This window comes from Hetaerina americana, unplaced genomic scaffold (assembly GCF_022747635.1).
Source record: "Hetaerina americana unplaced genomic scaffold, ioHetAmer1.1.p SCAF_3, whole genome shotgun sequence".
Taxonomy (NCBI): domain Eukaryota; kingdom Metazoa; phylum Arthropoda; class Insecta; order Odonata; family Calopterygidae; genus Hetaerina; species Hetaerina americana.
In genome coordinates this window covers 88,752,633-89,040,990 of record NW_027286874.1, presented here as the reverse complement: position 1 = coordinate 89,040,990, position 288,358 = coordinate 88,752,633, and the positions used below count along the sequence as shown (strand labels likewise).

Below are 288,358 nucleotides of genomic sequence, written 5' to 3'. Positions count from 1 at the left end.
GCTTTGCTGGCAGGAGTAATAATAATTGCTCCTCGTACGGTCACCCATGCCAGATAGGTCAAAGGTAGGGAGGGAGCCAGATGAATGGTAGTCCACGCATCCTCCACTCCTCAGTGAGCGGGCTGCAAAGGAATCTGATCCAAGTGGGGCAGCCATTGAGTGATGGTGTCACATTAAAAACAGTATTGAGGAAGGTAATAGGGAGCTTACTCAATTATTCATCCCATGATTTATATGATGCACAGTAAATGATTCCTGGCAACTACGGGACTTGGCCCAGTTGGCCATGTGCCATGCTTGGTCGCAGGAGAGGCAAGGGGGATCGAGATGGTGCGGGGGCTAACGTACTGGCTTCCCACCCTGAGGGCGCGGGTTCAAATCCCGGCGGTGTTGAATATTTTTCATAGGTATCTCGATCACTACTTGAGGTGCTTTGTGGAGAGCACTTTGAGTGAGTACGCCGTCCGTCGGATGGGACGTTAAACTGCGGACCCCTTGGCGCCTTTAGTAAAGAGTAGGCTAATGCGGACGCCGGGTTTCTCTCCACCCTTCATCCTTTCCTGTCCATCCCCTATGGTGCAAATGATCTTAGCTGTCAATCGCCTCCCCTAAAAACTACTACTACTAGGAGAGGCAAGGCTTCCATGGTCTTAATCTCATGAAACCCATGAAAAGCAAAACCTACAGCAGCAGCACAGAGGAGGACCAAATCAGTTGCCATAGGAACTTGGAATGTTAGGACAATGTTGAGGACAGGAAATGTTGAGAATATAAAGCAAGAGATGGAAAAAGGAAATATAGATATTTCAGGTCTATGCAAGGTGAGATGGAAGGATATCAGGGATTATTGGAGTGATAGAGAGTAATACAATACTTGTACGCAGCTGAGGGGATGAGAGCCAGCAAGGGGTTGCCATAATATTGAATAATAAGGTAGGAAGAAGTTTAGTCAGCATAGAGCAAGCAACGGATAGAATATTACTAGTAGAAGTAAAAGCAGAACCAACAAACTTGGTTTAAGTAAATATGTCACCAAGCAATCATAATGGGGAAGAAGTTCATGGGGTATATGATCAGTTAGAGGACATTAAAAAGAAACAGTAGGTGGAGAAAGAGATGGTGATGAGATGCAGGATTATGGTTTAAGTATGAGGAATGACCGCGGGGAGAAAGCAATTGAGTTCTGTAGGAGACACGGGCTAATCATCACCAACACTTGGTTTAGGCACCACAAAAGACACAGGTATACATGGAAAATGTCAGGTGACTCACAATAGCTGAAGCAGAAAATATCCAAAAGAGATGGAAGGAATATATAGAAAAACTCTATGGTAAAGAACTTAGGCAGCAAGGTTAGACATGCAAAGATAATATGATGTAGATGACGATAGCCATAGGTCCAGCCATACTCGATGATGAGATAAAAAGGGAAATTAAAGCAAATAAGGCTGTGGGGGTAGACAACATTCCAGCGGAACTACTGAAATGTTTAGGAAAATGCAGGAGGACTATATGGACTGATTTGTAGTATCTATGAGGAAGGAATCTGGCCAGAGGACTTTGTGATATCAGTGTTAGTTCCAATTCCAAAAAAGTTAAAGGCTACATCATATGAGGAAAACAGAACAATAAATTTCATATCCCACATGGCTAAAGTTGTTCTCAGGATCATCAACAAAAGGATAAAGAGTATGGTATATGATTACTTAGGGGATGATCAGTTTGGGTTTAGGAAGGGGAGAGGTACGGGTGATGCCATTGCATTAATGAGATCACTAATTGAGAGGAATATAGCATAAAATCAGAATGTATTTGCCTGTTTCATAGATTTTTGAAAAGGCGTTTTGATAGAGCAAGGCAGGAGCAGAAATAGGATAGGGATGTTGGATGGAATGAAGGGAGGGGGGAAGTATGCGGAGATGATGAGGGGCTTGTTGTAGAGTAGGATGTTTGGTTGCGTTTAGTTAGGAGAGACCAGATAATTATTTGGTAGTTGTGTCCATCCAAAAACCTAGCATAACTGGAAGATTACCTTGAAATAAACCATATACCAAGCCAGAATTGTTCACATTTGGAAGGTCAAATGAGTCTTGCAATCTATGACCCCTTTATATCATAATAGGTGGTTCAATATTAAATTCATATTGGTGAAGTGGATGGCAGATTTTCATGAAAGTCAAGAGCTGTTTGAGAATTTTCAAAAGTTTATTTCAAGGAAATTCATTAAGATTGAGAGAAAGAGACAATTGAAATCCTGTGAGAAGATCACATTAGAAGAATTAAAATGAAATCCTTGGGTTTTCATTAATTAGCTTGCATCTCAGAAACATCACCTTCCACTTTACATGACACTGAAGACATTTGCACACACCCAAGCCCCAGTGGGAGGAAAAACCACCAAGACAGGTATTGAACCCGCAACCTCTAGGTTGGCAGGCAAGGACATTAACCTGCTGCCACCAGGGTAGGCAGACATAAGGAAAAGAATTGCATTAGGCAAGAAAGCTTTCACAAGGCAGAGGGAAATGTGTCTGGAGCCTTGAATAAAGAGGTTAAGAAATGACTGTCAAAACATTAATATGGAGCATGTCTTTTTATGGCACAGAAACATGGTCAATGAAGTATGAAGAAAGGCATACATAGAAGGGTTCTGAATTGTTGGTGTGGAAAAGCATGGAAAAGGTGAAATAGACTGAAAAGAAAAAAATGAGGAAGTGCTAGTCATGATGTAAGGGGAGGAGAGAGGATTGTGAAGAGAGACCCAAAAGAGGCAGAAAAGATGGATTTAGAATGGGATTTTGAAGGCTGTAATGGAAGGTAGAACATTGAGAAAGCAGAAAGAATAGGATAGGCATGTTGGAAAGAACGAAGAGAGGAAGAAGTATGTGGAATGAAGAGGGACTTACTGTAGTATCCAATTTCAGGACTATCTCTCCGGAGTATTTTCTTTAGTTTATATATTAATATATATATATATTAATATATATATATATATATATATATATATATATATATATATATATATATATATATATATATATATATATATATATATATATATATATATATATATATATATATATATATATATATATATATATATATATATATATATATATATATATATTAATATATATATATATATATATATATATATATATATATATATATATTTAAAGTTAACATGCCTTTTTCAGTCCATTATGAAGTTTTGTATCAATAAAATGCACTTTGAATAGTGTGCATACATATCTACTCGTATTAAGTGAATCAGCCTAGTTTTCATTTAAATACAACAATAGCATTTAAGCAACTGAGTACCTGGTAAATTTCATTACAGAGGAGCTTATATTCCTGATACAGTTGAAAGGAACTTATCTCCATCTTGGAAGCAAAGTTTACAGTGAAATATTTAAACAAAGTAGATAGATTTATGAATTCACCAGAGGAGGTAGACTCATTGTAAGAATATATGGTCTTATTATTTAAAAAAATGTTATTACAGGACTATGTGTCAGTCCAACTAAATTATTTTTTCTCATTCCAAACAACTAATCTCAAAATATGGAAATTTACCATTCAATGCTGTTTACAGCATTCCCATGATGAACCAGGATTAATCAAAATACTCCTGGTTATAAAACATATTATATTCATTTTTGGTTAATAGAACAAAATATTTGATTCTTTTTATATTCAAAACAATCCAGAAAGCTGTCAACAAAATTGCAGCAAAAGATTCGCCAATTTGGAGGTATCAATTTAGTAAAAATAATTGAGAACACTAAAAGTAGCATCAAGAGCAGAGTTAAGATGGTATTAGGGATGGCAGGATACTTTAGAATGAAGACAGAACTTAGAAAAGGAGCAGTCTTATCAGCACTTCTTTTCTTCATGTTAATAAATGAAATTCAACTAAAGACTACTGTGTGACAGAAGACTATAACAGTAAGATTATGCTATTTGCAAATGGCATCTCTGCACAGGATAACAATCAGTATGAGGAGAAGACTAACACTTGGGCAAATGTGGCAAAAGATTATGGTCATACATGCTGACAAGAAGTGGGTGGGTGAAGTAATATAGTAATGGAAATGGTTGGTGAATAAAAAGGTCTAATTGAGATGGAAGGCAAACAAATAACTGAAGAACACAGAGGAGTTCAGGTATCTGAGAAGATTGATTTCAAAGACATGCCTAGAATAAAATGCTGACATAAGCGATTATATTCAGGAAGGAGTCAATTTCTAAAAGCAATGAGAGATTGATTTCCTCTAGAACGGCAGAGTACAAATCAAGAGTCAGAAAGTGATTTGCTCTATTTACTTCAATCTGGCACAAACCTGGAAGTAAATCTTGGACGATGAGGGAGAAAGGTGCAAGTAATCCAAGTGGTAAAGTTGATATTTGCCTGTTGCATTGCAGGGAAAAGATGAAGTCAGATAGAGAAAAATGAAAAAAAGGAATATGGCACATGTTTGAATGCTACAAAAAAGAATAGAAACATTTAGGCAGAAAATCTAGCCTTTATACTGAACTCATCAGAAAATCAAATGTTTGTACACAAAATGTTAAGCTAGCATGTATGCATGTGTTTTACGGCTATTAAAGGACCAATTTTCTAGGGTATCTTCAATATTTAATACCATCTGAAAGCACCCGTAGCATCCCACATAATCTGGGCACCCACCGGTGTTTTAAGCCATTGGCACCACTCCGTGAACCTTGGTAGTCCACTAACACCTACTTTCCTTCCTCATCACCTTTCCTCTGATCCGCTCTTGTTTGCTGCCCTCTCCCTTGCATACGAGTATACCCTAAAATCTGAGAGTTAATTATCATATCATAAAGCTACCCTAAAGCTATTGCAAACATGTGTCAGTATTTTGAATCATTTAACTGGTTCACTATAATTTTTGCTGCAAGTAAATAGACAATATAACAGAATAATTGTATGGGTGTTTCCATTATCGACATTAGTTCTGAAAATGCTCCAGAATGAAGAAGGATGAGGCCTATAAAAAAAGAGATTATTTATTATGAGTGACTTATAATAGTTAACCAGTTAGGTTATTGGTATCTCGGAAATATGTAGATTGGTCATTAGATTTTCAAAGTTTGAAGCATAAAAAGTCTGCAGTGGAGATCATAAATTGTGTTATTCTTGTGCAAAATTTGTTGATGATTAACAGTATCATTCTTAATAAAGATGTAAAATTCCAAGATATTAGAGATAAAGGATTTGTTATGATGGTCCCAATAATCTTACATATCCTGAATCATTTTAGAACAAGAGTTGGCAGACTCACTTACATACAAGAGGTGAAATTGACCATGAGGATGCCCAGGGCCAGGTTGGAGTTACGGAATTTTGAATTCTTCACTCCTCCAAGGGGTCATTGTTATGGACACCTTAGAGAATATTACTCTTCATAACTTCTATTGAGGACTGCAAGCTTGTAATAGATGGATACCTATTTTAAACAAAAACAGAATTGAAAAACCGTGAATAATTGGAGTGAAGAGACATTCTCATTTCAGATCACTAAGAAATCCCCAAAAGAACTTCAAGAAATTTTGAACAATCTAAAATTCTTATTGAAAGAAGTGCAAGTGTAGTCATTCAAGATGATATTGTATCCACTCCAAAATTCACTGCCATTGCGAATGCAAAGGACAAATGTGGACCATTAATGAATTAACACAGGGTGAAATGTCCATGTCAAGCATAAAATGTAGATTTCTCGCAATGCAGGTGAAAGTTGAGGGTGGTATAGTGGTCTAGTGAGCAGAGTATCGGGTAGGCCAACAAGTTGTAGGTTCAAATCATGGATGATGTTTTTAAACTAAATCCATTCGCAATCAAATGCTGTGGCTTTCTGGGAGCAAGCACTTAGTAAGAAACCAAATGGTTGTACAAAGAATATAACTACCCTCTCACCATTAATTCTTAACTATCACACATCATGATTTATTTCACAGAGGGATCTACCCTACTCACCAAAAACAACCTTTTAGTTGATTACAATAATGCTGATGAATCCATGAACATAATCCTAGATAATTTTTTTACCAGATAAAGGTTTACCCATAAGATAAAGAGAGAATTACATTATTAAATGAAGAATACAATGTATCTTTCCATTGTCTTTTATTCACGTACAACCAGTTTCAACGCTCAAGCGTCATCATCACGTACCTACAGGTAGAGAATTACATTTGATGCAGGGAATATTATGTACTTTTGTAATTCAATATGGTAAGTACTCTATGGTTTATGAAATACTCAAGTCATATTTTATAGAGGCTTAAGAAAATTGTGGTGTTTAGTTACAAAAAGAGTTGAAGTATATCACGATATAACTACTTTCTTTGAAACAACCTTTCATACCTAGATTCAAGCAAGATAAGTGGAAATTTGACAAGCACCTGACCACAAGAAAATGCACTTAAAAAAAATGCCCCTTGAATATGTAAATGGTTTCTCACAATGAAGATTCCTTCACGATTTTTCCTAAAGCACAATAATCTAATCCTACTTGTGGCATGTCCAGTCTGATGTAGAGGGACATATATAATTTAAGATTGGATGGTTTTCACATCTTGTAAACTTTATAGGAATGTTTTAAAAATCAATTCTTCTCCTAGGCAATGTTTTTTAATCATATACCTTCCATTTTCCCTGTATTTAACAAATATTTTAGGACTATGACTACCTCAACTCTGAGGATAGCTGATTGGAATAGGTCAGAATAATTATGCAAATTATCAATCTCCACAATAAAAACTAATAGAACATGGAAAAACTGAACTTCTTTTTCATTCCAAAGGGGCAAAGATATAGTTAACAGTAGTAATGTAGGGTTCATGATTATCGAGGAGGAACTTCTAAAATACTACATTATGGGTACAAAGAAGCTTTAGGTATAGGCTTATTTGGTTGGATATTTGTTCCATCATGCCAATCTTATAAAACTTTCACCCACAGACAAAACCCAACAATACCAAGGGAAGATATACATAATATATATTTTAATTAGAAACCGAATTCAAATAAAGGACAATTAACTACAAAACTTGGAATTTTTAGAAAGCATAGGTCAAAATCATCAGCAATAAAGAAGCGTACCTTTTTTTCGAAAATTGTAGAAACTTCGATCGCCGAGTAATTATAATCATTAAAATTCAAAAATCCTTCCATTGGCGTGATACAGGTTTTTGTTGCCTGCTTCCTTTCAACCGATCTTGGCAATATATGATTACTACGCATAATACTCGCCATTTCGACAGATGATGACAGAGAATGTCTCGAGGAAAAAGGCATTTTGAATTAAGCTAAAATTTCCAGGAAACTTTTCTGTGTTAGTCATCCCACATTGTCAGTAAAAGAAAATCTTCCATTATTTATCACGAAAATTATTTCTCTTCCCATTCTTCTCTAAGTCCGTAACATTTGGAATAAGTCGACTACCACTCAATTTAATAATGTAATTACGTTGAGAATGCAAAAAGTTTATGCGTAATTACCCGTAAAACTTCATCTTCCACCACGAATAACATGCTAACGCAATTAGTTAAAAACTCTAATTTGACCTAACGGCAAAATGAGATAGATACCAATGGAAACTTTGAAATTTGGCGCCAGCATATGGCGGAAACCAATACCACAATTGAATCAAGTAAAACATCTGTATACCTTTATTTTGATGTTGTCTCAGAATTTAAATTTTTAATGGCCTTATCTCATTTCGTGTGAAGGTAAATTCATAACGATAATCACGACAGCATGTAAGTGGAAAAATATTGGGGGAGCACAAAACCACAAAGCGCATGTTTCGGCGGCCACAGTCATGGCGTAGGTTATTGTTTGTGTATATACGATATTGCGTATGTTGTACTAATTATTAGGAACTACATTTACCTGTGATTATCTTTTTTGTAATTTATTCAATTTGTAATTGGAAAAAGTAGGCACCGGCATTTTTGCTATTTTAAGATCTTTAAACCTCGGCTTTGCATGCGAGATGTTAAACAGTGAAGGAAGACCAACGTTTACGTTTTTCATGTGAAAATGAGTTTAAAGCGTAATAAGGAAACCATTTCAAGTGAAAATGATGTTAAAATTAAAAGAGTGGCCCCTGAAGTTTCACTCAGAAGTCAACTTAGCGATGAAAACTTGAAATCAAAGCTTTTCGAGAGTTGGACAAGTGGTAAAGATTTGATATTAGGTAAGTGGCTAGATGATTTGGTTGTCATTATTCGCTCTTTTTGTGTAAGCACGAGTCAAATACTATTGTTGTTTATCAATAAGAATTGCGTGTAATCCGCTGAAAGAATTTAACGTACTTCAGTTTAATTAAATATGTCGGTTGTTATTTTCTCGTACTGTAATTGGCTGCCGTTAGGCGTCAATGTTATTTGAGTTTGGCTGTCTATTTTGGTTTTCTAATCATTTATGGGATTATTTTTTTAGCACCTGACATTGAGTTCAGAAGTGAGCCATTTAGGCATTGTGTCATCCGAAATTTTTGCCATGATGCCGATTTCCTTGAAGGTTTAAAGGAGGAGTTGTACGATGTGGAATATTCGGAGAAAAGTAACGATCTCTATCAATTTCATCAGTCAATAGATTTGGGCAGCTCTCAATCTCCACACATAGTCTCTCTTCATAACTTCTTCCACGAGTGTCTTATTGGCTGGCTCAGATCAGTCACTGGTATACCTCTTAATCACAAAATTGATGTGACAAGCTCGAGATATGACTACACAGGTAATTTTGTTGACTTGAAGCTGTGGATGTACTTCCTCAGGGCAACTGTGATATTCGTATACTGTTCAGTAAATTTTTAACTGAGAGATAATAATTCATTCTTCTTTCAATAATAGCATATACTCAGCTACCTCGTAGCAAAGCTATCTCTAAGTGTTTCATATATTCTTAGAGTAAATGTCAATTGATTTTCTTATTTCCAGATGTTCTTTTGTGCCATGATGATCAGTGTGAAGGAAGACGAATAGCATTCATTTTATACATGGTCAACTCATGGGAAAAAGAAGATGGTGGAACATTGGATTTGTTTGATATTGATGGTGAATAATGACAATATTGAATTATAACAGTGAATTGCTTCCATAAAACTCTGTTACATCCAAGGTACTCTGGGGGCAAGTTGCAAAGGGCTTGGTGAAATCAATTTATCAGTCCATGTTTTGGAACGCGAGGTAGTTATAACTTGTGCAAAGCTGCTGTGGCTGGTGAAAATTGCACCCTCATATAAAGACGCTGGATTATGACCTTGACACATGGAAACTAGAATGATTTATTGTAGAGCTGGCTGCTAATTATTTTATCAGTTAAATTTTACCCATAATACACTGCATTAGACATGAGTACAGAGCTGTCTGAGGACATTCACTTAAAAGTAATATTTGTATGCAGTGCTGTGGATGTAATGAGTCAGTAGTCGAGTCATTAGTTTTATCTATCTTTTGTTAGTGCAGTTTTTTGCTTCATGCTGTTAGATATCCTAAAGCTACCAAAACATATGTATGTTAAAGGAATATATATCAGGAGAAAGGTTCATCATTTTGTCAACTTTTAAATTGTTCATTAATAATAGCCATATTTTAAATTATGAATTATGACATCACATAGACCCATGTAATATGATTGTGCTAGTGTTATAATATGTTCTTCAAGAATGAAAAGATCATGGTAGCATGAATATAGTGCAATGAAAAAAATATTGTCTTAAGTTTTATATCCTTTAAGTAAATGTTAGAAAATATAACTAATGGGAAATGCAAACTCTCAATCCATTTATCCAAGAAGGTAGCATTCTTAAGTATCTGATGTATTGAAATACTTGATGCACGTTGTGTTTTTATCATTGGCATAATATCCTCCAATATTCAGTGATAAACAGTCTTTAAGTATGCCTTGGAAAAGGACCTCAGTTGAATTATTTCATAAGTTATTTAAGCCTGGTTTTAATTTTAGGGATAGGAATGATGTTACCTTTGCTTATTTCTCCACTCTCCCTTCTCTGCAAGATTCAGTTGAATTACCAATGTAACATGCCCAACCCCAGTGGTGGTAATAGCCTAGTACAAAATTGAAATAAATCCATAATAATGCTTTTGGTAGGTGTGTGTCTTGAGGGGTCACTGAGATGACTGGTGACTGCAATTATGCTTCGATTTAACATACTGGTATTATATTTTGCATAATTTTAATGATAGAAAAAGTAAACTTAGGATAAGAAGGAATAATTAGTCAAAATAAATTTTGTTTGCTAGACATAATATGTGACATATTATCAGGAACTCACAAATGTGAATACAGTTAAAAAAACAAATAGCAAATAAGTTTATGCACACTGAGAGAAAATGCTGAGTGTGCTAAGTGTGGTTAAAGCAGTTGACTTTAAAGATACTAGTTAAGGAAATCATTCATAAGCATTTTTACTTATGCAAATATACAAACTTTTGAAGTGCAGTAGTATTCATAAGTAATGCTTCTCTTTATTGATGTTCAAAGTCTATGGCATTGAAGTGTACATAAGTGGTTGCTTAACAGCAGTGGTAGTGGAGAAATTAAAAAGTAACTTTAAATAGTTAATACAAGATAAGAGCAGTGACCGTAGAGTTCTGGGTCAATCTTAATTTGAAATTGTCTCACGTATTTGAAAATATTTAATTATAATTTAGCTCTACTATGTGGAAAAAAAGACCCCATAAGCCATATGTAGCATTACAAAGGCCTTAGTTGATAATTTGCTCTGGTAAAAGTAAATTTTCAATGCATTTTATTGCTCATTGCTTGTTACTTGCGTTGTTCCTTTTGGCAACCTTTTTATGTTTCAACTTGAAATGGCTGCTGCTGATGCAATACTGGAGTTAAATCAATGCAACTTATGCCACATGTACATTACACATTAAGCTAAAGCCATATCGTGCAATGGAATTTTTGCTCAAATAGTTATGTTAATAAATAATTTATGAACAGTTTAACAGCTCTCATAATTTAGTTGTTAGGGAAACACTATGTAACTTGAGCATTCAACATGTAAAAATGTGATGTGCATAATTCTTGATAGAGGTTATTATTAACATTAGCATGTGATAGTTTAAGGCATTAAAACATAATTTTCTCTAGTTAGTAACTTAAGCTGTGCATAATTAATTTTTCAGATTATGGCCAGCCTGACAAGGTAGCACGGTCTCTTGTCCCTCAGTGGAACTCTATCGTCTTCTTTGAAGTTTCTCATCTTTCCTTCCATCAGGTATGTGGTTTTTGTGGGAGTGTTGTGTGTGTAAGAATTCATTAGAGATACCAAAGTTACTCATCTTATATTTCTAAATGTTTCCAATTCAATTTACTCCTTGTTTGGTGTAGTATTATTCCGTGTGTATAATAGTATATCATCAGACATAAAAGGTTAGAGTGATTCTGTTCAATATTAGAGAATAGGGGCACCGATTTTGCTAAATATCATTCAGTCACGTGTTCAAATTGTTGTCAGTCTTCAAACTTTAATGGCATCAAGTTTAACTTTGTAGAAATTATGGGCTCTCATAGGTTGCAGTTTTGAAATTTTAGTAAATATGACATTTAATGTGTCTGCAGGCATTGTCAATCATCCTGATTTTCCCTATAAGATGAAACTTCTCTGATTATAATCTTCATTGAAATTTGTGTGAACTATTGTGAATAAACCATCAATTAAAATGCTTACCTAAAAATCTAATAATGTAGCCTGGTTTCCCATTCTCCTCTGAAATCAAATCATTCTGTAATATTTCATCTATATCAAAAGATTCACCAAGATCTTATCTTTGCAGCAAATCCACATGTTTCAAAGCACCATTTGAATGTCCACTGGCTAACTGCATTTCGCGATGCTGTGGCTAGTAACCATTCAAATACATATTTAATTGGTGGTTTTCTTTGACCTTTGATTATGGTTCATAAAATAAAAATGTGTGAATGGATCACATGCCGAAGTAAATGTTGACATATTCAGATTTATATGTCTGCATAAATATTAGTATCGATGAAGAAAAAATTTATCTGCATTTGCGATATCATACTTTGGGTTTTATTTCAGGTTTCAGAGGTGCTAACTCGGGATAAAACACGCCTCTCAGTCAGTGGTTGGTTTCATGGTCCTCCTCTAAGGCCTCCTACACCCTACATGAGTATGCCATTTCCAAGAAAGTTACCCTGTGATGGAGAGGTATGTCCTTGGGAGTGATTTCAACTAGATAAAATGTCAGTTAGTCGAGATATATATCAATTGCATTTGATAATAGCATACTATGTTTTCTCATATTTGTACTTATAATTCTGTCGAAATTCATTTCCTGCAGTGAGTGTCATCCTTTTCAATTGAAAGAATCTAAAGAATTGTCCCTTGTTATTCTGGATTTAAAATGAATTCCAATCTCACCTTGTGGTGTATCTTATTGGTAGAACATATTACTCATTATTGTATCCCCGTTTCATTCATAAGCATATAAATATTTTGGTGGTATGTGCTAAATTTTAATTCTTTCTTGGTTGGTTAGTTCTATTAGTGGCCAGAAACCCATAACATTCAGCAGGTGATTCCATGCTATTTTTTAATATTTTTTGGAATGTTTTACTCATCAACTGCATTGTGTCACTCATTAATATTGAGTAACTTTTACGGTAGGATCAAATCACAGTTTGCCCTTTTACTTCAGTGTGACGAGATAGCTGCTTGGGTTAACCCATCATACCTTGAGCATGCTACTCAAGCTGCCATTCGAGCCAAGTTTGAGTCAGACTCTGAGATACTTCTTCAGGATTTCTTGAGGCCTGAAAAGTATGTAGAGTTGGCTGAGGCGCTGGCCCTTGAAGACCTGCCTTGGACATGCCGTGGGCCACCTAACAGGAGGTGAGGTTTCTCTTTGCTTCAAGTTTTCATGTTATCTATTGTGCATTAATAGCAGTGGCCACCCAATGTGTATAATGGGCCTGGCAAAAGATATCCTGCAGTAGAAAGTGAAACATTTGGTTAGCAAATTTCATTTTATAAAGATTTCCTGAAAAAGCCATCTGTTCATTTGTATAATATACACTAAGAGTATTGACTACACGAAAAAGTAATAGATGAAAAAAATCACTTCAAGGTCTAACGAAACATTTTTATTTTCATTGAGTATCAAGGCTTGAGCTTGGAACAAAGATGCTATTGTAGTATTCTTTCTAGTCAAAATGAGTACTTAATATCATGCCCATAGTGGGGTAGTTCGTTGATTTTAGTATTTGGCCATAAAATGCATCCTGGATTCAAATTGGGTGATGTTTTTAGGCTTCTTGACAAATAATGTAATTTTTAAGTAATAAAGCAAGCAAGTAATTTTCCTGAATACAGAAACTTTCCTCGAAACTGTAGGTGGTAAAGGGAAGGGAATTAAACTGTAATGTTAGAATTTGCATTCCATTTGGTATATTACTCAGAATGCTCTACCCTCAACATTTAAAAATCTTTTTCGTGTATGATTGTAATTGTACATGTAGTAGAACACAAGCATTTCAGTTGCTTAAGTATTTGCATTTGATCTTTCTAATTGCCACTGTAGTAGTAGATCTGAAAAGAACTTAATCAGACCATTTCGGCCCAAAGCATCTCATTTCACTGAAAGCATCCTGCAAAACATCCTCTTCTGTATCTTCAAATGAGATAGTAAAATGGTACACTTCTTGCATTAATGCTCAGCAAGATTGTAGGAAATATCAATCTATGCATATACCTGACACTAAAAGTCATATGATTCACTTTTGTTGCTTGCCTACTACTAATTAAAAGGTATGCAACTGTTATTAGCAGATTCTAATCAAAGTTCATCAAATGGAAGGTAGCAAAAATGCAGAGACATTCATGAAAATTGACCTTGGTCTGGAATACTCAAAGATTTTAGCGATACAAATTCCACCTAAATTCTGTGATACTTAATATAGTCTAAATTACTGTCAGTTAAATGACTCCTATGAAGCTGACCAAAGGGATGAGGCTGCGCATCTGTAATTGCAGATCAAACTGCATTTTGGGACTGCACATTGGTATAAAATTGCCAGCTATGGTACATAATATGATCTTAATAAATTGAGGTTAGTGTGTGTTTTAAGACTGATGGCAATGAGTACTGTAACATTTTTGTTTTTTCACTTTATAGAAATTATGAAATTAGCAGAGAAGGGCTTCCATCTATTGTACAAAGTTTCCTCAAACTCTTAAACTCACCAGCGTTATTTGAGTTTATGGCTGCTGTGACCGAGCTTGATCTTTTGCCTAATAGGAACGAAGAGGCAAGTTCCAGCAGTGATGAAAAAAGTAAGTTCTCACATTTTCCCTTAATAATATGGCATAACATACGTTAAGAGTAACCTCAGTGACTCAATCTAAAATTATTCTCACCACAGTGATCTGTCCAAAACAATCAATTTAATTGGCCTGTCACTCAGACCTATCTTCTATTTTCAGTGCAGGATATTGCACCATCCACTAAATTCATTTCCAATGTTTGGCCGAAGTAGAATCCCCTTATCTGCAGGTGCTATATTTTGAGACCTTTTGTGGCTGAGCCGTGTATAGTAGACATGCATTAATTAGTCTTTTATTTATTTATGTATGTGCAGTCATTTTTTCCAAAGAAAATACCCTCATATTATTCATATTAAACTTCAATTCAGGATGTTCTGCTTTTTATTTTGCCTTGATTGAAATGAACATCATTAGAGGTCCCAACGTTGAACCTCCCATGATGAAGTTTTCTTGGGTCAGGGGTTCCATATTGGCCAATGTTTCAATGCTCGACTCGAGCATCGTCCTCAGGGTAGACGAGTGCCACTCTTCAGTGTCAAAGGTGTTAATTTATCCAAGTAGTTGTTCAGAGTTAAACAGTAACAAGTATAAAAATAACAGTTTTATAAATATAGCAATACAACTGACAGGGCACCACTCTGCATTTGGCCGTCTTATATACAGGAGCCCGTACATGTACATGAGCCCACTGATCAGGTGATTCATGATCCGTGGTGGAAGAAAAAGAAGAGGTTGGTTGCCATTTTCTAACCTTCTTCAGCACCGATTTCCATGTGTTGCTGAAGGAATAGCCGGAGTCCTTGTTGAAATTACGTCTTGCCATTCCTATTTCAATTCTTTAATTATTTGGTCCCAGTAACCACCGGTGTAGGCAAGTAACTTTGTCCCATTTACGTTAATAGAATGATCCTTTCCGATGCTGTGTTCAGCGATGGCTGCTTTCTTCTCCAACTGGCCCAGCCATAGGTGTTCCTTTAACCTGGTCTCAGTGGTCCGCTCTGTCTCTCCAATGTAGGCAACTCTGTTGGCACACAGAACTTGGTAAATGCCTGGGGTCTTAAGGCCGATTGGGTCCTTGGCTCTGGTAAGAAAATTTCTAATTTTTCTTGGTGGTTTGTGGACTGCCTCGATTTTGTGCTTTGCCAGTATCCTGGATATTTTTTCATAAATTGAGGAGACATATGACAAGGAGGCCCTGGCTATTGTCTTCTCTTTTTCCTCCTGCGTCGTGCGTACTTGCTGGTTTAAGAACCTATTTAGGGCCAAAGAGATGTCGGTTCCGCTATATCCATTTTGGAGAACTTCTCCCCTTGTTCTAACGATCCAGAAATCACGTGGTCTAATCCAGATTTAATCTTGACTATGAATGCACAGTCTATGAAAATATGGCCTGGAGTCACCTAAGTTCGTAAATCTGAGGCCAGTTCTCTCAATGCTGCATTCAATTCATGCTCTTGGCACACTGCATTTCATCCTTTCACTTATTTTGTTCCCCCAATTCAGTTCGAAACTTACTTCAAGTTTCATGAAAATTATTTTCAGAATATTGTCACGTTTTGCTTTTTTTCTATTCAAAGAACATTTTTGAGGTTATTTAGTGTTTTTAAAACCATTTTGGAGTCTAAAATATAAATTTACTAACGACTGTATGCCGACCTTTTCTATGGGAAAAACCCTGCCATACTTGGCTGCAAGATAGTACAAATTTCTTAAGTAAATACTTTACAGCAAGTAACCCTACTATGCAATGATGTTGGCAAAATGGCTGGGAGAGATGGTGTTCTAACAAAGGTATTTTGGTACTGATGAATTTCCCATTTAGCTCATGTCATTTTGGGTTATTTTCGTGAAACACAGGGGGGTGGGCGTATTCATCCTGCCATCAATAATGAAAGACCTTAGTCTGAACAGCATCAAGACCATTGGAAAGGATACATTGAGCTTCTTACAGCCTCTTTTTACACTGCCTATATTAAATAATATTTACTGAAGCCATAAATGGTTTTTGCACCGTAGGGAAAGGAAAAAAAGGGAGGGGAATATAGAAATTGGTGTGGTGATTTATGAGAAAAGTTAATCCCTTGCCTGTGATTTGACACACATTCTAACTATTAAGACGTTCACTGTTACATGGGGAGTATTTCCCAAAAGGTTTACAAAGAAATGAATCATATTTTCGGTGACCATATTTGGAAACTTATAAATACGCAGACAGGCGAACTGATTAGCCCTAGGTTCTTTTGCTTAATTCCCTACCATTTTTGGTTTTGACAAAGCCATCTGGCCATCCAGTGTTTTGTCTACTTCATATTCCTGAATGTTGGCATTGCCTTTCTTTAATACCTGAGTGAGTGAGTGTGTGTGTGTGCGCATATTATTCACCAAAGTAGGTCCTTGGCATCTGGGTTAAATACTTCGCAAACCTATTCAGTCTTTTACTTGTTAACACATAGGTGGTTAAGGTAGCCCAGAGGCAAAAGAAAAATTTCCCTGTAAACCACTTTAGGCTAGCCAGTGTGACTGTGTGTGTTTTTGTAAGTTCCCAAGTATAGTTCCTGGCAATGGGATTGATTTCCTTGATTATCTACTCGAGAAAAACCCTCCACCTCTGTAAATGTGAACGTCTTAGTATTTTGAATGCGTCTGTTTGCTGGCCTGGGATTAACTTTCCCCATAAATCACCACACCAATTTCAATATTCCCCCCCATTGTTTTCTTTTACTGTGGTGTAAAAAAAATTGTTTATGGCTTAAGGAAATATTATTTTATATAGTCAGTCTATCAAGACCATTGTTACTTAAGACAAATAAACTAGAACTGAGCAACCTCGAGACTGATGTTCTATTGACCATATGGTCGGAGATGGCAGGGGCTATTTAATGGTTTGTCCACTTGGTGTGGTGAGCGCTTAACCCTTACAGTGCCGGGGAGCATAATCGTGCTCCTCTCCTCTTTTGCCAAAAGTGCTAGGAGCACTATTGTGCTCCTGGTAGTGTCACTATTAGATCCTAGTAATTTACAGTTTACTCATAGATGGCATGTAAGTGCAGAATTTGTATGATGCTGAATGTATGTTTCAAAATTGGCCACTGGCATTCATATGCCTATGTTTTTACATGTGCTACGATTTTTTAAAGTTCACTTACATTTTGTAGCCGTAAAACTTTGGCATCTGCATCTTAGTCAGCTTTTATTAGTGACGATGATATTGCTAAATATGCCAATACTTGCATTGGAGAAGAAGATTCTGCTGAAGATATTGGAGAGGAATGTCCTTGTGCAAGTAATCAAGACTATACTATCACAACAGAGTCAGAAAGTGATTGCAGTGATGCTGCTGTTCCTTTGAAATGTAAACAAATTCCTGTAATTCATGAAAGTTCAGCGAGGGACAGCATATGTGAAAATGTTGAAGATTTGAACAATTCTAGTTTTCCTGTGTTTATCGAAACACAACCTGATCAAGATTTATATGTGCAGCACGGACCTTCATTTCCTGAATCACCTTGTCCAAAGCTTGCTCATCCCCACAATGGGAATATTTTGGAAACCTATGGAATATTTTGACATGTTTTTCAATTTGAGATTGTGGAATCTAATGGTTGCTGAAACAAATAGCGAATCAGTTTTTGGGTTCACAGCAGCATATTTCCCCTAAATCTTAGAGTCAGAGAATGGAGGCCAGCAACCATCGTTGAAATGAAAGCATTTGTGGCTGTGCTGTTGGAAATGGGAATTACACGACAGCCTACCATATTTTCTTACTGGGTTAGGAATAGTAGAGCCATTCCATGGTTTGGGAATATGTTCTCTAGAAATAGATTGCAAATGATATATTGAAATTTTTTCATCTTGTTAACAATAAGTAACCATTTCCACCAGTTCACCATAATTATGATCCCTGTTCTAAATTCATCCCTCTTGTTGGGCATGCAAATAGGTTGTTCGGATTTCATTGCACACCACGCCAGGACTTATTCATTAATGAGTCCTTATCAGGCACCAAAAGTCATTCAACCCTAACTCAATATCTTCCTAACATGAAACACCACAAGTGGGGAATAAAGTTTTGGAATAAAGTTTTGGCAAAATGTGGTGAAGAAAGGGTTGGGGTCAAAAAGAAAGGCCTTGGTCAGGTAGTGGTGACCGAATTGCTCCAACTAGGGAACTAGCTAAATAAAGGTTATCTTGTGGTAACGTACAACTTTTTCACCGGCATTGCTCTAGCAAAATATCTGTTTGAAAATTCAACATACCTTACTGGAACAATAAGAACAAACAGGAGGGGCCTGCCAAAGGATATTGCAGCAGGTTATAATGTAGGACAAGTAAAATATTTCCTCAGTAATGAGGTGCTTTTGTGTGGGTATTGAGAAAAAAATCTAAAAATAAACCAGTGTTGCTTCTTTCAACCAATGCAGTTGCTGAGAATGTAACCCTGTGCAGAACACGATATGACCAAGAAAGGGAAATATCCAAACCTGCAAATATAAATCAATGCAGTAAATTCATGGGAGGAGTAGATGTATTAGACATGATGCTTTACACCTACTTAGACAAAAGAAGAAGTCTAAAGTTAAAGTATTGGAAAAAGGTGGTCAACAGCATCTTTGCCAGGATGATTTTAAATTGTAATATAGTATGCAAAAAGATAACATCAGGCTAAAGAATGTCCCATTTCCAATTCACTTCATCCATTATTCAGACAATTGAAGAATGGCTGGCAGAAAAGAAGAGTAACTAGGTAAATCTCAATGCTGTAAACGAAACATCTAGTAAAAGCAGATGGTGCATTATTGCAAAGATTGCCAGGTAGAAATTTGAGGTGTGTTGTATGCCATAACAAAAATGGAGGACCTATAAAACGATCAAATACAGTGTGTGCTAAGTGTAGGAAAACACAGCTGTTAGTGATTCCAGTGTCACTAAAAGCTTTTTTTTTGTGAAAAGTTTAAATTTTTGTATTGCAATGACTTATGAACCTAGACGGATGATTTTTCTGTGCAATCAGAGAGCATACCAAATATGTTAGATTTATTCTTAAAAGTTAAAAATTATTTTCATTTATGTATTCAAAGTTAACATCAATTTTTTTTAACATTATATATTTTGTTCAATATTTTTTTCTAATAATATTTAATGATAGAATCAGCAAAGAATATATTTATAGGATGAAAACAAATATAATAAAAGTTTTCTTGAGTTTTTGAGTATGTAACTATATTCAATTGCGATTAATAATTTTTTTCCTAAACCACTGCAAAATAAGCAAAAATACCTTTGCAATTTTAGCATAGTTCCTAAGAAATTGGTTGGTACTCAAAGGGTTAAATAGCCTTTTTTAGGTTTTGTCAGTACTTTTGTGTTTTGGGGCAATCATAAAGTAAATAAAGTATGTCACTGTTACAGTATTACAACCACTCACTGAGGCATGGGGCCAAAATTCATCACCTAAGCTCTTGGAATCAAAACTGTTTTATTGCTCATGTTACTCTGCTTCCAGAATACAGATAGATATATTTTGAAATACTGGCAAAATCTCAGTCATAGAGGCACTTCTGGAGGAAGTACATATTATTTCTCTCTTAACCCCCTAAACAGCCCTGGACACTTTACAAACTGCTGCAGCAGTAACGGTCACGCAGTTGTAATTAAACATGTTTAATAGATGATTTCAATGCTCAAATTTTTGGATACTGATTTTGTAAATATAGACTTCTCCTACAAATTTATCAACTCCAGGAATTGTAACTTGTCTACAAATGAACCGAAAAGCACTTCATGAAATGTTTATTGTTGATTAAATGAGGGATGGTCGAAAAGTAATAGCAAATCACTTTTTGAAAGACCAGACCACTCATGAAACAATTGTTTAAATTTAAGAAATTCCTAGCATAGAGTATGCAGATTTAGAGTAGCAGTGAGATGGAAATTGATGATGATATGGAGCTATGGTATTCATGCATGACTGCCGTGAGATCTGATATAGAAGGAATTGAATGATGCTGCCCAATTAAAATCAACGTGGCAATAGGAAACCACTGAGTATTTGTTAGTCATGAGCCTTTCTGCTTTTGGATTGCTTCAGAAAAAAAATAATCTCTCTAGAAACAGCAGTGTAGGTGACTCCGTAGAGCTGTTCATCGTAAAATTACTAAAAATGAATCACCAGACATTATTAATCAACTCCCACAGATTTGTACCATTACAATGAGGGTATGGAAAGTTAAATTTATGTATAAAAAATACCAATATACTTATGAATACCACCATTTCTCACATTAACCTTGTAAAAATTGAATGTATGATGTATTTTATGCTGGTTTTACATCCCTGTAATGCTTCAACACAGTCTTCAAAAATTATTTTTTTCGCAAAATTTTGGGGGCTCAGCTTAAATCCATGGTTGGTTCATACAAGGAAGGCCCATTTAGAACTGGCAGTCATTTGACCGCCTTCAGGTGCGATAGGTAGAGCTGCTATTTTCTCAAAATAATTATTACTATTGCCAGTAATCTTCGAGCATAGGGTAGTTTTTTGATGGATCCTAGTACTACATATTACAATAACTCATTCTTTAGCTCTATATTCTTAATCTCCCTTAATTCCATCCAAACTGCCTACTCTTTTCCATCATCTACATTGAATTCCCAGCGTTCTCTCCCCTATTACTGTCTTCAGCATCCTCTTGGTCTCTCAATATCTACCATATCCACTAGTAGTCCCCTGCCTTCTTCAGGTATCTCCCAATAACCTTCTCTCTGCCCATAGCATCTGTAGAGCTTCATCATTTGTTTTCCTCTCCATTTTATTTTTTCTATTCTTCTCCACAATCACATATCAAAGGCCTCCAATCTATGCTTATCTTCCTACCTCAAAAGCCATATTTCTGAACTATATAAAACTTTACTCCTAATTAAAGTTTTCGCTAGTCTTTTCAGTATATATTTACTTAAGGTGCCTGGCCAACTCCTCACTATGTTGACACTTTTCTTTGTATCTCAAATTGCAGTTAACTCCTGATTGTCATAGATAATCGGAAAACAAAGATAGCTGATTATGAGGAAAATATGGTCATGATATAAACAAATGTATACAGAAACTATCCTTTTTCATTTGTGATTCATTTTAGTTTTTTAGCAATGGAAAGTACATTTTTTTCCGGTTTTCAGCCATTTTATTAGAGTGGAATAATAGATTTACAAGAACGTGGAACTACTTCATAAAGTGAATGGCAAAACATACTTGCCTCAGAAAGCTAAACCAATCGCAATTCCAGGATAAAACTAATGGCTGGCAAACAATGAATTTTTTGAAAATGGTCACTAATGAAGATTAATATTCGTCATGTGATACCAATTAAAAAATACATTGTAGATGATTACGCCATGTTTGTTGCAGATTAAAAATATGTATTTGCTTGCATTGAAATGAACATGGAATTCTCAGGGCTAGTGAATGTGAGGGAAAGGATTATGGGAAGGTTGAGATAATACAAAAATGTTTAAATTTAAACATTTAATATTATTTAAAACTTTAAAGGAAACCTAGGTATTTCAAACTTGTATTTTTATAAAAACATTTAATTATCTTTATGGATGTAATTTCGTTGGATTTTTGACATGCTAGGAAGGAAGTAAATTATATAATTAGAATTAAATAAATAGAAACAGTAAAAGTAAAAGATCTTCACCTAAAACGAATGTCAAGGTGATATGAGAAAAAGTAATGAAGTTTGGCAAATCTGAAAATAAAAAGTGGTCAACTGACCATCACAGAGTGATGTTAATACATGTCATTGATGACATAATTTCTTGTGCCCATGTTAATGTTATCAGCAACTTATGCTTGCCTCTTATTATGATGTCATTATTTCATTTCAGGGAGAAAGATGAAAGGCCCAGCATGCACTGCTGAGGTCCAGAGGTGGCAACATCGTAGTTATACCCTTGTGTTTGACAAAGATCCAACATTTGAACAGCCAGGCCTTGATGCAGTCTTGTACTTCAACAGTCACCTATGGACAGAAGGTGCTGGTGGGCAGACATCTTACATTGCACGAGATGCTGATGAAGAGGTTAGTGAGAGTGAATCTGTATTTTTTTATCTATGTCGAAAATTCTCTACATTCCCCTGTGATGGCAATGAACTAGTTCATTAAAGTGTAGATACTATGTATACTTTTTATTTTGAAACTGACCAAATGAAAAACTTAGTGCGACATGACAGCAAATTTCAGAGGAAATGACGTTTTTATGATGACACTTCTTTCACCATTTCAATTTATTGTGGAATTTTTTGCTATTTCTGAATAAATGGGTACCTTATCTGGATTACCCATTTTACTCCGGAGATAATTGTGAATTTTCCACAGCCTTGTCATGTGCATCTAGAAAGCTATTAGTTATCATTTCAATCGGAGGGCCATTATGAAATTCTCAATCACTGTTTAAAAGCCCTAGACCATCAGTTGCTTGCCTTCCATTTTTTATTTAAAATCTTAACCAGTCATGCTAGAGATTATATATCCCAATGAATTATGAATATAATATCCCACATCAATAGATTTCCATCCATTAGGTCATGCTCGAAGTTTAAAATTACCTCTTCTGGCCTTGCTTATTTTCCACATAATCGTTTTTGTCATTCTATTATCTAGTGCATAAAAGAATGAAAGCCAACCTCATGCTAGGAAATCAGTTGCCATATAATATGGAAGGAAATTGTACTAAATAAACATAACAGTTTCAGGCTTAACTTTGTGGAATTCCTTCATGATGTGGGTAGAAAAAGAAACTTTGCACTTCCACATAAAGATTACTAGCTTATACCATGTTATTAGGTCTACCCAACCCCACTTAGTCTTATAAAATGAATGCCTTTCAGTTTTTATACCTTCAATTTTCACTTTTCCTTGCTTTCATTGCTGCACATTTTCTGTGGTCACATTGTTTATTCTCTATGCCCCATAAATATTTGTTTCTTCATCATGGCACACCACTTTTAACTTTAAAATTTATTTTGATACTATCTATATCTTTTTCCTTTGGACATGTTCAAATTTAAGGTCACTGCTTTTTTCTCCACATTATTTGCAATTCCAGGCGGGTGTACCTAATTCAAAACTTATTACAGTCATTCTGTGTAAATTCAAAAAATAAAAGTGTAATTTTTGCTACCTCCCAGTTTTTACACTAACCTTCTTTACTAAATGATACCTATTCAAAATCGAGTCTCATATAGTATAGTACTTTGGTGAATAATCAATATTTGCACATTTTATGAAAAGTTGAAAATGACATCAAGTTGGCCCCAAAGGGGTCAGTGTAACTTATTATGCATGATAAAATGCTTTGAAAAAATCTTACAATGGATAACTGTATAATATACATCGAAAAGTACTTTCAATTAAAAATTTGCATTTATTTTCATTAGTCTAAACAGTAGTTAAATGTTTAAAATGTAATTTCTCAAAAACTCACACTTGAGTTTTTCTTAAGTAAATGTATTTTTATGTAAATGTTTGTTGCATCAAGCTTTTATCTCACTTGTATGGTGCATTATGATTAAGGTTACTATTGCCAGTTTTCTTTTGAGTTTGGATTGTGTATTAGGGAGTTCATGAAGGGGGAGGCAAGGAGAAGTAGAAAATCTACGAGGCAAGAGCTCTAGCTTTCACTAAAAGAACAATGTTAAAGGTAGCATTGAATGTGACTTGCTATGGAAGGTGTACTGTGCATGAATTTTTGTTTTTGCAGTATTTAAGAACATCAGGGAAACTGATCCATCTTTCTGTGTTCTTGGAAAGATATTTATTAATGCACTGTTATGAATTAATCCAGTACAGATTTTTTCTTTTTGTTTGCAATTGTTCTTTAAATGGGAGCTAGCAACAGACATTATTTTTGGATATTTATTTAGAAAATGAATACTTCTTCTAATTCATCAACTGTGGTATGAAGGTATGAGGTGTCCTTGAAGTTGTTTTATTACCCTGAGTTGCATGTGAGAAGGAGAATTGCTTTTTTGACAGTCTACAGCAATGGGGGCCTAGGGCAATAAAATATCTCACAGGAACACTCATGGAAAAGTTCATTGGTTGCTAACCTTCAGTGAGAGAAAAGTTGAGTTGACTGCAAATAGCCCGTGTTTGTGTTTTGTTCATAACGTGTGTGTATGACTTCATGTGCATTTTGCAATGGGAAATGGGAAAAATCCTTTTTTCAATGTTAATGCTGAAATTTGAGTGCTTCATTGGATTCCTAATGAAAGAAAAGAGTCATGGCATTGGAAAACAAAATGAGGGTGATTATTATGAAAAAGAACTGCTGTTAATTGAATCCAGGAGTGGAGTTCATTCAGTGAAATCTCTTTTGCTACCTATGATGTCTATTTTCCCATTTTTATCGAAGACAGAAAATGTCCCTATTTGTACTTATAATAGCATGGAATAGAAGAGGTTCTCGTTTTTTCATATTTTCTGAAACTCCACTTCTGTGTCTTCCTCATGTTTTTGGCCAGTTTCTTCTTTCTTGTACGTGAAATTTGATTCATCAAAGTGCAGATCTCTTAGAAATAAAGGTTCATTAGTGCATGGTTCCCACACATGATCTACTTGTAATCCCGTCATATTGACTTCTCTAGTCCCCGTCTTCAATTTTTCATCAGACTTGTTCATAGCCCATGCTATGCTACCAAATAGAGTTTAAAAACTGGTTTTTTCCATAATATTCATTACTTTGGTAGACTCTTTCATTACTTAAATTAGAAGGCTTGTGCCATCGGAGAGTTTTTGATGTAGACAAGTAATCACTCCCTAAACTGAAATTAATAGAAACCCACAAAAACCTACTGAATTAATAGAAACATTTAGGTGGTGGACTTCCCAAGTTAAACACAAATTTAGAAAAGCATTGCTCCATCGAATTATCCATCAATGATCTGCCGTGTTACATATTATCAAAACAGGGCTCATGGGGGTGCATTTTCTGGCTCTCGCAGCTCAAACGCGAGAGACCGGGTGCGTTTAGAAGTTAACATCCCCCTCTACCTAGCCCAGCTTTTTAGAATGTGCTACAGGGCATCTTCACATTTGGGAAAAATTGGTCACATTACTAATGGAATACACCCTGCATGTTTGGTGATGGAAACATGATGAATGCTAAATACAAGTGTATTGAATGGACAATGTTATTTCCCATCTCTTCTAAAATTAGCGTCATCAAGAGTGATCTTAAAGAAAAGACTCTAATAGCAGATGATATTTATGCTATAAACTTCTCTCATTATGAAAATATTTTCTAAGCCAAAATTTAGTAATTTTTTTAAGAATTTCAGAACAAATTTTCAATGAAATAGGATGTTTTCCCTGAACTTTGTGGATTTTCCTAGTGTCTCTTGGCTGAAACAAAGTAATTACCCCTGATTTGCACTTTTGACGTTTTCTCAAAATGATTGATTAATTTCCAAGGTCCACGATTAGCCAGTCATATAATGTTAAATCATTAAGAGTCAGCCCTTGGCGGCCAATGCAATGCTTCCAACGGTTTCATGTGGTCGCTTCTGTCTTAATCTTCTCATAACCTCTATGTAGTACTACTCATTCACTGTTTTTCCTTTAGATATTCATAATAAGTAATCCCTTCTCAACTGAAAAAAATGATCAACATCACCTTCACATTTGATTGCTTTCACATCCAAGCTTTTTTGGATCGTAGGGAAGATGGTCCCTTCCACTGTGAAGACTGGGCCTTGGTTTCTGTCATTATCATAAACCCAGGCCTCGTCGCCTGTGACAATTATTTTTAAGAAGTTTCGGTCCTTGCTTGAACAATCAAGCAGTTCCTGGCTGATGTCAAGATTCCAAAGAAACTGCGGGAGATGGCGCCCATCCCAGTCAAGGCGAATGATTTTTACACTCTGAAATTGTTGCATTGAAATGCACATTAGCAGATGACTCCGTTAAAAGTTACTGTTGCGGCATCTCCCGCAGTTTCTTTGGAATTTGTCAAGGTATAAACAGCCTAAATGTTTAAAAGTTGACTTTAACCTCGTGGACTGTGGCGCGCCGCAAATGAATACAAATGCCTGTGACATTGTATGTAAGGTATTTCGTTACAACATCTTGTTCCTTTAAAAGCCCCAAAATTTCAGAGTTTAAGAGGACGCCTCAGTAGCTAACTGGCTGAAGCACTCGACCGGATATTAAGGGATCTGGGTTTGAATCCCAGTCAAGGCAAATGAATTTTATACTCTGAAATTGTTGCATTGATGTCAAGATGGTTTTCCCTCTGTTCATCCATGAACACTTGTGGCACGAATTTTGACACGACGTGCTGCATGCCCAAAATTTCTGTGAAAATGGTGAAACACAATCCAACACTAATGTCAACTTCATTGGCAATCTCCCTGTTCATTAACTTATGGTTTGCACACACTAAATCATACGCACCATTGATTGGTTGGGCATCATTAGTTGACGTCGATGGTGTTCCACTTCTTGGTTCTTTATCAGTCGAAGCTTGTCCAGACTGGAACAGGTTGTACTGACAAAAACACTGTGCCTGACTCAGTATCATTGCCAAATGCCTCTTGGAACATTGCATAAGTTTTAGTTGCATTTTTCCCAAGGTTAGAACAAAATTCAATGCTGCTTCTCTTACACCTTCATTTTCACTGACGCAAGAATTAGTGCAGCAAGCCTGTGCAATCTCAGACAAGAATCACTGTTGTGCGGAGACAAGTCACACAAGTAAGGCAGTGTTTTACTTCTCACAGATGCCGCCAGAAGGCGACAGTTCACTAATTGTGATCCATCAAGCTGCTCGCGCATAGAAAGGCCATTCTCATCTGTTTTTGTTCCTTACTTGTACTTCTTTTTTTCTGTAAAATGTATATTTGTCTGAAAAAAATGGATAATAGACATAGATTGGAGGCTTTGAAAATGCAGGTGTGATGAAGGATGGATGTGTGATGAAAATGTAGGTCTGATGAAAAGATGAATTAGAGGGAAAGGAAAACAAATGAGGAATTGCTAGGTATGGTGTGATAGAAGAGGGGATCATTGTGAGAAATCCAAAGAACACAGGAAAGATGAATGGAGAGCATTTTGATTGGCGAAGGGATGCTGAAGACTCATAAAGGGGAGAATGTTAGGCCAGTGGGGATGGAGCAGGAATAGGTTAGGAATGTTGGATGGAATAAAGGGAGAAATTGAAGAGGGATTATAGTGTACAATTTTGACTTTAGTTTTGTTAGTAGTGGCAAGGAGATTTGTCTCTATACTGTTTGGTAGCTTGTGTCCATCCAAAACCTACCTTAACCGATATATTACCAGTAATAATAATACCTATGTTTGTCTCCTTTATTCATAAGTTTTATTATATTTCTCATTTCAGTTGCTGACTGTTTTCCCTGTTGACAATGCTTTGGCATTGACATACCGAGACAAAGAGACACTGCGCTTTGTCAAGTACCTTAATTGTGAAACAGAAGGAGCCTTTCAGAGCATATTCTGTACTTACTATGAATGATGAGGACCTTGGTGGAATGTTAATGTGTGTGAATACATTTCCACGTGCCATTACCAATTAGAACTTGAATTTTGAGATGGCTCTTGCAGTTTGGAAGGTTTGTTGAATGGCTTAATAGTGAAAAGTTTTTCTGTCTAAGTTTGTCTCTTGGGTAGTGGCCATTTTGGTGGCTGAGGTATGGCAACTTTTCATGGCTGGTTTCACATGAATTATAATTTTTAAATCACCACAGAGTGCCCTTGATGATCAATGGCTAATCAAATGAACATTGTCTGGCATTTCTTAGATCTATGTAGGAACTTCAGTATCCAAAAATATTACATGAATTTATCTATCACCTCGTGTATCATTATGATGACATTTTTCTAAGAAATCACCGAATGGTGTATAGGGTATACACAATATGTCTCAGAGCTTCAATTGTGTTGTGGGTATCAAGTGCTTTATGCCACTACATTGATGAGAGTGACAGGCAGCTAGCTGTATTAACTTTCCTAGTGTTGAAGGATATCTTAGGAGAAGAGCCCCATGGCTTGTCCATCATTGTTCCCATGTGTAAGTTTTCAAGTATTTTAATAGAAAATCAGTGCCAAATACATAGCCTCAACAGAAGAATTAATGAGAAAAAATTCTTCTTTTTGCATACTTGCTGGCAGGGTATGTCAGCTAAGTATGGCTGCATGCTTATCATAAAACAACTAATTTCATTATCTGCTTTTTCAAATGCTTGACTGAGTTGAATCAAGTTTTTTTTTTATTTTGGTAGGTTGAAATTAACAATGGACGTTCAGTATTTAATAATTCATATTCTGATTTTTAGCCTGTCTCCAGAAAGTATTTCATTAATTTAAAATTATTAATGTTGAGATGAAGCAGTCAGGCAGGTCAATAATGTAAACCCATTGCTCAGGATTTTTCTCACATGGAACATCCAAATTGCTGCATTACATGGAATGAAATAGGAGTTATTGATAACAAAAGTATTTTCTTATTGTGGTCAATGGGAATTCCTTTGTGTTGGTTTTATTGGCATTAGTTTTTGCATCCTGGAGAAGCAAGTCATCTTTACGCTGTGGATTAAATCATTAAAAACAATATTGCTGTCAACAGAACATAGTTTTCATTGGCAGGATTTTTAAAAGTTGGCAATGTGCAATTGACCCCCATCAGTGAGCCGTCATCTTAATAAATTAACCCCTGTTTTGGGCTATTTTGGTCAATCACCAGTGGATAAAAATTTATTTCATATGCATCTTGAAACCAATATTCCCATGATACTCTTGCTAGAGTATCAATCTTACTACTAACTGCTAGTAATCAAATTGCCAGGTATTAAATATCTGAATTCAACTGTGCTGAAATTTTATCATTCGCAAGAAGTGGCGGGTATGATGAAAGTCTTAATGCCCCAAAGAATGCTAGAAGCATCAGTTAAACTAATTAATTTGTTTAGAATTACTCCTCTTGAGCAACAAAGTAAAAGAGCTACCAAACTTCAAATACATTACTCCCGTTTTCTTGAAGTCTAGTTATTGTTATGTGAAATATTACCACAATTTTTTTCTATTAATATTTTTACCTAGAAGTGACATGTATGTATGTAGATACATCCTAAGATGTAAAATTCAAGGAAATATACAATCTGTATGAACATACATTTTATGAAAAGTTAATTCAGTTCATACCAACAATGATCACTGAAAGTAAATGATATTTCCAGAAGTTATTGTGAATTTTTTATGTACCATAAGCCCGTGACCCTAAATCTAACATTCCCTTAAAAACTCAATGACTATTACGCTGTTGTTTATTGATAGAATTTCTATTCTGTCCATTTTTCTATCTTTCGTATAATATGAATGGAAAATCATTTCAATGATAGCATTGTTTATTGTTGAGAAGATACATGTTTTTTTCATGGGAGACATACACTTTTAATGGTCTAAATCATCATTATTCTTCCTTATTTTGTTTTTAGCATAGTTACAAATTTTATGTACAGTAAGGATTTCACATATTAGGTTACTGTCACTTGAAGAATGAATATTAATAGTAAAATGACTTTGTGCGGGGATCAGGTTGGTGCATTGGCTAGTTTACTGGCTTCCCACCATAAGGTCCAGGGTTCAAATCTGAGCAGTAACAGAAGTTTTCGGACATATTCTGATCCCTAATTAATATATATAAAGAACCATTCAAATGGTGTGTGTCATCCATTGGATGAAACATTTAACTTTGAACCTCATGGCGCCTTTCATTACAAATAGGTGAAGCTAACTCTGGGTTTATATTCCTCTTCTCTCTTTCCCTGAGCATTGTACTTCAAGTAAATTATCGACTTATCCATAATGGTGCAAATGACCTTAGCTGTCAGTGACCTCCCCGGATAACTACTACTATGACTTTTTTATAATTCTCCTATAAAACCTTAAATTTTAAGTCTTTTTTTGTTTTTTCATAGATTTGAGATTAAAAGTAAGGCATTACTGTCATTTTTTCAATACTTATGAGATTCCTCTGCATTTTTAGTCTTCAAAAACCCTTTTCTATTGTTGTTAATGGTAATTTATTTATTGTTAATGGGTTTTAATTTTGTATGACTCTGTATATACTTCTAACTTAATTTCTTTGTAAAATGTATTTCCACATTTTTTAAAGCTAAGCAAAATTTAAACCCTCGCCTTTCCCATTCCATGTATTGCAGATTATTATACCTGAGAGAAATTTCCTAGTACTGTAAATGAAAATTCTTTGGAGATAATCATGTATCTTGTGCACTAAAGTCTCTTTAAAGAGAATCTGTAATTCAAGCCATCAATAAATGGCGAAACCGTTTTGAGGACATTCAATCCATGAATCTAATTTTTAGAATGATGGCATATTCTTTGTTATGCAATTCTGAAAATTCAAATAACTTTGATTTTATAATTTTTTATACTGCTTGAAATCGATTCAACAGATAATGAATGTAAATTATTGGCACTGAGAAAAGGTTACAAAAATTTGCATTGTTTTAAAGTTCTGTCCGGAGGGAATGTTTTTGCACTAGATGTTAACTTTATTTTGTAAGCCCCATCTATTATGTACTTAGTCATTTTTGTAAATTTCTGTAAGTTATTTTGAAATTATTGTTTTTTTTAAGTCTTGAACTCATTATGCTGTAAGTCAGTAATTATGTCACTAACTTGATGTACGGAAAGTTAGAGGTAATTTTTGAAGGTATATAGTGCCACAGTTATTGGTTACTTGTGTGAATGTAATTAATGGATAAATAATCCTAAGGTACAAGAAAATGTATGGATTTGTGATTGTTGTTTGTCATATTTTGATTCAGATTTGTGAATATCTTGATAAGGGTTAGTATGGATGACTGCATTTTTTCTTGAATATAATTTTGGATCTGACTAGAAAGGACGAGTTTTCTTGAGATGTCAATGAACTATGAAGTAATTTTATCCAAATGAATACTTCCGTGACTTATATTCATGTATGAATTCTCATTTATAGATACTGTGATTTGAAGTAAATAACTAGTTTAAATCTTCAATTTCACACATGCATGGGAAAGTGTAGTTGCTGGCATTGGTAAAAAGCAAATTCTGCTGACTGAAACAAATATATCCATAGGTTAATTTTCCCACTAGTATATTAGATAAACCAAGGATACGAACATTATTATTGTAATAATCACTTGTGCCTAAGTCTTCAACATATTTAATGCTAAGCATGGTAAAAATTCTGATTCGATTCCTACTTTGTATCGGCCATTTATTACTTGCATTTGTCATTTAAACAGAGTTGGTTTCCAATGATTTATCCAAGGATATTTAGCTTAGATGCCTAAACTTATACTTGTACAAATACTCAACGTATGTTTCATCTTAAGAACTTATGCTGTAATAGTTCAAAAATTACAAAAAGTATTTGAAATCAGATAGATTCTTTCCTCCGTTGAATATTATGTCAACATGTAGTAAGGCAAATGCATAAAACAAAAATTTATGCTAAAGTATATTTTGCTTCTTTCAATATTTTCTCCTTCTAAAATGAAAGTATTTCTGGAGGGTAAAATAGATGAGTATGTATTAGTGATAATGCATGAATGTTGGATGCTTTCTGTCAAAATTATTTTTTTAGTCGATTGGCAAAAGTAAGCTGTCGTCATTTTGGCTGCAGTTTTAATTGTAATGATGAAATACTCTTTTAAATGACACTTTCATTCTTATATTCCTCCCTTACATATACTAGTTGATTATATGGCCACCGCTTTAGATTCATGGCAGGGTGTCTAGCGACTGGGTAAAACCATGATTGGCCAACTATCTGGGATTTTGGGGAAGGAAGTAAATACTTGCTACAAATAAACTGATTTCCTATGTAAATGTATCGCTTCAACACCAAAGTTAAAATATCCTTTCTGGCTCCTAATGCTTCATATTCATTGTGCACAATGTGCAACCTTAGAGGAAGCTGACTTACCTCCCTGGTGCCAGGAAACAAAGAATCCCATTGATCCATGATATTTTTGGTGGTTGAGTCACCAGTAGAGGTCATATAATGGTACAGTATTACAATATATTGCTCTTAATTGGTGATTTCCCAAGTTATTTAAAAACTAAAGTTGGGAGAGAGTAAATTATGCAATGATGCAGTTTTTCCCTTGCAACAAACCCCTTTGACAAAATATTGGTGTGAATTTGTTAACTGTTAATTTGTTTACGCTATATGTGATGCATAAGCCGTTGTTTTCACTGGGGCTTTGAAAATGAGTTTTGCTGAATTTTATGGATGAAATAATATAATGAAATTTGTCCTGTTGGAAATGGCTGAACCCCATCCTCAAAAAAAAAAAAAAAGGAAATGGCCCAAACACTCAGGGAAAAAGGCCCTTAGTTTTGCCTGGAGTTGGTGCTAGACACCCTGCATAGTAATGTGTTCATTTTATGTATTCAAAACATGAACTTATGATAATTCTAACTAATTATGTAGTATAGTCAAGAGTGAGTGAATGAATTATTCGGCAGGAATTTTGTAAAGCTAGAAGTTGTATTTATGATAATTATGGTAATGGTAACATTTAAATGCTGTCTTGTAACTGCTTTGATTCAACCCTGGCACAATGGGGCCAAATTCAGTTATAAGTGACTGCAGTGTATGTGACCTCACGATATGTAAATTCATACATTACTATTATCTTCTGTGCAAAGGTTTAACTTTGATGTGTTGTAGAAACTTGATAATGTAATCCAGGCTGGTTGTAAGAGGATCATGTGGATGAAACCAGTTAAGTAATGTGACATTTTCAGTGCATCTGTCATTAGCATACTGATAAATAACTTTAGGGATTTTGATTCCTGTGTGTATTCTTGCTCTACTGAATTTACATGCTTTTTGATCTTTTGTAGCAATGGACTCAATTTTTTATACTTCAAGTATGTTTATATTTTGAAAATATACTTTTTCACTTCATGCATTAAGAAATTAGTGTTATTGGGGAAAAGGATATGTTGTGAAACTCTTTTGTCATTTCTATCTGCAAGTGCATTGGATACCTGAACTTTTGCTTCATTACCTGGTGGCATTTCTTCCTGCTTCTCTATACCTTAAATATTTATTGGCTCAAACGGTACTCAAAATATCAGGTTAATTTTTTCAAAACTTTCAAATTTTCAGGTAGCTTATTCATGTACATTTTGCTTTGCATTTTTTTAATTTTGCAAGGTATATGTATATATATTTGATATACCTGTCAAATAATTTTCAAATCAGAGTATTATGACATTTATTATGCTATTATATTCTTAAAATGTCTGGTGATAATGTTTTCTCGTATATATTTCGTCTCTGTGCCATCAGATGTTTTAGCTTAATCTTTATCCTTCACCCTTAAATCTTGTAAATAATTCAGGTAATATTTAGCTACTGAATGTTAAGAGTTAAATCTTATTGTATAGTCTTGAGGTAATTGCTTCATTGTTGTGGTTCTGTTGCACTGATGTCATTATGGAACTGGTCATCCTTTTAAATCCTGGGAGCACGAATGACCATTTGGTCATTCACTATGCAAAGTAGGTTACGTACATATAAGTAGTAAAGAAATGGTTTGTGATGTGCTGTCAAGTTAATATTTGTAAATACTGATAAATAGTTATATAGTAACATGATGGTTAGTAACTATTTTAATGGTGAATGAAATAGCTGATGGATTTTGTTGAAGTAACTAATGGGATGTAATTGAGAGATTTAGGACATATGAAAAACCTTTCATACAAGGTAATAGATTATTTCTCAGGGCCACTTCATAATGCATACTTGATGCTCATATTATCAAATGACTTTGAAATTGGAATGGTTGTGCAACAATTTTCATGTCTCTTGCTTTTTTTATTGTTACAGGATAGTATTCAGTTGTGACCATTAATTCATAAACTAAATTATAGCTTATAACTATAGCAGCTTAAAAAGGCTGACATTATATGACAGTTAATCCAGACTTATCATCAGAAAATGATGCAAAAAATTTTTGTTTTCAATCATGTTTATGAAACTATGCAAAATTAATAAAAGCCATATGTACAACTTTTCATATTATGATAGTCATTACATGTCATGACAAATCATAGTACTGAAATCCAGTTTTATCTCCAAAATGAAAATACTTTGGAGCTACTCATATATAAGAAGGCACTGCGCTTTCTTCTAAGCATTTTTTTGCTGCCTTGAAACTCATCAGGGTATTTTTTTCATAAGTATTGGGAGTGCAGACAAAATATTTCCTGTGCTTGCCAATATTTTTAACCATTGTATAAAAAGATGGTGTTGAGGTAAATTTAATCTTATATTTTTATTAAGAAGTGCAATATTTGCATGACAAATTATAGGGCAGATCAATAAGTGTTCAAATGGATTTGGTGCTTGAAGAAATCCAGTTAAGATCATCAGTAATAAATGCCCTTAAGTTTGGAATAGCAACTGTTGTGTTTAATGAGTCATCAGGTTTAAAATAAAATGTAATTCTTTTACTTGAAATAAATTTCTGTTGTTCAGTATCCTTTGGAATGTAGATTTTTCTAAGTAGTAGTTACATTATATCTTTTTTCTTGTATGTTAGGTGTGTTGTAGAAGGTGTAGATGTGATGAAATGCCCTATTTTTGAAATCATTTCAATATTATAGGTCAGAATTTTCAATTTTGTTATTAATCCTACCTCGTTTTCCTTCCTGGCTGCACATAAATTGTTTCATGTGTGCATTGATTTCTTTGTACATGACTGAAGTACCTAATTTAAACATTTAAATGGCAATTGAAATGTAGGAATTTTCACAAATGTCCATATTTTCCACTCCATGTAGTTTTTTAAATATTTTGTTGAAGAATATGTAAATGTTAAGGTCAAAACTAAGCCATTGAGGCAAGTAGTATGGCAAATTTCTTGCAATATGCGATTTCTCCCATGTGATCTGTTAATCTTGTACACATTTACATGCTAGTAACAGTTACAAAGAGGCTTTGTTGATCTTGCTGCAGGGAACTCATCTTGCATCATTTTTTGTTATATTTGAACATAATTGTGTTGTTTGTCAAGCACTAAAAAGAAAAGGTTGATGAAAGCACATTTTTCTTATGTAATTTGTGTGGAGTATTATTCTGTGTAAAATGTATGTTGCATACAAAAAATGCATTCATGCTAACATTTTGTGGATGCATGCATTTTCAAAATGTGTGTATAATGTTGTTCATTAGTTTTCATTATAATATCCCTTTATTATTGAATTAAAATCTTTGTTAAATGAGTGTGTCTTATTTTCAATATGCTATGTTTGAAATGGTTTCTACATGGGAGTTTAACTTGAGTTAATCTGGTCTTATTGCAAGAATTGACCGTTGAAGGCTAATATTTATGTCTACTTTCACCTTCTGCCCTAAGAAGGGCAGTAGTTGTATTATATCCATAAATATCAATACCCAATCCTTGGGGAAAATGATTATCTCTCATACCTACAGCCCTGGAATAATGTTGAGTGTTCATTATGTTTGTTAATATGTGTATCAAAACCAAATTGATTGTTTAGTTACTTTGAAAATGTTATTTATTGCGTATTGCTGTATAGTTACTGTTTGCTCAAAAAAAATTCCTTTTTTAAACATGTACATAAAAAGTGTCTGATCAGGCTTCCTATGTCTTACCATTGCAGAATAAGTTCATGTAACTTGACTTATGATGCAGGAACTGAAGTGTTCTAGTGATGATTTAATTTTGTTGTAGTTGAGATATCAAAGATTTTGGATATCAGTGATAGCTGGTGAAGGTAATGTCCTTAATTCATTTCACTTTTTAGTGGTTTTCCATTAAAAATTTAAAAATAGAAAATCAAATACATATGCCACATTTATACAGGGTATATAAAATAAAATTTTCTCTTTCCCTATAAGGTGATTTTCTTTTACTTACCAAATGAAAAATTCTTGTGTTATTTGTCACCATTTGCAGTTATGGAAATCATATTTATAGTTAAACGTAATGATTGTCTGCATGATTTGTTTTAAAATTTGATGAGGATCTCCTGTAAAAATATGGTCAATAAATTTTAAGGTGTGAGTCCTAAAATGTGTCCTGGAGTCCCTTTTTCTTTCTGGGGTTCATATATTTAACCCTCCTGTATGTCCTTTGTTTTATTTGTTATAAATGTGCTTACATATGCATTAAAATTAAAAGTGCAATATTCAGTGAGTTCAATTTTAGTTGTGTAGTTCATTTATGAAAGTAGGCTATTGTAAATTAGTTCTGACGGAAGTAGTATGGCTGTTTCAAATTTAAGTAAAATTAATTTTGGCGTAATTTCATGTAATATAAGTATGATTTGCAATAGGTTTTAAGTGTCATAGGTATTTACTTTGATGAACATGCTTATTGATTTGTTAGCTTGAATGTTTATATTTTGTGTTGGCTTATTTAATAGCTCATCATTTTGAGCCCTGTAGACAATTTTAAAAACCTTAGAAAGTTTTCCAAAACCTTAAAGTGAGATATTTAATTACTTTGACAAGGTGTTCTCTAAAATCAAGAGTAATTATCACATGATTGTCCATCTCTCAAATAGTTGCCCAATATGATACTGTAGTACGATAACTCAAATGTAGCAAATTTATTTCAGAAGCGTAATGATATCCGTTTTGTATAATTTTTGTGTTTGAAATCAGGTTATGGGTTAATTTGATCAAAAGATAAAAAGACTTATTTCACAAGAATAAATTATGAATTGAATAACGGCTTTCTTTACCTGAGCAACATTGTCCAGTGATAAGTTTACCATAAATAAATTATATATTGATCTTTAAGTATGCAAGGTTATTTGGAAAAGTCTGTGCAAAGTCAGACAGGTTCTGCTGCTTTGTATAGAAATTATTTTTGATTAGTAGCATCTCTTGAAAGAAGACATACCGAGTGTCAGCCAGATCAGGTTATTAGTCTATGCATAGCATTATTGTGAATCAAACAGTTGCATGACTTCTGCAAAATGGACAAAAGAGAATTTCATGTGTGGATCAAACATATGTTGAAAGCAAATCGCCTTGAGACTAAAGACAAAATAAATATGGTGAATCTGTTCATTTTCTTAGAATGATTGATGTGTTGCCAAAATTTTCTATGTGGCCAAATGACTGCAAAAGACAAAATATTCTGGATACCCTATTGAGGTCACTACTCCATAAATCGACGATAAAACCCATGATTTGATAATGGATGATATATGAGTAAATGTGCATAAGGTTGCTAATGATGTAGGCATCTCATGTAATTGGTTGCAAATATTTTACAATGACATCTGGATGTGAGAAAGCTGTCAGTGTGATTGATGCTGCAATTACTCTTGAGTGGACTAAAACCAAAATTGTGTGACATTCCAAGTTAAGTTTGCAGCTTTTTCTAAAAATCTCCAGGGCATTAGGCATTGTGTCGTCACTTTGGGCAAAACATGGATATACCAGTAAGTGCCTGAAACCAAGAAACAGCCCAAGCAGTGAGTTGCCTGTGGCAAGTCTACACCAAAGAATGCTAATACCATTCCTTCAGCGTGGAAGGTTATGGTGACGCCCATTTTGCAGCATTGTGATGATCACATTATTTGGAAAGGATTAGCGAACTATGTAGAGCAGCATTGAACAAAATTAATGCAATTTTTTTCCACCATTGAACAATTTATAAAAGCCGAAAAGGAGATTATAGGCTATGGAGAACATGCGCTTCAATTTAATTGATTCATTTTCACTGTAAGCTTTGAGTATAATTTTGGTTTATTCTTTTCTTCAACTTGTATTCGAGCTGAGGATGTTATTTAATGCTTTCGGATGAAAAGTTTACCAACACATTTTAAGTGAATTATTACCCTAGTTTCATTTGGCAAAAGCTACAGTTTTTCCTACTCAGAATTGGATTGTTTGGGGAGACAAGGTTAGCTAAACTGGAAGAACATGATTTGACTAGGGTAAAAAAAGGAAGAGGAGACCTTTTTGATCTTGGCACTCATATGAGAGCCATTGCTAAAGAGAATAGAAACAGGACATTGAAGAAGATTGAATTGGCCTCATACTATTCAGCCATATTAGTGATACAATGAAGAAATCATGCCAAGTGGTTAAAGTGAAACTCTCAGCAGGTTAAAATGGGAGAACAGTGAAAAACAAATAATATAAAGCGAATGTGAAAATATATTAATGAAATTGATAGTTAGGCACACTATTATTTTGTCCAAGTAGACCAAAAAGTACAGTGAAAGTCATTGTATTCATCTCTTTCTGGCTGGAAGTAGAATTGAGTATTCTGTAAAAGTTATGGTCTGCTTGCTTTCCTGTGGATGGAATGGGTGCCTATTTTTGCTTCATTAAATGCTCTGTGAATTCTGAAATAACTGTCTCTACAATTATAAACAAAGTAACTGACATTCTGGGGTCTTGACTCTTTTTAGGTACTGATTTGCCTTTCAGATTTCCTCTCCTGTAGGTTGGCCACTCAGGGAAAATTCTAGAATTGCTCATTTTCTCAATTAACTTATGAATAAAATCTGGAAATGACATAAAATATAATGGGCAAATCAGGAATTTCCAATTAGATACATATTACTTTTAGTTTGGTGTAGGCTCTGCATATTGAAAGCAGGATTGTCTGTGGTAAGAGCATTAGTATGCAAAAATAGGAAGAGGATGGTCCACAAAAATTCGCTATTTGAATTACAAACACTTAAGAGAAAAACTGGATAATGGACATTTTTGGAAAAAGTGAAATGGAGTTTTAGAAAATGAGTATCTGCCCTGGAATGTGCATTTATTTATTAGGACAAGGATATATGATAAACTGGTAAAATGTTTTCTTTGAACATTTCTGGTACAAATAGAGGATTTGAAAGTTATAATTCTTGAAATTCTCAACTCGGCTCTTATGAATGTTTATTGTTTGGGCCTAGCACGGACTCCTGAGGGACTCCTTTGATCACCTGGAGTAGAGATGATAGAAAGTTATTTCCATCTTTGTGGAAAGCAACCTTCTGTTGTTGGTTAGATAAGTATGTCTTTAGCCAACTCAAAGCAACTCCTCTAATGCCGAGCGCCTCACATTTTGCAAGTAGTATTTCTTGATCTACCATATCAAAAGCTTTGCTTAAGTCAAAGTAGGTTCCCATTACTTCGTTTTTAAGATTTATTCCATTTATAATATAACAAACTTGAGAGCTTGTTCTGTTGGTCTTCTTTTACGAAATTTGAATTGATGCCCGGATAAAAGGTTATTTCTTTCAACATAATTAATAAGCATTTGACAGTAGACATACTTAAACACTTTTCCTAATTGAGGGATTATTAACATTAGCCTGTAATCACTCCAAGTGTTATTGTCACCCTTATTTTTAAAAACTGGGATAACCTTAGCACCTTTAGAGCATCAGGATACACACCATCATAAAGAGATTGATTTACTAGGGAAAGCAAAGAGGTCAGGATAAACTTGTAATTCTCTGAGAAATGTACCTGGTATACCATCTATATCAGGTAGGTATTTACTCCTACTTTCGCTAGATAGGAGCTTAGCTCACTCTCACTACAAGGATTGAGGTACATTGTCTTACTTGATCTTCTGTATGACTCTGTTAAAAGTCACTGTTGCGGCATCTCCCGCAGTATCTTTGGAATTACTTGATCATATTTGGAACTTCATGATCTCCCTTCTAGTGGGTTGGGGTGTAGTAGAAATGAAATATTGAATGCATCTGCTATTTTATCAAGGTCAGTCATGGGACCACCATTGCTTTCATTAACATAAGATGGTTCCAGGATGAAGTTGTGGGTCATGTTACTCTTAATAATTTTCGAGGCTTCTTTCCAATAACTAGATGCTTTCCTTAACTGATCATTATTATACTCCCTTTTGGATCTTCTTATCACATACCTAAACTGTTTCTTAAGCAGAGAATATTGTTGATGTAGTGAGTGGTCACCTGAGGTTTTATTAAATATAAACATTGTCTTTGACATGTTGATAATGTCAGGTGTGAGCTAATTTTTCTCTTTATCATAGAAATGTTTCAGAGGCTCAAGAGGAAAAGCAGCATTAAAATTATTCATGAAAGCAGGATAAAACTTTAAAACTCTTAGAAGGGAGTCTTTCCTATATGCCTCTGTTCACTCTCGATTTCTAAGCATTACCTGAAAGTAGATAACATTAATAATTAAAAAATCTTTGATATCTGATGCATTTTTGTGCTGTGATCCACTTCCGTAAAAAACAGTGGATGTACATATATATGCACCAGGAATATTTTGAAGAACATGCGGCTGTCATAAGCCTATGTTAGAAGAGACCAATGTGATCCCTGAGAGGGAAGTGAGTTAAGAGAGGCATTTAATCAGTTTAATGATTGCTGACTGTCAATATTGGGATTGTATATTCTTATGTACCCACTTTCTGAACAATGACAGCAAGGCATATGCTTTATTTCACCATCTAACAAAGAAAAGATAGGTGCATATCTATTTGATAGTTAACCTTCAAGTGACTGATGCATTTATGCCCCAATGTAAAAAACCATACTTATTTTAGATGAACAATTTCACTTGTCATTTTATGTTGTCCCAGCTAAGGGCACGCAGTTGTTTGCTGTTTCTATTTGTCTTTTTCTATGATCCTTCTATTTGATATTACCCCTTTAGTTTGGTACTTCACACCTTAGAAGCCAACATGAACCTACCTTGCATCAAGAACAAAATGGTCTTCAACTTAAGGTTGTTTGGAGAATGGAAAATCTAAATATATTCAAAGGGCCACTGAGAGGCTGCTTCTACTTTTCATATGCAGGTATTTTAGAAATTTGGAAAATCATTACAGAGAATATCTTAGCCATAAAGCTGTCCTTGAGAATTTTTGTGGCAAAAACAAGATCAATGATTGCTTGACACAATGATCATATATTTAAATTAAAAATCATGGTGGGAAAGAAAATGTTCTTAGTAGGATTTATTCATTTCACACTGAAAGATCACAGGCGGCTATGTTGTACAAAAATAGTACTTATTTAGATAAAGCTCATAAGTACAATGTTTTATGTTATTGATTTTGGGGTGTATATTTACCCAGTTTCAAAAGAAGAGCTTGCTTTTTAATGCTAAAGAATATTTCTTTTCAAACTATGACTTTGATGATTTGGAATGGTATTCATATCTATCATTTGTGTAATTTCTACGTGTATTGTATAACATGTTTTCATATTTGTCTCCGCTATCATCAAACTTTCGTAGCTGTTATAAATTCATAGGACTTTTGTATGCCTATTTATCACATTGATCAATGACCAAGGTATTCCAGATATAATACTGCGGAGTTATCTAAGCCTTCAAAGAGATGAGGTTATCTTACACTGCTACAATCTGGTTGGAAGTGACTTGACCTATCCCTAACTGTAAATAAGAGTGAGGCCTGGATAATTCCTTTTAGAAGAACTGCAGTTAGAAGGGGTTTTAGGTTAAATGTAACCAATATCTTTTATTAACAACTTTGTGAGAGGCACATTGCCTTCCCCCATTAGTGGTCTCTTCAAACACTTTCACTTCTGAGAGGAGCTGAGGTTTTAATCAAGCTGTACATGTAACTATGTAAACACAAAACATTAGCGGATGACTCCGTTAAAAAGTTACTGTTGCGGCATCTCCCGCAGTTTCTTTGGAATTTGTCAAAGGGAAAACACCATACGTGTTTAAAGTTGGCTTTAACCTCGTGGACAGTGGCGCCTCGCGCACGACTACGAATGCATGTGACATTGTATGTACGGTATTTCGTCATAACATCTAGTTCCTTTAAAAGCCCCAAAATTTCAGAGTTTAAGAGGACGCCTCGGTAGCTTAAGTGGCTAAAGCACTCGACCGGATATTGAGGGATCTGGGTTCGAGTCCCAGTCAAGGCGAATGATTTTTACGCTCTGAAATTGTTGCATTACAAATTACCATATTCACATTTATTTTGGTCAAGAACATCTTTTACTCTTCATTTCATTTTTTTTTATACTAGTTTCATTGGATGGTTGGAATAAAGAACAATACATTTTAGGTAACCCTGATATTATTTGTTAGCTAATATCATAGTCTCAAGTATGAATAGAACATATTAATGACCAAATAAGAGTACTTTTCTGTAGATAAAAAAAATATTGCCAATGACGTTTCTATGTTCAACATCATATTCAGATATTATGGCCCTTGGAAGGATGTTGAAGGATAGATTTAATGCATTAAAGGAAGATTACTTTAACAAGAACTGCATCATCTTCACTTGAAGATGATGTAGTACATAGAAAGCATAGTTGGTAATACATTTTTATCCAGTGGAAAAGTGATATTATTTTATAATTGATTAAATCAATTATCAGCTTTGGCAAACTCCTTTCTTTATATGTGCACTCACTGATAATTTTCGAAATCACATCCTTAAAGTTACTTTCTTCTCCTCATCTTTTAAAGGTATACAAGTGAAATGATAAGTTCAACTATTTGACTAAAACAGAAAAAACAGAGTTTATTAGGGACTTATTAGCATTTCCATCAGTACCTACATTATTGTTTGAAAGTGACATTTGGATATAACACAATAAGCATTATTATAATTACTCATATTCATATTGATTAAGATAGAATTAGAATATACATGTAGATGATACACATAGAAGATACACATACCTTTTCTTGACTCCACACTACAATAAACCTTTCTATCAGTCTGAATGCTTTCTGCTTCTCTTCATTCCATCAATTATGGCCATTAGTTTTCTCCCACACCTCATAACAAGCATTCTCTCCTCTATCAGGCTAAAATATTCCATCACCAATCAAAATAATCTGTATTCACCTTTTCTACCTCCTTTGAACTTCTTCCAGCCACCCCCTATCCTCCCCTATCATGCATAGCATTCCCATTAATTTTATTTTCCGTTGGTTACGTTGTTTTCATGCTTCTCCTCACCCACATTTCAAAAGCTACCTTTGTTTTTATCCGCTACCAATATAATAACGTAGTTCTATCTAATAATGTATGCTTAACCTTTTGCCTTAAAAACCAAGTTTCTGAGGTATTAAAACTTACCCTTTATATAAAGGTTTTTGCTAATATTTTCATAACATCCTTACTCAAGGTCCCAGTTATCAATTCCTTCCTCTATATTAAACCCTCTTTGCCTATAAATTCTCTTTTTATATCCCTACTACTATGACCATCTTTGTCCAAAACACTTTTAGGACAGGCAAATTGCTCTACCTACTCTACTTTATGCCATTCAATTTTTAATGTTTTACTTCCTCTTTCTTGGCAGCCTCAATACCCCTACTTTATTTACATTAATTCTCATCCCATATCATCCCATTGATTCTGTAGTGTTCAGCAATGATTTTAACCCCTTGGCTGGCTGGTGCTTGAAAATTGGATCATGCTCAAATCTAATTTTATAAATCCTCACAGACTTTCATTATCATCTCCAGCTCTTCCTATGTCCATTTTAAAATTTCTCTAGATATACTTTGAAAAGTATGCTTGTTTAAGGACAGCTGCCTAAGCCTCCTATCTCGATTTGCCATTCACTGCCCTCACCTGTGTAGTCTTAGGTACATACAGGTTTCAGACAAGTTGCATATCTCTCCAATTTACTTCTGTCTTCTGCAATGCATTCATTAATTCTATCCAATTTACGTTGAATACCTTCTTGAAATCCACTTATTGGATATCTAACCTGATTATATTTTATATTTCTATCAGTCTTTATTATTACTGTGACTGTGAATGTACCTTTCCACTTTCTGAATCCGAATGGGTTCTCCCCAAAGCGATCATTTCCCTCTTCATCATCATTTTGCTGGTGATACTAAGTGCAATCTTAGCTGCAAAATCAAACTTATTCTCCTATGGTCCTCACATATGAGTACTTTTTTTTTAAATTGGAGTTAATAGAGATCTAACAGTCTTCCAGCCAAATACCTTCCTAATGTATGCTATGAATAAGCTCATAAAAATTCTGAATTTTCCAAAAACTTCTGGTTTTGATAGTTGTTAGGAGGACAGGTGAAAATTTTATTTACCCCCTACTGCTTTGTTTGATTCCATTTCCTTTAATGCTTTTTCTTTTTCAAAATCAAGTATGCCTGGATCCAAGCTATCCTCATTAACATCATATTCCCTTTCTAAGCTTTCCTCTCCTGGACTTACATCATTACCATGAAGCTTCATATTTACTGCTTTTATTTCCTTTGAGTCAGTTGATAATTTGCCCATCATATCTATGATAGTGTGCATGCAATTTCCCTTCTTACGTCCTGACATTGCTTTCACTTTCCTGTACAGAGCACCCATAATCACACTTCCTCTCTAAACTCTCCTTATGCTTGCAGTGCTTCTTCCACTATGTTTCTTTTGCCATATTAGTTTTCCAACTTAAGTTTATTAGGCATTTTTTGTACTTTCTGCTTCTGATCATGTGTGTACATTCTTCCATATTATTTTCTCATTCAATTCCCTAATTATCCCCATCACTGTCTTCGCAAAAATTTTTTTAACTGTGTTTTGGTGTCCTTCCTTTTCGTTTTGATAAGAGCATCTGTTTTTTAAATAAGAAATTTTATTGAAAAAATTTGGCATAATCAATATGATTTACATACACCTGTATTTTTTGTACTGATTATAGATTTGAATGCTGAATAGGAAAATGCAGATTCTGCATTAAGGAATATTTGGCCTTTAAGGAAGCATTGGCCATAACTGAATAATTTGATCCATTAGATATTATTTTTTTTGAAGAGGTGAGAATGCGACATAAATGAGAATCTGCCTTAGAATCAGAGCATTATTATCAGTTATTTTTGTGTCATTAATGCTAATATAGGTTAATAATTGTTGCAGGTTACACTTCTTAAAATTAGAGCCATCAAATTACCACCCAATATTTTTTAATCTATGAGACTCTTCTCCCAGGGTAAATCAATAGCTGTATGCTCAATGAGATAAACAACATGTGAGAGCCAATATTGCAAATCAAGATCCAATACATAGTCAAATCCTCATATGCATCCCTCCTATCACTTAATTCAAAAAATACCATAAACCAGTACAACTAGGAATTAAAACAGGTAGGAAGACATTCTGATTATAATATTCACAGTGGGATTCAGATTTAGTTTTGACATTATGCTCATATTTATATTGACCTCTATATCTATTGACCAATGTGGATGATGTATCTTTTGTCCATAAAAACACTACCAGATTCTAATTCTTTGGCAATTATAATTAAGTTTCCCTTTTTTAAAGAACAAGCCCACTAATTGCATTGACCTAATGTTCATTTGATTCAATTTTGTATATTTTGTCTGTACTGTTACATATTGGCTCTGTGAAAACAAATTTACATTATTTCAGGAAAGCTTTTCTCCTTTTGTAACAGATTAAATGCATTGGTTGTTAATATTTTTCACTTGAAATAGGTCTTTTAATTCCCTTTTCTTCATTTACCCCTTTGGAAATTATGATAAGCATCATTTTTTAGTGTGACAATGAACCAAGCTTAGTGGCTCCTGGTTAAACTTGTCATTCACACCTCCGAGCAGCTTCATAAATGTCTGGCAGGTCCCCGGACACCAATCCTTATTTATGTATAATTATGAAATTATGAATTTGTTTTTTCAATGTGTCCATAAAATGAATGACTGGTGGCTCTTTGTTTTAAAAATCTAGCAGCATTTAACCTATGTTTTATTGTGACAGCAAATTTTCCAAGGGAAGTACAAGTATTAAAATCTGTCAAGAAGGGACTATGCTTCTCTTAATTTATCTGGGTGGTCCAATTTGCTGGTAGAGTGTTATGTTCACTATTCTTCAAAGTATCAGGAGTAAACTAGAGTACCCTGTTTCTTTCTAAGCCTTAGTTTGAGATTATGGAATGCTGTTTTTGACAAAGGGAATTATTCTAGTTTCTCTGATTACCATGAAGTAGTTGTTTTCTTTGAGTTTAATTTTTCCAGCGGTCAGATTTTTAGTTCATGCAATCCCATAATCAATTGTTCATTAAGTTTCAACTACAAGAAATATTCCTCCTTAGAGTGAGTGTGAGAATATATGAATTTCTCTAGGCACAATAAGATTGCCTAATTTAATTAGGTTGGCTCAACTTTAGATGGAGGAATAATAGCACCAGAGGGTAAGGTAGACTGCCTGAGCCTCCCATGGCTGTTGTTTCAAGTGCAGGCGAGACCCAACCAAAATGGTAATAATAAAAGGGCATTTGAAGTAGTTAATGCGAATTTTGCACATTAATTTAATCATTATTGTTCTTAAATCAATACTGCTCTCCCACCTAGTTAACCTATATACCCTAGTGTTAGCAGAAGTTCATAATTTTAGGCTGGTATGAAGGGCATTGATCGGCCTTAGCCTCCGTGAAGAGCTCTGATTATTATTCGTAAATATTTCGCCGAAATTTAAAGTTGTCAATTGTATTTTTTTATATTTTGTCACCGTTTGCGTTTTTTAGTTAATGTATTTGTATTTCAATATGCTTTGAAACGAATCAACTGCTAAGTATTAAACGATCTCCAGTTAGTGGATTTTGTTTATTTGGAAGACATGCGGAGGTCCTTGATATAAATGGAAATGAATAATTTCTTGGGTTCGACCATTTTATCGCCGCATGAGGTGTCTGGTGACACACATTTGCTGAGGTGGGCCCAGGAAATCAGGACCGAGGTGGATATATTATATGGATCCGGGAGCCTAAATTATTCGTAGCTATGCGATAAGCCTCTGCGTCTTGGGAGCGCTTCCATCGCGGACCAATTATATAGCGCTTCCCTAAATTATAGCCTCGACTCCGTCCAGCTAAAGGTGAAATTAAATGGCATCTTTGCATATAATTGCAGTTTCCTAAAGAGGTAATATAAGTGTTACGATGACGCCCTACATGTATACTCGCCGTTAAATGAGAGGAGAGCGCTCTCGGTTGTTAGATACGAAGAGTTAGCTAGCTCGGTTCTTTTGAATAGGGACTGACATGTAAACGTCGAGGATATAAAAAGTATAAGCAAAAAAATAGCGTACTTGAGCGAGTGTGTGTACGTTCATCGCCAGGCGTTTCATTCAACGAGCCATACGTTTGCGGTATTCCCTTTTTTGTCCTCTTGCTTGACGTTCCTGCTCGTTCGACCTTGCGCCTTCTGATTTACTCGAAACCACTTACTTGAGAGCCCCGACCTTTCCCCATTTCGTCACGCCTTAGGCGAGCGTAAACCTTAAAAAAAGCCAACTCTCTGCGATATGGGTCAGTCAGGTTTTTCTCGGTGCACTTGACCCGCAATCTTCAATTAGGTTGATTAACAAGAACGTCCACCAACTTTTTGACTCCCATGCCCTATGGATCGAGGAAGGCATCCATTTAATGGTTCTCTTAACGCCCAGGATCCCAGGTTTCTGGGGCCCGGGCCGATCCACCCTGTCCCCGTTCCGGCTCCCCTTGGCCTTCGTCCCTTGCACAACACTTCGCAACGAAACGCTTCACTTGTTCCTCCATCGTCTCGCGCGCGTCCTCACGAGCAGAGAGAGAGAGGGCGAACGAGCCGCTCTTCTCTCTCTGTTCAACATTGGCCCGCATTATACGCCGCCACTCGCTCGAGGCGTTTGGCGTTCGACCACTCCTCGCCAGACGGACAACGGACACGCTCCGGCACAGATGGCCGGGGCCTAGAAGGTCAAAGAGTCGGCGGAAACAAATGAGCCGTCATCGGCATCCGCAGAACGTCACGTTGCCTCACGCCCACACGAAAGAGTTGCGGCGCGGGGGTTTGGTTAGGGGGAGGAGGCGGAGCGTGCCCGAGTCTCTCGCCCCTGGGGGTGAAGCTGAGAGACGGGGAGAGAGAGAGAGATGTAACTGGTAAAACCATCAATCGGTTGGTTGTCGCGGCGATGATAAGAGACTGAATGTCCTCCGCCCTGTGGTGGATCCTCCCTGCATGGCTTGCTTGCACTTGAGCCGTGTCGTCGTAACATCTCCTCCCGCGAGATGCGTTGGTTGCGGTCGTGTGTTGTTCTGCTCGCGGTCTTGACGTCTCCTCCGCCACGCTCCCTTCCCACATCCTCCCTGCTTGCCCCCCCCCCCCCCCACGGGCACACTTCGAGTCCTTAACTCTTGTCTTCTTCCCTTTGCATTCATGTTTTGTCCAAGAGTGGAGCTCATTCCGAGCGAGTCCTCTTCGTTGCAATGGTCGCGGATTGGGTATTCCTTTTTTCTGCGCTCCCGGCGTTTGATTTTCCTCTTTGATCAGTGACCCGTACTGCGCAGAAAATGCACTCCCTTGGTATAAAGGAAATGCGATAGTCATGAAATTGCAATGGCCTGCGGAATTCGATGTTGTAATTACAGCAATCACTTGCTCGTTCTCAAGTGAAAAATATTATATTCAAAGGTAATTGTGTGGATTATTAAACGAAACGTCGCTAAAAATCCTGTTTAAGCCTTCCATTGCCACAAACGTAAAGAAGGCGAAATATAACTAATTCTCGTTTAATAACGATTAAAACATTTGATGAATCTTCAAGACCCCACGTAAATAGCTTTCTCTTCGTTTTTCTGATATTTTCCTCCTTATGTCATCTCATTTGTGGTTCCTAGAATTTTACTATTTTACTTATTTAAATCATATGATAATGTTTTATCAGAGGAATCCACTTTTTAATCCATAATATGAATACGTGTATATTTCCGAATCTCCAGCGTTCACCGGCTTGACAAATAAGGATTTACAGTCAGCTATAGAAAATGTTGCCTTCTGTCTCCATTAAAGGAGTTCCATTACACATCGCCGCTGAAATATCGGTATATTTTTCAGTATTATTACTGGTTTCAACACTACGTATAAGGATAACGGTAATTTTTTTAAGTACTTTAAGATGTTAACTCCAAAAATACCGGGTGATTTGATAACAAAAGTAAAATTTCAATTGGGATTCAGGCTTCAACTATGTGGGTGTACATTAATGTAGGTAGCCACGCCAGGGTTAGCTTGTGGGGAGAAGGGATTAACCGCGCTTATGCTCATACGTTTGGCGCTGTACATTTGTCAAAGGCGTGGTCGTCACCCTCCACACCGAGTTGTACACATACCACTGTTTTCATTTCTGCTCATTGGATTGCTTTTACTTCACCATTTGTTCATTTCCCTTACCTCTCATCTTTTACCTTCCCCACTACAGCTCCCCATAGAACCCTTAGTGACAAGGCTCCCCAGTCTCTACTTGTATCCGAGATGTAGGAAGAAAATATATTAAAATGTGAGTGGAACGGCATTATTATTAGCTGTAGTCTATGGGAATAGTAGGTTTTTGATGGATCCAGACGCATTGCTTCTAAGCACTGATTAACACGAACGAAAATACTGTTGAATTTCCTACTACATATTACAGTAAGTCATTCTTTATCTCTGCATCCTTCCTATCTCTCTTAATTCACCTTAAATGCCTATCCTGTTCCTTCCTCTACCTCGCTTTCCCAGCGTTTTCCCCTCTTACCGACTTTGGCATCCCACTAGCTCCCCGTATCTCCTGCATCCATTTGCCCAGTCTTCTTCGAATTTCTCCCAACAACCTTCTCTATTTCCTTGCAATACGCATAACTTCGTTTCTTTTCATTTCCGTTCATTTTATTTTTTCATTCTCCTCCACACCCACATTTCAAATGCTTCCAAACTCTGCCTAAACGACGAAGTTTCCGAGCCGTAGAAAACAATGCTCCATTTTAAAGTTTTCACTAGATGTTTCTTTACTCAAGGTCCTTGCCATCAACTGCCGCCTCCTTGCATAAGAAATTAATACTTCTTAACGATCAACGAGAAGCTTAGTGATGAGCCCTCAACGAAATCCAACTTTCGTAAAATTTCTGAATAATAAATTTTCCGTAATATTTATTTCATATATTATTAATTCTGGCCAATTATAAGACGACGATTCAAAAGAAGCTGGGTTGGAGAAAGAAAGTGGAACACTTGAAGGGCAGACAATTAGGGCTTGCTAATGAAATGGGTTGATTTGGTTGTTCGCCATTGCGGTTGGGGGCGAATAAGCTCTCGCATAATGTTGTAACATAAAATTGAGAATCACCTAAGTTCATATCTGGGAATTAGTTTTCGATATCAGATGTTGGTTCTATTAACATTATTAAACTTAAAAAATTATGCTGAACCTAGAAGAGGAAAATGAGAGGAATCTAAAGCTGCAATCTCTCAGGTAGATCCAAATAATGCTCCCCATATTTAAGCCGAAACACGACGACGGGAAGAAAGGAGACTGTGTCCTGTGAAATGCTTAAAGAACTCTTAATATTATTATAATAACTTGATTAAGACTGCGATCACAGAACAAATGCCTACTTAAATTTTCCGACGAAAATGAAAAAATAATTCGAGATATAATTTGCAAGTAAAATTCATTTTATTTAATGCAGCAGTGTATGAATTTAAGGGAGATGAGTTTTAATGTCTCATTTTCAGTTTTTCATTCCTTACAAATTCCAGTTTACCTCATCGAAATAATGTGACATATAATCACGATCGGAAATTTCAGTGGTCTTTGGGTTTTAGGAACGAGAAGATATGAAATCCAACTTCAATTTCTTTTCAAAAGTCAATTTAGGTGTCCACTGCGGCATCTTAGTAAATGTTAAAGTAGTTTGGCGTCACTCTTGTCGACGGCTGTCAACCGGCAGACATGATGACGCCAAGGAGATTTTTCATACGAGCCTGCCACTCCATTCCTCGCACGAAATATTTCAAATCAAATCTGCAGGTCAGAAGATCTTCGGGGTTAAACGCTTTCAATTAGGGGGGAGTAGACCTTGGCTACTGAAGAATCTGTCAATGACTTTAACCAGGATAAGAGCCGGTCGGGGCTTTCTACACAACCCCTACGATTGAGAAATGTGCTCCCCCACGAAGAATGCGGTTAGTGAGATGAAACTACATCCAAAAGCTAAATAAATTCATCTGGTATGTTCCTGAATCATGTTATAATCCAATTCTTGGTCAATAGATGATCTAAAATTCCAATTCTTCTTTGAACTAATTAATTGAGCTATTCAAGAGATCTTCCTATAGCCTATACTAACAATGTGATTGATGTTGGTGGCTACTGACTGATAACCACTCCTTCTAGCCAAAAGTGATAACATCTTTAATTTGCCATTAAATTTGAATCTCAATATTGCAAATAAATAAAAACATACATCTTCTATGTTTAACTCTGGGAATAATGAATTAATTTCCAAAGATCCTAATAGCAGAGAGCCAGATTTATTGTGGTTCCGGGAGAGAAACCTCTTAATGTCGCCGAGAGGCATAGTAGAATTGTATTATTGTCAACATGTGCATTCAATGTGATGAAAGGGAGTAAATTGTATCTGCAGTTTCCTTTTTTCAGGATAAAAAAACCATTGGTTGACATTTGAACAAGTAGTTCAGTTACTAAAATCAGGCCAGGAGCATTTATTTCGGCACATTAGTACTTCTGTAAGTTAGGTAGTATATGATACCTGTCACAATATTACGTTTAAACTTATGATTTCGGATATTCACTTTGCAAATACATTTCTGAAATATTATTTAATTTAATTCTAATAAGCTAAATTTTATTCTTTTGGTTTTGGAAAATATCCTTTTATTGGTGGGGAAAATAATGAAATATGGGTAAGTAATAATACGTTTATCGAGTGAAATAGTTTCTGGCAGTGGAGGTTGTAAAAAGAAAATATTAGAATGTTAAAACCGAAGTGAGCTTCAAGCGAGGTATTTTCTGAGCTTAAAACAATCGTACACCAAGTCATACGAAGGAAATTTGAATTTAATTTTCTACTGTCCTCTGGAGAGAATATTAATAGAACGGAAATGTCCTCTCGCAGCGACATAAGCTTTGGATCGATTGATATCGTAAAGAATATTTTAATCTCTCTTTTATTTCTTAATCGTTTCCTGCAGAGCCAATGCTTCAAGTTTGGAACTTATAAAAAGTCACTGGGGACCATATCTGGTGGATACGGTGGATGTTTTAATAATGTAAACTTAAATTAATAATTTCGCCACTGAAAATGCGCTGGTGTCCACCCTTAGAAGTAATTACAACTGAATTTATGTTTGCTCGATAGCTTTATTGGCAGAGCATCGGCAAATCGAAGAACTGTGGTTCAACTCTTTGGGAAGGAAACTTTTTTGTGCTTGTGATCTGCTCGATTTCACCTTCCCCACCATTCCCGTGTTCGTATTTTATATAAGTTCCCATCCCATTATATATATATATATGTTTATATATGTATGTATATATGTTTTTTATGTTATATATCATCATATGTATAAACACAGTAATCAAAGAGAAGGTCGGTTATTAGATACGAGGGTCATCCGGAAAGTAGTACCCGTTCGTGCCGCATGAAGTGCTGACGACGCGAGTAGCCGCTGGACGAGGTCAGATAGCTTCAGTGGCTTGTCTGCCTTCTCTGAGCCAAGTTGCGTGACGCTAGCATTGCCTGTGTTGTTTCTGTGATTGTTTACAATGTTTAAAAAAATTGAGAACGCCGCCAGTTGTGAAGTGAGGGCAGTGATTAAATTCCTCAATGCAAGAAACGTTCGCCCATGTGATATTCATCGCCAATTAAAGGAGGTGTATGGAGACAATGTAATGGACGAGTCGTCTGTTCGGCGGTGGTGTCGCAACTTCAACATGGGGAGGGGGAACACACACGACGATGAGCGTTCGGGGAGACCGTCTGTCATTACAGACCAACTGGTGAGCTCAGTTGACGAATTCGTGAGGAACGATCGGCGCGTCACAATTGATGACATCTGTGAGCATTTTCCCAATGTTTCTCGAACAATTGTTCATGAAATTGTTAAACACCATCTGCATTATGCAAAAATTTGTGCAAGATGGGTCCCTCGCAAGCTTACAGATGAGCACAAAACCAAGCGTATGGCTGCAGCACTGACGTTTTTGGGACGTTATTCTGATGAAGGAGACTCTTTCTTGACTCGCATAATTACTGGTGACGAAACATGGGTTTGTTATGCATCACCTGAGAGTAAACGACAGTCAATGGAGTGGCATCATGCTCATTCACCAAACAAACCAAAAAAATTCAAGACAGTTCTGTCCACCAGGAAACTCATGGCAACCATTTTCTGGGATCGACGAGGTGTATTGCTTATTGATTTTATGGCCCGTGGAGACACTATTAATGCCAATGCGTATTGTGAAACATTAAAGAAATTACGGCGGGCAATACAAAATCGGCGGCGAGGTCTATTGTCTACTGGTGTCATTCTCGTTCATGACAATGCCAGGCCTCATGCAGCTGGGATAACACAAAAACTTTTGCAGCAATTCAAATGGGAAACTTTCGACCATCCACCGTATAGCCCGGACTTGGCCCCTTCAGATTTTCATCTCTTTACAAAGCTTAAAGACTTTTTGGCAGGAAAAAGATTTGACAGCGATGAAGAACTTAAAGAAGGAGTGACCCTGTATCTCAATGAGCTGGCGGCGAAGGACTATGCAGCAGGAATACAGAAACTTGTCACACGTTATGACAAATGCCTTAATTTGCTTGGAGATTATGTTGAGAAGTAGTTTAAAGTATCCTCTTTCAAATAAAATTTTTTATGTTTGTTAATATTTACTTTTGTGTCTTTATTTCACGAACGGGTACTACTTTCCGGATGACCCTCGTAGTTAGTCGGTCGGTATTGGTTGAGTTAACCCAATACTAAGGCCGGCGGCGTATGAAATCCACACATAAGGGAAAGGGGGGAGACAGTTCCTTTCCCTGGTCCAATTCCTTTCTCAGGAAGATCTGATACCCGGAAAATCACACTGCTTTGGTGTAGCTGATTGCCCGAGAGGCGTGTCCGGAAATCGAACCCAAACCCTCCGGTCAGTAGTCCAACGGTCTACCCCGTGGACTAACGCGTCCCCATACACATGCGTGCGTATATTTTTTTCCCCAAATTTTTTATGCACTTACCATTCCGTATTTCTTGTGGTAGCTCCCTATTGATGCAATTTGCTACCTTTTTGATTGTTTCCTCATTCTTTGCATCTTGCTATTTCGGCGCCAAAGCAGGTCAGAACCCCGTTCTAGTTGGATTCATTCATTTTTAATGGCTTTCGTGACCTATGAATGATGATCCCACAAAGATAGACTCATGTGTTTACTTAATACGGAAAGGACTCATCGCCAGATCTGAACAGTATTTTGAGCGATTGACCACGAAGTTTCAGAGCTCCGTTGAAGTGGGTTTTCGTTTGAGCATGATGAGTGTCTGCTTTCTTACAATGGGGTCGAGGACAAAATTAAGCCCTCGAGCAGGAATGTTTCATAGCCTAATGCATGATCATATCTCGTTGCATTGTTTTTGCCCGCGGTGATACTTGAGAGCAGTTGTTTTCCAAGATTTGCGGAGGTACTTTTCTCCAGTGCTCTTCCGGTGGGGTAGGTTGCGCAAAAGTCCGAGGAACTATCGTAGCGAGTGTACGCGCCGAAGACCGTACAGATAAAGAACGAAAGATATGGAAGCATGGGTCACTCTGAAGGAATCTTCTCGCAAATAACCGCGAGAACGCACTGCTCGTAAGACAGCGAATGACTGAGAGTGCTTCAAGAAATATGTGTAATGGTGCCGAGCGATTATCTTCATGTTACCAAAGGGGGCTCTCTTTTTTTATTCATTCGCATGGTCATCCCTCCGCCCCCGTAAGCGTTGAGCCTATGTTTTATCCTTTCTTCTTCCCTTTAGATGAATTTCCCCTCTCTCAGAACAACAGTTGCACTGGATAGAGCTAGCAGCTATCAAGTACTTCGAGTAAGAGTGTTCTTTATAATATCGATATATTCTGTCGTTATCGTTAAAGTAACAATATTACGGATTTTTCGTGTCGTAGTTTAACGACATGCGTATCTGGACAAATGAATGAATTCCCCCACGTTCAGTTGAATAGCCCATTCATTTGGCGGAATAGTGTAGATTAGTTAATATTAAAATTTTAATAAAATTAAGGGATGGATTAGGAGGATCGGGATCGTGCGGTGGTTAACGTACAGGCTTCCCACCGAGAGGGCCTGGGTTCAAATCCTGGAGAAAACTAATATTTTTAAGTAGTATCCCGATCCCTACTTGAGGTGCTTTGTGGAGAGCACTTTGAGTGAGTACGACGTCCATCGGATGGGACGTTAAACTGCGGACCCCTTGGCGCCTTTCGACAAGAGCACAATGCCGACGCACTCTTCCTTTCCCATCCATCCCTAATGGCGCAAATTACCCGAATGAGCTGTGGGTCGCCTCTCATATAAACTACTACTACTGAGGATGAATTAGCCCATCTATTACGATCCTATTCGTTCAAATTTCCCGTTTAATAGATGACTACCTCGGGAAAATTCCTGGCTGCGACACTGCGTTTGACTTTGCGATCTTCTACTAGTAATTAAGTGATCTTATCCAAACGCAGTACTCCGTGAAACAAAATATGGTTCTTAGAAGGCACCAAAATCACAAGTTCACATTTAGGTGCTTTAGGGTGAAACTATTTTGGATTAGACGGGGAGATGAAGCATTTGAAACTCGTGGAGGTGACCAACGCTATGTAGCGCAGGGTGATGAGCGTCTGTGACCTGAGAACGAGGAGAGTCTATTGTTCCAGCCCTCCCATTGTTTGCCGGAGACCCCTCGCCCTCGGAGGTGAGGGACGCCAGTGGGTCACAATGGTCAACCCGCTCCAAGGGGCCGCTCCCTCATACACTGTGATTAACGCCTACGCGCCGTGGTGCAGGCTGCGCCAGTTTGCTTTTGGGTCGTTTGTTTAACTTTCCAGCAGAATAAAAAGCGTTAAAAGATGTCCTTTCTGTTACTACTGTGCGCCTCAATATAATGTACTCCACTTGCAGCCTACAAACGACTTCGAAAACGGCCGACGGTTGCGCTAAAGCATTATGTCATTAGGAAAAAGGATTGTTACATGGAAAATAGGCATATTTATCCAATTATTATTCAATAGCAAACAATACGTGTTGAAAGCTTTCAGGTATGAAATATTCTAGTTTCCGCCAATGTTGACGGAAAGGATTAATTGTTGAATAGGAACAGAAAGGGTATTGCATACTGTTATTGCCTAATTTTATTGCCCATTTAGCTCATTCTGAGATTATTGCTAATGTTAGAAAATAATACATCAGTTATGAGGTTATAATTGGCGGGGATTGTCAAATACACGACTATATTATCCCTCTATCCCTAATTGGCAAGCTATGTTGATTTTAAAATGCATTTAGGCCGAGGGATCCTATTTGTCATAGTCTGTAAATAAATGATGACTTTTCATTAATCCTTTCAGTTTTCCTTGAAACAAATAAATATTAATATATAATAGATATATACTACATTTCGAAGCCAACTCATAAATTTTCGCTAGGCATTGCCATTTTGTGTTTTTCTTTCTTATCCAATGTTATGACGAGGAAATCTCTCCATCCGAATGTCTATGTCGCTTTCATTTTCTGGCTGAAATAACATCTTTGCCTAAGATGGGAATTTTTCTTCCATAGGAGTAAAGATCGGTAGAAAGCATTCTATTATTTTTACTGGTTAAATTCATAAATTAAACGGAAACGAATGGTCAAATTATTATACAAATATATTGAAAATACTAAACAGAGAATTTTGATAATTGCTCTTTGCCCCAGTCTGAAAGAGTATCCTAGGAATATTACCTTATGTACAGTCAAATGATAATAATGCTGCTATTTGATATGTTAGTGGAAATTCAAAGGAAACAGGAAAGATGTACGAAGAGCAGTTTGATCAGCAACGGGATGTTGAAGGTGGTAATAAAGGGGAGAAAGTGAGGCCAAGCGAGGAAGGGGTAGTTTAGGATAGGCATGTTGGACGGAATGAGTGGAGAAAGTAAGTATGCAGCATTGAGAAAGATGTTGTAGCCTCAGAAGTCAGGTTGTGTTTTATTAGGAGAGGCAAAGAAATGCATCGTTGTTCAGTCTGTATGTCCATCCCACCTTATGCCCACCCTAAACGGTAGGATACAGATAATTATGATAATATAATCGATATACGCATAGTAGGGAAGTAGCTTTACATACAGCAGCCACAGTAGGAACGTAGCTATACATAGATAGGCATGTAGCTAGCCGCCCTTGGGATGACTTACAGGTCATTGTGTAGACATAGTACTGGTTAAATCACGGGTTATTCGGCCATAGAAAATCAGTCAATCAATATTATCAATTTTGGCTGTTCTAACGAACGAGTCTAGGTGCAACCATCTAACTGAGTCAATTTTATAAATAGATGATTGAACGAGAGAGACATTTTAAGGGAAATAGTAGCGAGTACTTTTGATATCCTTATTTCCTGGTATTCTAAAATAATATTAATAGCGTATACGAGTAGAGCGCAAATCGTTACCAATTTCCGTCATAGGTAAATGCGCTAACTAGAAAAGGAAGCGTTTATCAAAAATACACTTGAAAGAGAGTTATAAAGCTTAGACCTATAAAACCAAAACTTATTCATATTATTTTTTATTTGAATGCTCACGCTGTTACTTGAAACTTTTGTGAATGCAGGGATATTTACCAGCCATTACGATATTCGAATGCCCCATATGCCACATTTTCGTTGGTTCGTTTGTAGCTATTTTTCCGCTCGGTGGCACCGTGAGGGCTACTCATTGTAATCTCCGGTCCATCACGTTAATGATATTCTTTCTCGTCTAATTGTACGTATGTCCTTGTCTGAAGAGCATATCAAAGTACTAATTCATGGTTTTTTGGGTAAAAAATAACGCGACCTAGAATAAATATGTAATGATGAAAATTTGCTTAGAAAGTTCAACTCGCGGATGCTTAAGTGCAGCCGCCAGAAAATAGGGCACAGCCTAGATAAATTTAAGTTACAGTTCCTCTATCTTTGACTATTGGGACTTAGTCTTTGTTACTTCTGCATTTACCTCTTTCGGCCGCATTTTACCTTGGATAATGGATTCGAATTCCACTTATCAGGAGTAGTAGTATTGCCTAAATTTAACGACGCGGTGAAGCTTTACAATATTGCTCTGGGCTTAATTATTCCGAAGATGTAATAAATAAATTTATGAGACCGTCATTTTTATAATAAATAAATTGTTTTAGTCACCATTGAGTTGTCCTTTTAGTGAAAGGGGTTTCAACATCATGCTCCAATATTCAGCACGCATGTCACCTCCTGCATTTTGCGATGATATCTCATTTAGTCTCGTGATACTCTACCGCCCCGAAAGTTTTTAAGTTAAGTTTAAGTTCTAAGTTTTTGTGTAGTCATTAATGTGTTTCATTATTGTTACCGGATACCAAATCTTCCTTGTAAAATGCAGGTGGCACAGAGAAAATACCCCCCCCCCTCCGCCCTACTTCTTCCCAGATTGTGTGGATTCCACTCTCCATCGGGTCTGGTATTAGTTTAGCTCTGTCCCTTACTGTCAAATCAACCTTTGGGTTTATTACTAAGGTTTTTGTTGCATGTTTGTTAAGTGAAATCGGAAATAATATGAGATTTTTTATTAAAATAATATTAACATTTAAAAATTGCGCCAAATACAGCTCGTCTAAGTACAGTGGAACCCTTGTCCACGTACGTACGAGGGTCATCCGGAAAGTAGTACCCGTTCGTGAAATAAAAAGACAAAAGTAAATATTAAGAAACATAAAAAATTTTATTTGAAAGAGGATACTTTAAACTACTTCTCAACATAATCTCCAAGCAAATTAAGGCATTTGTCATAACGTGTGACAAGTTTCTGTATTCCTGCTGCATAGTCCTTCGCCGCCAGCTCATTGAGATACGCGAGGGACCCATCTTGCACAAATTTTTGCATAATGCAGATGGTGTTTAACAATTTCATGAACAATTGTTCGAGAAACATTGGGAAAATGCTCACAGATGTCATCAATTGTGACGCGCCGATCGTTCCTCACGAATTCGTCAACTGAGCTCACCAGTTGGTCTGTAATGACAGACGGTCTCCCCGAACGCTCATCGTCGTGTGTGTTCCCCCTCCCCATGTTGAAGTTGCGACACCACCGCCGAACAGACGACTCGTCCATTACATTGTCTCCATACACCTCCTTTAATTGGCGATGAATATCACATGGGCGAACGTTTCTTGCATTGAGGAATTTAATCACTGCCCTCACTTCACAACTGGCGGCGTTCTCAATTTTTTTAAACATTGTAAACAATCACAGAAACAACACAGGCAATGCTAGCGTCACGCAACTTGGCTCAGAGAAGGCAGACAAGCCACTGAAGCTATCTGACCTCGTCCAGCGGCTACTCGCGTCGTCAGCACTTCATGCGGCACGAACGGGTACTACTTTCCGGATGACCCTCGTATATCCAGCCGCCCTTCGCCAGCATTAGAGAGACTAATGATCGCCAACCTTCTCTCAGGAGAGAGAGAACGCGCGCCTTTTCCTGCCCCCCTCTCGCCCACATTAATGATTGCGGGCATCTCCGTTCGCTTCGCGGGCAATGAATCGCGCGTTTAATGCAGGTCGGTGAGGGAAGGCTCTCGGAGATGGCGGCCGAGGGGGCGCTGGCGGCGTGAGAGAGGCGCCGTGTCTCCCCCGAGGAAAGGGTTTGAACCAAGAGATTCCGCCGTGGATAACCGCCGGTGTCGACTCTTAAGCGATTGAGCTGACGTAAGGGAGATTACGAGGTCTCTAGCGTCGTAATCTGGAAGAAGTGGTGAATCATAATAGCCCACGTGCTGAGATGCCTATCTCCCTTTATCCCATTCCATCTATTCCCCGACGTTTTTCACGCAATCATGATCGCTCAATCGCTTTCATCTTGGCTGTTTCCTCGTTATAGCGCCGGTAAAGGAAATGAGAAAGAAAGGCACGTATCTCCTTTTGCAATGGATCCATGGAAAGTTTTGCAGCCTCGTGGCCATTAACTGGCACTTGTCCCTATGAGTAGCTTGTGCTTCCCACGTAAGTTGCCTTTTCCGATGTTTCCCCGTGGGAGAGGAGGATACTTATTTTAATGATATAGTATAATAACTATATATGCGAGCACAGGGTGATACAGTATTTATTTATGTGTTCGATACGAAAGCATGAGAACTATTTTCGGGTAGGGTGATACTTTGGTCACTTACTATCATTACGTATTGTCTGTGTCGCTGCAACATCTTGTTGCGATTGTGACATTACTGAAAGCAGCGTGTCCCGTAATTTAAGCATTAAACATTTTAGATGGAATTTAATCGCGCTCATTTCACCCTCGCTAATTATGGCAGCAACTATGAGGAACTGCGTAACGCTTGCATCAATATTCATAGAAAGGTAATTTTATCGTAAGGAGGACTTCGGTTAACTTGTAAAATAAACCTCTTTTTTCAGAAAATATTGAGGTGAAATGTAAATAAAACTTTAAATCTAAGTTCTCCAACGGAATGTGTGTAGCATCAACAATATTTTATCTGAATTTAATTCACATTGATGACAAAAATTGATGGAAACTCTCTTTCCTGATCAGATGATTCAATTCCCAGCAATGAAATATGCCTTTCGCTGGTGTATCGTAGGATGGTTTATCCAGGAGGTCCTTGGACACAACGATGACTCTAGAATGACGCTTGGTTTGATTTTTTACGTTATTAATTGTTATCCTAACCGATATAACGACAAAATACTCATGTATAAGTATAAAAAAATGCCACTAAATTTTTTCTATTGAAGAATTTTTTTCGGGTCGCTTTTCCTAAAATTTTACCAAATTTCGAAACTTTGAATTGATTAAATCCTGAAGCAACATGATTACTTTGACATCGTTGGCCTGACACTTGCCAGAAGGGAGGAAGGGTCACTGGGCTTGGACTAAAGCTTAGATGAAGTAGGGATTAGCAGTAAACCGCGTTAAAGGCGATGTGGGCTATGGCTTTAGCTTTTCTTTTTACGTTCATTAAAACTCTAGTAAATCACAGTGCGCCCAGTGAACTTGGGTTTAATTTAGCTTGAACGAACATTAATCAAAGCGCTTTCACATTTTTATAATTAATGCGAGGCTTACCCATGCATACCAAGCTTTCCTGTTTCGTAAAGACGCCTAGCTGCCCGGAGGCGAAGCCAAGAGTTTATTGCCGAGATGTCTGAGTGCGCTCTTGTGGTCTTGGTAAATATTAAGAACGCACCCCCAATGATCACTCATTTCATAGCGATCCAACTGAACATTGTATCCAGTTTACAGTTTAAATATATGACCGATTAGGAATGTTGTTTAAAATGTATCATAGGAAATATTAACTCTCCTGATATTCAATCGTGTCATTGTACACAACAAACGACAAAAACAGATTCACAATATTTAACTCCATGAACCATTTTTATGTTACCATTTTAAGTGTTAAAGAGACTTCAATTTTTGACCAAACGGAAATTAAATTAAGTGTACGCGTTGTTAATGGTTAATGATAATGGAATTGTGATGGCCATTGTTAGCTTTCGACAACGCATCTACATAATACGTATCGTATTTAGGATTCAATTAATTGATATTGAAAATCAAATATTAATTAATAAAATATATTTGATCTTGTGGCTGATTAGCTAAAGCATATTTTGTATGCCTGGATACTTCCCGATTATTTCTCAAAGTAGTTCGCCTCCTTTACACCACAACGACTGGTATCAATGGCTTACAAACATCCGAAAATTCGATCTGTAAGTTTGAGTCGAAATATAGTAGCCCGAAACTTTAAGAGGAATGAATATCAAGTGTGGTCGTTGGCAAGGATGGGTCCTGATAATTTTGTAAGTGACCGATGTGGCTGATAGTGAAATTTTATAAAATAAATTGATCCTACGAATCGGTTCTATATTTGTCATTGTTCTTTACTGTCTGATTTACGCATTGAAGGAAGTTAAAAAGAATGGACTTTTCTATGTTCTGTCACTTTGACGAGGTACATCATCAATATCCTGCGGTAGGTCGTTGAAAAGATCGCATATACTCATATTTTCCTAATTATACGAAGGAGGCTTGCTTGAAAATTCAACCGAATGCGAAAAAAATTGGCCTCCAATCGAATTTTCATTCAAACGTCTCTCAATTAAATTAATTATTTAAATCCATTCCTTGAGAAGAAATAGAGTTTTTCGGGACCATACTACTCATATATCTTAAATAGGAAGACACGATAGTCCAGTGGGTAGAGCCTTGGAATAATGACCCGAGGGCCTGGGTTCATTTCCTCCTAAAACATTTACTCCCTACAGTAATGCGTGAATTTCACACTCCGTTTGACTTAGTACTAGGTGAGCTCTACCCTCACTTATCACAACAGACTTCGGGTTCCTAACTGTAGGTTTTTATACCTTAAACGCATTAATAATGCTGTCGTTCTGTGATAAGCGGTCGCTATCCTGGAGAACTGTCAACGAAATCATGGCGCTTGACCTCTCGTTTTTTTATATCGCTTCGTGACAATATAGCTTATTTTATCGTATTATATGTGATGATATATATTTTATATGACTCATTAAGAGCAGATAAAAAACATTGACCCGATGTGTATATGAATTTAAAGATGAATAGAAGCCATTTCAAAAATGTATGATTTTATCTAATTCTAAGCCATTGCAACTTTATGGTACGTGGAAGTTCAGATCTTTGTCTTATTAACGGCAGCAGTTGCACTTTGTTACTTTTTTACGTTAATTTCAATTTTTCAATTAAGGACGGTGAAAAATAACGAGAAATCAAAACAATAAAAAATATTAAGACTCACTCCACTTAGTGTCTTACCACTGTCACTAGCTGTTAATGAGAATTAATGTATTGGTGGAATGTGATATATAATACATAGTATAATAGTTTTTAATATTTTAACTTGGCATTTAAATTTTGATTGGGGAAAATTCTAAATCATCCTTACGAAATTTTCTGGTGATATTATTGAGATAATCAATGATATTTCTGTGGCCGCCATCGTCGGAGAATACGAAGGGTTCAAGAATAAAATTTTAGAATCTACATAATACGAACTAATGAATTTACTTCTACAGAAATAGTGTCCCAACAATTGAGAATAGAGTAAAACGCTCAATTAGTCATGCTAGGCGCATCATATAAATTGTATTAGGTTAATCCATCGGTTCATTATCATTAATCATCCATTTATTGTAATTAATCGTCCATTAATTAAACTAAGCCTATCTAAATGTAAACTGTGTTGGCCGACGAAAAGTTTTACAAAACACGTGCTGTGTTATATTTGATCTGGATAAATTGAGGCTTCGGGCGAGGTTAGTTACTAGAAGGATATTATTGGCAGTGGCATAGACTTCCAGTAATTACATCGGGAATACCAAGTGGAGAAATTCATAATCCAAGAAAAAAGAAAGATGTGAGCCGAAATACTGTGGTGGCTTACCAAGTTTTACACAATTCACACAATCTGTATAAATCCCAAGAGCTTATAAATTACTAAATTAAAGCGTTATGCCATTTTAATGAACTACTTCTAGTGAAAGCTGATGCTTCTTTATTAATATAGTTTTTAATTTTTAGTTATTTAGACACTATAGTTAGTTTAGTTTTAAAACTTTTACGAATACATTTAGATCCATAATTTGGGTTTAATAGTTATAGCCACTGCAGGAGATTTTTTTTAAAACTTTTTGAATTTTACAGTTGCCAGAGGAGAAAGAAATTATTGTCTTTACCCGGAATAGGAAAAAATAAAATAGACAATTTACAGCATACGAATTGCGCATTAAAACTTTTTCCGAACGGTGACGATAAGCACCGAAAAGCGATTTGCAAGATGTATTAAAAACTTTGGCCACATACAGTATGATCCGCAGAACACGTATCTAGCTGGGGTAATGAAAACCCGTAGAGTGGCTAGTGTTGCAGAGGGTGCACCTACTGCCAAACAAAAAGGCCTCCGACCACTCTACATCTACGTAAATACACTGCGGTCCACCAAAGAAGGTGTGTGGCAGCGAGTGCAAGCACCAGGTGATGGGTAAGGGTTACAAGACGAAAGAGGAGAGATTAGGAAAAAGGAAAAAAATTAACTAAAAACCTCGAAAAAATATGCAAATTAATATGCATGCTGGTGGAAAACCTGGTTCAAAACACGTGTTAATTTCACCCATTAAAATAGTTCCTTGTTATACGAAAAAGGAGTGGATAAAAATGAACCAAAAGCATAACAGGTCAAGCAAAACTGGAAAGTAAGACGGGGGGAGCTCCATCAATGCTTGGTCATGCAACTCATCATCCCCCACCGTTAAGTCATAGCCTAGCCTTGGAGCTCGTCATCGGGATGCTGCAACGCTAGTGGTTAGCTAAAGCCCGTCCGTTTGCTAAATTCTTGTATCTATTGTCCAAATTTGCAGCGTTGTCCCTTCAGCCTTTCCTATGCATCATCAGAGGCGGTCAGAGGTCTCAGTAAGCGGGCTTTAATTATCCTCGTAAGTGAGTTCTCAAACTCGCTCACAGTGTGTGCTGTTGACCAGCTGTTATGGTCACCCATATAGCTGATCAACAGGGATGCACTGACCTTGCCCTAACTGCCTTGGAAGTTTACTGTTGTGGTTATATCCTCGTCCATTAGTACATGTTGCTCGTCCGCCCAATTGCAGGCCCTGAGAAAATAACGATTTCGCTACTAGTGAATCATGAATACAATGTTAGTCAGCGGTATAAAAACGGTTCAAAAACTTGGCTTAAAGATAGAATGAAGCATTAAATTATTGAATCACGCAACTTCATGAAAGCAAATGAACCCACATTACCGCCTAAAACAATAGAATGTTGGAGTGTTCTGCTTCTACATAAAATGATCAATTTGAAAAAAGTGCTAGGCATAGAGAATAGTATATTTCTAATGTTCATACATTAATTTCGAAGATAATGTTAGTGTATTTTGTGATAAAACTTCGTAATCCAGCATTCTGCAGTGCATTAAAATGGTTCACTTCATGTACGAGTGATTCGGGGAAGTAGTATCATTCTTGAACAGTAGTTTACTCGGTGCTCTCCAGTACATGGATCAAAGAAAGTGATTGAAGAAATTGAATTTTTACCTGCCAAAGAAATAAAAATATCCAAAAGATACAAAAACTCCCTGAATGAAATAAATAAAAATAAGAAAACAAAAAGGATTTTAACTTTTACAAACCTCATAAGGTCGTCATCATCCATATTCATGCTGAAAAATGACTAATTTTGCATACGTCAGGTTAATGTTTTGAAGAAATCAGCCGTGTGACCTTTTCATAAAAATTGTAAACAATTCTTAGATTTTTATGCAATACAGTGTGTTGATTATTTGTATTGGCTGAAAGTCCTCAATAAAGAGGAATATCGAATATCTTTTTTAGAAATATTGAACATCACCAGAGGAAATCTGTTTCAGGGAAAGCCTTAAATTTAAATAATTTTGGTGCAAATCCTGCAATGTGTTCTCAGTGGAATGAAACTATTTTTAGCTGACTGACGGTCAGCGAAGATTTCCACCTCAGTCGAAAACTTTCTTTTCAGATGGCAGTATCGATAGCAATGGATTTATCATGAAGTTCACTATATTATTGGGATTCCATCCTTATGGAGAAATATATGGAAAGGTACTCATAAAATAGCGTACTCTAGAAAACTGGTTAATATAACATTAAAAATATCTAGAAAAGTAAAACTGCTTATTGAAATGAAATTAAATAATTTACTTTGTAATTCCACACACTTTATTTAAAAAAAACACGACCCAGGTTTCGACGTTGAACGTCATCATCAGGTGGTCCTCATAGAAGCAAACTTGGTATATCTACCTTCCAATCAAAGGAGGCGGGGTTGGTCAGAGAGAGAGGTTGGAGGGGTAAAAAGGTCACATTGCAGCTGGGAAGAAAAAAGAATTACGTCTTTTTGACTTGGAAGAGTGGTTGGTCTAGGAGTGGAGGGGATACAAGTTTTCATTTGCAAGTTCATCTTTCCAACGGACACATTTCAAAATTTATAACTGCTCCAAAGCATCGAGCCTTTGACCTTTATTTTCAAAATGAATAATTTTTCTCACAAAGTCACTTTTGTGGTCACTTTCGATAAGGTGCTTTGCAAAGAGGGATGTTATGTTCTTATTTTTTTACACATGCTTGGTGTTCTTTAATTCTTTCTTTAAAAATTCCGTCCTGTTTGGCCAATATACTTTGTGTTACATTCTGAGCACTTTTACTCATATACTCCACTACTCTCGTTTTTGGGAACTTTGTCTTTGATGTGAGATATCAGGTTCTTTAGGTATGAACCACTGTAAAAGGCACATTAAATTTTTTCTTTAGGAAAACTTTCAATTACTTTTTGAGAAATAGTCCCTTTATATAGTATTTTTTAAATAGAGTGTGTGGAATTACAAAGTAAACTATTTCATTTCAATATGCTATGCAAATTCCATAAAGTTACACCTGAGACAATAAAAAAGGAAAACTGCATTTTGTACAAACGGCAGCTAAATTTCTAATGATGAGCAGCTCCCTTAGTATGCAAGTCTAAAGATTTACAAATTCCATAATGGACGCAAGGAGACAAGAGGAACATTAAATCGAACTATATGAGGTTTGCCGCTACTACTATTCGTTAAACTTAGCAGCGGGACTACTCAGTCTGGTCTGCTTCAAGGGCTGTGGTGACCCTTATGAATGATATAATTTTCAATTTGTGGGTTTCTAGCATCTGTGTATTTCCCGGGGGTTGCAGCAGACGGTGGAAATATGCAAATGTGCCAGACATTTGATGTATTGGTCACTGCACTTACAGAGCCTTAATATATGATCAAACCCAAATAGCCTTCGGAAAAGAAGATAATGATTGATGTCCATAGCTGAATGCATGGGGTTATACCATATTATGCATAATTTTATGTGATTTAATGACAAATGATGAAGGGAAATCGTGCAGTGAAATATCTGACGATGTATGTGAATGGTAGTCACTCGATAATATTAGCATAGTGGTTGGAATTATTCATGTGATGCATTAAAATTCACTTCGTTTGAGACATGGTAAGACACTTTTTTTATTATCAATTTGAAATATTTTAAACTAAGTTAACGATAACTTGTAAATCTTTAATTTATTTCGCATGCTGAATAATTCAACTCGTTTCGTACCAAAGAGACTCCCTGATGATCGTATATGATATTCATGAATTTATTTCTTATCTTAATACTTCAAGTTACAATTTTCTCAACTTAAGCTTCCTCAGAGCTACCATCTTTGATTACGGAATCTTTTCCCAATACGCTTCAAGGTAGGATTTTCACAGGCCTAATTTTGACAGCCAGAAACGGGATCCGCTTGATTTAATGCCATGTTAATCATCATTTTCCTCGGTCAATCAAGAGCAGATGACCCTAATGGAGGACAACTCGCCTGAGTGGCTCGCCGTTTAGCATGCACTTTTAGAGAGAGCGGAAAAGGAAAGCGACACTCTATCTCCGTAATGGCACCCTGGCCGCTCGTTCGATCAAGGGATGCCTGTCGCCTCACCTCAAAACACATCCCAACGGATGTATTGGACTTTCCATCAATGCGATTGGTCCCGTCATCCCAATTGGCAGTGACGATCGACAGAGATCGTTGCGCTGATTCTATCTGCATTTTTCCTCCCACGCTAGCACCATCTTGTTGAGTAACGTTCCACAATGAGACTGTTACTCTCTGATGCAACAGTGAATGAAGTGAGTGCCTAAGCTGGAAGCACTATTAACAAAGCAGCCTAAATTCTGGGCACATATGAACGGAATGGAGCGAATGAAATACGAAACTTATCCATTCAAGAATAGTCATTCGTAATCATAGCGAAACGTCAACAAGATTAATTTTCTTATGACGAGATTTTTTTGTATTTTTAGGAATCATTTCACTCATATTACACGAACTATTCTGTTTGGCGCAAACTATGAGCTTTCAAAATGACTTCATGACTATTCATTTTAAATATATATCCAAAATCAGAGGTCTGAAAATAAAAACGTTGTTACCGATTAGAATAAGTTTCTTTCAGGGTCTGTTGCGTTGTTATTTGGGGTATTTTGCCTAAGCTTCCGCGTCCATTTTAGGCTGTACCATCAGGAGACTTTTGAGAATGAAAATAATAGTCTAGAGTGTTCCTGATGATACGACCTATAATGGACAGAGACGCTTAGACAAAAATGCCCCTAATGATGGCGCAGCAACCCCCAAGGCAACCAGCATTAACAATAAACGTTACGATAACCTTCGTTCAAAGTTGTTACCAATTGTGGCAAACGCAGGATATCTAATTTAAGTAGTCAGCGAAAATGGGTGATATTAAGGGCTTATTTAGACATTACCGAAAAATGGGGGAACACAAGGCGTCGATGTTAATCTGTCCTTAGCTGGAGTCAGCTGAGGACTCACCGTTTCGCGCCAGTGTTGTAATTTAGGAATTCTATGCGGCACACAAGTGAGGATTGTTATGGAAACTAAAACATATGCAGATCTAAGGAATGAGACTGCAGCAGTTACAATAGCCGCGAAGCCAGCGTTATTCTTGCATTCAACCGTTTGAGTATCCCTTCTACTTTAACATGCTCGAGCTTTTAGATGTTAGCTCTTAGCGACACTCCTAGATCGTTCAAAATTCTGCGTGATACCGCAGTTTGTAGAATCCGATGAAAACTGCAACATCTCCAAGCATTTTTTAGCTTTTGAAACATTTTTGTTCCTGATTCTTTGCTTTGAATCACTCTGTAAATCATTACCTATGCTTCTTTACTCTCTTGATGCCGTCAAAATACCTATTCTTTTCCTCCCTCGACCTCGCTCACCCAACATTCTCCTTTCGCAATTTTCAACATCTTATTGCTTTTCATTATCTCCTTCGTCTATTTTTTCTACCTTCGAATTTCAGCCAATAACTTTCTTCTCTCTATCCCTATCTATACTTCTATCTATATTACTTGTATATTACTTCTATCTATATTACTTGTATATACTTGTATCAATTACTTCTTTTTCCTTTCATGTATGTTTTGTTTTATTTGCTATCTTTTCTCCTCCATTGTTCTCTATGCTCACTTCTCCGCAGCCTCCAATTTACGCTTATCTTCACTACTCCATAACATGAGGATTCCTTCTTACCTCATAATGCTTGTCGCATAACGTATCACAAAACGTTAATCTTTTAAATTAATTTTACGTTCAAATTTCTTTGCGTCCGTTTTATTTTCACCATTTCTCTCAAACGTAAATCTTTGAAGTTTCCAGAGTTTCAGAATTATGCAACACCACGTTCTATGTTAGAGATTTTACTAATATTTTCTGTCCATCTTTGTCTGAAATTTCCTTGAACTCCCCTCTCTGCATAATCGATTCCTTATCTAGCGCGATTCATTTATTGAATTTAATTAGCTAATTTGCCAATTTTCGTATCAAATGGTTCCCACACAAGTTTCTTATCTGCTCTACTTCTGCGCCCCTCTACTTTGATGTTTATTTTAGCTTTCGTTTTACTTATAAAACTCATTCCTTATTATTTTGTTATGATTTATATTCTTCCCAAGCCTCTCACACAAGTTATGTAACACGATCAACGACGAGTGCAGTTCCGTGGACGATAGACTATAATTGAGAGTGGCAGGCGTCACTTTGTGAAAATGGGTGATGCCCATCTTGCAGTGATCAAATGAAAAAAAAACAGTTAATTTTCACACAGTTTTACTATACCGTCCTTGTATTCGTTAGGCTATTATTAAGATATTCTCAAGGCATTGAAAATATCATGTCGAGTCGAATGTATGGTCGGTATAATAATATTCGAAAGTGAACTTAAACTGATGTGTTTCACTTAATATTTGCGATGAACGTTGTGTCTGGCTAACGGAAGCTTGATCATACGCAACTCACGTTCACTTAACCGGCTCCTCTGCTTTCGATCGCACCCCAAGCACTTTTCATGCCACTCTTGACATTTCCTCTGTGTTGGCGGCAAAAAGTTGAGATGATAACAAGTGACCCTGCTTACTTCACTACCCGTTCTGATTTTCTATCCGTTGCCCTTTTGCTTTTTGTTACATATTACTAGGTTACCGGAAAACTTCTCGTCAAATATCCTTTCGAGTTATACCCATCCATCTTAATTTATTATTAACCAGTTTTTTTATTTTTTAGATCCCAACCTTTTGCCGCAACGAGTTTGGAAAGATTGGTTGTACTTGGAAGAGGCTACTTCTTGAAGACATGTGTCGATGGTGAGTACCTATTATGATTTATTCCTTAGCAGTGCATTGCATTTACTTTTTCTTATTAACACAGTTGAAGTTCCTAGAGTTTGTTGGTGGGGTATGTATTAATTAATGGTGCTGATTGAGTTGTTTTTTTTACTTTAACTGAAAAGAAGAGTGGGTAACGAACTTTTAATTGGAGGGCGAAAATTTGCATCCTGTGATCATCATGGGTTATCAAACCTAGGATTGGTTTGTAGCAGCTCTCCAAATCTGTCCCGTTACCTTTCAGTATTTTCGTTTTGTCATAGTTTGCTGAGCTGATGTCTGAGCTGCTTCCCTTCCATCCTCGGCTTCCCTATGATACGTATTTTTTTGGAAGCTGTGATTTAAGAAACCACATAAGGAACTCTATGACTTTCAATTAGAATAGGTAGTTTTATTTGAATATTTCGTAGAAACATGTTCTATTCCTTCAAAAATTCGAAATGAATTCGGAAACACTTAAAAATGACGGAAGCTATCTCAATTTTCAAAATTTTCCTGACCACTAGGTTTGATTAACTAAGTGAGCAAAAAAATATGCCGTTCTTGTGACCATTCGGGTCGTATTCGATCAAATCTATAGAAAAAGATGTGTTGTTTTAATTGAATATTTACAAATCTAGTTGTAAGGTTTACCGTGAATTCGCAGAGAGTGTCGGGAAAGAGGATACCAGCTCTTAGGAGTCAATGTAAAATTTATGTCGAGGGTTGAAGGGAGGATGAGGAAATATTCCCAATGTCCTCAGAGTAACAAAGGTTAATCATTTTTCATTTTTATTCTATTAGTTGAAAGGGTTATTCTCTGTTGTGCATCATCAGCTGATAGGGGAGTAGGGAAGGAAAAGAATAAAGAGAAAAAGGAGGAGTACGAGGAAAATGCAGAGAATGAGAACAGAACCGTAGATCCACAGATGAAGCTGACCTACAACTTGAACTTCTAATCACACGAGAGCGACAGCCAAAGTCCACTAGGCCATAATCCACGAACCCATATGCCCGTCACGTTGCCAGCTGTCCCATTTGTGGTGGAAGGTAAACAAAGTAAATACATGTTGGTGATGCAACTCGTGTATGTTGCCAATAAAGAAAAAATCATGAATCTTGGGCGTACTATGTTCTTGGTTCCTTGTCAATTTCCTGCTGGTATATATATATATATATATATATATATATATATATATATATATATATATATATATATATATATATATATATATATATATGTATATATATATATGTGCATGTATACATATATATGTGCATGTATACATATATATTATATTTCTATATATATTATATATATGCATATATATATATATTATATATATGCATATATATATATTATATATATGCATATATATATATATATATATATATATATCTCAGACCTTGCTAAATGTTCATATTGACCGTGGCATCCGAATTGAGACGGCCGATGCATCGACGCGAAGGTGGATTTAATTATACTGAAATCATATAGTAGAAGATAATTAGCAAACGTGAGTTGGATAAAATCGATAAATATTGACGAACATTTGGGATCAAATAAAATTAGGTTCCACAAATTTCAGTTCAGTTCAAAGATATTCAGTTTTGATCGTCACATGTAGCGTCGATTAAATAAAATATTTTTTGTATGTTACTTATGAATCATTAAAAATTTAGTTGGTGATCCACTCACTATATGTGAAATATTACTTTAGGCGAAATATTGTAGGAACGTCTTTATCGTTTAAATAAAAGTAAATCAAAACGATTTCCCACCTGCAAGGTTATCTTGAAAGATCTTGAAAAGAAGATAGATTATTGCAGTGTGTTGCGGTTTTCGTACTTTTAATGAGTACTTATTCAATGAAAGAGGACCTAAACTATTAATACATTTATAAATTTGAAATATAAACTCTGTGATTTTGGATCTTAATACGGGCATATAGAAGTGTAAATTGAATGAAGTTCATTTATTTTCTTTTCAGTCAAAAGATGGTTTGAATACAATTCAATTATTCCTTATCCGATATAATTTCTGTTACCTTTGGATTTACCGTTACTGTACTGTTACCTTTGCCATTTTATTTGGTCTTCGAATTTTTTCCTTTGGCCTTCGTCGTGGGACCTTCTTTTCTGTTTTCACTTAGGTTGCATTAATTATAAATAATTTTGTACAAATATAAATATATATATATATTTATATATATATATGTATAAATATATATATGTATGTGTATATATATATGTATGTATATATATATGTATGTATATATATATATATATATATGTATACCTGATTAAATTGGAATTTTTGTAAAGACGCATGCGAAGTATATCCTCGCCCTCTTATACTCCTTCACTCTGGCATCGATCCAATGTTAGCTCTATAGCTTAATAATGTAAGTTAAATGTGACCCCAAGGCCGTAGAATTAAAAAACACCAAACCTGCTTGAATTGAATCTATATTTTTATTATTCCTCGTGTATATTTCTCTCAAAATAATTGCTACTCCAATGTTGCCCATACAATCATGATGACTAAGCATGATCCTAAAGCAATCAGATTTGAAATCCACATTACCTGCTCCTCTTGCTTGGTTATTTCCCAAAATATCCGATTTTGCCTTATCATCATGTGTGGTACTTCTTCTAACCTCCCAGTTTTTAAAAAGTATGGAAATTAGAAGCCCCTATTCTGAAAATTCCATTTTGATTACGGTTTTGCTTTGGATTATAACGACTTTGCCTCACAATTACCTTAAAAGTCTTACTTACCCTCCTGTCGAATCTTAGTTTTCCTATTCAATGCTTAGTAACTTTTACTTTAATAGAGTAACTTTTACGTCTATATATAAGTAGGGGTGGACTCCGTATCTCGGAGGTTACTCGGACCATGCAACTTATCCCTGGATACTTGAAAGTAGAAAAATGTAGCGAATAATGAGGATGCTCAAGGTTAATACGCGTGTGTTTGTTGTGACGAAATCACGGACAAAATCAGCAGCTGTGTTTTCAAACATTTTGCTTCGTACTTCTGTCATCCGCTGGACTGAATGCGCAATTGGCGTCATCAGCTGTACTTGACGCGGCGAACGGCATCAATTTAGCTAATACTGCAATGGACACCATTAGCATATATGATTGAAAGAGAGTATTTCGTTGCAATCGCTATCGATTCGGCACCCTGTATGACGAAGTGCCTGAAGACTGAAAGTTCTGTTGGAAGAAGGGGAAAATGTCCAATGTCAGACCTATAAGGTTAATGTCTATTCTCGTATTTCTATTTCATGTGAATATCATACGTTGTTGATCTCCAGGTGGGCTCCTATTTTATTTGGAGTAGTTATTGGTTTTTGTGTAAAAATAATAAGAATTGATGCTGCTAATATCTGAGTTGTTTTACTATGCTCATCCTATAGTTTGTTTAATGTATTGCTTCAGATTTCATGGGAATAGTGAAAAGATGGATCGTCAAGTGAAGAAAACAAAATAAAAACACAAAGCAGGACAATTTGGGTTACAAGTCAAAGCATTTCAGTAAAATTAAAAATCCACTAGGATGTGTAGCAAAGGTAGATATTAAAACCTGCTATGGTTATTGACATTACTTTTTACGGAACCTTTAGGTACTAACCGGGAAGTTACGAGATTCAAAATATGTGACTAACTGTTAAAAACAGCTTTACCTCCTCTACAGGAACCAGCTTTCAACCGTTAGTGTGCGAGACGAACTATCGGTTGTGTTTACAATATATAGTTCATTGATTACAACGCCAACAAGCTGTTCTATCTAGTCTAAATGACTGTACCCTGGGTGACCTAGATGGTATATACGAGGTCTGTAATTTAAGTAATGAGACTGGCAACGTAGCGTTCGATCTGGCAACACTGGAGGCGCTGGGCTTGGAGGGGTGGCAGGGGAACATGTGATCTGCCTTCAGTTCCGGTTTGAACTCGTTCGAGTCATTTGGTTGTCCGTAGCGATTTTTTTGAAACTCTATTGTGATCTAAAAATGAGTGACATCAATTTCGAGCAACGGTGTGCTATCAAGTTTTGCTTCAGACTTGGACACAGTGCAACGGAAACACTTGATGATCTTCAGCAGACCTACGGAGATAGTGTTTTGTCAAGAGCCTAGGTTTTTCGGTGGTTTAAGGCATTTTCAGAAGGAAGAGAATCGATAGAAGGTGAACCACGAAGCGGAGGGACTTCATCTTCAAGAACCGATTAAAATGTCGACAGAATACGGGATTTTTTGCGTTCAGATCGTCGGTTGACAGAATGATCGGGGAAGAGTTTAATTTGACTCACACCACCGTTCATCAGATTTTGATCAATGACTTGGAGATGAGAAAAATCTGCGCAAAAATGGTTCCAAAAAAGCTTTCGTAAGGCCAGAAGGGCCAGTAGTTTTAGCCGGTAAAAACATTCGTGTGGCTCCTCAGCCTCCTTATCCGCCTGACTTGAGTCATTGTGACTTTTTTCTCCTCCCGAAGTTGAAAAATCACCTCAAGGGAACTCATTTTGGGACAGTCGGAAACATTCAAACGGCTGTAACCGATCAGCTGAAGGCTATTCCAGTATCGGAGTTCCAGCACTGCTATGAGGAGTGGAAGAACTGTCTCCAGCGCTGTGTGCCTTCAGAAGGAAGTTATTTTGAGGGTGAAAATATAAAATTGTAATTCTGTTTGAATGAAAAAAAAATCAGTGTCATTACTTAATTTACAGACCTCGTATTCTGAGCCTTGATTGTTCATGTTTGAAAATGTTACATTTTAAAACATAAATTCTGCATTTTTCTCAAAAATATGAAATTCATGGTCCCTAGTCGGCAGTGCGGCTATTAGCGTTTTTGCATCATCACAAAAAAGATTAACTTTTAATTTAGGTTAACAATCCCAAACACGTTCCTCATGGCTTCTTGCGTCTGAATTTTACATTTTGCTCCCGCATTATACGAGGTCAGTTAAAAAGTATCGCGAATTTTGAATTTTCGCGGGTTACGTATGTTTGATTTTCGATTTTTTGTGGCATTATATTGGTGCTTATATCTCTCACATATGCCGAAAAGTTCGGTCATTTTGAATGTTCAGTTAATTGTTGACAGCTGTTTTGCTTGGACATGCTTTGGCTTGTCTTCGATTTTTGTCTGTTCCAAAAAATGGATCAAACAATCTGTATAAAATTTTGCGTGAAAAACGAAATTAATTGCGCGGACGCATACTGAATGTTAACTGTGGCATATGGAGAAGCTATCATGAACTGAAGCAACATTTATCGGTGATACAAAATGTGCTCAGAGGGCCGAGAAGATGTGAACGACGAAGACCATGCCGGACGCCCGGGCACGTCAACAACAGACGAAAACATTGATGAATTAAAGAGAATAGTATTGGCCAATCGTCGAATCACCGTTAAAGAAGTTTCTGAGGACCCAAACATATCGATTGGCTCGTACCTTCCGATTTTTACCAATGATTTGGGTATGACTCGGGTCGCCGCGAAATTCGTACCAAAATTGCTCAATTTTGACCAAAAACAGCAACATTGCTTTTGAGGTGTTACGCGACGACCCAAATTTGATCCAGAGTGTCATAATTGGTGAGGAATCATGGGTTTATGGTTATGACGTGGAAACTAAAGCTCAATCATCCCAATGGAAGCTGCCGCACGAGCCGAGACCGAAGAAAGCGCGCCAAGTTCGATCGAATGTGAAAGTTTTGCTTACAGTTTTCTTCGATTGCAGGGGCGTGGTGCATCATGAGTTCTTGTCACAGGGTAGAACGGTAAATAAGGAATATTACCTGCAAGTTATGCGCAATTTGCGCGGAGCAATCTGTGACAAACGCCCAGATTTGTGGAAGAACAAAAATTGGCTTTTGCACCATGAAAACGCCCCTGCTCAAGCATCGTTACTTGTGCGCAATTTTTTGGCCAAAAACAACACACTAATGATGCCGCATCCACCGTATTCCCAGATCTGGCCCCCAGTGACTTTTTCTTGTTTCCCAAACTGAAGAGGCCCATGAAAGGACGACACTACGCTACGATTGACGAGATAAAGACTGCATCGAAGGAGAAGCTGAATACGAACCCAAAAAATGATTTTTTGAAGTGCTTCGAGGATCGACAAAAACGTTGGCAGAAGTGTATAATATCTAATGGGTATTACTTAGAACGGGACAAAATAGGTATTCACGAATAAATAAATGATTTTTTGAAAAAACACAAAATTTGCGTTGCTTTTTGAACATACCTCGTATTAGCAGATTTTTTAAATAAAGTGTACAGCAATGTCACGTTTCAAATGAGCGTAAAACGTTATTTATTTGCAAAAGATATCGGTTTTTTGTAAATTCATTTGGATGTGATTTCTTAAAGAGGAAATTTAATTTCACTATGCATAATCAATTTTGTATAACTTTAAAAAATGCTGCATATCTAAAGCTAACCCTTATTAATGCAGTTAAATCTAGCATATTTTTAATGAACAGAAATTGGTGTAAATTCAAATTTAATTCTTGTTGTGAATGGTGACTTTTGCAATGAAAATTGTTAGACAATTATTTTCCCTTTTTCTATTTTAATAATGTCCTATGTTAGTCCTTGCTAAATAGAAATACTGTCTCAGTATTTACGGTACCCCTATACTCTTAAAGAGGTCTCCAGGAGTTTTTTAATCATACGTTAAACATCACCGTAGAAAATTATGACATGGTCACATTGACATATATGTTCGAGGCAGGGTTCGAGCCCGCAACCTTCGATTTACTTGGAAAGTGCGAGACTCTGTGGACTGACACGATCGGTACAACACATTCCTCGGCATCCGACAGCAGAATCTACTTCCCAAGTGGGGCATCACCAGTCACTAACGTTCGCGAAGGTTTCCTGCCGATACGATTTCTTATTCAGCACTCTGACTTAATGGAGATCGCAGATGCAAGAAGTCTTGGAAGGCACAGGACAACATAATCGATTCGCCTGCCATGGCCTCTTTGCCTGGGCATCCTAGAAGCATTCGACGATGTAAAATAATTGAATACATTGAATTCACGTTTTGCGAATACATTTTGTAATTTATATGACCATACGAACTCGCAAATAGTGTTTTTAATACTGATCGAATTAGAGAAAATTATATTTTGCAACAGAAATTCCGCTTCTTATTCAGGCTAAAACCATTATTTATTATAACTTGGACTCGATGTGATTCCATGGAATTCGAAATGTGCAATGATAAAGGATTTCGCAGTATATAAAGAAATTTGCCATAGGTCATTATAATGTTCAATTGCCATTTTTTATGTCTTGTTTTGAATTGTATCTATGGACACATTTTTAACGATTATTGGGAGCTTCAAACACAACCTATTTACTATAGGTACTTCATCCAATTTTCGGCCATATTGGTAATTTATAGTCTCAACTGCTCGTATATTGCTTAATATTGCTCCTAGAAATGGTACTGTATGCATAACAGTTTGACAAATATCTCAGTTAGAGTTAAAAAAAGCTTTGCATTTAATAACTGCGAATAATGCTCACCTCATCTTATAAAAATAACTAGCATGTTGATTGAAGTGGTAGCGTGTTATTCTATAATTACACAGTTTGATTCTTCAAAAAATAAATTGTAAAAAGGACGAATTTGACTATCCAAAACAGTTCAAATTAGTACTCACACATATGCGACATCTCTCCTAGTCATATCTTCTTGCGAGAGTTATTTTAAAATTACTATGATTACAATGTTACGTCAATTATCCCTACGAATAATGGAAGTCTTTATATTTTCATGCCAAATTACTGTTTTCAAATACAGTAAATATTGGTCCATATATTCAGCCATGCATACCCACTAAATTAAAATCCACATATACTTCAGTTAAATCACACATGCATAATAATTATAGTTCTTTACGCCCCAGTTCGCTCTTTGTCTTTTATCCCCTAATTTTTCCTCCTTCATTAGTCACAATTTTTGGCGTTTCTTATCTCTTTCGTCCAAGTGTACGAGAATGCCCCACACTTATTTATTCACAGTTTAACGAATATACAGCAAATATGAACATAGTGTTCTTTTTTTGCAAGACTTTTGTCCCGTCGTTTATGAAGAGCGCTTAGAGACGTAAAAATATTCAAAGATTTTTAGTTTAGAATATTTTTACGAACAGACACAGTGAAAAGGATCATATTACGACTACGAATTTTTTAAAATGCGTTTGGGAATATTGTCCTTATCAGTGTTTTTTTCTCATTACTGTAATGAGAAATCTGAGCACTAGAATCAATAATTCAGCAATTTTGTGAGCAAGCATTTAAAGGATTTTATTAATATGGGTATTTTAGTCTAGTTGTTCACTTTTGCTCACATCGTCGGATTCAGATGTTATCGCAGAAGGATCAATGTAGGCTTCAACATGTCAGCTCTTATGCGACGGTTCTTCATATCGAATTATTTAAACTTGTTTATTTATTCTATTTTTTACCAAATCCTTTTAGCGTTTTAACTTGAGGTCTCTATGCGCATTAATTTTTTTTAACAAAGACCACAGTTTTGACCACGAATTGCTTGTACGTAGGTACATAGTGTACTAAGATTAATATCTGTTGACATCCATTCAAATGAAGTTTGGCTTTCCAGTAAAATTCTATTTATGATTTGCCTTCATGTTCACTATTCTGTAATAAGTAGCTTGTTTTTGTGTGTTATAATAACGTAATAATCTCTAATATTTTGATTTTTTTATAAATTATAACCTTCGTTTAGGAATTTTGACGGAATAGAATCGTCTTTATTTCTCTGGTTTGTAAATGCCTTAACGTTTTGTTCGGTATGAATGAAAAATGCTGCAAGGGTGCTTATCAGTATTAAAGCCCTCATGGAATTTGTTGACCCCTAGGAATGTGAAAATATTAAAATATTTTCAGATAAAGGATGGAAGATTTCAGCGAGTATTTATTTCATGGGATATTCTACTCGTTTTTTAGTTATTTGAACTTACTTTTCATGAAAGAGCAGAGAAAAAGTAATAAAACAGTATTTACAGAATTAAAGTTAGTAAATTTCGTAAATAAAACCATGGGGAAATTACTATGAATGTTCAAAAACATTGAAAGCTGGTGATATTTCTAAATAAAAGCATGGGAGAAACCCTGTTAAAATAAGAAATAAAATTTTACACCAGATATTTCTTGACTCTCCAATAAAAAATAATGATACAATCAAGTCATCTTTCGGAAATTTATGATACATTTAAAAATGACGAATTTCTGCAAAATATATGGGTGTTACTCTGGTCATTAGCCAATCAGCTTCTATTTCGTGGATTAGAAATTTTCAAATGCTTATTCGGATGGGCCCGTGTAATTCGTTATTATGGACTAAAATTTCAGCAATTCGTAGGGTCATACGAAAAATATGATCTTTCCCGTTTATCAAATTCTAAAATGATTCTGGTTTGTTGGTTGGCACCTGAGAGACCTTTTCACATTTAAAATAAAATGATGAATTCGTATTAATTAAGAATTTTTATGTCTCTGAACATACAGTGAAGTTCCTGCGCACATACTGTATATGCAGTTTTAAGCGATCTCTCAGACGTTATTGCTAAGCAAGCGTGATTCTGCTATTATCCGCATGGTTTAGGCTTGGGTGGTTAAGTTAAGAAGACGTTTTAAAATATCATTTGGAATCGTGGATTCGCAAATGGGTTTACTAGTAAATAAATATTATTGTCGTAAAATAAAATAAAAGATTTCCTCCACACTCCAGGATGTGGTGTGACCGTGCGCATTGAGTTCAACCCTCCACGTCACGTAGTTTCATTTATCGCGTTCCGTTCGGGAGAAGAGTAAAAGGACACTCACACATCTCTTGGTTTCGTTTTTTTTCCAACAGGCCCTCCCTTCTCTCGGATGTTAGGATGACGAGCCTCTCGTGGTGTGTCCATTGGTATATCCGCGGCGTGTTAATTGTCTCCTTACGACATCGCAGTCTCATCAAAAGGGTCTCTCGCAGCTCCTCCCCAGGGTGGAGTGGTACTTTGCGTCTCGGTTTCTTCTCAAGCGAGCCTCACTTGCAGTCCATGCACTCGCTCTTTTATTTCCTCCCCGCGTATCTCTCTTCGAGATGACCGTGGAGATGGAGAGCATGACGTTAGGTTTTCTCTTCGTAATCCGGCGTAGCCCATTATGTTGCATTTTGAGATCGCTCTGAGAGAGATTAAAGGGGAGAGAGAAAATTGGAGAAGCATTTCCCAACTGTCTTTGCTATCCAGCGGGATCTCTATCGGAAATTCAAGAGGCATTTGCATAGTTCCGTTTTATACTACCCCTCGAGTAAATGATAATAGGAATGCATCAACTTGACCAGCTGTTTCCTTAAGAGCGTGGAATGAGGGTTGACTCCGAAGATTCTCTGAATAATTTCGTCGACGAATTATTGATATAGTTTGGAATGGTGTGGGAAAAAATGAGAATGATTCCTTGCTACCTTTGAATTGTCTCTAGCAATTTAATCGTAATAATATAAAAATATTCAATCCTCAACTTACGAGCATACTTATAATATATTAAAATTTTACGCAGAGATAAATGACGCATGATTTTACGTCAGGTATTTTAAATGCATATGTAATGCAATCATGTGTACCCATTCGTGTTTTTCATTTGATTCACTGGAAGGCTGTCATATCTCCTGACGATATTATATGTAGAGTCCCGTAGCTATTTCAAAGTACTCGTTTGTGAGGACTTGTGCACTTTTTTTAGTTCTATGGCCCTCCGTTCATATTTTCGAAGTCAATCTTTTTCAAAGTTTACTCGTTAAATGGTTAGTAAATGGAATAAACATTCTTAGTCATGTTTATTAAATAGATAAAAGTTACAAAACTTTTCGATTTTCACTTTTAGACTTTTGTTTCATTTCATATATAATATATTTGTACATTTCACATAGATATTTAATGGAATTATTGGTGAATATGAAATTTAAACTACGAGTTCTCTTGCTGATAATGTGGCTATACAAATCTTACATGCAGAAATAAAGAATAGGTGACGTACAGACTAAAAATTGTGCGCCTGATTGTACTTTTAACCATCAGGTGTGAAGGATATTGATTGACTTTTTAATGAGTAGATCGTCAACGTATTGTTTACATTTTCAATCAAACATTTCGCATTAGATGAAGATTGTGGCGATTTAAGGAAAAATACAACAGTCAAATATGTCAAGGTAATATTATTTGTGTCGTGGCATTGATCATATTCTCAATTTGTGTTTACCCTAATTTTCTATCGAATAATTAATGTGTTAACGTTTTTGCTCAGAGGAAATCGTACCCTCATTTCGACCAGTCTGAGAGAATTTTTATTTCTAGAGCGGAGAGTGGCGCACAATTCCGGCTTGAAGTAGAATTAATTTCCCGTGCTCGCACTGAAATCCACCCGCGAAAATGTGTCGGTCGTGAGAGGGGAAAAGGTTTCTCCTCTCCCCCGCATAAAAGTGTGTGAAATCACCCAAGTGGTGTAACCCAATTACCTTTTACAGCCAATCAAAATTGATGGGCACTTCGACATTTGAAAAGAGTGGGATTTGCCGTCCCAGTGTGACAATGTTATGGGGGAAGATCAAGTCACGATTAAGAGGTACAGACTTTCCTACACTGACTTTCAGACTTTCTTACACTGTAACTTTTACGTGAATTCCTAAGGCCCACTTAAAATATTGACTTCGACGAAGACTTTTCCACTTTGGCATCTTCCTAGCGTAGGGATCGTGTGTGTGTGTGCATTTTAGCAGGTGGGCCATATCGTAAAAAGCGCGCACGTTTTTGTTTTCAAAGAGGCGTGCGAAAGTAGGTATATTTCGATAGGCGGACCACTTCGTGACCCCCTCCGCGAGAGGGAGTCATGCGCTTAGTGGACCGCATCCGGTCCGCTAAGGCTGTAATTTCCCCATTACTGTACACAAGGCATGAGCGACCTCAGTGCGATCATCGTAGGAGTTACCGCCATTAATAATCCCCAATTATTTAAGTAAGTCTCACAAAGAGATTATTAGCTCTTCCATTTTCCAAGGTAACCCCAGGTTTTCATCTCTTGGATTTATTCCCGCACCTCATAGCGTGCTGAGAGACGAGTAAATTTTTTAATCATCAAGCGGCATGACAGGCGGGAGTGAAATATGATTAATATTTGAGGAGGACGCGGTTCTCGCCGAGGATTTATTAGTTTCCACGGGTCAACTTTCTGCCACTCTCCGGATGCTACTGGAAAGGCGTCACGGTTTTGAAACAAGTGGCGGGGATGATTTATAAAGGTTAAAAAGCTCTCCATCGCTATCCATCGCGACACGAACCCACGACCCCTGTTTAGCGAGGAAGATGAGGCCTCGGCCATCTCTCTCTTTTTCCATGCCTCAACCCCTCCCCACCCTCCTCCCGTTCTCCCCTTAAGTTGGCATGATCCACTAGGAACAGCCTCCTCTCACCAGCCTTCTCAGGTTCCTTCAGGCGAAAGCTACCGTCGCGAATGAGCCGCTTTCATTAGGGAATTTGACATTGACAAGGAGAGATGGGGGAGTAACTTAATGTCGTAAAGACGGTGAGGCCTCGCGTTCCAAGGAATATAAATAATTTTGGGCTAGGGAAAGATCAGTTAGCCCCTTGGTCGTTGGTAGTCTTGGCCTTTCGTCGTTCGACGCGCTCACTTTACTTTTCGTAGGTAACCACAGTCAGGCATTTTGCGTTAGGGAAACTTTGAATCGACTGTTTAAGATGTTGTCGATCGAGAGGTTCGTCTAACTTTCAAGTTTACATTATTTTCCATTAAACTCATTGTAGCACAAGGTTAACTAATTAGTATATTAGAGTGTGCACATGATAACATTAAATTATTTTCCTTAAGATGTTAAAAATTATAATCCTTAAGGTGTTTCAAAGGTAGTTCACCATCCCCATCTTACATATTTACCAGGGCAATCATTAGTGTACTAAAGGGGAGTTTTTTTCGAAAAAGTTCATTTTGCATGGCCAGAGCGTTTTTCTCCTACGATTATCTGCGCATCACTTTAATTACGTGTTTGTGCTGAAAAAATTACAATGCCGTGATAGACATCATTTTTGTTCATTCTAGTAATATTGTAAAACATAATAAAGTGAAATCAAACAAACATTTCAAAACTCTTTGATCAGGACGATTAATATTAAAGTGAATCTGAAATGACATTTTCATCAATGAAAATTCGCGCGGTGTATTTTCACATTGTGTTCAGACAAATTAAAATTATATTCAATCTTTATGAAAATAAGTGGAAATAATGTAATAAGGGACCTCTCATACGATTTCTCCAAAAACCCCTCCCACCCCTCATAAACCTCCATCTAAAACCAACGGTAATGAACTTGAAGGTACGCGTTGTAGGTAACGCTAGATTATCGCGTTATCAGTCCTATACGGCCTGCGAAATTCACACACATCACGGTAACGGAGGCCAAGTGCTACCGTGACTTCCCTGTGAAAATTATTATTTTTCTATGGGTCCATATTCAATTTATTTTTCGTCGACAGCTGTACATTATTATTATTAAAACGCACATGTACGGATAGAAAATGTCAGGTGGCACACAAATCCCAAGTATTTCAAATCAAACTTGCCTTGGAAAAATAACATGACAACTCAAATCTAATCAATGTCCCAAGAGATAATAAATAAAAAAATCAGTAAGAAAGAAAACAATACACCTAAAGGAAACTTCCAAACGCCAATCTCTAACACACAAAAAATCCCCATTTCATTAACATCAGTTTCCCAATAATTAAGAAAAAAATCAAAACTAAGCTGTTACGGACAATTTTACACAACACATATATCAGACTGTTACATTACTCCGTAAGCCGCCGCAAGGGGGTGCGGCGGTGATGTTAGGACACCAGCCTTTAATGTATGAATTTTCATAAATATAACTATATATCGGCATGGGCGTAAATGTACACCCATATTACCTATCTACATGATTACAGGGTATGCTCGAGGATTAATAATATTCTGAATTTTATTTTTTAATTTCGTAAATGGGAGTGGTTACGTCTGGTTTTGTTTTACCAGGGAAGAACGAGTATTTGAACTTGTCAATGCTTGCTTAATTCTTCCAGAGAAATAAACTAATGTCAAGACACAAAAATCATTTACACTTATCATCTTGTAACCAAAGACTATGGCCTTCGGGATGACCGGGACCTTCGTATCGGGTCTATCGGAATACCTTTCACCTTTACTCGACACAAATATTAATCCTAGGATTATTAGTTGCCTTTTGTTTTATGAATGTCTAATTTGCCATTTTAAAGTGGGGTCAAAATTATAAAGTAAGAACTCATTAAATCGATATCTTCCGTACACTTGTCATTAAATTATTTACTATCCTCAATAATTCTATGAATTTCTATTATTTATTAAAAGTCATTCCACGATATTTGTGCTGGATTAGAGGTGGAAATAGTGGGAGGCAAAAACGGTTGAATAAGTTCCCATAAATTTTAGTGTTATTTATTGAATATGGATAATAATTTGAATGGGATTCCACGTCCACCATACACTTCTGAATTATAAAGCCTTGTTGCTTCGGCACATTATATCGCAGTTGACCACTCACTCACTGAGTGTAGAACCCTGACTCTTCGGTAAGTAGCAAAGCACTCTACCCGCTGGACTACCATGTCCTCCATTCCTCATAATGAAGTGTAATTAAATGGAACAACCTCCCTCCTCCAAAAGCCTTACGTAATTTTAGGACGGTACCTTAGGGTGAATATCGAGGAGGTACATTTTTGATAAATCTGGTCACGCTATTTTGTAGTCTAAAACTTCATGACAATGCAATTGGAATCACATTATTCGGTGTATCTTGCCAGGAGGTTAAACGTTTTGCCGGAAGAGGCATTAATTGTAGTCTTTACACCGGCTCTCATGCCTTAAGTTTCCTACGAGTCCCTTCAGTACATTCGCACTGTCACTGCAATCCATATGACCACAAAGTACTTGGTAAAATGATTGAATTCTTTTATCCAATTCCCTCACTGGTTTCTACCATTTTAAATGTGCGATCATTTTGGATACACTGTCAAATCATCGATATTTATTATATATTTATTTATTAAATAATAATTGACATACCAATGAGCATCCTCTGTTCCGTCTGTCGATATGCCTTAATGCAAAGAAACCACACCGGGCAGACATCGTTCATATAGAGTGTAATTTAGGCGAATATGTTAAAAATTTCACTTTAGCAGAAGAAGAGAAACATAAACTCCTCATTGCCAAGTGAAAATTAATTTCGTCTATGCGATGAGTATTTTAATATTAACATTGATTCCATGACAAGTCACCCAAAAATCGTGAACTTGAGTACGACAGTATCATCAGTTTACAGGTGTTCATCCGTTGCCGTGCGTAAATTTAACTTCCTCCTCGCCTATGACCTCCGTCCATTTGACACCCTGCATGTCTGTCTGATGTTTATTTGCTTCGATTGCTGATTAATATCCCCAACACATTTTACACTTTCTTCATTGGAGGTCGAAAATTTCAAGCTGAAAGAAATATGGAATGAGGATATTACTGAGTATCATCGCCTACTTGGTTTGTAAGTTGTGTGCTCAGCTTTAAACCCATCACCACGTCTACTTGGGTGTCTCTATCTTCTTTTACCCTCGCTTAACGATTCGGCGTGCTTTTAATTCATTCCCTCCTCCACCGCCTCTGAATATAATACGTTTCATTCGCAAACTCATATTTCCTCGACATTACTCAATCTCTTATGATAAGGAATGATTCAAATTCTACCATGTTGAAAGATTTGTAGAATTCAAGTATTAGAGAAAAATGTATCCTTATTTTTAAATTCTTTATATAGATTCAAACTCACACGGCCTCTCTCTCCATTATACTACCTTGATCAAAAATTTCCCGGAATTTATTCAGAAAATTAAAAATACAAGTTTATTCATCTAAATCTATATTGTCCCCTTCAAAGTAATCCCCATCGACTGCAACACACTTATGCCAGCGCTTGATCCAATCCTCGAAACATTTTTTATATTCGGTTTTCGGTATGTCCATCAGTGCTTCCTGCGATTTTTCCATTACTTCCTCTCGGCTGCTAAAACGCGTTCCCCGTAATGGTTTTTTAACTCGATTGAACAGAAAGAAGTCACAGGGAGCCAAATCAGGTGAATTCGGTGGCTGTTGGATGGTATTTGTTGCATTTTTCGTCAAAAAATTACGAATAATGATAGCACTGTGCGACGGTGCGTGGTGCGATGGTGCAAAATCCACGAGTTTTCTGCCCACATTTCTGGTCTCTTTCGGCGAATTGCTTCACGCAAACGTCTCATAACGCCCAAATAATACTCTTTGTTTACTGTCTGGCCTTCTGGCAAAAATTCATGATGCACTACACCGTTGTAATCCATGAAAACCGTCAGCATTGCCTTCTTTTTTGACTGAAAACGACGTGGTTTTTTTGGTCTCGGCTCATTTGGTGAACGCCATTCACTTGCCTGATGTCTGGATTGCGTGTCGTACTCATAAACCCACGTCTCGTCTCCAGTAATGATCCTTTTGATGAATGTGGGATCGGATTCAGCCTCGCAAATCATGTCTTTTGCGACGTCAACACGGTCTCTTTTTTGCATGAAATTGAGGTCTTTTGGCACCAACTTTGCTGCTACACGACGGAAACCCAAATCATTAACCACAATGTCTTGGGCGGATCCATAGGCAATGTTCAAGTCCTCCGCTATTTCTCTGATGGTTAATTTGCGGTTATTGACCAACATTTCTTTTACTTTATCAATTTTTTCACCGACTTTCGATGTCGATGGTCTGCCACTGCGTTCATCATCTTCGATTGACTCACGACCACTTCTGAACCGCTCGTGCCACTGGTAAACGACCGTTTTTTTTAGAGAATCGTTGCCGAAACACTTTTCCAACATTTCCAACGTCCGTGCGCCACTAAATCCGTTTTTTACGCAAAATTTAATACAAGTTCGTTGTTGCAAATTTAAATCCATTTCTGCAATTGTAAAAAATCGCCAGCACACACAGAGATAGATGTACTCTTGGCTACGTAACTTTTGCAAATGTCAAGTTATGACACTAAGATTTAAAGGGAATATCAACAACAGATGTACCAATTTAACAAAAAAACAGAACTCAAATCGGAACGATGGGAGCGCCACACGGTGGTTATTCCGGGAACGTTTTGATCAAGGGTATATTGAGGTATATCAATCGATGGAGAAAATCGGGAAAAGCTCAGGAATTACTCAATTTGCTCAAAAAAAGCCGGAATAAATGTGGGAAGGTGCCTAATTTATTTCTAAAAGGCGGAATTTTTATATTTGAAACGAGATCATGGTGTATTAATCTGTAATTTCGTTCATATAGAGTGTAATTTAGGCGAATATGTTAAAAATTTCACTTTAGCAGAAGAAGAGAAACATAAACTCCTCATTGCCAAGTGAAAATTAATTTCGTCTATGCGATGAGTATTTTAACATTAACATTGATTCCATGACAAGTCACCCAAAAATCGTGAACTTGAGATTCATTTGTGTTAGACGCTGGGCATTTCTGGTGCAGGTCCTTCCAAAAACCGAAACTATATTTCCTGGCCGACTTCAGTACTACGCGAAGCGACAAGACATACTCCATAGAAAGTAATTGATCAAATATTAAACCCTCGGGAGAAAAATGTGGGAGAAAGGAGAGGCATTTTCATTGGAATCATCGGGAAAAAGTTTGGAAAATGAATTCATAAAAAGGGTGGTAATTCTGATTTACAGACTATTCAAAGTAATCCCTAAATTATATCCTAAAAGTTCTTATGAATTTATCTAAAAGAATATCAAATTGTTACTATTACTCTTTAAATCACTAAAATTAAAATTGAGTTGAGGGCTGTATTCAATCAGTCCTAATGGCGAGGACCGGTGATGATGAGTATTTAACTTTCGCCAGCGATATGTGTATATGTGAAAATTCCTTTAAAACCGTTAAGAAAAACTTTAAATTCCTCAATAACAAGACCTGTACACGTTTACATATTGCATGGTAAATAAAGACGCATTGATACAATATTTGTGGTAAATACTTCCAAATCGAAGTAAGATGCTATTTACATAATACCTCTGGCTCAGAACCCATCGATATTTGGTAGAGTTCTCTCTTTCCGCGAAATTTTTTTCAATTAAGCTTTCTTTCAGTTTTTTCAAAAATATATCGTAAAAGTTTGTTTTAATTTTCGTTTTCAGGTTCCATTTGAACAAATTTCTAATGCGCAAGGGTGTCCGATAAAATTGTCTAGATAAAGAGAAAAAAGGTAGCTTTTTAAACCCCTCGACTTATACATTTTCATTCGGTTTGTTTATTTTTGGAGATGGGAAGGGGAGAATGCCGAGGTTTCCTGGATCAAATAGTAATGGTTGATGTTTCCATTATGGGGGAGGGGAGTGGGTGTGAAACTTGAGCGTCACCCTTCCCTTCTTATTTATATTCCTCACTTCCTCGTACACCGCCCCGTCCCGAAAACCCGATCGCCTGCGGTGCGCTCCACGCGCGGGGCGAGAGGGGCTCAATTCCCTCGTGCCCGTGCGTGTGTGTCGATCGTTCGTTCGCGGGTCGGATGTTGAAGGGGAGGGGTGCTCTCTTCTCCCTTGGGTGGCGCTCCCCCCGGCGAGGACTCTCAGGAATGGCACGTTCGTCGTGGGGGGGGCTTGTCGTTGCGGCCGTGGACCCACCCTCACCCCCTTCCCCCAGCCCTTCCCGCGGCGGTGGTTCTCCGTGCACGGGATCATTTCCCTCTTGGCGTGTGTGTGCGTGTGTCTCTTTCACTTGCCCCTCACAAACCCATCAATACTCGCCCGCCCTAGCAATTAGCGCTAGAGTGAGCGTGTTCCTAATTACTACATGGGTGGGCGCATGAATTGCAAACCGACCTGCTAGGTCATCCAAGCACGATTTTTGTAACATGCTAGATATTACTATTGACTAAAAGTTAAAATTTTTTGGTTATTTAAAAAAATATAAAAAGCGAGCCGAAGAAATAGGCCCCCCCGACTTTTCGCCAGTACTGAAAGAGCAAGAACCCGTAACCCTTGGGTTGTTGACCGAAATGTCTCTCGCTCCCACTCATTGTCTGGAAGTGCAAGCAGCAAGATTTTCTGTACATAATAACTTTATGGGAAGCTACAAGGAAGGATTCTACCCACACCCCTGCCATAATTTTGTAAATTTCCAATGCGTGAATCAGTCTTTGGTTTGATGGCTGCAATGGTGGGGGATGTGATCAAAATTATTTAAATTTAAAGGTTCATATTTTGTTAGATAGAAAATTTTCAATAGTATTTGGTTTTACTTTTTGATGGACGAATACACGAGGGCGAATGGATGGATGGACGAATACAGAATACTGTTTCGTAATTATTCCCTAGTTTGCGCGAATACCTGCAAAATAATATTTACAGAAGTTTTTTGACTGGGTTGCCCGATTTCCCTATCCGTTTGACCCATCTGGCATTTCTTGTTCGATATTCACGATTCGTTTGTTTATCCAATAACATGTAGCCTATCGTATTTTACGCTAATTTTTAGAGCAGGTTCACGCATGAGCCTATCATTCTGATTTGCGCCTGAATATCTATCCGTTTTTGAAATATATACATTTTTGTGTGAAATATGATCAACGGATACCATTTTCAATTGAATCAAAGTCAGTGTCTTATACTGGTTTCCTTTGTAGTGTGGATCCTTTTTCTGTACATCTTATTACATGCGTATATTAAATTATTCGCATCTCAAATTACGATACTGCATTAATCAGCTAATGAATTTATTACTTGAACTACAAGAAATAATCGTGATAAAATCGTCGATTTAGTGTTTTCAGAGTGACATAAAATAACCATAAGGACATTCTAAAAATAGTTTTCTTAATTTGATCGTATCAGAACTAATGTCGTAGCATGGGAGATTAGCGAATGGTGCGTTCGTCTACTGACTGGAGGGGTCTAGGTTAAGCCTAGGTGATGATACTGTTATGTTTATCTTTTTTATAAAAACTCTCTATTTTTCATCAGTAAAATTATTCCATATAGATTACACGACCGGTTCCGACGAATATCGTCATCAGCTGGCCTCACACGACGATGACGATATCCGTCGAAACCGGTCGTATACTCTGTATACAAACATTTTATTGTGGAAAAATTTAGTGTTCTTACAAAAGGAAGACTAATACACGTTTAATACCGTTGATTTCCACATATTTATGGCCTCCTCGCGGGTGTTATCCCTTTAAGCCCGGCTAAAAATCCAAGCGGAGGAATTTTTCCAGATATCTATCTTTGTAGGTGGGAAACCGCATTTGGCGCAAAAAAACACCGCATTCTAGCAGTACCATGTTAAGTTCAAAAACCCTAACCCTAGGGCTATATTCGAGGCGAGTTCTAACCTTACTTATCCAGAACAACCTCCTGGTTTATCACCTCGGTAATAGTGATGAGGAAAACGTAAGAGCAATTCCATTTTATTTAGAGTAAGACAAGGATCTTTAATTAAGCTTAATTAAAGATGAAAGCATGATAGGTAAAGACGATAGGGGTCCGCAGATATTAAGAAGCGAATTCGAGAGAGTCGTGGCAAACCTGAGAAAGAACAAGGCACTAGGAGTTGACAAAATAGACGGAGAAATAATCAAGGCACTCGGGGTCAAAGGAAATTATGCCATCTATGGAATAATCAAAGATAGCTACGACAGTGGAAAGATGCCAGAAAACTTCTTAAAAAGTAAAATGATTTCAATACCGAAGAAACCGAAAACAGATGAATGCGAAGAACACGGAATATTGAGCCTGGTGACTGAAGTATCAAAAATCCTTACTCGGATAATCAGCCGAAGAATAGAAGGAAGAATAGAAGAAAACCTTTTGGAAAACCAATTTGGATTCAGGAAAAACCGAGGAGCAAGAGAGGCATTTCTCAGATTGAGAGTTCAGGCGGAAAAAATGAGATACGTAAATAAGCCATTAAATGTGACATTCGTGGACTTGGAGAAGGCCTTCAACAATGTCGAATGGGACAAGATGTTCAAGATACTAGAAGCGCTTGGATTGGACTACAACAACAGAAAAATTATCCATAACCTCTACAAGAATCAGGTTACAGCAATGCAAATTAAAAATGGAAGAAAAATAGAAGCCAAAATAAACCAAGGAGTAAGACATGATGCAACCTCTCGCCAGAAATATTCAACGTATACCTGGATGAGGCAATAAAAGAAACACAAGAATCGGGTACCAAAGGAGTCAAGGTAAATGGAGAAGAAATCAACATGCTCCGGTTTGCAGATGGCATTGCAGTAGAGGCGGCAACGCGAGAGGCACTGCAAGCAACTTTAAGTGCCATGGACCAAGTACTGGGGGAATATAATATGAACATTTACAAGAAGAAAATGAAATCCTAGTGTGCGGAAGAGAGAAGCTGGATACAGATATCACCATTCGAGGGGTGAAACTAGAGTAAGTGGAATCCTTCATCTACCTGGGCAGCACCATAACATGGGATGGAGGAAGTTCGACCGACATCAAGCGAAGACTAGCCAAAGCTAAGAACGCACTCATAAAGATGCCTAATTTCAAAACCATTATGGTCGTGTGTAAATAAATGTGATTTGAAATTTATCCGTGTATTTCTCAAACAGAACGTGAAGTAATTCCATAAATTCAATCCGCTAGCAATTCACATGAAAACCATTGGTTGAATTGGAGGACTAATGGATACGCTGTACACCGAAATTATACCATTGGTAAAGTTAACACTTTTGGAGTGGTGACTGAGTAGACATTGAGACTTAGGTTACCGTCCGGAGAATGACTGGTTCACGTCCTGCTTTTGTCTTCGGGTCGCTTTAGCCCTATTCAGCCCGTGTGCCTTCTCTTTTGCGGGTACTTGCCAAATTTATCTGGAAAACAATGGTGGAGGAAAGTGGCTCTCTGGCTCCTCCGCAGGCGATTTCACACGCCGCTATTGAGGCTTATTGTTAGTCACTAGGCGAGTTCTACCATCTCAATGATCGAACTGACCTTCAGGTTGACGACCATTGCGTCAAAATGATTACTCTTTCGATTCACAATGAAAAGCGTATTTCGAGCCTCCGTGCTCGTTTCATGAACATGTTTATTTTTAGTTTAGTATGTGAGAGTATTCTTAGGTCACGTGAATGACTTCGATGGCGTAACTTATATTCACAACGGACGACAAAAACTAAAGAGAGGATATTTCTCAGTCTGCTTCAGCGTCCACTCTGCTATCATCAGGTTATACGAGGGTCATCCGGAAAGTAGTACCCGTTCGTGAAATAAAGACACAAAAGTAAATATTAAGAAACATAAAAAATTTTATTTGAAAGAGGATACTTTAAACTACTTCTCAACATAATCTCCAAGCAAATTAAGGCATTTGTCATAACGTGTGACAAGTTTCTGTATTCCTGCTGCATAGTCCTTCGCCGCCAGCTCATTGAGATACGCGAGGGACCCATCTTGCACAAATTTTTGCATAATGCAGATGGTGTTTAACAATTTCATGAACAATTGTTCGAGAAACATTGGGAAAATGCTCACAGATGTCATCAATTGTGACGCGCCGATCGTTCCTCACGAATTCGTCAACTGAGCTCACCAGTTGGTCTGTAATGACAGACGGTCTCTCCGAACGCTCATCGTCGTGTGTGTTCCCCCTCCCCATGTTGAAGTTGCGACACCACCGCCGAACAGACGACTCGTCCATTACATTGTCTCCATACACCTCCTTTAATTGGCGATGAATATCACATGGGCGAACGTTTCTTGCATTGAGGAATTTAATCACTGCCCTCACTTCACAACTGGCGGCGTTCTCAATTTTTTTAAACATTGTAAACAATCACAGAAACAACACAGGCAATGCTAGCGTCACGCAACTTGGCTCAGAGAAGGCAGACAAGCCACTGAAGCTATCTGACCTCGTCCAGCGGCTACTCGCGTCGTCAGCACTTCATGCGGCACGAACGGGTACTACTTTCCGGATGACCCTCGTATCTTTTAATGATAATCACCATTAAATGTTTCTTACTCAAATAATTCTAGTTTGTATTCTCTAGTTATTGGACTATTAACGAGGAGGTTGCCTGGAAGCTATAAATGAGATCTGAAGCACATCGTTTTAATTCAGTTACAGATTCATGTAATCAGTTTTACACTTTTTGAGGAGACATAATCTCCGAGGAAAGCATACAGTTAGAGGATTTGTCATCCCCGAGGGTGATGAATATTTTGAGTATATATCATCCCCAGGAGGAAGAAAACGAAATCATCGCATGCGTCCGAAAATACGCATCATTCATTTCCTGAGACAGTTCTTGGATTTGTAAACGCGGAAGTGTAATCCATAAATTTGTCATAGCTGGTCAGCAGACAACAGAAATAGTTAACATCAAATTTACTGCTGTCATGCAGTAGTCCTCAATATGGCTCGGAAATTTTTGAAATACTAACCGTCAAAGAAAAGATAAAGAGAAGAAAAACCAGAAAAAAATATACTTTTTTTTTAAATCTTAAGCTTCTACAATGATAGCAGAGACGAATAATTAATTTCTAAAATGGTCATGATTTTTGTTATGGTAAAGGGATTATAAGAAACTATCCATTTCTCTCTCTTCTTTTTCCGAAAATTGAGTTGAAGGATTGAGTTTAGGTTGCTCGCCCCTTTTCCAAATGAACACACCCGATTGAGGCACTTTAAAATGAGGTTAATGTCTTAGTGATTAAGTGATCGTAAAAATTGGTTCTTGGGGAAATTGTGCGAATGTCATGGAGTTGGAGAAGGTGTAAAACAGTTGGATGAAGAATTGAGGTGAGAAAATTAGCATTTGCCTTATTACAATCTCCATGAGTGACGCCATGGGGTCCACAAATATAGTCACGTACGATTGAATAGGTGGTACCTCCAAAATTGGTTGGTCCAAAAATCGGACTTTTCCTCCTAATAGAAGCCCAGGTTGGAATCAGAACGGAAATCCAGTTGAGTTTTGGGAAAGTGTGGCTGTACGAGAGCTACGTTGCCTGGCAAGCGAGCGACGCGGTGAGATGAGTGGCGAACACAAATAATGTTTTCCCCGCGCACGGAGAGCTTGAAAATCAGCCTTTTGCCCCTCGCCTTGAGGCGCTTCAATCATAATTTTTGTCTATATTTTCCTTATCGGTATAAAATACAAGGAGCCTCATTATTTCTATGTGTAAATTATGCTTGTAATTTTCTCTTTCGGTGGAACTAGAGCAGAAAAACGATGGCCGCTTAAAAATCCCAATATTCCAAGTAAAAATCACAGTTTCCGTCTTCTGTTGATAATATTTTCGTAACTTCTTCCGCAGGGCTCCATAAATTTCAGCTTCCAGCTTTAATTGATCCGCACATAACTAGGGATAATTTTATTACGCAAGAAAATATTATTATGACTTGGTGGTTAATTGCAATTTCTAGGTTGCAACACTGAATAACGTTTCGCGATGGATTTTGATTTCCCGATTTGCGATAGTTAAACCTTAGTCGATTTAATCCAGGCCATCCCCAACACGGAATGCTTAACGGTGCGTAGAAAGGCATAACGGCAGAACATACTGCACGAATTGACGAGAAAATATCTTTTTAAATCTGTTAACTTTTCCCACTAAAATCGAAGATATCCGTGTATACCAGACAGAAGACTTAACATTCCGATATTCCGTGGTCACTAAGTTCATTTTTACATTTTATTCCTCATGTCCATACCTTATAATTTCTGACTTTTATATTTTTCATTCTGAATTCCCAGGATTTTGCATTGATTCACCCTTATGGTGGATTTTACAGTAAACGAAAGAGAACATCAAATTCCTCTCGTGAAGCTTTTTCATCGTCAACAGCCAACACTTCGTATTACTCAAGCATAATTTGTCTCTTTGGTGAATTGGAAAATGTTTATTTTCTCTCCTTTCCAGTCATGGATAAATATGGCAAGGTAAAGTCTGATGTCACGTTTTCTGCCTTATTTTCATAACTTCCCCTCAGCGGCCGGAAAGGAACTAAGGCATCGCCTCCTTAGCCTCATTCTATGAGGCATCGGGGTTCCAGAAATGAAGGCCTTTCGCGTCATTTCCCGGAATTGTTAGATCATCCACAACTGGTGCACTTCCTACATAACCTTGGTTTTAGGGCCTCCAAGGACCGATTTCCTTCCTGAATTCATACCACATCCTATCTCGTATGCCATTTATTCCGCGCTATAACGCACACCATGCTTCTAAGAAACTTGTGTGAATTATTTTCGGTCGAAATGGCACCATATAAATCCTTAATGTTTAATATTTCCTGGAAGACCCGAGTTTTAAAAGAAAGACCTTATATATTGAGCATGGAAAAAAGAGGCTATAACCCCTCTCTACATAATTTAGGAGTACATTACCCTGGCGTGAAGAGATATGAATAAATCTTCGCAGGATTCGCAAAGAAACGAGATGTCTGACTTCGGATCCATGGTGTACCAATTTTTTGCCGTCTCTCTTGTTGACATTATGGGTCAACAAAAGTAAGCCGTTGCAAAATTTGCGTGTGGATTACTTGAGATTTATTACCATGAAAATAAAAGGATCCGTATAGTGTTCCAAATTCTTAGAACCAGTGAGAACATGAGAAAGATGAGCCAGAGTGCATTAATCATTCTTTCTTCCCCCCCCCCTCTCTCTCTCTTTCTTCAGTGTGTTTTCCAGTGCGAACAAATTTCATCGCCGAGTATGTACAATTTGTATGTATGTTTTCTTGTTTCTCGATATTATTTTAATCGCCATTATTCTTTTGAATATATCATAGTTGAGGAAGTGTCCCCCAGCTTTGGAATTTTATGTCTCATATGTTTAGTCACAGATCAGCGTATATTGCATAGCTAACTTAAACGTACTTCCGCGAAATTATCTTTTGAAAGTAATTAGGTACATTGTACCCTTACAATGCAATAAGATCAATAGAATTACAAGACGAAGGATAAGAGTTTAATTGGCTCTGTCAATGAAACTTAATTAAATGTTACAGTAATCCTTCTCTAACTTAATTTTATCTGACGTTACTTTGTAGAATTTCATTATGCAGAATAATGAAAGAGGGTCTTGATTCAGTGTAGAAAACTGTCCAACAGTTTTTATCTTGTATTCATTTTAAAGTAGTACATTTAAAACTATCTATATTCGTAACCTATAGCGGAAAAATAAGTTATTTGTGTGGATTAACCAAAGTGTATTTAATTCTTGTATTCTATTAAATATTCTGTTAGGCTTCTGCGGCGTTTTTATTTTAATTTTTCGGCATGAGAAAAAACTATTTGCCGAAGATGAAATTGCATTTTTAACTGGAGTGTGATATGAGTTTACGTCTAGCATCCAAAGTTTAATGGGTAGAATGTACGTGTATGGATATATGAATGCAGCAAAAATTTTCGAAATTCTTTCATTAAAAACGTTATCAACCTACCATCCTCTGCCCAAAGAGTTAAGGTGTGCATGACGTACACTCCAAATATTATTAGATCCATGTTCACATTGACATTAGACAGCGTAGATATATTGTAAGTTTCTTTATTGAGGTTTCGCTTATACTCCTTCAACTTATTAATGCCAATAAATCCGAAATAGATCTTTAATGTTTGTTTAAAATTTGTTTAGAATGCGCTTAAGGAGTTAAGCCCCCGTTTACCATTTTTAATTGTAAAATACTATCGTTTTCTTGGCAAAGGAGGCCTGTGTGTGGCAACAATTTAAAATGTTAAAGTGCGCCATTGCCTTATTCTCTAAATCTTTGAGGGCGGAATATTTTGGGGCATTCGACTATGAGTCAACAGAAGGGATGGAGCTCGTTTTTCTGGTCGTGAGACGTCGGCAAATGCTTAATGCTGCCCCTGTGCCAATAAAATTTCCCGTAATCCCCACTTGTTAGTTATCCTCTGGAGAATTCTCAACAACTCAACGGTTTAATGTAAAACAGCTATAAATCCAATATTTAATTTATAACACGTCAATAAATGATATGTTGACGTGACGCATTCTTGTTGATATATAACTCTATTGATTTTTTATGAATACCCGTCATCAATTCGAATTAATGATTTTGCCCTTTTTTCATTTCTCAGGGTTTCACTCGAAATCAATTAACTTTATATCCCCTTGCTACATAATGGAATTTGATGATGCGATTAAAGAACAGCTGAAGCTGCATTGGTCACAAATGCCTATACAAACTGTAATTATAAAATTAAATTATGTGTAAATATTGTTCTGTGATCGGGCCCTTAAATTTCTTATTGTAACGATTAAAATAATACACATATATATTATATAAAAAACATATTATATATATTTTATCTATATTATATTTATCATATACCCTCATATATGTATACTCGTATATATGTATATACTAAGACATATACACAAGACATATACGAAACACGCACATAAACATACGCACATGGTGTATGTGTGTTTATTTAAAAATGCTTAAAATACGTAATTTGAAACAATGACATGTTTTTAGTTGCGCCTTCAAGGCATGCCTGTTGAAAGGTTAAGATAATATTTTTATCGATTCGATTAAAATTTTTCTGGTTTGTTTGGGAGACGTATTTCCTCTTCGTTAGCAGCATACAGTTAGCTTTCGGAATGCCGTTTTTAAGACTAGCTTGGACTTTCTATGCAATAGGATGTTACGGTGGTAACATACCGTTTATGGTTCTGCAAATCAAAAGTTTTCCTGCCATCATTACCTATTAGGTACTTCTTTATATTTATTTACACAGAAAATGCTATGAAATTTCGGGAGCACCTTTCCCCGATGAAAGTACTTTGGTTAAATTAAATTGGGAACAGCAACCTTAGGCCGTTAGAATTCCTTTCTGACGGTTCTTGATTCCCCAACACAAGTACCTCACCGCTGAAAATGATTAAGCGTGTTTTCTTTAAGCGGAAGGCACTCATCCCAAGTTGAACGTTTCCTCTGCTCCCCTGCTACCCTCCTCAAGATAGCACGTCTCCGAGGGGGACCGTAATCGAATCCGACGGCTGGAGTAAACCTCCGGCGCCTCACGAGTAATATTAATTCCACTCCGGTGTCAAAATCCGCACCCCCATCCCCCTACCCACAACTCCCATCCCCGCCGCCGCCCTCCTAAACCACCCTCTTTCCCGTTCCGCTCATCCCTGCGACAAAAGATCTGATTTTTCGGAGGAGAAAAATTCCTTGCAGCCGCGGTCAGAGATTGAACTCCTTCCCCCACGTGGATATAAAACATTTTCGTGGAGAGGGAGCGGGAGTAGGGAGCGTGTGGTAGGGGAATGGAAGGGCGTTTATCGCGCCTCTGACGACGCCTATAAACCCGTTAGCACCCGGTCGCCTCCCCTACGGTGGCGGGTAGTGATGGAGGAGGGGAGAGAGCGGGGAGGATTCGCAATGCAAAATAAGTGCAAATAAAAAATATATACATACATATATAAAGGAGATAGGACCTCGGTACGTAACGGGCCCGGCTACTTCACTTATACCACGGGGAGTAGCAGGGGTGTTTGGTGGTGTCCGAAAACGGAGGGACGTGAGGCAACGCCCCCACACCCGTCTTCCCCACACAGCTTCCTCCCACACCCACCCCTTCTCCACGCACCCCAGCAACCAAAAACTCCTACCGGCTTTAATATTCTTCGCCCGCACTCTCCGTCCTCCTCGGCCCTCCCAAACCCCTTCCCGCGGGCAACACCCTCCCTCTCCTCGAGAGATCCCCACCCCCCAGAACCCTTCCCATCATCCCGTGCTCCCTCCCTCCGCTTTCGTGTTCCGCTCCAACCCTCTCTCCCCCGAAACAAAAAAGAACCCCAAAGTTAAAGAGCGGGGAATGAAAATAAGAAGAGGTGGAGAAGAGCGAACAAATAAATAAACAAGGCTTTCGGTTAACGCCCACACCAACCCTTCCAGGAGCCATTGCTCACCTGAAGAGGCCCTCCCCGACAGATTTATCTTTTTGCGATTCGAGACAGGCTGTTATTCCGGACCACGAGGCCCACTCTTCGCTCTCACTAACTCCTCACCCTGCCTCGCACCGCACCTACCCTCCCTCCCTCCATACCTCTCTCTCTCTCCTTCCCTTTCTCTCTCTCTCTCTCCCACGCCACCCAACCCCCTCTCCACTCTCCCCTTCTTCCCCCTCCCGCCCTCTCCTCCATCCGCCCTCCCCTGTGACCCTCGCCGAGAGCTCTCGGGGGAAGGCGCTTCATCTTTAGAGCGGACCCGACCATGGACGCAGCAGCAGTGATCGGCGGAGGCCGTACCCTCCGCGTCGGCGGCTCTCGCCGTCACATCCCCGCGGCGATCGCCGTGCTCCTCGCCGGCCTCCTCACCGTCGCCTCCTCCGCCAAGATCCCCTGGTGGCACATCAAGATCGCCCAGGAGCAGGGGTGAGTCGTCTTCTCAGAATATCGTGCCCTCCAGCGTCCACCCGTCCTCGACGCTCATCCATTCCGCAACCCCACCCCGTGTCTAGTTCGACCCCTTTTTGCTCTCCTCCTCCCCACTCGTCTCTTTCTCCTCTACCGCCCGCCGCCTTAATCCCTTAACGACGCCGTTCAGAGTGGTCGAGATCAATGGGCGATTCGGAGTGGTAATGAAAAAAAATGGACATGTGATCTCTCGGGTCGTGGACCCGTTCACGTTTCAGTCCCCACGCCGCCTTTAATGAGCCCTGACGTTTCGCACAAAAGGATTCGGGGCCGCGAAAAGAAGTGTTCGTTCGTTCCCAAAGGGGACGCACATGGGAGGAGTCGAGTCCAAATTCGTTTTGTGACTCTTTCGCATGTGGGAGGGTCCGCAGGAGGGAGGGAGAATAGAGGCGACGGACCGAACGTAACAGTGTAATGCTATCACATTTTCGGCGACCGGGAGCGCGTGGTCTGGCCGTGGCGGTTGCGGGGCCCGTGTTCCCAAGGACCGCCCTCTGCGTCTAATTGGCATGCTTTGCCGCGCGCGGCTCGTTGTCGCGTGGGAGGCAGGATTCGGGCGCGCGCCCGGACTGAGGTGACTCGTGCGCCGTTTCGCACGTAAAAGAATGATTCACGGAGTGAATCAATGGCGTTCATGCGTAGGTCGTAACCTATGTAACTTTGTCAAGCCCAAAATTCATGGTCGATGATACTGGAACGAATTGGCTGGTTTCAACCCTTTGGAGGAGACCTGGAAAGTTAGTTGATCCCCCTCCAGCTCTTTGCGAGGAAACTATGATCAATAATAGACGATGGAATTCTTTTCTATTCCGAGAAAGACCAGAATTCCCTGGCTATATCCGAGAGACTTCTCACGCGAATAAATATGCGCGAAATAAGTTGAAAATTTGAAAAAAATTTACAAATGCTGAACATTGTTAATAATGCATTTCATGGTAAATAAAGTTGATTCCTCGATAAACTCACGAGATACTAAAGTGAGGAGTACAAATTAATTATTATTAGATTTTAGCAATACATCAAAGACATTTGTTGTGACGACCACACTGTCGGAATATTTTATTATGAATACCGTATTAAGAAAGTAAATCTTTTATTTCAACTGTTACTGGAGCGTATGGCAGCTGTTTGAGTAAGCCTGGTAAGTAATGAACTGAAAGTAACCATTGGTAATGTGATAACACGACGTGTTATAGATAAATATCTTATATCAAAATCGAGGCATTTAGCTCGAATAAGATTGCTACCTTCCTTACAGGGTTTATTTCTTTAAATGGATATTTATTAACACAAACGTAAAAATTCTGTTATTAGTATGAAGGAGTTTGGCCGAATAACTCTTTCCGACATTCTCCAGACCGATTCGATACCCGCTCCTAATAGGGTTTCCGTTTCCGATCAATTAGGTTTCCCGCGGTGAGTTTTGAATCGGGTTGCATGTAGGAGAATAAATTACATCCTCGGTAATCTTCTTCCTCTCAAGCATTCAGGGGTAAAACTGTCAAATATATGAGTTGATGCTTCGTGGATATAATCTCGCCTCCGTCCGACGATACCCGGGCATTCAAATTCCAGAGGTCTTCATCCACCTGGCAAAGTGCACCAGTAGTTTATCGCTCGGTCTAAAGTAAATATTTTTCTCCCTCAGTGCTTGCGTGTGTGTTTTTTACAGTCTCGGCCTTAATCCGGACGGCGAGCCCTTCGCCCTTTCCGGCCGCCTTTCTCCACCATCCCTTTCCTCTTTTCCCACCCCCTATCGGCCACCGCGTCCACGCCGCCCCGCCGGCGCTAATGACCTCAGCAGTTGACGCACACCTCCGTGGAACGCGAAATTATGCAAATGATCCATCCCCCCAACCTTGCACACACACACACACCCTAAATCTCCCCCAGGAAAGGTGGAAATATAATATGCGAGAATCGGTCTAATGATGCCATTCTCGAGGCAGGGATGATGGAGAGGGTGGCGATTTTCTTCTCCTTTATATCTATATATGCACGTGCTTGTGTGTGTGCGCCTGCGTGTGAGGCTATATGTGCTTGTTATTAGGTGTGTGTGTGTGTGTATATATATATATATATATATATATATATATATATATATATATATATATATATATCTGTATATTTCTATATATATATATATATATATATATATATATATGTGTGTATATTTCTATATATATATATATCTGTATATTTCTATATATATATATATATATATATATATATATATATATGTTGATAACCTATACATATAATGTTGATAGTCACACTAATATGACACTACAGACACAAATGATGAAGGCTCACTTTTTTACGCGTATTTCGGTGATTAATGCCACATTCATCCGTGTGAGAGAAGTGACTTCTGCACGAGAGATGAGTCCTCTCATAGTGATGTGAGTTACACGGTCCGCCGAAACATATGCCAAATGAGCGTTTACTGTGTGTCGCACCATTGTGTTCGTTCATTATCACCACATTGCTGACATTTCCTTATTGGGGATGAAATTTCAGTATACAATATGTAATAAAAAATATTGAAAAAGCCCTCATTGCAATTTGTCTGTGGAAGGGGAATACACTGTCTGCCTAACTTGTGTGTATAGAGAAAATATATATATATTATATATATATATATATATATATATATATATACATGTTATTGTAACTACATATATTTATTTATACACACACATATGCATATATATATATATCTAAAAATATACATTTATATATAATTATATATTTATTCATTTGGAAATAGTTATAAGGAAAAGGAATAGGAGCACATATAAAGGGGCACTTGGTTGCATAAACCCTCCGCAGATATACGAATAATGTAAATTACGTATCCTCGATAGCTCAAGTGGTTATAGCATCGGCCCGGCAAGTCAAAGGATCCGGTGTTCAAGATCCGGTTAATTAGATTTTTTGCGCTTATGATTTTCTCGATTCCTCCTTCCCCACCTCTCCTGTGTTCGTCTTTTATACACATGTGTCCCTATCCCTTTTCCTCATATCTATTTCCATGTGAATGAATAATTGTTCGTCATATGGCGGGTTTTCATGTTTGAATATATATATATATATATATATATATATATATATATATATATATATATATATATATATATATATATATATATATGTATGTGTGTGTGTGTGTGGGCATAAATGATATTTTTCTCTCTCTTGTCGGAAACAAAAGGGGTCGCGTGTGGGGAGGGATGAGGAAAGGTGGTCGTTCTCGGAAAGCTCCCCTCCTAGCCTAGCCAGCCTCCGACCCCACCCACGTGTGCGTGTGGGAGTGTCAAATCTCGAGCCGCCTCCTCCGTAAAGCGGTCCGTTTCATCTCCCATTCCCCATGAAACCCCCATTTGCCTCCCTCCCTCCGCCTTCACGACACTGGGCCGGCGGGTAGGCCGCGGAATCCTTCCCTCCCCCCCACCCACTCGCCCACCGTCCTCATACCAGCTCCCGCTCCCGCTCCCTTCTTCACCCCCATTCTCAAAAGCCATTTTGCATCTCTTCGGGGGCCACAAGGCGTCCTTGAGGGAAGGAGTAGTGAATGCTGCGTGCTCCCGAGAGGGTGAGGGCGAGAGGGAGTGGGGGTGGACTAAGTGAGGGGAATGGGAAAGGAGTGTGGGGGGGGGTCGCAAAGGCGGGCTGGGGGATTTTTTTTCGGGTGGAAGGGTGGGGTGAGTAAGGTGGTCATCATCATCCTGCGTGCGTGAGAGCGTAACACCCAGCGTGCTCAGGCGCGGGTAAATGTGTTCACGGGGAGGGGGAACGAATCGAGCACTTGGCTTAAGCGACGTGATGGTTGGGGAAATATGTGGGTGAAAAAGTCAAAAGAGGTGTAGTTTAGCATTTGTTAGGCCTCACCTGGAGTGTGCCTGGAGCGTACTAGACTCTGCGAATTCATTTTATTTCTGAATTGAACAAAATAAATAGAGGGAAGCTATGAAGGAAGAGCCTAAATAGCTCAGATTACTATCAAATGGATTCTGGAGAAATGATCAAATGTAAAATTCAACGGTAGACTTGATTTCTTAATTGCGAGAGGTGAATACACCTGGTGTGTATGTGACTCTGCGGAGGATAATTACATTTCCATTTTAAGCAAAATATGACGATAAGACTCGGGAACCATTGGTATTTTCTGAACGAAAGTTCTTCTCCTACTGTCTTTGAGAAACATGGACTGGGAGGCGATCGTGACGCCCCATGCCCAAATTAATCTATTGGTTAAAAATGAATGAAGAGTCTATTGCTGGTGCTATGTGAATTATTCTTACCGCACGTGGATTGGTGTGCAAGTCATGTTTTAAAAGATACAGAAAATTGTCTGTCGCACAAACCGATTCAAGAAATCCTTTTTCCTCTAAAGAATTCGCATTTCCAGACGTAGGAAGAAATGGCCACAAAAATGCAGACAATTCTAAAATAAAGTATTACTTACTATGTTCTCAATTTGACGTCCAAATCCCAACTTTCTCCAATGATTCGGTATCGAAAATCTTGATCGCATCCTTTTTTGTTGTATTACAGGATAATTGTATATCGTAGTTTGATAATTGGGTAAAAAATTAGCCAGTTTTCTCAGTTTACCGACCATATTCATTGATAGTAATATTAAGAGGGAGTAGCGAAAATGCGTAAGAGATTAACTAAACTGGGTGATGTAGCTTGGCTGAAGGAACAGGTCTGGTAATGGCCGGAGAATCCCGGGTTTAAATCTCACCGCCACTGTCTCTATCAACTAACGGTTGAGCCCCAACTGCGTTACGACGTTCGTAATTTGCAGATCCAAACATTTTTTGAAAAACCGCAGGCAACACAGAATTAATAACTGACCATCCTGCCCTGCAGACGATAAACTTTTAGCAGTGGGGTTTGGAATCAGGTGGGTTGTGATTTCAAGTCTGAAGCTGGCCTTCGGGTTAAAGACAGAGGTTGCTGAAGAATAAAAACAATGAATTCACATTTCATCTTAATTTTCTAATTCGAAATAAATTACTAAAAACACACATAATTGATTTGTTTCAAAATATACCAGCTCTTAGCCTTTTAAATATTGTATTATTAGATACTGACATTACAGTGCGTTGAGAATTTTAAATTTCATAGCTTTTGTCACGTGTCAAAGTTGTATAATAGGGAAACCTGTAGAAAAAATTTTCCATGATTAGAATTGAATGGTAATAACCATAAAAATAAGCACAGTAATAATCCTGAAGATCGGTTTGGTAGGTGGTGGTAGAATTCACCTATTACTAAGCCCAACGGCGTGTGAATGTTACACCTCAGGGTAGTGGGGCCTGATCTGTTCCTTGTGCCGCCGATGATTTTCCAGGAACTTCCGTCACACGAAAAATCACAGCTCGGAATTCTGCCGAAGTTTATCAAGCGGTAACGGTTGGCTCAGATGCAGCCGAGGGTGCCCAGAGGTGCCGTCGGGAACCGAACCCGGGCCCTCCTTTAAGTAGTCCAATACTCTACCCCTGGACTACGACGTCCCCACTAAGCGGTAATGTGAACCATTATTTAATTGTTCAATCATATTCAGAATTAAAGGTACTCGAACCGAACTGCTTTACTGAGCTCCTGTGAACCGACAGGCACTTTACACGCGGTAAATTACAGCGCCATAAGTGGTAGTTGCGTTAAGTGGAGAAAAGAGAGAGAGAAACTTGGAGGACGTCCTTTTCACTTTATGAAAGAGGAGAGAGGGAGAAAGTGAGAGGAAAAGGCGTCAAGTCCCTCCTCCAGTCGCATTTTATTCACTTATCGTTTTTCTCTCCTCCCGTCCCGGGGGAGTTCGTCCCTCGTCCCAGCCCCGTCCGCCAAAGGTGAGGGCGGTGCGGTCAGCATTTGGGTGCTTCTACCCGCGGAGATTCCGACAGTCCCCTCCCCTGACTTTCTCAACCGCCCCCCTCTCTCTCGAAACTTTGCCAGCTTCCTTTCTCCCTCCCTCCTCTCTCCCTCGGATGGATGTCTCATCCGACCTCGTGGTGGAAAGTCTAAATTGTTGAGCCAAGTAAGGAACTCCTCGTACCACTCGGGCTCCATTCCCACCCTTCGCTCCCTTTTATCTCGCTCTACGTCAAGAAATTCTCGCTCTACGTAAAATTTTTATACCGTTTGATTCCATTTAAACTCAGAAACGAGTATGAAATGGACAGATATTAAGTGAAATAGATGTCTAAATCAAATATAATTTATTGAATTGAGCCCTTTTAAGTTACCATCCGTGGTAAGGGATCGTACAATTACATTGGGAAATGCAAAATTTAGTCCTGCATCGCAGAAAGAACAAATTCCTCATGCGATTGTTTCGATATAACTGTCTTGAACTAAAGGGCAGAGAGAATACTTTGCCAACCAGAACATAATGGGGAGTGTAAAACCGATGCCATTCTCAAAACGAAGACCATTTTTTAATATTTGAAAGGGCAGCAAGCTTTCCTCACTGTCAGAATGTTAGTCAGAAGATATTTTTTTAATTGGTTGATTAATTTCTCAATGAGACGTGGTCTTGTGTAGAGGAACCCTCTTTTATATATGGTAAGGATTCGGCAAAGTGTAACCCCCGCCATGTTTTCTGACAAAATGGGCTTGAATCTTACATGTATGTTCGCGACCACACGTAAAATTTCTGCTCTTCGTGTTTAATTCACTTTCAATTTGGTACACAGGAACGTTAGAATCGTTGGCGAAGTTTTCAAACGGATTAAAATCTTAATAATCTAATCTCGCATTCGGAGTAAACCTGACAGCATTGCAGAGGTTAGGTTACTCGTCCCCAATGTCGGGGGGAAGCGATAAGTACGGAAATTAGACTGGTATTACCAGTTAAGAGGTTAGTTCTGGCGAGGACGTCTCCGGGACGTAAGCATACGGCCATGACGTTGTTAAGTATTCGTCCAGATTGCATCTATTAGGACAACATTGATCGCTGTCGGCGTGAGATAAGTGCGAAAATTAGGCATGTACGGGTGAAATTAGACGAATAATGTCAATATGAGAATTATCTTTTTCTCAGAATTTTCTTACAAATGCCTGAAAGAAGTTATGTAGCTCTCATCTGTCTTTGTTACTCGACGAGGTCGTAGAATCTAATTTCGTTATAGATTGAAATTATAAATTAAAATGTTACGTATTCGATTTGTAAAAATAATCAATTGTTCTATTTGAACTTTCATATATATCTACAAATGCCCCTTGGGCATAACCGGTGGTTTACAGGGAAAGTTTGGCAAATTTACAATCTTGAAGTTTTTTTTGGATTTGGTACGATATAACGAGCAATTTTTTTTTGTTTTTCTTCAATTTTACTTCAGTTTCGTACATACGAGACCTCACCTCTATAGTACTTTGTATCGGCACTGATATATTTTTTATACATCGTATATATTCAAACACGAAAACCCGCCATATGACGAACAAATATTCGTTCTTATGAAAATAGATACAAGGAAAAGGGGTAGGAGCACATATAAAAGACGATATAATATAAGATTTTTTTTTGTTCCTATCCCTTTTCCTTAAATCTATTTCCACGTGAATTTATGTATATATGTGTGTGTATATATATAATTATCAAAAAATATAAATATATATATATAAATGATTTAAAGGAGCGAGATGGCGCTAGCCAACAAAAACAAAGTGAAACAGATAAAAAGGAACACATTTAGTAATTCCAAATTGTAGGTGGCCAAACCAGTGTCGGTTCCTTCTTTCCCCAGACTAAGGTAGTTCGGCCACCCAAAATTTGGAATACGTATGAGTGTCCCTTTGTATGAGCTTCTCTCTGTTTTGTTGGCTAGCGCTATCTCGCTCCTCATTTCAATAAAATATATATATATATATTTTATTTAAATGAGGAGGATTAAATAATATATATATATATATAATATGCCTCGTATTACTTATATCAATATAGGAAACTATATTTGGTAAGTATTTCGGGCAAAAATTCTAAGCGCTCCTACATCGCATTGTTCCCATGCAATCGTATGAGCAAGAATTATATCTATATCATCATAAAGGCTCCACTATCACAATATTAAATTAGAAAGGTAGCTTTGAATGTTGAGGTACAAGATCTCTCTAAACTAAGTCTTTTGTGTGAAATTCCCATTTTTAAGGAGAGAATTTTGTTGCCCACGAATTTGTAATAACTTTATAGTGGCGCTCTTTTGAATTTTAAATGGGGTTTTCGAATGGCATTCCATGGGATTCGAACCCGTAACACTCCAGGTAGTAGGAGAACGCTCCACAGTCTTAGCTATCACGACATAAAGGGTAGGAGTTTAATGGGTTTTTTTATTTTTTTCGTGAATATTCATCTTATCTATTGGATAGATTTGATCTTTTATCGCCTTTAATTTACCCTGATTGCAGTAACGAACTCTCTCGTCTCCCTAATATTTTGCTTGAGCAAATAATTAATTCTGTCGACACCGGTTTCTCTCTGCTACGTAGGAGCAGCATTAAGTATTTACTCGCACCTTAGCAGGCCACAATGAACGAAACTGATGTTAAAATAGATAAAATTATTAACTCGTCGAAATATTCATTCACAATGGCTCGTATGCTTCCTATCTCAATTAATATGTTTTAGGTTATGGCGTGACTTTTGCAATCCTTGCCACAACCCGCAGGATCGTGTCTGCGAATTGAATTTAGCTTCATCTGTGCCCTTTTTTTCTGGATGTATACCACGCATCGTGTGTTGAAGAATGAATGTTTATGGCCGAGGTCAAACGTTACGAGCAGTGTCAAGAAAGTCTGTACCAAAATTAAGCCGTTATTCTCATCTAGAGACACATCGCAAAGGAATAGTATATTCGTTGTGAGTAGATATTAACAAAATAATAGCCACCTGTCGTGGTCACGGTGTGAGGAAACTAGGGATTTGCGCTACGTGAATTATTGGTCTGGAAGTGTATTGATAGGCCATAAGCTGACAGTAAACATCATTGACTCCCGAAAGTTCCCTTTATTGTTGGTTTTCCTTGACGCGCAATATTGTTCTCTTTCGCATTTCGAAAGAGCAAAATCCTGAAGATTTGCGGCAGTTACACCCTACTTTAAACTTTATGCTTTTATGGCTCTCGTAAATGTAAATCACGTCTCCGCAGACGAGTACTCTACACGGTGCGAATGGCTTCACACTATCACGAACGTGATGCCATGCCGTAAATCTTTGGGAGCAGGCTAATGCTGCTACTATTCCCTGTTGGCTTTGACGACCACTCCCAACTCATCGTTCCTCATTAGAAACTAGAACAACGGATAAATAGTGATAAGTATTGAAAGGCACTGGTGTAGACAGTCGACAAGGGTAACAGTACAGTCAAACACAATATTTTTTCTTCTGCTTTACCCCAAAAAACACCTTGATATACCTTCTCTATCATTTTGTGCAGTTCCTATGAATTATGCATTGGCATGGAAAGGTCAACTGTTGAATTTCGGATTGCACAAATGTTTCCATTATGTTGCTGAAATAAACCTCATCAAATGAAATCCAGTCCTTGGGCGACTTCTATTGCCTTTTGAGTATCTGCTAAATGGATGAGAGGTTGCATTCTTGTCTGTACTCATTTATTTTTGCTCCTTTTTTTCTAGTCTGTCACTCAACATTGTCAAAGTCTTTCTCCAAATCCGAGAATTCCACATCCATAAGTGTATCTTCATCACACGACTTTCAACGTGTATCCATTTTTCTTGCAGCATCATGATAGTATTACGACCTCTGTTCTTCCTGAATACAAATTGGTTTTCCTACCGTTCGTCTTCAAATTTTCCCTTAGTTCATCGGCAGTTTGTTTGTGTTAGTAGTTGGATTCCATGTGACACTAGACTTAATTCGTGTCCATCTCATCTCTCGGTCCTATTTTTCTTGGTATCACACTCTTTTCAAAGTTCTTCAGTAGTTCTCCACTCTCCTTGCTGCCCTACATTATTTCAAACAGGCTTTCCTACGCAAATCTTCCGAGCCTTGATAATTTCTCGTTTAGTACCGTATGCTCCGGAGGTCTTGTGGGATATATATATATATATATATATATATATATATATATGTATATATATATAATGTATATGTAATGTATATGTATGTATATATATATGTAATGTATATGTATGTATATATATATATGTAATGTACATGTATGTATGTATATATATATATATATATATATATATATATATATATATATATATATATATATATATATGTGTGTGTGGGTGTGTGTGTGTGTGTGAGTGGATAAATATTTGTTTGCCATATGGCGGGATTTCGTGTTTGATGTGTTTTTATGTGTGTGTATATACCTGTAAATGATGTAAAACACTCATGAGAGCAATATAACACTTGGGCGGCACAATAGAACACAAAAATATAACTAGAAAACATGTAAAGGACACTCACATTTTTAAAAGGTTAAGATTCTGGTCTTCTCTTAGGCATTCTTCAGGTATGACTCCTAGCGAGACCCTTACTTTTAATTTGTACTCGTCCTTATTTCTGCGATATATTTCAGAATATTTTAGTATGCTAACTCACGCCAAAATAAGTTCGTATCTTTCCATTTTATAATTACCCAAGCACCTCAAATCGTTTTGACATTTCTATGTATCTTCAGGGTTCTGGTTTGAAAAAATCTAAGTACTTTCGTAAACATTGATGTATTAGGTTTCTCTGTGCGAAAGTGCTTGCAAATAAATTCGGCTGTTGAAAAACGTTATACCCCGAGAAATTTATTTTGGCAAAGGCTCAAAAAAATCTCTGAGCAGGTAGCGTTATCCTAATTTCGACGTCAACCGTTTTGAATTGCAAAGTTTTCGAATGGGGTGTGACGTTCTCATTGCATTACACTTATTTCTCGTTATGGGCTCATAAAGAGTCTGTAATCTCCGGTGTCAACGCTTATATGAAATTATAAACAGGGCCCGTCGCGCAGATGTGCGAATCTCAATGCCTCCGTGGGGTTTTTCGTCCTGGAGTGAGTGACAGCCTCAGCGGATAAGGGTGATGTCGAGCCACGGAATGGGCCGTCTGGTTCGCGTCACCATCAAGGCCTCTGGAAGACCAAAGAAACTAAAGGACGCCCTTCTACGCAGTCGTCAATGAAGAATCGCCGTCCACCATATAGCATTTACACTCGTACGGGTCGTCAAGAAAACAACTGAGTAGTTCTAAACCCATAGCCCTTGCACCTTCCTAGAGAGTAATCTTCTATATTTAAATGGTCAATAGTTATGTAAATGCTTAAATTAATAACTTATTACCATAATGTACACTAACTGTACCTTAAAATCTCCATCTTTTTGTGAAAACTAATCCCGGACATTAAGAACTTCGTAAGTACAGCTTCTGCAAAAGGTTTAATGTGTGTATTTTGATTACCTGAATTTTACCAGACTAAATTTATTAAACTTTCGGTAACAATAACTTTATTTCGGGCTCAATACGTTAGCCGTGACAATATTGGTCTAGCCAGAGGGTATGTTATCATTTCAGATACAATTCCAGAAATATATCTGCCATGAAAATGAAAATCCATTAATTTTTATTTTGAATCTTCGTCATGGGTGGAAATTAGGCTGAACATAGCTTAAACTAAGAATAAGTCTTCAAGGTATTATCTTTCCAATCAGCATTTCTCTCCTGTCCCTGTTGGCGTCATGCTTAAATGAGCGCGTCTGACGTATTTCAATAATCACTTCATGGCAAATTCCTAAATGAGAGAATTGTATTTGAGTAGTATTTGGTTGAAGTTCTTCGACTTCCGTGGTAATATTTTGATTATATATTCAACCCATTAATCGGTCGGCAATCAAATCATCAAATAATGAATTATTGTAAGACGAATAATATTAGGTCACTCAAGTTCATGCAGCGTTGATGTTTTTGGTAGCTTTGCGGATTTAACGCTGTCGCTGCTCGTGGTTTCGCAACTGTTGCAGGTCGCATCGCCAGGAGCGGTGATAATTTGCAAGATGTTTATGGGGAAAATTATCATTGCTCCTCATGATGGGATTCACAGCGGTTGCGAAACCTCAAACAGCGAAAATACAGTATTCGTAACAGCTACCGTAAACCAACCCTCGTGAAAATAATGCTATCGTACAATATGATAATTGAAGGAAAATTACTTAATATAATTTGTACTCTTAAAAAAGCGGCAAATGGAAAGTTTATCTGACACAAACCATGTTGAAGCTTGGAAAAATGCTTCTCAATAAAACAATTAACGAAAAAGGAAGGGATAAATGAGGAAGGTGTTGTTTCTCACTCCAAACCAACATTTAATCCTAATCATATCATAAATTCTGAATTTCAAGAGAAAAACTAGGAAGTTATAAATATTCTTTCGTGCTTAAAAACTTCACTACTTTCCGGAAATTTTATTAAATGGGTTTGGCATATTCATGATTTTATGATTGCTGTTTCTCATGAGTTGTCTTTACCATTTGGTGTTTATTTCATTCACTTAAACCTCCTTAAGACCTTGAATTACTTCGCTGGTTTGAGATCACTTCCATGGTTCTGACAGATACGTCACACATTCCGATTTTGATGTCAGTCAGGTTCCTCTGAATCTAAATTTAGCCGCTGTTGCAAAATGTCTCTCGTTTCGATGAGAAGAAATGATAGGTGATTATTTTGGGCCAGTGGAGAGAAAAAATATTCTTATATTTTCCGACGAATCCTTTTAAAGTACTATTCCATGCATTTATTATACTTCGCGAACATTGGGGATATAGTGTATATAGTGTGTGGAGAAAAGCAAATTTGAAATTGAGAATTCCTCTTGTAATTATTTTTCAACGGGGTATTAAACAAGGAAAATCAAGTCTTTGGAAATTTTTAACAAAACAAAGTAATATTTATATGAAGATCATAGGGGAAAGCTTGTGTAGGCATTTATTTAGCGAATATCGGTGTAGGTGAAATGTTTTTCGTTCATTCGCCTTTAGAGTATGAAAGAAATTTAAGTTTATTTTTTCATATAAATGCATTTTTTACGCCATTGTTACATATCATGATACTTTCATCAAAATCAATCGAAATAGAAAAAATAAATATTTGATTTTTCGCGTCTCGAGTGGGCTTCCACAAACGTTTCTTCTCCACTGCTGAAGACTTCGTCAGCATGTTTGAGTAACCTAGCAACAAATGGTAGTTTTATCTCAACTGGCTCATAAAGAGAGCAATTTAGAGTGATATGTAGCTTGTTTTGGTAATGGATCTTGAGGAGTCGCATGTCTCTGCGACGACGACAAAAATCACCGAGAGGCGCAGAGGGAAAGGTGGCCCACTTCACGAGAGACGACCCCCTGGGGGGGGGGGGTGCCGCATTTCTCCTCGGCACTCTTCCCTCAAGGTGCCCTATCACGAAAAGGGCCCTTTGTGAGGGGTTGGGAGGGGACCGAGGGAGCTTGCATGTGGGTCCCTTCACCCTCCTCAACTGATCCGGGCGAGGGGACACCGTAGTGACGTTTGCATACCGCGGGAACTTTTTAACTTACGACTTGGTCGTCAACGGCAGTCACGCAGGCACCGGGTGCATGAAGCGAGACCTCCCGATGGGAGAGAAGGGGTTGCGGGGTTCACATTGCGAATGCTCAACTCCTTTCCAGCCCTCATCCTCCAAGACCCTTTCTCTCTTCCTCTTTCTCGTTTTCCTTATCCCCCCTCCTCACTAACTTTCCGACTCCCTCTCGTTCCTTGTGCTAACCTTCTCCTTCATCCCAAATACATCCTCGTCTCTTCCTCTCTTTTCTTTGAAGTCAGTTCCCAAAAATTTCGTATTCTCTTTCATCTCCTCTCCCCCAAGGAGCGTTTTCTGTAGGGGTCAGGATCCCTCCAACCGTGCGGTTTATTATATTTTCGCAAAACTTTCCTTGACTTTCGGTATAGGTTCCAGTTTCTTCAAAGTTTTCACCTGAATTAAGTCCGCCGACGGATGTCATTACGGGAGAATATTTGAGTCGTGGACTTTGGCTTTTATTTTCGATCCAAAAAAATGTTCTTCACACTTAAATCACGGGTGCTCGGCCACATGGCGGAGTTAGTAGAGCGCTCGAGGGATCTATCATTGAAATCTGAGTGATGACGCACCCGACACCTCCCAGCTGAAACCGAACTACGTGATTTTCTAGTCACCGGAAGTCACTGAGGAAACACTTGCTGCATGGCAGTAGGAACGTCGTACCTCAAAGGTCTGGATTTCAAAAATTGGGAAGTTTTGAATGGAAATATACAATATTTTTGCATTTATTCCAACAGTACTCGCAAAGTAGGGAAAGTTATGAGAAAATACGATGAAAAATCTGCCAGTTTATCAAAGATGTCAGATTTTGTTCATATTGAATCCAATGTACTGGGAACTAATGGCTCACTAATAATACCTTTGCTATTTATGGCAAAACTAATCTCATACAAACTCAGTTCATTTCCGAAACATACAAGCAAAAATGTAATTTATTAGTAATGCTAACAGTATCAGAAGGATAGTTTATGGCCCTAGGCTACCTACCAATGATGAACGAATAAAGATTCTTATGTTTATTTTATATTTTAAGCTGAGGTTTTTTAATGATACAATTTAGATGGAGACAACAATAATGAAATAATGAATAGGCAAAACTAAAAGGTAGTGGTCATAAATAGAAATTCAAGAATGAAATCTTCAAATATAAATTTTAAATTGCACTCACAGGTAAGAGTAACTTAATAAAGTCATATTCATACGGATCAACGAAACTGCGTACTGCGTGACGCTAAAGAGGGAATCATCTACTTCTGCATAGTAAATCTAGAAAAGCAGCCATTGGTGACAAAGAACCATTTAAGAGCCATCTTTTTCTTTGAAATTCTTCTCGGTAACAATTAGCACTCGGAAGGGAAGTTAACAGGAAGTGTTACAATGTTCACATATTTTTACTGGTAAATATTTCATAGTTGACTATTCACCATTAAACGAACTACTACTTACACACACTAGTACTAGTTAACAATGTGTAAGCAATTTTATTGTTAAGGTTTATTGTCCTCGTATCTCTTCTCGCCGTATTAGCTTTAAGGCTAGCACGCCCTGGAATTCTTTGTTCGGACTCTTTGTCGCGCGATCTGCATCTGGGATTCATTCCTAGCATCCGGGACCCTCCGCAACAATGAATCTTGCATCTCATGTGATGCGTTTTAGTATTTTTTGAATCCCATCCGAAATGGGATTCTTTACATAATGTCGCGCAACATTGAGTCAGTGCGCACGTGAATCTCAAACGGAGTGAACCTCTCTACAATTCTCGCCCTTTCCTGATTGTTTTTTTTGCGCTTTTCTGTTGATAACAGTGATAATGTGGACAACAGATTCCACTTTACAGTTAATTGAGAAATGGAAAGTGCGGATAGCTTACCAGATAGTCCGATTTTTCTACCACCTAAGCGCAAAAGAGTATGCAACACTCCTGATGATATCAGCGTTGAGGCTGTGGTATGCATGAAATCTTTGACTGACGCGGTTGCGAAAAGGGATAGTCATTCAGTTTTTGCTGATTTCATAAGTACTTCAATGCAACAATTTCAGAGTTTAAAAATCATTCGCCTTGACTGGGATACGAACTCAGACCCCTCAATATCCGGTCGAGTGCTTTAGCCACTTAAGCTATCGAGGCGTCCTCTTAAACTCTGAAATTTTGGGGATTTTAAAGGAACTAGATGTTCCCAGTCAAGGCGAATGATTTTTAAACTCTGAAATTGTTGCATTGAAATGCACATTAGTGGATGACTCCGTTAAAAGTTACTGTTGCGGCATCTCCCGCAGTTTTCTTTGGATTTCATAAGTGATTCCTTACGAATCGCCAACAGACCACAGTACGAAGTTATAGGCAAAAAAAATGTAACTCAGATTATTTCTAATTTACGAAACGGTTAATACGATGACAATTCACATTCATTGCCCACTAACCCTTCTCACTCCACCGCACCCTATTCTGATGGCCCTATAATTAGTGCAGTTCCTCCACCGAGTGGGAGTGATAGCACACTCGACTACGGCACGCATTCATTCTCCTCCTACGTGAAGAATACATGCCAATGTGAACTTAGTATTTAATCTCCTATTTTTACATTTCTAAAAATGATAGTTCTTTTTTATGTGTGTTGAGAATAAAATAATTACAAAGAAATTTTTTTTTTCTTTTTTTTATTGAAAATTGAGCAATAATTAAACATGTACCTACTCCATGCAATAAAAAAGTTAGCTTTATAGACGCTCTCAACGCAATGGAGGTGGATGTGTAGACTTCAGGAAAAACTCGGGTATTATCTGTTTAGAAATTTTGAAAGTGATCATGAGGCTTGCATATGAGTCACCACTCGCCAGGAAACGGAGAATGACTGCTAGCCTATTGGTAGCAGAGATTGCCACCCTACAATTCGCCTCATTTTTCGAAATACGTGGTCCGACCATTTCCAGAAGACATTCAAAATCGATTGGACTCATACGAACAAAATTTCTAAATCCCATTTCATCCTCCAATCTAAGAGTGTCAAGAAGTTTGTGCCCATGCTTATTCCGATCCTTGAATAAACCACGCATCCACCAACGCGGTGGCTTCTTGTAAGCTTACATTTTACTCCGTAGAGTGATGCACAGTGCTACTGCAATCCCTGAAAGCGCGACCTCGTTCGACATGGCTCAGATTCAAACTAGATGCGCACACGATTTCCAGGGCGACAATGCTGCGGGGCAAATAGTCTGCAGCATGAATCCGAGCGTCTGTAACAAAGAATCCGAACAAAGAATCCCAGTGCGTACTAGCCTTTAAAGATCGCATTGAATACACGAGTTAAAACTCTGATTTGAAGCTCATTTATTTCTTTATAATTATTGCTCAATTTTAAAAGGGAGGCTTATATTTAACCCATTCGCCTCAATACCGTTTTTAGTGAATTGCATATTTTCCTAATTTGCCTCACAGTCCGAGCATTTTCCTTTGTATCTTCCAAATTGATCTTTTTCCCTCCTTTCATTTAACGAAATCTCCCCCTTTTGAATTATTCGCGTGTAACACTGAATGGTTAATGATCGATTGTTTTTAAACTTTATGTCTGAAACTCATATGAAACTAATTCAAATATTTCACAACGTCTTCAAAGCTCCTATGCACATTTCTGTATTTCTACGGGCTAGCGAATCAACAAGATCATCTCTTTATGGGATCGCCCAGAATTTGAGTCGAATGAAAACGCAAATGAAAGTTTGAAAGCTCCCAACGATCCCTTGAAGATCCACCTCGCTCACTTCACAAATTACCATGGGATCGGGGAGGCCCGAGTCATTTCGGCGTGCTTTCACATCGGAAACGGATGTGACGTTAAAGATGACTACATCGCGAACGCGGAAATGGTTTCGCCAAACGGATAAGTGAAGTTCAAGGGCTGACTTCAATTCGATTAAATTTTATGGCGGGAGCAGAAAAGGCGCCCCTGAATTATTTCGATGCGCCGCTCGTAACGGGAACGCCTCTCAAACTGCAGTTCCGGAATGATTTCCGGCCGCGGGTTGCTCAACATTCGTCGCTGTTGCCATCGAAGTTTCGACTTTTGGGACGGACTCTTTTTTGGCCAAAGTCAATGCCCAGCTTCCTACCGAAAGTTTTAATGTGCATTCCGATAGTTAGTGGCCATGGTGAAGGGCGATTTTTCGGAGGTGCAAACGACTGAATGGAACCCGGTTAGATTGTTTTGTGGCCGACAGGTGAGCTCGTTTGCATCTTCCTGAGCCGCTAAGTGATCAGAGCAGGAAAGGAACGAGGAAATGGGGGCCTCGGCAACGCGGCATCTGACTAGAAATGACAGGTAACCGAGAGCTCACTCAGGTTGGCGTCCCTCGCTGTGGACAATGCAGTGGACCAAAAGTTACTCACCGCGATCAAGCAATGCCAAAAAAAAAGAGATTACCTTGAAGGGTAACTGAACTTCAGCAGCAATAATGTGTATAGCACTAAGCTGATAATCCTGCAATATGACTGGCGAGCATAAACGCATAATGACGGAAGTGCTGCAGACATGCTGCAAGGGGAGTGGCATCCAATGTTTGCCCAGATGCACGATTTAATTACTCTGCTTCCCAATGAATGCGTAATAGGTGCATGCGAAATATAACGTATTACTTTTTGAATTCGGTAAGTTTTACGAGTAAGTGGGTAGGAGTAGGAAGCTGCTCCCAAAAACTGCCTTTGTGTCAATAAATTAGTATGCGTAGCGGATGACATTTCATTAATTCCACCCTAACGACTTTACTTCATAAATTGTTATTCCCACGTGTAAAAAAATTGCTGGGTTTTATTTTATCTTCCCTTCTTCAAACACCAGTGCCAAATGACTATTTAGCGGGATAATTACTTACTTTAAAGCATTTTACCATGGAATACGACTAGTTTTATTTTGATTACTCGATGAATGAACGAGTTAAACTTCACCCACGCACACTTAAACGAACCCCATAGGTCAATTACCGGTGTTCGTTTGGTGTGCTGAGAGTTCTGCCTAAATAGATGCTCGGAGATCTCACCGATTCTCGGCCATCTACAAGTATTTCAGCAAAATAACTTGAATTAAGATATTACTCCCAAACGCCGTGCACGGAGATCAAGTTCCTTGTAAAAGTTAACTTCAAAAAGGCTGATATTTGAAACCGTTGCTTTCTGTACGGAATGTTTTCGTGGGGACTGTAAAATTTAAGAATATGCAGATACTGCAAGCCTAAAATATCTATAATAGTCAGTGAATTAAAACGTCACTTTTTGATCATAGAAAATGCCTAACATTTGAGGAACTCGTGAACTCTTTGAATTTTTATATTTGGGCATTATCTAAATCTTTTTTGAGAAATACTATACACCATGTATATTATTGCTGAAAAAATAAATTACAAATTAATTATATTCATTTTTCATAAAACTAATCGTTAAATTGTTCGTTTGAAGTGTAATAGCAGACGGTGTTATTCTGCAGTCTAGATGAGATAATATATCACACCGATATTGAAGTCTACTACTAGTTTCTACTAACTCCGCCACTGAAATTTTCATTTGGAAAAATAGAATTTTGGAAGATCCGAAAATGTCTGTAAAATTATCAACACATAATTAATTGCAATAATTTAAACTATCCAATTCATCGAATGAGCCAGGGGCTCCTGCAGAAAAAAATGTTGCTACGCCTGATATTGATCCTGGTACTTCAGCGCGAGGGCACTACACCCTCCGCTTATTCATTTCTTTTTCTATGATTTATTATGTGAATACTCATTGCATTCACGTTAAGCATGATGAATTACTCCACAACAGCATAGGATATGAATAATTTAACTCTGAACCAAATGCTTGCCAAGGTTAGAGTGTTCGAAATGCACCAGCCTCGGGCACAGATGCTGTTCCTTGCTCATCACCTACTTTCCGGGTGATAATACGACGCAATTGCCATGTGAAATGACCTCAGCGGTTGATGAACCTGAGGACGGAATACATATGTACTGCCCACTATTCAAGGAGTCCGGTCTACGTCGGCGAGGCGACCTTTTCAAGGCCCTTCCTCCCCATCCCTCTTCCCTCTCTCCTCTTCATTCTTTTCTCCTTTTTCTTTTGCCTCCTTTCCACCCCCACCTCCACTCCCCTTCCACCTGTCCCGCCCTTCGCCGTCTCACCCTCTTCCTCTCCTTTTGTGTTTCCTGACGGCGTTCGCGCTCTCTCTTTCTCTCTCCTCATATCTTATTACTATTTGAATTAAATGTGAAATTTGATATGCGAATGAAAACCCGATTAAAACGAAACTCTGAAGCATTGTGAATCCCAAAAGCTACCGGCGTTCCGTGAAATACTTTTTTTTTTGCTTTTCATAGTCCCAGGCGAACTTTTGGAAGCCACTCCTCGGTATTGCGAAAGAAATAATTCTAAATATTTGAACATTTTTAAGATGCTAGATTTTTTTCGCTTATCGATTCACTGAAAACTGGTACTTTTATGCTGAAATAACAGAAATGGTAATGTTTTCAATGTGCGTACGTTGTAATGTAGGTAGGTGGATTCATTATTTATGCCAAATGGTAGTGCTTCCTAAGATTATCACGTCTATGGTACGTTCACGCACTTCGATTTTCGCGGCAGGCCGAAACCTTAAACAGCTTAGTTCACCGAGATGCACGCAAGGTACCACCGTGGAAAGAGCATTGACTCTCACCTGAATACCTTAGCACCACATTGGCTGGGAACCTCTGCCATGTGGAACCATCATAAGCCTGAAGGCAATGAGTGGTCATTTATCTGTGAATTATTTAGCTATTTCTCTTTCTGCTCTGCTCTCCTCGTCGCTCCCTATCTCTATCTCTCTCTATCTCCCTCTCTCTCTCACTCTCTCCTCCTTCCACTCCTGTCTCTCACACCCTTCCTCTCCTCATTTCTCCCCCATCCTCTCCCGCTCTTAACTCTTCCTCTCGCATCATCACGGAGTGCGCTGTTAAAAGTCTCGTCTCGTTGTTTTAATCTTCTTCGGTCAAACCGGTGGTGGTAAAGGCTACTGCCTCTAAGACTCCCCCGTGTCCTCCCGCCACCCCCCCCATCAGCCTTCTCTCTCGTCTTCCTTTCCGCCCTCCCCCGCCACCCTTACCCTCCTCCCTTGCCCCCCCACCGCACCCCACCCAACCCCATCCTCATCCCTTCAGCTTCCCGAGGCCTCAAGGGCCGGTTGTGGCACTCCCCCTCTTTTTCCCCCACTCTCTCTCAAAAGAGCTGACGGTACGTTAAAAGCGCGCGGCGTCCTACCCATGGAATCGTCCCGTGATCCCACAGGGCAACGGACAATAATAAGCCGGGGGTGGGGAAGAGTGGAGGAGGGAAGTTGGAGATCCGCATTAAATGTAAAAAAAAATATATTTTAAACGAAAGTGACCGCAGGTTGGTTGGTAGATACTCGCAATATTGGGTGCACCCATCCCACAGGAGTAGAATCGAAAAATAAAGGAGAAATGATCATCTTCCCGCGTCCTCTCCTGCTTCCAAGGGGACGTCGAACCGGTCCAGCAGCCTTCTTGACAATTTATTTCTTCATTTAGATAATAAACAAGTTAAAGGAGGGTAGTAATTATTGGAACTTAATCCCGGGAGAATTCTTCTCGGGGCCCCACGGGTGCGTGCCTGCGTAAAAGTATTTTGACTCGGATGAGGAATGTCTCGCGACTACTGTTTTTCGGGGCTGCTGAAGCCGCGCCGATGTTCCGTGCGCATGTTGCGGCACGGCGGAGATAGGGAAGGCAAATTGGCCGTCAAGATAATAATAAAAACGAGACGGCGTTGTGGAATGATGTTAAAGGTTCCACCACCAAAGGAAGGAATCTCTCGATGGACGCGAGACTGCAGAGTTCCAGAAAGTCGTCGAGTTCGGCGAAGTCCCGGATCAGATATCCCCTTTTCTAATGAACTCCCTCGCATCTTGAAATGTTTCGGAATATTTTTATTATGACCCTGTCCCAACGAAGCTGCGTCAGGAAAATAGTTATGGGACGGAAGAAACTAGTTTTTTTTTCCTGTTCGTCGGTGGGCATTTGGTCGGTGATGAAATGTTTGTCGCTCTGATTTGAGGCGAAATTCAAATTTGTGAATTTAAACCTTGGGTATTATATTTCCTCATAATTCAGGATGATCACTTCTTACTAGTTTTTAAAATATTTTTACAAATAAATACCTTAAAGTTCGTTGCTCATGGATCCTTCGTGCAGTCACATTTTCTATCCTTCTTTCCGCTCTTCCTTGAGATCTGTAGATCCATTTCTGCAGATTCTGGGAGTATCCCTCTCAAAAGCTCTCTGCTGCTTTGGGAACTGGGGCTGAAGACCATCCTAATTTTTTGAGTTAATTTTTTGCTCCTGTGCATGCTACTCATTTTGCTCCTTAACACTTTCATGACATCATCTCTTCGTCGGAATGTATTCCTTAAAATACTTTAACTTGAAGGATACTAAATTGTAAGAGCTCTCGCATCCATGATCCTACGCTCTATAAACCTATAGACTCGGGAGATTGGATGGTTAAATGGGATGTGCTAAATGAGCCTATTGAAATGATAGATAATTTTAACTCGAGTCTCTCGGGACTCGATTTTTGAATGCTATCATGGGGAAAACATGCCCGGGGTATCTGCAATGATTTATTGAATAAACTTGTCTCCTTAACACAATTGGTGTGGAAATACATGGATGAGAAAGATAAGAATAGGTGCTATTTGTGAAGATTTGAATCTAAACTCTAATTCATTTGAACTACACTCAGATGAAAATGCGAGGTAAATATGTACGACTTAAGCAAAGTCGGAGTTAACTCATGATAAAATGCGACGAACGAACAGAAAGAGCCGTAAAATTAATTATTAGAAAAGTGATTCACTTAGTTATCGGCGGGTGTTACATGTACTCAAGTTGGTGATTCTTAAGATACGATAAGTCTAGAAAAATGAGGCTAATACAGATTTTAAGCTGAAGACTATGATATTAATTTAATTCCCCGAGACGAGACAAAATTGTCATGTAAAAAGAGGTGAAATGTCAAAATAAGTGATGCAAGAAATCTTTTTTCTCACAAAGTCGGAATCATAGCAGTGTACAACATCAAATATAAAAAATAATCGTTTACTTTCTATTTACTATGTCCTAAATTTTATGATCAAGTCAACAAATTTTTCTAGTGTCCTATATCTTAACTCTCCATGTTATGCGTGCCTATGGCTGCTCGCAGTATAGTATAAGTAGAAGTATGAATGTCTCGCCGTGAAATAAAATAAGGAAATGAATAGAAAGTGGTCTAACACACTTACACTCCAAAAATGGCGCATCATAACCAGTGTTGGGATTAACTGAGTTACTAAGAAGAATTACGCTTTTGGCTTTATGTACTTGAAATCCCACCTTTTCGAAAACAATAAATGTTTCTTGTAATCTACTCGTAGTTTCCTGAAATTAATCATAATTTTTTATTCCAATCTGGTACCTCTCCAGCAAAATCAGTTTCAACACGATTCTTCATGCTTTTGGAGGTACCAGCACCGTCAACGACCAAACAGAAAGTTTCTAAGCCAACTTTCTTCTTCAAAACCTTCAAATGCGTATCATGAATTATGAAATTACAGAAAATAACGTCTCAATTTTTTTAAACTCTACTCATGACTTCTTTTGTCGATAAGAAAAATTCTGACCATGTAAATTATAGCCACCTCAGCTAATATGGTAATTATGTAAATAAACAGTGTAGCAACCTCTCCTCAAATTGAACTCATTACTGATACATTTTACCATTTAATCAGAAAAAACTCATTATTTATAAATTTTATTTGCTACTTTAAACTATTCAATTGATCCAGAATAAAAGTTACTGATACAAGTATAAAAGTGTAACTTTTACTAATACTAATTACTTTTTACGGCACTCATCTCCTCTCTGATAATAAGGGCGAAACCCCAGTGCTCAACAATCATTTTACATTCTTCAGTAAATTATTCTCTTCGACATTTTCAAACATTCGACTTTAAAGTCATCGCTAGCACATCAAATAAGCATCAGTTTTAAGAATCGCCCTAGTGACAAATTCACGTAGGAGTACATAGAATATAAAACAAATGAATGGTTCGGAAGCGGAAGAATTTCTGCGGGATCTGCCTCCACTCTCGAAGTAGAAAACGACCGGAGCTGAACTTGGGCGGAGGAGTGTTTGAATATTTACGAGCAAGAAGCCCCGGAACAATTAGCGAATGAGAGTGAGAGGGCAAGGCAAAGGGGATAACAGTACACAACGCGAGAGACTGTTACGAATTTATGATGGCTGAACACCAGGGACCAAATGAGCGGAGAGAATTAATTTTCCGTAAAAATCTCCGCTCATTAGCATGAGCTTATTCATTTCGTTCGAGACGTGAGTCGCGTTCGATTGAAAATTCTTGATCGATCGCATACCGATACGCAGGATAGAGACTTGGGCTCACGACGCCACTCACACTCCGTCCTTTGGTCAACATCATTAATGAGCCCGTCGTGGTCACGAAATAGAATAATTTTTATCCTTACCAGTCAACGCTTCTTGGTGCTTCCCATGTTATTTTTTTTCTTACTGTTGGTTTTTGAACCACTTGTCAAAATCATCTCGGGCATATGGGAATATTTTATTTCTCGACCTCTTTCGTTTGTTCGAATCCTTCTCCGTGACGATCTACTTCAACATTATCGAATTATTCCTCTGAAATAAAGACTTGCAAAATCAGAATGTCAACTGTTTTTTATGCACGAGCACATGCGTCTACTATCCACATGGTCTTAAATATCTCCATCGTACAACTAAGAAATTAGATCTGTATAGTTTTATATAATTACGGTGTGCCATTTCTCCTTATGATGATCCGAGGAAGAGAAGCGAAACGTCGATTATTTAAAATAGCGTCGCTTATAATACCGAAAATGCTTTTTGTATCAAGTAAAAGAAATTACGGAAGCCTCCGCTCTGAGACATTCTCTCGTTCACACATCGCGATTTCCTCAAATGAACGTACGTTTTAATTTGCGAAGGTTTTCAGTAGATTCACTGTCGATAGGTGTAGGTAGACAACGTCAGAGTATGCACACACGGTGCCAGCGGCGGTGGTGAATCCAGAAAGGTTCGCTACGGCAGAATTGGCTCAAGGAGGAAGGATATCTCGAGTGCTCTCCCAGTTCTCGGGGATTGATTCGTCACGTGAAGATATCTTGATCGTTAGCTTTTCGTATTTCACGCAAATAAATTTCCTAGCTTTGATCTCTGTGAAGATTTGATAATCCCAGGGGGATGCTAGTACAAACTCGGAAAATTCATTCTCCGTTTTTCACTGGGTGCGATTTGATGCACGATGATTCCGATGTGATGTCCTCGATAGTGGAGAGTTCACGACGAAAGTCTCTCAAAATCCACCCACAGTGACGCGCTAAAAGAGGTTGTTACATTTAGGCATTTTTTTATTCATCAACGTTGTTGTTTTACTTGCGGTTAATTTCTCCTTAGAATTACTAAGGGTGTTCATTAAACGTCCGTAAGCATGTGCCCTTGCAGTTGTGCTGAGACCCTCGTTCTTTGCGGTCGACGCATTCAGAGCTGAATATTTTTGAAAGCTCAATATCCATATCCCTTTGCTCTCTGATTCGCTAAGTAACCGGGCGTAACCCAAAAATATATTCAGTCACGTCGTATCTCAGGTTTCTAATGTTGCTTTGAAAACCTTGATGTTTACGACAGTTTGCGGTGAGTTTTGGTCGTCGTATTTTATTTGAGCCTGCGCACAGTCTACTCTGAATTTCGCTATCATCAATAATGATATTCAATCCTATCTGTTATTTAATCGACACGCCTGCTTCGGATACGACCTCTCTCCCTCTCATGCAAACGTTATGCTTTAACCGCCCCTCATTGGATACGGGTTTTATTTATGCGGGACATCTGCCCGGAATAGTACAGGATATATATTCCCTTTATAGTTAGCAGGCATATTTGGCTTTAATTCGTTCTTCTTGGAGGACAGATAGATTTCGACAACTATCCGTGAGGATATCTCGCCTGCCTCTTGGAAGGCAACTTCCTTTAGTAACTAATCATAGTAATCGATGACTCAGAGTGAGGCATCTCCAAGGCAATTGCGTTGTTTGTGTTGTCCATCATCGTTTTTACTTTGTTTCACATCTTCTACTCAGTGTCCTTGTGGAGTTTTAAGAAGAAAAACGAGTTCAAGTGAAAAGTTGATGCGTGTAAGTTCATTTTGACGCTGCAAAAGGAAATCGGTAAAATTATTTACGTGCTTCCCTGAGTGAATCACATTTCAGCTCCTATCTTTATAGTGTGTGAATGAAAATTTGTTCGGAGGTTGACAAAAGACTCCTGATTGCCCGATATATCATTAACCTCATAAAATTTCAATTTGCATCAAATAAACGAGTAGAGATACGTTATCAAACCAGTATTTTTAAAACTTCTACTTGTGCCGTTTCATTCTATCGAACTTCTGACTGGTTTGCTTCGAAACAGGGATGAAATAATGAAAATCGGATTGTATGAGAGCGAGCTAGTCGATATAAAATACACTTCCCGTTTTACTATTTGCCAAATCATTCACAAAATAAGCTTTGCGCCCGTTAATCTCGAATATAAAATATGTATTTGATACAAAATTCGATAATTCGATATTACCCTTCGTGTCGTTTTCATTCCGGATTGAAAAAGTTGAGTGAAGCGTTGTGTGAAGTTATTTCAGGGAATTGAATGTTAAACATTTATAGATTCCTGTCTTTGCATGCTTTTTCTAACTCTGTCGACTTTCTTGGTCAACCCTTCCTTCGGAAAACATTCCCTTTGCTGTCACTTATATGTTTGTGTGTTTATATGTATATACATTTTTATACATATCACATATAGATATACATATATGTATAATGTGTATATAATATATATATATATATATATATATATATATATATATATATATATATATATATATATATATATATATATATGAATGACACAACACTGTCAAAAGTCAACTTCCATTTTAATTCGCAGTGCATTTGAAGAACGAATTGAACCCGTATACATTTTCTTGCACACTTGAAACGATCTCACCTTGCTGAGGTATAAGAAAAAAGTATTTTTAGTAATTGCTTGGATAACTTGCGTAACGTGGTAGGGTCATTTGCGGATTAATTTATGTATTCTACTCATGTGCCATTCTCTCGGAAAGAACTTCTCAAGATTGAAGATCGCGAAACTTTTTCAGTAAAAATGACCTTTCCCCTAGCCATGTCTGGCTCTACGGGACATTAATTTGTCGAGAGGTCCTGAAAATTATGTATATGAAAGACATACACTCACAAGAACTCGCAATACATCCTGTAAATACTGAAAAAAACATGCTATCTCCTTTTTTTATTGCTTTTTGTTCTGTGTGTTCTCTCTAATGAGGGTTAACGAAATTTTTTTTGAGCTCGTCGCAGGCGCATACAGTTGGATTTTACCCCTTTCATTCCAGATATGATGTCCTTGAATTCGCGATCGCAGCTGCGTGAACCAAATGACCGCAATTCTAACTTTTTGTCTTCCTAAACTGGACAGCACTTATACCACATTACTTTCCAAATGACCACTTTCTTATTAAACTAAATCTTCCTGTGAAAAATATAGCTTTCGTGATGCTTAGAGTAATTTTTATATTAATGAGCCAATAGTTTTTACACGTTCCTAAATAAATAAATCAATTGAGGTAGTTTTCGGCTCGATTTGTTCATTGTTTCATTGTATGAGATATTTTCTTAACAACATGCTGCCCTTCAACGCTGAATCTTTGCATATACCGTGCCTCAAAAATGCTTCGGTGCAGTGAAGCGTACTGTGAACAAAATCTCTTCATACAATGATGAGTTAAAGTATTTTTTTATTAACTTTCACCTGAATGGACTCCCAAAAAGTATCGTCTCAAACAATAACTACGCTTTAGAGCGGTTGCGAAATTAATTGTGTCATTTGTCACTCAAAACAAACGATTTTATTAAATTTGCGCACACAGTGGCCCGTTGCACGCTTGTTTTCCGATCATTCCAATTATTATATCGACTCTAAGTGGAGCACCGTCGACATGAGCCATGTCCGTCCAGGCCGCGACTCGGAGATGTCGCTCATCATCAGAGCTGTCATCGCTGTGTGGACCACAAAATTTCCAAATGCCCGGACCCCTGATCCGGACGTTGACTTGATCCTTTTGGAGAAAGCCAGTTCTTTTCGTTTTAAAACACGCCGAAAGTGTATTAACGGTACATTTCAAAGCGTGACAAATTTCGTTCCGACGTATCTCTTGCGCTTGAAGATTACGCGCGCGAGATTTATTTTATTCGCTCAAGTATGGCATCAATCAGCTTCTTCTCGTGACTTTTTGGAACGCTTCGACGCCGCGCTGGGAACCGGATTGGTGGGTTAGTTAAAGGCTTGCGGGTCTCTCTTGCTGCGAGTGCCGGGATTCGATCCACCGCCGTGGCGTTAAAATTTCTCCTGCGACCCCGCCCGCGGTGGTTAATCAAGCTTCGGCCTTGAGTCCAGCCTGATGAAACAGCACTAATTCATACGCCGAGTTCCCCCTACCCCCAACTTTCCCCATCCCCACGGACGCTATCTATTCCTTTTCGTCCACTCCTCCCGACTTCTTCGGCCGACGCATCCCAAAGTGCGTGCATGTGGTGACTGCCTACCGTGGCGAGGCTCCGACGGTTTGAGAGGCATTTGCCATTAGTGGAGGCAAAAGAAAAAAAAAACCCGAATGCTTTTGGATCAGATAAATCATTCGTGCCATCTCCCCAAAGTTTGTTTAAAGTCAGGGGAACGTATGTCAGGATGGCGAGGGAAGCAAAAATTGTATTCGCTCGCTGTTTTTAATTCCTTAAAAAGCTTGCCACCGCATCAAATTCTCATGAAATATATCGTTTGCGAAGTTTCATCTTGCATAACAGTAGCTCGAAAGTAATTTTTCATACCAATTCACAACAACTTTTTGACAGCAGTTGGCTTGCAGTTTTATTATTATCCTCCCGTCAATATCATCGTTGGTAATCTGGAATGAAGAAAGTCACCGAACCTGGTTTATGGCTTGCGCTAAGTGCTTCATTATAGCGCAAAAAAATCAATCCTTTGTATAGCACTATGTTGTAAGCTTGGCGTTTTGTGGTAAAATTTACACTTTTTCATTTGGATACATAAATAATTAATGTTTCTTCACTGTGACTTAAATGAAACCACTGCGTAGGCAAAAAAATTTTAATATATTTTTGCTGCCGAAGTTTCTACGAACTGTGGAATCAACCGGGACATTGGATGTATGAAACCTATCAGTAGTAGACGAAAACGTACCCCTGAACTATAGACTGGTAATAATATTAGTAATAATAATAATAAATTAAAGGAAAGCAACCGTATATGAGATTACCGGTGTGAATCTTGGCCGTCTTCTGCTCAGCTTTCTTTATTTCGAGCTTGAGGAGGGATGGAAGAGACGGTATAAAGTGTCGCGTATTTTTTCGCAGTGAAAATAGTTTAAGTAATAGCAGTACATACCGAATTTGCTTTCTATCCTCTGCATAGTAAGTTCAACGACCGTGATCATTCAATGGAACTGTCGACCAGTGGTAACGTTTATGACTTTGTAAGTTGTAAATATCGACAAACACACGTGCATCGCACTGAAGGGAAAAGCAGTACTTAGCACGTGTCACGTAGTGAGAAAATTCCTGCGTGCTGTAGAAAAATAAATTGACCTTAAGAAAATAGCCATGGTCCAACATTGATATTTGTGTATGAGGACTAAATGTGAGAAAGAAAAAGGCAATAATATGTGCTTTGCGCACTGTGTACGTATGAATTGTTCTCTTCGGTTCGGTCCAAATGATTGTGCTTTCCACCCGACATCATTCTTTATTCGTCTTTCGAAAGATCATTTTCATTTGGTTCGCCAGTGACATTCACAAGAGTGTCTGGGGGAGGTAGTTTCCGACCCTTTTTGGCCTGAACTCCGAACTAGGCGTGCAGTAAACGGGGAGAGGAAAGCGCCCAACCTTGACTCTTGTCACGCCGTGTGACACGAATGTAAAGAACTACTTTCGGTCAATTCACAATTCAAATCGTGCCGAGAAATGACGTTAATCCTTCGATGAATGACATGCGAGCTGCTCTATCGACCACTTGTCGTAACGGGCTCGGGTGTAGAATAAAATACGAGACTCTCTCCCGGTATTTTATGGCCGCGGGCGGAGGCGGGATGGTTATCAGCAGGCAGCAAAAGTTACGTTTTTTCAGCCCTCTGATATCGATCGTCAAAGTTTCGATCTGGACTGATAACCCAGGGAGTTTTTTTATGCCAAAGAATCCATTGTTTTTGTCTCTCGCTTTCTCTCTCTCTCTCTGCTTTTGAAAGGGATTCTACTGAAATTCTTCTACATCTACATAATACCCCACAAGCCGCCGCAAGGGCGTATGGCGGGGGGTGTTAGGTCACCACCCGCAAAAAGTAACAATACCATATGTAAAATCAACACATACATGCAAAACTACACCCACAGCGGCGTACTCACTCATGCAAAAACCCCTTCATCCAACACTCATGCGAACACATACACCATAAACCAACAAACAACTGCACCCCAGGATGCAACATGAAACCCATCCAACAACTCGCAAGCCAGAATATGAAAAGTAAGAAGGCGAAATTCTACTACCAAATGAACATAAAACTTTTCTTTCCTACCCAAGGAAAAAGTTAGGGAATGTGACCCAAACGCTTAAATTTTTATACTTGCTGTTTCTAGAATGCGTTGAAAAGTAATATTAGTACTATCGTTTTCGGTAGGTTATCGTTTATTCGGTAACAGGTTGATCCCCTTGCCACACACCCTAGTGGTGGCCTGCAGGGTACCAAAAAACTGAAAAAAAATCAATTTATCTAATTTTTGGGAATTTTTGGATGTCTACTAATTTATTGTAGTGTTAAGGGCATTAAAAAAACCTTTAGCTGCAGTTCTGTGTACCTAAGAAAATAATATATATACCTCATAATCTGCAGTATACGCGTATCTTTCTTATGGTGTTGCTGAGATACTATTGCCGAGAAAAGTTACACACCTGCTAGCAATTTAGTTATTCGGTTATCTCATATTCATATTTCATATTTACCGAACTTAGTACGTTTGCCTTTTGGACATAAAGGTTGATATAAAATACGTTAGCTTAATAGGCAGAACGTAAGAAGTATGTATGTGCGACTCTTAGAATGGACCCCTTGCAAAATATGGATGAAAATCATACTAGTGGAAGGGGGTTGCTTTTGACAGTTTTAATTGCAGTTATTTTTTTGAAATTCAACTAGGCATATGATATGTCAACTCGGAGTACATTCTAAGTGATATAATTTTGCTAAAGTATGTTTTAATAGTGTATAGAACGCTCAGGATAAAAAAATCCACTGTTCATCCATCCGGAATCCACTGTTGAAACGTTGCATATTTGTGTCCCCAAGTGTACAATGTTTATTTCGCTGTTGCGTGCTCCAGTGTAATGATTCGATGTACCATGTCCATTTCTGGTGTGTCCTAGGGACGTGTATAGTGTCTAGTGTCCTAAGGACGGAAGTATTGTTGCGAACGTCATACGAGCGCATATATTTCGTCACTCTTATAAACATCGCGCTCACCCCGCGTCCATCCACCGTGTGTCGCTGTTGAGTCGCTCTGCCTCGGTTTTATCAATATTGATTGCGCTGACTTATTGATTCATATTTTTCCGCAATTCCGGAGTGCTTGTGTAGTGCGCATTTTAATTCGTTAAGTGACGGATAATACTGTCAATATATTTACAAACAGTGTTCTCATGTAAGGAGACATTCCTAGTATCTTCGGCTCATTGTAAAAATTTCTGTTTTAAAAGTTGCTACGATAGTTAAATTTCTTTTCACCTGGGAAAGGTTTCTAACTTCGTCCATCATTGAGAAGACTCCGCTTAGTTTCACTCTTGGCTCTTTTAGGAAGGACGAGGCCATATTTTTTCAATAATATTTCTAAATAAATACCGGTGGCATTTATTTTCATTACTGTTGCACTTTACCATACTCAGATTTCATTCACGAAGATTAGGTTAGCGTTTCAACACGAGACACAAAAGAATACTGCCGTCACCAGCAAACTATTACCTGCACGATAGAGATCGCCACAGTGAAGAAAGTCATTACGGTGGATTCAGCAGTCCAAAGGAGGTTTCGCAAGTTATTCGCACGCAAAAGGTATTGTTATTGAGCTGAAAAAAATGAAGGCGAAAAAGTTTTGCGGGGGATTAATGAATCCTCTCCGAAGACTCTAGTCCGAATCTTTTCCAAGCCGTGTTCGAGGTGTCAGAACCTTGGATGACCGTGGAGAACATGACGGCGCCCCGCATACGCGCCAATTAGGAGTCGGAGAAATTTGAATTGAGTCACCAATTCGAAGCCGTGAATGAAAAACCCAGCCGTCGAAGAGGTATCGTCCTTGGTGTCTTGCCTGGCGAGAAGGCTTGTTTCGTCGGCAACCCTGCGCGGAATGCTGTAGCATATCCCGCGGGGCCGTTCTCCCATTTGTACCTATACATTTGTTCAGGGCGGATAAAGGGCTGGAATGAATTAGGAAAGATACCGTTGGCTTTAATTTAAAAGGCTTTCAATGACTTGCTTTGATGGCGCGCGTGACGGAATGCTTCTCGTTTACCCGAAACCTCTCTGCTTTTTTAAGGATCTTCCTACTTCATTTTACAACAATCGCCAAGCCGATGTAAGTATATAGCTTCTCGAAAATAAGAACATTCCTCACATGAGACTGAGTTCGGTGGCGGAGATAGAGCGATTGTAGTTATCTAGGGCATATAAACGGAGATATAGGTATATGATATAGTAGTTATGGTGATAACTTAGCTAGTAAGCTTTCTGTCCATTTATCTCCTCTTCTTCCGACTCATCTCTGTAATTCCCTCATTACAGCGCCTGCCATTCGACAACATTGCGTTATGACTAGGCAGTGTTTCTTTACTGTGAAAGCCGCTAAATATACTAGGCTTACTACTTTTTCTGTTAAATATGCATGTAGAAAAAGGACAGAAATGAATTATTTCAGTAATCCTGAACGCTAGTTCTTGAAAGTAAAAGAAATTCATAAGACATTTTGGGATTCAATCAGATGGAAATTTGTGCAGTTTATCTGCTAAAATTTATATTAAAGGGATTCTGCTGTTATCCATTGCTTAGAATTTTCCTTCTTTGCATACTTGTGTATTCTCATTTGTTCAACCACTTCATAGGATTTCGAAAGAACAAGTTTTCTAACAAAATATAAGTGTTTATATTCAGCCATTTCCGCGAAACTTTTAAAGTGATATTATTGGGTTATTTAATGATGGTGCCCACAAAGCGTGAACAAGCCCTTCGGATGATAGAGTAATAATACTGCTCGACTGCTAACCGTGGGGCCCCGTCTTCGGATCCAGGTGATATGATAAACTTGGCCACTTCAAAATAAACACAAGCTATTTGATTTTCTGGGTATCGAGATTTTAGGAATCACAGGTGGAAACGTGGAATGGCACTGCCTTCTCATGCTTGAACGTAGGAAATTGTCCGTAATTTCACGTCCGGATGACATTTTTGGATCAACGCTACGCTTTCCGTTCCCTGAATTGACTCAGCATTTACTTCTGTAATCAAAAGTCCTACCTTAACACCACCCCGAACCGGTTTCAGTCTTCTCAAAATGCTCTACGTTTTTACCCAATACTTGTGAAAAACATTTAAGGCTCTCATGTGCTCCATTTCCTTTAAAATTGCTGGTTTTGATGGTGCAATCCGTCAATTATATGGAATTCTCCGCTCTTTTTCTCAACCACTCCCAGCGCATTATTCCATTTATCTTCTAATTGAATATTTCGCTTACTTCTCCACATACGTCACCTGATTTCCTTAGTTTAGTGGCTATGAGGCAGGCAAAGTGGCTACAGTTTCACCCGATCCAGGTAAATAAATCAAATCTCACCTCTCTCTTCCTTTTTCTCCTCTGTCCTATTGAACAAGGCCGCCATAACGGTAGCTGTCAACTGGCGCGAATAAGTGAGTGGCACAAAAGGGAAAGAAAGGATGAGAAACTGATTCCTACGAATACTTCGGTCGAAACAATAAATTATTAACTGCATGCTCGTTCCAAGCCTGAATGAGGGACATAAAATATTAATCGTGTGCCTCACTTCCTAAAGATGCTGGTCACTTGAATAGTAATCCTAAGGAAGGTAGTTATTCCTCCCATATTGATAGAAATGAGCACTTACGGCTAGTAATATTGAATGAATGTAAAACTCCAATAGCCGTAAACAGTTTACCTTTCTAAACAAAGTACAAATGAAATTAGTTGGCTTATCCTCTCCTTTTTACCTTTTACCCCTTCTTGACTTGTGGCGCTAGCCAACTAATTTCATTTGTGCTTTGTTTAGAAAGGTAAACTGTTTACGGCTATTGGAGTTTTACATTCAATCAATATTCCTCCCATGCTTAGATTTCGTGTCGAATTTTGTCTTTTTACACATATGAAGGAGGTCGAATTTATTTCTTAAACGGGAAATTGCCATTACTGGAAACTCTTCTCACTCGATTTACTGGTACTTAGAATACAAGTGCGCATTATGGTGAATGCAGGAAGTATGGGTTTCTTTCCAGTATTTGAAACAAGTACGTGTTTCAAGGAGTTGAGAGACTATTCAGGATTGCGTTCATGTTCTTAATTTTAGCAAAAATCGTGCTCTATTCTCGCATACATAGTAGAGTTATTTTTTCCTGCAGAAGTTAGTTTCCTTGGATTTTACACCGTGCTTGTACGCGCTTTCTCCCCAAGTGTTGAATCAGAAACGAACGAACGAAAGGAATATTGGCTACCCACGTGGCTGTCTGATTGGGAGGAACATTTTTACTCTCCTATCCGAGACGAAAATCCGATACTAATTCGATCGAAAAGGATATCAATCTCAAAAATTGGATTAATTAGCAAGGGCATCCAGGTAATGATAATGAGGATGGGAGGATACCAACAGCCACCGTCGCTAACAACACTCGCACTACCATCTGGTGCATTTTATTTAAGAGCGCCCCAAGGCGACCCTTTTCCTATGTCCCCTCCCCCATTCTTCCTCCTCCCTTTACCCCCTCCTCTTCCTCCCGATTTCCATTCCTGCCCCACCCTCCGCCCACCCCCCCTACTCCCGCGTCTCTCTCCCTCCTTACCTCCCACCCACTTCGATATAAGGCTCTAATGACCTTAGCTGTTGACACGCCTCTCGAAATATACAGTACGGCATTTCTTACGAATGGCAGTGGAATGGGGAGGTTGAAACAAGTTCTTTGTGGGGTGAAGAAAAGAAAAAGACTATCGTTTATTGACTGTTGGGATGATTCAGTGGATGCTTTGCGGCGGTGAGGCCGGTCGCCCGTTCCTCGATCGCCGCTCCCATTCTTTCGATTGTGCTCGTGCACACGTATTTTTTGAACGCGTGCGCTTATGTGTGCGTTCCGACCCGGATTGATTGGGAGAGTATTGAGGAATCATTTTTTTTCGACTGGTTCCGTTAAAAGTGGTTAGGTGTACGTTTATAGAGTACTTCCGCCCCGGAAAAAGCATCAGTGCCGGAGGGCGTATGAACCTATCGTTGAATTTGTGCTTAGGCATTATCTGTGCGTAGATTCATTCACCCTCATTTTCCATGCCGCTCAATCCAAGCGAATGAATTATTCCAGCCGTGTGTCGACCGGCGTCGTATCCAACTCAAGGGCTCATCGGTCCTCCTGAATGTTTCATGATGGGCCACTACACACTGTGATTGAAAGTTGGCGGTATGGCGCTATTGTCGTGAGATGGAAGCACGGTCTAGTTCATAGGTTTCACGTTTATTACCTTTCTTTCAAACTTTCTCATCTTTTATTGGCTGCCTAAATAGCGTTTGGTGTTAAAAACACGTGCTCTCCGTAATGGACTCATTTTCCTTATCTGTTACTTCAGGGCACCAGCTTCGGCCGAACTTTACTCGGGAGATTGCAACTTTCGGGTAAATGAAAAAACGAATTAATTACTGCAGAGAAATACGAGTTATAAAACGAAACCACGCTACATCGAGGAAATTTATCTGTTGACTCTCTGATGTTTTTTTATTTATTGGTAGCAGTTGTCTTGCCAATCTGAATTAAATGCATACGTAATTTTTATCGAGTTTCTTGAAATAAGGACTGAAGAGTATGTCAATTAGCTCCGGACAAAATGGAGGGCTTCCAAGACTGGAGCCCTGGTATGGAAAATACCTATAACACACGAGCAAGCGCGCTGGAGTAAAGAGCACTCCGATTTCGCTGATTTCACTGGACCATTTTGTGTACTTTCTAGCATCTATTTTATTTAGAGTATTCCTCAATTAATATTTTCACTCCATACATGCCATATTTTAAATGAAATATTGATTATGAAGTTAAAGACCTAAGTGACACTAGAATACTAATGTTCGATCTGCATGTATTTCAAGCTTGGAAGGAGAAATAATAACTGACATTTGAATTTATTATTTTATTATGGGCAAGAAATGAGCATCAAACGTTCCTGTGCTACGAGTTAAAATAGAATAAGTATGCCTTACCTCATTAGGCGGACCCAACGACATCTCAAACCTTGATCTCTTGCCCCTTCCCACAGTCCCAAATTCTGCCGCAGCCATTCATCATCACCATTGTCTTCCTGCATTTCCCCTTCGTTTTCTTCCTTTCCCTACTCGTCACGGACTATTATTCAGTCAGCACCCTTTCGTAAGAGGTTTTTGGGCAAACATACTTAAGAGCGTAATCTGCAGCGACTATTTCAACACAACTTTGACGGGCCTTTCATTGGTGGATCTACGAGGGTGGTCTGAAAAGATAAAAGACATTTTGTCTGAAATGTTCTGAAATTTTTGAGGTCGGAAACTTTTCAGACCACACATGTAGTATAATAGGTAGAGAAAGCCACCTCAGCAATCAACCCGAAGGTTGGTTTGATAGATGTGGGGATAGCTCACCTAATAATAAGAATAGCGGCCTGTGACATTGTAAAACGTGTAAAAGTCATGAGGGCTGAGTTGGTATTTCCTTTCTTTTCAACGTATTACCTGTGGGTTCCCGTGAAGATCCGGGGCTCAAAAATTTGGTGTGCTTTTGTGAAGCTGAGGGTGCCCAGAAAAGGAATCGACATTAAATACTGGTTTAGTATTCGTTATACCCCTTGCAATACACACTCGCCCTTTCAAAACCCTCGAAAAAGTATTCCAAATTCTTCCGCCTGCACTTAGGCCTCCTTACTCTTCGGCGATCGAGAATCGAATGTTTTCCGCGAGCCGCTCCGGGCACTGCAGAGTCGACGGCGCCAGCGAGAATCGTCCCGCGCCTCTTCCACCTTGCAAATCTCTACGTCCCTAATCTGCCCGAGAATGCAGGCGTAATCAGCAGGCAGTTTTTGTTTCGAGGGGCACCCGTTGCGAAACGCTTTTGCTTTTCTATGGAAATGAGACGGTGCACTTTGAATAATAAAAGGAAGAAAATAAAAACAATAGGTTCCCTATGGCGCCGAGTCAAAGGAAACTTTCATTTTTTCGTGTGCGCCTCGTTCTCCCCCTCCCCTCTACCCTCCGTCTCGACTAAACTTCCTTACCCGTGTTTTCGTTCCTAATCCGTCTCCCCTCCCTCCTCCATCCGGCGTCCCACCCTAAGGGTGTTGGCCGCCGATTCCATCCCTCTTGATTCTGCTCTTCCGGCCGCCGGGGGAAGGAAGGGTGTACGAATCCTCCTCCCAACCACCACCCCCTCGCGAAACGCCCTTCGCGCGCCGAGGTGCACGCCGGGAGGGAGTCCGGCGGTCGAGAGGGAGGGAAGGGGCTTTGGGGAGGGGTGGGGGCGGGGGATGAGGGAGATTAATGGGCAGATACGTGTGCGCCAGTTTAGAATCATGGGCGAGTCGGGAGCTACTTGGGCCGTGTACCGGTGAGCGTATTGGTCCGCGTGATCGATGTGGCACGCGGCGTGGAATCGTTTGCCGTGCCTGTCGTCGGCAGAGCTTGATTCTTTCAAAATTTTTCGTAGGGAGTGGTGAACCCGGTTGGAGCATTATCGTGGGTGCGGAGCCTCCCGGTGGCTTCCACACGCTCGCGCGAGCGTGAGATCGCTGTGAGTTACCGCGTGTTTGAAACAAGTCTATAAATTGTTCCCGCTCGTGATATCACATTACCTAGGATTTTCAAACACATTTTCCTTCTGCCATCTTGGAAGGATATTTTTCAGTTATTTATATAAGAACATAAATGAGTTTGCATGTATGAGTGTTTATATACATGTAAGTGTGTGTGTGTATATATATATATATATATATATATATATATATATATATATATATATATATATATATATATATATATATATACACACACACACACATGTATATATATAATATATATATATTAACTTGGACAGCAACATACAATATAAGAACACATACAAATATTATTTCTTAATAATTTCGATGTAATTTAGCTCCGTCTTCCTTGGAAGAAACAGTAGTATACAGACAGCAGTATAAGAAACAGTAGTAGTACAGCAGTACTAGTGGTACTGTTTCATCTGAGGAAGACGGAGCTAAATTCCGTCGAAATTATTAAGAAATAACGTAGGAGTGTTCTTTTTATGCGTTCTTATATTTTCTGTTGCTGTCCAAGTTTCTTATTCAACACTTCCGTGTTACTTTGACTAAATCATATATACGTATATATCGATGTTGTAGAAGTACTCATGAGAGCAATATAATATTTGGACGGCAAAATAGAACCCAAAATAAAATAGATAACACGCTAAAGGACACTCACATTGTAGATTGTTTGAGTTTTGGCCTTCTCTGACTTGAGTAAGGCCTCAGAGGAGGCCGAAAGCTCAAACAATCTACAATGTGAGTGTCCTTTTACGTGTTGTCTATTTTATTTTGGGTTCTATTTTGCCGTCCAAATATATACACACACACACAAATTAAATATACACACTCACATATATATGAGTTTACATATATGTATATTTATGTATCCAGCCAGTTTTGATCTTCCTGCTAGGCCTCTTTTTTCCGTTGCATTTCGCCTATTTTACTTGCCTGGGATCACGTTACCCGCGAAATAGCCCTGGAAAGGTGTTTATAGGCCTCCCTCTTACGTGCAGCGGTAGAGCGAAAGGGCACGTCGCCATGACAAATGCCTATTTTGAAATACTTTTCACATCGTATTCAGATAGTAGTGGCATTCTTAAAGTTGACCAGCTTTCGCTGGGACGCCGATCGTGATCTGGATTGTGGGAGGCGAGCCGTCCCTTCAGTCACTCTCTTTCCCTTTCCTTCGATTCTGCGCAAAGTTCTCCGTTACTCGAGGTTTGGCGTTCTTGGAAACCAAATGTTTATGGCTAAGTCATCGGATTACACAAATTATTTTTGGAGCGGTTGAAACAGGTGTAGCAACACTTGAGACCAGCTTGCTGTTGCAAGCTTTTGCTTTTCACATCTGGGAGGTTCACCCGAGGATGCTTTTAACATACTTGCATGCGTTACATCATTCCAATTTGTTCCTCATCCTCCGTCAAGGGTCTTGCTTGTGAAATATATTAGCCCTTAATAATCAAAGAGCGATTTTTTTGGCCACATTTTTATTTATATATTATCTATTATGTTTACGTTATCACAATCATCCACCAAGCCATTTGAGAATCAAAATCACCTAAATATTATATAAATATAGTTATATATGTGCATATATATGTATATATATATATATTTAAACATATATATGCATGTATCTGGTAAGAGTCTCACGAATGTGAATAATAATTGAAATGAAGGGGCAAGGTAGCGCTTGCCAACGAAAACGTCGAAAAACACATATAAAGGACATGCATATGCACACACACACACACACACACACACACACACACACACACATATATATATATATATATATATATATATATATATATATATATATATATATATATATACTATATATATCTCGATTATACGGAAACACTCACACGAGCAGTATAATATTTAATATTTGGACGGCACAATAGAACACAACTAAAATAGTAAAACTTAAAAGGACACTTACACTGTAAATTGTTAAACCTTTCGGCCTTCTCCGAGGCCTTCTTTAAGTAAGACTCTTACTTGAAGAAGGCCGAAAGCATAAACAATTTACCATGTGAGTGTCCTTTTAAGTGTTACTATTTTATTTGTGCTCTATTGTGCCGTCCAAATATTATAAATATATATATATATATACACACATATGTTTTTAATATATATGTATATATATATATATATATATATATATATTACTTTTGGAGGAAACCCCTTGCCTTGACGTGATGGTAGGAATCCCCTCCATTCTTGCGGGCATCTCGGCACCAGAAAATCATTTTCGTCCCGTCCGCTTCCAGATGACAAGCTAAAAAAGAAACGTTATCACCGTGATAAGCCGAAATATTTTGAAATACAATGATGAATGAAGTATTTCACTTGTAATTGTAACAGGCGGATTCACATTTTTAGAATTAAGTTATATCTCCAGTATAATGGTTGAATAAATTGAAGAAAGAGCGGCATTAATTATTTTATTTATATGCTCCTTTTGACCTTTGTGGAAAAAGCTCTCTAGATAGACAATACCTATAACCACGCTTGACTAGACGTCATGGATGATACATGTACTTCTTCAAAATTAATCTCTTACATTCCCAATCATAAAGAAGCCATGTTCCACCAATAATCCTGTCTCCACAAGGGATGGATAAGGGTAATGAATAAAGGGATAAGTGGAAGGGTAATGAATAAAGGGATGAATGGAAGGGTAATGAATAAAGATGGATTAAGGAAGGATATATGGACGACATCTAGGGTAGAGAAACCAAAATCAAAGTAAGACAGATTCTCGTCGGCTCAGGTAAAACTTTTAAATTCGGGAAAAAATCGAGTCTCTCCTGGGGTTGAGGCATGTTATAAACGCATATCTATGATTTGACGCATGAAAGTCTTCCAGGCCAATTGACTAAGGTTATCTCTTACTAATGGACTTGTCGATGTACCATCTGGCTAATGATTACTGATGCACATCCGGAAAGCTAATTTTAATTATTTCCTTTCTTATTTAGCGATGGAATTCCAATAATTTTCGATTTTAAGCATTTCGAATGATCATCCTCCATATGTGAAACATAATTGATTAGTGTAGGTTCTTGTTTGTCACTGGAAGTTTTGGAAATACGAGTATTTTAGAAAAATTTCACTACGAAATATAAAAAAAACAGAAGGAAGAGAAAGCAAAAGAATATTTGAGAAACAAAAAAATACCAAATGTTTCGTAAGATTTAATGTTTTCCCGGCGACAGATTTCTGTGAAGTCTCTCGGGTTTTTCACCGGGTCAGGGTGTCAGTGACTGCCAACGTGTCAATGACTGACTCCTTCATCGTCCTCATCAATGCCCTTAAGACGAAGACGGAGTTAGTCATCGGAACGTTGGCAGCTAACACCCTTACCCAGTGGGAAACCCGCGAAGACTTCAGTAATTGTTTACTTTGTTTAACCCGTTCCTAAATAAAAAAATCTGCTTTTGAATACTACGAGGGTCATCCGGAAAGTAGTACCCGTTCGTGAAATAAAGACACAAAAGTAAATATTAACAAACATAAAAAATTTTATTTGAAAGAGGATACTTTAAACTACTTCTCAACATAATCTCCAAGCAAATTAAGGCATTTGTCATAACGTGTGACAAGTTTCTGTATTCCTGCTGCATAGTCCTTCGCCGCCAGCTCATTGAGATACGCGAGGGACCCATCTTGCACAAATTTTTGCATAATGCAGATGGTGTTTAACAATTTCATGAACAATTGTTCGAGAAACATTGGGAAAATGCTCACAGATGTCATCAATTGTGACGCGCCGATCGTTCCTCACGAATTCGTCAACTGAGCTCACCAGTTGGTCTGTAATGACAGACGGTCTCTCCGAACGCTCATCGTCGTGTGTGTTCCCCCTCCCCATGTTGAAGTTGCGACACCACCGCCGAACAGACGACTCGTCCATTACATTGTCTCCATACACCTCCTTTAATTGGCGATGAATATCACATGGGCGAACGTTTCTTGCATTGAGGAATTTAATCACTGCCCTCACTTCACAACTGGCGGCGTTCTCAATTTTTTTAAACATTGTAAACAATCACAGAAACAACACAGGCAATGCTAGCGTCACGCAACTTGGCTCAGAGAAGGCAGACAAGCCACTGAAGCTATCTGACCTCGTCCAGCGGCTACTCGCGTCGTCAGCACTTCATGCGGCACGAACGGGTACTACTTTCCGGATGACCCTCGTACAATGAATTTCGTGGTCACATGAAAATACAAATATTAACGACGAAAATGCGTGCACAAGAGGAGATCAACCATTCACACGGCACCTAGTGATGACGATCGGGTATCCTAAAGACGCCGGTACGAAATGAGTCGGTATCGAAGACAAAAATTTGCATTTTTCATTTTTCTTAATTTTTTACATGATCTCCTATTGATCACCTTAATATTATATTTTCATCAAATACTCTAAAAATCATGTTATTAGTAGGATGGCAATACAACTTATGTTAGCCCCACGTGGGCTATCTTACACGGACTCTTAAAACTCAGAAATAGTTTTCCCGGGTCCCTACATCTTACAGTACTTAAAACATTTCTTATGTAGGCAATACTAGGGTTGGTAGTCATGCTAACTAGAGTATAAAAACAATAAATACAAGTAGGTTTCATAAAGAGCGGTGTAAAAAATTATTGGTCTATTTCAAGATTTTTTGGGCTAAGGCGAAGAAGTAGGTGCCGTGGTCGCCCTGTGGCATTAGAACTTGATGAACTCAACCGTCCGTACCAGCTCATGGTATGCTCGCTCCTCTTCCTACTTCTAGCTCATAAATCACGTACGCTTGGTCTGAATCTTTTTGCGTCATCATTATCGGCGGCAGTTAGCAATGCGAGGGTTGGCTGGCTAGAGTTCTCCACTCAAGTCCCCGTGAAGCCAACCTCTTCAGATAAGTACACCTTTTTGCATCTACTTAGAAATGAATTCATCGCTTTTGGCAAGGCATCAAGTATGTCTGTTTGGAAATCCTTCACTGCATAACGCATCAGTCATCCATCGGTGAGGCCTAGGCGTCGGCAATGAGTCGTCCTGCAGAACGGTGCCTGTGAGCTCTAGATCCCGCGCAACGTAACGCGATCCAAGTTCCCTCGAGATGGGACGAGGTTTTTCGTTCGATGAGGAGTCGAGGAATCCAATTTTGCAAATTACTTTCCTTTTTTCCGAACCGAAAAAGAGCTCGCGGAACACCAAATAGCTCCTATTTATTTATATCAACCGAAAATTAAATTTGGTTTGTTCATTCTATCTCGTGGCCTTCATACTAACCTGTTTTGTGAAGTCCGGGCATAGGTGGTGTATTTCTTCTCCTAGAAAGTTGTTGAATGGAAGACGAGATGGAAGAAATCGGTGTTCCGCCGGGGAAATGGATCGCCATGAAAGCACGGGAATTGAATTGAGTAAATTAAATGCCGTGAATTCCCATGTTAGAACATTTCGTATATTTGAACACATTCTGCAACAAACCTTTTTATCGAAATATATAATTTTAAGAAGCAATGCAAAGTATATTTCCGGACGCATTACAAATGGGGACCTGTTTATGAGTGCCTTCTACCTCTGACGGCGATCTGTTGTCTTTATGGTAGTGAAACACCTACGTTACACACTGCGGACTCTTAGGTTTTAGCAGAACACTTTACATTTAGGAAACATCGACCTAGATAAACAACATACCAGATAAACGATGAGTGAAAAGTCAGTTAGTCGCCAGTATGTGCGAAAGTGGCAACCGGAAAACTCTTCTTGAGCAGCTGTGTCTGCCTTGAAATTCTCGACCTTTACGACCAAAAGAACAAGCGAAAACGCGGAGGGGGATGGGAAAAAATAATCCTGTGTATTTAAACTTCTGATCTTTCGTTTGTACGCCAGGGTGAGTTATGTCCCCTTTATTTCCACCCTTAATCCAGCGTGCTTCGAGTCTAAACGAGAGCGCGGAGCTGGCGACAGAGGTCCTTAGGTTGCTCTGCGGCTTAATGGCCTTTCCATTCTCACTGCCGATCTTCCTTTTTTCTCTCTCCTCTGGCCCTCTCCCTTCATCTCTCCCTCGCTGCAGTGCCATGAGGAAGAGGCGTTCGTTAGTCGGTGGTCGAGTCCGCTCGCCTCCTAGTTTTTGTTTGCTATCTGTTTTATCCCGCCTTCTCCCGCTTTCTGCACTGGCGTCGGAGCGGCTAATGACCTCTCCCTAGAGATGAGAGACAATCCACCTGCCCGTGCCAATACCCCCGTCGTCTCCTCCTCCAACCCCTCTCCATAAGATCCCCGATCTTGGTCATTCGGCGACGCCGAGGGATCGGGGAGAGAGAGAGAGAGAGAGGACGCTGACGAAGACGCTCCCGATTCAACCCCCTCTCGATCAGTTTGTGTGTCCACATCTCTTGGAGTCGCTTTTTGAAGCTCGCTTTCAAACCAATCGCGTTCCTCCCTCCCTTTCTCCTCACGACACGGCCTCATTAATTTTTTTACCGCACCCCTTTTGCCGTCGTATAAACTCCTTCTTCTTCTTTGCCATCTTAAGCCTTCTGCGATTCATTTTTTGCGCGGTTGTTTGATTAACTTGAGTCGCCATTCTCCATTAACTTTCTTTGTCTTTCTTTTCTGCTCTCCGGACAGGAGAATTCGTCTGTCTTTCGGAAGAGATGAAAAGGAGTCAATAGGGTACGCTCGTTCAACAAAGGTCCGAGTGATGTAGGAATAGGCGAAGGGGCCTTGATAGCTAGAAGCCGATCAAACCCGGAGTACATGAAGTCATATTAATAGAGAACAAAAGGAGGTCGAACCAAGCTACCCAATTCGTGATATTTAATTTAACCTAAGGCCAGGAGGTTAACGAAAAGATGGCAGAGATAAAAGAGGTAGCTTTTGCCGGAATGAATGTAAAACTTGGTGGAATTACTCGGAAAAAAGGTGATAGCGTTGTATTTTTAAGTTTTAATTTTTTTAATATGCCTACAGATATTGACAACCTTCTTCGATCAAGGTTGTTTGGAGCGTGTATATTTTCCCTGAGCATAATTTTTCCTGATTGAGAATTGATTTTATTTTGAAACTTCTCTAAACCACAAGGTCATCAGCTCAGGGTGTTCCTGTCCGCACATTTAAGGGCAAAATCATGTTTTTCATGCATCCTGAATATCAGCTGAGAAATAAACCTTAGACGCGGAATACGGAGCCATTAGCTGTAAAATTGCCAAAAAATATTTTATTAATTATTTATATAAATATGTACTACTCCTCCCCTCTATTTATTTTGGATTCTTAATTTTTTATTCATAACAAAAAAATGATGCAATAAGTGTAATTATTCGAAGAATGTGATCTGACAGAATTTCTGTTTGACATAAATATTTGGCTCCTGCTGATATCTGATTAAGGTGTCGTTTCAATTAGTTTCAATGTGAAGCTCAAATGTCGACTTTTAAATAATTAAATAAATTTTTTAGTTTATATTTCCTTACTATATGCCAAGATTTTTATTGAACGACTTAGGTCATAATTATTTCAGCATATTGTTTGATTCTCATAACTTATTAGGATATACCTATTGTAAAGAGTGGCCACAAAATCCTAGATTGGCACGAAAATACATGTATTTAATTTATGCCAAATAAAATGGTCACGCTGCTCATTACTCCAACCCAAGGTTACATACGGGAATATCGGGTGTCTAAGAAGATGGAGTGATATGAAATGCTGGGTTCCTTAAAGAAACTTGAAAGGCAAATGAAGCAAACTAAGCTAGGGAGGCGTATGCAGCCTCCAACGCATGTCTTTACATGTGGCCCAACGTGAAAAATATTTATATTCAATCTCTTATTTACCTCGGGCTAAATGTATTTAATTCTAACTAGTTAACCCAGACTAAAGCTGGTTCATGAAAGAAATTGAGCGCCAAGTAAACGTGAATAAAGAATTGACGTGAAATTATAACGAATTGTCCTCACAAACGTGTGTGCGTGCAATTCGGCTGAGTCTGTTTTATCGTGCAAATAACGTAAGGGTTCCTAAATTGATTTCACGTTTGTATGAAGTCTAATCCTCACTCGTAGATACGTACTTTGCGTGAATTTTAAGAAGGGTTTATTTCCAGTTCATCCCAGGAAGCATGAAAAACATGACATTCATATATGAGGAAGGGGTCAACACATTTAGTATCAGTCTCGTTGAGGAGTTCACTCTTCCACAAGAAATCTATTGATTTATGACGGTATCTATCGATTTTCACCACCAATATGGCCATTAACTCATCAAGTACAGTTATGGTAATTCTAGCGTATTAAAAAAAAAATTCGGTTGAAGTGGCTTTTATGTTCTTGAACAAATTGAATTGCCCTCTTATTTTGCGGTTAATTAGCATAATGACAACCACTTTGCCTTTTTTTTTAACAGAAGAACCTCAGAAGCGATCAGCAAAACTGACGGCAGACCAATAACAACGTTATCGTCTAACGGTTGGGTCCATATTATCGAACAACTAAAGTCATCACCGCTATCGATAAAAACGGCAAAAGCATCTCGACATACGATGCCAAGTTCGAAGAACGCGTGGTTCTTGTCAAATCGGTTAACAGTAATTCAAGAGATAATGTTATTACCTAAACGGCAACTCTTTTATGAAAATCGCGTATATTTTACTTTTCATTAGCGTTCACCATTTTCATGACCTGGTTTTTAGGCGGAGGTTACTAAAACTTAAATTTAAGTGGCAAACATATGGTTTGCCACTTGAAACTCCCCGCCAGTTTCGACTTCATCGTATTTACGTATTTAAATAACCAAGCTATAAAAGATTGGACCGGTGCTCCACGACTCCCGTTTTTCCAAGGATTATCCACGGTGAACCTGGCCTTGTTTCAATTTCTCGTTCACGTATCCTGAAGTACTGCAAAGGGCAGGCCAGTTTTAGCTGCCAACAAGGTATGTTGTTCAATTATGTTTGGTCGAAGATTTATGTAGATAACCGGTGAGCTAACAAACGCAGCAGTCTTCACATTGATAAGATACGAAAAAGCCCACCCTGAAAGGTGCGGTTGACTTTGATCGCGTGTATTTTTATAATGAGGCTAGGGAGATGACTGCCCTGAGTCAAATCTTGTTGTTGGTTTCTCGATAACGAGCGAGTCGGGAGCCCTTGTCGAAACAAATTTTTCGGGAGCCGGAAATGAGATGTTTCGCCATTTGTTAGTCCTTGCTTTCCCTCCCTTCAAATATATCCTTGACAATCGGCGGGACACGTCCTGAGGTTTGTGCGTAATTAATGACATTGTCGTAATAACATTTTCCTTCTATCCCGAACGGCGCCGTTCCAGAATTTTCGTCGGAGGACCGCATTTTTGTGTGACTGAGCCGGTTTTGGCCGAAGTTGCTTAAGAACGTCATGCGTTATATTCCCTTGGGATTATTTCCCATGGAACCCAAGGGAAAAGATACGTTGCAAAATTGTGGATTCCAAAAACTGAGTGAGAATTAATACTTTTTGGTACTTTTATTCATAGCATATCTACGTGAAATTATGTAAAAGTCATAAAAAATTATTCTATCGTAGAAGGTATGGGAATATAAGCATATGGTTATATAATTTGGTAGAGATATAAGAATATAGTATTGTGCAAATTAATGAAGCAATTACTTGGATTATCACTTGTAAGTGACCGTAGTGAATCAATGTATAAAATCCTATTTTTCATCCTTCCAGTCACAACTTTTTGCATTTAATACGCACCATAAACTCCGATATACTCTCCAGTTCGTTTTTGTCCTGTGTTTACCAAAGGAACTTATATATTTCGGAAGTGATGAAAGCGATCATCTACACCTGAATACCTTTTTGAGATTCCCTGTAAAAAAACGCATACCTAAGAATCGATTTAGCTGGCATGATTTTAAAATATTGCTATAAGAAAAATTTATAATAATCATTATTTATAGTGCGTGCTTAGCAAGAAGTGTCACCCTCCCGCATTGTGCCCACTGAATTAGTTTCACCCAAGGGACACTTTTATCTCTTATTATATCTAAGAGACCCTTCCTTGTCTAGTCATGCTAAATTTTTCTATAAGATACTTATTTTCTTAATCTTCAATTATATCTCTTTCGACGGAAAAGTATTTATGAGGAAATAAGTGAAAATTATACATTTTATCTTATATGGAGTTATTAGAAAATGTTTTCATTACTTTCTGTCATGAAAGCTTTAATAATTAATTACTAGCGAGGGTCGATGAAAATGAATTATCTAAATATCCAACAACGGGATCCCCGACGTGAAGCATGGTCCCTAGTAAGTGACGGCTTATATCCCCAGTTAGACTAAAGAGTGAATTATCGTCCCGTTTCTTCTCAAAGCTCCTCCCAGTGGAAAGTTTTTTGGCGTTCATGTTTCACAGTATTAGATGTACATTTTTGCCACTTTCAAAAATAAATAATCCCATTACTTCCCCGGAATTTATTTTTTTTAAAGTATTAACTGCAGACCACCGAAAAGGGTCACCTGTTGAGAAGTATTATTTGTCAGGACTGAATTTTCTCTTTCACTTTGAGATGCTACACACTTTGATCTCTGAGTGCCATTTGGTACTGCGCAGGTGTCTTTAGTTCGAGTTTCTGGAAATTTCAACAATAGTGGTACATAGATTTTTTGGTTGGGTAATTATTTATCTTGTACTTGGAGTACTCTAAGTCAATGCTTTTCTCGAATATCTCAAGCGTTTTTTCAAGTGCTTAAGTTGGTCGGTGTTTTCACGACCCTCAATGGAGTCATGAGCTGACAGTGTACAATAAGTTGTCGTTGGTCTTTCATCAGCATTATTAATGATAACCCTATGACTCAAAGGTTCTTCCAAATCATGCAAAGTGAAATAAGTTGACAGTGAAATTACTCACCTATTTAAATTTAAATTTCACCTCAGCGGAACGTACACGGAGGTCCTTTCTTTGAGAAAAAGAATAACACTTAGGTTAAAATATCGGTACTGTCATTCATACCTGTGCTGATTTTCACCCACAAATTTTACAACGTTTTCCAATATGACCGGATTCCACAGAGAAGTCTCTCAAGCACCCGATTCTTGGAACAAAGAACGAGTCAAAATTCCTTTTCCATTTGCGTAAAAAAATTTGCTTTGCAAATTTTTGCGAAAAATAAATAACGGCGTTTTACGTGATTAACTTAGGTAAGCGAATTCTACAAAGACATCAGTCACACCCAACGCTTCGACGGCTCCTCTGTAACGGAACGGGTTGCGGGCGGGGAACACGATCCGGCAGTACGCGTCCACACCGCCGAGTCTAGTACCCGGTCACGAACGAGCGACCCCCGAGTTCAAAACGAGACTCGGCATAACATGCATAATCCCACGGTCCCTCGGAAAAGCTGTCATTCCTGCACTTAGGCGAAGTTTATTTTTGTAACTCGAGACAACAATGCTTTTAACCGTTTCGCACGCCTTGTACGAGGAGGAGTGTAAGTGAAGAGGAGGGATAGGGGTTAGAGGGAGAGAGAGAGAGAGAGGAAGGGAGGGAATAGGAGGGAGAGGGAGGGATTGGGAGAGCAGGAGAAGGAGAGAATGTGCCGGTGTGTGTGTGTGTGGATATGAGATAATGAAGGGAGAGGGCCGGTGTGGAGAATGGTGCGTACAGGAGTGGTCGTCGAGGAGACGGGGGAGACGTTGCGGCGGAGTAATAAGTCACTAGGCACCACATGAGCATGCGGGGCTGGCGCAAAACTCAAAAAGGGCGAAGGAGTGGGGAGGTGGATAGGATTTTCGGACCGAGCGAGGATTACAACGCCTTCAAGCGGGTAGGAAAATTAAAAATAAATAAATAAAATCGCACGTGAGCGAGCAAGTCCTTGACTTACTGCCGCCCCATTGTGTTCCCCCACCCCAGTCCCCCATCCGCCTCAGCTCCGCGCCGTCGTCACAAAAACTCCTCGCGTTGACCACATTTTAACCCCGTTTACATTTTTAGGAGTCATCATTTCTGGCGAGTCCTCGCTATGTTTCAGTGACGGATCCCCCACGTTCCTTGGCCCTTTTATTTTTGATTGCAAAGGTCCCGGTGCAATTGAACTTCCTTTAATTGTTTTCCTCGTGGTGCCTCCGTCTTTTTTAGAAATAAGATGCGTAGTCGTAGTTTTGGAGTAAGTGTTGCGAATGGTAGAGTAGACTGTGATCCATTCCTGGGCCTACGCCTAAATGTACTACAGTTGGTCCCTCGCAATTATCAGTCGCATTATATATTTAAATGGATTAAAGTTTTCTACCTGTGCCCAGGCCAGCTGAATCAGATTTGAATAACAGTTTAATGTCTTTAAACTCGTCCCGGAACCCATAAAGCAGGGTTGATTTTAACCCGATATATGTATATCTTTCATTTTAACACCATTTGGCATTCCTTTTTGTACAGTTTTTCATTAATTTTAAATGCCATGGGTTATCAAATACTCACAGCATAAGTATCATCAGTTTTTGTTGATTCCTTCATGTCAACGTTAAGGATAACCAAAATTTAAGGATAGCCTAAAATGTATACATGCAAACTAACAATTTATGTTTCCATCTCTGGCTACGAGAAAATCCATTTTACTAGAATTCAAAAGCATGACTCGTATCTTTAATTGGCCCATGCAGGCCACATTCTAAACCATAAGCCGCCCAATTGAAATTTATACGTAATCTTCGTGGCTTTCTAAGACGTTGGAGGAGGGGATTCTATGCATGTGCCATGTCGAAACAGCTTACAGTCCCGGGACGCTGGATGCGCAACGGTGCGAAGATAACTAACGATTGCTATTTAAAGGAAAATTATGTCCATGAATCTAACTTTCTCCATAACGGAGACGCTAAAATGGCATGTAGCTTTTAATTAGAAATTATAGTTGTAGAAGACGTTTTCAAACCAACACAGTTATTTAACTAGGGTAAGATTATTGATGCTTAGACGGCGCTGAATTTTAGGTAATTGTTACCACGCAAGCCATGTCCATTTTTTGTGGAGTTATATCAATATTTTTACTCGGCTTTGACGAAGGGACAAAATAGTGAAAAGTTTTAATAAATCTAATCCGTTATTTTCCATCTATTTATCGAAATATGACCTACTTCCACTGACGACGGTGTTTGGAAGAAGCTGTTGGCCCTAGACATCACATAAAAAATAGAACAATGTTTACTTATTGATAAAACTGCGATGCTAAGAAGCACTAGTGTATTATTTTATACTACTCCGTAGTTTAGTGTAATATCAAATAATTCTTACTCTCGGCGTCAGTAAAAAAGTATTAATAATCACCATTGCGAATGGAAGTAATACATAGTTATATATATATTCCTATTTTTTGTCTCCCAAGTACGACGCTGGGTTCTTGGCATGACATTTTTGGCATAACATCTGATTGTCATGGTCCAGAGCACCCGAGTTTACACAACGCCCATGCCCGAGGCGAGGCTCGAACTCAACGACCTTTTGGATAGTAGGAGGGAGCATTGCCCACTTACCACCGCTACCGGGGTGTTATCATCATATAACAACACAATATCGAAAGGCAATCAAACACGATGTAATATGATTGCAGGAATTACAATTAATCCAACCCAATTACACGTGTGTTGAGTGTAGAGTTACAGAAATATAGTAACTACTCAGATTTTAACCCATTAAAGATTTTACAAGGCAAATTGTACTTTTTTTGTGGAAGATGACTTCTTTGTGGATAAAAATATCAACTACACATTTTGAATTTTTCGGTCGGTTTTAAAATCTTAGGGACGGCAGATGTAGGAAAATGGCTGTATTTAGTCTTCCCAGATCTAACCTTCGATCGATATTCTCCTAATCGTACTCCAGGTCCATATTTATAGTAATGGAAACATTTCGCACTGATGGAAAGGTTTCAATGTAGATATTACTAACTGTACTTTTATCGCTATGCAAAATGGCATGCTTATCATAAAAGATGTCAGCTTTTAACTGGTGTCTTTAATCACACATCCCACACATATAGTGGACAACCGTGGCTTTTAGTCGATTTATTTTGAATGATGGATTTCATATTAAGTATCTTACATAGCTGAAGCTGTCCAACTTCATCGGGGGATAGTAATATTAAATAATATTGTCATCCTTTTGCCATTTTTACACGAATTTAAACGGGTAATGAGAGATTGATCATGTAATCGCTAAGTCAAAGCTAATAGAGAGCTGAAAATTCCAGAATTGTAAATTAATTATAAAAGACACGCCACTGGCTGAAGCAGCTTGTTTAAATTAGTAGCTGTAATATTACTCTGCTCGATCTGCAGTTAAATGACTTAATTTATATTTAAGGATCGAAGAGGAGCTCTAAAAAATGACACGCTCCCCTTATACGGCAATGGAGCAATATGTTATGTATAAATTAGCCATGAACCCCTTCACTCTCAGCTATTTTTCATCTATAAAATCTTAGGAATGACGGTTATCCATGTTACAAGGATGTTACGAGTGCTTGTGTCACTTGGACTTCGGGCATGTAGTGTTTCCTTTGACCGCTATGTCAGAACTTTTATATATGGTTGATTCAGGCATGCTTTTCCAGTCGTAAGCGTCCGCCACCATTAGGATAACTACCGACCATGAGGGCCTGTTTATTGCCGAGGAGTTAAAGGTCCTATAAATCACGGGAATCCTCGTCTTGCTCAGTCGAATCGTCGCCATTCCGCTCATCCGCGAAATGCGACGGTCACTTTAATTGGCAATCAACCGCACCGCTTAAAAGAGAAGTCCCCCTTTTACATATCTCCGCGGGCGCGGGACGGGTCGAATTTAGAAAACTCGCGTTGGTATTTTCGCTCGGATGAAAGTTGATAGGGCGCGTCATCGAGTAGGAGGCCCATCCACGTCACCTCCGGGACCGCTGCTGGGAATTGTGTGCGTGCACAGTGGGAACGTGGGTGGTTAGGTGAGAGGGTTGGGATTAAGGACGCGACGGAGAAGAAGAAGGAACTTCCGTCTTCCTTCCCCCCCACCCACGCCCTGCAACACCCTCGTCCGGTCCCCCTCCTTCCCCCTTTTCAATCTATCATTAACCCTCGACGGCAGCAACAACGGCCGTCGAAGGGGGACATTCTTTTTCGACAATCCCATCCCTCAGCGCATTTCACTTCTTGAAAAACCTTTCCAATCTCCCTCCCTCCCCAACCACCCAGCCAACATACCCTCCCACACCGACACTCTTCTACAGCAACCTCACCACAGCTTGCTTTCAGGTAAAACTTGCCAGCAGTACCTATATTCTGTAGACATCGTTCGCTCAGGAGTAGTTTCCCGCAATGTGCGGTGTTTATTTTTTTCTTTGGTCGTTGTTCCTTGCCTTTTTTTCGTCTTTGAATAATGTATCTTTAGCATGGACTACCTGTGAGGGCTCTCACAAGTATTTCCCTTGGTTTTTATTCTGCATGCTCTCCACTAGGGTTTTATTCAAGAACATAATCTCCAGGTTCATCCCTCCAGGTCACCTCTTTCCCCTTCTTTACTTTTGTTCGAACTCTCGTATTTTGTGTGTGGTACCTACTGCATTAATATTCTTCTCTTTCAATACTTTCATATGTATTGTCCTTGACAATTTTAAACTGGTGTATCAAATGGAAAGGAGAACGTGATGGTCTCGATTTTGTTAGAATATATAGAGGCTTAACTGTTCACCCATCTATCCCTATCCACTCAATTCATTTCGTTCACTCACCGGCTCCTTTCCTCCAAACCGCATTCCCACAAATTTTCCCGTGTATTTATTTATGTATTTAATTATAGATATACTCCCACAGCGCGCACACTTCCAACCCTCTTCCCGCTCTCTCTCCCTCCCGATTTATTCCGTTTAGGGGTTCGCATACTCGCATTGGTCACGCACGAACACACCGAGAGGTTTTTGACCTCCTTCTTTGGAAGAAGAAGAAAAAATACCCAGTGCGGGTCGGCGTAAAATATTGTCCATCCGCGGGCTTGTCCAAACTTACAAGATGTCCGATGTGTGTGTGTGTGTCTGTTGGGTGGGCGGGTAGGGGAGCGGGAGGAGATTCAGGGAGGGGGAGGGGTGTCTTTTGTCATTTGTCACCGGGGTGAGCACCCGTGGAGGAGGGAGTAGGCGTGGGGGAGGGCAGGAGGGGGTAGGCGAGGGGGGGAAGCTTCTCTCGGAGATCGTGAATCGCCCGAGTCTCCCACCCCCACACTCGCGCGCCCCTCCTCCCGCCGCACTCCTTCACTGTCTCCCACTTTCCCCCTCTCCCTCCTCCTGCCTTATAAAATGCCCCCCTCATCCTCTTCTTTCACATCCCCCGCACCCCGCGGGTTAAAAAGAGCCACCAACACCCTCCCCCCCCTCTCCACCCCATGCGTCCGTCCGTCCTCAGCCGCGAGGCTGCCAAGGCCAGGGCCGAGGGGGGATTTATCTCGCGCCTTTTTGCTCCTCTTTTTCCTTTCGGTCCTCTTCTTAAAACCGAGATCCCACAAGGACGGCCTTCTTTTATATGAGGTGGAGGTCGGGGAGGTAGCCCGAAATTCCTTGCTTCGATTCGGCAATTGGCGAACAATTGACCGTGACGGAGGGGGCAAGTTATGGAGGTCCATTCCCGACACGTGTTTTTTTTTGCTAAAGGTTTCTTTCCCATGGAATCAGTACACCTTTATATATATATATATATATATATATATATATATATATATATATATATATATATATAATCCTTGTGGTCCTGCGGGGAATTTCGAAATGTTTTGTGCCTAGTCGGGTCATGATCCAGCCGCTAATGCGTCCTTGAGCAGCGCTAAACTTAATCGGGATATTTCCTGTACCATGGGATTCAGATATGTCCATGAGTGGATTCATAACTTCAATATAAGGGACAAAGTTTTACGACAATTTTGTGGGAAGTCTTCATTTTAAACCAGAGAAATGACTTACATGGTCATTATTTCTCATTTAAATGACCCGAGTCCTTATGACCGTAGCGCAGAAAATTCGTACCTGTCCCATCATTGATTGATTCTATGTTTGAATGCAGTTTTATCATGAAGTATATCGATTCGTGTAGCGCATAAATTTCTCAAGGTGAGATACTTGTATATGTTTATGTAATCATGTCATGTCATCCAGGTAGTCTATATGACGATTGGATATTAATAATTCGTTATCAAAATAAATGTTGGATCCGAACTCCCCTACGAATATCCATTTCGTAATTTTGTCCATATATTGACGAGTAAAAGTGCGAAAAAATATCGTACCATGTAGTGATTGCGTAGTCCAAGCGTTTTGGCGAAAATTTCTTGCATCCCTCTCCTGTCTAGCATTCAGTATTACCTGTTCTTTGAATTTATTTTGGAGCACTGTTTTCTTTTGTTTCGGATGTCTGTTTTCTTAGGTTTATTTCTTCATTGCTACCTATTTGGCAGTACTTTGTATGCATTTAAATAATATTCTGCTGTTATTAGTTGTGCGTGTATTTTTTGCATTTCTTAGTTGATGTTCCTTGCTTTAATTTGTTTGTATCTAATCTCTGGCGAATAATTTATGTATACGTAGTATTAAAGATGAGTTAGCTTATCTAATAGATTAGATAGATATACATAGTAAATTTTGAGTGTTTCATGAGGAATGTGAGCGAAGCAAATATTATTTTTATCACATGCATTCTGATTGGGCAGATACTTGTGTGTGATTCGAGGTTCGCACTGAATGAGTTCCAGAACTTTGACCTCCGAAGAAGACATTCAATATCGACTGGTGGGGAATATGCCATTTCTTCAAAAGTTAATATGTAAAATGATTGTCATCTGTGGGTAGTCCCTTGATAGTAAATGATCCTCAAAGACGTTGAGACGCATAGGTTCAAAGTCCGATTTATTTATTTGCAGGTTAGACCACAATGAAAGTTTTTACCTAGACTAATATGAGATACATATATGTATACACAAGTATACACATATACTAATACGTAGATACAAAAAGTAATATTTTTAGGAAAAGGTAACTTCATATGGAAAAAGTGAGCTATATCATTCTATGAACGTCTTATATGTATTTAGCCGAATTTTTTGGCCTGACTGTGAAACGATTGGTACTTACTTGTTGATATTCTATGACTGAAAAACTATCTTTCCTTCATCATGACTATTTTCTATCGCATTACCTAAAGACAACAGCTGTGTATGAGAAGTTAGAAATACCCAATTGGGTTAAAAATATTACGCAAAATAACATATACCTACTCATGATTTTAATTGATTTAGATGTATTATGATATAAATTTTCGTTTATGAGAGAGACAAGAGACAGAGACTTTGCTTGTATGGGTGTTGGAGATGCCAGCTCATTTCCGAAGTAGTCGATAGTAACCATCTCTTAATTGCTCCTTGGGTCCATTGCGATATGTTTGTGGGAAAATCTTCTTAATTTACGATAGTTCTTATCCAAGGAGATCCGCTATCAGCGTTTCTTTGAAAATTTAAGCATATAACTATTAAATGACATATTGGGGTATATCGGGTACGAGAAGGCCGTCGCGGTTGCGACTTCTGCCTCCCCCAGAAAAGCTGTCCTTCCCATCTCCTGGTCGTCCTCCGTGGTGCCAGATGGAATCTGGATCACTAAAAATCCGGATGTCGCCTCTTTCTTCTGTCCCGAGGAAGAGATGCGACGTAGCGCCTTGGGACCAATGAGCTCACGTCGCGCGTAATTTCTTCGGCGAATCGTGCGGATAGTCTTCGCGAGAGTCCATGCTCGTTCGGCGGGAGGGAAGTGTTGTTGTGGTCTGGGTGTTGACCTTCCTCTTCTTCGGCTCATTCAACGCGCGATAGCTTTTCATCGCGCGTGAAGAGCGGCACAAGGGGTGAAGGTTGCAAAAACTATAATGAACTGGCGGCTCGGCCGACCGCCTTGTGGACGTCACCGTCTCCGTGGATCCAGATTTACCGCCTCCTCTTCCCCTTTCTCCTCCCGACATTTCCTCATTACTCAGGTCTCCACGAATCCGCATTCTTTCCCTGCGCTTCGAACGTTAGACTTGTCTCACACGTAGGAAAAATCGCCTCGGTTGCTGATGTCTGTTTTTTTTGCCAGAAGAAGGCCCACCTCTCTCTCCACTGGTGGCCCGTGGCTCAAATGCATCCCCCATGAGGTTTATGGGGGCCACAAGTCTCTCGCGCACAATTGTCCCGCCTCCACTGTTATTTACGCGCCGGATGAAGATATTAAAAATCATGTGTGACGTGCCAGTTAGCCTCCAGTCCCGCCAGCAGTATATTCATAAGTTAATGACCTTGGGGTCTATTTCCTTTCCATTACAAATATCATAACTCCCGGGAGGCAATCCCGAGAAGGAAGTTTCAATCCCAGAAGTGTTTCTTATCTTCAAAGCCACGTTGGCACCACTCAGGGATGAATATCCATGGATAGAATGAAATCCCTACTGGTATTGCAATAAGGTCCATGAAGAATAATAAGTTATATCCTCAGATGATTAAGGTATCGTTTTGACTTGATATATTTAACTGAATCATGGCCATGGGAATCCATCCATCTATTGAAATATATAAGGTGAATCGATATTTTCTGACAAGGTTAAATTGGAAAACGTAATGCGGCAAAAATGCATGATATATATTGAGGGTAGCTTTTATTAGTCTTCCAAATTCTTTATTTTTTGACCAGTAAATTCCTGATTATTTTTTGTTCTCTTTACCTTTTCTTTACCTTCAGTTATTCCATATTCCATTATGTCTTCAACCAAACAGTTCATGCCTCTTCACGTACCTTTTAGATGTCAGAATTTTTCCGTTGTTTTCCACCTTTTAAGTTGACACTCAATATTTTTATTTTGCACTCTCCATGAATTATTTATGCCTAAAGATTTTTCAAATCCTTCTCCCTGTACATACCAATGTTCTTCCAAATGGTTCACTTTGTCTGCCAAATAGGTGGCATCTATTGCTTTCAAAAGCACCTTCCAAAACCCATATTCTTCATATTTACATTCTCATTGAATACTACATTCCATAAAGATGTACATATGTATATATATATATATATATATATATATATATATATATATATATATATATATATATATATGTGGATCGTTTTCTTCTTCTGGCCATGAGCGCTACGAAATGCCCTGTTCCTATCCTTTATGGGATTGTATGATAGCTTTCCCTACTACCCTTTTGTCTTGTTTTCTTGCCCATTTCTCCTTTGGTGAGTGAAATAGCTCCCTAACACCATCGTCTGGCCAAAGAATCGCGACAGTTGGTTGCATAAACTCTCCGCAGATTTCAGAGAACCTTTGAAGTCTTTGGGGATTTCTCGATAGATCAGGCGGTAAAAAGCATCGGTCCGGCAAGTCGAAGATCCGTGGTTCAACTCCGCGTCAAGTAAACTTGTGATCTGATCTGCTCGATTCCACCTTCTCCACTATTCCTATGTTTGTCTTTTATATGTGTTCCCATCCCTTTTCCTTGTATCTATTTCCATGTGAATGCGTGTTTTGTGTTTATATATACACATGTATACACACACATATTATATATATATATATATATATATATGTAATTCAAACTAAGGAGTGAGATGGCCAACAGCAATATAGAAAGATACCTACCATAAAAAAGGGCACTCACACGTATTCCGAAATTTTCGGTGGCAAGACCACCTTTCTCTGCGGTCAGAAGGAACTCTTCCGGAAGGATTAAGTAATTTATTAATTCTGAAAAGGGCATTTCAATAAAAGTTCTACAAGATTGGTTATCGATTTAAGAGACTTATTAAATAATGTAATAAAACAAACCTTTGCAATTGTTTTCACTTTCTATGGAAATAAGAAGCAGATGCCAGCCATCAGATGCGTTTCATGGTAAATATATTGCTCCATATGCGCCTTATTATTTCTTCTCCTTAAGAAATAATAAAGAAAAATGGACGTTTTAACGTTCTTAGATGCTTTAGGGATAAGATCCCCATGATCTTATGGGATAAAAAGAGACTCAGATGAAAATTTACCGTCAGAATAACCGAGGCAATCGGTATTCACTCTTTAGTCGGTTATGGTGTATTCGAGTTCATCTGTCAAACCCTCCGAAGTGCTATACCTTACTTCATTATAAGCTGACGGCCGGCTCATCTTACGCCACGGGTACCGCTGCAGATTTTAACCACCGCGTCACCACACCACTTCCACGCCTGCGGCGGGATTCGATCCGGCGTCCTCTGAATTTGCTTTTTTGCACACTACTACAGCACTATCGGATATCGCTGATGAAAACGTCTCATAAATTATAATACCGCGAAGGGTTTTGAGCGGTATTTTCAGTAGGAAGTCTGCACAGCGGATTCGCGAATCTTATTCTCGGTGTTCGCTTTTCTTGTGTATCTTTTCCTCCCTTTCTTTTTTTTTATTTGAACTCATTCATCAAATCATTGCGTGGAAAATTGTTTCTTTCCTCTCCCAAGTTCCTCTGCGGTCAGGGGTCAAGGATAATTTATGCCAAAGAAGGTACGCACTTGAGTGAAAGAAAATATTTGGCATTTTTTTTCCTTCATAATACCATGTTTTCGTGACGCAAACCGCATTTCAATATTTTCGATAACCCGAAGCCCAAGGTGGTTTAAGTTTATGCGCTTGTTCCGTATAATTCACGGTGGTTTTGACCCGTGGAATAAAATTATTCACCTGGCCTTTTAGATGCCAAAACGCCGATAAATTGACTCAAAAATCCACCTGATAAAAATCTCTCCCGTCCTTTTCATCCTGTAATTTATTAGAAAGTGGGAAACGCGCTAGGCAGTACAGCAATGACGCGGTAATGAGTCGCTCTTCCCGAACAAATTATAGAGCACCCTATTCGAGGCGCCCATTCGAGGCGCCCATCCATCGAGGCGTTCATTCCCCTAGGCGCCTAGGCGAGGGTCACGTACGCGACCACACACGCACACTGACCGTACAATTCCGGGGTGGGCAGACGGGCTCCACCTACCGGCCGTCCCGCGCTCGCAATATCTTCACTTATGTATCCGCCGTCCGTATGATTTTCTCCCCATTGGCTGCCCGGGAGATTTGTAGGGAATAAACTGTCAGGGGTTAGGGGGGTGGGGAGGGTGTGTGTGTGCGTGTGTGGAGTATGGGAGGGAGAAGAGAAATGTTTCGCGGCGATGATTGATTGCGTGGCTCTCCCGGATGGACGTTTATCTTGGAGGGGAAATCTCTGTTCAGAAGTCTCAATCGTATTTGCTTTGAGGTACATATGAAACCACTTTATGGCGCAGCCTCCCCAGCTCTCTGTCAAATAAAAAAAAGCAAATAATAATAAAAAATTTACCCTTTGGGGATGGAAATGGGAGTGAAAAGAGGGTCGATGGAGTGTGGAGAGGGATTTGGGGGGAGTGGGGGCGAGAGGTAGGGCGGGGAAGGCTGGTAGTTTGGTTTAGACGACAGAAAGAACTTTGCATCCTCCTCCCGAGGGCAGCGTGACGTGTGGTGTGCGTGCTTTTCTAATTCCCCCTCCCTATCGCCCCGCCCTCACCACCCGTCGGAAAAACCTTGGTTTCAATCGATTACGAGCGTAGGGCATTGAGGCGCCTCGCGAGGGTCTAGCTCCTCACAAACTCCCGTAGATCCGCAAGCAATTTGCGCCAATAAATTCTTCGACTTGCTGGTGTAGGGAAGGGTTTTTCAAAATCTAATGTCGAGCGCGTCAGCGCTAAGCTGTTAGATTTTAACGCACTCCGTGGGCGTGTTTCTGATCGGTCCGCCCTCGCTTTTTTGTGGCAAAGCTGGAGGACACTGTGGTACCGAAAAATGCATCTTGGGCGAGTGTATGTCAGTTCCTGATAAATTATAGCTCCCACTCTCAGGAAACGATGACGCACTTGTAACGCAGATGTTCCAAATAGCAGAAAAGGAATTCCGCAACCCTTTGACTGGCGCGTAGCCGGGGGGAAGGGGCAAAGAAGATGGCAATCGCCCAATTTAGCCCCAGATGGTTTTCCAAGTAATTTGGAGCCGGAGGAAGTAGAATAATTTCCTTGGAAAAGATGACAAACTGTTCGAAGTTGAATTGTCTTTCCGTTTGAAAATTCACTTTTTTTCATAATGTTGGAGTTCAAGGTACAATTTTCTTTCGAAGGTATTCATCCCGTATATATTTGGCCCCTGGCAAAAGGGAATGAGGAATATTTCTCTGATCTATCACTTTCATCGTTTGAAATTCTCTACTTTCCCAATTTGGGCATTAAAATTTCTGTCTTCTTCTGAATTGAAGAACCCATATATTTTATTCCCACTAATGAAGATTAATATCTCCAAGGAAGTACATGTTCCATCCATTATCTACCCTGAGTATTGACTCATAGGGAAATCCGTTTCCGTTGATGTGGCAACCATTAGCAGTGCAAAGCTGTGATGTAAAAAACTACAATTTCGTTCGTTTATTTATTTAAGTTTGTTAGATAATGTCAAATGATGAGGTGATGTGTCAAATAAGTTTGAAAATAGCCTAAATTGGACCAAAATTCAAATCTCACAATCCAAAATCGCTGTGGATAATATATGTGAGTTGCATCACCTTTCGCAGTCATAAGTTTTGCTTTTCTTTGCATTTATTAAATTGCCCTGCTCAGAGTTTTATATAGAACTTATTTCTATTTTATTATGCGTATAATCAATCATCACCCATATCAGATTTTTCATTGTGTAGTCTTATACTAAAAAATTACCTCCGGGTACATAATTAATTGAAAGATAACTCAGAATAAGAACGTAGCAAAAAACTTATTCGCCTTACTAAAATGAAAACCGTTTCATAGTTAACGGCCAACCATCAATTAATGTGTTCAAGTTCTGAATGAATAAACAGTTACAAAATAGATGATCGTTTTACTAAAGACCATGACTACAAATGGGCAGAGGAAACATTAACCAACCTCTCCTTGGCCTAGGTGTGACTCTAGATTTGAACTCGAGTCTGAAAACGGATGCTTTACGTTTACGGCAGAAGAGCAAACCCCGCGGTTTCAACTTTCCGCACGTTCGTGTTGGTTCCGGTCATAAAGGTTTCCATTTTCTTCGCCATTTAACACTGTCACGACGTCATTTGTAGAAAAAGCCACGTTCGCAGCTCTTAACAGAACTTACCTCTCAAAGACGCATAGAATCCTCTCCAATTTATGGAAGTTTGTGTTCACTTTTGAGTCTTTTTATCTCAGTAATGTCAGTTTGTTCTCTTATCTAGAAATTTCTAGGAGTTTTTGGTTTTAAATATTAATTTACTTCTGGAAAAAAGTACCTGCGCCATGAAATGTTTTGTATTTCATGTATTACTCGTACGTGAGTGGTGCACTTCAAGGATGTTAATGAGAAGATTTTCTCCTCTGATGTGAAAAGATGTGCCCTGCATAAAATTTTCCCCTTTCGTTTCTATTTCTGTGAAGCTTTTTTTTTTAAATTCATATTTTCATTTACTAAATCCTCTTATCATGCAAAATTTTGCCCTTTTCTTTGCAATGATTTCTAATAGTATTGAATACCTGTAATGTAAAACGTAAAAATGTATTTTGACTTTATTTTCACAACTTTCGACATTTCCTCTTTTATATACGGAACAGATGTCGAAAAAATTGTCTCCTGGAACGAATATCGAATTTTTTTGTGGAAATTTTAGAACCAGTGTTCCATATTAGTGGATTACCTGCATGATTCGTGAATGAGAAATATCAATGTAAAATATCTCTAATTTGACGGCAAAATACCGTAGTTCCTTGCATTGTTTATTAGGTCGTTAATAAAAGTCTTGAAATAGGGTTTAGGTGCTAAGAGTCTTTTATACTGTAGAATACTTACTGTACCATTAGGAGTTTGGTCGTTGCGGAGTTTGAAATAACTGCCTTTCTATGCCGTTTCTTGCTGCATCCGGGAATATCTATATATTTTCCCTCCGGCTGTAAAACGTTTCGAGGCAGGTCGTATATCCACTTGAGATGGTTGCATCACTTTCAGTTAAGATGATTACTTCCTCGTTGGAGATAGTAGGCAAGTCATTTAGGCGTTTAAGATAAATTGCCAATTTAAGTACTCCGTCTTTTTTCTGAAGTGCATTTAGCTTTTCAATGTAAACGTAACACTAAGTGCTATAAATTTTCGAGGTTCAAACGCCGCATTTGAGCTGATTTACAACGAACATCTAAATATCTTTGTGTTTATTTCCATCGGAGATGAACTATCGAACCCATTCATTACGTCTCGAGCAAGGAGTCGACGCGGCGCCTCGCCCCTCGCTCGTGCAACCCGGACACTTAAAAAAATCCGCCACTCTGCTCTTATGCACCCGAGGGGAGATATTTTACAACCCCAAGAGAGTGTTTATTTCTTTGTCGAACCTAAGTTGAACTCTTAGATTTATGCAGTTCTCAATAACGGCTTGAGCTCGTTTCGAATTCATTCCCAAATTACGGCGAGAGTCACAAGGATGTGTCAAAGCTCATAGGTTTATCGCATCCCGGATTACTACTCTGAGGAGTGATTTGGATTTTACAGACGCCCCTTCTTGGGATGAATACTGATGTTAGTTACCTTTCTATGATATATTGGCCAGAAATTCTAGTTCCTGGCGCAAAAGGTGTCGTCTCTATAGTGCTACAAATCAAATAAGTAGGCCGTTAAAAAAATAGAAACTAAACGTGTCTAATCTCAACGTTACATTATCTCTGTGCGTCAAGGTCGGCAGTGAGGACTTTTGTAAGATTACCTCCGTGAAATTTTTATTGCTATGGCAGGCAATAGTTTCTCTGGAAACGGGGTCCGTTTGGTTTCTTATGGAATGAGCGTGAAAATCATTGGTATTCAAGGAGTATTTGAATGATTTCCCCAGGCAACCGCAGGTTAGGGCTAGCGCAAGCATTTTTACCCAAGAAATGAGGTTGTCTCCACGCTAATTTTTTACGGCTGTGGCAAATAGATCATTTAAAACTATCCGCAAGGCGTTCCTTAATCAACCGTGATTTTTTTTTAAATTTACAAAAGGGTTTTTTAACCTTTCTCTTGTCAAGGTGGGGCATAAAATACTCGGTGATTTTTTTTCATTTCCTTTCCGTTCCGGTTTTTCTAAATCGACTTCATCAAATTCGATGCACCAATGCGTTCTGATTAGAATGCAGGTTCATAATCCCAATGAAAGTTTTTGGTTGCAAATGTCAGCAACACAGGTGCGTATCGTCTTGAAGATGAACACGAAGTTAAATATTATAATAAGAGTCGCGGTTCCGAGGATAGCCTCTGTATCGTGATCCACAGCTCCTTTTCCGTCGGCGGGACCAGTTCCTTGGTTTATTTAATGCTCCCGTCTCCCGTCGCGTCCCTAAAAAAGTATATGTTTCATCGGGTTGCCTTAGCGTGGAAGGTCTTAAATTGGTTAAATATCTCAGTTTCTCCTTCTCACTCGCGGCGTCTCGCAAATTTCGTTACGCTCAAGATTTTCAGCGCAGGATTTCAAATGCGGCCGCCTCGCCGATACGGCTTCTAGATGGGAGAGTATCAAGTATTATTTTACGCCGGTAAGCCCATCGGGGTCGTCAGGGTGGGCCGACGTTTTCTTCTGCACGAAGGGTCAGAGGTGGAATCCTCGCGTTGGCGGGACTTTCATCTCCCGTCCGAGAGAGGGCATAAAAGTCACCAAGCCGAATCATTCCGGGGAAGGGCTTAGGGTAGTCATTTCCCTTTGGGAGTGAATCGAATGGAAAACAACCGCCGAAGTCTATGAGGGTGAATTTGTGGGCGAAAATATTGACGATATAGAATAAATATTGAAATATCTCGCCTTTCATTGTTAGATGACGGTTTTTTCAGGGAAAATATTATGTCTTTGTATACCAATGGAACTTTTTTAGTTTGTCCTTGTCTTTAACCCCACTGCAGGATCGAAAAGTACATAAAACATGATGTTTACTGTCAGAACAACCGGGAGACTTTATTAAAATATTTCTCATATTAATTGCCAATTTCATCCTATTTTTCTAAGAAAGACCACCGATAGGTTCCATTTCAGCAAGCGGGAAGCTTATGTTACTTTCTTTACTAATGAGAACCAAAGCGGGTGGTCTGATCTTGCGAGTGAGCTAATATTGCGAATTGAATGGAGATTGTATTTTGGACCAATCTTTCGTCGTGATAACTTTTGATTTTTTTGACGGTCTGCGTTTTAGGAAGTTTTTATGCACACAGAACGGTTTATTACTTTTGGGATAGACGTAGGTCAGAACACAGCATCCGATAGAGAGAAATATTTGATTAAATAAGGGAAAAAGTGAGTCCTCTAAAAAACGAGTCACAACAGTTTAACTGTCACAGTTTGTGTACATATTCGCACAATTCGATTTGCTTCAAAAATGTCTGTACCGAAAGCAATAGTTTAATACACTTTTGAGTTATGTGAGCTTTCGTGTTTTCTTTGGATTAATCTTATCGTATAATGTTTTCATTTTTCTTTTGACTATGGAATAATTAGTCAAGTTTTAAATTTAAAAATACTAAAATTTCATTTGCAAATTTGCATGCGGAGTTGCAAAAGTGTCATCACTCCTCCGACTGCAGCTGTTTTCGGGATTTAGTTCATGCTTGATCATTTCAATTTATTACATTCTTTTGTTGGTACTACTTCACACATTTACGTATTTTCAAGGGACCTTTAAATTTGTGACGAGGTCATTCTTTGAATGTATGATATGAAATCCCATATGTTTTCACCGACTACACGAACTATAATCATCGAATGGCTGAAACTATTTTAAAATATTCAATATATTATTTCCTTTTACAGAAAACCAATTTTATTTGGACCAGCAATAGATGTAAGTTTGATTTTAGTGGAATCATTGAGTTTCTCAGTACAATAAATACAAGCGAAATACGATTGAAATATTTATTGTCTCTCATGTTAAATTCTTAGGTATTCTTGGTAATGAGACTTAGGTTTTATACCGAATGCCCCTAACCGTCCAATGTGACCAAAAATATTGATACACATTAACGGAAAGGAGGAAAAATATAAAAGAGGAAATTTGAAATTTGTTCGGCTATTTTAAAATGTTCATGGATGCATGTTGTTGTATTTTTCTTTCGTAATTTTGAAACTTCGACGACATTCCATGCTCTTACAAATTATAATACCATCTTGGAACCCACGCTCTTGAATGAAATTAAAATAAAGAAAACTTAAACTTTGTTTTGGTCTTTCAACAACAAATAATCGCTCATTTTCTTATGTAATTGAATATGAGTAATTTTTATACGAAATATACCTCTAATTACACTTGTACCATCACCAAAGGTATGGGGAGTATACGTATTTAGTGAGATGGTTCTGGTAAGGCAAGGTACCGTTTACATTGTATTGGTGCTTTTTACCTCAACAGCATTAGTGGTAGTATAGTTATCTCTTAATAACTGTCTTTTTTATAATAGGTAGTTAAACATTCAGATGTGAATTTTTGAGAGTCTCACAAAATTATAAGAAGAAAACATTCTATTTTCTATCATTATTAACCAAGAGAACTGAATAGTATTTTTATAATTTTTATGAAAGTTAGAAAAGTAAAATGATAATAATTAAACGTGCGGAAATGAAAAGAACTCTTTTTAACTAATTAGTATTTAAAAATTAGTATCTCACTTGAGATATGCAAGTGGAGAGTATGGTTGGTTACGAAATATTTACATTCCCGTATATCTCTTTGCACTATCTTTAATTGGCGGTACATATTTATCCAAATGATGATCGCTAATATGTTAGTTACAATAAGGATAAACTAAGGAATGAAAAATATATAACAGTATAATGTCAACCCGCAAACTCAGCGAAGTTGCCAAACCCAGTAATAGAGTACAAATTCGATCAAAATGACTCGTATCGCGTTAGACATGAAAAGTTTCAAAAAGACCAAATTCAGATAAAGTGGTTGGCCATTACGGAATCAACTAATCGAGTTTTCAACTGACAGAGACTATTTCGATCGTTTCAAGCACAACCGATGCAGTTGCAGTGATTACACATACTTACGAGTACGTGACCGATCGTTTAAGAACAAATCAGCATGCCAAAAAATGGCCAGTTGCCTAGTAAAAAAACACAACCTATATTATAAGCAATATTGCCTGGTTCAATTTACTGTTTAAGTCCAGCTGCATACTTAGGAAACTTAAGATTATGAGAAATGGAAGTTCTGTTTCCTAAGGTTAACTTTTTAAGTACCAATAGGCTAAAAAATATGTTTCGGATCAGTAATTGTGACTTCAATGTAGCCCTCACATAAAAATTAAGCACCAGCAATTAGCAAGAGGTTATGGGTGCATGAGTTCGAGTCCTAAGGCCACGAGATTTGTATCAACCACTCATTCGAAGCGGAAAATACTGCGGGGATGTTGCGAACCTTTCGAAAACCCTTCTCCTTCGCCGTTGTGGATCGCAACTCCTCCGCGCGACCGTAAATTACTTTGTGTGCATGCGAACATGTTGAAACAACAAGTCGCAAGGACTCGGGGGATCAACGGTTGCGAGGCAGTGGAGGAGCGGAGGGCGAGGGCACAAGTGGAGGACTCCATTTAAAAACCTCTCGCCGCTCGGCAAGCATCTCCGGTGCTGAAAGGTGCATGCGATCGTTGTGACCTCCTCTCCGCGCACGTTTTTAAGCGGTGAATGACCAAGGCAAAGGACACGGCGGTAACCTTTGCCGTAACTTTATTAATTTTTCGGAGACCGAGTAATTACATCCCAAATGAGGAGGAGGATGAGGACGCGGGATAAGTAAGGCAGAAAAAAATGGTAAATCTTGGAAAGGGGGCTATGTCTGCTTAAAAGGCAGTCAATCATGTTTCAGTCGACTCTTACATGAACTCATTATCTTGACTTCATTAGATGACCTGTGATTCATTATTGAGTGGACTTAATTAGCTTACTGTTGGGAAAAATTCATAATACCGTTTTCCTGTTGAAACTTTTTAAACTCTTCAAGCTTCCTTGCCTTTGAGATCTGGAACTTTGTATAATGGAAATCCCGAAGCAATTTATAAATCAACAACACACATTCATTTTAGTGAGCCTCTCATGAGTGCTCCAAAATAACGTTATTTAATTGTTTTAGATTATCTTAACATATTCATATGTTAAGCACTCGGGTCAAATGGAACCATGAGGCAAATTAACATTTAATTGAGAACAGATTTGACGTAAATAATTTTACGGGATATTTTTTAACAGTTCAGTAATGTAGTAATACCCTTCAATTGAGCACGTGCTTGATAAATTTCGACTTAGATCATCCCGAAGATTTTTGTGTGTCCTTCTAGATATAACGTATTAAACGTGGGTATGATTTCGTCGGCATTACGTGACGTCCTATATCACAACGCAAAATGAGAGATGACCTAAAACGCACGGGAGTTGCGGTAAGACTCTCCTCTACCCCGAAGAGGACCGCGAATAAAAAGACTTCTGGATACCACACAAATGTATTCGAGATCGTCTGAGGAGAAATGCTATATCCTACCTTCGGTTGGGAATTACGATTTTAGGCTGTCGGCGTTAGAAAGATTTGTACTCCGATGCCAAACTGCATCTCCGATTTCAAACGGCTCCCCTTGGAATTAATTGGTGGGACCAATGACGTCTCCCTCAGCAGCCGGGGAGGATTTGGAAACTCCCCTAGCGGGATGGTTTCCACCGACTCACGAGTTCCATATCTTTCCTGTTTTATTGTCCCGGCGCAGGAGCACGTCCTCGCCGGGTCGAAGGCCGGATCTTCGTCATCCGCTCGACCGAATCTCCCCCTCCTTCCCCTCGTCCTTTGCAGTAGTGATCCCAACGGTTGTAAGATACGATCTCGCCTTTACCTAGAGTTTTTTTGTTCTGTGGAAGATACAAGAAGAGGGCAAAGAACGCATGCTAATCCCCCGAGTGACTTAATCAACGTCCCGGAACTTTCCAACATCACCATCCGTCATTCCTCGAGTTTCCTCTGCTCCTCTCGTTAACTGTGCGCCACTTCGTCATCGAGGGCGGACGGGTGGACGTGAAAAAAGGGCCGATCGGAGCAAGTGAGTGCTTCTTTTCCAGCAAATAGCGTATATTTAATGACGCACCCAGATTCACCGTGGAATTCCTCCCCACCCCGGAGATGTTGGTTGAATAATGTCAAACTTCAGGAGTATTTCTTAGGAGGAGTTTATTTTCTTCAAATTTCGAATGGGACTAGGCTCCTGATCTGGTTGTATATTGATTCATATGGATACTGAAATCTTGCCACTATTTTTAATTGCAAACTTAGTCGGGAGTCATAAATAGTTATTCGGAACGTTAACAATCAATGGATAATAAAGAAAAGATAGGAATTCAGTAGATGAGGAAAGAGGCATATAAACCCGGAATGAGACAACCTGAAATGTTTCTCACTTAGATGAGGTATTGAAATGACAAGGAAGTCGAATCTATTGAATCTACAGCATCCACCGCTGAATATACCGAATCTGGAACTAAATTGAAGTTTTTCTTAGAGTCCACAGCTTTCAAACTCACAAATGAAGGGTGCAGGCTGTTTCACTTTTCGCACGTCTGAATTGCTTCATGATTGTCATAGTCTAGGGAATTGATTTACAACGCGAAGGGAGAGATTATTCCTGAGATATGATGGAGACAGTGCAGCAATGGAGAAAATTAGCTTTTTCTCATCGGCCAAAAACAGAAGGTATCTAACACTATTCTGACAATGACCTTAGGCTAATCGGATGATATAAATCAAGTAAATTTGATGGAATAATTTGTAAATGAAATTAAAGTTTTGAATAAATAAGCTAAAATAGAAATTGAACGAAAAACTGCAGTGAACAGGAAACTATAATATTGATAGAAATGAGCTCTTACGGCTAGTAATATATAATAAATTTGAAACTCCAATAGCCGTAAACTGTTTACGGCTATTGGAGTTTCAAATTTATTATATAGGAAACTATAATGTTGAGTTGGGATCAAATTATTTGGCGCAATTAGGAGAGTGGTACGACTGAATATCACTCAATTGGATCTGCCGAGTATTCTCATTAATACCAATGGTTATCTATGGCCATGAGATACTCTTTTTGTAATGAGAGTTTGGTGCCTGTCATGTTTCACTGATACGTCGTCTGGTCATTGTTATTTCGTCGCAACCTGGAAGTTCAGCATTCGCTTTGCAATAAATAATTCTTGGTTTATATACTTTGGAACTTTTCTTTTAGCTGAATCCATTCTTCTGTGTTTAATTCTTGTTTGCGAGTTTTTCGTTAAGTAATGTTTACTTTACCATTAAATCTGGGGGTTGTATATATTAGAATTCATATACAAATCCAATTTTATGCAGGCTCAGTAAAATTTGATGAAATTCACGAGGAAAAATTGGTTCAATTAAGAGCATACATTTTTCTTTTTTGTAACCTGAAACTTACTGTCATGAAAATGGACTCCGTTGTTGTACAAGATTCGTAAATTGGAAACGTAATTTTCATCGGCTTATTATTAATCTATTGTTGTAATTTCAAAGGAAAGGGCATTTAGTGCACCAATGTTGAAGATATGCAAAGGTAAAAATTTCTCAGTCCATAATTTGCAGTATTTTATAATTTATATTATCCATAAAACAGTGCCGACTCTCGATAAAGCAAATCTAATATTCAAGTTGCATATTACACGTGATTGTTAAGGAAAAGTATTGGTAAACGATTTTGTATTGCGGGGACTTAAAACATAAATATTAATAAATTATATATATATACGAGGGTCATCCGGAAAGTAGTACCCGTTCGTGCCGCATGAAGTGCTGACGACGCGAGTAGCCGCTGGACGAGGTCAGATAGCTTCAGTGGCTTGTCTGCCTTCTCTGAGCCAAGTTGCGTGACGCTAGCATTGCCTGTGTTGTTTCTGTGATTGTTTACAATGTTTAAAAAAATTGAGAACGCCGCCAGTTGTGAAGTGAGGGCAGTGATTAAATTCCTCAATGCAAGAAACGTTCGCCCATGTGATATTCATCGCCAATTAAAGGAGGTGTATGGAGACAATGTAATGGACGAGTCGTCTGTTCGGCGGTGGTGTCGCAACTTCAACATGGGGAGGGGGAACACACACGACGATGAGCGTTCGGAGAGACCGTCTGTCATTACAGACCAACTGGTGAGCTCAGTTGACGAATTCGTGAGGAACGATCGGCGCGTCACAATTGATGACATCTGTGAGCATTTTCCCAATGTTTCTCGAACAATTGTTCATGAAATTGTTAAACACCATCTGCATTATGCAAAAATTTGTGCAAGATGGGTCCCTCGCGTATCTCAATGAGCTGGCGGCGAAGGACTATGCAGCAGGAATACAGAAACTTGTCACACGTTATGACAAATGCCTTAATTTGCTTGGAGATTATGTTGAGAAGTAGTTTAAAGTATCCTCTTTCAAATAAAATTTTTTATGTTTCTTAATATTTACTTTTGTGTCTTTATTTCACGAACGGGTACTACTTTCCGGATGACCCTCGTGTGTATATATATATATATATTAATTATAAGGATGAGTAGGGTGCAGTTAGGGCTGCGAGTGTATTTGAGGAAAGGTGAAAAGCGAAAGACAGGTAAAGGTTAGGTAAGGTTAAGTAAGACAGGCAAGGTTATGAGTAAGCTATAATGTTCAACTGAAGTCTTAGGGGGTAGTAATTTTGGCTCCGATTACGTATTTAAAATTTTAGAAAGATAATAGGGCATATTTTCTTTTTTTACCACTCCATAAATAAATTATAGGCAATGCGACCCATATCCAAAGGTTTCAAAATGTGTTGAAGTAAGCAGCCGGATATAGAAATTGAGGAGACTTCAACGGGTGGCGAAACGTGTCCAAGTTTTCACTGGAGTTCTTCAATATGGGATTGTCTTTTCACAGTTATACAAAATTAACGTTAAACTTCTAATAGCGTCTTGGGCACCCTAAATATCGTCCAAATATGTTCAAGAATGTTTAAATAGTTGCCTGTTTATTCCGGAGTAGCCTCATTTGGTCGAACTTTATCTCAATTATATATTGACGTTATCCCAAGACATCACCATCATCTTCATCATTGTTTTCCAATACGTGTATATGTTGTTTCTCATACTAATTAGAAAACGAATTTAAATCAAATATAAGGATTGTGCACATATTTTTCTCTCCTTATTTCCCTAATGATTGTGTTATTTTCAACGTAATTTATGTAACTCTTTTCTGAATTTGATCCTCGTGAAGATAAAATGCCATTTTTAACCACCTTGCTTTGTCTCTTAAGAGCACGTATTTTTTTTAAATTAAAAATTTCGTAGTACTCCGGTTCACAGCCTGCAGTTTCTCGGAAGTTGCACCTGAGCGTGCCGTTGTCTGTAATGTGATTATTGAACTTTTTCATTCTTATTATTTATATAAAGACAGAAAAGATTATTTGCCATCAAATGATCAATTTCATGGTAATATTTTTAATTTAAATGCTAAATATGAGACATCTGATTTCAAAATCTTCTTCAATTCGTGTTAACTTTTGAAAAGGTATTTGGATAAAAAAATGCACGAAAAGGTTGAGAATTGACTGCAATTACAATTAACGAAGATTCATTTATGATAGTTAAGTCATTCATTCGTAAATTAGCTCAAAACTCAAACCAAGGCGTTGGAAAACGTTGCAATCTAAAAAATATGCTTCGTTTATTTGATAAAAATAACTAATGCCCAATATTTAACGGCAAAAACTGAGTATAAAATTTACAGACAAATCTATTTGAACGTTTAATATTTTTTTGACACAATAAAGAGAATCCAATGATAATTTTTGCGGCAAAAATCATTGAAATGATTACCTATTTGACCAATGTTGTTTTTTAAGCTGTCGATCATTTTCGATCAAATGGTTCTTTGGGATTCACGTATGTACCTGCACTTGTCTTAGAACATTGATAACAGGGAAGAATGATCTGGAAGAATGATAACAGGGACTTTGTGTTCAGTCTTTTCGTATTTAACGAAGAATGTGGACTTATACTGAAACTGGACGTATATTGAAAAATTGCCATTTAATCGGTTGTTGTTTAAATGTGAATTAAATTCTCACATTTCGTCTTCAATTTCTTTTATCGCTGTAAATGTAGATATTATGTTATTTCATTCGTATGCTAATGTGTGCAGATGATGGTAGAAATGAATAATGGTCAATATAAGTACCCTTGAAGCAAAAGAAATATGGGTGGTCGTAATCAGATCCGGAAGGGGAGAGTGGGGAGGTGCTAACCCTTGAGCCACTCTCTCCTGGACAATATTTTTTCGGGAATGATATTCTAACAAGAGATGTTAATCGATCATTTCTTTCCGCGAAGTGTTCTCACCTTTTCCCGTCCCGTTTTCCCTCAAGCCAATCCCCTTCTTCTCTCCTGTCCCTTTAGAAGGGACCATTAGGTCTCAGTTTCGCCCCAATAAAGACCTCTATCCATCGAGACCTCGCCTATCTTTCTCTCTGCTCCTATCCCTCGCGTTTCTTTTGCGCTCTCTTCGCATAGATTTCCTCCTCTTTTATCTTTTGTATCATGCATATTTTTTCCTAACGGCACATGGATTTTTGTAGTCCGCATAATCCAGGGTGTTCCTCATTTTTCCTCATCCCTCTCTCACCTCCTCGCTTTTTTTCCCATCCCGTTCTTTATCGGTGACCTTCGAGCGGATTTTTTTTTCTTTTTACTCCACTCCTTCGTTTATTTATTTATTTTTTATGAGGTACGCGGGTACGGTAAAAGCGCTGGGTTGACGCCCCCAACGCGGGCGACCCCTTGCACACTTTCCTCCACTCCCTCCCTCCCGACCGCCCACCCACTCCTTCCCGGAATCCAGCTCTTTCTCTCTACGTCTTCCCTCCCCCCCTCTCTCTCTCCCTCCCTCTCTATCTCTCTACCTATCCGCCCTCTCCCCTTCCACCTGTTACTCCCACTCCCTCGCAACCATTCCTCCCTCCCTTCAACCATTCCAACCTCTCCTACCCTCATCCCCCTCTCCGCCCCTCCTGTGTCTCCCCACGCGACACCAATCGAGAAAGTGGGGCCAGCGCAAACACTACTACGCAGCGCAGCGTTTTGGAACGCGGTTTCCATTTTACGCGGTCGTAAAAATGGCGACGGATCTCTCACCCACCCACTCGTCCCATCCCCCTGCTCCATCCCCGACAAGCCGTCGCGTTTTGTGTTTTGGACCTCGTGCGGCTGTCTTCGTGACTCGGGGATATTCCCCCTTCCTCGTCACGCTGCGGGCCCTCTTCGAAGTGGCACCCTGTGCCGCGGGAAATAACTTTTCCGCCATCGAGGGCATAGGATCCGTTGTGTTAAGGTTGCGTTACTACGGAGGAGAACTAAAAGGATGGGTTGAAGGAAAATAATTGGCATCTCATTTCGTATGAATAAATATGTAGTCATTCAACCACCATGGAACAAATGTGAATCCCATGTTTGCATCCGTGTTTTTCTCCGGGTTAAGGTAAAAAGGAGGTCGTTAAGTTGTTTATAGGTACAATATAATTTGTTCGGTCCTTCCAAAATTCCACATCGGATTATGGTTTCTGACAGCGTTCCTAAATGGTTATGTTTACTTTCAGTCACTACAGTCATGTTTTTACAGCAACTTATAGTTTATTTTTATGAACTGAAAATATCCATATGCGCTTTGCAGAATTCACGTCTAATTTTTTTCTTAGGGATTTTGTAATGAATATCAAACACAAATGTATTTATTAGTCCAATGATGATGTCAGAATGCCTTTTTTCATTCCTTAGAATTAGTGAGTTTATGGTGATGATTCTTCAACGGTTTCCATAATGGCTTCATTCTTAAGCTAAATCAGTTCTAATAAAACCGTGAAATTTAGAGAATAATTATTTTCTTTAAAGCTGACACTATTCAGAAACGGGAATAATCCATTAAAGAAACTGGTGTGAGATTAACCAAATGGTTAATCTCACACCAGTTTCTTCAATTTCTTTTTCTTATCAGCATCCATTAACGTGGCCTTGATTGAATATCTTTTACCTAGATTTCAATAATATGATAATAATAACAGCAATATGTCCAGTTAAACGCAAAATTGCGTACATAAATCAATGTATATTTTACCAAGACGACCATAGAGGACCAAGGAGTCGATTGTAGACTAACGTAAAATGCCCTGCGAGCCATAGCTTCTTCATCTTCGCATTAGTGGAAAGTGCATATGTATGAACATATAATCACAAGTTGCAAAAATATTTCGCATCATTTAAGAGATAAAACTTGGAGAGCAGAACCCTAATGGAGTTTGCATTTAATTCCCCAAGTTAGGAGGCACCAGATTATATTGTCAGTTTCCCTTGAGCTTTCTTATTTTTACCTTCCTTAGTCCCCTTCGCTCCTTCTCACACTTCTCCGTTATTTCAATCTCAGTATGAAAATGCTCTCGCGCCCAGGCTGTAGAATCTGTTCGCACTGCTTACCTTCAAGCAGGGCTCCGTGTGTGTTATAACAGAATACATTATTGCCCCCCTATGTTTTCTTGGTCCAAATATGCAAAAGAGTACATGAGTTGAGTCCAGGGGACCTTTTTCTCAAATATAAATCCAGAGGGTAAGGATAGAAAGGGAGAGAGATAAATCATTAATCTACGATTTGAAAACCATTCTGTCAAAATAAGGGCTTCATTCACACATATTCAAGAAGATTGTACATTGGCGAATCGACTTTCGTATTATAACAAGAAAATTAACATGTTAATGATTTGAATGAGCTCTTTGAAATGTTCTGTATAACGCGATCATGTGAGTGGATGGATTTTCTCTGCCAAAAGTATAGCCATGGTTTGGGCATGGACTCTTTACTGTTTCATTTATATTGCACGCAGATTCTTGGTAGACTTCCGACCTATTCAACCGCTTTACCGGAGTGAGTTGCAATATTGAGAGGAGGTGATATGAGATAAAAAAGATATGTGAGTCCTACACGCTGGTGAGTCCCACACGTTGGTGAAAAGGGGATCGGAATGGTGCGGTATCTAACGTAATGGCTTCCCACCTAGATTACCCGGATTCGAATCCCAGAGGGGGCAGATATTTTTTCAGTGATATCTCGATCCCTACATGAGGGCTTTGTGGAGGGAATTTTGATTGAGTACGCCGTCCGTCGGATGAGACGCTAAGCTTCGGACGCCTTGGCGCCTTTCTTTAAGAGTAGGCAAATGCCGACGCCGGTTTTCTCTCCACCCTTCCTATTTTCCCATTCGTCCGTAATGGCCCAAATGACCTCAGGTGTTGGTCGCCTCCCCTAAAAAACTAATAATACGTTGGTGGTAAGGAGTCACGCTCATATTTCATGGCAGTCAACCGTACGTTGGTATATTGCTACCGAAATTTCTCGAGCCAAACTAGTCAAACCAAGGACTGTTTGTGATGGATGACTGCAGGGCTCTCTCGAACTAATCCTCATAGTTTCAGATTCACGCTGTCTTAGGTTAAGGGGCAACTCCATTTCCTTTTCCAGATGAGGTTTTCCACTAAGTTCTGGTATCCAGAAAATACCATCTTTGATTCGTGATGTGGTTTTTTTTTACATATTCACCACCCGTATTTATAACCTGGGACAACCCTGAATATATTTCGACGCTGTCTGGTTGAATGCGACATCGCCACAAAATTTCAATTTTTGTTCCAAAGTTTATTTTTGTGGCTTCAATGTTCCCAGTAGTTCAAAATTAATTCTTCCGTGACTCATTTATTATTGCGCCATTAATTTAAAATATTCAGATTTGAAGGAATAGTAATTTCATTTATTATCTGACAAGAGACAGAAATCGTAATTAAACTCGAAAATTTGATTGCGAATTTCTAATTTGTACAAGGGGGAAATATCCAAACCTCATACACTAGAATTTACGTTCTTACATAGAAGATGCGTATATTAAATCATAGGAAGATGTTTTTACGGATGAAAGTTATTATTCCAAAGTCAAATTTGTCACTTGTAAATTATTTTTATCCCACTCGTAAACTGATTTAGGCACTCCAAAGTTATTATTATAAAATGTGAAAATAACGAGTGGCCCTATATGTTTTATGTCAGTACCGAATCAATGAACCAAATACCTATAAAATTCTTTGTGTGAAATTACGAAAGGAAAAAAAAACACTCAAAACAAATTATAGCGACAAATTAAGCAAGACGGTAGCACGTAAAAGTAAATAAAAACATTGAAATTTTTATTTGTCTTATCTTAATTCGTACAGGAACACCCATGGCATCATATGCCTATAAAAGTGACTCATTGCCTATGAAATTCCTCAAAGCCAAAGTATGCCAAACTCATGGCATTATCTTGTTCTTTGATTCTCTATGGGACTGGATTGAATGGAATGAGGTTAAATACTGTAATTACTACGTCACAGATCCGCCACATTACCATGGCAATTCAAGCACCTAAAGTGATTGGAAGGCTTGTAGTAGTCGTTAGCCGTTAGTGCTCTGATAGAGATTTAGTTGACTAGCACCGACCACTTTTTTTTTAAATGGTAACAAATAGCATTCCGTTCAACCGGAGCATTAATTGCGTTCTATGTATAGAAATTATGTACACTTATTTGGAATAAAATGGTTTGATTTTGCTTCAAAATTGAGCTACATAAACTTCAAACATGAAATCAAAATTATAAACAATGAAGAATTGTTCAGAGTTGTCGCTGTCCGCTCCCATAATGATACAATGAGTGAACTTTCAAGTCACTGAATTATGTGTATTACTACGGGGGGAATTTAGATAATTTTACTACAGATAGGTTGCATTTCCATAATGCGAATTATGATTCTCATGAAGGCAATGCCTCCAGTAAAACCGCCCTTATTCGCACACACGCCCACCTTCATGTAGCGTTCCTTTTTTTCCCCTCGACATTTGAGGGAAACGCTTTCGGTGATGTCATCACATTCTAAAGCCGCCTTTTCCTTTTACGCCCTTTTTACTACACTTTATCGCCCCGTTTAATCCGCGGCGGCACCGATTCCCGAGTCTCCGATCATCGAGACCTTAATAGAATTGAACGCCGTCGCTTTATTTTATTTTAATGTCCTCCCAATAAAGTCCTGATTTAGCCACTGAACCTATCCCAAGGATCTTTTGCCGTCGGCACCCGGTGCTCTCGCTCGGACGATTCCCCCTCTCACCTCTGGTGGTGGAAGAGTAGGGACGGCGCGGGGGTGGGTGAGTGCGGAGATAGACTCCTCCTCGCGGGGGCAGGCAGGGGGGAGGAGTAGAACGACCCTCCTCTATGCGATAGGATATCTCTGCAGGAGCGCGACGAAGGAGGAGGAGGTATAGGCGAAGGCGAGAGAGGGAGGGCGAAAACTCGAAGACCACTCAGTCGTGTATTAGGGCGTAAAAAGACAAGGGAGTGGAGATAAGCACCTTAAGATCACCTCGCCACACACTTTCCGCTCATCCCCCGCGTGGCTCGTTCTCCCACACCTCCGCCCTTCCATCTCACCCCTCCTCCCCACCTCTTTAAGGCCGTGTAAATAGGAGGGAAGTGTTCAAAAGTGCGTCGACCCGACGCGTCCCTCCCAATTGATCGAATCTCTCTCTCCCTCCGCGTCCTCGTCTCTCCTCTCCATATTCCATTTCACCCTCTCGCCTCCATCCACAGCCTCTCTTCTCAATCCACTCTCAGCCATCCCCGTGGTTCGCCGTATCTCGATCTCTCTCTCTCTCTCTCTCCCTCATCCCTCCCCTTCCTTATTCCTCCCTTGCTCTCCCCCGACACCCCTCACATTCCCTCTCACCCCTCATATCCCCCAAGGATTCCTTTGTTTATCTTTCTGGTGTGGAGGCTTGTCACAGCTCCGCCCTTATCATGAAATAAAAACATCTCCCTCTGCGTAGCATCTCATTTGTGTATTTATCTAACCATGAGGGGTATTGCTGACGGGACGGAAAAGGAACGAAACCATTCGCCGATGTATTTTTATCTTAATTGTAGATCGTGAAACTTGTCCTGTTATTATCTTAGCCGTTTGTTCCCTTGTGACCGCAGTCATTCATTCTTCATGTTAAAAGCTCAACCCTCCATGAATTTCATTTTCAATTGCGCACGGATGAAGCTCTCATTGTTGCAGCCCGAGTGAAAGTAGATTCTGCCCCGAGAATGTCAGGATCTCGCCCGCCGCAATTAGGTTGGTTTAAATCGTCATAAATTAAAACTCAGGACGTTTCATCCCCGTTGGGGACGTTAAATTATATTTTCCCGTAAGATGAAACTGGAATTTTTTTCTCTACCGCAGCATTTTTAAATTTTAAATGACATTGAGATGGTTCTACTGGTCCATGGTGAAAAACTTAAGGAAAGGAACGCTTAAAAGTTAATTCTCCACTTCACAGCGTTCCGCATCGCTGTCCCTAATGGCTCGCAAAAAAAAGGTTACCCTCTGTTTTATTCTTCCTTTTGTTAATGCAGGCATTGATAACGCTGTGTCATGAACCGAGCAGCGAAGACTGATCAAGTTTTTTTAAGTGTAAAAAATACTTTTGGTACACGATCCTCCAACTCCTGCTACTTTTTGCAGTCCTCAGGCAAAGGTAGCAAGCACCTGGTTTTGCTGGCAAGCCAGAGTCTTTCTGCTTATTTATTTGACAGGACAAGGCCACCAAAATGCTCGTGAAGGGCATTCGGAATGGAAGTTTCATTAGGTGTGCTCACCTGGTCCGTTCAGACGGGAAAATGGTTTCCTTCGTCCTTTCAGACACTCGGAAAACAGGGAAGAGTTCGTTGCACAAATCGTGTGCCCACGCCCTGAATTATGTTTCGTTTGAAGTAGGTTAATATTGATCTGGTCCATTGATCATGGAATAATAGTTCTTCTCCGCCGACACCAGTCTTCTGGTGGTTACTATCCACTCACGCAACCTCACAAAAATTTATCATCGAAACTTGCCCAAGAAGAAAGTCACCAGTGTAAGAAATTTATTTTCTTTAACAATGTGAATGATACTACCTCAAGTTTTTGTGGACTCAACTTTACTAGTGATTGCCTCGAACGATATCTCATAGGTTAACAGTACATTTCAATTCTATTAACCCATGTGTATTTTGACAGCAACGATTATATCTCCATTTTATTTATGCCAGTCCCCATTTTAAAGACGAAAAATACAATTGAACGCAACAATTGCATATCAGTGTTACCTACAAGAACCCTGCGCTAGGGAAGAATGGACCTTGTGGCCTTTAAGCGAAAACTTTGGCCACATCAGGAGGAAATTAGTCTTCGTTAAAATTCCTTGTAAGGTTCGTGAATTATTCAACCGGTTCCGCCATCACTAGAGGAGATATTTTACGAAGTAATTACATTTGCCGTCCCCGGTGGAAGCGGGGTTACGTCCTCATCTGCCAACCCAGGGGTCGCGAGTACGATTCCCGCCTAGGTGGTTTTTCGTCTACGTAGGGCTTGTGTGTATGTAATAGTCAAATTGTTTTATCAATATTCAAAGTCTGATGCAAAGGTCGAAGTGCTGTTTTCGGACTAATGCAAAATAAATAATTAAATAAATATATGAAGCTTCCTTAAACTAACATTCAGTGAGATTAAGGATGTTCTCTACTCAACCATGCCGTTTGTTTTTATTAATTTTGTCTTAGATCTATGTTGAAACTGAGTTCAAAACTTACAATATGCATCTAAAGCGATTCTTTGTCGTGTCAAAATAATAAAATTTACAATTTACATTTTATAAAATTTTCTAAAGACTGGAAAACCCAAGAGTTTCTCAAGCCCCTCTGCCGTTCCCCATTGTAAAACTCTCCTCTAGACAACTGCGAAAGCCTAAGAATTGCCTTGTTTTAGTCACTAAATATGCTTTTGGAACAAGTAAATAGTTCTTTTGGCACGAAAACTTATAATATTGGTTTTTTATTCTTCAAAACTTGATCTGTAATGATGAATTTATGAATTTTGCAATAACGCCCGTTATTGTTAGAATGTACCTATGCTGCTGCATCTCGGCTATTGAAATTGTACGTATTACTTTGACTCCTCTGTGATTTACTAAATGATGATACGTGTTCGATTGGTGACTGGTATGTGGAACCGTTCGCGGTTTTCTTCATATAACTCCGAAATATCTCGCTGAACGTTTTAGGCACTCAGCAGCCACTCTGTACCATTCAAATGGTGGGTGATTCCTCACCATCAATTGATACACAGACTAAAATATAATGGTAATTATGAGAGTGACGATTTTATTAGATACTATTTATCTCAACTTAAAGAAAAAGTAGTCGTCGATGGGTTGATTCATTAGTGGCAAACCTATGTGTGAATTCAGGATTACTGCAGGGAGGTGCTATAGGGCCCCCATTCTTGACATAAGCTATCGAACAAAGTTCCCACGTTAGCAGCACCATTAGGTCATTTGCAGACGAAACAGTTATGTACAGGGAAGTTAGGATTTCGAGCTCATCTTTGGTGGTTTAGATCAGATATTGGAATGTTGTAAGGAATTAGGGTAAGAATTAAATATAAAAAAATGTTTAACTTAAATAATAGGCAATGTGAAGTTTTTGAATAAAAAAAGAGTAACTAGACCAAAGTTATAAAGTGCATGGAATTCGAGTTAAACATTTCAGAACAGGTTAAATTCTTAGGTGCTACACTGATATCGTACATTCCATGTAGTACGCACAATAGAAGAATACTTCTATACGGGTCAGCCCGAAAGACGAATTTTTAGCAAATATAATGAAAAGGGAGAGATACTATTCCGCTTTAGTTAAACCGCCATCGGAATATGCAGCAAATATTTCGGATCCATGAGAGAAAACATTATTTCAGATATTGGGAAAGGTCTACGGAAAATTTACCAGATTAAAAAAAACTGCTGCGGGAAGAGAGTGAGCGGATGAGTTTGTAGGGAGGAATTAGGTTGGGAGCCCCTTGAATCACGATGGGAGAGGGCAAGACTTTTAGAAAGGTTCCGATTTTAAGGGTATCCAATTTTTCTTGCGGTATCGAAAGTATTATTATGTCCCCAAATTATTTTGGTAAATTCGAACACGGAGATAAAATAAAGCATAGACACTGTCGCTAACATATTCAAGTATTTGTTCGATACACGATAGAATAACAAAATCAAACTCATGCACCCAAATTTATTTACTAAAAGACGAACATTAAACGAATTATTCATCTATTACATGATGTAGGTATACAGGCATGCATGTTTATATTTGTTCTAGTGCTTTGTATATGAGTTAATATATATTCAAGTGCATGTGTGAACAAATATTTTTGCATATATGATTGATATCTCCGAACCCCCGCCACACACCCTTACGGTTGCTTGCAGGGTTTATGTAGGTGTACAAACAATATACAAATTGAAAAAATGGAAATGTGAAATATTCAGATGAGCATAAATTAAAAACCTCTGATGAACTAACCCTCCGAGGATTGGTTACTTACCACTCCCCATTCCCTTCTGTCCCTCTTTCGAACTTGCTTCTTAATGTCTTGCTTAATCTCATATCTTCAATCTCTTGTTTAGAGTGATATACACCTTGTATTTTTATGCAATTTATGAGTGTGTCTCGTCTTTTATTCTCGTCATCAGTAAGTTGATTTGTCACAGAATATATATATCTAATGCATTTTTTCCTATTCTATTCAACGGCACATCCCATGTTTTTTTCTCTCTCTTCTCCCACTCCTTAGAGTGTTTCTCTATCCGTCACCAGGCATTACCTAATTACTTTCGGTCATTTAGTATTAGTTATTTTGGGGAGGCACCGACACATGAGATCATTCAAGTTGATGGGGGCAGGTGGGTAATTTGATAGTGATAGGGTTTTACTCCCTATCACTATCAAATTGGGAATGGGGGAAGTGTGGAGAGAAACCCGTAGTCAGCATTAGGCTATTCTTTAGGTAAGGTGACTAAAGGTCCACAATTCAACATCCCACCCGAAGGACTTAATACTCCATTTGAAGTGCTTTCCAAATAGCACCCAAGTCGGTATTTCGAACCCGGGGCCTTTTGTTTGTTGAACCAGTACGCTGGCCACCGAATCAACCCGATGCTAATCAATTTTCGTCATTTACGAAAGCAAGAACATTAAAGAAACTAAATAGGTCCCCAGAGAATATACGTTTCCAGTTCACAGCGACTTCCTCGATGCGTAGGTTCGCCCCTCGGACGTGGAGTGAAACGGGAATCCGTGATTTCGGCAATGATTAATTTTCTGTGGGAAAACATTTTGTATGCTCCGTAATGAGAACACCGCCGGGGTCATGCGGACACGAGCGGATTCACACTTACACGCAAATTGTATCCGATGAGCGATTGCGGGCCGTCGCGTCTCTCATGTTCCGGCCGCGGGGAAGGATGGCGTGGGAGCGGGAGGCAGTCGGCGACCGCTGGCTGCATCCGCCCCCAAACGAGTCATCCGCTGCATTAAAAAGGTCGACTCTTTTTATTCGCAAAAATATTTATTTTTTTCATTTCTCGCCTTCACCCTTTTTTTTCATCCTCCGGACTTTGGAGATAGCCGCGCACCTACTTAAAAGGGATGACTTTCTTGAATTTCTCGTTCCTTCAGCCCACGGGGCACGAGATCGTGAGGACTATTTTTAAACTCGGGATTGTTTTTCTCTGCTTTCCTTTGGGCGGTGGTTATCGGCACAACCACGAAAAACCTGTCGGGTGAGCTTTTCATGCCGAGTGTTCGTTTGTTACGCTAAGTTAGGAAATCGTCATGACGCCCTCGCGCCCCCCTCCCCTGTTAGGCCTTCCCTCCATTTTATTGTGTGAGCCGCGCGGGAAAGGAGCCGCGCCCGTTCCGGCTCCAAAGGCTCCCGGAAAGACGTTAAATGTTTTAATAATAGCCTACCGGTCCCCCCCCCTTCCTCCCGTATACCTTTGCCCCATATGTTGGTCGAGATCATTCCAGTCCTGTCATAGAAATAACTCCATTACGTCTTCAAGCGTTAAGCGGCGGCGTGAATAGACGAATCCATTTGTCAAATCAAGTCAGTTATTCTAATTACTCTGAAATATTTGAGTTTTAGTTAATCCAAGAATCCATTTTTGTCCTGGAATAAACTGCAGACTTTATATTATCGTGTCTGTTGCGAATTAAATCCTTTAAACAATCATTTTCCATGATTACTACCGTAACAAAAAACCTTCTTTCCAACAAACTAACGCATTTGTATGAAGACAATATTATATATATATATATATATATATATATATATATATATATATATATATACATATATATGTGTATATTTATACATATATATGTATATATATACATATATAATATAATGAAGACAATAATCAAATAAAGTTTAGTCATTTCATCATCTCTTTGACTGAGATTGGGTTGTCGTCGGAACGCTCGCGATATGACAAATGCCTCTACCTTCAAGATATCTCTGAATCGAGTGCACTTAGAAGACATAATATCACAGCAAATCATCATGCAAAAAATTATGAAACTATTGTATGAACAACCTTATTATTAATTTAAATAGCTTATCTAACTCATATTTCTTAGCTACTCGATGCTGGGATAAGTTGAACAAGTCACCGAATCGCATGGGTGTAATTGGAAAGCGATGAACTTCTAAAGATTATTCCTGTTATCTTCATAACAAAATCGTTCTCCTTGAATCATCATTGTTGATCGTAATTTGTAAAATAATCAAATAGATTAATTATTATTATGAATATTATCCATTCAAGGGATCCAATACAATAATTAATTTTTATATCCCTCGTAAAAAGTCCCGTATTGCAGCGATTAGCGCCTCATTTTAAGATTGATTGCCACATTTATAAATTTCCGTGGAAACGATAGTTTATCCTGTTGCCGCAAGTCGTAAATGAGCGATGTGCCTAAATGTATCGGGCGGAAATTTTACCCAATCATGGGGTGATATAACAAAAACGTGATCGAGAGAGGAAATCTTTGAACACTTTCAAAAACCTGCCTTCTTTTTCTCTGCCTGTACTTTTCTCTGGGGAAATGGTTTTTCAGTGCAGGGCTTCTTATGTTGTTTGGATCGGCCAAAAAGTTCATCAAATGACCCAAGTGCATTATCGCCTCCTAAAATGCTTTCATTTTCCCAATCCCATGTATATTTTTTATCATCTTTCCTAATCGTACTATCAAATATCCGAATAATAAACGTAATTACTGGCCTTTAATTTATATGAAAAACTTTGTACTTTTCCACATTATTTATGTTATGGCGCAACGCGTTCCACCAGCTTGTACCATCATCAGGTACAAATTGCATTGACATAGAGCGCAGGAATATGTACGCTCAGGACGGAGTATATATTCCTGTGCTGTATGTCGATGAAATTTATACCCACTGACGCCTAAAGTCGGTGAAACGCGTTGCACCATAAAATAAATTCTGTGGCAAAATAAATTGTCTTAATATGAATACTAAATACTTTCACGAAGTTAAGCCTGAAAGCACTTATGTCTTAAATATTACATTTCATTCGGCGGATTTCAGTTTTGGGGAATCCATCGCAGGATTGCAATTTTTGTCACAGATAGGGACGCACTTGGTATCTCATTACAAATAATATGCACAAAATCTTTTTAGTTTATTTTCTTTTTCCTTTCATGACATAGCTACTGAAATAGGACCTTACGACATTTCACACGATGACGGACATCTTAGAAATTGATTTGTGATTTAAATATCCATTACAGGGTGGCGTTTTGTTTTTGTTGCTCCCTTCAAAGACATTAGTAAATCTCTTCGAGTTCCTGGTTTTCTTTATTGATCTACGCAGGCGTAAAGATTCACCATCACTGCCTTTGCTCGGATAAGGGTGAACTTGAGTCACGTCTAGCAATTTAATCCTTACCACTAAGTCATCAACGAACGATTCCTCGTCCGAAGAACTATTTGGTTGTGTGAGGCCCCTCAAGTTATGCATTGTCCGTATTTCACGTGATCCGATCGCATTCATGTATGAGTTCATCTGTCACGTGTGAGTCCTACCAAAAGTCATCTCCTCCTATTGGGTGGGGCACTTGGCATCTGAACTAAAATCATACACAAGTATTTTGCTGTTTGAATTGATTCTCGATAGCAAATAAATGGTCCTGTTGCAAAATATGCCTAATAATATATTCTGAAATCTACCCACCTGCATAGCTCAGCATAGGCTCGTTGCATAAGACCTTCGGGTTTATGGCCACCATTGTCCAGTTTTATTACTTCTCTTAATAATATTTAATACCGTCCATTACCATGAGGAGTTACAAATTTATTAAGGAATTCGCGGAAAAGGTAATCAATGAAAGCCTAGTGGAGATTCAAACGCCCGTAAATATAATCAAACCAGTCTCAATTGTTCCATGAGATCCAGGACCGCATCTCTTTCTTAAATTTTTACGGTGCATTCGAGGCCATATAACATCTTTAGTCAGATTTCATTTCGTAGAATAAGATAAATGGTCAAAAAAAGGAGAGAGCGAAAAATTCGTTTTTATTATTACTTTATGAATAAAAAATGTTCACTCGGACAATTTATGTTGTTGCAATTGTTATCTCTCACTTGTGATTTTTTTCATAAATCTAATACATCAGCTGGTTAATGGTTTAATACCTGAGGGTTCCGCTCATGTAGTACTCAATTCCTGCGTTGGATGAAATGGGGATGAGGATGAAATTCATTTATTCATGAGTCATATGCCTACTTTCTTTGTGGAATTTGTGGAGCTATATGGAGTTTTCCAGGAAGATCAATTACCCGAAAAATCATAGTTTGGATGAATCGGAGGGTGCTCGGATTTGTCACCTGAATTTGAACTTGGGACATCCGTCCAGTAACTGCATGCTCTTCCCATAGGACTAACGGAAATAATATATCAATTACTATTCTCTTTTAAACTTCTGACATGTGATTTCGAAATGCTTCGACATTCACGCAGCGATGAAGCCACAATTGACTTTTTTTTACAATTTCTCTTGTTGATTAATGTGAAAATCCGTGGTCAATTGAATTCTAAAAAAGGCGTTATGCATTTGTATTTTAGCAACGGTAAGGTACCATTTTAATTTCTTTCATGCGCTATTTGCACTCCTTGTCCTGAGATGCAAGGTCAAATAAAACTCATTTTCGATGTTACTTGAGAAGAATAAAAATATTTTCTATTATATTATATCATTGTATTTCGCCTGCATTACGGTTACTTTTACTAACCATATTTGAAAGACGCCTAGTTTTAATTATTGATGATATTCATCTCATTGAACGCCGAGAGCATTAGTAATGAAAAATCAAAAATACCAAAGCTTAATGATGGTTAATGTTCTAGGAATATTCATGACTGTGTTTGGTTGGGAACTATGAATGCGTGCCGGGTTGAGTATATTGATTGAATGTTTATTCGCCATCTAAGGTGGTGAGCTCGAATCAATCTGCGTAGCGTTGATGGATTTCTGTTGCTATACAACACTCCCGCACTAATTACTAATACTTTGAACAAATATATTGGAAATTATTGTAAAATGTTCCATAGCACAACTGAAACTGCCGTATTCTTTCTAAAACAGGAAAGATGTAAAGTCGTCTTGGATCCGCTTTCACGCGCACCTGACTTGACCTTGCAAATGCGAAGCTGCAATTCAAAACGCAGGTCAAATTTACTCTGCATGTGCAAAGGATTTGAACAAGAGAAATTTCATATTCTTGTGATATCGTAAACTTGTGGCCTTATTCCATGCGTAAGAGTAAATTTCTATTGGTTAGAAAATTCAATTACCCTGTGGAAAAATTATGAGCCGAATAAAAAAATAAATTAAATTGTTCATACCATTTTTTACAAGAAGTCATCACGCGGATGAGTTTTTTCTTTACATTTCCCCTAATATTATAGATACGAATGATCAAATCAAACTTCTGGCCCGATTTTATATTTAAGAAGGAAGCATGAAAAATATAAATAATCGACAGGGTAAAACCAAAAACTAGCCGTATGTAGTATAGTTTAAATCAATGTTTTACCAATATTTCTCATTCCTACAACAGCTGACGAAGTTAATTGCCGAATCTCAACGCTAATTCATATTTTATGCATTTTAAGATCGTCAAAATACAGGCAGGCGGATGTACGAGGGTCATCCGGAAAGTAGTACCCGTTCGTGCCGCATGAAGTGCTGACGACGCGAGTAGCCGCTGGCCGAGGTCAGATAGCTTCAGTGGCTTGTCTGCCTTCTCTGAGCCAAGTTGCGTGACGCTAGCATTGCCTGTGTTGTTTCTGTGATTGTTTACAATGTTTAAAAAAATTGAGAACGCCGCCAGTTGTGAAGTGAGGGCAGTGATTAAATTCCTCAATGCAAGAAACGTTCGCCCATGTGATATTCATCGCCAATTAAAGGAGGTGTATGGAGACAATGTAATGGACGAGTCGTCTGTTCGGCGGTGGTGTCGCAACTTCAACATGGGGAGGGGGAACACACACGACGATGAGCGTTCGGAGAGACCGTCTGTCATTACAGACCAACTGGTGAGCTCAGTTGACGAATTCGTGAGGAACGATCGGCGCGTCACAATTGATGACATCTGTGAGCATTTTCCCAATGTTTCTCGAACAATTGTTCATGAAATTGTTAAACACCATCTGCATTATGCAAAAATTTGTGCAAGATGGGTCCCTCGCGTATCTCAATGAGCTGGCGGCGAAGGACTATGCAGCAGGAATACAGAAACTTGTCACACGTTATGACAAATGCCTTAATTTGCTTGGAGATTATGTTGAGAAGTAGTTTAAAGTATCCTCTTTCAAATAAAATTTTTTATGTTTGTTAATATTTACTTTTGTGTCTTTATTTCACGAACGGGTACTACTTTCCGGATGACCCTCGTATTCATTGTTTTAGTTATTTTATCCCGAGATCCTGTTGACTACTCAGCTTCGCCGTCCCAGCATCGATGGCTCGGCTTGGAGAGGACGTGAATTCACCTTTTGGCGGGACCGTAGGAATCGAAAGTGGGGAAGGTGTGAGGTCGGGTGGATGTGGAAGCCAACTGGCGGCTCCCAAGCAGGTCAACCTACAGCAACAGAGAGTGAGTTGTCTACCACCTCCGCGGCCTCCATCTTCAGGCAGGCAGATCACTACTCTTACCCACACACACTGATGGGACTGGGAGGGACTCAGGATGCTCCATCATTCGGGGCCAAACTTAATTTTCTCTTCAAGTTTTTTTCATTAGACCTCCGGGGGCCATTGTTCGAATGCAAGTCTTCATCGATGACAAACAAAAGGAAAGAATCAAATGTTGCCCTCATCCGATTCAAATCGCCGGCTTAAGTTATGGACACCCCGTTACTTAGCGCAGTGACCTGCCAAATTAAGAGCGCCCGAGACGACGTTGAAGAGTAGGTCCCGAAAGTCGCCCAATCATCGAGCGAAGAGATGGAAAATTGGAGTGGCTCTGTGTGCTGCTGCCTCCCCACCTCCAACACCCTTTTCTTATCCCCACTTCACATGGATCCCGCCGCCGCCGCCCTCTAGGCCCCAACGCACAACTCCATCCCCCCGGCGTGGCCTATTTCTCTCCCTGCATATTCTCCCATTGGAAAAATGACTTGTTATCGTTGTTATTACCATTAAATCACGCATGACAGGCGGCTATCACGTGACGGCCCCGATGCGAAATTTGTCTACGCTGAAGTGACTTAATTAGTCATATCTCGGTGAGATCGTTTCGAAAGACAAGCACCCGTCCCTCCTCTTCCCCCATTTTTAATCTCCATTTTTTTCCCGGCTTAACCTCCCATCCCACCCACCCCCCAATCACCGACTCCCCCCCCGAACCGATAGACCGACCACCGTCCCCGTGGTGGTGAAGAAGCATACGAGGAGGGGGACAGCGACGGCATGGGGGATTGGAAGGGGGATTGCTATTGGGGGGTGGGATAGGAGGAGGGAGAGAGAGAGAGTCGGAGAATCCATCCCTTGATTTAATTTCCGCGTTGCCCCGTTATGGGATGACAAGTTACACGTACGTGATCGATTGCAGGCATCTCCATCTCTCCGCTTGGGACACCTCCCGGGGCAGTCTCGCTTCGGGGAGAAGGGGCGGGAGGTTGGAAGAGAGAGAGAGAGAGGAGGGCGGGGGTGGGGGAGCGGGTAGGGCAGAAGGGGACGAGGGTGGGCTTGACGCCGCCGCCGGCGCGTAAGGTGGGGAGGAAAGGCTCTTCCTCCACACACATACACACGAACCCTCCCGCCGCCCCCACCGCCTGAGCGGCTATCCCCAAACCCTCTTCCCACCGCCCCCAACCCACTCGCCTCCCTCTCTTTTCCCATCTCTCTCACTCCCTCTACCTCTCCCACTTTCTCATTCTCTTGCACGAGCGCCAGGGCGCCGAGCCGAGAGCCAATCAGGAACCACAACCGGTCCGGGGGATCTCTTTTATTTTTGGGACCGGCGCCACTCGCCTCCGCCTCTCCCCCGCAACCCTCCTACTCCACCTTTACTCTCTCTCTCTCCCGCGCGCCCCCTCAACCCCCCCTCCTTCTCCCCCGCATCCTCCTCACCCTCCCTCCCGTTGAAATCCCTTGGGGTATTGACCAATGCGTTCTTTTTTCCCACCTTCTCCTCCTCCTAGGAATAAAATAGTCGTGACATAGGCGATTTGACCGATGTGATATGACCCCTTACCCCCACCACTCTCACCCTTATACGGAACAACGGCAGGCTTCGACTCCTGACGGGTGAAAGGCGTTTTCACCCACCTTCATAATGCTGCGAAACATAGGGAGAGGGTGGAAAGGGGAAACAGAGAAAGAGAGGGAGGGAAAGAGGGTGAGAATTATTAGCATTTTCCGTTTTTCATTACAATTATTATTATTATATTTATTTTGAGTATTTTTTTCATTCTCCCATTATATTTTTATTCTCGTCGCAGTCCACCACAGCTCGACGGGGATCCGGATCCATGGCCGATCCACCAGGACCCGAAAACTCTCCCTCGCTCCCCCCTCGTCCTCTCTTCCCGGGTCACAAAGCCACTCACATATACCGCTTCCGCCCACCCACCCACTCATCCTTCTTCGCCAGAGAAAAGGGATTCACATTCCGCTCGTGGTAACGGTATCAAATTGTCTGCGCCCCCACCCTCCTTTGGCGACAGTAAAAGCAATTAGCGCCCTGAGGAGAGAGCAGAGAGAAAGATGGTCGAAAGGTGAGAAAGGAAGCTGGAGTTGGGTGACGGGGGTCGCTTTCGTGGAAATACCCGGCGCGTGAGCTAGTCGAAGCGCAACATGGGGTCATTTCGGCCGTAAAAAAATCGCCTCACCATAAGGAAGTTGTGAAATGGTGAATTACGCATGCATATTCCCTCCCGCCCTCCCCCGTGTGCATAAATGAGAAGGGGGAAATCTTATGCTTCGAAGTGTAAGCTAAGTTGTTTCGGCTAACAAAGTTATTCGGGTGTGGAAAGAGCCTTCAGACTTAACTCCCGAGAAGTAAGCCGCAGTTCACGACAGCGAATGTATCGGGTCGAGAGCCTTGCATTCTAAATGATCTTTTATCGCCGCTACGGTTTAACTTTAGAGCTGCACATGAATTTTGATCGGAATTACCATCGATTACCGAGTAATCTAGGCCCGAGGTATTAATTTGGAGCGCTTTCACTCTGGTAATTCAAGAGTCGAGCAACTGCCAGCGGCTGCGTCGGCGGCAGTAATCGGTGGTCGGCGCTAGAAGCAAGAGCAGTATAGAATTAAGCTGAGAATAGTTCTCTTCATTGGATTCAATAAATCATGTTCTGTGCAATTTCCTTGCCCACTACGTATGATTAAAATATTTAAGACACGTCGCCATACAGTTTTTGGATCCCGTAAGGTGAATTTGTGTAGTTAAGATGAGAGGTTATAAGCGACAAGGAAAATCAAATATTGCTCTTAAGAGGGGTATAAGAATAAAGCTTTCGAATATTAGCTAACTTCTTTTACTTGCTGGTATATCTGCGTGGAAGTATGTTGTAATTTAAAATGTATGATATTTATAGAACGGATCTCATTTCTTTTAAATGATAACTATGGCAAAAATTTGATATTGTGTACTTTCTTGGAAATTTCAACGTTGAAACGATGGAATTGTGGATTGCAATTCACTCAGATGTATGAAACGGCGCTCAAATGATGGCTCATCTTGAAATTAAAGCTATGAAAAATAAATAGCTACTTTTTTATTATTGTTTTAAATGTATTGACGTGAAATAAATGCAGTTCCAGGAGTGATTCTCTAAGGCTGGAGAAATGCAAAAACTAAATGTAACTTTTCACTCTTTTATTTTTCTCTTTTAGCGTTGTAAAAAAACAGTCGCATGTTTTACACGTGGAAAAATAGGGAAATTTAAAGGGAAATATTAATAGGAAGATGGCTAAGTGAATAAATTAACAATAAAGGCACCCCAAAGAAGAACCTGCGATGCACTATCATTTTCATTACCATCAACCACTTACAAGTCCAATTAACACTTCAGCCCCCTACGTGATAAGAGGTCCTCCAAATGATACGTCAAGCCGTTGACTGGTCTATTTTCCAAAAAACATTAATCCAAAAAATCATTGACCACCAGTTGGGTCACTTTTTTATTGTGCACCAATGCAATCCGATTGGTTAAGAGACCATTATTGGGCCAGAGACAAGCTCTCACCGGTGAAAGGAGAAAAAATTCCCAGGACTTTCGGTGAAATTGAAAAATTTCCAGGAGAAAAAAATTCAGTCCATTGATTGCTGAAAATCTGTGTTTAAAATCAGCATTGTTTTAACTGATTCGTCAATTTATGTGGGCTTTGGCAGACCTTTCAGCAATACCTTATCCCTCTTAACAAAAGAGAGTGGGGTTTATGGAAAAACGAGGAGCCGAGTGGAAATACTCTAAACCGACGTTTTATGTGACGTCAGGTGCGTTACTATGAATCTCTATTTAGACTCTCGACTACGTTTACAGCGCGAGCAGCAAGGTAAGAGCGCTCGGTCGCCCCTGAACTAATTAACAAAACCAAAGCCTTAACCACTTCCCTAACCAATGCTCCACCCGCGCGGCGAGAACCCGGATTGACTCCTCCACCCGCCGCACCTCCATCCTCTCTCTCTCCCTCTCGCTTGCCTCTTCTGGCCCCCGCCGTCCTCCGAGGCCTCCAATATATCACACCCCCGCCCCACCCTCGCCCCACGTGGAGCTACGCTGCACTGGGGATGCGGTTCGGTTCCCCGTGGGGCCCCGTGATCCTTGCCGACCTTGCCGCTTGCCCCAAGAATATTAATAGTCATCCCCGCTGAGGCCGACGCGCATGGCATGCGTCATCGTCGTGCCTCGCTCCTTCTTTTTCTTCTTGTTCGCTTCGTTTCCGTTTTTCGACTCCCTCCGACTTTCCATCGGTTGGCGCTCTCCTTTTGTCTCCTCACTGCTCTCCTTTTCCATATTCCCTTTGTCACACCAGCCTCCGAGACGTCGCCAGAACCCTTCAGCGAGCAACGATGGGGATGAGAACCACTGTGCGATATTAGTTTTCCGATATATACGTCCAGTATAGAAGAAATATCGAATGAGTGACGATTTATCGTAGTAGTGAGAATTTTAGAGTATATCGTGCAGATGTCGAATACTTGTATGGTCTATCAGCGGTATGGCCAATCGTTCACGGAGACGTTTTTATTTGAATGACTACCCGTGGAATGTTGTCGCGTCAATCCCTCCTTTATATATACATCCAGAAAAACGTATTTTTCCCAGTTCATGTCGTTACTATATACTACTACTACGTATATACTATATATATACGAATAAACAGGGTGCGTCACCGTAACTTCGTTATTTTAAAGGGGTTTTGCTTTTGAAAAAAGGAAGTTATATTGCCGCACCCTTTTTGATTATAAATATTCTAATCCATTCAAAGAAATTGTATCTTTTATTCGTTCATCCTTGTATCAGATCGATTCATCTATTCTTGTGTACCGAAAATATTGTAATATTGACGACAATTTGATATGTCATTTCCTTAAAAGTATCCGTATCGATTGCATTGATATGTTAAACGACCGACGCGTTGTAGGCACATCGTCATATCATACATCCTAACTCAATGGGGACGCAACGAATCGATCAAACTCCTAAATTCACGCAATTTTCCAGAAGGGTTCGGCGATACGGGCAAACGGCCTCCAAAAAAATAAGCAAATGGATGAAAATAATAAATCCCCACGCGGGAAGTAACTTCCTACATGACGGTTTTTCGTTTATCTCGCCGCTATCTGAACGCATCTCCGGGACTGGCGGCGTCGGCGGTGTGGCCTGCTCATGGGACCGAAATGAAAAACGACCCTCGGGTGGAAAACCCGTACGTGTTCATTTGTCAATTTATATACGCCGCATTAGAACAGCCGAGGACGTAATGAGTACAGCGTGTCGAGAGCGAGAAAGAGATAATAGGATAGTGCGGGGCCACTTCATCCCAGCGAGGGAGTGGGGACGAAAAAACCCCTCTTGAAAACTTTGCAAGGATGAGAAGGCATTCAAAGAACAATGAATGCTCTTGAGGTCAGGAGATATGAATATTTGGTATCCTCGATCGCCGATTTTTTATTTCTTTCACGATCGAGAAAAATTAGGGACCGCTTGAGCGGACTTTTCTTCGAAGAGTACCACGTTAAATCTTAATTTAGAATATGTACCAAATTAGTCCATGTAAGACTAAATTTAACCTTATCATTTCCACTCTCTCACGTTTATTCTTAGATGGTAGATATTACTAGTATAATGCACCTGTATAACACTAAACAATAAAACTAAAAGAAATACATGCTTTTAAATGCAAGCATAGAGAACTATTGAAATCAACCTAATACTCGCTTAAATCTTTTACTTTGGTTGAATTTTCTTACGAGCAGATTAACCATGTTCCTTGAGTTATTTTAAACAGGTCCATGAAAACCATCTAGTTGTCTTATCTAAATGTGGGAGTAAAAGGAAATCAATAAGATGTTTACTTTAGAGGTAAATCTAAATCGTTATCTTAATTTTGTGTTTCATCTCTTTTCCAGCATGTAGTTATATAAAAATAAATAATGGAATATATAATTTAAAAATTAATGTAAATTACTGCTCCTTTCGGAATGTCAAGTGCCAAAAAAGATGCTCTGGTTTAATTGTTTTCCTTGTTATTCTTCTTTTCCCTTGAATTGGCTTCTATTCCTTGGCATTTCATCTACATCTACATCTACTCAATACCCCGCAAGCCGCCGCAAGGGCGTGTGGCGGGGGGTGCTAGGACACCACCCATAATTTAGAAAAGAAAAATTAAAAAAAAAAAAAAATCGCATGCAATAACAACAAAATCATATATAAAAAAAAAACATGGCATACATTCATGCATGAACACTTACACCCCACACACATGCAAACACTCAAACTACCAACTAACATACACATGCACCTGAAAGTATACCTAACATCTCTATAGTGTTTAATTTTGTTCCGACTTGTAAATTCAAAGTTTTTAATATTTCTAAAGTGACTTCGGTTTCTTGCTATTATGATTACTGATTGTTCGGGGAAAGAATGAGTATTTGTACCTATCTGTCTTGGAATCTATCTCCCTTAGTTTATCTTTGTGGTCTGATCTACCTAAGTAGTGTGGGGCCATTATAATTCCTTCAGTGTCATATTTAAACTCGTTTGTTCTGAACCTTTCTAAAAGTCTAAGCCTCGCTTGTTCTCTCCGCACTTCAAGTGGTTCCCAGCCTAAATCCCCTAAGAGACCTGTCACACTTGTGTTTTTATCATAACAATTTTTAACGAATCTAGCGGATTTTCTCTGGACTTTATCTAATTCTTTTTGCCAAATTTTCTCCCACGGATCCCAAATACTTGCGGCATATTCCAAATGAGGTCTAACTAGAGCAAAATAACACTTCTCTTTAACTTTTTCATTACATTTCCCCACCACCCGTTTTATGAAGCCAAGTTTCTTTAAAGCTGATCCGCATATTGTCCTGATATGTGCTCCCCATGAAAGGCGTGGTGTTAGAACAACCCCCAAATATTTAACTTGATTTGCCGTAGTCAATACTGAACCCTCTATTTTGTAGTTTATATCCTGTTCCTCGCTTCCTTTATTCCAAAATTTCAAAACTGCACATTTATCTATATTAAGTGTTAATCCCCATTTATTGCACCATCCCGAGATATTGTCTAAGTCTCTAGAGAGTAGCTCGCGATCTAGTTGGCTCCTTATTTCCCTGTATATCACCGTGTCGTCAGCAAATAACCTTAGATTGCTACTAACGTGTGTGCTTAAGTCATTTATATATATTAAGAACAGAAGAGGCCCTATTACACTTCCCTGCGGGAACGCCCGAAGTAACATCTCTCTCCGTTGAGCACAACCCATCTATGACTACTATTTGTTTGCGGTTTGACAAGAAGTCCCTAATCCAATTAATTATTTTCTTATTGATCCCATAGTATTTAAGTTTGTGTAACAATTTATTGTGTGGGACTTTGTCGAAGGCTTTTTTGAAATCCAGGAATACTGCATCGACTTGGGTGTTGTTTTCTCCCGATCTAAGTATATCGTGAATGAAGAGACCAAGTTGTGTTTCGCAAGATCTGCTTTTCCTAAATCCGTGCTGGTTGTGGATTAGTATTTTCCTACTATCAAGAAATTTCATAATGTTAGTGACAATAACGTGTTCCAATATTTTACAAGAGATCGATGTTAAAGAAATGGGTCGGTAATTGGTTGGTTTATCCCTATCGCCGCCTTTATAGATGGGAGTTATATGGGCTAGCTTCCAGTCGCGAGGCACTGAGCCTTCTTCTATCGATTTTAGAAAAACAATATGTAAAAATGGGGCAATGTCGTCAGCTAATTCCTTTAATATTCTAGCAGGTATTTCTTCCGGACCAGGTGCCTTGTGTGCTTTGATACTACGGAGCAGATGTACTATTCCCTGCTTGGTCAGTGTAAGATCGCTCATGTGTTCCCCGGGTGGGTGTGGAGGATCGTTTGGTGCGTTTGTGTTTTTGTTGTAGACGCTCTGGAAAAAATGGTTTAAAATATTTGCCTTTTTCACGCTATCTGTAATGATTTCTCCATTTTCCTTCTTCAAAGAGTGAACAGTGGGACGTTTACCCTGTATTTCCCTAACATAGGACCAGAATGACTTTGGATTTTCCTCAAGATATTCGCTTAGCATTTTAGATTTAAAAGAGTGTAGTGCTGTGCGCATAATACTTTTCGTCTTACTACGACATTCTTTTAGTAGCTGTTTGGTTGTATTCACAAAACTTATATCGTCACTTTTTAAACTCTTTTTGAAATTTGACTGTAGCTTTCTTTGCCTTCTTAATGCCGATCTGACTTCCCCGTTGTACCATCTAGGTTCCTTACTGTCGCATTTGAGTTTGGACGGGATGTACGTCTTTATTCCTTCGCGTAAAATATTTAAGAAATAATTCCAAGTGTTCTCTGTATTTGTTGTCAGTGTTTTTGTCTTGTATTCCGGTAATTTTATCTTTAAATATTCTCTTAGTCCGTTAAAATTTGCCTTGTTGTATAGGTATATTTTACGCTTTTCTTTGTTTATTTTGACGAACTTAGTTTTTAACTCCACAAGAATAGCCTTATGGTCACTGATTCCGTCTATTATTTCAATGTTAGTAATGATTTCGGGCATAGAAGTCGCAAAGATGTCTAGTATGCTTTGGCCCCTTGTTGGTGATTTAACTATTTGTTCTAAGGAGTGTTTTGTGAATATATGAAGGAGTTCTTGGCATGAATCTCTGTTTTTGGCAGATTTTCCCACGCAGTAGTTTTCCCAGTCAATTGACGGTAGATTTGTGTCACCAGCGATTATAGTAATACTGTTGCTTTGTCTGCTGCTGATAGTGGATATTTGTTCGTCGAGCTTGTGTAGGACATCTGTGTTAGAAACTGGGGGTCTATAAAATGAACACACGTATAGGCTTCTGCCGTTGTAGTCCTTAATGTTGCACCAAACGCTTTCTATGTCATCTACGTCGCATTCATATCGTTGGCTACTAAGATGTGACTTTACTGCAATGAATACTCCCCCACCCAACCTATTTGGTCTGTCCCTTCTGAAAGCATTTTAACTTATTTTAGGTATATCTCGTGATACTTAAATGTTTTACTCTTTAGCGTATTTTTTAAAACTAACGGGCCTTTAAACCTGCGAATGTTAAGGAAATGATAGGTTAGGAAAGCATTTATATTGAGCAAAAAATTGACAACACATATTTAAACAAGGCGGTCGGGGGTATTAGTTTTAAAGTGTCATTGGTTATAATAATTGTGAATTATAGGCCTAATTATTCCAAAAAACTTAGTAGAATTACGTTGGTGAAGAAATATTTCCAAGGTTTTTTATCTGGTCCTCCAGTGTGTTAAATATTTTTTGTACTCCATGATATGAGGAACAACAATGTCTTCACTTTTCTGGTGACTCACCCGTTGTTTATATCGTTTCCAAATGATACTTTGTTTTAACTTATGAAATATTCATTTTTTCCATGTAAATAACGAACTTACAGGGATTATTATAATGCTCATTGCCGTATCCATAATGGATTTTGGTAAGTAATAGATACTTAAAATTTCTCAAAGTTAAAGTAGTGCTTTAATTTTGAGAAGTTTTTGAACTCTAAATATACTTACCAAAATCTTCAAAACTTAAATCAACTAATGTTAAATAAAAATGTTTCTATTCCGTAAAGTTTGAAATAATTGAAAGCATTGATCAGCGAAAATCTGGACTACAATAGACCATTTTTATGTCCTATAGATGTACATCATACTACAATGACTTAAATGTACTTGACTGTGATCCTGTCCAAAAACTAATTTTATGCTGTTCACCAGAGTAGGAATTCTCGCCTCTTATTCCAAGACGCTGCATCCCGTTGTTACAGATCATTGGCAGCGCTAAAGTTCGGCGGGCAGAGCCCGCATACATTGTTATTCTCGAATTGGACAAGAGGGAACGCCTTTGCTTTAGCGTTGAGTCACTCCTTTCGCCCTGCCTCCCCTCTCAGTCACACCTCACGCCTCAAAACACTACTCCCTTTCCCAAGCAGAATTCCTTAGCGGATCCATCCTCGGTAATACAGAGTGTTTCCCCCAGTTGATACTACCATACCATAACTCCCATTATGATCGGCTCGTACGAGCGGTGTAAGTCCCCCTGGCGTTTTGGAACGCTCGTCGAGTCTCGTCAAAATGAAGAGGAGGTCTAAAGGGGCTAAAAATAGAATGCTACACTCCGGAGACTTCAACGCTCGTAAGCGAATCCGAGGTGCCTTTACCAACCGTTATCCTCCCGCCGTTTTTTCCTTCTCTCACTCTTACTTTACATGGGACTCTCTCCCCTGGATATCTTATTTCTCTCTCGCTCTCTTTTAGCTCTGAAAATACTCAAGAGTCGACTTGTGACTGATCTATTTTTATAGAATCGTCTCTTCTTGTTTGACAAATCAAGCATGTTCATTTTGACTTCCCAAAAAATCATCAAAATTATTAAAGTGAATAGAGATGTTGAGAGTGAAAATTGCGATGATTACTCGTCTGATCTGAAACATTTTGTCGAAATAAACAAATTCTAGGAGGAAGTGTGTGTAACTGTCAACGCCATCCAAACATCGAACTCTGAGCTAATGAGTTTGCATATGACTAGGTAAAACATACGTTACAGACTTTCCTGGCTAATCCTTTGTTAAAATTTGAGAATCCCAAAATTCGAATTCGTGATGGAAAAGAACGGAAACTCATTTGCAATTCAAATGTGAGACATGGATGGTATGTCTACACAGTATGCCGATCTGAATCACCTCTGGCCCTCAACTACACGTTGACATTAACACTCTAGCGAATAGATTGTATCGCTACGGACGATGATATCGGTACATCTCCACCACCTCGTGATTTTTTTAAATAGGAATGATCGGTAAAAACCACAGTTCTATCTGAAGGTTGGTTACATTGGTAAGTGAATAGCTCGCCTACTATTAGCTCAGCGACGTGAGAAATTACCAAAAGATGAGGCGCCATTTCTCTTCCCTGGACCACGTGCGGTTTCCCAAAAATCTGGTCTCCAAAAAATCACCAAGTTTATATGATTTTGAGAGTCGTGGACCGATATGTGGGAGAATGTGCTCTCCTGATTAATTACGATGTCAAAGCGTTAACTTCGTTACGCTCTGTGATGGGGAATTTTGCTCGGTCTATAGTCGATGCGTCGCAATATTGCAAAACATACATGAAACGAGGTGCGCTGGACGGGGCCGCGGGGGTGGAACTGGGTAATGTGCGTACTTGGTTAGCGGCGATGGCCACCATCCCGCCCACCCGTCCTCCCGCTCCCCCGCCGCCGTTGGCAATGTCATTGCGGCCCTACCCCGCCCCCACCGAAGTGGGTCAGTGGCGGGGGGACCCGACGATCATCTCCGGACATTCTCTTTAGCCTGTCACCCGTTACCCCTCTTCATCCTCCATGGATAACTTCTTTTTTTAATGAGTGATGCCTGTCGGAGATCTCAACGCCTGCCATTATCATAACAAAGGTGTACCACTCGAAGCGGATTTAGTGCAGCCTCGGCGAAATTCCCGTTTTGTTGGGATAAGGATCTAGGCCGAGTGGCGCCAAAGCAATTCTGTTGCGTAGCGGCCGAGAAATCTTTAGCGCGCGCGGCATATGAGCTTTTTTTCTTTTTGGTTACGTCACGAATACCGGTGGACACCGCTTGTTCCTCCTCTTGTCTTTCATTATCCCTCCTTTCGGCTGTCTTGTTTAGCGTCAGTAAGAGGATTCTTAATGGATAATATGATTATACCCAATCTTAAAACTTATCTTTGCTTGAAATTTTACCACGTCATAGATTTCTCAGAAGGGCCAAGCCATGACCTCGATTTTATCGACTGAGACCGCGGTCGCAGGGATGATATTTGACCAAGGTTTAAAAAATGTATCTGCAAGTAGTTAATTTATGGAAAAAAATTTTCAAAGGAATTATTCAGTCACGCCAATCAGTCACTTACACAGTTTTTCACTTATTCGTGGTTCTTTGACGAAACTTGTTTGTTAAATTATATTTAATCATATGAATAATTTTAGTTTGTTAAATTTCTTTCTCTCTTTCGAAGTCGTGAGGTGTATTCGTTAACTTGACATCTAATCCCTTAAATTAAATTTATATTAATTAACAATTAGGAGCCAAAGAAATTAAGCTAGGTTAAATAAAAAGAAGTGACAATTGATCTAGCGTAAAAAATTTTCTGTTGACATCACAATGGTCATTATGACTGATAAATTTTAACAATGAAGCATGAAATTTGATGTATGTAATCTAATAACACTTAACGAAAAGCGTACAAATCAACATTTTCAGTAAGTAACGAAATCGTTTTTATTCAACTATTAATCCTCATATTTGATGACCGTATTTAATTTTATTAAAATAGACAACATATCGGTAAAAATTATTATCACACAAATTTCAAAACCATTATCTAATTGTTGGTATCGTAGAAATTAAAGGAACTTTTCATTATTTTTTACACCCAGCCGTTGGAAACACTGCGATATTTATTTAATGTGCATTAGCAGAATATAATGAATATCGCAAAGGTTTTGTAGATACATTTTTATTCGATGAAATTCTTTCAAATATTCTCATCAATTCAAATTCCTTAAATACATTGAATTCGCGATATTTATTTAATGTGCATTAGCAGAATATAATGAATATCGCAAAGGTTTTGTAGATACATTTTTATTTGATGAAATTCTTTCAAATATTCTCATCAATTCAAATTCCTTAAATACATTGAATTCGATGTGGATCAGATCTCACACCCGATAATTCTTTTGAACGCGGTGGCTCGGATTTTTATCAGTACCTTACTCCGTTGCAACGGAGCGTTGCAAGAACATGTTATTATCGCGGAAGGTGTGTTTCACCTGCCTCGAGTGTCATGGCTGCATAAAACACCCATAAATGGACCGATGTGATATAGACAAATGGGTGACGTCGCCCGCTGGCTTTAACAACTTCGTGTGCGTTTGCTAAGATCGGGATCCCCTGCTGCTTCCCTCTTTTGAATAATTAGCTTGATGGTCGACTCGAGATGACGGAGTGAATTGTCCACCGTCACGAATCCTTCTGCTCTCTTGCCCTCATTACGATGCTGTGTTTTAAAGCGACTAGCCTAATATTCACTTCTTATTTAATAAAGCACCAATATTTCTTAGTATGGACGAAGGATACCTCCATCTAATACAAGTAATGTATGTAATCTAAGTTGGTCTTTTTTGTTTTTCGTAGTAATGGTTAAGAGGTATTGCGACTCAAGTTTTTTTAATTGAACATAGAAATCAACGGTCCTCACCATATGCACATAAATTTCTCGCAAGCCTGGAACGTAATTGTGACTGCGAAGTCTAAAGCTCATCGATTATAACATAGTTTGTTTAACAGCAGAATTTCTCCTCTGAATCTCAATAACTTTATAGATCTGATGATGCCATTATAGCCCTGGAAATATGAGACGACGAAAGACAATTAAATCATGGCAAGGAATGTACCTTACTTTCCACATTTGTACTACAAGCATTTTCTCTAAACTTGAAGTAGAAATAGTGATGTTTTTCATGGTGCTCCGATGGATAGTCTCATCACACCGTAAGCCGACCAAAAAAATTCATTACAAGGCAGCGCAATATTCATGCCCGAGGTAGAATTCAAATCCGTGACCTTGGAGTTAGCCGGCAGCGCGTGCCGTGCTAACCAGGTCGGCTAATTTGTAAATGGTTTAATCTTTATTGCATATGCGTTTTCCCAGAGATATCCTATAAATTACTTCACCACCGAAAGGCTAAAATTATCATTCATCCTATTTTCTACCACGCTCACTTTGCATAATACCCTCAGCCTATGTGGGCTGAGAACTATGATATGTATGATGGCTAATTTTTTGCTTTACAACTCGCCTACCGTTATAAATTTTTAAAATGACTGACATGTATCAATACTCTTCACGCCATTCCTTTTCGAAACAAGAAATATTTAAAAAATTTGATTTTATGTTGTTTCAGGGAACGTTTTAACGTTTACTGATTTTCTATGATGCACTGCCTTTCCTCTCTTCGATCGCCTTCGTCGTTTACATGCACTTCGTTTCATGGATTCTCTGATCCTATGGCTTCTAATATTCCTTCTCCTTAAGAGTTTCATACATAAAATAAAATTCACCCATGACTTTCATCCACCTCCAACAATTCCTACTAAACTCCTTGCTATTTTTTCTGTTTGGTAATTTTACTATCATCCATCGTCTTATTGCTACCATTCCAGCGTAGCTCACTTATTTCATGGCTGTCTATTATCGATTACTCTCATCTACGCGCTGTCATAACCCCACTCATTTCTTGCTCTAGCTCTCCTATTTTATTCATGCTTTCCTGATGAAAGACGGCTAAATACCAATTCAAAAACTAAATGTGGTAATCCTCTGTAACCAATCGGATAACCATATTGGCAATTGAATAGCGAGGTCCTTAAAGCAGGGTTAAGTGCCTCTGGTCGCATTAAACGAGATAAGGAAAAGCTGACGTCCATCCGACACTGATGGCCAAAGCGAATTGAGTTGATTGGTTTCAAGGGGTGGATCCCCGAGCCATTCCATTGATTTAACGCTAGTCCAGTGAGATATGCGGGGATGGATATTTTTTCCGTCCCCATGAGTGGGATCGAGCATCAGCCCTCACGCATGAGAGGACCGAGTGAGTGAGAGGGGGTCCCTTCCTCTAACCTCCGTGAGAAAGTCACTTTACTCCCACCTCGCCCTCCCCCCCCCCTCACCTCCGCCTCACCTAACCTCTCCCCATTCCTCTTCCAACCGTGGACCACAGCCTCTTTTCACTCCAGGTATCTTTCCCCTCCGCCACTCAACTCACGTGGCGCAATGCGATCACGATCGAAACCTCGATCTCGAGCACATGCCCCGCTCCTTTCTCTTCCGCCCCCTTCTTCCTTCGAGCCCGTAATATTTTTGGCGCCATCTCCGCCCTCTCGCGCATACCAACCGCCGGTGCCTTCAGATCTAAAAATAATAATAATAGTAATGGAAGGGGTGAAACATGGACGCTGTCACGGAGAGAGATGTAGGTGGTGTTTTTTGGGCGTTTCAGATTAGGCGACAGATTAAGAGCGCGGAGGATCGCGCCGCGGGGGCCGGCGCCTGTCTCCCAGCGTCGTCATTTCCGGGTTTTGAAATGCCTCCCCGCGAGAGGAGATGATTAATTGGCGGACTACTCGCATGTGCTCTCCGCGGAGAGCATGTAGGGCACTGGTGGTGATTATTTGTTCATGCTCGCGTCACGTGCTCCCCTCCAAGCTTGGGGACTCCCGAATTTCCTGCGAGAGCTTAAAGCGCGCGTGAGGTTTCGAATCGGATCTGAGATGGGTTCATCCATTCCCAGCGCGTGGTTACATTCAGAGTTTTCTTACAATGTAACATTAAACTTTTGAGTATCTTTCATGCACGCACTCACTTGAATTTTTTCATTGATGCGCCATGAATGTTTTCAGTTTATTGGATGGTAGGTTATTCACTGGCAGGGGAAATGCACTTTAACTAATTAAACTTTTGTTTCCAACTAATTTAATAAAATTTAACTTAATCAAGTAGACTTATGTCACTTATTGATTTATTTAAATCACAAAAAGAGTTAATATCATGGTTGGATTTAGATTAAATTTATTAGGCTGATAAATTTTCTATGGCATTTTCGTTTATTTGAAATGTCTCTTGCCTAAGGCTGCAAGTTAATAAAAGTCGTCGTTCATTTATTACCACGAAGATTTATTGTTATATGTTGTAGATGATTGCTTACGTTCGCAGAGAAAATCGGTCTCATAAATCACCCATTTTCTTTCTGATTGATATTATCGTTTCTGAAAAAAATACTAAATTTCTTCATGGAGATAAATTATCATAATGTTTTAATTAAATCGTGAATCCACTCAAGTAGATTGCAATTCATATTTACAGCGTGAAAGGTTTCATATATGTTTCAATTTCTTTGATACCAATGCTGTTATCTTGAATAGAACCATAAAAGGGTGCCGTAATTTAGGTTATGCATTCGGGAACATGTGTCATAAAATTCTTCGTGTGAATCCTGCATGCCTGTCTCTTTTTAGGTTCGCCATCAGTTTATACAAATAAAATGTAATATAACGGACAAGCGTGGGGGCTGTAAAGTGTCATTTAGAAAAATTCTTAGTGTCCTTCTTTTCGTCTCTTCACCGCACCGAGGAAACGCTACATAAATTCCAACGCCCGCGGTCATGTTTTCGCTCAGAGTAAACAGTTCCAAAGCAGCCGGTGAAATATTTGCCCATCACACCGCCGCCGCCGCCCACCTGGTTATTTTCTCCAAAGCCAGCAGGCTAACAACTCGCGGGGAAAAAAATGGTGTCCATTGTGCTTATGTACTGCTTACGTATGGGTCCACTTGTGTCCATTCGGAATGCCCCAGGGCGGACGTGCCAAACGGCAAACGAACAAGGCGGATCTCTTTCTCTCGCAGTGTGAATCCACGGGGCCGCCGCCGCCGCCGCCCGGCCCTCCTCCCGCGCCGGCCCACTCTCTCTCCCATCCCATTCCGCGTCCACCTGAGGCCGGCGCCATTGTCCCCGGGGACCCCGGTCAATTTACTCGCTCGGAAAAAAAGGAACACCTATGTAGCAGGTAATATCCTGCACGTAACTCCGTTATTTATAGATGACCTTAGATGACCTTGTGGAGGGTGGGGAGGAGGAGTGGACGGGACGGGGGAGGTTGGATAGTTTTACATTTTTTATTTTCCCTTGGGGAAGCCGTGCGCGCGAAGGTGGAGAACACATATTCCGCCGCTATTGGCCGCATCCAAATCGCTCGGCTCAACTGGGCTTGAGGTGCGATGGTCGGTTTCGCGTGCTCACGTCCGAGAGGAGATCGAATGTGAGCATCCTTTGTCGCGCATTTTGTGAGGCATTCGCGAATATGAAAGTGCAACGCGATTCTTGTACAAGGACAACTGAAAGTAAAAAACGGACGAACACTGCAACGAGCTGCATATGATGAAGATATATTTCACGTTCACTCTTTTTTATTTTTTTAAATTGCAATAAGTAGTAAATGCGCGAACTTTAGAATTACGCTCACTTTGCGTCCATCTCTACAGCCCGGAACTTCATTATTTTATTTCATCTTTATTCATTGTATTTTATTGAATACAGCAGGTAATTTATAGTAATTTTCCGACAGAATTCGCGGGCGCAGTAATCAGGAAGTCCATATGGAGAATAATTTTGAAATGTATGCACTTCTTTTTCGAAAAATGACGAATCATAACTGGGAACACACACTAAAACAGTGAATATTGTTTACACGAATGTAGTAAAGTAGTTAGCGTGAAGCTAGACTTTCAAGACAAAATGTTATCCTGAACCGAAGTATTTTGGTGACCACAAGGGACATTACGTTGGCCCTTCACAATTTATGTTGAAACTAATCTTCTAGGATACAAACACGATTTATCGCAACCGTAATTATTCTTAGCAGAATGTATCACGGCATTTCCCATCAAAGTGAAATAAATGGCACTATAAGACGTGCAAGATATGAATATTAAGTTAAATTATCGCTATTTTACTTTTTTCAAAAAGTTACCTACTCTGAACGCCATTTAACTGAATTAGCAATTTATTAGCTGGATTAGCAATTGGTAATTCACGGATCACTGGCTTCAGTAACTTTGCTGCCCTGGTATTCAACCAATTTCTATGTCTTAAGAGGGAATTTATCTAAACGACAAATTAGTTTCATTCATTAAATATATTATTTTTTCCTTGGAGTATTCATCATTTTGGATTGGTGAGTTTACCGTGACATTTAGTGTTTCTTCAGTATTCTTATTTCAAGTCGACGTGGTTTTCTCTTCTACCTCATCAATAGTCTATACTGTGCTCAGCAAAGTCGACATCTCTATGCATTCAGAAGCAAAACCTTCCTTTCTTGCCGTAGTTGGTCTCACATTTCGTTCAAAACATCCCCCAAAAATGGAATGAGAGTTCTCCAACTGGTTTATTTATGGTCCAGAGTGCATAATAAGCGAGAGCGAATGAATCATCAAGGTCGATACGGAGTTATATGTGTCAGCCGCGTTTGAATATTGGTTCAAAAGAAGATATATCGATGTTTCCGCCAAATTTATTCATGACGTCAATTTTTGACGACCTCTCGACGTCTCTCCGCTTATCTGATGGCTCGGTGGTTCGTGCACTCGCCGGTTAATCCAAGGGCATTGAATCTTGCTGTGGCATGTGGCAACCTGTTATGGTGGTGAGGAATTAACATCTCGGGCAATGAAGATACCAGATCTATTTTATATGATTTATATAGTACTATATAAAAGCTATGATCACTTCTGTTTTATTCCTGACTCTCAAGAATTGAACCTATGGTATTATATTCCGTTATTAGCCATTTAAAATTTCCCTATCCAGGTCATTGTAATGGACAAGGGCTTTCTTCAGTCGTTTGCTAAATATTTACCGACATATAAACGCTATATAAAATGATTTCGTTTTAAGAATGAGCCTATAAAAGTGATTACTAATTTTCCCCTATATTCAAATTGTTTATAATAGAAATATTTTTGTTAACTTTTTATAATGTGTGTCCCAGAGACTATGTTGATTGGTATTTCTTGCGATTCTTTGCAGTATTGCCAAAATAAAATTTCAAGCTTTAAACATGGTCACTGAACTTTTCGCGAAGTTTGAACCGTGTAATTCTTATTTGAGAAATATTCATGCACGTCGATCAGCTTACTTAAAAACGCTGTTTTAATATACGCAATGTCTTAACGTTTTTTCAATTGAGAGTAGGCGATGCGAAAGTGAATTTCTGTCTCTGTAAAATAGAATACCAAGTCATAATAGGTAATATATAATACATAGGTGATGAAAAATATTTTCCATTCTGTCATTTATGGATCAACTTTGAAGACATTGCGAAATTTCTTTTATATTTTGAAAACGCGAACAAAAAAATATTGCTCGCGAAAGAAAAAAAGTGCATATTTTACCGGCGACTCCGTTGTGTTCGATCAATTCTGCGGACTCGCGTTTGGGGCGGTCGGAGTCGTCTCCCTCTCCTCCTCGCAATACACCCAACCCTCCCCCTCTTCGAGGCCACGCCGTTGCGAGACGAATTATAAGCGATGATTAATGCCCGCTCCATTCACACGTACAACACAAACTCTTTCAGCCCGCACCCCACTCACTCCACCCCGCGCCCATAGCTCCCTTTCCTATTCGACCCGATTGTCGAGTTCCCTCTCCTCCTTCGTCCACGAATCAAACTTTTGATCCGTTCCCTTTCCCGCTCTCATTTTCTAATTCTCTTTCTCTCTCTTCTCTTCCCTTCGTTGCAGGCCCAACGCGTGCGTGGTGGAAGAGGTGCCGGGGACCAACCACCGGCTGTACACCGAGTGCAAGTATTGGACGCCGAGGAAGATATGTGGACAAAAGACGTGAGTCATCCGAGCGACAAGGCGCGAAAGTTTGCGAGGTCGTGGAGATTCTGTGGGGGGAGGGCGGGGAAAGAAATGAATGCCAAGACATTTGGGGTTGGGGTTCAAGAAATGTCTCTCTCTCTCGCCCGCTCCTTCCCTCCCTCTCTCCATCCCCGTCCGAAATCACGCCCGAGTCAAAGGCTGCCAACTTTCCCGAGTTTTTCGGGCGCTTCTCCCGCCCCCGGTTGCCCCTTCGAGGGAGAGAGAGCGAGGAAAGAAACATGATTTTTTGTTGATTATTATCGGGGCTAAAATTAGCTCTGCTGGGAGTTGAAAGTTGTTGATCGGGAGTATTCGATGTTGCAATTAAGCGGGTCAGTGACGTTCGACTTGGAAGGTGTTATATAAATAAACTGGGCATTTTATATGAAAGGTATGTTTTCAGTATGTATTTTGTTTAGTTTGATAAAACTATTACCGATATATATCACTGCTTAACTATAGCAAGACAGTTTGTTACTGGTATCTGCTACTTTTGGAGAAACCTGTTCATTTCAAGAAAGGGGGAACTATTTTTCTTGCTCAACTGCTTAATGACCCAAAAAATTGAAATATTTTCAACTTGAAAATCTGTTGATTTCTTTTTGGGATGCTTTTCATGTCAATGCAATCCCTTTCAATGCCATTTTTATCATGATTACAATTCCATCGGCTCTTTCTGCATACATTTTGTGGCATATATTCGTAGATTATAATCAATATGTTCCCAATCGAATAATCATGAGCCATAATATGTTTTGTAATCGGAAAATTAGGTGGGGACTTTTGAACTTTTTATATGATACTAGTTTCAAATGTCTACCTAACTCTTCAAACATTGTTATTACGATCTACATTGCATTAATTATAAGCAGTTTTTTCAAACGTAGATTACTCTAAATAATTTTCCGTCCCTTTTTAACGCGCAAAAAACACTTTACTTCATTCCAGATTTTCATTGCACAAAGCACATTAGCGATCAAAGCAGTAACTGTTTTAATATACACTTTCTCATTGTATGACCAAAAAACTTTAAACTGAATGTGATGCATCATTCTTGACCTCTCTCTTATATAAATGAAATATAATAGGATGTTGTATAGGACATCCGTGGAACATTGAATGAAGATATGAGTTGTTAAATAACCTGGACATTTGTTGAGGCACTTGAAAGTAGGATTAGAGGGCATTGTCCTAAATAGTCGCCTGGAGCCTTAACAAAAATCTGCTCTGAATTTTCAACATTAAAACAGTCTAAATCAAGATGAACTCTAAGGCCAGCTTCTATGTTCGGCGTTGCTTCAACTCCCTGTCTTGCCAACCAATAAAATCTTTGTATGCAGTATTTATCGTGATTCAATTTAACTGTAATATTTCTCATTGATACTAAGCCGACTAATGAAGCCTATTTAAGATTTCAGTGCCGCAATGTGCTTTTACAGGTAAAATGTTACACATATTTTGAAGGCCTTAAACTCGTCGGTCTGCAATATAAAATTGTTTTTCGTATTTAAATTTGTGTTCAAAGCGTTATACATTATATATTTTGGTTAAAAATTAGAAATTGGTAACGATATAAATTAGAAATGGGAACGTTTAATAAATTTGACAACCACGTGGTTGTATCGAAGGTGAATCTTATTCACTCTGGTGACCAAATATAGAAAATATTCTCTTGGAAAATGAACTTCAATTTTTGTACAATTTTATCCTCAAACAATTATCGCTTTGAAACTTGCTTTTAACGTTGAAAACATTTTTAAAATTTTATCCCGGTTTTAAAATTCAAAAAATGTTTACATTTATGGAAGAAAGAAATTTGTGCACGCACGTGCATGACTGTGTAGCATTTTCCTCCTATTGAGCTTAATAACAAAAGTTTTCTGTTTTCATACGGCAGAGTATGATAAGGTTTCGTGATTTATTCCATTCGCTGTCATTTCATAACGCCTAACTATTTGCGCAAAAGTTTATATGGCATGGTTTTGAACAAACAGAGTACAAAAATTAATTTCAAAGATACCACGTAGAAACGCTCTTCCAATGAAAGTTATACCAACTTCGAAGTCCGTGTAATACTTTAAAGTGTGGGACGATATTTGTAAACATCTTCATGTCCCTCGGACATCCTTTTAACATTATATTGTTGCACTAGGTGGAAGAGAAAATCATGAGCGAGTCTATTTTTTATGCTCATCAGCCAATTATTCTAGTAATTCTACAACATTATTTAGTCAAAGCATTTCAATAGCAGAAGTGAAACTTGGTCATGGCAAAAAGCTGGCTATTCTTTTCGAAAATTCAATTCCGAATGGCAGGCTCTTTCAAGTCAGAGGTAAATACGTTTTCCTTACGGGAAAGATGACGGAACCTCCTCGCCGTCAACCCTCACCCTCTTCTTATTACTCGCACTTCCTGTCCATTTTTCTCTTTGTCCCCATAACCCCTCCCCCCCCCACCCTCGCCGTCCTCTCCTCTCTCTGGTCCCTCCTTTCCCTCCACTCCCCGACCTCTCTCACCTCCCTTGCAACCGCTCCCTCCCACCCTTCGCCACCTTCCCCCTTCGATGTAACCACCCCCTTCTTCCCACGCACTCCCTCGCTTCCATCCCACGCCGCCGTCTCCATACCCTCACTCCCGAACTCAATGGTGCAAAGGCCATGTACGGAGAACGCATTGCTGCCAACGGACAAGCAGCTGTGACTAAACACGTTTTTATTTTACATTCCTTCGACGGATCGAATATCGCGCTATAAGGTGGGCCCAAGAGTCCTCGTCCATCCTCCCCTCCCACGCGCCCCCCTTGACAGATTAATTCAAGTTTTTTTTGCTTAATTCCCTCCCAAGGGGAGTGTCGTGACGAGAGTTTTCTTGAAGATTTGTTCCCTCTGAGTTCGATTGCGCTCGTGTTTCTTTTCTAGTACGCTAAAATTTCTCCCGAGGAAACGAAATTGAATTTCTCCATTTTCCTGTGGGGTCCCGTCAGTGTTTCATTCGTCCCCTGAGATTTGATCATCAATTAGATCTTTAAGTTCTTGCTAATTACTGTATTGGTCCATAAATAATGTCACAGTTGGGTTCCATTGCAGCAGTTAATGTTTTATTATACTTATTTCCAGTTGTGAAGTATTGCGAAAGCCTAAGCTAGGAGCAAGCTATGCACCGACTGTGCAAAAAGCAGGTAGATAACTGGAATAAGTTAAGGAGAGGACTTTTTTTCAAATGTTTAACAAAATAAGAAAAACGAAAGTCACCGATATCGAAGTATCGATAATGAAAACATATTTTAATTTTTGAAGAATAGGGAGAAATTATCCATACTTGTTTTTAAATAAATATGTTTGGAGCTCTTCCGCACTTAAATTTCCTTGGTACATGCTTAGAAGATTGGTAGAGTTAAAGTTTATTCAATATTAATTTGAATTAAATTTGATTAAATACCCTATTTACTTCAAGAAACTTCTCGTCAACCGATATCTTCATGCGCACCCACGAGGGTAAATCTAGGTCCACAATAACAAATTTTACAAATGAAAAAAATGAGTTTTGATATCCGCGTCACAAATCTAACAAATAAAATGTCCCAGCTGTCCGCGTTGAGACAGAAGTATTTGGAAGTAATTTTCTTCACTTTCAATTGGCCATAACTGTGACTAGGTATTGACAGTATCATAAAAGTCTACACTTCCTAATGGTAAGTTATTGAAAAACTATTTAAGAACCGTGAACAACGTTAACTTTACCTGAGATTGCTCGGCTTACTGATATGTGCTACGCAGTAGGACAGTAGGAGGGAATATATGTTTAGTTCGTATTAAATCCATTAGTTTGAGGGAATGTTGAAAGATATCCTAACTTATGTCCTAGCTCTCCCAAACAAAATTCATTTGCCATTTGCGACATCTGATTTCGGAGTGATCAAAGCAACTATATCAAATAAAAAATCACGAGGATAAGTGATACAAAGGCATAAAAATGGTAAAATTAAGAGGGTTTCATTACTTGCCATCTTCTCACGAGTGTTTCAGAAGTGTAGTCGACCGCAGACTTCGAGAGGACAGCACACAAGATTGTACCTGAGACATTATGACTGGATTACAAGTTCTCCGGCACAGCTTCCCTCTGTGCCTACCTACTACCGGCCCCATATTGGGGCAAATGAAATCTTTCGTTCATTTGTCATCGCTCAATTTAAGGCTCGAGGATACCTTTCGAGTGTATCATTAGTCCCAGAAAAATTTTCAAAATCATTCACCACTCAAGTGTCGCCTTTCTAAAATATCCAAGTAAGTGCTTTTAAGTATTCATTAATTTAAATCTCGTTTGTTCAATCTAAAATTGCGCGCATCGCGCCCATATAAGGCCCAGGTGAAATGTGGCGTAAGATTTGCTGCGATAGCTCTCGTACAAGAAAATATTTCAGCGGATGCAGCGCTGCTTCGTTGATGAGAAATCCGTATTACCTTAACCGGTAATGTGATAGGCTACTTGTTAGTGATATTCCGTATCGCAGCGCCCATCTTCGACTCTCCGCGAGCGTGGAAAGAGCCTGCGGAATCAGGGGAGCCGATTTCTCCCCACTTCCATTACGGCGGAAGATCTTTTTTTCCACCGTACATTTATTTTTCAAGTGCGTATCTTTGATTCATGCCGGGGTGTTGCTTCGTCGTCGGAGGGTGGCTCTGAATTTGAATACAATTGAATGCCAAAAATAACGTCGGCGCCGCTGGTGGATCACACCCGCTGTTCCGCGAGTGGTCCGACGCTTAAATGACTCCTTTTGTTTTTCATTTCGATTATTTCAGGGTGATCCGGTACGAGTGCTGCGAGGGCTACTACCAGATTCCCGGGCAGAAGGGATGCACTGGAGGTAAGTCGATCCGGAGTCGTTGGCAGGGATATGGGTGGGCCCACAACGCCCCTCTCATTACACAATTCGGCAATTTGGAAGGAGACAGTAATAACTCAATGCGAGTGGAATCGCAGCGAGTGAAATTTTAATATCTGAAGTGCCGTCTCCTCCCGAGCACATTCTACTTGCGAAACTTGCCCTCGAGTAATCATTGCCCTTTTGGTGATGCTTTTGGTATTTATTAGACAAAAGGAGTCGTTGAGAATCTAAGTTATTTTTAAGTGATGTATTTAGACTTGAATGTTGTTTATGAGTGTAGAAAATGTCTTTTGTGCATAACGTCTGTGTTTTATTTCTGTTATTGTATTGATTTCTGTTAATGTTACGCGCAAAATTGTGGTTTAGGATTGTTTGTGATGTCTTTACTAGTGAATTCGTATGAATTCCCAGATTTCCTATCTTAAAAGTACGAAAAAATTACCCCTTTATGAGTTTCCAAGGATCAAATATAGTCAAAGAATGGTTTGCCTTTCGGAAAACGAAAAATTAGTGTACACATATTCTTTCAAATGAACAATTTGATACTAGGTACAAAGCCCCTATAATCAAAATAAAATGGCTATCTTAAAGTATCGTTTACTAATTTGGCTTATCCCTAGGACTTAACATTGGATACACGAATAATGGTTCAAAATGTCCGGCCTTTTTTAAACGTAACCCTTGAAGCAATGTTCTTTTAGCCCTAGCTAACAGTGAGCCATAACTGCTCTATGAGTTACTCACGAACGTTTTATCACCCATTACATTCGTCAGTTTAAAAAATTGAGAAACACTGATCTAAGAAGCAGACAGAAGATGACTAAGGTACTGATACTTATCTACCAAACAAGCAACATCTGCGCTGGACAACTCTAACTCACAGATCAGGCCTATTAGTTCGACAACATCATTTTTTGTGAACAATCCAGCCGCATTTTCATATTTCATAGTTGATGTGTCGCTTCAATAATTTTTCATTGTAACCTTCATGATTTTTCAGCACATGAATCAGTCATTTCCTTCCAAAATATCTCTTTCATAAAATTTACTAAACTCTAGCCATAATTTTCTTTCTAAATCTCATTAAAAACCGAAATTAACCTATTAATTTTAGCCACCTTCATTATTTTTATTCGCTCTTACTGCATCAGAGATTTTAAAAATGTCCTGATTTATTTGCTAAATAACCTTCATATATTAGCCAAAATGATTTAAAAATAAAATTATTAATTAATAGCAATTTTTTTACTTAAGTTTCATTGCATGTTGTCACATGTTTATGTTTTATATCATGTGCACCGCTTAAATTTTCTCAGAATATTCCTCGATGAGTAGTATCATCACCCTGGAATAGAAATCACAACACTGGAAAATAAATCTTTGCAAAAATGCAATGCCGAATTTCGATTTAAGGCATTGGATACTGTGGCAGCGTGATAAAACGGATGACTAGTTTAGTAAGCTTAAATAATAATAAGGTATCTACTGTGATAAATACTTCATTACCTCACTAGGATATGCATGTGAAATACTTATGTACCATATTTTTTTTTAATTCTTGCGTAAAATTTTAAAAAAAATATTTATGATTATTCAAATTTCATTGAACGGAATTATTTATATGGCACTTATATTTATAAAATTTGTCAATAACATAGTTTATCATAGTTATTTGTTTTATAAACGAAAGCCGATCTTTGAGATAGGGGTCTAGAAAATTCACGCCTTTAAAAGCTGCATGCGGAATATTCCTGCTATTTAGTGGCTTCAAATATCACGTCACTTAACATATGATAAGTATTACTTAAGTGTATGAGCTTCATTTGAGTACGCGAAATACTGCTAACCCACTATTGCCGGTGTAAAAAGGTAAAAAAAAATTTAATTGACATGAAAGCAAAAACCTACGTTTTCGCTCTAAATGTTTTCTTTTGCCTTCCACCCCATACTCAATTGGTCCTCAGCACATGCCGAACGCTCAATTGTTCACGTTTTTAATACGTAATTCTTTCCTTCGATATATTTTTCATCGCAGCATATTTCCGGATAATAAAGGAAAAAAGAGCATAACTATTGATAAGGATGAGTCGCCTTGAGTCATGGAAACCTTTTCTGTTGGTCGAATCTTATAGCGGTCGATGAATTAAGCAATATAAGCCTAAGGCTCACCGAAAATCCTTCCGCGATGACATCATGGCATGTTTCCTTCATTGATAGCTTCGGCACCGCCGTCGGGAGATTTTCATCGACATATGGCATCGAGTTTCTCGTCTTCTTCCTCCATTGTTCGGCATTTGCCTCTTTTAAATTCACGGCATGCTCGTCAACAGGATTAACGCAGACGTAATGGTGCTTTTAAGACGCTAATGACTCGTGCAAATGTCCGTGCATCAATTCCCCCCTCCCCCCACAGTAGATCTGCTGCCGACTATCAGCGGAACCCCCGCCTGAATTAATGCGATCCGAAAGACAAATCTTGCAGAATTAATGGCTGCGCGAAAACCCGTGTAGTTATCAAGATACCATTAATTCGCGAAAGAACTGAATCGCTCTATTTCAACACTCCCTCAAATATAACTACAGCCCGTGATAATTGCTGGGTTGATAGCTCAAGGGAACGGTTGGATAGTAAACATTAAGCTTGTTTTATAGCTACCGGGAGGAATAATTTTTGGGTACCTAACCCTCCGACAAAATGATAACCGTGAAACTCTTTTAAAAGATAGTTATAACTTCTCCCTCCGGTTCATTTGGCGATCTCCTTGCTCCATCGGCCACTAATTCCTCGTCCATCGAATGTGCGCCGGCCGATCCGCCGTGGCATATAGCGTGATGGCGCCACAGAGTTCCCTCCGCCCAGGCCGTGTTACCGCCGTATATTTCATCCCTCGGGTAAAAACTATGGCTGGTAATACTTTCGCGGAAGCAATAAAATATACTTAAAGTCAGAATTGGGCAATAAAAAAAGAGGAAGAGGGAGGAGGAGGTGGAGTAAAGAGGACCCATGTTCTGGCCTGTAAATTCCGGCCCTTCTGGGTGCATGTTCGGAGCAACTTGTGGGCAATTTGGGGGATGCCAAAGAGTCGCCCATGGAGACCTGCATAAATCAACTGTATTTATCAGTGCACGGGGATCAGAGCATAAATCAACTTCTGTACCACGTACGCGCCAGTTCTTTCCTGTTTATTTTACGGCTGGAGGAAGCTAGGGATAACATCAAATTTCCCAATTTTGAACGATATTTATACAGCATTCATAACGGTTGAGAAGGATAGAGAGAGAGACAGGAAGAAAAGGTGTATATATTTTTTGCCTCTCCTTTGATCCGTACTTTATAGTTTTATAGGCCCCGTTAAGCATAAACGTGTGCGCAATTTATAGTTCCTCCCCGAGACGGGAGATATGACCAGAGTCGAAATTCTGCACCCTGTGATTTTCTCCCTCGTTATGACGCAAGTTCTTTCGAGACGGGAGGCGCCACAGGGAAAGATTTCTAAAATCCCACTCAATAAGGTTTCGTAAAAGCTGATTAATTTAGCTTAGAAACGCTTGTTTGAACTGACTTCCTTGGTTGTCTTAATCGTGCATTATTTTACTCGTTCAACACGTGATTGGACAGAAATAATCACATATTAATTTATAGCTCTTTTCCGAGAGTAACTATTGAAAATGCGAGGGATGATGGAAGCTTGGCTTGCCACAGCATATTGGCCGCAGTGCTTCATTTTAAAAATATTACCACCCATAAAATCTACGGTGTTTTTAATTTTTTTTTCATTTTTCCGCTACTGCGATGACCAATTCACGTTCTAAAACCTTATACTTGGGGAATTAGAACAGTAGATTATTGGATTGCTCATCATCCCGTGCCTCATTACGGCGAACACTAACAGCCTTTTAAAAGCGTAGGCAAGTGGAATGAAAAACATGAGAAAGGCGTATACGGAGAGTTGCTTAGGGAGGAGAGGTGGTGATACGTGAAAACGGGATTTTCATCGACCTTGATGAGCGCATTTTTGGACGATTACTTCGAGTTTGATCTTTTGAAGAGGGAGTATCTTTGAACGGGGAAGTGACTTCATCTTTTTGGAGAATACCGATCGTATTTATTTGGCTTCAAGTAGTCGCTTGGGTTGATTTCCCCGTTGAAAACTTGAGTAAAGTACAAGACCTAAAGGTCGCTTCCACAATTATTTCAAATTCTACGTACAAATAGTTATGTAAGTTTACGTACAAATAGTTATGTCCTCCATGTACTCAACCGAAGCCTTAAGACTCTAAAGAGGCTCTATATCTTAACATTTCCTTAACCCGCCCCGTCTTAGTTACCCGCACGGTGTACTACACTGTTATCACCGTCGTCAAGTGACAATTTCCGGATAAGTTTGAAGCAGCTCATCACTACATATTGCATCAGCCAACTTTTTCAAAGTATTCGTATTGTCCGCACTTTCTTGGCCCCTCTATTGTATTTTTATTTATTTCGTAGGTTTCTCCTGTATATATCATATGTTTCCTTATTCATTGTCTGGAACAATTTTCTGTGTCCTTAAGTCAGTCCTAGGAGTTGAAATATTCTTCTCGCCGTTTTCCATCTCCTCACGTAGTGTCGTATGTCGTATATGGTAGACCCACTTTTTCCATCACGGTTAATACTGTTTTCTTGGTAGTAAACTATTTCCAACTCTTCTAATTCACGCTTATTTGCAAATTAATGTTAATGCTCTATTGCCCCTTTTCACTTTGATCATTGATCAGCATAACGTTGTTAATTTTAATGATCAGTATCTTAAAATTACACCATCACATTAATTGATAATCTACTGCACATCCATAATGGATCATTTTGCAGATTAGTCATGCATTTGAAAATTAATTATTTTTAGTCTAATTCATACTCCGGCATTATATTATTCATCGATTTCGAATTAAAAGTGTCTATCAGTAATAATTATGAATGAAATACATCTTTTGCCACATTGATTTCGTCATGAGTGTGATGCCGGTCGTAGTACATATATATACCAAGTATAATGAGGTTCTCAGCATATTAATAGTAATATTTCTAGCTGTTTAACCATTCTCTATTACCCTTGTGATAGTCACATGCTGATATTTTGAACTTTTAATGTTAGAAATTGATAAATTCTCGAAGTGGTAACTACACTTGAAATGAAGTTTTTAAGGAAAGATAAGTAAATATCATTAATTCAGCGCTTTGGGCATTTATAGAGCAATCGGTATTTTACTGTAAACATTCTTGCAAAGGTTAAAGTGCGCATCCTACTTCTCATCCTAGTTCTAAAGATATTTTCCTTACCCAAACACTGAATCATTTTTAAACGATAATCTATAGTTTACGAACTCTTTTCTTTCTCGATACTATGTAGGGATTAAAGAGCTGAGTGACTAGATTTTTCCCTTGCCCTCTTTTCAGTTCACACCATGTTTGATTCACATGTACCGTTTTGAAACGAAACCTTTCAAGGCATATCTCTTCACACAGTCGTGATGAAACTTTTGCTCATCACAAGCGTGAATTTCCAAATGCTTGATTCTCATCTGTTTCCCACCCCCTGGATGTGCCGCGATGATTCATATTTCTGGCTTCGTGGAGCTTAAGATGAATCACCAGTCGATAAGTTTTCTTTCCTATTAATCCATTGAAATGGCCCAATGATCACAATGTTTTTAATTGAAAGAGCTTACAAATCTTTTGTTGAATCTTGGCACGTGACTTTAAACACCCATGTCCTGCGTCCGTCTTGCTGCGTATTTAGCGTCCGTTGACAGCTAAAGCCATTTTTCGCCGATATTTCTTTTCTTAATAGTTTGCAGATAGGGTTAAAGATTTTTCTCAATATTATTTAATAATTTCTATTTTAATTATATGGTGTTTACGTGTGAATGTTTCATGCCCAATTGGGCTAATCGATCAGTAGCATAAAGTTTTTCGAAGTATTCAACTATAGACACTGGTAGAAATGTATGCCATCTGACGATTGAAAGGTATTTAATTGAAAATTAATGCCTATTCATAATTTTAAAAGTTTTGAAAAGAAATATCGAGCTCTTAACTGATCGGAAAATCTATTTTTTGACAATGGACGGAGGAAAATCATTTCAATGAATAGACATAGCTGTTGACAAATCTACTGAGTACACATTCACACTTGGAATGGGTTCATGAACAATAATGGCCAAATGGGAAATTTTTAAAATTATATCAAATCTTTCTTCGTTTTTGAAAATAATCGCACCTATCAACTGCTTGGGTAGATTTTTCATTCCCCAATCTTGCTCTTCAAGTTTCCAGCTTGGGTCACCAGAAGCAAGTTTGCGGTCTCCTATTAATGACAGTGAGCTTACGACACTTTATATTTTTTTCAAATTCCTATTTTCTCCCTTTTGTGGTTTGGTAATATTTTATGACGTAAAGGACCCGCTGGGTGTCCCGTGACATATAAACTGGAAGTGTGGCCGAAGTTAAGCCTTAAGGTCGCGGTTTTTGCCTGGACTTTTCCGATTTTCACTTGAATGAATATAGCTTTGGAAGCGTGAAAACTAATTCCGCGGAGACGATTTATAGTAATGTTTATTTTAGGTTTTGCCATTTCGTGACATCACGAATGTCTCATGTCGTAGCGATAGACTGAAAAAGAAAGAAATGCATTGGAGACAGTCCCTTCTCATCATTTGACTCTACACATGCTATTCCTGGCTCTCTCACCTGCGTAAATACGGTTATGATTATCATTTAATGGGGGGCAGGCATCATCAAGCAGGGATCATTCAGGTTTTTCTAGAAGGTGACGGAAATTCCGACTGAACAACATTTATAGTTGAGACGGTAAGTCAACCCGAATATACTATCTTAGTATCTATGCGAGTTTCTCAAAAAAGTTAAACGATTCTTTCATAACTATTAACTCCACCTGGAGTACTTTCCTCAAAGATCGGTTGGCATTTTCTCGGGAATAAATTGTAAATATGATTACTTAGATCTTTCTGATTCACAACGCATACTATCATGTGCAGATAAGTTATTAACTTGCGTTAGCATGCATAGCCTTAGAAGTCTAAATATGCTAACGTACTTTAATAGCCTAGTAAAACGGTTTTTAATTGGCTTATAGTTACTAGAGGTACAAAATGGCAAATATGGTGACCTGTTTCTGCTAGTATCGTAAAAGAGAACGCACGCGTTTATTGTTAAATCGAAATATTATTTCAGTAAGCAAGAATGGAAACATGCCATCACAAACTTATCAAATAGAAAATTGCTTAAAATAATACTAGGGGAATGACGTAACTTTTCGGAAGAGAAACAACAAACTTTAACCAGGAATTATGGATGTTCAGAAGTATTTTGAATAGAAAGAGTCTTGGAGCTACAATTTTGTTGTTCATTAAATAAAAATGTTATGCATAAATGAGCTTCACTTTCACTTAGGCCTTCGTTGAAGCTTTTTTTCAGCGCGTACATATTTTATTATTGAATCACCATCGTAGTAATCAAATCCGAATGTTTGATAGGTCAGGGTAGGATTTACGTATTACTAAGCCCTACTTAGCTATTACTAATAATAACCCTACCAATATTATTTACTGCTAATACTAGCTCTCCTAATACTAGCTACTACTAATACTAGACCTACCTTTGATTGTTTACCACCTTCTGACGTTATAAAATAAATATGAAACACTGCGCGAATCTCTAATAATTAGGAAAAACTTTATTATCCTAGGTGATAACCCTAAATCAATATCCGGAATAATTTTGTTTTCGGAGGGAACCGACCTATACCAACTCGTTTAATACTTTTAAATCAAGTAAGAGTTGAAAAATATTAATATTACCGAACAAGGTCATCTTCAAATAACATAGCATATCCCGCCAAATTTTTGATTTCCTTTTTTTCTTAATACAGACACAGTATGGTGCAAATTACCTCATTTTTGAGGCACTTAAAAAAACTCAATTACTTCTACACCACCCCATGATGTCTGAAATTTACGCTCCAGTGTAGGGGGTCATTCCCTTTCTTCGGACCACCTGCGGTTTCTCAGGGAGATCTGGTATCCATAGCATTATTTGGGTGAATCTGAGGGTTCCTAGAGGCGTCAGGCGAAATCAAACTGGGATCCTGAATTAGGCAAACCCGACGCTATATCTCCTGGATCACCAAATCCCATTGTATTAAACTGATAACAGTAAAAGTACATCTTTTTTTTAGAATCGGTCGATGGCGAATTCCTGACATCCACATTTGAATGTCATCACCAAAACCAAGAGAGCGTAGGATTTCAGTATCTCAGATTGCAGATACGTTCTCGGTGATCCCCCTAACCTTCCCGTGTCCAAACCAAATTTCACGGCAACGGAACGGAAACAAAAACGAACACGAAAACGTAATGCGCGTCGGCTTTCCGCGAGCTCATTCATCACCTCCGTAGGGAGGAGGAAAGATTGCTCCTCTCGATAACTTCCGATTTCTTAATAAGTCTTGTCTTCTGTGTTTTTTCTCTCCGCCACCCTCTCTCGCCTGCACCCTCAACCCCCTTCGTCCACGCACCCGTGCCGCCGACGACGACCGCGATGCCACCTTTCGACGAGGCAGTGAAGCCGCTGAAGAGCGTTCTGGAGACGGCCCGAGACCTGGGCGCCGGGGAGTTCGTGCGGCGGCTGGAGAGGGCGGGCCTGGCCGAGGACCTGTCCAAGGATGGAGGCGGCTCCTTCACGCTCTTCGCTCCCGTCGATGGAGCCTTCCAGGTAGTCTCTCCCTCGCCCACTCGCTCCCCCGCCACTCAACCCATTCACTACCGACCACTTCCCCCTACCTGCGTGTATGTACTCACTACCGACTCGGGCCCCTCCCACCCGCCCTACCGCCACCCACGCATCAACCGGTGACCATACACGACGGGGATCGCCAATCTCATGAACAATGACTGGTTAGCTGGCTGACTTGAGAGGCGTTCGTCGCTGTTCATCGGCAATTTGACCGCGATGAATGCCTGCGTGAGGTGATTTTATTTCCACAATTGGAAGTCATGTGAGTCAGCCACTTCATGAAGATGGTGAGAATTATATATTGAATATTAAAATTTGATTTTTTCTTTCTTCTTTTAATATCACCCTATTCTAATAGCGAAATACTGATTTTTTCTAACCCATTTGGTTTTTTTCCATCATTGAAATTTTTCTTATGATTTACCTAAACTTTTTAAAGCGATTTAATGCTCACGGCTTGGAGAAGAATAAATGAAAGAATAAATTCATTGACCAAAATATGAAATAAACAGTGAAATACATTAAAAACCCTATGGTATTGTACTTAAAGAGAGTCCCTAAATTTGCCCATTGTAAGAATTTGTTCGGGGGATCTTTAATCCCTGGTCAATCGACCTCCAGCTTCCACCGGAGCATAAGGCTATATAAAGGCACGCCAAGTTCACTAATTGGTTGGGACATCCTTGACTGACTTTTCATTATCTACCAATTGAACACGATTAGAACTCAGTGGAAGATTTACTGGTAAGTAATCAGCAATATCAGGCTAGTTTTATGTCTGCTTTGTGGGGAGTTATAATAATCGTGACTTAAATATGCATGATATCATCCGTAAAATCTCAAAGGATTTGCAGTTTTTAAATGATTAATTAGCCAGACCAGAGGTTAGACATTTTATGATTTCCTTTAAAGTTTTCTGTAAAAAGTATTTGTAGTTGGCAAATAAAAATAGAGATACAAATTTCACGTAATTTTGTGTCACAGTGTGTCTCTCCTCTTCTCAATTAATATTTTCAATTAATTATCACAAAGGATACCAGCCTTTCTAAGCCGGCCACAAGGCCAAAGGTCCGAAAGTTGTAATTTTGCTGGTGGAAAGAGTTGAGGGAATGTTTGGGAAAAACTGGCGTCAGGTGAATTTCACACGGGTATCCTAGAAAATCTGTTCCCTGCCTGTTTGATATTTGGTGTAAGCGTGCCCAGCGCGGTCAAAAACCGGCGCTCGGAATGGCGTGGGTTCGTTACATTCGATGCCACGATGAAGAGATAATCTTTACATTGGCCTCCCGCCTGTCATTGTGATTGATGCTCGAGAGGCGTATCACTTTTCCTTCCCGAAGCGAAGAGAAAAAAAATCCGTTCTCCGAAACCCCTTAACGAACCAGCGACGTTCGCCCTCCAACTCCATCCTCCCTCCCACTCCATCCCCTTTCCCACTCCGGTGGAATGCAATTCACGACCGTACCTATTCGGGGCGCCACGTCTCGGAATTTGTCCGCATAAATATTTACGAGTTGACGGGTGACGGAGTGAAAGGGGTGGGAGGAGATGAACAAATGAACACCCTTCCCTCCATCGAATTTCGAAAATCGCACCTCGACCCCTCCCCTCCGCCCCGTCCTCCCACGCTCCCCTCCGCCGTTCCCTTTTCGCCGCCCCCTCCTCCCTCCCTCGCTCCCTCACTCCCAATCCCCCTGATCGTCCACCCCTGTCCCACCTTCGATGGCGCCGACAGTGAACGCCCCTCGGTCGGTCAGTCCACTGCGAGGACGTCGTGGCACGCTCGTGTGGACGGGCTGCGGGAGGAACTGGAGAGGGGCGGGAGGGGAAAGGGGAATAATAAAAGAATTAATTGCTCACAGGCAAACACTCTCGGGGGGAGGAGGGAATTCTTAACTGTCCAAGAACCGAAGGAGTTCCCAGAAGAGGCCGATAGCAATTGTCGTTCAAATAAAATCATAGAAGGAAGACAAATGTCATGAATAAGTTTTATTTTGGGAAGGAAGGGGGTAAGGTGTGTCCTATATGCTGCGTTGCATAAGGGGAAGGTGCGGTTCGATCCACTGTTACGAAACGTTCGATGACGAACACCGGGACGTTGACATTACGGTCAACTCTTATTTTAATGTCGGAGAGTGTTTTGTGTTTCTTGGCTCGGATTCGAGATATTTTCGTTTCCAATTCATCAAACGATATTCATAAATTCGGACGGAGAGTTTGTTAATCCTATGCAGGGGAAGATATATATTCCGAACGAAATGAATCAGATCGAAGTATGACCGATGGGATTACTTGTTACACTGGTTCTCAATTTCCACTTTCATATAAATGACCGAAATAATTTCAATTTTCATTCCAAAAATATGCGTTCAAAAATTACAAAATAACCTCCAATAGAAATAAACGCAGAGACTAAAAACGGACGTTTTTTCATGTACGCATAGCATGGTTATAAAAAATAGAAATATCACGTAATAAGATAGGTGAGAAAAGTCACGCCTACTGGCAAGATACCTTTAATTGGGATAGGAGGGAGGCTTGAAATATCTCCAATAATGCACCATTTGTGCATGGCCCCAAAAAGGTGTCCAAAATGAATTAGTGAATAAATTTAGCCTTTATGATGAAAATAAAACAATTTTAGATTTAAAGACAATTTAACAATTTTAGATTTGGCACCTATGAGAATTAAAATTTCAAAAACGTAAAACCCATAATTAGGGATAGCATAGTATCATTCCGCAGTACTTGACCTTAACTTTAACGAGGAAAAAGCAATTTTTATGATATTCAGATGAAATTGGTCAGAATATAATATTTAAATTTTATGAGTTAAACTTTTAAACATCATTACAACCCGCAAAGAAGCACCATCAGAAAGCTTGGTTTTAACACTGACGGGAATAAAACAATCGTCTTAAACTTTTTCTGTAACGTTGCGTCCGACAATCCGCAAGAAGACACGGGGGAACGATTTAGGAGGAGGGAGGGTGGCAGTGGGGAGAAGGGGGAGAATAAGGGGTACAAGGAGAAGAGGATAAAGGGGAGGCGGGGTTCAGGGGGGAAGGCACCGGGAGGGAGTGGCGGGGAAACAACGCGATGAATAAACAAGAGTCACGTTTGAAGGCTACTTAGGAAGAGCCACCGATGGGTGCTGGATGGGGAGGGGTGTGGGTGGGCAAGAGAGGGGGAGAGAGGCGTACGAGACATCTCACGTGGACATAAATAAAAGGTGGGCGAGGATCGCGTGGAGCCACCCTTCCCTCCTCTCTCCTCCCACATCTACGACGGAATGGATGTTTATGAAGGAAACTTATAACTTTGCCGGACACAAAACTCCCCGCGGAGGAGCCGCGATGAGGATTTCTTCGCCGGTGAAATGTTTCAATGTCAACTTAATTAACGCCCTTTAATGATTTCGCCCCTTCCTCCACCCAACCCTCTCCTCCTCTTGACTTTGCATACGAACGTGCGAGTGAGTGCGAGCACACACACACACGCACGCGCACGTAAACACCAATTCAACATCCTATCGAAGTTTCTCATCCCTCTTTCCACCTTACCACCCCTGTCCGCGTCATTACGATCGCAAAGTTCCTTAATCTCTCCCTCCCATCTGTCTGCATCCACCTCCCCACGACCGGAGATCTCCAGCAGCGAGAGATGCCTAAGCTTCTATTTCCATCGCTTCGGCGCCTCGCCCTCTTCCACCATCCCCCTCCCTCCCCCCCTTTCCCCCTCCCTCCACATCACTTACGTCGCACCGATCGTCGGATATAGTATATTTTCCCCCCTTCCTTCCCCTTAGGTTTAGGTTAAGAGGCGACGGCTCCACACGAGGCTGTGTATGGGAGGCGAAAGCGAAATATCGTAATCTAAGCGGCGGACGTTGTTTTATTTCCATAATACTGCAGGCGCCGGGTGCCAGGAGTGACTACGCGTTGGTAAATGAGCGCTAATGAATCTGCAGTCGGTGAAAGTGGGACGCTTTGATGCGAGGCTTCCGACTCGGAGTAATTCGCATGCTGCTCTAATTGGGCGTCGGGAATCCGCGACAGGGATATATATTCCAAGGGTGCTGCCCCCCCCCCATATCTCCCTCTCTTTTCCTTCTTCTCGATATCTGGAGTCTACGTCGAATTTCGTTCTGACCGCAGACAAGGACCTCACTCAGTGGTCGGAGTCGTGCGCGAGATAATTGGGAAGGTGTCCGTACTCAGCAGAGAGAGATTGGGTGAATAATTTGGTCGAAAAAAAATCGGAGCTCGTTGGAACGGGGCACGCTTGTTTTCCGGAACCGGGCGAGGGACGCCTCGGTGGCCGGGTTAAAACCTCCTCGTTCGGTGTTGCTTTTAATCATTCCGGACGCGTAGGGTGGCCGATTCTTCTCTCTGTTGAATAACGACGATTATATTTTTTTAACCGAGCACGTCGGTCTCGTGCCTGCTGCGATGGAATAATGTTGGTCCCTGAAATCAATCAGGCTCCCGACCGCCGAGCGTATATACGTCTCTATCCAAAAGTCTAATGGAGCATATTTATATCAATTTTCCCGTCTGGGTATCCTGATACATGTATTCATATATTTTATAGCTGCGAGAGAACGAAAATTCCAAACTACGGCATAAGGAACAAGCTTGAAGTGTTCCTATTATCCAACCCGTTAGCGACCCTAGACTCTTAGTTAGAATGACGAATGGAATGCCAACTACCCCATTACATGTATTGTGGATTGTTATTAAGTATCCTTAGCAAAGGAGGGGAAGTGATAATTCCCAAATTTCAATTTTCGATAAGATTTATATGCCCACAATGTAAGGGATTGCTTCGTTTTGCGCACTAAATATTTACCAACATTTTATCGTTCTTTCATTATTTTACATTTATTCTTTTATGTTACTATTATAAACGGTGTTATAGGTCTCTTACGACAGGCAATTTCGGTGAGTACATCTGTATGAGCTGGTAGGTATTAGTACTTGGGGCTGAATCCAGGAATCGCTTCAGATCCACGTGTATTAGAATTGACATATGACCATCGTTATCACAACAACAAACCCGCGAGGTTGGTGTTGAAGTTGAGAGAAGTGCCCTATTCTAGATAGGAGATGTAGCGGCCGACACGAAAAACTTCAGAAGTGTTCTGATACATGCAAATTAAAATAATTCAACTGCAGTTTCCTTTCGAAAGTCCAACCGCGACTTTTAATAGTCATTAGTTTCCTTGGAGGGCCATTCTCATGCACTTTTAAATCTCTGCATTAGACTTAGGTAACATTCCCGGGTTTTCTGCAGTCATTCGTGAGGAAGAGATGAGAGTGGTGCATAAGTGAGTGCATGTTTGACACCCTTGAATGAAATATGACTTATTTAATTCCGTATTCCCGACGTAATCCCGGAGCGGAGAGATGGATTTATGCCCATGAGAGGAAGATCCCATTCTCGGCTCAGGGTTTCAACGGCTAGAGTTCGCCCGTGCGTCAAGAACCTCTCCAAGAAATCGTTTGCGACGGAAATGAGATTTCCATTGTCTTCCTCGAAAGTGTGTTGCTGCACCGTGTCGCCTAATCTACTCTGCCAACAACGAACGCCCTTCGGAATCCATAAATTCGCCAATCCTCCTAAGGGATAACAAAGCATAATAGATGGGCCGAGTACTCCACTTTGTCACAATAAGTCAAGCTCACTCCGCCTCTCTGCCTTCTTCACCCTCTCTCACTCTCTCCCTCTCTCCCTTTCCCTACCCCCAGCCGCCTCTGCAATATCCACCCCCGATTTTAAGTGGCTCTGGCTTCACTCCTGTCTACAGCCACATTTTTCAAGCAACCCGGAGAATCCTCCTCGATCCCTATGCCCCACGACGGGCCTTGTTTTTCTTGTAAAAAATAATGCGAAAAACATATTTTTTTAAATTGAATAATGTCAGGCGAAGATTTTCGAACGTTCGTTGAGGATCTCCAAGCAACGGGCAGGGGGGCAGGAGGTGAGAGAGAAAGAGAAGTATGGAGTGGAGGATTGGGGCAGGGGGAGTTGGTCGGAAAGGAGCAACCTCGCGGGCTTAAATCCATCGCTGTCGAGCGCAGGAGACGTAAGTAGATACCCGTTCGGGCGGTGGTGGTGGGAGGGGGTCGTGGATTGGAGGGTGGGTGGCCGCGAAGTGGCGGGGATTGTGGTTCCATTTGGCTATCGGCGAGCGGATCTTGGTCGCGTGTAAATCTAGCCGCCACCCACGCAACGGTGGTTGGGCTCCTCGCCACGGGGAGCGCTACACGCATCTTTACGTGCCTTTTTACTGCCGGACACATTTACCTTCCCTCTTCCTCTTCTTCCTACTCCTCTCTCCCGTGCCATTTGTCCGTGGATTAGCGCAGTGAGGGACCGTACATGGTTCCCTTCCCCGCGGGCGCCTCTGTGTCCTGTCTTTACGCCTCTCCGTGGCCGTCGTTTGGTGCTAAAACGTCTTGTCGTCTTCTAATTGACCGCGAGTCGTCTCCTTGATATCCGCGCGCGGGTGAGAGGTTTGCGTGCCGGGAGGCGTTTCGCTCTTCCCTCTTGGCGATTGTCCCTTATTCGCGTCGTCTCTCGTCGACGCCGTCCGCGCAAAGGATTTCCCTCCTTCGAGGACGGCCTGGTTAGGTATTTGCAAAATAGATGTTTTCGTTTCTTTCCACCGAGAGAAGCATTTTAGCACTATCGCGAAGCGGTGCCGATTACTCTCTCTCTCTCTCTCTCTCTCTCTCTCTCTCTCTCTCTCTCTCTCTCTCTCTCTCTCTCTCTCTCTCCCGGGCCAAAATCAGTTCTAGTTCCTCGTTTGGATCATAATATTTTGCCCACAGTGTTGGACTTCGATATTCACGCCGAACGCAGATGAAACAACTAAGGGTTTTGGTGAGAACAAACCGTCAAAACGCGAAACTGCTGACGAAATTGTTGGCATTTTAGCCGAGAGACTCAGCTCGAAAGACGAGAACGGTTATTATTTTAGTTTACGTCGCTTTCGAAAAGCATAACATATCCTTCTTTATCTAGAATCTGCGTGGGGTTATTCAGATGACATAAATTAACTAAGTGACTCGTCATCAAACTAAATGAATTAATTGAATTGACTGAATAGGTAAATTGAAGGGGTAAGGAATATTTGGATTTCGAAGAATGAAATTATTCGTCATAATGGTAAGAATGCTTTAAACTGAAAGAAGGACAATAGCTTGTTTTCTTGGATTTCTACAGGATGTATTCATAATTATGTATTTCAGCATCTCTGTGTTAATTAATTTTGTCCTCCAACATTTTCCTTCCACTACTGTGCGCGTCAAATGAAATAAAGAAGATGATAGAACAACTGTCGCGGTTGAATTGGAAGGGCGGGGCAACAATGATCAACGGCCATTGCGCAGCGACTACGCTATATATGCGTGTATGCTATTAATGATATATAGTACATACTTGTTGTCTTAAAAGAAGTCAATGATAAACACTTGATGAGGCGCTCAGCTTAGAAAAATAGCGTTTTCGAAAAAAAAATAGCCCAGAGAAACTGAAAAATATTCTTCAGAGGAAAATAAGAGATAATAATAGCCGGTAATTTCAAAGGGGATGCCCGATTCTGTTGATCGTTGACTTTACGGGATATTAATTTGTTCCCTTATCGTTATTTCTCCGATTATTAACCTAAAGAAGAAAACGTATAATATTTGCGATATGAACGGATTTATTTGTTTCAAAATAAAATTGGTAGTAGTTTTATGGTAGGCGACCGACAGCTAAGGTCATTTGCGCCATAAGGGATGGATGGGAAAGGAGGACGGGAGGAGAAAAAGCCGGCGTCGTGGCAACGAAAGGCACCAAGGGGTCCGGAGGTTAACGTCCCATCCGACGGCGTGCTCACTTAAAGCACTCTCTACAAAACATCACGAGCAGGAACTGGAATACCACTGAAAAATACCTGCCGCCTCTGGGATTCGAACTCTGGTTCTTTGGGTGCGAAGCCTGTACATTAGCTACCGCACCATCCCGATCTCCAAAAATAAAATTAATTTTTTGCGACCTAATTGTCACTTGAGTCATTGATGAAACTTAATAAATCTGATTCTTGTGAAATTGTAAAATGCTGTAAACTCGAATTATCGGGAGAATCTATTGCATTTTTTTTAAATTGAAGTTGTAATTGTAAACTATAATAAAATCATGAAAGATTAAAGGAAATCCAATCGCTTAGAGGGAAGAAGTTTATGTCATATGTATCCATGCCAACTCTGCAGGATGATGTATTTTTTGTTCGTGAATTTGACCTTATCTATCGCTGTTGTACCCTCATATCAATTTGTAAAACACTTCTTGATTTCTATCGTCATGAAAAACATCTATATACTAACGTGAAAAGCACACGTGCATTTGATCTGCTGCAAATAACGCTGCGTGATAATTTATGACCTACCCTTTATGACTTTCTTTTCACGGAGCAATGCACTGCTTCCTTGACGTTTTATGCCCAAGAGGAAAGTGGTGCAACTGTTATTACATGCTACGTCCTAACCATTCTCATTCCTACTATATCCCTTAGACAACTGCTTGGCTAACAGATGGAGCACATAATATATACTCGTTCGCAAACATTATTTCAAACCGGAAAACTAATTTCAATGATAGCATAGGCATATTATTTATAATGATTAAAGGAATGAATTCATTTCTTTTAGCAAGGACACCGGTGCCTTAGTGCCTGGGGGCTGAGTTTTTGGGGCCAAAGATGTAGCGCTCCAAGATGATGAGAATAATAAATACCCGTCGTAAAATTCCTCGGTGAGTTATGTATGGTGTTCGGAGTCGAACACCGACGTTCCTTTTGCCAATCCTCTTTTATACTGGGATCAGTGCCTAGTTTTCCTTCGCGTCCACTTCCTTTCGTTTTAATTTGCTGCCTCGACGTTGCTTTTTCTCTCTCTCTCTCTCACTCAAGCTTCCTGCGGAGTTTAATTTATAGAATCACAGTCCGGTAACCTCACTTTCCACCTTCTCTTTTCCTTCCCCCCGTGAACATTTCAATGCGGAGCGAATTCAACGGCGAAATAATATTTGGCGAGAAACGAATGAAGACCGTAACGCGGCAGGACCGAACGCGCGCCGGTTTGAATACAATGTGCATCCCTTCTCCATTCTTCCCCCCGCGGGCCGCGCGAGACGGGGTGGTGTTAATGCTCTCGCTCACAACGGGGTGTGCCCGAGGTAAGGGCGATTCGAGTCGTGGCGCGCCCGAAAAGACCGTTCATCGAGAACGATGCAATTTCGAGCGTACGAAGGGCGCGCTCTGGACGAGTTAAAAGCCTTTTATTGCCCGCCACTATTCGTTGTTATTTTACTGCCTTCGCGCCACTGCGACCGACCCTGTTGAGAGCGTTACATGGAGGCCCGTGTGCACTTATAAGGTACCTTCATTTGAACATTGTAATCCACTCCTGTTTATTGCTATTTCTTTGGGGATATCAGCCGGTAATCCTTCACCTGCCGGGGATTGGATCCTAGAAAAATCGGAAATTGTGGAGGATTACTACTTTTCTCACCGGCAGAACGATGGGCACTATTAATAACAACTAAAAGAGGGAAGAACGGTTTCTTTTTTTTATATCTCCGTATAGTACTTACACTATGGGAGATGGAGGGTCTCCACCCTTCTCGGGAATAACTCTCTCGAATTATGTTGGACGTGTGTGTGTGTAAATATATACTCACAATATATAAATAGATATATATATATTCATATATATATATATATATACACACACACAATATGTATATATTTTGTTTCCTTGATGGCGTTGATGGATCGAATTACCTTCAGCATTCCAAGGAAATTTACATTTAACTTATTTTTATCAAATTTTAATGAGGAACTAGCGGAAATTAGTTAATGTCTCCTTGGATATTAAACAGGCATTGGATACACCTTCATTTGATATTATGGCACCCATTTTAGTGGAGCATTGAAGATGTAAGCACCAAGGATGTATGCAGAAAGAAATCATTTACTTCATATATTATCATCATGAAAATCTTTTAAAACATATTTTCATAAAATTTGATTCAAAGGTTATTCTTTAACTTTGGAAACGTAAATGAAGGCTAGAATCAGGAACAAACTAGTTTAGAATCGCCTCGATCACCATAAAGGAAAATGTTTGCAGTATAAACATATTGTGGAATGGAGTTACTTGATTTTCTGTAAAAATTAACTCCCGTCATTAATATTTATAATTTTGTTATTACATGCACTCACGATGCAATTTAAAATAAAAATATCTCGGTTGGCTTCGTTATTCAAATCACTAATATGTATCAGAAAACCAATTTGGATTCAGGAAGAGCATGGGTATAAGGGAGGCTAGTCTTAGCTTACGGATTCCGGTTGAGAAATTGATGCATGCCAACTAGTCACTGTGCATAACATTCTTGGACTGGAGAAGGCCTTTGATAAAGTCAAGCGGAATAAGATGTTGAAGCTGTTTGAAAACTTGGAATGTGTTACAGCGACAGCAGAATAATCTATCAATTCCACAAGAACCCAGTCGACAAAAAGCAAGCGAAAGACGGAATAAAAAAAGATAAATTAAGAGGTTAGGCAGGGAGGTAATCTCTCACCTGTGTTATTCAGCATGGACTCAGATGAAGAAATAATGGAAGCAAAAGGAATCGGAATAGAGGTAATTAGGGTGAACGCGGATGATGTCGCTGTTATAGCTGAGAATGGAGAAGATCTGAAAGCATTCTTGAAAATAATGGATCGAGTATTCCATGAATGTAACTTGAAAATAAATAAGAGGAAAACAAAATTCCCTATTTGAGAAAAGCACAAGGCATACGTTGCTCTGGGAGGAGAGAAATTAAGACAAGAGAGAGTACTCAACTACATCGGAAGCATCGTAACATGGTTGGAAGAAGCTCGACATATATCAAGCACAGAATAATTCAAGGTAAGAAGGTGTTTATGATGAAATGCCTACCGAATATACGACTTCAAACAAAAAAGAAGTCTTTGAAAATATTCGTGAGGAGTATGGATCAGACACATGGACCATAGGAAAAGAAGACTGGTGGAGAAGGCTTCGGAATTTGGCCCTGGACGAGGTTGCTGAAGATTAAGCGGACGGAGAATGTAATAATGAAGAATACAGAAAAATAGAAGAAGTAAAAATCATATGGAGCATCTTATGAAAAAAAAGCCAGATGAATTGGGCACAACTTCAGACATAATACGTTTGCAAATAATATAATACAGAGGAAAATGGATAAAAAAAATCCCGTGAGGAAGGCCAAGAGATAAATGTCGATCAAATAAAGAGGATCTATGATGGAAGAGCTGTCAGGACATATGAGAATTAGTATAAATACGTAAGAATCGTTTCATTGTAGAAATACTAGACATTTCATTGTTAATCAGGATTAATGAGTCATGAATTTATTTATTGCGCATCCTCGAATAACGCTGTTCTCAAATATATGAGACTGCACATTTTAAAAAAACTGAAGACAAATAATATTCAAATATTAACCTGATGCTTAATTATACAATCAAATGATTACGGGGTTTGTTTGGGAAGTACAAGATGGACACAATTCTGTTAGCTAAACTTCCCAAGTATCTGCATACAAATAAATAACGAAAAGAGTTTTCAAATGTAGTATGATAGTGGCAAACAGGAAGAAATGTGGCTGTAATCACTGTTGAAGTTCTTTGAGCTTCTTTTACCGGTATCATAACCCGCAAGTAATCTCAAGGCTATTTAAAACTCCCTTTATGTTCACAACTTTTCATTACTAGGAATTTGAAAGGACGTGTTAACTGTCTCTCTAAAAATAAAATAAAAGTTTTACCCATTGACGTCTTGATGCTGCTCTTCGGACTTTGTTGCATTAAGCCAAAGCCCAGATTGGGTATAAGAGCCCCGAACCTTTATCTGTCAAAGATCGTCAACAATGAGACCGACTCGACTAGAATGGTTTTAGCCTCCTTAGGGCCACACCCTCCTCATTGAGAAGCTTTTCTTAGAACGTCACGGATGTTTCTCCGCCGCCGGATGCTGAGCAAAGAGGATTTGCCAGTGTTAGTAGGTTCTACATTTGAGTTCGAATTCTAATCCTCATTACTGCATTGCTTGCGTGTTGTACCATTGGTATTTTATTAATTTTAAACCCGGGCGTGTATGCTACAGTGGCAACGGGCCTAGATTCCCATCTTAACTCAATCGCTCTCGAGTCACGAACGCCCTTTACTTATCGTATTTAAAGAAGGGTTTCGTTCCTTTATGGCAATTTGGTAATAAATAATATGGGTGTCTGCGACTCTGCTAATGGCATTCTTGGAATCTTTGAAATTCAAGTTTCCGATTGTATTAAAAAGAATGAAAGTGTAAGCAAATAATTTGCGGAATTTTTACATGGACTCAAACTTCCGTAGGATGTCATTTTAAAAAAAATAATCTAAGCGTATATTTGTTGCGGCCTCTCCCGCAGTTTCTTTGGAGTCTTCCGTTACATTCGCCAAAATAAATTTGTTTTAAAATGTTACCATGTGTGTGTATCGTCTTTAGTCTTGCTACTTAGGCCTAAGAGAAAGGTAGTATCTGCGACTGGAATCCGCCGTTCAAACTCCTTAACGTATTAATTTTAGAGGCCACTGCTAGAATTCATGTTAAATTATCTACAATTGGCTTTCTTTTCCCAGCACCAGCTTGTAAGTTTCTAGCTATGTAGAGTAGAAGAGGTGAATTATAGTCAGGCCATTAGATTATTCACAGTCTTCTTTCTAAATTAATGAGATATGTAATAAGTTTTATGTGTTGAAAAATGTGACTGGAAATTTGCACATCCTTAAACTTTTAGTGCTAAATAAATTCTAACGCTTAAAAATAGCGCGAAGCCCCTAATAGTAATTGCCGATCAGGGATGACATTTACCGGGCGATTTTTATTGAGTCGGCTTAATCGTTAGTTTTTATTTTATTCATCTCGTTTTGAACTTATATAAAGAACTTTAAGAGCTTTCCGTCTTTTGCAACCAGTTTATGAAGCGTGAAGCCCCGTTTCTCATGTCTTCTTTAGCCTCCCATATGAAGAGCGAAAAACGCATGTCATATAAACTTCCTGCTTTCATTATAAAATGGCATCCGATGATTCTTTATCATCTCCCGCCTTCCCTGAGACTTTTTTTTATATCCTGTATTTCTACATAAGAATTCTATGAATAAGTGCAACATTTATCAATCATTCAAATCATAACTTTCTATTTTATTCTTACTCGGAAGAATAAAATTTCATTAAATTTTGCAATTCGCTTCACAGCTCTCTATTATCTCTTACAGGTGTACTCATATTTCCTTGCGCATTTCATATTGTATCGGCCGCAATTGTTAGCATAGCCTCTGCCCTCGAAACTGTGATCAAATATCGTTGCCGTGCTCACGTAATTAAAGAAACGATGCAATTTTAATAGTGTGGAGAAGTAGGCGAGTTATAAGTTTATTTTTCAAAAATTAATGTAAATTCTGTAACCTTATATAACTGAAAAACGACTTGAATCTGAATGTTCGAACGCTGCCGTAAAACTCCATAATCGGTGGTCATCATTAGCATTCCTGAGATTTTTGAGAGCTTAAACGATGAGGAGAGTCTATTATTCCTGGTCTTAAGCAGATATGCAATCTTTGTACTTCTTGATTTAGTATATTACTCAGATCTTAGAGCCAGTATGCGCTGAGTTCACGAGTCGATTCACCTCCTCGCAATTCCTTTTAATCCATGAATTTATTCGCATATTTGTAATTCAGGCGTAATTAACCTGAATTCTTCCTGTTTTTGATCGTCTTCTTTCTCGGCACTTCATTTTTCTTTGAAGCTGAAAGTATTTCACTCTGTTTATAATAAGCCTTCGTTTCTGCGAACTGTGAGGAATTTCTTATCTAAAGCCATGTAATTAACTCAGGTAGATTTTTTTAGTTTAAATCTCGTATGTATTTTATCATCTTTTTTTTCCCTTATATATTCGTAAGGATTTTCCATTAGGAGATGGAGGCGTTTAAAATTATAAATCAACTTCGAGGGATGGACACTACGACGTATAAAATGCCGTCGATCACAGTTGTGCAAAACTCATATCTCGTGTTTTTTCCATGTCTAAAAATTCTGAGAGTGTGTGGAAACATCATTTTTGTCGAGTCGAACCTGATCGCGATTCCGGAAATCCCGAAGTCGAGGCAAGAAGACGAATCTTCCAGTCACTGCGACGGCAGAGCGCTTCCCATCTGTCGCTCTCACCTCTCGCACCTCGGTCTCAATCGCTCACCTCGGTCGAGAGAGCACCGTCATCGTTATCATCAAGTGCTCCTGGAGTGTAATCCCGCCGCTCACTCCGAGAGCGCATTAATCCGGAGAGCCTTACCCTTCATCTTTTCCAATCCCTTCAACAACCAACCACCCTCCTTCTCTCCTCCCTCCCGCTTCTCCCTCAGCCCGGATTGTCCAGTGTACGGGCACACGCCCCCGTTCCGACACCTCCCCCCCACCCTCACCCACTCCCACCTTCCACCCGGCCAAAGCCCACTCACGTCCACCCCCTTACGCTCCCAGACCACCACACGCGACCACAAGCCACCCACCCCCCGCCGGCTTCACTCCTGCTTATCCTTTTTTATAGCGCGCGGAGAGAGGTAAGATGAGATTCGGTGCAGAAGTATAGGAAGGGAAAGGAAAAGGAGTACGCCCCAATTTATGAAACCCCTCAACCGATCGGCAATAAGTTCTCTCCCACTCCCCTCGTCACCTCTCTCCCTCCATCGACCCCCCGACGGACAACGAGGACATATCTCCATCCCGTCCACCTCCTCCCCCTACCGGTGCCACCTCTTGCTCCCCTCCCTCCGTCCACCGCCCTCCCACCACCCAAAACCTCTTCTCCCCCGCCCCCTCATTTATTCATTCTTCCACTGAAAAAAATTATTTCTATGTATGTGTATATATATATAGTAGTATAATACTGGTAGTCAAGTAGTCTAACTTGAAGAAGGCCTCGGATAAGGCCCAAAGCTTAAACAATTTACCTTATGGGTGTACTTATAAGTGTTTCTATTTCATTTGTGTTATATTGAACCGTACAATTATCATATAAATGTATACATATATGTGCGTATATGTGTGTGTGTTCGCCATTTGTCGGGTTTTATTGTCTTAATGTTCAATGTGGCTCCTTTCCATCTTCTGACTATGCATTCCATGAAACGTACTTTTCCTATCCTTAATGGCATTGCATGATTCCTTTCCCTACTATCCTTTCCTCTTTTGTCCTTGAGAAAATATCCTTTGGTTGATGAAATAGTTCCATAACGCCATCTCCTGGCCAAAGAATCGGAGCGGTTGGTTGTAGTAACCCCCACGGATTGCAGATTTATATGTTTCCTCGATAGCTCAAGCGGTTAAGAATATTGGCCCGGCCAGTCGAAGATCCGTGGTTCAACTCCCACTCAAGAAAACCTTTTTTGCGCTTTTGTTCTGCTCAATTCCACCTTCCCCACCATTCCTGTGTTCGTCTTTTACATGTGTTCCTATCCCTTTTCCATATATCTATTTCCATGTGAATATATATATATATATATATATATATATATATATATATATATATATATATATACACACACACATATATATACATATGTGTGTGTGTTTATATATATACACACACACATCTATATACATATATGTGTGTGTGTGTTTATATATATATATATATATATATATATATATATATATATATATATGTGTGTGTGTGTGTGTGTGTGTGTGCGTGTGTTTTTGTGTGTATATGTATATATATATATATATATATATATATATATATATATATATATATATGTATCTATAATTGTGCTCTAACTCTTTCCCTATCAGAACGCTCCGCGTTGGTTGCAGAGCCGACTGGAAGAGCGGAGGAGTCCTCTGTTGCTGTACCACTCGGCGGCGAGGAGGGTGCCTTCCTCCCAATTCAGCCACCACCCCAACCACCTCCTGCTGCCGTCCCGCCACACGCCGCACCGCCTGCACCTATATAAGCACCAGAACGGGGTGAGGAAAGCTGGTGGCGATGAGCACCTTGAATGCCTCTCATTCGCGTTTCTTGTAGAATGTATTGCTCAGTTGCAGATATATATTTTCTCATTGTATTATATTATATTATATATATGCTATATATATATATATATATATACATGCTAATAAATATATGTTATATATATATATATATATATAACCATAAACACAGTAATCAACCCGAAGGTCGGTTTGGTAGGTGATGGTAGAGATAACCCAGTACTAAGCCCTATACCGCGAGTGAAATTCACACATCAGGGTAGGGGGGGCTAGTTCCTTTCCCTGTGCCGGTTATGGTTTCTCGGGAAGACCTGGTACCCGAAAAATCACATAGCTTGGGTGGAGCTGCAGGTGCCCAGAGTGCCTTGCCCGGGAATCGAACCCTGGACCCTCCGGTCAGCAGTCACAGCAGCAGCAACGCTCTACCCACTGGACTACCACGACCCACATATATATAGTATATATATATATATATTTATTTATTTATTTATATATTTCCATATATATTTCTATATATATTGCATATACATACTAACATATGTCGAATGTTGAATGGGAACATTTTAACGTAGCGTATCCATTCCACTCGAAAAATCTAAGCATTAATTACCACGATGGCCACTTAGTCTAGAAAGTAGGGAATAACTCATTTACTTCGAATTTCAGAGCATTATTTGTTAAAGTTGGGGATTTTATGTGGATGCGATTAGAAAATAATTCATTGGCATACATTTTTGCATCATCATTAAGAAACGGAATACTCACGATCCGGGCCTCAATTAATGATATACTTATACATCATATTTAGGACCTAAGATGATGGTCATTCATTGCAACTCTGGTCCTGACTGGTGCTTTGTTATTTTTATGGTGTTGTAAACATTTTTGCGAATAAATCATTGGCATGACAAAGTTACCATGTAGCGAATTTATGTATGTAGCGGTGATATGAATACTGAGGATTCCCTTTGAGAATGACGTTTCTTTTAGTTGTAGAATCAGTGTTTGTTTGCCTCTAAGTCATGCGACATTCAGCCTCCAGCCAAAACCTGAAAATAAACTATAATATATTATTTGTCCCATTGTACTACAGCGGAAGAGATAGCGTCTGTAAAATTAGAAAGATTAACTGTAAAACAGATAAATTTAATGTCATTTTTCCCACGAACGATAAGAGATCAGAATAACACTATCGGACTGCGATAGAGGGAAAAGTATTTTGGGCCTAAAGTAGCTTGGTGGGTTATCACTCCCTGTCACAAACCCTAGCGATGGCTTTCAGGGTACCATGTAGAAAGATAGAGGGTAAGACTGACTTTGCTGATGCTTGTGGTACGTGCAGTGATGAGGGACGATCCACATTAAGAAATACTTTATAAGATTTCAAGATTGGGAACTGCTACGAACCCATGTGCACCAAAGAAAAAAAACGGGAAAAAAGTCAGGAATTTGAATAGAAAAAAATAAGTGGCCACCCTTGAAAAACTTGGCACGATATAAGTCAAACAAATGGGGTCAATTATAAGAATAATTTTAGTTGGCTGCAAATATGAGACAAAATGATAGAGACCGAGAAGTTGTCTTCAAAGACACTTCAACAATAATTAATAGCCATGCCACACCGACAAAAAAGTGGAACTTTTTGTGAATGAACGTATTGTACAATAACTTTAACGTTGTTGCGTACAAGTTTAATGGTTTATTTATAGTATTATGTGCAAGTTGAAGTTAGAACTTGTACTATTTTTCTTTGATGGTTTTTAAATAACCATCGATCGGAGGAAAGTGCAAGAGAGAGAAATAGAAGGGCGTTGCCGTGCACATGTGAACTGAAGCCATTTCAGGAACTTAAGTAACCTTAAATGAGATGTCAACGTAAAATTAACCCTTCATTATGCCAAATAAGAGGAAAATAAATATAAAAATTAGATTTGCGCATGGTCAAATTTCTAAAACATGAACGTTTACCTGAGAAGGTTACCTCCTACACCACAGAATTTTGTTGAAGGCACGCAGGTTAGAGATGGATAAATGTTAAACATTTAAAAAATATGGAAGTAAGTATGACTAAAATATTGACTGAGAAAACGCAAAATATAAAAAAGCTAAAAAGTTAAAATTATTCAAAGTAATTGAAACTAAATATCTGGAAGGAATTTGTAGAAAAACTACACAAAATGTAAATATACATTGGAAATACAATAAGTTCCCTTTTCTTGACGGATAAAAGCTGATTGCGAATGCGCTATAAGAAGTTGGACGTTAGTTACATAACTAATTTCATTATTTAACATGGACGGAGCACTCAATTCATCCATGATCTTTCATGATTTTTCCGACGAACACGTCTTTTATCGGGAGGATTATCTTCCTCATCTACTCCGTCGATTATTAGTGTCGCTGCGACCGATTTGAAATAGCCATCGAGGATAGCCATTTCAAATCTTACACCAACAACTGCAACTAAACTTTAGCCACAGTCTCCGCAGACTAATATTCAACTTTTATTGGTTCGTGTGGAAGGACAACACATTTTGTGTGATACTAAGTAGTTTTCGAATGAGCTACGATTATTTCTATTACAGAAAGTTTGCAATAATTTTTGATCGTGTGACACGACTCTTAAAGAATATCAACCGTCAGATTATATAATGATTCATATCTCCTTTGAAAAATCGACGATTTTTTTTAAATGTACGGAAAAATATTTTTGTTAAGTTAACTTTAAAGCTAAAACATCTGATTTAACATACTCGAAGTTAATTTGATCAGGCTTAAATGTTTTATGTGTCTTAAATTTTGGGTGTCGTCTAACTTTTTTGTTTTCAGCAGTGATCGAAGCTTAAATATTTAATAGCTTCAGGCATAACTCTGTGCAAACAGTGACGCAAGAAACTGTTTTATTTTTAGTTCATATTGAGATAAAGTGACTCTTTATTTTCACATCAGATTATTTAATCCACGATCTAAAATTTAACCTACAAAGCCATCTTCTTCTCAAACCCACGTAATGGAATAAATAATTTTATGTAGAAATACGGAGTGTTTTTACCTTAAAAAAGTATAAAATTACTATCAATTAAATTATTAATTCAAAAAAAAGGTGTCCACATAAATAAGTTATATGTACATTGAACACTTTTCACTTAGTTAAATAAGGGATAGAATTACGGAAAATTAACATTTCTACTCAAAATTTTCAATATTAATTTCCATTTGCCCCTCATATTTTCCATTTTCTTGCGAAAAATTGCGGTTTCCTTTGAATCCCATGTCGTGGCAGGCTGCGTGCAGGCGTGGACTTGCTGTAAAATTCTGGAATTTAAATGTGAGCGCTCGGAAAAGATGCATTTCATTACTGGAAGCCGCCCAGTTCGCGCCTTGGTGACTTAAAATGAAAGTGAGACTATAAGCGCCTGAATAAGCGATTGACCCAAATGAAGTCGCGTGAGAAAGGTTCCATTGCATCCGGCGTGAAAAAAAAGGAAATGACCCCACGCACGATATCATTAATGGACCCAGGGGCTGTTTTCTCGCATGAAAAATGTTATTGCCTCCACGGCTAACCCCATACTTAAGGGAAGGAAGTCTGCCGCTGACCGAAATGGGATGAATTATGGGTGGCCTGAGCAACCTTTAATTTATAATTCATTGAGAGCTCTAATTCACTGACTCGTTGAAAATGACCATTTCCAGCGATCCTCGTGAGCCAGCGAAAAAAAAGAGAAGGTTCAGGACTTGCTGCTATCCATTTGATTCTGTTTCGTTTTGAAACGAACTGCTGAGACAATTAACTCTGATGAAAGGCGATTATTTTTTATGCTGAAGTCATGATTTACAATTCTCATAATCGAGGTAAGCAACACAAAACTAGTTTGGCTGGCTTATTCTGTTTAGCGAAAACTATAAATGAGACAAAATGCGTCTCGTAAAGTAATTGCTTGAGAACAGTGCATAAAAATTCCTCAAATTACTAAAGGAAAAAATTTTAAATTAGCCCACGTAAGTACAAGTATGTAAGTAGTGTTGATAGATAAGTCATACATTTCAGGAACGTAATGAGTTATATCGTATATATATATATATATATATATATATATATATATATATATATATAATGAACCTCAAGATTAGAATTTGTACGCAATAAAGAAGGATCTTGGGTGGCAAACTTTCATCTCAGCTATTTAACTGCTAGAGAGACATGGTCCTTATCGGCTGTAATTAACACTTCATCACTTCTATTACCTTCGGTACATTTCAGATATTTGAGACCTTTTTGTGATTTATTGCGCCAATGTTGCCACTATAATTCTGCCAGTTGATAAAATTATTTATACGTTGGGCGGAGGTACTTTATAGTTAATTCTGACAGAATTAGAACCTACCTAATGGATAAACTCCGTAATAAAAAGAGTGGAAAGTTTACCTTTCCATATAACTGTTGTGTGGTAGTTTCATATCGAAGTCGTTTCCAAAGCGTTTACTCCAACATTTAATTACATTTTTATTTGCAAAATTTTAGCCTCAAATATTTTCCAAGATCCACACGGTGATTTAGCTCTTGCTAACGAGCAAGCACAACTGAATTAATTCTTCCATCTGCCATGCGGACCTCTTTACATGGGTTCTTTCGCGGGTCTGCAGGTAACGACTAGTGAAATTTTTAAACACATTTAAAAATTGCATAATAGGTGGTTCACGGGAGATGGGGTGGGGAAGAGGACGGGGCAGTGTGGTGACGGATGACTCCATCGAGCTTTGACTAGAGACGACTTCGTTCCGTGGCGAACTTCCCCCTCCCCCATCGATCCGCTTCTTTGAGACGTTCGCGCATCGTCCGACATCCTCCCCGCCGATCGCGTTATACGCACCCCGTCGCCCCCCCCCCCATCCCAACCGGGCGGGAGAGGATCTCCTCTCTGCATCCCGGGCGCCGACGCCGTCGCGAACTCCTGAGCGAACTCGCCGATTTGTTTTCCCTCACGCTCTATCTCTCCCCCCCCCCTCTCTCTCTCGGGTTTAAGGGAGAAAGCCGCTGGCTAAATGATTGAGTGTCCCGGCCCCCACCGGGTCCCTTTTCATTCCGTCGACAAGCGGGGGAAGAGGTCTCCAGCCGACCGAGCATCGTCGTGGCTCTCTCTCGGAAAAGTATTAACGTTTTGTGTGCAACATGACTTGCCGGAAACGGTTCTCTTCCCTCTATGGCCAGCAATGCGATAGGTTGAGAGAAGGGGTGGCAGAGTGGGCGCCACTACCCAGAGATGCGCCGAGGACTTTTGCGGCGTTGAAGAAAGGATGAAGCTATCATCGGCGACGAAACGGAATCGCCCTTTTGTTGGTGTGTCTGTAGTAAAGTCCACACGTAAGAAAGCTGGACCATTGTGCGGGAAAATGGTTGATGTTTAGACGACAGCTAGGAAGAAAAAAGATTCTCTTCAGAATTATTATTTTGAAAGCATTCTCGTGGAGAGGAAAAGAGATTTCAACTCCCGATTCATTTCTCCCTCTCACTTCCTTATGTCACTCTCGTTCTTAGGCCTTATGATGAGCACCTGATGCTCATTCTGTTTCAAAGAAAGTCCCAAGGAGATATTCTCGTGCTTTCTGACAAAGCGAAGTTTTTTGTCCGCATTAATAATACTTTTACCATTAGATGTCACGCCAAAACGTAGTTAACAGAGGGGTTTGCCGATGGAAGTAGATAGGAGTACATATTAATCATTCCGTGAATTTCCTTCAATTCCAAATTAATATTCAATTTTAACCACTATTTCCACATATTAGCAACTTGATTCGTCCGTACAATTTGAAATTTCAATTTCTGAAAGTTTTCATTTTGATATAATGGTAAGAGTCTATTTTAACTGTGGGTCTGTTTTAACTTAAATTAATATGCAAGTTTTTTTTAGAATAGAAGCCACAAGTCTTCATTTTTAACATTTGCCTTTTCTTTCAGTTTATTTACAATTACTCGTAAATAATACCTTAAAATGAGCTTTTCAAGGATTTTTCCTTGTTTTCTCACTATCGCTGATCCGCAGTCTTTACTTAGTTACTTTGACTGGTAGTGAATTGAAATCTTAAATATTGAAAAATAATATATTCATTAAATACTATACATTATTTAGAATTTAATGGAAATTTCTAAGCGGAGATACGGAAAAATAACTAACCGAAATAAGTGGTGTATTTTAGTTGTTCACTCAAATTGAGAGTGAGTTTATATATGTCTGAATATACCTGCTTTATGTTATATGACCTTAGATATTTTAAGCACCATAAATAATAAATATTTAAATATTCCGGTGTATAGAGTTTTCCGGTGTTTGTGCTTCACATACTGATTGAGCTGTCGACATCACCGGCGTTTTAATTATTTTTATGTCAGCAATTTCAAAGAAAGTAAACCACGACATTTTTCATGATATAACGTGTCATTTAAGTGATTCCTTCGATTTGCCCTTGTCAAGGCAGCATATATTTTTAGTTTACATGGCAAGTTTTCAGGGTACTCAGTGAAATTGATGCAGCTTTTTACAAAGTAAGTAATTAATGTTTTCCAAATCTATCACAGAGTTTAAATAATTCTTTTGTTCTTATGTGATTGAAGATGGAGACCGTTAATTGCGCGCTGATACTCCGCAAGGACCAGGAAGCTTCTAACGGAATCGTCCATCTCATCGACGCGATTCTCGACCCCGAAACTTCAATAGAGAGAGATATGGGACGTTACGTTACTCAGGTTGGTATTTTGAGAATGTCATTCAAACTAATGGGTTTAATAATGATTGCTCTTGATTGTAAAGTATTTTATTAAATTCAAATTATATTCCTTGTACCTCAGACAAGATATTTTTAATTCTATTTAATGCTGTGACGGTTACTTTCAAAATACAATGTTTTACGACACTACGAGATAACTTTTTACGGTTTTAGTTTTATTGCTTGATATATTTATTTTGTGACATTTATGTCATTTTATTTGACGTTTTACGTAAATTTGTTTATTACTTCCTGGTAGCCAATTCTCTAAGGCCAATAGTTTAATAAAATGGATTTAAATAGATTAAAAATCACGAAAAAGCGATAAAAATATGAAAAAATGAGTTTATTTTCATCTGCTGCGTAACGTTATTCAATTTCGTAAATTCAATTGATTGAAGCTATGGTTGTCAGTATTAAGTAGAGCCACAGATTTGAAAGTTTTAAAAAATTATTTCGATTTCCTTTATCTTATTTCGAATTAATAACTACAGAGAGTTATTGGACCAAATATTACGCTTGCATTATTCTAGCAGATATAACTTGGAATTGAGGGATTATGACCTGAACTAATGACCACAGTCCGAAAAAAATATCCCAGTCCAATCCATTACGCCAAGTCAGTGCGATAGCTATTAGAAAAAAATGATTGCGAATAAAATGGAGGTCATACGGTTTTAGAGGAAGAGGAAATCTAAATTTAATATTAAAATGGGTGCCCATAAATAACACCTGGTGGAACAGGTTACTAGTCCTGGGAGTGTTTTAGACCATGATGGTCAAAGTAGTAGGGTTGTAAGAAGAAGAATTGCGTTATACAAAGAAGTTTTCACCAGGAGGAGAGAATTGATGACAATCAGGATATTAAGAAACGGCTCGCCAAAATGTTGATGTGGCAATGGCATAGAAACATTGTTGTTAAAGCTAGATGATAAATATGAATTGGAGACTTTTTGATTGTGGATGATGAAAAGAATGGAAAAAGTGAAAATAGCGGAAGGCAAAATAAGCGAGGAAAAGCTAGACATATAGGGGAGGAGAGGGGTTTTTGGAGAAATCCAAAGGAGGTAGGGAAAGTGCACGCAGAGCATTATGATTGGCATTGGGATGTTGAAGACTGTAATAGAGGGAGAGGCAATCGAATAAATGGTAGGAATGGGATAGCCACGATGGACGGAATGAAGGGAGCAAGGAAGTCCGCGGATTTAAAGATGGGATTAGTTAAGTTTCGGGTGCCAGGTTTTGTTTTGCAAGGAGAGACTAGATATTCTATCGTTAAACGATATTATTGTATGTGTCTATCAAACATCTTCCTAAAATGGTAGTATACCAATGATATCAATTCTAAATGAGGTAGATTTTAAATAATGGAATATAATTTTCAAGATTTAATACTCCTTAAGTGACTTATTTTCTAATTATGAAGTCAAAACTTAGTTTAAAATTATGAAACTTAACGGCTAGGCCAATAAATTAGTTAACCAAATTGATTTGAAACTTATCAATGAATTGTATTATTGCAGATTTTGTCAGCCAATGCTATACAATTGTGGCTTCTGGTTTGGTTTTCTAGTTCTACTATATACGAAAGAATGACGAAATATTGTGGATATACGTTGATCTTTGGTCTGTTCTGCCAAGTATATTTCTGAAAAAGGTTTTTGGAAATGGTGGATTATTTCTTCCGAACGATTTTAATTTCAATGATAATGGAACTAACAGTATTTTAATGATTGAAACTAAGGATCGTTTCGGTTTATTACTCGAAGGATGGCCGCTTCTCCATCTTGGCCCGTGCCATGGAGGAGTCGGGTGTGGTCGAGAGGCTAAACATGGAGAGCGACTCCGAGGCAGCCACCGCGCCCGTCACCGTCTTCGCTCCCTCCGACGAAGCCTTCCAGAGCATCCCGCAAGCCAGGCTGAAAAAAATCATGTCCGACCCGGAGGCTAGACTTGGTGAGTAATTTTTTCACGTAGATGTAACTCCCTACACACCGTAGAACCTCCCTGCAACGACCATTTAGTGTTAACGAGGAACTGATCGCTATAGAATGTGTCCGCTTGTCAAAGGTGAGCAGCAGCCTTTCAGAATATGATATTGAGTATATATCAATAGTTAAACGCAAGCATAGTGCGTGCGTTTTGATTGTAAAATAAGCATAAATAAGCGTGTATCATGAAATTCTTCGTTCTCTCAGAAAATATTAATTTTCAGTTTTTTTCATTATTGTATGCACCTTATTACCATTTTGTTTCACTATTTGGAGAGAAATGATCATTAAAAATTGTGATTTCCACTTTACTATTTGAATTCATTCGACCCGAGTTTTAACTCCTCGTGTCAGCTATTATTACAATAAGATTGATTTTTACACATTTGAAACTATATTTTGCTTGGTTAGAGTTAAACGCTATCCCCTAGAGACCAGCGTATTATATTTTTTGATGTGTGCATCTCGTGTGTATTTTCAACGTAAAACTTCAAATCTTACTATTAGATTTAATACTAACGCTTGAATGACAAACACAGGGAGCCAATACCAAGGTTGGCCAATACTAAGCACAACTCTATATGTTTTCATCACACGTTTTCCCTTCTCTGAGCTTGACAAACGCTGCTACATTAAAGTTACCGGCGTGCTCTTCTGATTTGTAATGAATGATATCCTCTCCTCACGTTTAAAAAATGACTTTCATATTGTCTCTCTCATGCTCATAATGAAATAATTTCATCCATGGTACACTCAAGATACCATGATAATATTGTACTTCTGTCGAAATAATCTGATGAGTTGCAATTCACCTCTATTTAAAATATAAAATATAATTTAAAACATCTCCAAGGTATGGAACGTTATTTTTCAAATTAGTACCCCATTTTCCATTTGATTTTTAAAAATATATCATGTCAGTTATTAAATGCTGCAAGTTCTTTGTTTTTTTCGGAAGTTACTGTGGACATTATTTTATTTGATCGCCAGGTGGCGGCATAAACGTGTCTGAAGTACCTTTCTCCTTGTAGTTGCTTGTTGCTAAGCCTTGCATCGAGTTCATCTCATGGAGTTCATTCATTCCATTTGATAAAAATCCCAGTACATTTTTTCTCCGGGTAACTACCCATTCGTCATGAATACTGGATGGCCGACTTACGCTGCTCATTAGTTACTACAAATCCGGATTTCCTTCACCCCTTCCGACGCTCTAGCCTGCGAATGTGGCATGCGAGTTTCTTTGGTCACACATAATGGATTTGGCAGTCATCTGCCCACATCTGATGATTATCTACGGGTGGCGACTTTTTTCACTATCTCTCGGATTAGTAGGGGCTGGAGAAGTGAAGTCACCGCAAAATGCTTCTATTTTTTCACTGATACACGATACTCTCCACCTCGGACAACGAACTGCGTGTTCTCGAAAGAGATCATTTTTCCTGCATTTGGAGTGGTATCCCGATCAAAGATTGTGTCATGATCCATCTTGGATGAGAGTTTGAATTCGAACCCCGAGGTATTTTCTTGGGCTTCTTTTCGAGTTTTTCATGTTTCAAAGAAATTAGCACCCTAAGTGCCAACCCTCGACAACCGTAGTAGTAGTGTTAAGGGGAGTTGACCGACAGCTGAGGTCATTTGCGCCATTAGGGATGGATGGGAAAGGAGAAAGGGTGTAGAGATACCCGGCGTCGGCATTAGCATGCTCTTTACGAAAGGCTCCATGGGGTCCAATGTTTAACGTCCCATCCGACGGGCGGCGTACTCACTCAAAGTGCCCTCCACAAAGCAACTCAAGTAGGGATCGAGATACCACTGAAAAATATTCAACACCGCCGGGATTTAAACCCGGGCCTTCTGGGCGGGAAGCCAGTACGATAGCCACCGCACCATCTCGATCCCCTCGACAACCGTATCTTTTTGAAAACCGTCTGATTTTTTTATTACACCACCCGATGAGTGGTGTGCTAGTTATGAGTTTCCCTGATGGGCGGGTAGGGAGGAAAAGTAATAGTTGTAATTACCGGAAATTCGGACCATGGGGGAGGAAGGAAATTTTAGAGGCATGTGAAATTCTGAAAAAAGTCCGGATTGAGAATTAATGGAAAAACGCCTGATTATTATCATGCACGGCATGCCTTAAACATAGGCCATTCTAGCATTTACGCCACAATTTAGTTTTATACTCAAAATTCCGTTTCAAAAGAGTATATACCTCGTGGCTGAATGTTTTTTCAGGAGCTAGTTATGCTAACGCTGGATATTGGGTACCTCTTCAACGCATATTCACGGAATGTTCTTCCAGGGTGACTGCCGTATTCAAATATGAAAAATATTACTGAGCAAAATATTTTTTTTCCTCTTTCAAGATCCAATTTCTAAATTCTTACGTCACGATACCCGCTAGAAGAAAATTTGCGAGTTCAACATGTGATGTATCGTTTCTCTATCCAAGGAGATAATTAATGACTTTTTATTTCCGTTAATAGACTTATTTGCATCTACAGCGTCCTAATTTAGTTGATTGTTTGATTTGAACCAAAAAACACATTATTTGATGAAACAGCCTTTTTGTTAATTAATCATCATAGGGTTACAAAAACTACAATAAATCATCAAAAAAACAATCGCTCCGAAAAGGTATGTACAGGTTGAGTAGGGAGCCCTTCGAAGGGCAATATTTTTAAACCAACTCTTAATAGGCAGGCACTCGAAATCGACGAAATCGAAAAAGTTAATACATGCGATATTTATGAAAGAATTTTCTCTCATTATTACAATTTTTTCTCTTGTTTAGGGAAGTATCCTATTCCCGTTTGGAAGAATGGAATCTACGTTTTGAAGTTTTGCTTGCCTAACGGTATCTTACCTTAATTTTCCGTCGAATGGTAAAAAAATCATATAAAATGTATTAGTGTTATGAATTGTGTTACAGGTAAATATTAACTGTGTGCTTTGTTTGTATTGGTGGATGTAAGTTGAAGCCTTCAGCTGGTTATAAATTCAAATTTGTCCTTATCTAGCATCATGACATCTAAGTAGGATAATTTTTCATGATATTTGATATATTGTCTTAATGTTTACAAGTAAAACTTTAGTCAAATAATTTGTGGAGGCAACTAATATATTTGTCGAAGCTATACGGTAATGAAAATACAATTGCGAAAGATACACAACCAAAAAACTTCTTCATATCAAATAGCTTCTTGAAGACTAAAATTTGCATGAAAAATGATGTAGTATAATATTGAAAAACTGTAAATGATACCTATTTCCTAAGTTTTCCTAAACATTGCTACAACTATATTTTAAAATTTTATGGTTAGATAAAAGAATTAACATTTGTTGATAATCTTTTTAGTCTCCACTATTTATAACTCAGTTCTTATTGTATAGATACATACCCTTATTTTTCACTTTTGGTAAGTGTAAAAACGAAATAGCATACGCCACACCAATCTCCAGAAGAGGGTACTTCTTAATTTAATTGAAGTCCAACATGCACTTGCATGCATGTCGGTCTAAGTATTTCGAGACCAGCTGTAATCATTTACTCAAATTTAGAGGTATATAATTATATTGGTATTCAGCTCGTTTCTCTTATCATCAAACGACGAGCCATCAAAATTATCTGTTCTAGTATTAATGCCGCAAACCGGTAGCGAATACCAAAAATAATAGAGAAAGATATGATTGATAGTTATCTAATCGTCAAATTGGTTTCGAAAGATCCTTTCGTTTGAACTTTAGCCACTTCAGTTTTTAAAATAGTTCATTCTTGCCTCTATTCAGTAGAAATGTAAGTAAAACTCCGCATTCCATTGCTGAAGCAGTTTCAAAATCGGTCCCATAATGCGTCGAATAGCAGACGGAGTTTTCCTGACGCCGACTCCCGGTTCAAGCCAGATTGAGCACATTGCGCCATCTGTTGATTGTCAAAACAAGCCCATATCCACAATCGATTATTCATCCCGGGGAAATTAATCATGGTTGCCTCATTTTATGGTTCTTAAAAGCCCGTGTTTAAATATGTGCAACTTGTTTTCACGTAGATACCTAGGACCAAATTTCTGTTTTCGGACATGATGTCCTACTACGCATCTACCTACCTTACCACCGAGAATCTTAGTCCTCTTTATACTATTTTCGTTGCTTACTTCTGGGTGTTTATCGTGTACAACTTGAAAAATAAAGCTACTCACACCTTAAAATAGCCCTTCACTGTAGGTGTCAAGAGATGAGTCAATAAGGGGCTTGATCTCTCGCAAATATAGGCGCGGGAAAATGTGAATTAACCAGAGGTTGGCAGAAAGTTCCGTGAGAGGATTAAAAATGGAAAGACTAACATTCTTGTTTCTCGTTCATGGCCTGATATACATGGTCAGAAATATAACAATTTTCACCACGCAAGTGATCGACATTCCTCAAGTACGTTTAAACTTGGCTCGAGGTTTAATCGCTCTAACACCTAAATGTCTGTTTATACGACCAAAAATAGGGATGCAGACGTCGGCGATTCTGTGGCGATTGGCGAGTGTTATTAAAAGACGAAACGTTTTCATTTATACTCTCTAACAGAGGCTTTTCTCCCTGCATCTACCTAAACGCAATCAGAATACTTATTCACAAACATTCATTCATTGGATTTGAATAGTTTGAATATATAAATTTTCAATATCTTTGCCTGACGGCATATCTCTCCCTCATGGACATCCCTCGCATTGCAATACAGACTTCATCGATTAGCGATGTACTTTTCCATACAAACCAATCTTGGGAGATTTCATTTGGCTCTTTTTCAGAAAGAGCTACGCTCTTTTTCATTTCTTATCGGAATATCAGGTTACGGTTATGGGCCGCGGATTAAGTACGTATGTGTACTGGAGAAACTATAATTCATACATTAATTATAATTCAAGAGGCTGAATTTTGCATAAGCTACTTTTTTGTTTTCTTTCGCGTTCATTTGAATCAAATGTGTTCTGTTGTTTCTATTTAGATTTCAGATGAGGGGAGAAGAGAAAAAATGAGGAGTGTCACAACCTTTCTCCAAATTTGACAGGTTTAAGTGTTCCATCTGGTGCACTTATCACTAAAATAAATGTACCCTCGCCACCACGTGAACTAGTAAGCTTCGGTATTCCGATGAAACTTTCTCCACGATCGAAATGTGGACCCTGGGGTCCCTCGAGTGATAGGTCCATGCGCAGTCCTGTTACTGGACTATTCTCACTCCTGAGTATTAGAATTCACAAAATAGTAAAAATCATTGTCAAGATAACCATTTCTTGTCAAATGACGTCACCAGGTATATAAATAAAAAATATGAGAAAAGTACCAAAAAAGATGATGCCATGTGTTGCCTTACGGTAATCTTCCTGGAATCATTCCCATATGTTTATCATAGTTAAAACATTTAAATGTACTGCGAATATTTTCACGCCCAATCCTACGTTTTATTTCGGAAAGAATTCGTTTTAAACAATGACAGATGGAGATGGAGGAGATTACCCGGATGAAATCCCGAGAAGAATTCACTGCCATCATCCGCCGGGAGAAAGTGAAGTCCTAAATTACCGATGTTTTCACGTTCTGATTTTCTAATTTATAAATTCATTAATCAATTTTGTAAATAAGTTGTTCAGCCATTCCTGTGAATAAGCACTAGGTTCAATGAAAGGTCTTAAAATCAACAAGGAAATTTTAGAAAATCTCTCCGGCTAGAGTTTGTGAAATTTCTTCAAGATTGTGTTGATAAAATATTAATAACATTGAATTAACACAAAGTAAAATCCCACGACGCTGGTTCCGTTACTTGAGTGACGACGTTTCACTGTAAAAAAACCGTGGTCGTGGGTAAACGTTAATTAGTGGAAATGTAGTGTGATTAACTTTTTCATCGCAGCTAAAACAGATTTTATTTGTTTAATAATTAATTCCTGCAATTCTGTTAGAAAGAGTTGTCTTTACAATTTATTTTAACGTTTTTCACAACATTTAATCTGAAAATATCTGAGCGTATCCCCAGATTTGTCCGACAATGTATGCTTCATTTCTCGGTATGGTGGAAACATGTCCCTGCAGTAACATATATTTTTTACACCAATTTAGCAGCGTAGTTATGCAATGGACGAGAAATGTGGTCTTGCATTCCTTCATGGCATGGCTTTCTTGGAAATATAAATTTATGGAAAAGAGAATGTGACATAGTTCTTAGTTGTGTTTGAGTTACGAGTTACGGAATGGAATATATGCGAATACCACGATTGAATTTAATATTCCACCAGTCTTGTTCAGGCACGCGGTGGAGCCACAATCCAATGGAGCACGGCTGTAAAAGTTTGGAAACCGTTCCTATGAAATTAAATCCACCGCAATGCAGTTGGCCTTCTTTGTAATAATAGTACCACACCTTACAATGCATGCATTATAACGATCTGCATGTTTTTCGTTACGAATCACGAGATAACTTAAAAGGTGACATGCTCGAAAACTGTCGAGAAGAAAAAATAAGCCATGCAACGGAGAATACCGCGTGGGCGCCTTGCTGAAAGCCTAGGTACAGAGTTACTAACGATCGATAGCAAAGAACAGCTCCCACCGCCATCTCTAATGCTTTCTCTATGGACTGGACCATGTACTCTTCCCGCTAAGGGATGAAAGGATGAAGCGAAGGAGCATTTTATCACTTTGCTCTCTCCCGAGGCACGCTGAAATTTGAATTCTTTTCAGCAGAATACTTCCGTGCAACCGTAATCTTGTCAAGTATTTCACTCATACTTCCGGGCAAAAGCGTGTGACAGGAAAACCACTTTAAAAGAAACAAAGTAGAGCTTGATTATGCGTCACATCATATCAGCACTCATTAATGAGTTTTACAGATATTATTACGTTTACTTCTCGTAATCAATTGTTGCAGACAAGACTGATAAGGGAGCATGTAGTTTAATTGAAATTATTAGTATTTGTTAAAAATGGATTCATTTTAGAGGGCTTTATAACTTAAAATAAGGTTTTTTTGTTAATGAAATGCTGTTTTTATAATGCTACACCGTTGTGGTCGCGTTTTATGGATGGAAATAATACTTGTATTCCTTTTAAAAAAAAACCGTTCTGCAGTATATTTCCTTTGTTTTGCGGCTGTTTTATCACCTTTTTATATAGCCAGGGAAATAAATAATTAAAATTCTTGGTTGATATTTGACTCATTTGTGTTTTCATAATTGACAAATGCTTGTTTTTACTGTCAGAGTATTGCAGCATCTCTACAATGCGATTGGAGACTAGCACTCACTCGTGAAATCACCTCGTCCTCCAGACCAGACCAGATCCCCTATTGACTGGGCATTTGCCCTCAGTTTTAACGCTGCTTCGGTGTGACAACGTCCACCCCTTCAGCGGCAGTGTATGTGCAATTCGCACAGGGAAAACAATGGCGATCGAATGTGTAAATGACGAACGTGTACCTTTCCAGTGTTAGTGAAGGAGAAATTGAAAGAAAGACCTCTAGTGGGTTGGCAATTGGCCTTAACTTAAAGGAAGAACTAAAATTAGCTTAATTCTAAGGGCCGAGACATTTTGCCCAAAAACTCGTCAACAGGACGGAAAAACATTTATTAATCTAAAAACTTAAAATTAACTTAAGATTCTGGTCTAATTATTGTCTATATATAGATATTTTTTTTCTCTCTCACCTCGTCCTCCCCTCCCTTGGCAGTCTATATCTCTTCCGACACGAGTTGGTCCGCGTCGTATTTCGTGTTGTGAGCATACAGGTTGTTCTCTCTCTGTTTCTTCTTCGACTCAATTTTCGCAATTTTCCTCGGATTTCTGAACACGCTTCAAGTTGAATGTTTTAAGAACGGAAAAAAATGAAAATATAAATCAGGTGGATAATTTCCTCTTTTCCATTGAATTGGGGGTCATTCGAATGAGCAATTTGAGTATAAAAACTAAAATCCCGCCGGAGTAATAAAATGTATGTTCCCGCACAGTTTTGCAATTCTATCTGTCTCTCTATCTGGTTTTTCCCAGCATCTTCCAATTTCTGCTTATTCATAATCGCCGAATATTTTTTTTTTTAGCTTTTCACTCTCAATCTATATTCCTAGTTCATGGCTATTGATTTATGAGCACGAATACATTCAAAGAGCCAATCTGGTGGATAATACTAGGCAATGGACCGAAAAAATATGGAGGAAACATAATTTTCGCTCATTTATTTTGATCGATTAAAAGTTTTATTACTGGAAAATAAAAACGGAGATTTGACACCATTGGGTTTGAATCATCTTTCGCCGTTGATGGTGGTACAATTTTGCATCCTATAAGTCCGAATCAATCCCTCAGAAGTCAAATGTTTACGACATTCATCATTGCCATTTTTTTGTTTACTTTTCAACCCGCGAACTCGTGTTATTGCACGCAGATCGTCGCAAATTTGCGAACATTCCAAATGACTCACTCGATCCCTGGGGACCGTGATGGATGCGATTCGAAGCGCCGACGGGAAACAAAATGCCCGCGGTAGACGCGGGGAGCCGCGTGGCCCGGGCTCAAGGCACGTGCCTCCTCCCTCTGTCCCCATCAACCCCTCGCTCAGCCACTCTCCCCCTACCCTCCACGGCAGGTTGAAGGCCACCTCCCCCTAACCCCCGACGGCCTCACCCATTCACGGAAAATTTTAATTGAAATTGATTTCACCCGGCTTCTTCCCGCCCGCTTGGCACTCTCGCCCTCCCTCGCCTATTCTTCCTCCTCCCACCGCCCCCCCCCTCTCGCGCCCCACACGCCCTCCTCGCCTACACAAATGCGCCGGGGGAGGAGGAGTGGGAGGATGGTAGCGTCTCTTTCCTTTTAAAAAGCTCCGGGAGTACAGGGAAGCGCAGTTGCCGGGTAACGGGATATCACTATGCCAACGGTCAGGGATGCTTGGATCAATAAATGTTTGGCAGTTTCGTTCGGGACCCGAGCATCAGCGTGGAGACGTTCGACATAAAATCATTCCGTCGTGATTTCCCGCGTCGGAGGTGGTGGTAGCTCACCTGAGTCACGCGGAGAGCGTGCAAATTTCACTCATGGGTAAGGCAAGTTGACACGTTAGTTGATATGATGATAACAGTCCTGTCTTAACGGTGAAACTTAACATGCAGCTTAGTAATGCTCGCGAAATAAGAACGAACAAGATTTCATTCCGCACCACAGTAACTAAATGCGGAATCTGTACACGTGTTGTCAACCTCTCTGGGAAAATAATTCCATAATGTAAAATCATATCCGAAACTTTGTTTAAATCTATGACTTAAAGATATAGGTGGTGAAGTAAAACATTCAAAGATAAACTATTGAATATCATATTTTTATCTCTTAAAAGAAAAGTAAACTGAGGTGACAGCGCATGCGCTAACCCTCATCTAATAATAGATTTGACTAGTATTGTCACCAAGTAATTATGATGATGTTATTCGAGTTGAATACAATACCACGGAGCAGAACTTGGTGATCGAAACTGATATTGGCATTGATTAACAGTGATGATTGATTTATGTACTATTGCACACTACGGGCATTGTGGCATTGGTTTTTTGGCAAATACGAGCGAAACGACAAGACGTGATCCCTCTGATATTCCCACTTAAACCTACACGAGGATGTGCATTATGTTCTCCCAGGCGATTGCGGAAGGTTGAGCGCAGTCCTGGGGCGTGGGAAGCGCGACAGGTGGAGGGGAAAAGCTGGCAGTCGCTCTCCCTCCCCCCCCCCTCCCTTCAACTTCTTGCTTACCTTTAATATCGGTGTTTCGCAAGTACCGGAAAACAGGATTGTCCCGATTAAAAGGATGAAAATCATTGGCCCGGTTTGACGACCAGAAAGTTAACAAAATCTAGGATTTTCGCGAAAGTCTTGGAACACCATGTAATGTAAGTGATTCAGATTCAGTAAATTTTAGTGACTCTCGCTTGAGAGCAGTAACGCCTTGCCACCAACCTTGCGCTGTTTATCATTATATCAGTTATGGTGTTGATAGATATGGTAAAGGTAGTTATTCATTGGAAATTCGTGAGGAGTTGCAATGCAATTTTTGCCCAACGGGGCATTGCACATTTTTCTTAGTAGACATATAATAATCCTTCCTTGATTGAAACTGTGAAAAATCCTCTTGTATTTTTTCGGGCAGTGCAGTACAAAATTAGGCGTAATATCCAAGTGGGTAGAGCATTTGATAACTTAGAGGAGGGTCCCGGTTTCAAATCCGGGTAAAATTTTGAAGTGCCATTGGATACTTCACGCTTGAATCGATTTGCGGGGCTTTCTAAGTTCTAGAGGCTCCTTTGAAACCATAGCCGATACAAAGAAAGCAATTGGCCCTCCTATTCTGATGTGTGAATTCCACACCTTTTAGGACAATGCGAGATGAGCTATAGCCTTACTTGTCAAGCTATTGTTAACCGTAAGTTTGCAACTTGGATTTTAGCAGCATAGGTTTCAGCAAACAATTCTTCCACTTCTTGAGTGACCTGTTGGTCATTTTTAGCTGGCGATCGTCCAGAAAACGTCGTGTAATGTGGAAGGATTCATCAAGTGCTCATATTTAGGAAGATTTAAGGAAAGAGATGGAAAACACCAAACTTCAAGGGGAAAAACGACCGCCGTTTTAAACTTAAAATAAGAACGCAAAAAAACAAATAAGAAAAAATACTCTTTCTTAAACAGAACTATCGTTGATTGGAACCAGCTACCTGGAGGGTTTTTGAGCCCTTTCCATCCAATTTTAGGAGTTTTAAGTATAAGTGCAAAGCAGCCCCTGGGTGATAAACTTCATTGATCAGTGATTATTATACTATTGTACTTATTAAATTGTTTGCATGTGATGTGGATGGCGTTAGAATTTGTATTGCAAAAGCGAATGGTGAGTTAACGGTGCGTGATTTTGAACGGTATATGAAGTTAAAGAGTGCGTAATTATGGACCGAGTGTGGCAATGGACGGTACGTAGTATGTACTCGTGTGGTGTGAACCTAGCCCATGGGTGATGTTAAAGGTACGGTTGGTAATCTTTAAATACCTTTGTAAATAAGAGTATTTTGTCTCCTATCTGTTCTTCTTATGTGTGTATTTGTAGATATGTGCATTGTAAGAGTTATCATTGATCAGACTTGACCGTTGTCGCCAGGACAATTGCCTAATTGCAACGGCAAATTCTTAAATAAATAAATAAATATTAATTAATCCTATGACGTCATGAAGTGGTAGACCTAGGGGAGCTCGGAAACTGACTGGAGACACCCTGGTTCAAATTTTGGCGACGCTTCTGGACACGCTTAGCAACAAGTCAATGTGTTAATTCCTGGTTACAAAACTTTGAAGGGAAACCGAGGTGGCACCGGAACTTCATACACTGAACCCGTAATTTCCACACGTCTCGGTATAAGTAGTATACCTCGGTCATAGTAGCCTACCTAGAAAATAAACCATATATTTTATCAATCCATGTGTTATTAAACTTGCAGATATTAACTCAGGTAATAAATGTGTACATGCATAAAGGAAACATTAAGCATTTTCTCATTAAATGTGGTGTTTTCATCATAAACATAAAATAAAAGCTGTAGTTACCATAGATTATCAAAACTGTAATTCGTTTATCGCAGCTCACTGAGGTATCCTGTTCTCTATGCATAACTTAATTATTTCATAGGTTCCTGGTGCCGGATTCTTAATTCATACTAAGTCATCCTCTTGAGTTGTGTTTGCCTTTTATGGTCTTTATTATTACGTTCTTCAGTATTGTGATTCAGAACGTTTTCCCAATAAGTTTTATTGTAATTTCCGATGTCTTTAATGGCCTTCAATTTTTTTCCACTCTTTATTTGCCACATGATTTCTCAAATTTACTTGAATCATTCTTCAGTAACGCCACTTTTTTATGCCTCGCAATATTTGTTCTCCCTTGCTGTAATCATTCAGGTTCCACACCCGAGGAAAAACTTCAACAATAAGCTTTTATTTACCGTTTTCTGAGACCCACGCTGATGCAGGTGATTTATCGTTTGTAGTTGCTACTTCCCTGTGGCCATCATTAATACTTCTTTCATCACTGTGGATCCCGCCTAAATTGCCACATTCTTGAACTTGCTCATGTGTTTCCTTACTTTTAATGTATTAAGCTATGCATTACTGCAAAATCATCTTCTACCCGACGTTGAGTAGACACCAGAGTGGAAATAGTGTGTATTTTAGCCTTATGGTGTCACTGCATTCTCCATGAAAATATTAAAAACTTTGATGTAATATCACAAAGGTATGTCACAAAACAAAATCTAGTCACTGCATTCCCAAAATATACTCAACTCTAATCATTACCCCCACCATTATTTTTGTTACTTTTTCATTCCATTGGACCGAGGGAAATCGATATTTTTCACCTATGCAACACTCATTATTTTTCAGCTTCATTAGTTTTTCTGGGTGCTCGATGAGAGTCACTTTAGAGCATTTTTTTTGTGTATGGATTTTGTAAAAATCCTCATATCGAGAACCAACTGAATTTTCTGAAATAATTACGTCCGGCCATGAGTAAAATTGCGAGTAAAATTATAGATTCTCCTTCATTGGTAGTTTTTGGCCTCTCATTCTCAGCAATGCTTTATATTTATTGTTGCGAATGTGAAACAATATTAAAATAGCCTCTTGCGTATTGATTCATTTTCCATGCGCGGATGCATTCCAATCGCTGTGACGCTTTATTATCTTGGAATGGAACACGATGGGCATGCTGCATAAAAAATGTTCCTTATCTAAATTGAACTTGGAATCATTTCCAAATTAATTAAAAGTACCAAACTCCCTGAAAGTATACTCTCGCTAGATGGCCAAAGTTTATGTTAATCCAGTCAGCATTCATATCTGGTTATTATTACTTTCAAATGCATGCCCACTAGGGAAATACACCAAAATCGCCTTACTCAAAGAGATGGATCTTCTTGTGTATTGCCTTGTGAACTGCTAATTTTCACTGACTGGCAGAAAATTAATTGTAAGGCTCTGGAATAAAAGGAAGCATCTCGTCTTAGACGGTGGAGTCGGTGGACTTTCAACAGGTACTGAATTTAATGGTTTGGACTGGGAACCTGTGTAATAATTTTTTTAAAGAAACGAATAGAATATGCACTTCAGTTCAATTAAATCTCTCAGAGAAAGTGGCGCTTCAAGACCAGCTGAAGCTTCACCACCGTTTTTCTCCTTCCTTTCTTATCAGTCATCTCATACGGGAGCAGAATGACTCAGAAGAAATAGTAAATAAATACTGACTGTGAGCTCTTTTCAGAAAAGGGCAGATTGCACTTAAAATTTGCAGTCAGCTTGTATTGTTTAGCAGACTTTCTACGTTGGCATTCTGAAATCGCTGGCTTAGATGGGCTTGACTCATTACTCCGTCATCGGTAAATAGGCGCATGAAGGTTACAGTGACGAGAAGTATACTTCTTCATCACTTAGTGCTTCCGATCGGAGGATTGGTTCGCGGCAGCTCTCCAAATCACCCTGCAACTCGATAATCTCTTCATTCCTCCAGAGTTGCTTGCGCTGACGTCTGCCATCACAACTCATCATTGGCCTATTCCGCAATTCTTTCCATGCATGGTTCCTTTTTATATCAGCAATACACTTAGTCACAAAAAACACAAGGTATAAAAATTTTTCCCTCTTTGATAATAGAAAACTTTTCTTTCGTTTTGACTCTCAAACTATAACTCAGTTAATGAGTAATCTCACCAGTAATAATATAAATAATTTATTTAACACACACAGGGTAACCACAATACATTTTGTATGATTAAAACAAAATAAATTGTAAAATAGAAAGTTGATACAAAACGAATGCCGCAACAATTACATCCTACTAAAAAAGTAAGATTTTTTTCTTAATACGTTTCGATGGGAAAATATCAGAGTTAGTATTACAATTTACAAACTCGTCTGCTGATCGTAGATACTTGTCAATGGTTCAAACTTCTTATCCTCAACGCTTCCGAATCGACCTTGAAAGATTGGGGTGTCTTTTTTGCGTGTAGGGTGTGCGTTAATATCTTCAACACATAGAAGATGGCTAGAGTCAACAGGTCCGTTCAAAATGTCGCGGAGAAAAATTATGTTGACAGAATACGTTAGTACTAATTACACGAATGTAATGTTTTTCATGAAATAATTTTAGGTATTCGCAAAAATTAGGAAGGGAGTAACCAGCTGTAATCGGTGGGTGAACTTTTGCCAGGAAGAAAAATGTGTTTACATTTTGGTGCAAAGCGTTGGTTGTCTGCATTGAGGCGTGATGCAGAGTATGATTCGCGAGGGGGAGCATCACTGTTGACATCGGTCGAGGGAAGGGTACATAAAGGGCGAGGCGTCTTCCGGTCGTTCCTTGCCCCACTTGGACCTTTTGTCTTAGCGCTGGTTGCGCTGTCCCCCCGAAATAGCCGCTTACTCGTCTCCATCTTGACGGTCTCCGAGGCCAAAAGGAGGCGGGTGCCGAAGTGCGTGGGAAACTAAGCCGTTCACTCCCGGGAGGTCTCGCGCATTTTTGCGGGGGTGACCACGTGACTCAGCCACCGAAATCTTCATCCGAAGGAAATGATGCAACTCTCTCGACAGGGGATGGGCGGAGGGCACGCGTCGCACACTTCCCCGAAATATATTGCTGAGCTCGTTTTTTAAGCTCATCTTGGGAGTTCATGGCCCACCCAAGAAAGTAAAAAAAACGTAAATAAAATGAGTGAATGATATAGCTGCACGATGTCCGAGTCGGAATGACGTGATATTTTTACGACAACCGTTCTTTTAAAAAAAATCAATGTGTGGTGGTTGTTTCCTTGCTTAATAAAATGATTTCTTTACCGCACCAGAAAGCCAACGCCCTCTTCCAACGAGACAAAGGATTAAGTAAAATAATAAGGAATCATGGGGCTCCAGTATTCTTGGCTATATTGGAGTAGCCCATAAAATATCTGGAAGTTTATTATTTGTTTTTAGATTACAGCAGATTATGGGCTTTGTGTATTTTATATTTAATGACCACTCTTAAAAGATCACCAACCATTCGTTGCAGCACCGAAATATTTTGTCTCTGGTAAGTAAAATACATATCTATATACTTTCAAGTTTTCTGATGGAGCTATACGCACACACCTATAACTCATGCCACTGTAAGAATATTAATTGGATAGTGATATTAAATTGGATTGGATCACGAATTTTAATAGAATGGGGGGTGTTGGTTCCTTGGTTAGTGCTGCGGAATTGGGGGGGAATAGTTTAAGGGAAATAAATCGGTGCACAGTCATCAGGAGAACACCTTACGCGGTTTGTCACGGAATCATAGACATCTTAAAAACTTCCCAAGTCATGAGAATCCAATGCATTTTATTCTTGTTTTTTTTAATATTTGTCAAAATGAGTGTATTTCCCTTATATTTTGTATGGTTACTCAAGTTAATTGTTATTGGAACCTGATAATTTGTTGGTTGATTGCATTATGGTCAGAAAAAATGCTTTACTTGCTCAGAATTTAATTTATCGCCTTCACGATAGCATTTCAATACCCAAGGGTACGTGAGCAAAGGAGCACCTGTTTACACAGAGGTGGGGGGCTGGAGTTCGTAGAAAAGCCGAACGGAACAATTTTACATAAATTTATTCAGCTATACCATTTTACTCTAAAAGATAAACTGCCACTTCATATATCTTAAATCGTTCGCGGATTACATATCATGCTGAGGGGAGGGTTGGCCTGGAAACAGTGATGCACTCATCCACCGTGAAATCAAAAATGTTCCTGCGCCCCTTAGAGAGATCCCCAGGTTGAGGGACATAATCGTTCGCCCTTTATAAACCAGGTCGTCCTCTTTAGAGTTGAGACATGCTTCGACCGAATCTTTCGAACATTTCTTCTTGCAGCGCTGGTCGAGAACCACATCCTGGCTCATCCGGTGTGCCCCAGCACGATAACCGGGGAGCAGAAGTTGAGGACCATCTCCGTCAAGGGTGGGAAGCTGAAAATGGAGTGCCATACCCCTCGCAGGGGCGGCCACTGGGGCGAGATATCCATGAGGATCATCGAGGGCCAGAAGCTGCCCAAGGAGTTCTCATTGTCCCAAAATGGACCGCTCTACATGGTCGGGAAGGTGGTCCTCCCAGACAGGGGTGAGTTGGAGGGATCCCTCGGTTGGCCATCAAAGCCAATATTTCCACTCATCTAAAGAATGTATAATTAATTTAATTTATTCATTATTAAGTTTTCACTCTTTTAATTTTTTCCGTAGTGGTCTACCAGATTGAAGTTCGCATATTAATGAGCGTTCCCAACGAGGAGAAACTTTATTTTTGAGACATTTTCTTAAATAATAGTCACCTAAAGGTATTTCTTCCAGACATGTTTACCTCTGGACAGAAGGCCTTCTCGGTAAATCTTTTTCTGAAAACTTAATCGGAATATATCTCCTTGATCGTTTGAGGTACTTTGACTAAATTTCTAACGAATTGAAATAATTGTACGTATAAACTTAGAGACTTTTGGAGCTACGGAAGTCTTAGTACTGAATGTTATATGTAGGTTTACCTAGGACTTTACCATTGAAAAACATTAGCTCAGTTAGAATTTAGTTATAGCTGACAAATATTTCCGAAATATTTTCGTTTGCAATGATACAAACTTTCATTCCCGGGTAAAAACAGTTTTGATACAAATGAAATTATAATTATATTATACCGAACCGCTGTAAGATACACTAATAATTACTAAAAAAGTAATTTTGTTTGAAATATCTGTAAATGGTTTGGTGTAAAGTCAGCATGACTAGTAAAATACGCCTACAGTGCAACGTATATAGATAAGCATAGACTATTTTACATTTAACGAGGGTCGGGCTTTGATTAATATCCGATCCTTATATTTTTATTACAGCCAAGACTCTAATGCAGCTAATCGAACGAGAGGACCTGAAAGAATTCCTAAAAACGATTCGCTATGCTGGCCTTGATGATACGCTGGAGAACTTCGGGGATTTTACAATTTTCGCTCCTTCGAATGAAGCGATGAAAGGTTAGCTTCCTGCCATAGAAAAGTAATTGAGGGGATGTGAGTTCGTCGCAATGCACTGTATAAATCATTGCATGGATTTCAATTTCTATTTTCTATGATTTTTACATTTTTTTCCGAAGATTCATCATGAAATAATATGTAATCATGGCTCAAGAAAAAAATAAAGTTTTAATTGCCCATTATAATAATTTAAAAAATTTTCATAAAATATGGGGCATCTCATTAAGAAGTTACAGTTTATTTTTAAGCTGATTACGTACTGAATACAATTTTATTCAAATAAATGGATTCTTGTTGTGCTCTTTGGAAACAAGAGCATCTGTAGGATAAACGTGTCAAATTTGTGTTCGAACAAGACCTCGTTGCAAAAGTTCTTTTCCCAACCTTTTGCTGATTTTTAATATTGCTACTTAATTTAGGCAGTTTAATGCCTTATGAATTTTCATTTTATTAATTTGCTGTTCCTTTTATCATAAAGTTTCATCTCAACTGATCTGAGTTTAAATTTTCCGGAGGAGTTGCTTAATCATAAAGCAAAATTAATTGTTTTCAATGCCGTTTTTGGAAAAAAAGATTTAAATAGTACTCACTTTAATCGCTAATGTCGTCTGCGTTGAACATTAAAGCAATGAATATGTCTGCCGCTGAAAAAGCATGGCAATTTACGATATAAAGCAATTAGTGCTTCATGGACGGACATTATCATATGTTTAAATTGAGGATCTCAGTCTTTCGGACTCCAGAATTCGCGCTCTGAAATATTTCTCATCGTGGCAGTGATCCCTCCTGCTCCGAATGCAGTGAACATCTAAATGCTTTCAATGAGGTGACGCAGAAACGATTTTGTCGACCGATGTGCAATGATCTTTTTTAACACCCCCTTAATCCTTCCGCAGCCATTCCCAAGTCGGCTCTTGAAGAAATGAAGACTAACCAAGCCAAAGCAAGGAAGTTTGTGCTGTACCACGGAACTCCAGGTCGGCTGAAGACGGACCAGGTGGCCCACCAGCAGGTGAGCTAGAATCGGTGTTGGCGGATTTCCAAATGGCTATAATGCATCTGGAAAGGCGGGCAGGTGCGTCACTCGTGTCGAGTTAGTGGCTGTGTTGGGCACATAAATTACCAAAGACTTCGCCCAGCACTTTTCACCTCGCTCGTCCTGCTCCACAATTTGGATCCAATCTTTCATTTTCAATAATTTTCAATAAGCTTTATCCAAAGTGTCAGGGAGGGTTTTTCTTGTAATTAGAGGATCTGTCTTCCATGGAGGGGTGGATACTCGGAAGAATGAGTGCGGTGATGGAGTTTATGAAGCTCCACACTCGTCAGACTCGTATATCGAGACCTAAACGTAAAATTGATGATATGAAGTCAAAGATTTTTAACGTCAGTATAAATAATAAATACTGCCCCTGCCTGTAGAATCCATTCGCTTCCGCATGGGTGTATCTTTAGATCTACGAGATCTCGATAGAGCTGTGAGGATTTTTTTAGGTTATGGAAACAAAACCAAGGGGTGTTTTCAAGGCGCATATTTTACATTCAGTGAAAGATAATTCACATCGTCATTGTGCGGATTTTCAGAGATAAATTGCTCTATATATATATACATATATATATAACATTTGGAAGGCACAATAGAACACAAAATAGATAACACTGAAAAGGACTAACATTGTAGATTGATTGAGCTTTCAGCCTTCCCCGAGGCCTTCTTCAAGTAAGACTGCAGTCTGAGCACAAGAGAAGGCCGAAAGCTCAAACAATCTACAATGTGAGTGTCCTTTTAAGTGTTACTATTTTATTTGTGTTCTATTGTGTCGCCCAAATATTATACTGCTCGTGTGAGTGTTTCTATATCATCGATATATATACATGTATATATATATATATATATATATATATATATATATATATATATATATAGGCGAGGTGTGAAGTGGAGATAGTTATGAAAGTTGGCGGGGAATTCCGAAAATCAATTATGCTTACGGACGATGAAGCTTTAGTTTGTTTCATTCAAGGGGTTTCAGTCATTGCTGATGATTTTTTTCCAAAGCGCCTCCGAGATAGTTAATCTGCTCTACTTGCTCCAGTTTATAAGTCCTATTTTTATATTTAACTTAGTCTTATTCTCGCATTACCTAAGTTTTGTTTACATTTATTCTCATCCCATATCTATCGCACTACTTTCCAAATGCAATGAGAAACGCTTTCAACCTCTTGGCTGACTAATTATCAAAACGGTCTTAATATATATTGTAAAATGAGATTAAATTTCATTAACACTAACTTGAATTCCCATCGACTTTCGCGATGTGAGTGACTGTTTCCGTGAACAAAACTCATTGAATCGATGAAATAATCTAAATACCGTCCTTCGTTTTCAATTATGAAAACGCTTGGTCACCTATTTAGTTTCCACATAGTTATTTCTTTTTTTAATCCTTTTCGAGTGGTGAGTGCGCATTTTTGTCAGCTGGTGACTTCAATACTCCACACTTGGCGTTCAACTGTAGTTCGGATTTGAAGTCATTTCGCTTGTCATCCTCCTCTCATCGTCCTTCTTCTTCGTACACCCGATTAATGTCGCGCTCATTTCCCCATCAACCACCATGAAAGAGGCTCTTTTGTCATTGACTCAAAAGTAGTCAAGGTCTCACACGAATTGTGTTTGTACGCATTCATGTCGATGAATCAAAGGCATTCTTCGGTAGCACTGTAGATCATTATTTATTTTCAAATGCGTTATCCGACGGCCGCGTGATAACTCGACATGAAAGGCCATGTCACAGCACTTGCTTCGTAGCTCCCGTTGTCTGATGGAGGTGAAAGGTGTAATCACACACACCCTCGAGGAAATTGCATCGCTTGTCGGCTCCTTTTAGAAATATTAGTCTATCTCAGCAGGCATATGTTCGAGAAAGACTCGTTCTGGTTCATGAAACTTGTTAAAAATTGACGATACTTTTTCACAGGTTGTAGGGCTAATCAATCCATCAGGAGATTTCAGTATACTTGCACTTTGTGTTTGGTAAATACTCGTACCTTATGAGAATTATTACTTTTAATACGGTTGATGTTGACTTCTTTATTATAATGCTCGTATTTATTCGGTGGCGAAGATTATTTTAACATGAGCTTTCATTGTTATATCTTACGTGAATTCTCATTGAAAAAATATCACTAGTGCAAAATGTTTTGGTATTCAAAATGTATTCCCTGATAAACATCTTTCTATGGAATATTAAATTTCCTAGAAGGGCAGAACTATTTAATTTTTAATCAAATCTATACCTAGTTACTCTAATTTCATAAAACACGATTTTTTACATTAAATTAGGTTTCTATTTGCTGGACCTCTATCAATTTGAAATAATAATTTTAGATTGAAAGACAGTTGATAAACACCTGTTCGAAATGAGGACCATTTTGTACGCTAATTATCGTTCAAATCGCTAGTGCAAATTATTTAATAACATTCCACTTGTATATGTGAATGGACGAGCTCGCGCGTGAAGCTATCATGCGTTTTAAAAAACAAAATACCGACTTAAATAAATTGTCGGCATTGAATGGAAGGTTTCATTTTGCCTGAATTACTTCTAGGGATTTAGATTTCATTCGTGTACTTTTAGAGTATCTTCTAATAATGTCGAGCTGTTTTCTCATTTACTTAATTTTTGTAGCAGGTAATTTCATGTCTTTTACGTCATGATTCCAACATAACATCCTTGAATGCAACCCATTGAATTTTCAATTGTTTGAAGCTGTAAGTTGACTGTAGTTCCGTTCTCAAAATCATTGTTTCAACTTGCAAATACATGCGTTAGGTTAATCGTAAAGACACGCTTAGAAAGTAAAAATAATCATTCCAAAATTCTAATTCCTTGGAAAATTGCAGGAATAATTTTTTGTACGCTAACTAATTTTCCTTGATTAAATTTTACACACTTACATGTATATACTTGAACTCGACGTATACATCTGTTAGGGTTTACATTTTAACTGTTCTGCGTAACAATTATTTACAGTGTCTTGGTCAAATCATAATTATATATTTTTAATGGCCTCCATTTTCAAAACTGTTTTTTTTCCATACAGTTATTCACTCGGTTTTCCAAGGCAATTCTAAACATTTGGGAATCCCTGAAATATATAAATGAAATTTTCTTTTCGTATCCAAGCCGTGTCTAATACTGCAAAGGTATTTTATAAAGATCATTCCACGTAAGTCAATATTACCTTTGTAACACCATGAATGAGTTACGATGCTCAATAGTTTGTAAAGAATAAAACAAAAATTTAAACCACATGACGAAAATATTGAAATATTAGATAAACTTGATAATTAAGATTAAAATAGACCCTTAATCTTGACGCATGAATGTAACTGGAAAATAGGAGAGGGTTCTTGAATGAAAATGGTTATAAGTTGCCAGCTACTCTCGGGAAACCTGAAAAACAACATTAATGTATGCTAATATTGACTGATTTAAAGTATGTGAATATGTTGGCCTTGAGCAGTCTTCCTGGCCATCGTCATGCCCCCCGCTCCACCATGACGTCCTCACTCAGTGGTTCTGATCTTTTATCTGCCGGCTTTCATGCCCTATACGGAAATAGAACCCACGACCTCTGGGTTAGTCAACCCACCATGCTCAGTATTGCTACCTTCTGCTCAGGGTGTAATTGAAAATAAAAATAATTTTCTCTTTTCTAATAAGTAGTGCTTAACTCTGGATGTGCCCATATTGAAGAGGTCAGTTTCAAAAGGAAGCCATCTTGACAATGCAAACAATAGAGCTATTGGCAAGTAATTACAATCGAAAATTGATAACTAATTGGCATTTTACCGTTGAAGGTAGGTTTTAGGTAGCCACAGACTGATCTTCTCTAATATTCTTAGCTTCTATTTTTGCAAGGAATCCCCTGCACGCCATATTACAATAAACTGATCTTCATTTCCCCGTACAAGTACATTCCCTCTGCATTTCGTCCAACATGCCTATCATATTTCTAGCCTTTCTTCAACTTCCTGATGTTCTTCTCTCTATCACAGTCTTCAAGAGTCGCTTGCTTAATGATCTCCCGTCTATTACAGTCTTCAAAATCCCATCGCCAATCAAAATACTCTTAATTCATCTTTCCTGCCTCCTTTGTATTTCTTCCGACTATCCTCTCTCCTCTCCCACCATGCCTAACACATAAAGACAATGTCAAGACAAGTCTTTTTGTGGAAGTGCAAAGTTTCCTTTTTTAACCTCATCATGAAGGAATTCCACAAAGTTTAACCTGAAACTGTTACTTTTACCTGGTTGTATTCCATGTTCCTATCTACTAGTGGCTTAGTTACTGCTATAGCTTCCCACACACCTCTCCCATTACTGAAAACAAACTGACCGCCCCATAAAATCATTGTCCCTAGATCTCCCTTGCCTGTGACGAATAATGGACTTTCGATTAAATATCTCTTATGAGCGAGATCTGCCCTCATGAATTGAAGGGTTTCAGGCGTCACTTTGTGGAAGCGATTCATTTCACAAAATAAATACTTGGTTATTCCGCATATATTTTTTATTTAACACGACCAGGGTTTCGACTTACAAAGCCTGATAATGACCAACCAAACCGACCTTCGGGTTGATTACTGTGTTATATATATATATAATATATATATATATATATATATATATATATATATATATATATATATATATATATACACCCCTCCCCGGACTACAACCTTGACGTGGTGGAAGGGCTTGTGCGTCCCAATGACCCCTAGAGCTGTGCTGGCAGGAGTAATGATAATTGCTCCTGGTAGGGTCACCCATGCCAGATAGGTCGAAGGTTAGGAGCCAGACGAAAGGTAGTCCACGCAGCGTCTGTTCCTCAGTGAGGCGGCTGCAATGGCGTCTGACCCCAGTGGGGCGGCCAGTAAGTGATGGTGTCACGTTAAAAACACTTTCGAGGAAGGCAATGGGAAACCGCCTCAATTCTCTTTCCCGAGATAAATATGATGGTCACTACAAAGATTTTGAGTCCTGGCAACTACGGGGCTCGGCCCGATCGGCCGTGTGTCGTGCCTGGCAGCGGGGGAGTCAAGGCTTCCGCGGTCGTCATCCCACGAAACCCTTGCAATGGAAAACCGGCAGCAGTAGGACAGAAGACGCAAGAGAAGAAGACCAAGTTAGTTAGAATAGGATGTGGAATTTTAGGAAAATGATGAGGACAGGGAAATTGGAGAATGTTAAGCGAGAGATGGAAAGAGGAAAAATAGATACTTAAGGTCTATGCGAGGTGAGATGGAAGGATAGCGGGGATTACTGGAGTGATAAGTATAGAATAATATACAGCGGCGGGGACGAGAGTCAACGAGGGGTTGCCATAGTATTAAATGAAGAGGTAGGGAGAAGCGTAGTCAACATAGAACAGGTAACGGATAGAATACTACTAGTAGAGACAAAAGCAGAACCGACGAACTTGGTTATTATTCAGGTATACATGCCACCGAGCAACCATAAGGAAGAAGTGGTCGATAGGATATACGATCAGTTAGAGGACGTAATCGCGTGTGTTCCTGCAGGGAAAAATTTCATAGTGATGGGGGATTGGAATGCGACGGTAGGCGAAGGAAGAGATGGTGACGAGGTCGGGGACTACGGATTAGGCACGAGGAATGACCGCGGGGAGAAAGCAGTTGAGTTCTGCAGGAGACAGGGGCTAGTCATCACCAACACTTGGTTTAGACACCACAAAAGACGCAGGTATACATGGAAAATGCCAGGTGACTTAGAAAGATATCAGCTAGATTATATTCTGGTTAGACACAGGTTTAGGAACAGTGTGATAAATTCGCACAGCTTCCCGGGAGCGGATGCGGACTCTGACCACAATTTAGTTGTGATGAAATGTAGCGTCCGCTTCAAAAAGATAAGGCAGGGGCGGCGAGTTAGAAAATTGAATGTAGAAGCATTTAATGGTTTGAAATGGAAGGAATACCAACAGGTGGTAGAGGAAATCATGGAGGATGGTAAAGAGCTAAGTACTATCGAAGAAAAATGGGAAAGTATCAAGAAAGTGTTGTCTAAAGCCGCGGAAGACACTATTAGAATCGTTAACGCTAAAAGCACTAGGAAACCATGGATTACGGATGAGATGATTACAAAGATGGATGAGCGGCGAAAATGGAAGAATATAAATACAGAATCAGGCAAAATGAAGTACAAAGAATTGAACAATAAATTGAGGCGGGCAACAAATAAAGCAAAAGAAGCATGGTGGAAGACGCAGTGCGAGGATATGGAAAGTTTGCAGAGGAAGGGTGAAATTGGTGCCCAGTTCAGTATAGTTAAATCTTTATCGGGAAGTAAAAAAGGAAGATCTATGCTAACAGTTAGAGATAAGGCGGGTAAGATAATAGTTGACACAGGAAAGATCCAAGAGAGATGGAAGGAATATATAGAAGAATTGTATAGTAAAGAACTCCGACCAAAAAAGTTAGACATTGAAAAAGAACATGACGTAGAGGGAGATAGCTTAGGCACAGGCATACTAGACGATGAGATAGAAAGGGCATTAAGGGAGATGAAGCTAAATAAGGCCGTGGTGGGTGGATAACATTCCCGCGGAACTACTGAAATGTTTAGGAAAATGTGGGAGGAAGAGGCTATATGGGCTTATTCGTAGTATCTATGAGGAAGGTATCTTGCCGGAAGACTTTGTGAGATCAGTTTTAGTTCCTATTCCGAAAAAGGTAAAGGCTACATCATGTGAGGACTACAGGACAATAAGTTTGAAATCCCACGCAGCTAAAGTTGTTCTCAGGATCATAAACAAAAGGATAGAGAGTCGGGCAAATGATTACTTAGGGGATGATCAGTTTGGGTTTAGGAAGGGGAGAGGTACGCGTGATGTCATTGCAGCAATGAGATTATTAATCGAGAGGAATATGGATTACAAACAGGAGGTATTTTCCTGTTTCGTAGATTTCGAAAAAGCGTTTGATAGAGTGAATTGGGGAAAACTAATGAGTATATTGCAGATAATGGGAATAGATTGGCGGGAAAGGAGGCTAATCCGCAACATGTCTCAGACTGCTCAGGTGCGAGTGGGGAACGGGGAGTCCGGATGGGCAGTGTCAGGAGGAGGTGTAAGGTAGGGTTGCCCATTATCACCGTTGCTGTTCAACCTGTATGCAGAGGAAATGATTAAAGAGGAATAAGAAGAACTGTAGGTAGGAATGAAAGTGGGCGGGGTATTCGTAAAATCAGTTAGGTTTGCTGATGAACAAGCTTTAGTTTGTCAGTCAGCCAAGGGGTTGCTAACATTGCTGAGTGAATTGTAAATTCAGTGCGACAGGTATGGGATGAGAATCAATATTAATTAAACAAAGGCTATGCGATTTTCTAGAAAGAAAAGGCTAAGCTTAACATTAAAATACGAGGGCAAAAACTAGAGCAGGTAGAACAGTTTGCGTATCTCGCAAGTGTTTTGGACCAACACGGTCAAAGTAGTAGGGATGTAAGGAGAAGAATTGCGCTAGGCAAAGAGGCTTTCTCAAGGAGGAGGGAGTTGATGTCGGGGACTTTGAGTAAGGATGTTAAGAAAAGACTCGTAAAAACTTTGGTATGGAGCGTAGCTATGCATGGTGCGGAAACGTGGTCATTGAAGCAGGAGGATAGATGTAGACTGGAGGCTTTTGAAATGCGGGTGTGCAGAAGAATGGAGAAGGTGAAATTGACCGAGAAGAAAACAAATGAGGAAGTATTTGGTAGGGTGGGTGAAGAGAGGGGTTTGTTGGGAGAAATCCTTTTGAGGCAGGAAAAGTGGATGAAGGAGGTGTTGACCGGCAGTGGGATGTTGAAGATTGAGCGGAGAATGTTGGGCAAACGAGGAAAGGGAGGGAACAGGATAGGGATGTTGGACGGGATGAAGGTAGAAAGGAAGTACTCAGAGCTGGAGAGGGACCTGATGTAAAGTAGGATGTTGTGTTTTGCTAGGGGTCACAAATTATATAATTAGTAATTATGTCCATCCAAAAACCTACCTTAACCGGTAGATTACCTCATAATATATTTATATTAGTTGTACATATAACACTTTTTGTAAATCTCACGAACATGAATAATAAGGAAGGTAAGGAAATAATAAGGGAAGTTCTGTCCCTCTCTTCCTTGATGAAGGTGGCTGCGACCACCGAAAATTCGAAAGTTAGTGAGTCCCTTTTTATGTGTTTTTCTTTTTTTGTATGTGTCCACTAGTGCTAAATTTTATACATTACATATATATATTTATGTACAACATTTGAAAATCTTATACTTTCTGAAATGTTAGTGTCCTTTTATTTTTGTGCTCTATTGCGCCCTCCAAATATTATATCGCTCTCGAGAGTGCTTCTATACAATCGATATATGTGTGTATGTATATATATATATATATATATATATATATATATATATATATATATATATATATACTGTACCCATATACCTGTATGTATATATATATATATATATACACACACACATATGTATACATACATATGCATGGGTATAGATATAAGGAAAAGGGATAGGAATACAAGTAAAACACATGAATTATGGGCAAGGTGGAATCGAGCGGATCACAAGTTTTTCGTGAAAAGGTTTCCTTGATCGGGACTTGAACCACGGAACTTTCGACTTGCCGGGCCGATGCTGGCCGGGAGGCATTAATGACTACATTGTAACAATAATCAAGAATATATTTGTGATCAAGTAAAGGATTAACCAAAGCGAAAACAACTCACTTCACTATGTTGGTGACCCCAGCCACCTTCATCAGAGTATGATGAGTGATTGCCGAGTGACTCTTCGTACTCTGATGAAGGTGGCTAGACTACCGAAATATTCAATTGAGTTGTTTATTTGTTTTCTCTTTTGTTAATATTTCTTAATTTTTTCTTTTAACTATATACGTGTATGTATAGTAAAAAGAAAAAAAATATTATTATATTATTTCTATGTATGTATGTATATAAATAGTTAATTATATATACAGGGTGTGGAAACATAACTTCATTTTTTATAATGAAAAATCCCTTTAAAACAGGAAGTTATTCTGCCGCATCCGGTAGTTGAAAGAAAAAATATATATGCTCGTGGATCAAAGACGCATATGTATATATACACACACTCATACATATTAGGGAAATAAGTAAAATATAACTATAGCATGACAGAACACGACGAAGACAATTACGCATTTTTGTGAGTGTCCGTATATAAACATCCGGACACACAAACATCTGAGTCCAAAACCATTAGTCAAATGGTTTTACCATGGAAACTAGAATCCCCACCCGAGTGCGTGCCAACTCGTGTGACTACTTACATCGTTTTGGCTGGTTTCCTCGAAGTATTATCGATTCTATTAATAATGGTATGTGAATTCGTTCTCTGGGCGATTGGATCAATACAAATATGGATATGCATGTCTCCTGCAAGGTGGTGATGTCGCTGGACGAGGAGAATCCCCTGAGACTCCAGGTCCTCCGCAAGGCGGTCGGCGTTGAGAACGCGCTCATCAACAAGGGCAACATGGAAGGTCTCAACGGCGTTTTGCACGTCATCAGCCGCCCCCTCTTCCCGGCCAACCGATCCGCAGGCGACCTGTTGCGCAACAACGGCAACTTCAGGTGAGACGCCTTCTCCCAATATTTGTCCACGTGTTATCCCTACAGCCAAAATATAATGTGGGACTCTCGTGTTGTTCGTTTCCCCCTCCTACCCCCGCAATCTTTCCCTCCATCCAATTCCCACGCCCAAAATATTTCCTCCCTGCGAACATGAGCATCGTAAAGTTGAAAATAGACCCATCTCCAAATATTATCACATACGATCTGGGCGAATTGTGAATTTAAGTGCACACTTAGGTGTGGGTCTTTCCTGGAAAGGCATCATAGTGACCCCAACGCATTTAAAGAAAAGACTCCTGCCTGATGTGTTATTATGCTATTATTCCTTATGATTTATTTTATTTTATTTATTTATATATACCCTGCAAGCCACCGCTAGGTGTGCTCGTAAGGCGAACCTTAGGTGCAGGCGAGCCACTACGGAGCCACAGAAATGATTGGTGAAAGAAAAATACTAATCCGCACACGTGGGCACTTCTGCCATGACTGCTACCAGGGGATAAGACATCTTAAGGATAAGGACATAAGGATATGACAATAATGGATTTATCAATAAATATACTCTGCAAGCCACCGTTAGGGTGTGAATACACACCAGAATAATTTTACCCGAACATGACCCTACCGCGGTCGAACAATGTTCTTCTGATCCCCTATCATTCGTGGAAAAAAGGACACCTTAAATCTATTTGTTCTACACTTGATCTCCTTGATTTTATTGACATGATCTCTCCTACCGTATTACGATTGGGGTAATAATACATTTTCAACATCACCACTAATGAGACCTCCTTCCATTTTATGCAAGAGCTTCAATCTGTAATTTAACCTTCGCTCCGTGAGTGATTCCCAGCCCAGCTGCTCTAATATTTTGGTTACGCTACTAAGTTTATCATAACAATGTTTTACAAATCTAGTTCCTCTATGAAAAAACTGCCCTTTCTGATTCTTGATTACTATGGAGTATTGCGTGGTCATTTAGTTCACCTTCGTGGAAAAAAAAGGATTAGCTTCTTAAACAAAAAACTATAAAATAGAATAAAATACATAAAATTATAGAATAAATCACCCCTCTCTCCAAACATTACCTAAGACAAAATGAACTCATCGTATGCTCCCACCTCTTTTGGCTGACTACGGTACTGCGCAAGTACTCCGAGCCAATCAATAAACCTCTGATCGCAGGTGGGGACGTCACTCCCCGCCGAGGGCTTAATGCCAGCATGTGGAAGTGTAACAAAATGTTCTGCTGTTATACAGTCCCTTCAAAGTGTATTCTCTTCAAGGTCGGGTTCTCTTGCTTAAGATGTCCTCACTCGCAAGGTCTGAATGCCAAAACTCTTCGATAGCAGCAGAACGATTTTGTAGGTGGTAGGAAAACTCATAAAATTTCAAACGAAATGATAAAGTTTTCAATTTTTGATGATCAAAAAGTTCACAGATTGTTTATAAATTGCATGGGAAGCTAGTATCGGCTGTAAATATTGCCTGTTTTAACTGCGTGACGTTCGTTTTAAATACGAAAATTCACTACTGTTTCCCAATTTTATTTTATTTCATTTATCATTTAACGTGACGCTTGTAATATGATGCATACATCATCTGCTTAATTTCAGTTCCAAATATTTTTCAACAAAATTCTTATTTTATCTGCCTTTCTTTCCTGCTAATTTAATTAGACCAACCGAACCTCGGGAAGCAATTCGGTTGATATAACAGGTGAGAGTAGAGCTCACCTGTCAAATCGAATAGGCTCAACGGCGTGTGAAATTCACAAATCAGGATGGGGGAGAGGGTAATTATTTTCTCTATGCTGCCTGTGGTTTTCCAAAGTATCCGAAAGTTTTGATGAAGATGAGAACGCCCAGAGGCATCACCCGGGCCCTCCGGTATGTAATCGTGCCCATCGTTTTGACCACTAGACTATCAAGCCCTTTTCATTGAATGACCTTTTGATGGGAACAAAATTATCACTGATTTGTAAGAAACTTAAAATATGAAAAGAAACGTGGCTCAATCGTTTAGCAATAGTTTTTCCCAAGGTACGTTACTCCAGTTTTAGTTTTTTATGCGACTTCGTAAAGGTAGAGGTTATTCTAAAACCGTTAAGCTTCGCAAGTGGTAATAGTAGATGGTTAGGAATAGTTACATCTGAGTGCATATATTTGCAATAAATCGAAAACTAGTGTTTGCAAATTTAGTTTTTTCATTCATATCGCGACAGAAAGAATGAATTAGAATTACGTTTGAATTTTGGGAAGGAAATATACGTATACTGTCGCCTAAGCCCCCTATCTAAGGCAAAGTTTACATGTATAATCAATGTAGTAGCGAGTACTGACATTTTTAAAGAAGAATGATTTGTGTTTATACGCTTTTCTTTAGGAGACCCATTTTTGCTCTCACGCATATTATGTTGGTGATAACGATTACTCCATCGATCCCCGAAGAACCAACTTTGCAATAAATGATTGATTTAATCAATGATTGGTTTACTCTGGTTCTGAACCCTGGAATGCAATCACTGATCGGTATTTTTAAGTTACAAATTCTTGATTCCATCGCGATAGGCTTACGCTGTTTTAAGTGAAAATGAATCACTATTTATTATGTTAAATAATTCATAGGGCTTCATTTTACCATTAAAGAAGCTAGAATATTGCTACTAATTCCAGACATCTTATCCTCAACAGTCATCCAAAACTCCATTCTGTTAATGACAATAAAAACACATACATGATTCCCGTGAAACAATAGCAAGTACTTAATTATTTTGTATTAAAACTTTCTTGTGTTGTCTTGCTATGTTCCAGGAGTAACATGTTATTATTAACATTGTGATAATCAATGAAAAGTTAAAATAGAATGGGAGCTTACATCTAAAATATATAAATGCGTCACTTCAAATACTCCCAATGGAAAGCCTTCTTGCATATATCTTAGCTGTCGTGATAAGTATCGTAAAATACTATAAAATTCATTGTATATTAATTGGAATTTGTTAACTATTTTGGAGTGTCTTAATATTTTAACATACATGGCTGTAACAGACTGGAAACTACTATTACAATTATATTCAATGAAATTCCAAGCCACCTATATAATCCGAACGCTAAAACACAGGTTTAAAATATTTTCACGAATATTTCATCGATAATTATAATACTTTAAGTCGAATTTTGCGTAAATATCCCTATATCACATGGGTAAAATCTTTATTGCTTAATGTATGTGCAGGGCAAATACATCTTTTTCAAATTACGAATATGACGAATTCAAAGTCAAAACCATCCTGATTTTCCGAGTTTTGTCTTGGGAGAACTCGAGTATCTTAGTGAAATTGTTTTTCTGGCACCTTTAAAATATTTTTTTGAACTCACCTCAAGGGATATATTTTGGTATATGTATGTATTTTCTTATGGATTAAATATTACTTTCACTTTCAAAATTCTTCATCCCCGCGCGGCAGTATCTTCCTGGAGGCCGTTGGGAGGGTGATGGAAACGGCACCGAACGCCCTGGAGCTGGCCCCGTCGACGACCGCCTCGCCCCCGACGACCACCACGCCATCGAAGACCACCGTCCGGCACCACAGGCCACGGCCCGCCCACGCGTCCACCACGCCCTTCCCACCACCACCCCTCCACTTGCCCACCTTCCCCTCTCAGCAGCACCGCGGCGGCGCGGCCATGAGGGAGTGGGACTCAAGCGTCGGGCACCACCGACAGGGATCGCACCACTCGGCGCACCACACGGGCGGCCGCCACACCAACTATTCCTCCTTCGGCGCCTACCATCCGACAGCCTCCTACTTCACCAACTCCACCACCTTCAGCCACCACGGCGGCACGGCCTCTTGGTGGTCGTCATGGTACTCCTACTCGTCCTCCTCCTCCTCATCCTCCTCCTCATCTATGTCCTCGTCCTCCACCTACGGCTCCAACTCCTCCTCCTCCTCCTCCACCTCGTCGTCATCGTCCTTCGCCGCCTCGTCTTCGGGCGGTGCCGCGGCGTCCTTCCTGCACTCCTCAGCGGACTCGCCCGCCTCGCCCTCCAATCCCTCCTCCATCACCATGTTCGTGCCCACGAACGAAGCGTTCCACAGGCTGGGTCAGGAGAGGCTGAACAAAATGATGGAGGACATTCCGTACTTAACCAAGGTACTCTTATGCCTGCATGGGTGACATGTGAATGCTTTTGACGCCACTAACCACATTCACATGTAACGTGGCGAACCCACCGCAACAATCTACCCGAAAGTTTGGTCTTGATTGGAGAAGTTCAACTTGCACAATACCCCACCGTGGATGAAATTCACCGGTTAACAGGGTTCGAGTACGCTTCCTTTTTTGGGGAGTCTCCTGTAGTTTCCTAAGTTGATCTGTCACCTTAGAAATCGCAGCATGGGTATAACGCTGTATAGTGATGACGTACATGAATTGGCTGACATTAATGACAGTTGAATTCAAAGATACAACGAACAAAATCTCCCTCCATTTCAAAGTTTTGATGAGCCTATTCTTAACACCCATACTCCCTGTAACCAATTCCCTCCTCCTTGTGAAAACTTCTTTGCCTAACGCATTTATTCTTCTTCTTATAGTCCAACTACTTTAACCGTTGGTTCAAAACATTTCCAAGAGAGGGGTACTGTTCCACCTCCTTAAGTTTTTGTCCTCTTATTTTAAAGTTTAACTTAGCATTCCTCTTTTCCCAAAGCCTCATAGCCTTTGTTTTGTCTACATTTAGTATCACCCCATGACTATCACACTGACTTTTCAATTGGATCAAAGATATTTGCAACTTCTAGGTTGGCTGGCTAACTTAAGTTTGATCATCCGCAAATCTTCAGTTTTTTCCAAGCCCCTTCAACATTTTTCTCCGGGAAAATTCTGAACAGCACAGGTGATAATGGACACCTCTGCCTTACTCCTCCTCCTAGCACTGCCCATCCCGAATCTCCATCCACCACTCGCACCGGAGCAGTCCGAGATATGTTACAGGTTGCGGATAAGTCTTCCTGTCCCTCCAATCTATTCTGATTATCTGCAATAAGTTCATCAATTCTACTCAAGTCACTCATTCAAACGCTTTTTCAAAATCTACGAAGCAGTCCAATACAACCTGATTTTAGTCTATGTTCCTCTCTATTAGTCACCTGATTATTACTTTGGCATCACGTGTGTCTCTCTTCTTTCTGAACACAAACTGATCATCCCCGAAGTATACAGTTTCCCGCATCTACATCCTCTTTTTGAAGATCCTGAGTACCACTTAAGCTGCATGCAAAATTCTTTGTTATATAGTCGCATTCAGCACCTCGGTAGTCCAGGTGCAGAGCGCTGGACTACTGACCGGAGGGCCCGGGTTCGATTCTGGGCAAGCCTCTCTGGGCTCCACCCAAGCTATGTGATTTTTTGGGCACCAGCTCTTCCTGAGAAATCATAACCGGCACAAGGAAAGGAACTGGCCCCCAATGAACTTCACACGCCGTCGGGCTTAGTACTGGGTGAACTCTATCATTAGCAACCAAACCGACCTTAGGGTTGATTACTAAGTTTATGATTTATATAGTCCCATATGGCTACCTCTCCCTTTTTTGATAAAGGAACTGATCTGACTAAATCTTCCGGCGAAATAAATTTCCTCGCATAAATGTTAGGAATTAGTTCATACAAACTCTTTATATCCCGTTTTCTTATACCCTGTAGTGGTTCCGTGGGAATTTTGTCGACCCCACGAATTTTGATTTGATTATCCTTGCTGGCCGTTCTGCCTTGCCAACAAGTATGCCCGGATCTAAGCTATCCTCATCTACGCCATATTTTCTTTCTTTGTCAAGGCTTGCTGGTCTAATGTCCTTGCCTTATAGTACCTCCATATATTTCTTACATAACGTATATCTTGAATCTTCTTTATTTAAATTAATAATTTCCTAACTCTCCTTTGATTGTTATCACAGATTTTCCTTTCTTACTTGCGGAGATTGTTTTCACCCTCCTGTGTAGCGCACCAATTTCACCCTTCCTTTGTAAAATTTATTCCATATCCACGCAATGCGTCTTCCACCACACTTCTGTCACTCTGTTAGCTTCCCGCCTCAGTTTATTATTCAGTTCTTTAAACGTCATTCTGCCAAACTCTGTTTAAATTTATCCATTTCATTATCACCCCTTTTTTTAATCATTTCGTCCATGATCCATGGTTTTTTTTATTCTTAACTTATTTACTTTTCTTTTAGTTTTGTTTGCGGCTTTTGGTGTAATATTTTTATATGCTCCCATATTTTTCTCTCGTACCTAGTTCCTTTTCCTCGCTCTTGATTTTCTCTTCAGCCTGCTGATAATCTTTCTTATGGTTCCTCTCAGTACTTCTGAATTCCATTTCCTCTGCTGTCTTTCCTGTATTATCTTTTTGAAAATGACGTTACACTTAATTGGTGCTAAACTATGAACTAAACCTGCATGCCCTCCCGTGAAACTACGAATCAATCACGCTGTTTCTAAAGCTGTACCTAACCAGTCTAACTAATATCTTCCACCTATTGTGGTGTTTAAACCGTTATGCGTTATGGTTAATTCAAGTCTCCTGCAGAACTTTATTACTTTCTCGTTGCGGTCATTCCTTGTTCCTAAACCGTAGACCTAACCTCACTGCCATCACTACTTTCACCTGCCGTCGCGTTCCAATATATCAATATATATATATATATATATATATATATATATATATATATAATATATATATATATATATATATATATATTTATTTATTCCTATATATGGGTCGCGGTAGTTCAGTGGGTAGAGCGTGACCCGATAGACTGCTGACCGGAGGGTCCCGGGTTTGATTCCCGGGCAAGGCACTCTGGGCGCCTGCAGCTCCACCCAAGCTATGTAATTTTTCGGGTACCAGATCTTCCTGAGAAACCATAACCGGCACAGGGAAAGGAACTGGCCCCCCTGCCCTGATGTGTGAATTTCACACGCCGTCGGGCTTAGTACTGGGTGAACTCTACCATTAGCAACCAAACCGACCTTAGGGTTGATTACTGTGTTTATGGTTTATATATATATATATATATATATATATATATATATATATATATATATAATATACACACACATATATATATACATATATATATACCTGTATATATATATATATATATATATATATATATATATATATATATATATATATATATATATATATATTTGCGTGTGTGTATTTGTGAAGGAGTATGAAGGAATCATGGCAGTCTATGCAATTAGGAATTACAGCTTAAATTAATCAGAAGAGCGTAAAACTGTAGATAATATTACGAACGATAATACTAACTGCCAGAAAATAAGATATTACCATAAAGTTACAAATCGCCAATTACTCGAGGCTAGTGAACTAACGGGCCCTGCCACACGCCCTTCTGGTGGACTTTAGGGAAAGATGGATGTAAGTGTGAGGAGATTTTGATTTCGCGTCGCTTGAGGGAGTCCTTGAAGGGAGAAACAGAGTAGAAGGTGGTCGGGACACTAGTGGCAGTTCATAAACACGTAGATAATCCTACGCTCATTAGTTACACACGGGTGGGAAGAGGGGACGTGTCAAGAGATTACAAGGCCCTCATCTCGAGAAGAATTCCCGAAAGAAGACACCCGGCGACGAACATGTCGCCATCACCGGTCATCAATCAATTTTAATTCTGCTCTGATGCAGCTGTTCACTCAGTTCTTCTATCGACTAACATCACCATGTCTACATATTTCATACCCTTGACATCTGTCATTACATGGTTCACGTCTTCCTCTGCAGATTTTCCCGTTATCTTTTCTTTCGTCGAACTTCATCAAGCAGTTGTGTTTCAAAATGCATCTTATGGGGTAATAACTTCTTCTTTCCTCAGTTTTTAAGAACATCTTTCTTCTTCTTCTTCTTCTCCTCTCCGTTATCTATTCGATCCATCAATTTTATTAGCATCAATTTCCTGCAGTCCCACACTTCTCTTCTCTTTGCTTTCCTCTTAACGCTTCAACGTTGTTACGATGAACTGAGTAACGTATCTACATCATTGGAGGAGGTTTGCAAGTACCCACTGGGAAATAGAAATGCTTCCACTAGTCTCTTATCTACTGCTGTCATTATGCCTGACTTCCATAGAGAAACATGTTCCATAGGTTTATGTTTAAATGGATTACTCCCTGCTTCCAAGATTGTGTTACCGACTGTTATAGGAGTTTTGCTTCGCTCTCTGCATCTGGGCTATTGCACTAATCATTTCCTCCGTGCATCTTCCATTGTCGCTGACTCTGGTTCCCAAATAGCAAAACTCCTCTTATTTTGTCTTTTGCACCCTGTTTAAAATAATGTGCTTCCTTTTCTTTTTCTGCTACGGGCTAACATTTATGTTAGGTGCTTGCTTACCCTCAGTTGGTAACTATTAATCATCGTCTCTAATTTAGGCGCTTGTCTTATTTAAATCTCTCTTCCTCTCTCCGTCACAATAGTCGTGCCGTCGGAAAAACGTAACGTAGTACTTATTTTTGCCATGGATTCTTTGAAGCATCCCCTTTGAATCAAATTTATACTTTCTCGACGTATATGTTGAGGAGTGTGAGAGGGGTGAGAATAATGGGCGAGAATGCATTACCCTTCCTTACTCTTACGTTGGTGGATCCAGAGTTAATTAAACCCACCTGATCTTCATTTAGGTTTTGGACTACTCTTCGATCATTAAAAGAACATTTTTTTTAGAATAAGAATCATAAAAGATAAAACGGGACATAAATGGTACAACGCAGTTTTTATAAAATCATTGCAACGTCAAAGGCTATGACACGCTGATGATAGCAATAGATTTAAGAAGAAAAAGCCGATGAGAAAGCGAGGATGCTGAGTAAGTGCGGAAGATGAGGTAAAATAGAACCTCATGTCTCACGCGAATGGCGGTAACGATTATTTTTTTCGTAAGTTTTATTTCGAATAAATGTTGAGACATTCGGAAAGCGATTAATATACGTTCAAAGTTTCAAAAGTTTATCCGCCTCTCGGAGATATTCTCTAGAGTCGCAATTTGTCGAAAGTCATAACGCACTTGTAATTATGAAATGATAGCTTTAGCATGGTTCTTCAAATGACCTTCTTTAGGGAGGGGCATATTGGTGTTTCGACGAGTCGATGGAAAATATTCGAAAGAATGCGGAAGTCTTTCTTTCATAGCCATAATCAAATGTGCTGATTCTGGAGACATTCGTTTTCTCAGCACAATAAACAACTTTATCGCCAAGGAAAAAACAAAACTTTTTAATGTCGTTCATCGTAATTTCATAAATTCGATTTGGTGGGGCAATATATTAGCTCAAATATTTTACAGTTATTTTTCCAAAGATTTTTTATTTGCACGCGAATCACGTTTTCTCCGGAAATATTTATCATTAATTAAATAAGAAAATGTCATCCATCTTGCCCGATTGGGTGTTCATTCAACTGGTTCGAGTCGCACCCTGAGAGGGCAAAACTGATTCCTCATTTCGTTCGTTTGCTTGCAGACCATCAAGAATCACGTCTCCCAGAGCATGATGTGCTCGGATTCGTTCCGACCAGGACTCCACTACAACGTGCGAACGGGTCAAGATGCCCTCGACGTCATTCGGAAAGGGAAAAAAATAAAGGTGAGTGGCACCCGGGGGTTAGGGGACTCAGTTTGGTGCGTCCAAGCGTTGGGTATTTCCTTCTCGGCACCCTATACCTCAATCTTCCGGATTTTCAGACTTATAAACCTACTTCTTCTGGTATTTAAAGACTGGTAGTAATGGATTTAAGATCAAGCCAATGGGTTGTCATTGGCCAGATAACCTTTATTTAATCTTTTTATACGTAAGACACTTAGCTTTCATTCAGTTGTGATATAATATTTACGAAAGAGTTTGTTAGAAAATGATTTTGTTCATTACTGAATGCACCCAAATAGCCCCGATGTCTCTGGTTTATTATGATAAGGATGATTTTGAATAATTCTTTCTCGACGCTTTTAAAGCTTTCAATTTCATGTGTAATAAACCTTTGAATAATAAATATTATAACTCTAACAAGTTATTCATCATTTTATATCATTTACATTTCATTAGTTCATAATGTTACTCTCGTCGTGGTGATATTACTTTCTCCACTCCGCTATTTGGTGCCCTTCGCTGCTACGTAAAACATTTCACATTCCGGCTCTTAGTTTTGAGTATATGCCATTCGTTTACACTGATCGAGGACTTTCCAGAAAATATCAGTGGGTTTTTGGAAAAAACGGTCTCTTCAAATCGCAGAAACTGGTTGCCTAAAGGCTTCCTTTACTTCCGTGATCTCTTTCAAATGACCTTCAATCATATTTTGTTTTTCCTTTACTACATTCAAATGGGTTTATTTTTGTTGGTTTAACAAAACATATGTATGCGCGATTGAATAGAAAAGAGTCTCAATAATTATATACCAGGTAGTTATTACTATTAATTCATTTACTAAGTAGACTGATATTCGTGAGAACTCTCATGTAACTTCTCCAATTTGTGTTTCAGGTGAACGGTGCCACGGTGGTGAATAGTGATCTTATCAACAGCAATGGTGTGATCCACGTAATAGACAGAGTCTTACTGCCATGATCCTTGTCTTGTTGTAAAAATGCAGAAAGTTGCGTGAATTGCAGGAAGCAAGTGTAGACAAGCTGTGTGTAAGGAGCCAGCAAGGTTTTAACTCTTGTCCCCTTTGCCACTTCCACAGTGAATTGAGACTGAAATATCACGGAAACTTTGTGTTGCTTGCCTGATAATTATTATAATTATTATAGTTATTTATGATTTGCTTACTAATTAATTTTTACTTTCCAGCCGTATGAGTAAGTTAATATGATCAACTTTATTCACGCGAGAGTGATAAATCACTGGACTTAAAATTGACCTGTATAAAGAGAAGCCCAAACTGTATAGCAAGTCCTTTTAAGGTGATTTTTTTATTTAATCTAATTTTTCCATTTTTTAATATAATAAAAAAACCTGAATTTGGAGTTATTTCGTTTTTTTTATTCAACTGTGATATTGATGAGTGTAATTACAAAAAACAGGAAAAATAAATACGTCGGCAAGAGCAGCTATCACTCCCACACTACCATCCACGTGGTCACCACATCAGGAGTTTTCCACTGAGGAGACGTAGTAATTAAGCAATTACTCTAGATTAACTCATATTTAGAGCGGTAGGTACCTCTCAAACAAAAAGGACGTCTTCTCTCCTATAAAAACTACTGACTTCTTGAGCTACTGATCTTTAAAAGTAAAGATATTGTGTTTCCCTCTTGCCACAGTTTTTAAGAAAATCTTTTTAAGATTTATGAACAATAAGTATTTTTCAAGCCAACACTTTGTATTATTATATTATTGGCCACTGAAATAAGTTAACTTTCGAAATCGATCTTTTTCTTTTACAATTATTCATTCACAATTTGCAATCTTTTTAAAGTCTTGCATGTCCGTAAATGATCAAGGTGCCAAGAGCCGTTGATTATCATGGAATACGTTACGAAGGGCGGAGGTAAGTCGACGGCGTCGGCCGTGGTCAGTTAGAAACGACGGCTAATTATTCGTGTTCTCCCTTCCTCATGCCCCTATCCGGCCAATCAAACTAATCTTTGCATCGGAGACAAAAGTCAAGCTGAGCAAAGAGAGGATCAGCTCGACGCACGAACATAATCACCTGTTACGAATGCTTGGTTACGGATGTCGTATTACGAGCTACTGTCAAGGATGAAGACAATTTGACGGAAGTGAAGACGAAGCTGCCGAGAGATTTCCTCCAAAGTAAGTCAATTTCCAGAAAGGATATTAAAAATTCCCATGTTAATTAGCCAAATCCATTGCTTTCTCCCGTTATTCTTCGTTACCTCACCGTATTACCTTGCCTCACTCCCGTCGCTCACCACCCTGTTCCAACGCCCCACGACTGTCAAATTTATTCTCACAGGGACATCCGCTATTATTTTCTCTAATTGCTCTTTAGTTCTGTTTATCTTTCATTCTCTAAGATTAAAATTGACAATAAAAAATGGTTTTTCCATATAGAAAAAGTTTTATTGACTACCCAGGTTTCGTTATGGTATTACATCATCAATGTTATACCATAACGAAACCTTGGTAGTAAATAAAAAAATTTCTATGTGGAAAAGCCAAGTTGTTTATTGTCAATTTCAATATGAAGAGTTTCCACCAAATGACGCCAGAAACTGTTTTATTTATCATTCTCTAAGGTTATTTGTTGCGTTTTAATTCTGAACAAGGTACCGTTTTTGTACATCTGAATAATAAATTGGTATCGTTTTTCTTCTGCTAAAAGTGGTCTAAACCTCGCTAATATTTTCTTAAATTTACTTTTATTTAGTTTACCCACCACCAGTTCCCTATTCGAGCAAATTCTAAATCTAATGGATAATAAATGGAGATGAGTGTAAACGTATTTAATCAAAAGGTTAATGGACGAATCAGGATTATGACGAAACAGGGGAACAAGAAAATCAAAATAATTTGAACACGAATCCATTTTTCAGGATTGGTGATCGTTTAACAAATCAGAAAAAAAATAATCGAATTCTAAAAGAACTTGAAAAAGTTCTGATTAAGTTACCATGGTGTTAGGGATAAAAATGAAGGCGTGAAGAAAGACAAGGATAAGTAGTGCAAAATTGATCCAAACCAAAGAATTATGGTATTCAGCAAGTGCGACTACAAACGGGAATGCAAGTATCACATGCGTTTAGAAGAGAGGGGTTGTTTTTTTAAGAACGCATTTCAGAGTCAAGGGAATGTATTCATTGGAAGGCACCGGAGCATACCAATGGAAAACATTTGTCTAAGCATTTGTGTGGTATCAATTGATATACAGATGTGAGACGTGGGCCTTGAGAAAACTGC

At 39.0% G+C, this 288,358-nt stretch overlaps 2 protein-coding genes across 2 annotated transcripts; both read left to right on the top strand.

Annotated features, from left to right (window-relative positions):
* Nucleotides 1-7,849: 7,849 nt before the first annotated feature.
* On the top strand, nt 7,850-28,223 carry sud1 (Prolyl 3-hydroxylase sud1). Its single transcript, XM_071588616.1, has 9 exons — nt 7,850-8,228; nt 8,474-8,770; nt 8,974-9,090; nt 11,194-11,285; nt 12,111-12,239; nt 12,730-12,923; nt 14,206-14,363; nt 22,238-22,431; nt 27,752-28,223. Exons 1-9 carry the CDS (start codon nt 8,072-8,074, stop codon nt 27,884-27,886), a joined length of 1,473 nt encoding a protein of 490 aa, XP_071444717.1. The 5' UTR covers nt 7,850-8,071; the 3' UTR covers nt 27,887-28,223.
* Nucleotides 28,224-100,187: 71,964 nt separating this feature from the next.
* Nucleotides 100,188-286,461, top strand: LOC139690177 (transforming growth factor-beta-induced protein ig-h3-like). Its single transcript, XM_071587452.1, has 14 exons — nt 100,188-100,348; nt 208,951-209,049; nt 213,876-213,940; nt 222,583-222,734; nt 238,688-238,861; nt 245,499-245,630; nt 247,420-247,606; nt 263,590-263,835; nt 264,596-264,733; nt 265,630-265,745; nt 275,224-275,414; nt 278,884-279,574; nt 284,960-285,082; nt 285,977-286,461. The coding sequence occupies exons 1-14, from the start codon at nt 100,188-100,190 to the stop codon at nt 286,058-286,060; spliced, it is 2,559 nt and encodes an 852-aa protein (XP_071443553.1). The 3' UTR covers nt 286,061-286,461.
* The last annotated feature ends 1,897 nt before the right edge of the window (nt 286,462-288,358 follow it).

Coding starts and splice junctions, on each gene's coding strand:
- sud1 (XM_071588616.1), top strand. CDS start 8,072: ATGAGTTTAAAGCGTAATAAGGAAACCATTTCAAGTGAAAATGATGTT. Junction 14,364..22,237: donor TTCCAGCAGTGATGAAAAAA/GTAAGTTCTCAC, acceptor ATTTCATTTCAG/GGAGAAAGATGAAAGGCCCA. Junction 22,432..27,751: donor CACGAGATGCTGATGAAGAG/GTTAGTGAGAGT, acceptor TTCTCATTTCAG/TTGCTGACTGTTTTCCCTGT.
- LOC139690177 (XM_071587452.1), top strand. CDS start 100,188: ATGGACGCAGCAGCAGTGATCGGCGGAGGCCGTACCCTCCGCGTCGGC. Junction 264,734..265,629: donor TTCGAATGAAGCGATGAAAG/GTTAGCTTCCTG, acceptor ATCCTTCCGCAG/CCATTCCCAAGTCGGCTCTT. Junction 285,083..285,976: donor GGAAAGGGAAAAAAATAAAG/GTGAGTGGCACC, acceptor TTTGTGTTTCAG/GTGAACGGTGCCACGGTGGT.